Raw genomic sequence first — 288,358 nt, forward strand, 5'->3', positions numbered from 1 at the left:
TCAAAAATTGCACGGACCTGATAATTCTCGCCTTGGTGCCTATTCCAATCATGGAGTCCCACTCTGCAACTCTGGGCAATAGCTTGCTTAATCTCCACAACAGCCCCCACAACGCTAAGGATGCCTGGCCTCCACCTTGGGGGTGCCCAGGCGTGGATGCCTCACAGGGAAATCCAGGATGGGTTCCACAGCGGTATTCGTACAAGTGCCTTGAGACCCTTACGGGTGAGTAGTGCGCTATACAAGTATCAATTTACAATTTAAATTTTTTTACGCCGAGGACACCCAGCAAATCAACTCCCTCATTAAAGACCCTCACACCGCCAAAACCAAGGCCTACGAAGGAATTAAATACGTCACTGAATGGATGAAGAACAGCGGACTGAAGCTGAATTCAGACAAGACGGAGGTCCTCATCCTTTGCCCCACCCCCTCAGCCTGGGAAGACTCCTGGTGGCTGACAACACTGGGAACAGCACTGACACCCACCAACCACGCACGCAACGTAGGGGTCATCCTCAACGCCACCCTCTCCATGACTAAGCAGGTCAATGCCATCTCCTCTTCTTGCTTCAACACCCTCCGAATGCTCCACAGGATCTTCAGATGGATCCCCACTGATATGAGAAAAAGAGTCACCCATGCCCTCGTCACCAGCAGGCTGGACTACGGAAACACCTTCTACGCAGGAACGTCGGCCAAGCTCCTGAGACGGCTGCAATGCATCCAGAATGCCTCGGCACGCCTGATCCTCGACATCCCCCACCACAGCCACATCACCCCCCTCCTTAGAGACTTGCACTGGCTCACCATCAACAAGAGGGTCACCTTCAAGCTCCTGCTCCATGCGCACAAAGCTCTCCACAACACCGCCCAGCATACCCGCCAGCTCCGCTCCGTAGGCCTCACCCTCGCCACAGTCCCTCGTATCCGAAGAACAACCGCCGGCGGCAGATCCTTCTCCCACCTTGCCGCCAAGACCTGGAACACCCTCCCCACAAAACTACAGCAGACCCAAGACCTACTGGCCTTCAGAAGACTCCTCAAGACCTGGCTCTTCTATCAGTAGCAGCACCCCTTACCCCCAGAACCTTGAGACCCTAACAGGTATGTAGTGCACTTTATAAGTGTTCTGATTGATTGATTGATTGATTGATGCATTTATCCATTTGGTCTCATGAGGCACAGTGAGTGCGGGTCTTGCAGCATGGGCATATCCTGAGTATCTTTTTGTGGAGCTGTGGTGTTTCTGAGAAGGAGAAAAAGTTTCTGAATTTGTGTGCATGTAGTCCCTGGTCTGCCAAGGCAAGAAGAACTTGGTTATTTTGTGGAAACTGTGTATGTGTGTTGTATGTTGGGACACTTCTAAATTGTTTATTTTAAAACAATGTGTTTGGAGGGTGCAGTATGCTGGATGTATGTTAAGTCTAATTTTATTGGTGTTATTTAAGCATATGTGACAACATTCAATGGTAATGGAGTTCTCCTAGGGTGTGCGGGCACCATTTGAGATTGACATTTATGCATTTTGACAGATTGGTCATCACACACGGTTGCCAAGGCAGAAATGACACCTCAACCATAATTAAAGGTTCATGAGGATCTGCCATGCAGTAGTTCCATCTCCGCAGGATTTCAATAGCTTTTGACTGAAGGCCATATGAAAAGGCCAAAACACAGGCAGAACAGCCACGTGGTACTGAGGAGAAACGTTTGCCAAAATTGGTTTAGTGTACAGATGTCTTTCAAATTCAAAGTTAACTGTTTCAATAGCATGACAAAATAGTTTTGGGACTATTTGAGTCCCACAGAGGAACACACAAAAGATGACAGGAGATCCACCATGATGAAAATTCTACCATGGCACACATCTACACAGCATGTAGCAAAAAAACATATCTGCTGTATTATCAACAAAACATCACTGACCAAAGAAGGTTAATGTTTGTGGGAGTGTGCACTTGTTGCTGTGTCCACAGAAGATTATCCACCCTTGAGCCAGCCATGGCCTCCATTATTTGAATGCCAAGAACATGACAGCATAGTTTAGGGGAATGTCCTTCTTGTAATGCCTTTATGGTGGACATTCATGTGTCGAAGTTTGCAAACCACTGTTGTGTAGTTCCTATTTTCCCAACAGGCTCTGCGCATTGGAATAACATAAACAGCAGTGTAGACGTAGGACTGAGGTCATCTAGGTCTCTACTGACTATGTTAGACTTAATTTAGGTTTGCGCCAGCTAGCTCAGAGGTCACTAGAAACTTTCTTGAATGAATAGGGAGGGATGAACTTCCCTGATTCAGACAAGAAGGGATTCAGTTTCTGACATCCGCATAAACATGACAACTTTGCCCCCTCAGAATAAGAGTGTATCTCCAGAGTCGTGTGAAAACAATAGGCAGCTATTTCACTCAGTCAACCGTGCATACTTAGTTTCACCAGAGTGCAGAGAAATAGAGAGACAGGCGTTTTCAATAAAAGGTATTATTTATTGAGCAGACTTCTTTCTCATGCAAGAGAAATGAATTGCCACAATTGCAATACTTATCATAAAGTAAAGTGCGTACAGTAAAAGTAGTATTATGAAATAATACTGTAAAAGCATTGATATGGTTTCTTAGCCATATGATACTTTAAAATGGATAAAATATATACATACATAAAAACATTGACTAACATACTCAACTGGTGCTTCTAACTACGCCTACCCTAGTGTACCTGACCTAAGCCTAATACTTGGGAAGGAGTAAGTGAGTAGCAGTATAAGTTAAGTTGGTTAAGATTGTTTTGCCAAGAATCTGCATCAAGAATTCTCTTAAGGGTTTTAGTCAGCTCCGTACCTTGGTAATAGAATGTGGGAGGTCTGGTATCTCTTTCTTCAGGACTCGATCCCCCAGCAACCCGCAAGGGTAGGCTGGAAACACCGGAGCTGGATTTTCTCGGCTGGAGAAAAAGACAGCGTCTCTCTCAGTGCGTCAAACAGGAGGGGCGGCTTCCGTGGGCTCTCGCATCAGCTGGGCTCTCGGGCAAGTAGATAGCCGCTCTGCTCCAAACCACCGTGTGTTTGCTTAATGCAACTGTTGGTATATTTATACCTGAAAGGTGCCGAGTTTGACGTAAGGTTGGACATAAGACATCACTAAGAACTAACAGTTCTTTCTGGACTTCAGGAGTTCTTGTTCGAATTAAAACAAAAGCAGGGGCGATTTCCCGGGCTGCTGGAGGCTTGGTTTGTTTAAAGAACGCGTTGTGCTTTCTAGGAGTCGATGGGAGTAGCCGTGCTGTGCTTTGGACTCCATGGGCTATTACTGAATATGGATATGATTCTTATGCCTTTATTAGGATATTATTGATTATAAGCACATAAGGGCATGAATCGGGAATATTGAATTAGGGTCCTAGATAGAAACACAACACCCACTCCACGGATTAATGTCAATCATTACTAAAAAACTAAGCAATAGTAAACATATAACGATGCATGTGTGTTTTCCAACCCACCCCAAAATACATATTACGCATTTGAAATGGTATATGGTAAATACACGAAAATGAGTGTTGGTACTGTACGCTTTTCAAGCAGTGTCATCATTCAGTTAAATGCATACATATATATATATATATATATCAGCTTAACGAATTGCGAAAATTACACATGAAATGGCTCTTAATACAGAAAAGAAGACCATTCCATCACATATTTATACAAAATGCTGTATATGTGCTAGAGTCTGAGGTAAAATATTGTCTCTAGTATCCTAAAAATAGAAGCTCTGTTCTTTAAGAATAGTTCTACTTTAAGCAGAGTACCATGTGCCAAAAAAAGGTAAATATTTTGGAAAAATTGACAAAAATAATTTCGCTTTTCAGGGGAAAAATAGTTCCAAATATTTTCTGTAGCTTTGTTTATCAAAACTGAAGGCCGAATTCAGAGTTCAGGGAACCTTGTGTGCTCATTGTTTTTTTTTTTAAGAGTTATTCTCGTTGACTGGAGAGAACATAATTTCAGAAAGGCTCACAAAAAATTGGTCTACCACATCAGGTGAAAGTTCGACCAAGTTCGAAAATGCTGCAACTGTGCAGTTTTCTGCGTGATTGCTATATTTGGTGTTAGGATCAGCAATGCTCACAGAAGGTTGTACCTGTTTGGTGCTGCTCTCCTCTCGTACCTCTTCGCCACCCACTCGTAGTGGTGAAGTCTCAACGAATGCCGTCATTAGAATTGGTAGCCGCTGGGGACAACACGATGCATGAGTCGGTACAGGACCTAGCAAAGTATCGATATCCATTGGTACTGCTGATGGTAGTGTAAGACAGATGTCCAACACGCATTCTTCTCCGCATAGCAGACATCGAAGCACAGGTAAGCTGAAATCTTGCTAGATCAGTCTGAATGAAAGAAACCAGGTTGTACTCAGATCTCTTAGCAGGACCTTAGTGATACGGTCTCGGTATCGTATTGCTAAGATCGTTTCTTCCATCGTTGCTTGAGTCTTGTCTGTGGATTGGCTTGCCATATCGGTGCAGAAGGAGCAAAAACAAAATTCCTGCCTCGAGTCCCAGGATTAAGGGTAGGCCGCCAAAAGACAGAATGGACAAAATTCGGGAAGATGCCCAGAACTGTTTCAAAGGGTGCTAACAGTCCCGAAAAACCTGTCTTAAATACATGTGCGATGCCACTGGTATCAGACATGTTTAATATTTGGCTCAATATGTCTACGAAATGCACTGGGCAATTTGTTGATAAAAGGGAATGTATGTCTGCCGAAGTCCTTGCCACTTGCAGATCATACGTTTCTTTGGATGACGTTAAAGGCACAGTTGTCTGTAAAAGAATAGACTTCATTCTGCTTAAAGTATCAATTCGAATAGAAAAGATATTCAACGAAGGCCATAACGCAGCCCCCATATCTGGATTGCCGTGTGGATACAATACTTGCATACAGCAAACGACCACTGAAAGTGGGTCCCTCATTCTGGTCCTGATTTACCGGCCCCCCCAATATATGGCCAAATATCCATCTATTCTGGCGGAGCAGCTGGCTTCATATGTAGTAAGCTACTCTAAAATCATCCTTATCGGGGACCTAAATTACTGGCTTGATAGCATAGGCACAGATACTCAAGCTGCTGAACTGAAAGATTTGCTTATAGACCTGAATCTAAATCAGCACATTCATGTACCTACCCACCAGAAAGGTCACAGCTTGGACCAGATCTGGACGCATAATCTATCTTTATCCAACCCTGTCATCAGCCCATGAGATCATTTCATCATCTATTTCACATTAGAAGTACGCGGGAATGTCAAGCCCAAGCCATGCAAGAGCAAAGAATTCCGCAAATGGAAATCTATGGACCTTCCGGGATTTATTGATATATTAAGCAAAACCGTACCACCACCGTACGATGATCTGGACACTGGCGAGAGAGCGCTGTCTAACTGGTTACTCAACGCAGCTGACCTCTCAGCCCCCTTAGTACTGGTCCCTAATGTTAGAGGAAATGAAGCTCACAAATGGTTCTCCCAAGAACTGAAAGATCTCAAACTGGGAGTTCGACAGAAGGAACGGAAATGGAGACAAAGCTACTCCCCTCAAGCCAGGACAGTGTATTGTACCGCAAGAAAGGAGTTCCAAAAAATCTTGCTCCAACATAAATCTAACTACTTCTCCCAAAAATTTTTAAATTCTTCAAATAAAACTAAAGATGTTTTTAACATAGTCAACGAGCTCTGTGACGATGATAGGACAGCCCCATCAATAGCCCCCACCCAGAAGTTGTGTGACTCTCTGAATGAATTCTTCAGAGAGAAAATTGTAAACATAAAACGCAACATTGCTAGCTCTCCTAAATCGTCTCCTTTGGATGATATTTTTTATAACCCCACTACATTAGACACCCTTCCTGCTATAGATTCTAAAACTTTTTCAACTCTCCTGGCACGGGTTAAGTCTGGATCACCCGATGACATCTGCCCACCCCACATTTTTACAGAGATTGGGCACTCTATCCCTCACGGGATCCTTTCTCTACTTAACGACTCACTTAACCAGGGAAAGGTACCGGCAGGGTTTAAACATGCTCTATTGATTCCCCTGATCAAAAAACCCAGTCTTGATCCTCACGATCCATCTAACTATCGCCCGATATCCTTGCTGCCATTCCTATCAAAAATTCTGGAGGCACACGTTGCTAGCTGTCTCTCTAGCTTCGTTGAAACCACTGGATATCTGGAGCCCAATCAAGCTGGGTTTCGACCAGGGCATTCAACCGAGATGGTGACACTGGCGGTCCAGAATGTACTAAGAAGCAATGCAGATAGGGACATTCACCAAGCATTGGTACTTCTCGACCTGTCGGCCGCATTTGACACGGTCGACCACACCATCTTGGTCGACCGTGTCGAACAGGCTGGCCTGAGAGGCTCGGCACTTAGATGGCTGAAGTCATTTATCTCGGAGCGTACCCAGGCAGTGAGATTAGGAACTTTTACAGCTCCTAAAATCAAAAACGAATGTGGAGTTCCTCAAGGCTCGTCCCTGTCCCCACTTTTATTTAATTTGTACTTACGACCCCTGTTATTTTCACAAAAAAAGTTTAGAGCCTTAATTTTTAACTATGCAGATGATCTGCAACTGATCTTCTGTCTGGACTCCCCTGGCGCGGCCACCGAATTTCGGGAGGCCATGGTTCACATTCAGAGATGGATGGGCCTAAATCATCTGAAACTCAACCCAGGCAAAACTGAATTGATTTTGCCTGGGAAGAGTGAACTGTATTGGGGACCACACTTCTGGCCTCCAGAAATGGGAGATCCTCCAGCTAAATCCCAAACAGTTAAGAGCTTAGGAATCACTTTCAACGAAGATCTTTCACTCAAAAGCCAGGTAGGGACTGTGGTATCTGCAAGTTTCTTCCAACTTCGCAAGATTAAGAAGATTGCCCACCTTTTAACCCACCCTGCTCTGATTCAGGTCATTATTGCTCTTGTGTTGTCCCGTTTGGATTACTCCAATAGTTTATATTTGGGTCTACCAGCGGGGCAGCTCAAGAACCTTCAACTGGTCCAGAACCAAGCGGCCAGGTTGATTTGCAAAATTCCTAAGTGGCAGTCTATCAGACCTGGACTGGCCAGTCTCCACTGGCTGCCTGTAGCGCAGAGAGCAGCATTCAAAGCGGGATGCATTATCTTCAGGGCTCTACAAGGTAAGGGCCCTGGATTCATTAGCAGCCTGCTTGTTAGTTACACTCCCTCCCGTGCTCTCCGCTCTGGCCAAAAGAACTTGTTAGTCGTGCCCCGGATCAGGAAACAACGCCAGGGAGGAGGATCTTTCCACTTCCTAGCTTCCTCCCTGTGGAACTCTTTGCCACTGCCACTAAGACTCCACGAAGATCTGTTAGCCTTTAGACAGGCTTTTAAAACTTGGCTCTTTAAGCAAGCTTATCCTTAGTTAATTTTTCTTTCTGTCACATGTTATGTTTTGCCAGTCTTCCACAGCGCCATGAAGCCTACGGGCGTACGTGCGCTTAATAAATTTAATTTAACATAACATAACATAACAGTTGTCAGATAGGCTTTTCCTGGCAGCATGCCACAACAGCTGTGGTCACTTATTAAACGTAACTGCTGTTAGAAAGCTGTTTAAAAAATGGCTCTATCTGTTTTGCAGGCGTGCCATGCAGGTTACATGAAAGGTTATTTGAAGACCCTTCGCAGGCTCCATGCAAATTAATACCTTGACACAGAAGTGTACCGCTTAGTGATTTTTTACAATTGTTACCACTAAGGAATACCTCTTTTTTCACTTCACTATAACATCTGTGTGTATAAGGTAAATCCCAGGTTGATTTGATGTATTCTTTATCCAACCTTTCATACTGGCCTCCAGGTATATACTCTTGGCAGTATTTAAACTGGAAAGTTGTAATCTGAATTGTAATCGTTCCGTGTATTATCCATTCAATGACAGGTCTCTCTGACATTGTCAATGGTAATCTCTCAAGTTTTTCAATGCTCAGAATCGTATAGTCTGCTCCTTTTTGTGCCAAACTGATTTGTTTATCAGTAAGGTTAAAGATACCGAATAATGACGTTGTGTTGATTAAACGCAATGGTACGTAGCCTGAACGCAGATTTCGCAACGTCCAACCAAGCTGTACAATAGAACGTAATTGAGACTGACCATGTTGTAACATTAGTAAGTCCTGCTCTATTATATCAAAAGCAGATGATACAATGCTGTCCAGTGAATATATTCTGGAGGACAGAGTCGTTAACCCATTGTCCACTACAGAAAGTGATTTTTCCAAATTTATACGATCAATTTCTCGTATTTTTTCTGCTGTTTCAATTTGCATAACTTTCCAAGCTTCGTTGTACGCAGCGTATATACCGGCCGCTATGAAACGTTTTTGACGCTGTTTGCTTGGTCCCATTATGAAATTACGCAAGTCAGCACCGTCTTTAAGTAAAGTCAAGTGTTGCTTAATTTCAGCCAGTGTGGATTTCTCTAGCCACCCAAGGCATAGTTTACCTACATTGTATGTTGTAACTATCCCTGGATGTTGTCTCTGGGAGTATCTTGGGTCTGGCCATGTCATTTTGAACCCCTGTGTTTTGTTCAGGAATCTATCTTGACAGTTATTTGTATCTGTTGGCCAGATCAACCACTTTTTCCAATCAGGATGTGTTCTGTTTTGGTATAAAATATGGGATATGTCTATCTCCACATCTGTAGTGCTGTCACTATCAGTTATGGGTTTCGGAATAGACGGTTTATTTAAGTCTTTTATCTTAGATAGGCCAAGACAAGTAGTTTGTTGAATTGTGCCATTCAAGAATATCATTTGTTCTGGGATCATGCAGGCCCTAAATAATGCTTCCAGGCCTTGTACTTGCCAATCTTTGGTACCCCAGATCGTTTTTGTTTCAATTGTGTTTTTCCAAAACTCGAAACCAAATGTAGACATTTTGTCATAAAAGTTTTCAGAATAAATCAATTTAGTATTTGTCAACCTTGTTTTCATTCCTGTCCTAGTTAACATTTTAAAATAAAATGTTTCTGGATCACTGTTGTTAAACCCTGAGAAGTACTGGAATTTCTCATAAAATGTTTTCGAGCTGCCTTTTGGCGGAGTTGGACAGTGTTCCCATTGGTTATACGATAAAACATTTCTAGGCTGAGCAGCTTTATGCAAATAGTGATCCCCAAAATGATTATAAGAGTATAACTCTTCATAATTCGATGAACCCTGTAAGTAATCATGGTCTGTAAATTTGGCTGACATTACTAAATCAGACATCATATTATTAATGTTTTCAAAGTCCCAATCATCAGAAAAGGTACTGGGTGTCACAAAGTCACTTAATGAAACCTTGAACTGGTGTGGATATTTCAAGAGCTCAACCGGGCCGAAAAATGTCATAATCAGTTCTGTCCCATGCTACCCCACCGGGTATTGGATTGACTGAGATGTTTACTGATGACAGTTGACTCGATGTGGGAGGATGTGTGAGGCTTTAGGACCAAGTTGATGTTCTGACTTGCTGTGTCCATTGTACTATATTTCCCATCTATGAATTTTCCCAAACATAGAATCATGATGAGCAAAAGCAGCAGAGTAAGTACACCTAACACAATCCAAAATTCAATCCATGGTGAAATCAGATATGTTTCTTTTAGTTGGTGAAAAAGTTCAATTACTTTGTCTTTGAAAGTTTTTGTTGCAGGAGTTTCTTCATGCTTGCTTTGATCTCAGAATAGTCGTCGAAGTTGATGAAGTAGCCAGATGCAGTTCTGTCAATTGTTGGAATTATTTCCGGATTTTCATTTGCTTTTGCATTTTTCTTTGTTTCATTAGCATAGTCAGAAGCCACATCATTGTAGACTGGTGTTTCTTGACGAGCTGTTGCAATTTGGGTTTCAAGAGGCACAAGTTCCATGGCATTATTGCATAGTCCTTTTTTATTCACTGCAGGTTTATCAAATGTGAATAGTCTCTCAGTATGAGCCTCTTTGATTGTAGCAAATTTCGGTATTCTGCTATTTCTTGGGAGTCCACTAGGCCTACTACTTATTATTGGCCACAAGATTGTGGTTTACCAGGTCGATGGATACAACTCTGTTCTCCTTTTTACCACCAAGAGGCGGTAGTACATCTGATCTTGTTCCGCTGACTGCTAAGACAGGTACTGCTTTCCTGTAAGAACGCCCAAATTCCTTCTTCACCGTGATTTTCTCTCTGACCAGATCCCCAATCTTTGGAATCCAGACAGGTCTTGCTGGGACAGGTGGTTTTTCTTCAGTGGTTGTCGGCTGTTGTTTCAACTTTATGTTACTCAGGTTTTTTCTCGTTTCATTGAAATCCAGTAAAACAGCCAAACGGTCTTTGATATCAAAGGATTTTTCTTCTACCACTGAAGTGTGACAATCAAGATTCTGAATGTGCATTCTAGTGCCGAACAATAGTTTGTATGGATTGAGACCTTTTAGAGAATTTCTTGGCAGATTATTAAGACTACGTTGTTGGACACTTGTTAAATATTTGACCCACCCAACACCCGAACCTAATAACCTCGCTGTTATAGATTGCTTTATGTCCCGTTTTTTTCTTTCCACTACCGCATTTCCCTCAGGATGGAAGGGAGAAGAGTACCGCAATGCAATGCCCATGCTGTTCATGGCCTCTTTGTAAGCTCGAAAGCTAAACGCAGGACCCTGATCAGAATGTAGCATGCCAATTGCGTATGTGCCGATAAAGACTCGCAAATCTTTTATAACAGTTCTGGCGTTAACCGAGCGCTGGGGTCTACATTGTTTGTGAATTCAATCTTAATAATTATGGGGACGCATTTCTACGTCTGGATTTCTGCGCTATAGATAGCCTGATGCTCTCTAATAGTGGTATCTGGGCTGTTGTCTGGTCCGGTTCACAACTGCGATCTCTGTTGCAGTCTTCACAATTTCTCACAAAATAGTAGATATCTACGCTCATTCCCGGCCACCAGTACTTTGATTGTAATTCTGTCAAAGATTTTAAGGTCTCTTGGTGCCTCAGACCCAATCCACTGTGTGCGTCTTCAATCAAGAAAATTCTCCGGTTCGTGTTTGGAATTACTCTGCCCCCCACTCCAAGGATTTGAGCAAAAGGAACGGAGTTTGCAGCAGTTATGTATGTATTACTGAGTGGATAGTTGAGAGGTAATGCTGCATAATCACCTTTTAATGAGGCTTTTACCGCCAGCATGGTTTCCCCATCTATTTGTTTTTCTGAACGCTTTTTGTGACTACGGAAGCCGGTAGAACCGCTGCCGCTGTGGCTGTGTTAGCCAATGAATTCCCTGCAACGTGAACGCCATCAAGTTGATGTCTCAGTGCGTGTATCACGTGAGTCTTTTGTAGTTCTTTCTTTAAAAGAACTACTTGTTCTCAAAGTGTTTTATGCTTTATTGTGGCACCTGTGTCATCTTTATAATGTCTGCATGTCACTGTTGTATGACTAGATGAAGAAATACTAATCACACACTATTAGTGTGGGGAATTCGCGATCCGCATTTTCAAGCGCCATCTTTAAAGATCTGAACAGTTTCTGAGTGATTCAGTTTTAGTGATCATCGGTTTGAATTTACCAGAGCGCCAGCAACCTTTAACAATCGCGCATGCTGCATTGTATGATTTTTTATCTACATCGTAGTGTTGTGCGAATCTGTCCATATAGATTACGCAGGTATATTGTTCCAGAGGCAGAATTTCGATTGGCAGAGGATATTCTTGTTCATATTCTAGATCATCTAGTTTCTTTAGTTTCGGGTCAAAATAGTATTTCACGTCTTCTGTAGCAAGAGAATTTTCCCATTGTATCCATTTTGGATCTAATGCCACTGTATTCAGATTGCGTGGACTTGTTAGTGCCTCAAGGGCTGATTCTGCTGAAAAAACAGCTATTCTTTTGCCTTGGGCTAGGGCTCTTTCTCTTGTTACAATAGTTTGAACCGCTGTCAGAATTTTTTCTGTAGAGCTGAGTTTCATTTCAGCTTGAGTGTACAAATGTGATTAGTAAGCTATAGGTACCGTTTCTCCCTCATTAGAGGTCAGGTATGTGAATCCGCATCTTCCTGGGATGACTCAGATTACAAGATTGCGTATGTTTTCGTGAGTTTGTAATTTTGTTTTAGTTAACGTGTCTGTTTGCAATGATCTCAAGATCTCTGTGTGTTTCTGAGTCCAATTTATTGGTTTGAAATCAGGTCTTATCAATTCATAGAGAGGTTTAACCCTTTCTGCATAATTTAGAATGTATGTTCTTCCGAAATTCAGGAAACCTAGTATTGACTGTAAATTCTTCAGCGTTTTTGGTGCTTGGAGTACAGCACATTTCTCTAAGAAATTGTCTGCTAGGCTCTTGCCTTCACTTGATAACTCATATCCTAAAAACAGGACAGTTGGATGGGCAATTCGTGACTTTTTAAAGTTGAATTTGTAACCCTCTGATGCGAACCCAAGTATTATGGTGTTCACTCTTTTTAAGTGAGTCTCCAGGTCATCATCTGTGAGATAGATGTCATCGACATATGATAATGCCTCATCATCATATATTTGTAGTAACTCTTTTACCCTTGCTGAGAATAATCCTGGGCTATTCTTGAATCCCTGTGGGAGTCGGCAAAATTGTTTTTGCGATCCCATTATTGAGAAAGCGGTAGGCGTGAGCGCAAAATCCGTTCCGCTCGCGGATTTCGCGGATTTTCGGAAAATCCGCAATCCGCGAACTCCCGTGAATTTACCGAAAATCAGCGAATCCGCGAGCGGCGGATTCGGGGGGCAAAAGTTCAAGCCTCCAAGCTTGAAGTTGTTGTAACTATTTTAGGATGGCGCCGGCAAGCTGCCAGCGCCATCCTAAAATAGTTACAAAGTTAGCTGCAGCAGGAAGCACTAATAGATAAAATAAAGCAGGTGCTCGAGCACCTGCTTTATTTTATCTATTAGTGAAGCTAATTTAGTAACTATTTTAGGATGGCGCTGGTAGCTTGCCGGCACCATCCTAAAATAGTTACAGAAGGATGATGGATGGACAGGTCACTCAAGGGACCCCTGCGCACATCAGTGCAATTGCATAGTAACACACACATGGTCGCTGGAACTAGTTGAAGCTCAAATTCAGTGACTCATTCCTCATCCCAAAAACAATCGTGAGCATCGTCGAGGCTGGGCAGGTGTGCCTTCTTCCCAAATCTACCGTCGAAAATCAGCTGTGATGCTGGAGAGAGGCCTTTGTATCTTTGACTTTCACGAGCGCAATCCTCGTGCTGTTCCTGTGACCAGGAGCTTCTTTCTCTTCATCTGCTGCTCTGATCGGTCTCTGACCATTTATACACACAAGAGGCACTTGAACTCGCACAGATGACCCGCCCCATAAAAAAATCCGCAAAATCCGTGAATCCGCGAATTCGCGGATTTTTCGTATCCGCAAATTCGCGGATTGTGGATCCGCGAAATCCGCCCACCCCTAGAAAGCAGTCAAATACCTGCTTTCAGGTGCAATGTTTTGACAGAAGAATCCATTAGAGATATCTAATGTCGTTTTATATCTTTTGTGCACAATGTTATTCATTAGTCCTGCACTATGTGAGTTTTGTATTTCAAATCTTTTACAACAGGAGTTAAGGTGTCTGTAGTCCAAAACTAGATGATATGAATCGTCTGGCTTGGAGACAGGAAACAAAGGATTGTTCATTGTGAGGTGCATGTTTCAAATACCCCTTGATATTCAAGCTGATCTAAGATCTCCCTGACTTGCGTTTTTGCTTTTTGTTTAACTGGGTACTGTCTTTGTGCAGTGGGCTGATTTTTTAACTGGATTTTGTGGTGGGGCGAATCCTCATCCCATCCTACATGATTTTTGTATAAAGCAGGAGCTTGGGCCACTGCCCATTTTCTTGCCAATGTGTATTTTTTATGAATCGGAATATGATTTGAGAAGGCAGGCATAATAATATCTTCGCCATGAGGGCACTCCCTGACAAACTCTGATGGCAAGTCTTTTTCAGCTAACAGGATGTCATAGCCTTTAGAAAGTTTTTCTCAAAAGAGACCTTTTATTTTCCTAGTTTTATCTCCCTCTATACGTAATGTTATTTCATATAGTTTATGGGGCACACTAACTCGTGTGCCTGCAGTTTCCACCTGAATGTATTATTCGTGTCCACTGTCTCCAGAAGATTCATCAGGATCTTGCAATCTATGGTCACTTCTGCTGCGCTGTCTAGCATTGTCTGTGCCCACTCTCCGTTTTTCAGTTGTGTCCTCAGAATTCTTGGCATGTTTAATCTTAATACTAGCTACCTTTTTTCTGGGATATTGTAAGTTTTTTACTTTGATGAGCAGGTTCCTTGTCTTTGGACTTGGCGTGCTCTTCTCTGTGTTCTGACCGTCCTCTTCTTTCCGATTTCTGTGAGGAAGTCTGAAAAGATCGAGAGGGACGTGTATCAACATCTTGATATCTATCAGGTTTTTTCAAATTATCCCTATTTCCAAGGTTGTATCTTTTCTCAGAGGGCTCCCTTTGGGGAGACTTGTTTCCTCGGTCTGGAGATTTTTCTCTCCGTTGAGGAGACCTTCCTCTGGACTGGAATCGTTTTTCCCTGGGAGTGGACTGTTTAATACCATCCCAACTCCTTTTTGGAGTATTTTTAATAAATGTTTTTTCGGGATTTTCAGTTGGTTGGGGTTTTACCGGTTTCCCACCCAAACTATCTCTTCCTAGCTCTTCATAGGAGTTTTCTATGATTCTGGCAAGTTCAAATGGTTGGTCTGCTATATCTGTTTCTTTCAATTTCTGGAGGTACTTTATATCATCCCTTGCCGATTGAACTAATTCTCTATATGCCTTTGTTAATTCTTTTATTTTAACTAGGAGTTCTTCGCTTGACATTGTTTCAATGTCTGGGTGTGTTGCGTAGCTGGCTAGAACCGGTCCCGTGGCTCCTGGTCTACCTAGTGGACCGTGCCTGGTGATGTGATTTGATGTTTTAGGGCGCCATTAAACCAGAGCAGGTGCTCTTGGTAATTTAGTGGGATTTCAACCTCCTCGAAAGGAGTGTATTCATCCGGAGGCTCCTCTATTTTGTAATAGTGGAAGTCTTTTGTCACAGCGTGTGCTGCTGGAAAATGTATCCATGAATAGAATGCCTCTGTCTGCCGATATTCATGTGCCTCTACCACGAATATGACTGTACCACCTCGTGATGTCAGTCCATTTTCTATAAGTTTAAGAGTAGTAGTTCCCCTTACGTTGACCGGAATGAGTATAGCATTCGGGTGATTTTCTTGGAGAGTTGTGTCTTCCTCTATTAGTTGAGCTGCCATTCTAGCTCTTTCGTTGTCGCTTTCGGACATTTTTATTGACTGAAAGTTTTTTGTTGCAGATCGAGTTTCAAGGAAACAAAGATTAGGTGCACAATATTTTGGAACACTGTATCCTTCAACGTTGACTAAACCAAAAACTAATACATAGGATTCTCATCCTACTAAGTTCCGGCGGATATTAACCTTTCACCAACTCCAGACGTCTATTGGAGTTTTTACGGGAAAAAAGGGGTCTGTGTGAAAAGCACAACTGAGTTACTCTAGTGTCTTGCGTTAGATTATCGCCTTACCAAACGTAGGGCGCCATGTAGTGTAGTTCCTATTTTCCAAATAGGCTCTGCGCATTGGAATAACATAAACAGCAGTGTAGACGTAAGACTGAGGTCATCTAGGTCTCTACTGACTATGTTAGACTTAATTTAGGTTTGCGCCAGCTAGCTCAGAGGTCACTAGAAACTTTCTTGAATGAATAGGGAGGGATGAACTTCCCTGATTCAGACAAGAAGGGATTCAGTTACTGACAACCGCATAAACATGACAACTTTGCTCCCTCAGAATAAGAGTGTATCTCTAGAGTCGTGTGAAAACAATAGGCAGCTATTTCACTCAGTCAACCGTGCATACTTAGTTTCACCAGAGTGCATAGAAATAGAGAGACAGGCATTTTCAATAAAAGGTGTTATTTATTGAGCAGTCTTCTTTCTCATGCAAGAGAAATGAATTGCCACAATTGCAATACTTATCATAAAGTAAAGTGCGTACAGTAAAAGTAGTATTATGAAAAAATACTGTAAAAGCATTGATATGGTTTCTTAGCCATATGATACTTTAAAATGGATAAAATATATACATACATAAAAACATTGACTAACGTACTCAACTGGTGCTTCTAACTACGCCTACCCCAGTGTACCTGACCTAAGCCTAATACTTGGGATGGAGTAAGTGAGTAGCAGTTTAAGTTAAGTTGGTTAAGATTGTTTTGCCAAGAATCTGCATCAACAATTCTCTTAAGGGTTTTAGTCAGCTACGTAACTTGGTAATAGAATGTGGGAGGTCTGGCATCTTTTTCTTCAGGACTCGATCCCCCAGCAACCCGCAAGGGTAGGCTGGAAACACCGGAGCTGGATTTTCTCGGCTTGAGAAAAACACAACGTCTCTCTCAGTGCGTCAAATGGGAGGAGTGGCTCCCGTGGGCTCTCGCATCAGCGGGGCTCTCGGGCAAGTAGATAGCGCTCTGGTCCAAACCACCGTGTGCTTGCCTAAGGCAACTGTTGGTATATTTATACCTGAAAGGTGCCGAGTTTGACGTAAGGTTGAACATAAGACGTCACTAAGAACTAACAGTTCTTTCTGGACTTCAGGAGTTCTTTTTCAAATCAAAACAAAAGCAGGGGGCATTTCCCGGGCTGCTGGAGCCTTGGCTTGTTTAAAGAACGCGTTGTGCTTTCTAGGAGTCGAAGGGAGTAGCCGTGCTGTGCTTTGGACTGCATGGGCTATTACTGAATATGGATATGATTCTTATGCCTTTATTAGGATATTATTGACTATAACCACATAAGGGCATGAATCGGGAATATTGAATTAGGTTTCCTAGATAGAAACACGACACCACAAGACCCGATGTATTAAACATGGCATGGTAAAGCATCGCAATCTGCACATCCTGTTGCACCTCTCAATATGCCCACACTAAGTTTCATAGAATGTCGTTATCCTAGAATTCTAATTGACATCATAAAGGCCCAGCTTAACCATGTTTCGAGTATTAACATATTATAGAGTTCTGCTAACACAATTATGTAACTAAGTTGGACTTAAAACGCTATACAACACCCCCTCCCCTTTTATGTAGTTATTCATACATATATTTATTGATACATAAGTGGAATTTAAATTAAACAATACTAAACACATTAAATACACAGGTTGTTGATATGTTTATGATACTAAACGTTACCTTCAGGTTGATGTAGAATCCGGCCAAGGATAGCCCATAACATCACAAATATAATGATTGAACCGTGGTGCAGTGGCGGCTGGTTGAATTTGAAAGTGGTGAGCAGAAGTGCAATGAATGAAGTATAGTGCATGCAAACGAAGGGAGCAAGCCTGACATTTCAAGAGGAGGGTTCAGGGATGTCTTCCTGAGAAACGGTTGGTGCAATTTTCAGCAAATATCTGTGTTAAATTGGCAAAAAATACAATTCTTATACTGGCTTCAGCCTACCACTCTCCCTCTACCTAGGATGTGGTGTTACAGCCAGAGCTGCCGAGTTTGGAATTAGGAACCATGAACCAGGTTCAATTCTCGGCTTTGGCAACATCCTGTGATTTGGGGCAAATCACTTACCCTTGTGCCTAGAAAGTATTAATTTGACCTTGTGCAATGTAATTGGTGCTCATAGAAAGCACTTTAATACCTTTGGGTCGAATTTGCAATGTATCAAAACTGCACAAAGAGGTTAAAAATAAAGCCTTGACACAAAGAAAGACAGCTACATACCCATTCAGTGGCTGATTTGTGAAAAGAGAAACTAGACAATCTGGCTAAATAGAGGCGTCACCACTTAAATTTTGTGAACTTAGATGAGTATTGTATTTCACCAAAACTCAATTTTATTCATTATCCCAAACAAACACACTTTCAAATATATGAGTTCAGAATACCAATAGTACTAAAGCCGTTTGTGTTTGATTTATTTAGAATATAGTGCTCCTCTTTAATAATGTGGGCCACATACAGACTTTACCCTGCACTGTTAATATAGCGACACGTGTGAGCGTTGCTCTATTTCTCCAATTGAAGCGCTCATTGTGGAAGCATTTTATTGGAGCAGGGGTCACATTATGAGGCAGCATTCTAAATTGTGCCAGACTGTTAACCAACCAAGACCAAAGTTTCTGAAAAGTGGTCATTTATCCAGCATCTTTTTTTTGTGTTCAGAAAGTAAGTTGCCTAATTTAATTTAATTAGGTAACTTAGCAAAAAACAGAGACTTGCAATTTGTGAGTCACTGAATCTAATGTGTGCAGAAAACTGGCAACCAAATAGCGGCTTGCAAAGGAGTTGCACTGTTATTAGCAATGATTCAAGTTGTGAGTCAGAAAACAGTCTATAATTGCGACCGCAGTCACAAATTGAGATTGCGGTCGCAAATAGCAACTGTGGTTTTAAAAAACAGCACAATCACTTCCTGGAGCAGGTAATGGACCCCAAAAGAGGAAGTTGTGGCCGTGGAAAATCCTGATCAGCAGACAGAGCACATTGTAAAGTGCGGCAGGCTCCAAACATGCACTGCAATGGCCAGTCAGCATATTAAGAAGGCAGCAAGAAAGCGCCGCCGCAAATTCAACTTTTCTGAGAACCAGATTTTTTGGTCTTGCATCTCAGACTGCCCAAGAATCTTAGGAGACAATTATTTGTAAGGACATGCAGCTGTGCATCAACGATATGGGTGCGGCAGATAGGTCCATCGATGACTTAAAACAAAAGGTGGTATGAGCTGAGCTCTCGGGCCAAGGAGAGGTGGCAGAATGGCTGCTGGACATCCAGGGAACTGGAAGAGATCCATCTAATGTCCCCCATCCTCATCTGGGGAAGGGCAGGCTGGGGCTACATTGAGTCAGCCAAGTTGTTCCCACGTCCGGGGCAGTGATGCGTCCAGTTCACCACAGGCTACTGCAATACAGGCCCCAGCATTCCACCAGCTAGCCACAATCACATGCAGTCTGGTCACCTGGGTCCGGCACCTACATCCATCCCAGTAAGGATGAAGGCAACAGCAATCAAGTCTTGATAATCACTCCCAGGCACGATCTGGCAATCAGGCAGTGTTTGGTGTCCTAGAGCACATCATGCTGCAGGTTCAGCGCCTGCAGAAAAAAACAATCTCACATAATGAGCATTAATGGCGTGAGGGAGACATAAATGAATGCAAAGTAACTTAAAAGAAAGTAAATGGTATATGAGTGAAAGTGTGGGTGGGTGAAAGGGTACAATGGTAGGTAAAGGGATGGATGGGAAAAGGATGGTGTTAAAAATGGGGGTCTCTAGTTGGCAATGGTTTGCACCTTTGTCCAAATAGGGACCCTGGTTTCTAGTCAGGGAAAGGGGGGTGCACTCCTAAAATAACTCCTGCTCACCCCCTTGGTAGCTTGGCACAGGCAGACAGGCTTATTTCAGAGGCAGTGTATAAAGCATTTGTGAAAACATACAGTAGTACAGTGAAAACACTACGAATGGACACCACACCAGTTTAGAAAAATAAGTAATCTTTACTAGACTTAACAGAAGACCAAACGACAAAAATCCACAATACAATATGAAGAATATAACTTTAAAATGGTAGAAATAGCTTAGTTCAATGTAGATGGTAAATGTGACACTTTACTCTCAAAGTACCTTTGATGTACAATGCAAAAGAAACAAAAGGGGCGCAGGGAAGGTCATGCGTCAGTTCCTTGCTTTGGGGAGGTGGCACACTTGTTCCTTACTGCAGCACAGGGGAGGCGATGTGTCTGTTCCTTACCGGAGAGGAAGGGTTATATTGCATTCCAGTTACGATGTGACAAGATCGTGCTTTGATGCGATGCGACGATCCGGTGCGATGAGACACAATGGTTACTTTGATGCGATGCAACAACTTGAATGCGATGTGTGCACGCCCGACGGCCGTGTGGCGAACTCAGTGAACTCTTGAGCCTAGACAGGCTCTGCAACATGCTTCTCCGGTGATGCAACAGCAGCCTCTACAGTGTTGACACGCTTCTGAGGCGATGCAACACGTGTCTTCATCGATGCATCGGCAAACAGCTGCGGCGGCGGCTTGCTTCTTCTTCGTTGTGTCGCGCTTCCAGCTCCCAGCAACACGCAGTCTCTAGAGGTCCTAAAAACAGCAGCAGGCACCTCTCTGCAGGTGGAATTCCCAAAATGGAAATTCAGTCGAGCTTGTGGTGAATTCTTTGTGTCACTGAGACTTCAGAACATGAGGCAAGCTCAGCTTCAAGCCCTTGGAGATCTTCCTGAAGATGATAAAGTACACACAAAGTTCCTTTTCTCCTTTCCTTGGCAATACGTAACCACTGCAGGCCAACCCCAAACAGAAAACAGCACAGGGTCTGTCTCCTCCTTCGGCCTTCTTGGTTTCTCTCCTTGGCAAAGGTTTGTCTTGATTCCCATAAGTGATCTAAAGTTCTTGGCCCCAATATTTATACTACTAAATCCTTTGTTCTCTGAAGTCAGAGAGTGTCTGTACCTTATACGGTGCTGCGACGGCAACCTCTACAGCGGAGACACTCTTCTCGGGCGATGCAACACGCTTCTACGTTGATGCATCGGCAAACAGCTGCAGCGGCAGTACGCATCTTCCTTGTTGCGTCGCGCTTCCAGCTCCCAGTGAAACGCAGTCTCTAGAGGTCCTATATACAGCAGCAGGCACCTCTCTGCAGGTAGAATTCCCAGCAAGGAAATTCAGTGGCGCTGGTGGTGAAGTCTTTGTGTCCCTGAGACTTCAGAACAGGAGGCAAGCTCAGCTTCAAGTCCATGGAGATCTTCTTCAAGACAATAAAGTACACACAAAGTTCCTTTTCTCCTTTGCTTGGCAATAGGTAACCACTGCAGGCCAACCCCAAACAGCACATGGGCAGTCTCCCCCTTCAGCTTTCTTGGTTTCTCTCCTTGGCAAAGGTATGTCTTGATTCCAAGAAGTGATCTAAAGTTCTGGGGTCTGGGCCCCAATATTTATACTACTAAATCCTTTGTTCTCTTAAGGCAGAGAGTTCCTGTACCTAGTCAAAACCAGTTCTGTCCTCCCTGGTGCAGCTTCCTGGCAGGAGGTGAGACAGCATTGTTGAAAGCAGACAAGGCCCAGGTAGCTGAAAATACATCTCCTGCCCCTACTCTATATTCTTCGTAGGCTCAGGCAAGTTAAAGGAAATCTCCTCCCCTACTCTCTATTCAACCAAGGTCCTATTCAGCCCAGCTCTGACTCATAAAACTGCTGGAGCCAAAGCCCTCTCTAGCCCCCTCTTACTCACAAACTAGACATGGAATATACAAACCTAGCAGAGGCATACTGGACGGTTAGGCAAGAAAATACCAACTTTCTAAGAGTGGTATTTTCAAACACAGAATGTAAAAATCACCCACACTAATAGATGTATTTTAACATTCTGAGTTCAGACATACTAAACTCGTTTTTATACCTTGTTCCCTGGGCCAGTTAGGATTATAAGATGCTCTAATCAAAATGCCCATTATGGCCTATGGGAGCAGGTAGCCTTGGAATAGTGAAAAACGAAATTGGTTGTAATTCACTATCTGGACATGCCACCCACACCAGGGCATGTCCTACCTTTCACCTACAATACGCCCTGCCCATAGGGGTGACTAACATGTAGAAAAGGGAAGGGTGAAGAACCATTTATACCCACTTGCTGGGTCTCGGTGGTGGGGGAACCGCCCAAGTCTTCCATACCCTCCTTATATAGAAAAAAGGAGACACAGGAGCCTTCATCTGCAGGAGGAACCAAGTTTTATTTGAATAACCCGGGCTATGGAACTGAGTCCCAAGCTCGTCAGAGACAAGACAGAGGAGGGTGCTGCTTCACTGCGCAGCTTACAGGCCTTATATACACATTTCCTACCTTAAGAAACCAGTTCGGATGGGGGCCTGGCGCCCCCGAGTCAGAATGCAGTTACTCCATTCTTTGTTTAGGCAGGACGGTGCTGCAATAGAAGGTACAAAAGATTACGGACAGGTCTTGTAAAACAGGATATGTACGTGAGAGAACAGACAGATCTTGAACAGCAGGATATGTGAAAGAATCAAGTTCTGAGACTGTGGTGTGACCAAGTCTTGCGAAACAGGATGTGTGTGTGCAAAAGTTCAGTCCGAGGGTGGTGAGGTCAATTCTTTGTTCCCTTTTTTTAAATTGGCTCAACCACAACGAGCAGGAAGGGCAGGGTGGTCGTGACTGTTAGAGTTTCATCAGACATCAGCAGAAATGACCAGGAGGGTCATGCAGAGATGTTTGTCACGAAATGGCAATGCAAAAATAATGGCGTCCTGTCACAAAATAAATGGCGACAAGAAGGACACTTTTCCTCAAGGGTTAGGGACTGACTGACTGACTGATGGTATTTCTAAAGCACACTAATGTAGAGGTGACTTGGAGCTAAGTAAAGTAACTAAACAAGTACTAACCAATGCTTCATTGGGTAAAAAGCCATGTCTTAATTTCCTTCCTAAACAGCCTCTGGTTAGTGATCTGTATGAGGTGTAACGGGATTGAGTTCCATAGCCTTGAGGCCAGATGGGAGAAGCCCTTGCCTCCCCATCGTAGTCTTTTGATATTAGAGACATTGACCAAACCCTGCGCAGCAGACCTCAAGGAACGGGTTGGCTGGTATTGGGAGAATAGGGATTGGAGATCCAAAGCCCCATCTCCGGACAGTGCCTTATGAACCAAGCATAATACTTTGAACTCCACCCGCCATTGTACTGGAAGCCAGTGAAATTGCCTGATAGAGCGGGAGGTAGGATGGTGCTTAGGCAGGTTGAGAAGTACTCTCGCTGCTGCATTTTGAAATGATTGCAGCTTGGCCAGTTGAGCAGTGCCAGCTCCCAGGTAAAGGGCATTACCGTAATCAATTCTAGAAAAGATGGTGGCAATTATAACCGTTTTCCTTAGGAAGAAAGGGATACACTGCAGTATCTTTCTCAGCCCTTTTAACATGAAAAAGCATGCTGAGGCCACTTGATTACTCTGTGGCCGCCAGGACATGTCTTTATCAAACACTATGCCGAGGTTCCTAACTTTGGCCACTGGGAGCGGACAGGCCCCTGCTGATCTAGGCCATCAAAGCTGATTCCAAATGGATGCTTTTTGTCCGAACTCAAGGACTTCTGTTTTTTCATTGTTCAGCTTTAGGAAGTTCTGATTCATCCAAAACATAACCTCAAACATACAAAGGGAAAAGTCAGCTGCCTTGGCTTCCACTGAGTGAGAGACTGACACTATCAGCTGAGTGTCATCTACATATGACACTAGCATAAGGCCTTGCTTTTTAATTAGTTTCTCCAGAGGGGCAACATAGATGTTGAACAGAGTGGGCCGCAAAGCAGATCCCTGTGGAACTCCTCCAGGAGGGGTAAACTTTTCTGTTTGATAGCCATTCCAGAGGATAACCTGTTCTCTGTCTGACAAAAAGGGGATGAGGAGATCCAGCGCTATGCCCTTGACACCAGAGTTCCTGAGCCTTTGAGGAAGTACCTCATGGTTTACGGTGTCAAAGGCCGCTGTTAGGTCCAACAGGACCAAAGTGACTCTACCTCCCTCGTCCATGCCGTTACGTATCTCCTCTGCCACCATTATTGAGGCTGTTTCCGTAGAGTGTTTTGCAGGGAAGTCATGTTGGGTATTATCAAGAACGTTGTTAGTCTCAGGATAAGATGATAACTCCAAGTTCATGGATTGCTCCAATAGTTTGGCTGGCAGAGGCAGGCAAGAGATAGGATGGTAATTTTTTTCATCAATGGGTTTTAGCTTTGTCTTTTTTAGCAGCGGGCGGATGCATGCCTTTTTCCATACTAACAGAAAAACTCCAGAAATCAGAGCCTGGTTCAAAACCGGCATTAATAATACACTAATCTCTGTTGGAGCCAGATGAAGTACATAGGGTGGGCATGGATCCATGGGTGATCCGGACTTGGTTATTAACAGCAGATCTGCCACCGTATTCCCATCAAGTAGGGAGAATTGTCACAGGCCCCCCTGAGAGTTGCTGATAGCAGCTTGCGTGCCTTGATTATTCTCTATGCTATTTACTGCATTTGACAAGTCATTGTCAACAGATTGTACCTTATTTTGAAAAAATGCGGCCAGATTATCCGCAAATGCTTGGTCTGGCCTGAAATTTACATCATGTGGGCATTTCAGCAGAGAACTGACTGTTGAAAACAGTTCTCTACTAGAATGCACAGCGTCCTGTATCTTCCTGGATTAGTAGATGGTTTTAGTTTGAAACATTAGTGCATGGCAAGTGGGTGCACTTGCCAAGCCGACATGGCAGTCCCAGACTGCACACAGGCTCTGCAATGGCAGGTCTGAGCCATACTTTACAAGCTGCTCCTGTGAGTGGCACATTAAGTGCTGTAAACCCACCAGCAGCATTTGATTTACAGGCCCTGGGCAAATATGGTGCACTGTATTAGGGTCTGATAAGTAAATCAAATAAGCCAATCATGGAGTCACTAATCCATTACAACAATTTACAATAGGGAGCACTTGCACTTTGGCACTGAATAGCAGTGGCAAAGTGCCCAAAGCATCTAGACCAGCAACAACATAGCAAAACACAGGAGGCAACATAAAAAACTGGAAGGGAGACCCACACCAATGGTGCTAGGTCTAACAGATAGATTGAGTGAGTGGATAATGGATCGGAAAGCTTAGTGAAAGACTGGATGGGAGAAAGTAAAGTTTAATCATGGTGGCTATGGGTGCATTAGAATGAAAGGATGAATGAATATTTAGATTGCTTGGATGAATAAGCAAAGAAGCTCTTCTTCTTATTAGGAGCATGCTGCTCACCTACTTTGCTTACTTGGTTCATGTAGGAGTTTCAATATCATTCAAAGCTATGGTTCCAAGTGGGGGTTAATTATTTGTATTCTTTGTTCTACTCCAATGACTCGCTGTATTTGTAAAGTGAGCTAGATCTATCCTACCTATCATATCATTCTCCCCACCCATGGCATTTTTACCAGCTATGACCGAAGTGCAGTATGGGTCAATCACTTTGTGACTGCATTGTTGGCTGCCTAATTTGTGTCTGCTTCAGTTCATGCAGCATTTGAAATGTTTTAAAATGCATTGCAAACCGAACACACAAGGTGTGTTATCCCTTCAGTCAAAATGTCACCACTCCTCACTCCTTCATTTTTTCCTAAGTACTTCCATCCAAGCCTACAGACAAGGAAAATCCATTCTAAGCAAGTGCCACATTTAATGTGGTACCCATGTGAAGTGATTCCAGAATATATTTCATGGTTTCCGATAACAGATTAAATTTATACTTGTTCAGATTTCTCCCTTTGAAATTGTACCGTGACTGAATAAGCCAAAGAGGATGAATTGATGGTCAGTGAAGTGGCCCCTTTATTATATTTAACAAAAAGCTCTATCCTATTTGTCGGGAAACATCCTTTACAACGCAACTTTTACTCCGCACTACCATTACGACGCAACTTTTACAACGCAAGTCATTACAACGACTTGCACTGGGGGGCGCTCCAGGATAGAGAATAGGTTAATTTACTATCCAACACCTTCCCTACTATCCACGGGGACTGGAGTTGGAATAGTAAATTAAACTATTCACTATCCAGTGCCCCCAACGCAAGTCGTTGTAACGACTTGCATTGTAAAAGTTGCGTCGTAATGGCATGCGTTGTAACAGCATGCGTTGTACCGACGTACATCCAATGAATTTGTTGGAAATACGTGGTAGTGGGCGAGGTCACAGAGTAAAGTAGGAGTAAGTGCATGTTTTGATGTAAAGCACGGCTTCATTATTCTAGCACTACACAAAACTTGTACTCAATACAGTGCATAATGCCGTGCTCATTAATAAGAAGTCATTTATTTTTCAACTCAAACTGTCTGTTTATAGTTACTTGAAATGCCTTTAGAAGAAAAAAACGAATCAAATCACAGTCTTTTTTTATTCTGTGATGTTATACTCTGCCTGTTAATACTTTTCTGCCACACAGTGTTTTTCATGATCGGCAATGTGTGGGTAAAACATCAATTTGGCCTTGTGACTCTCCTGATCATAATCACATAAATACTTACCAATAGCCCTAGGGGACCAGCAATATACTGCTTCTGTGCCACCCAGTAATTTAAAATAAATGTTTGCACGGAGCATTATTTACAATTTGTCTTTTTTGTTTTTTTCAATATAGCTACTACTGCAGGTCCAGCTGGACCACCCAACAGCCAGGGGATAGCAGCCCGTTTTTGGGGGCAGAGGCTGGAGCTTTCCAGCTAGAATATCGGTGGCTGGTGGTCTTGGAGGAGGAGGAGAAAAAGCAGGAGGAGGAAATGAACGCCCCAGTCCAGCCAGTCCCTCTCATTTTCCCAGCCATCCCATCGCCGGCACCTCCATCGCGGGCAGCTAACTGCTGCCACCCCCCACCACAGTGACAACAGGCCATTGCTGCACCACATCCTGCATTGGCTGGAAAAAATTGAGGGCCAGTTCACCATGATGGACCAGAGCCTGGACTAGCCCCGGACCAACATCCATAATGCCCTGCTTGTGGCCATTTTTTACATGTTTTTATTTTGGTGTGATGGATTTGTTTTTTCTTGAAGCTAGGTGGAGAAGGTGGTAAGGGAGTTACGACTGGAGAGACTTATTCTTGGACATTTTGAGTTTTAGGACTTGGGTTAGTTTTGTTTGGGGAGGGAGTGGGCATGTTGTTTAGGTGGAGAGGTTGGGTTTCTTTGTAAATAAAAGGGTAAACTATTTTATTCAATCTAAATTTATGCCTAAAGTAGGTTTTTTTACTTTGCAATGCTGCCTTCAAGTAGTTTTAAGGAGCCTGTTTATGTGCTTTTACCTTAAGAAAGAGCGTAGCACTTAGTTATAGAGTCTAGACGTATACTTCTCTAACTATCGTGACCATTATGGGGAATGCTGCCATGGTGGCCTATATTGTGTAAAGTTATCTAGATAAACAACAGTAGCAGCTAGTTTCTTTCTTACTAAGTTAAATGTCATCCATACTAGTTGTCTTACCTGAATATATATGTAGCAATAACAGAGGAGGCATCACAACTTCACACTTCCAGTTCCACCCAGGTGAGCTCCAACTGTAGGATTGATCTTAATGATTGATACTGTAACCATCGTAGGCAACTAAATGGAAGTAGAAGACTGAGTTAGTGGGTTATATATTTATCAAAGCTTTACAAAGAATTTACACCACCTGAGTACTATTTGAGGACACAATGCATGATTGTGATAAATAGGAAAAATAGAAATACTAGTAAGTTTTGGATAATGAGAAGAAGCTAGCAGTATTATTTCTAAAATCCTCCAGTTATAAAAAATGTACTCAAAGTCTGTAGTGGAAAAGCATAGGTTAGGTGTTTATTGTTAGGTAACACAAGGCCTGAATGATGATGCTGACGACTGATGTTCTTCATTCTGTATCTACAATATGGATCATTTTTAATGCACAGGTTGGTAATGGGCTGTTGTGGGTTACTGCTTAGAAGATTCTACAGTAAGTTGGTGTTGATTTTACCACATCTGCCCCACCAAGTGTGTGATCCCTTGATGGTGGTGTAATTTAAGCCACACCTCAATAAATCACGCAGCTTGGGGGAAGAGGGCTAGAGGTTTGATAAATGCATACATAAGGGGATTTGGGGAAAGGTTTGACAAAGGTAAACACTACAACACGGACAATATTCATCTGGGCAATAAGCAGCAGCCCATCGTTCGCCATCAATCTGTTGTTAGAAGGAAACAAAGGAATGAGTATGACACTACTCGTCAACATCATTGCACTGGCTGCCTCAGTGACAGACATAGTCCTGGTAATATGTTGGGCAGATGGTTCTGTTGATGCAGGAGTGCTGCTCTCGGCTTGCTCACCGGAGGCTGGTGCGGCAGGCACAACATTCCTGAAAAAGTTTTCTGTCAGCATGACAGTGGTGGAAAGCTGCTTTTTCTCCTCCCCACTAGCAACTTTTTAGCAGCACTTTTCTTTGGGGCCATCTTGAAGCTGTTAGTTGGCGTTGGCAGATAGCTCACAACAAGCTGAAGAGATGATTGTGTTTCGTAGTCAGCACATGTCACGTCATGCACAGGCCTTCTGTCTGGCAGTACTGTGGGTGATGGCTGTTCTCTTTTGCACCTAAAAGCAAACAATCGAGAAGAACATCAGTGAAACGTGGCATTGTTGCAGTACCAGTCATAGTGCAAACAAACTATCATTGATTGTGGTGACTTAGCAATAATACAGCCTAACTATTCATTTGTAAAACTACACCAAGATAAACTTTCACTGTGTGCAGTACAGTCAGAAAGGATCAGAAAGAGCAACACCAAAAACATACAGATGTAACTTTTTGCTTCATGTGCATCACATTGGGATGTGGCACTCAGGGAAGTGCAGCTGACAATGGAATAATGGAATGGAATATGCGGTCTCAGATGGTCACGACCACTCACGTTGAGAAACCAACTGTTTGTATTGAGGAAGCTGCCACTTGAGTAGAAAATCTACTCGAGATGCAGGAAAAAGCAGCACTCTCTTGTGCTGTGCATGGTGCCGTTCATGCTAATTTTCCAGTGCGGGACAACCAACCCACATAGCACAGCTCCATGAACTCTGCCCAGGCCTGATAGGGACCAACCTAGCTCCTCAGAAGGATAGCAAAGTTTTGTGAGTGCAATAACTGGCATTTTGCTGTCCCATATAAACAAATGAGGCTATTCAGCTTGATGAAGAAGAATTTTTCAATACAGCAAGGGATGCGTTGAAGCAGAAATAAACGCCATGACAGAAATTTGATGACCAAATGTATCCCTCTAACAGGCAGAGTGGTATGTATCACCATGTGAGAAAATCTTGTGTAATTCTCTCTAGTAAAGCCAAAACAAATAGTTCATCATACATATTTTTGCAATTCGCTTAATAAATCATATTTAGTAACCCTGGGCGAAGCACTACGCTACGCTCGCAGAGTTTGCAAAGTTTGCACAACTTCGCACTACCGAGCTGCACGTAGCACAGTGCGGCGTAGCGTAGTGCAGCGCTCATTTTTTGCTTGTTCGCGGTACTGAACGTCATGTTCGCGACTGCGAGCAAGGAAAATGACATCCCGGCGAGATTCTCAACGCGGGGAGGTAAGGTTTCTCATTGTGAGTGGTTGCGCATGCTCGCGACCGCTCTCAATCAGAATCTACCAGTTCGTGTTGAGAAAGCTGCAGCTCGAGTAATAATCTACTCGAGCAGCAGAAAACTACAGCTCGCACTGTGCAAGATGCCGTTTTCAATGATTGCACAGTGCCGGATGCTTGTCCGCACTGTGCAATCATTGAAAACACATCTTGCACAGTGCGAACATGCTACTCGCAGCTCGCGTAGTGCTACGTGAAGTTCGCGTAGTGCGAAGTGCACTTCGCGTAGCTTCGCGTAGCGCTACTTCGCGAACTACGCCCACCCTTAATAATTAGTACAATACATGTCACAAACTGAAAATAGCAGTGCGCCAAAACACGTCTTCTGGATGGAATAAAATTGCAACTGAAACTCAAGAGTGCTCCTTGTCCTTTGTAGATGTTTGTTGAGAAATTATTTCACATGAGGCCACGGTCACGTAAGGAAGAACCCATCCTGGAAGTGTTCAGTGGTAACCTGTTGCTTTGTTTGTGGATGTAAAATTTACCATGTGAACCACTGCACAGGGCTGTTATTATGGCACGCCTGCTAAAAGAAATTGGAACGTTACAAAATTTGAAGCGATGGTTACTAAACCTGCACTTACAAGCATGTGCAATGTAAGAGGCTTTTCAAATTGGCTGGACGAGGGCTATTGTGAAATACAGGTTTGTGATGTAGGACAGGTCAAAGTGAGGACTGCTGCCACAGAGTGTGGTATCTCTGATCTTTTTTAAAAAGCGCTGTTTGACTATCAAATCATTAAGCAGACTTACAACTTGTGCAGGTTTTTAAAAGCGCTCGCAAAGTCATCAATGTTATCAACTAATGCTGAATTGAGACACACTGTGATGGCAAATACCGTACGGCTCAACTAGTGAGGCACTTGCAGTCCGCTTTCAGTGATTACCAAACGCTGTCCAATGGGCAGGGGTATGGCTGTATTTAAAAAGCCATAAACTGAGACCTGGTTTATTCACCAGAATAGAAAAAGGCAGTGCACCGAAATGCGTCTTTTTGGTGGAATGAAATTGCAAGTGGAACCCAAGAGTGCTCCTTGTCCTTTGTGGATGCATGTTAGGAAATAATTTTGCTTGAGGCCACCCTCACATAAGGAAACACCCGTCCAGGAAATGTTTAATGGTAACCTGTGGCTCTGTTTGTTTGTGGATATATATATATATATATATATATATATATATATATATATATATATATATATATATATACACTAGCAGCCCGTCCCGACCTTGTCCGGGAGCATTCAGGCTTCCCCTACCCCTGCCTCCTCTGACATTTCCCAGCAGCCCGTGCCCCCGCCCGCCCCATCCCCCGCCTGCCCCGACCCACAACTGCCCCGACATTGCCTTTCCTCAGCCGATCTGTTTTCCCGCCTGGCCCGACCCCCACCTGTCCTGAGTCAATGGAGGTCGGACAAAATGTTCCACCCGTCACCTTGCTAGTCCCCGTCCCTCACCTGATCCCGACCCCTGCCTGCTCTGACATTGCCTTTCCTCAGCCGATCTGTTCTGTTGTAACTCCCCGTGGACAGTAGTACGTGCAAAATGATCCACCCGTCACCTTGTTAGTCCCCGTCCCCCGCCTGCCCCGAGCCCCGCCTGCCCCGACATTGCCTTTCCTCAGCCGATCTGTTGTGTTGTAACTCCCCGTCCCCCGCCTGGCCCGACACCCGCCTGCCCCGACATTGTCCCCGGAGCCTTACCTAAGCCACCGCTCCTCAGTTCACCGCTCCTCGCCACTCTGCTCCTCACCGCCTGTCCGCCGCCGCTCCTCCCCCGCGCCATGTCCGCCTCTCCGCTGCTCGCACCGCCGCTGGCCTGTCCGCTGCTCCTCACGTCACTGCACCTCCCCCACGCCATGTCCGCCGCTCCTCGGATGCCGCTCCTCCCCTTGCTCCTGAAGTGAGCATGCACGTCGCGGCCGGCGCTACTTTGGAGGGACTACTTTTTTTTTAATATAAAGTTTGTAAATAACGTTTATTTTTTATATTTATATAGCCTATAACCATCTACACACCCTGACGATTTCAACGGTGTATGGGGCGTGTAGATTGAGCGCCGTTGTTCCCGAGTTTACCCGCCTCAAAGCCTGAAAGTTCTTACTTTATTATAGTATTATAGCCCAGCACCAGTCATGGCGGACTGGTGCTGGGCTGAAAACTAAATAAAATACTAATTTGCACCATCTTGGGTCTCGCCGGTTCCTGTTTGTTGGTGTGGCTGATTGCGCTGTGCTGCTTACGTTGGGAACTGGACATACCTCATATATATATATATATATATATATATATATATTACCTACTGGCGGTCGCCAGTAGGTAGTTATAGTTAGGATTTTTTTCAATGTTAAATCTCAAAATTCTATTTGGAATAACTTTGGCACCGGTTGACGAATCTGCCTCAAAATTTCGTGAAAATGGCCTCGCGGCGTTCCGGTCCTTCCCTGAAAGTTTGGGGGGGATTCGTCAAGCGGGGGCTGAGATAAAAGGGGGGTCCCAAAACGCGTTTTCCCCATGTTAATTTCCATAGGGCGGTCGATTTCACTTTTAGCCCGAACGGCTGAATGGATTTCCACCAAACTTGGCAAAATTGTAGGGACTGGTAGCCCGATGTGCCTTTGCTATGTCTCAAGATATGTCCTCCAGTGGATTTTGAGTAATTAAGGTTCAAAAAAATATATATATCTATAGCCGCGCTCCGGTACGCGCACCGGTACGTGCACCGGGCGCTTACCGCGACTTGCGCGCAGAAAGCTGATTGGTTCTGGGGTGTCTGTAAACATTCTAAACAGTCCGGAGCGGCCGCCATCTTGTGTCTCGGTAGGATCGAGACACGAGAGGTGGCCAAAACAAAGAGGGAAATGACCATAAGGGGGCAGAGTAGACCCCCCTTGACCCCCTAGGTTTGATGTGGGGGCCATAAAAGGGCCCCGCGGGGCAAAACATTTTTTTTTATTTTTTATTTTCGCGGGGTGAGCGCCCGGTACACGCACCGGTACGCGCACCGGTGCGCGTACCGGGGAGTGTACCATGGGGAAAAAGAAAGACAGTTTTAAAAGTAGCTGTTTAAAAAAAAAAATGTTTTGTTGTTTTTTTATGCATACACATACATATATATAAATGCATATGCATATATATATGCATATATGTGTATATGTGTGCGTGTAGAGAGAGGTAGAGAGGTAGAGGTGTAGAGGTAGAGAGGTAGCGGTAGAGAGGTAGAGATTAGTAGAGAGAGAAGAAGAGAGAGGTAGAGAGGTAGAGAGTGAGTAATAGAGAGTAGAGAGTGAGTAGTAGAGAGTAGTAGAGAGCAGTAGAGAGAGTAGCAGAGAGTGAGTAGTAGAGAGTAGTACAGTGAATAGTAGAGTGAGTAGTAGAGAGTAGTAGAGAGTGAGTAGTAGAGAGTGAGTAGTAGAGAGTAGTAGAGAGTAAGTAGTAGAGTGAGTAGTAGAGAGCAGTAGAAAGTGAGTAGTAGAGAGTAGTAAAGACTGAGTAGTAGAGAGTGAGTAGTAGAGAGTGAGTAGTAGAGAGTAGTAGAGAATGAGTAGCAGAGAGAATAGTAGTGAGTAGTAGAGAGTGAGTAGTAGAGTGAGTAGTAGAGACTAGTAGAGAGAGAGTAGTAGAGAGTGAGTAGTAGAGAGTAGTAGAGAGTGAGAAGTAGAGAGTGAGTAGTAGAGAGTAGTAGTGAGTAGTAAAGAGTGAGTAGTAGAGAGAGAGTAGTAGAGTGAGTAGTAGAGAGTAGTAGAGAGTGAGTAGTAGAGAGTGAGTAGTAGAGAGTAGTAGAGAGTAAGTAGTAGAGTGAGTAGTAGAGAGCAGTAGAAAGTGAGTAGTAGAGAGTAGTAAAGAGTGAGTAGTAGAGAGTGAGTAGTAGAGAGTGAGTAGTAGAGAGTAGTAGAGAATGAGTAGCAGAGAGAATAGTAGTGAGTAGTAGAGAGTGAGTAGTAGAGTGAGTAGTAGAGAGAGAGTAGTAGAGAGTGAGTAGTAGAGAGTAGTAGAGAGTGAGAGGTAGAGAGTTAGTAGTAGAGAGTAGTAGTGAGTAGTAAAGAGTGAGTAGTAGAGAGAGAGTAGTAGAGTGAGTAGTAGAGAGTAGTAGATAGTGAGTAGTAGGGAGTAGTGAGTAGCGAGTAGTAGGGAGTGAGTAGTAGAGAGAGAGTAGTAGAGAGTAGTAGAGTAGTAGAGAATGAGTAGTAGACAGTGAGTATTTGAGAGTAGTGGAGTAGGAGAGAGTAAGTAGTAGAGAGTAGTGGAGAATATTCCAAAGTTTGGCACAGCACCACTTTCACAATGAGTCCAATCAAATCATATCACTTAGAGTCCTTATTGAAGCGCTGAATCTTGGGGTATATTCAAATGCTTTTATTTTCCTTAAGTTTATGTACCACAGCCAGCCGAAACGTTTCGTTCTGTACAACAGAACTTCTTCAGGGCGTTCTTATTTCCTTCAAGTTATGTCGGTATCCAGTTGTCATATAACTAGATATTTCTTCCAAATGTTAGACGAGACATAAGTATATTCTTATTCAAAGTGACTAGGTATCAATTTTACCCACACAATTCGGGCAGATGAGTAATTTATAGCATCCTCAAAGTCTGTCTTTCAAAAATTCAAAAGTATAGGGCATGATAATCCAAATCCAAATGTTTCACAAGAAAAGTCATTTACAATCGTTCGGAATATCGGTGTTTGGGCAGATATGATCCAGGGACCCCCAGTATGCAAGGGGAATTAGTCCCCCCTCTGCAAACGCGCCAGTGGCCTGCATTGCAGAGAGGTGTAACAAGGGTGTGGCCTCATTACACTTCTCTGCAATGCAGCTCCCTCGCGCATACTGGAGGCTCCTGGTGGACTAGTTGACCCCAGGGACCCCCAGTATGCAAGGGGAATTAGTCCCCCCTCTGCAAACGCGCCAGTGGCCTGCATTGCAGAGAGGTGTAACAAGGGTGTGGCCTCATTACACTTCTCTGCAATGCAGCTCCCTCGCGCATACTGGAGGCTCCTGGTGGACTAGTTGACCCCAGGGACTCCCAGTATGCAAAGGGAATTAGTTCCCCCTCTGCAAACGCGGCAGTGGGCTGCGTTGCAGAGAGGTGTAACAAGTGGCATAGTCTCATTACACCTCTGCAATGCAGCCCCTGGCGCATACTGGAGGTTCCAGGTGGGCTAATTGGCCCCCATGGGCCCCCAGTATGAAAGGGGAATTAGTTCCCCCTCTTCAAACATGCACGGGGCTGCGTTGCAGAGAGGTGTAAAAAGGGTTGTGTCTTCATTACACCTCTCTGCAATGCAGTCCCCTGGCGCATACTGGAGATTCCTGGTGGGCTTTCAGGTCTTATATAGTTAGGAATTAGCATTAAAAAAACCTTTGAAATTCACTGAAAAAACCATAGGTTTCACACCAGTTATAGTTAGGAATTAGCATTTAAATAACCTTTGAAATTCACTGAAAAAACCATAGGTTTCACACCAGTTATAGTTAGGAATTAGCATTTAAAAAACCTATTAAATTCACTGACAAAACCATAGGTTTCACACCAGTTATAGTTAGCTGGAAATTTTACTGACATAAAACCATTGAAATTCCCACGTTATAGTTAGTTGGACTCACTATAACTTGCGCGTGTAATGCACTGCTGATGACGTCACATATTACATCACTCATGACATGGTCAGTGACATCACTCATGACATCACTGATGACACCATCCAGTGAATGTGTGTCTTTCTGAAAAATAAATTTGTTTTATATATGTATTTGTAAAGGTCGATGGAAGAATAAATGTTTAAATAAGTGTGTAAATGGATGTTTTTTTTAAAAAAATTGGTTGGTTAACTGGCTTATTAAGTGTATCTTAGTGAATACATATATTAGCGAGTATTGTTTAAATATTTAAATGTTTGTATCAGTGTTTCTCTTTGTGTATAAGTGGCTGCAGGGGTTGGTGACTGACTCACTGTTTGTATGTGTTTTGAAGACAGCATATGTGCAGGACTGTATGGGTGGATGAGTGTGTATATGTGTGTGTTAGTGAGTGAATGACTGTCTCACTAGTGTCTTCATTAGTAACGACATATGTTTTAATCTAGTATATGTGAGTATTGATGTATATAAGTGAGTATAGTATATATAGTGAGAGATTGTAGGAGTTCCTGTTTAAATAAGTATGTGTTTCTATAAGTGATTGTTTAAGAGAGTAAGTATGTGTAAGTTTCCTTAGAAGTAAGGTGGTAGTGTGTGTATAAATGTATATGCAAATAAATGGATGTTCAATAGTTTATTTGCATGTGTGAGTATGTGTGTGAGTAACTTTTGGATGACTGCTGATGTGTAACAGGATGTATAGGTGTATCACTACATATGATGAGTGAGTATATATATGAGTGACTATATAGAACTGTTGGTGAATGAGTGGATGTGTATATAGATGGTGAAATTACTGAATTGGTTGTTGTTACTGGTTTGGGTATCTCCATTTTTTTGAAAATGTTTGTTTCTATTTTTGAATATGTGTTTCAAGCGTTACATTACACTGAAATTAGGTCTGTCACTCTGTCACAAGGATGGTGTCATCAGTGATGTCATGAGTGATGTCACTGACCATGTCATGAGTGATGTAATATGTGACGTCATCAGCAGTGCATTACACGCGCAAGTTATAGTGAGTCCAACTAACTATAACGTGGGAATTTCAATGGTTTTATGTCAGTAAAATTTCCAGCTAACTATAACTGGTGTGAAACCTATGGTTTTGTCAGTGAATTTAATAGGTTTTTTAAATGCTAATTCCTAACTATAACTGGTGTGAAACCTATGGTTTTTTCAGTGAATTTCAAAGGTTATTTAAATGCTAATTCCTAACTATAACTGGTGTGAAACCTATGGTTTTTTCAGTGAATATATATATAGATATATATATGTAGTAGTAGTAGTAGAAAAGCTTTATTCGAGTTATATACTCATAAAAGCACAACATGCATATAAAAACATAACACTTAATAAAAACATTTCTTCCAGTACATATTAAAACAGTTGCGCAGCTTAATCGTTGTAAAAGGAAAAGTGCATACAGGCTAAAAACATTGATCAAGAAGCATTAAGAGAAAGAGCTCTCCGCCTAATGGACCAAGCCCAGCCCAAATACTTAGCTGTTCCCATGACAATAGGCTCCTCAGAAGTAGTACAAATGATTCTCTGAGCCTCAACTGCACTTGATTTCCCAAGATTCTTGCAGACAGGGGTTAACCATACCCTTCTTGGGGAGGCATAGGCATTACAAGCAAATAGGAAGTGTCCTACGCTTTCGTTAGTCGCGCCGCACGCTGGGCAGCACATAGAATTCAAACCCTTCCATCTGCCTGTTAGATATCTCAACGGGAGGGAGCCAGATCTTAATTGAAAGAATAACTTCCTGTCCATAGGTACAGTTATACTGTCCCAATATTGTTCTATTACAGGACACATTTTACTTTCCAAAAAACGACCACCCATTGAGTCCGATTTAACCCCCCTCCAAAGCCTGCCGTCTATCCACTCCCAGTACAACATTTTAAGTGTATCTTTACTTGGGAATACTACCCCCCCCTGGATTGTCCCAGAGATTGGAAAGACCTAGTTCACCTAGCATTACCCTTAGGTTTTTCAACCAAGATATTTTATGGAAGGTATCAATGTTGATTATTGCCAGAAAACCTTCCGCGTAATGCCTAATTTCAGGGGTGGACCAGAGTCTTCTCCAGTATAGAATGGGACGCAATCTGGCTCGGTCACTAACCAATCTTCTCCCCAAGTCAAGACTAAGAGGGATTAATGGGGTACTCTGGGGCAGTCCCGTAATCCCCCTAAGGAACCTATTCTCTGTTATCTGTAGGGAAGTGAATTTGTCAAAACCCCACAGTTCCGCCCCATATAAGGCCGAGCCTATTGCCTTAGCATCATATACAGCGAGGACAGGTTTTATGGGTTTTGTTTTAGATCTTTTGTGCTCCACACGCAAGGCCCCCGATATTTGCTGGTGTTTCAAAACCGCCTTTTCTATGTGGTGCGACCAACCATAATTATTTGCAATTTGTACCCCCAGGTAAGTGAACTCCCTTACCACCTCAAGCCCAATATTATTCATGTGTATCCTAATGCGAGGTTTACATCCTCGGGAGAAGGCCATCAACTTAGTCTTGCCTATGTTTACTTCCAGGCCATGCTCCTGGCAAAAGTCATCAAAGATGTTCAGGGCTCGCTGTAACCCTGCAGGGGTCTTGGACATTATTAACGTGTCGTCAGCGAACATCAGGATGGGAACCCTGATGCCCGCTAACGAAGGTGCATCCACACTAGCGTCTAACATCCTATCAACTATCCCATTGATATATAATGTAAAGAGCAAGGGTGCCATTGCACAACCTTGGCGAACCCCTCGCTCCATCGGATGGAGGATTGGCCATTTGTTCCCCACTGTACTTTGGCAAAATTGCTTTCGTGTAGCCTCATAATTAAAGTAAGCAATTCCGCTGGGATGCCTATCTTGCTTAAAACTGCCCAGAGCTTGCCCCTTGGGACTAGGTCGAAGGCAGCCCGCAAGTCGACAAAAGCGACATACAGGCTGCCCCCGCCAAGAAGTACCGTCCCCCACCGCAGCATGGTAAAGCGGAACACCTGGTCGATGGTACTAGTGGCCCTCCGGAAACCTGCCTGAAAGGGGGAAAGGGAATCGTTTTCATCCACCCAATCCATAAGCTTGTTTACCACCATCTTTCCAATTACTTTTTGGATAGTGGCAATCAAACTTATGGGCCTATAATTGGCTGGGAGGGATCGATCACCTTTTTTATGTACAGATATAATAATAGCTCCTTTTCACTGTTCTGGGACTAGCGCACCCTTAGCGATTGCATTCCCTAATAAAAACACATACCGGACCCACCTAGTTTTATCGTTTTTGAAAACATCCGAAGGTACCCCGTCTAATCCGGAGGCCCTGCCCCCTTGTACGGAACTGATTACAAGGTCGACTTCCTTGGGAGTAAACAAGTTATCCTTGGGAAATACAACTGAAATTGCATCCCCACCAACCCAATCTTTTGTCTCAGCATATTGGGGCCTAAAATAGTTAATCCAGGCGGATTCTGCGACGTTGTTGTCCGGTTTTTTTGGGGTACCACCTCTGCCCCACTTCACTAACTTCCAGAAGAGCCTGGAATCCTTTGCTCCGGAGGCCTCCTTTAATTCCTCCCAATACTTCTCATCCCATGCTTTTTTGGCCAAGGAGATGCTAGTATTATATTGCTTTCTAGCTGCTATAATTGCTGCCCTATCCCTGCTTCTAATAGCATTACCCAGTGTTAATCTGGCTACCCTACACTGTTGGTTAAACCACCCAGCTGGTTTGGTGGATATTATACGGTTTCCCTTGCATGCTCTCATAAAATGGGGTTTTAAGAGGGAGAAAAGGTTGTTGTGTATTTCAGTAATTGCCCCTGATCCTGGGCTTGTGGAGCTAGCTAATTCCATGGAAACAATTGCTTTATCCACTTCAGACCCAATGAAATCCATGGATGCTACATTTGCCAACACAGAAGGCCATTTTAATCTACGCATATTATTTGCCATGTCTGGGAGCAACTCATCACTTACATGTAAATTTGACTGTGTGGGCTTCCACCAAGTGTGGGTCACGCAAAGGGGGTTGTGGTCACTTTCTATCCTGCCCTTGACTTCCATGTCACAAACCCCCTGCCATAGATTAAGACTACAAATAACGTAGTCTATCCTACTTCTGTTGTGACCATTATCATATGTACACACACCTATATAGATATATATATATACAAGCAGCCCGTCCCGACCTTGTCCGGGAGCAACAGGCTTCCCCGCCCCCCGCCCGCCCCAACATTGTCCAGCAGCCCGGGCCCCCGCCCGGCCTGTCCCCCACCTGCCCCGACCCCCGCCTGCCCCGACATGGGTCCCCTTAAGTCAGCCACCGCTCCTCCCGCCTGTCCGCTGCTCGCACCGCCGCTGGCCTGTCCGCTGCTCCTCACGTCACTGCACCTCCCCCGCGCCATGTCCGCCGCTCCTCGGACGCCGCTCCATCCCCGCGCCATGTCCGCCGCTCCCTTACCTCAGCCACCGCTCCTCCAACCTGTCTGCTGCTCGCACCGCCGCTGGCCTGTCCGCTGCTCCTAACGTCACCGCTCCTCCCCCGCGCCATGTCCGCCGCTCCTCGTCGCGCTCCTGGACGCTGCTCCTCCCCGCGCTCCTGACGTGAGCACGCATGTCGCGGCCGACGCTACTTCGGAGGGATTGCTTTTTTTTTACTGTAAATTTTTTAAATAACGTTTTTTTTAAAATTTATATAGACTATAACCATCTACACACCCTGAGGATTCCAACGGTGTATCTGGTGTGTGGATTGGCGCTGTGGTTCCCAAGTTTACCCGCCTCTAAGGCTGAAAGTTCTTCCTTTAATATAGTAGTATAGATATATATACATATATTACCTACTGGCGGTCGCCAGTAGGTAGTTATAGTTAGGATTATTTTCAATAGGGAAATCGCAACATTCTATTGTGAATAACTTTGGCGCCGGTCCTTTCCTGAAAGTTTGGGGGGGATTTGTCAAGTGGGGGCCGAGAAAAAAGGGGGGTCCCAAAACGTGTTTTCCCCATGGTAATTTCCATAGGGTGGTCGACCTCACTTTTAGCCCGAACGGCTGAATGGATTTCCACCAAACTTGGCAAAATTTTAGGGACTGGTAGCCCGATGTGCCTTTGCTATGTCTCAAGATATGTGCTCCAGTGGATTTTGAGTAATTTAGGTTCAAAAAAATATATATATCTATAAGCGCGCCCCGGTACGCGCACCGGGGCGCTAACCAGCACGCTACGCGAGTTCGCGCGCGGAAAGCTGATTGGCTCTCGGGTGTCTTTCAACATGAAATCTGAATCTTTTAGGGATGCCTTCTCTATCCAAGACTATTCCACACCCAATAACATTGATGTGGCGCTAGAGAGATATGAAAAGGCAGTAACCATTGCCATTGAGCACATAGCTCCTATGAAAACCTTTAAGACCCGCCCGACGAAAAATCAGGAGGTGTGGTTTTCAGAGGACCTGAGATCCATGAAGCGTAGAACAAGAAAATTTGAGAAAACCTGGCGTACATCTCATTTGGAGTCAGATAAATTGGAGTATCAGAGGGCGCTAAAATCATATCACAAAGCTATTCGAACAGCTCGTAAACATCATATTACCTCACAGTTAGAGGCGGTAGGAAATGCGCCGAGGATGCTTTATCAAATACTGAACTGCTTTTTGGAGCCGGCAGCTTGTGAGAGTGTTGACACTTCATCTCAACAACTTTGTAATGATATTTCTTGCTTCTTTACGAACAAAATTGAAACCATCTATGAGAAGATTCATGCCTCCATTGCTTCCATTGGACATGTCACTTTTCCCACTGTTGTCCCAGCGAGTAAAAAGATCATCGCTTCCACTCTGTCGATCTTCCCTTATATCACCTTGACTGAAGTGGAGGGACTTATTATAACTATAAAAAGTGGGAGTCCTATGGACCAGCTTCCACCAATAGTGATGGTTTCAGTGAGGAGCATATTAGCACCAGAAATACAAAGTCTGGTCAACCTCTCTTTGGACACAGGTTGTGTCCCATTGGAGTGGAAGAGAGCCCAAGTGCGACCTATCCGCAAGAACACCGCCACTACATGGGCTAACATGACCAATTTGAGACCCATTTCCCTTTTACCATTCATGGGAAAGCTCATAGAAAAGCACGTCAATAAGCACTTGTCCAATCACCTGGAACACACTGGTGCCCTAGATCCATCCCAGTCGGGCTTCAGACCAAAATACAGCACGGAAACAGCTTTGCTGTTGATCACCGATGATCTACGCATGCTCCAGGACAAAGGAAAATCAGCTGTCCTGGTGCTGCTAGATCTATCGGCAGCTTTTGATACCATCTCACATGAAATTTTGGTCGAGCGTCTGACTGGGAGTGGACTAGGGGGCATGGCACTGGCTTGGCTAAAGAGCTTTCTTTCGGATCGGACCCAATGTGTCACCATGGGCGATTTCTGATCCAAGGAGACCAGGATTACTAAGGGGGTGCCACAGGGCTCCTGTCTGAGCCCTACATTATTCAACATCTATGTGGCCCCCCTGGCTAATATCCTGAGAGCCTTTGGTTTTTGCCCAGTATCTTATGCTGACGATACCCAGCTGCTCTTTCCCTTTGACCATCTTACTCCAGAGGTATTACATTCTTTCTCTGAGGGGATGAGAGCAGTTTCCCAGTGGATGTCTTTGAATATGTTGCAGTGCAATGTTTCAAAGACAGAGGTTATGCTTTTCGGGGAGGCTAAGATCTGCTGGGCTCCTGACTGGTGGCCTTTAGATCTAGGCCCAGTCCCCGAGCCTAAGCAGATAGTCAAGAACCTAGGGGTCCGTCTGGAACAAGAACTCAGCTTGAAGCAGCATGTTACCAACATTGTTGGATCTTGTTTTCGGACCATTGGATTGCTGCGCAGAGTTTTTCCATTGCTTCCAGATACCATCAGAAAGACCCTGGTCCAGGCGTTAGTTATCAGTCGTCTCGACTATTGTAATGGTCTCTTGCTGTCAGCTAATGAGGAGCATCTGGATAGGTTACAGGTTGTGCAGAACACCGCAGCCAGGCTGGTTTTAAATGCCCCTCCCAGAACATCTTCAAAACCTCTTCTTGCCAGGCTTCATTGGCTGTCCATCCGCCAGAGAGTTACTTTTAAGATCTGTTGTACGGTCCACAAAGGACTTCATGGTCTGGGTCCCTCCTATCTGGCAGACAAGTTTGTGCTGTATGTTCCTTCTCGTGCTTTACGGTCCAGTGGCCAAATGCTTCTCACTATTCCTAGGATCAAGCGGGTAAGGCAAGGGGGTAAGGCTCTGTCTGTGAGGGGACCGAGGATATGGAATGGTCTCCCTCTCCAGCTTAGGCAGCTAGAAAATCATCTGGCCTTCAGGAAAAAGCTGAAGACGTTCTTGTTCCAGATCTAACCACACAGTTTGAGAACCAGAGTGGAGCCATGGAATTCGTTCTCCTGCAGGTTTAGCAGTCAGATAGCGCGGAGATACTCCCTTGGGATTTTATTCTAGCGCTCTATAAACCCGCAAAATAAATAAATAAATAAATAAATAAATAAACATTCCAAACTGTCCGGAGCGGCCGCCATCTTGTGTCTCGCTAGGATCGAGACACAAGAGGTGGCAAAAACAAAGGGGGAAATGACCATAAGGGGGCAGAGTAGACCCCCTCTGACCCCGTAGGTTTGATGTAGGGGCTATAAAAGTTTTTGGGGAAAAAAGAATGACAGAGTTTTTAAAAAATGTAGCCTTTTTTTTATAAATTGTAGGTAGTTCTAAAAAGAACTGTTTTTTTTCTTCTTTTTGTTGTTTTATATATTTTTAATGTTTTTTTGAACATTTTGTACTTTTTTTGGCTTTTATGAACTATTTTATATATTTTTGTTATTTTTATGGGGAGAAACAAAAAACAGGGAATTGTAAATGGCTCAACTGGAGCAAAAAAAAATAGGGAAAAAATTATAGTTTTTTGGGGCAATTGTGGTTGTCATCAGCACGGTTGATGAGCTTTATGCTTTGCTCACCATAGGTGATGGTCTTACCACAAAATATACAAGAGATCTTGTATTCCCCAAACTGTGGTTGTATGTTTGGGACCATCGCCCTTGTCTCTGGTCCGGATGGAGTGGGTTGCTTTCATTTGGAGGTGCTGGGTGAAGATTGGGGAGGGTTGCTGGCCAGTTCTCTCACCTCTGCTGCAGCATAGTTGTTGGGATGCTTGCGCTGCATGTGCCGAATCATGGTGTTATTGCCAAATGAGTATTTCTTATTAGGGTTCCCCCTTGAAAGTTCAATTCCACAGATTTGGCAAGTCACCTTTGGCGCATTCACTTTCTTCTTGCCCTCTGGGATGGAAAAAAACTCCCATACAGTGTGCTTCTTTGGCCTATATGGGGTATTGTCTTCTAGTAGGAATGTCCTACTTCCCGCCTCCTCCTCCTCCTCCTCTTCTTCATCTCCACCACTGTGGTGTTGTGGTGGTCCTCTTGGTGGTGGTGGTGGTGGTGGTGGTGGTGCAGATGCTCCAGCTGCTGCTGCTACTGTAGGCATTTTAAAGTACAAAATATTAGTGACAGATCTCCAAACAGGTCTTCCTCAGTCAAAGGACAAAGTCAGAATAAGGAAAAAAGGTGGGGGCTTTCATCATTTGGAAAAAAAACAGTCCTGAACCAATGAAAAGTGTTATTTTCAGGTCACATGACCCGGGCTTTCATCATTTGGAAAATAAAACTGTTCTGCACCAATAAAAAGTGTTATTTTCAGGTCACATGACCCGACACGCTTACGCGACGCGCCCCCGGGCACGCCCAGGGGCGCGTAGCGTAAGCGCGTCGGATGCTTACGTTGCGTGATCGTATTTGCTTGAGTGCTTCCGGGTGCGCTTACGCCATGCATATCACACGGACGCGGCTACCCGATACGTCACGATGATGTTTTCGTTTGCGGCAATAGCGCTAACGGGACGCTCACCGGTGCGCGCCCCGGGGCGCGCCGCAAAACTGCGCTTTTTGGTGCGCTCACCAGGGCGCGCACCGGGAGCGCTCCAGGGCAAAAAAAACAATATATATATATAGTATTATATAAATATACAATATAGGATTCATTATAAAAAATATTACATTTCATAGGTTTGAGGCCCTATATATAGTTAGGAATTAGCATTTAAAAAACCTATGAAATTCACTAAAAAAAATGTAGGTTTCACACCAGTTATAGTTAGGAATTGGTATTTAAAAAACCTATTAAATTCACTGAAAAAACCACAGGTTTCACACCAGTTATAGTTAGCTGGAAATTTTACTGACATAAAACCATAGAAATTCCAAAGTTATAGTTAGTTGGACTCACTATAACAAGCGCGCCTGCAATGCACTGCTGATGACGTCACATATTACATCACTCATGACATCGTCAGTGACATCACTCATGACATCACTGATGACACCAGCCAGTGAATGTGTGTCTTTCTGAAAAATCAATATGTTTTATATATGTATTTGTAAAGGTTGATGGAAGAATAAATGGTTAAATAAGTGTGTAAATGTATTTATTTTTTAAATGATTGGTTAACTGCCTTATTAAGTGTATTTTTTTTAATACATATATTAGCGAGTAACTTTTAAATATTGAAATATATGTATCAGTGTTTCACTTTGTGTATAAGAACATATGATGACTGAATACATATATGAGTGACTGTGTTTAATATATGAGTGACTGTATATGTCTGTTGATAAATAATTGGTTGTGTATATAGATTTTCAAATTACTAAATAGGTGTGTTCTAAGTGGCATTGGTATGGCTATTGTATTGAAAATGTTATTTTCTATTTTTGAGTGTGTGTAGTAAAGGTTATATTAGGGTGAGTAAAGGTCTGCCACTCTTCCACAAGGATGATGTCATCCGTGATGTCATTTTAGATGTTATCAGTGATGTCATGAGTGATGTCACTGACCATGTCATGAGTGATGTAATATGTGAAGTCATCAGCAGTGCATTGCGGGCGCGCGAGTTATAGTTAGCTGAAGTAACTATAACGGGGGAATTTCAATGGTTTTATATGAGTGAAATGTCCAGCTAACTATAACATGTGTCAAACCTATGGTTTTTTCAGGGCATTTCATAGGTTTTGCAAATGTTATTTCCTAACTATAACGTGTGTAAAACCTATGTTTTTTTCAGTGAATTTCATAGGTTTTTTAAATGCTACTTCCTAACTATAACGTGTTTAAAACCTATGGTTTTTTCAGTGAATTTCAAAGGTTTTTTAAATGCTAATTGTTAACTATGAATTTTGGCAAATGTTTTCATCCGAAAAAAATAAGTTTTCTTGACTGGAGGAGTTGTTTAGGGACTCCCTGAAAAGCTCTAGGGGATTAGGGAGTGTCTACCTTGCTTCGTTTTAATGTTTTAAAACATTTCTTATTAGAGCAAAATGCCATTTTAAACCGAAGTGTGCGACAGGGTGTGCGCACCCCGCTATATTTATGTGAAAAAAATTGGGTTTTTCGACCCATCGAGATTCTTCTTAGACCCCCTGAGAAGCTGTAATAGGTGAAGGAGTCTCTACCTTGCCTTCTTTTTAACGTTTTGAAACTTTTCAGTAAATGGAGCAGAATGCCTTTTTAAACTTTTGTGCGCGACCGGGTGCGCACACCCTGGTATTTTTTTAAGGATAAAAAAGGTTTTATAGTTTATCAATATTCTTCTTGGAACCCCTGAGAAGGTGTACAGGATCAGGGAGTGTCTACCTTGCCTCCTTTTCACGTTTTGAAACTTCAGTAAATTAGAGCGATACGCCATTTCCAAACGACGTACGTGACTGGGTACTGGCACCGCGTACACGTCCTAATGCACGCATGTCAAGTCATGTGACTCGAAAACAACACTTCCTATTGGTTCATAGTAGTTTCTGTTCTAGAATTTTTCAGAACACAACCCACTTCCCTCACTATCTTTTTTACTCTCAAGGGAGAAGAACCTTTTACATCTTTCCGAAGACTTTGGTGAAATGGCCGCCGCACAGAATTCATCTTCTGAATCTGAGAAAAATTATCGCCTACCTCTAACAAAAAGGAAGGAATCTTTCATCTGGCAATTTTTTACTTATCCTAAGGAACAAAAAAAAGTGAATGCCCCTAAAGTCACTTGCACAATATGTGACGCAGTTCTTTCAAGAGGAATTCCTTCGAAAAAGTATTCCTTTTCGATACATACGATGATGAGGCATGTCAGACAAGTGCATCCTGTGAAATTTGCACAGGCATCTACAAGAGCTCTGGCAACACAACTACCACCAGCTGTGGCTAGCACATCATCTGGAGGACGACCTGCATCTCCATCCACTGCACAGTTGGACTTGAGACCATGTTTGTCATCAGTGCATATGAAATGCAACTTGTGTTCAGAAATGATTGTGTACAGAGAGCAGAGCCTCACTCTTATTGAAATAAGAATTAATGAACATCAATGCTCCGACAGAAGATGATTTTTTTCAATTTATTTTGTTCCTGTTTAACACTTTTACAGTTCAAAATTTCGGTTCCAGTTGAAAAAATCAAAAACAATATAAAACTTGTTAAAAAAACTAAAAAAAAACTACAAAACAAAAAAAAAGTTCTTTTCAGAACTAACTCATTGTACCAAAAAGAGCTATATTCACAAGCTGAAGTATCGCCGCTTTCTCAGCACAATTATTAAAAAAAAGCGGCGATACTTGGGGCATATTATGAAGGAGACGTGATATGTTATCGTCGCTTTTATCGGCAGGACACTGCCGATAAATCGACGATAATGGCCTTCATAATATGTTCTATGAATTCCAATCGAAACCTATGTTAGATGTGTTTATATCTAACATTAGGTTCAATTGCAATTCATAGAGCATATTATCAAGGCCGTTATCGCCGCTATATTGGCAGTTTCCTGCCGATAAAAGCGGCGATAATGTTTTGATATCCTTGAAAATATGCCCCAGCACCTTATTGAAAACGGCATTACAACGCCTGCTGTAAGACCACTTTGCATGTCTGCCGCACAGAAAGTTAATGACATGCAAAGTGGGCGTACGTACAACCACATGCAAAATGTGCTGGAATAAACTTGTTTATCGTAGGACTGCCAAGGCCTGCTCTGATCAAGCGTTCGGCATCGTTAACATGGGGGTGTGGATCATAAAAGCTTTTAAAGCCAAAAAAGCAGAGATAAACCTCCTTGATAATATGCCCCAAAGTTCTTTAACAAATATCATTTACCTCCAATGTTTTCACACATCAGCGTTGTTAAACTGACTCAGTGAAATGTTGCTGATTTCATAAAATCACTTTTAAGGGACTTCTTGTGACAAAACACCCAGTCCTGCGTGGAAGTGCTCACATAAAACATGAGACTGGTATGACCAGGATAGAAAAAGAAATAACACAGTGATGGAAAAGTATTTTTATTTGTTATACTTACCTAAGAAATAGTAACAAAGTAAAACTAAACTTCTTTAAAAAACATAGTATCTGTGGAAGAAAAGTAAAAATAAGGTTATAATGTACATTTCATAAAACAAAACAAAGTAGGAGTGAATGAAACAGAAAGTGAAAGAAAAAAAGACTGAGGGAGAGAGAGAGACAGAGTCAGAATGTGTAGTATAAAAATCAATGAGTAAGATAATTAATTGAAAGAGATAATGGCACTGAATGAATGACTGTCTAAGGGAAAGTATAGTGAGAGAGAAAATGAGAGTATGATCAGTGATAGTACGCAAAACAAACAGTCTCTAAAAGAAACGGACTAAGAGTACGGGAATGTCTTAAGGAGATAGATAAAATAAAGGAAGAACACTAAGAGAAACAGAGTGAAAAAGGGTAAGTAACAGAAGATGAACGGGGTAGAAACAGACAAGGACTGTAAGAGACAGATAAACAGAAATGAAGTAGGGTAAGGGAAATAAAGTATCGATTTAAGTTTGGGAATTGAGCATAATTGATGAAAGCAGAGTAAGGGAACACATATTAAGGTACGGTAAGACAAAGGAATTAAGATTCAGGAAACAAAGGTGATACAGGGTCAATAAAGGTGAGTCACCATGAGACAACGGGAGTAACAAACTGAAGAGATAGATAGAGTGAATGAAATAGTGACAGAAAAGATGTAAGAGAAACAGGAAAGAAAATTAAACAACGCAAAATGTGGATGAGTTAAAGGGAGTAAGCGTGACTGAACGGCACTGACAAAGGAAGGGGATGAAAGGAGTAAGGATAAGAGAGTGGCAGAGGAAACTCCCGGAAGTTATTAGTTGTACTTACCTCATAAATGTAATATCTGTGGAAGACAATAAGCAAATCTGTTGTAATAAATATTTCTAAATCCAATCTAACAAAATTACTTAGACAACATATTACATGGTTTATTTTTGCTGTCCTCAGAATAGATTGATTTTCACTATAAACAGTGATTTCAATAGTAATCATCATGTGACAGCGGGGAAAAAAACCCACAATCTAAATGATTGTGTTTAAAAAACCCGTACAAGATCTATATACATAATATAATTACCTGAAAAAAACATGTCTTAAATGTTTTTCTCTAATTTGCAATTTCTTGAGTAAGCACTGTACATCTTCCACAGTTACAAATTAATTAAACCATACCACTTACTTTTAAATACCTCTCAACAAAGTTCCGTGCAAGTATGTTCTAAAAACATTTATCTCAAGTATACATTTTGTTGTCTCATACTTTTCCGCGTGGCCAAATAGTATGAGTTAACTCGTTATTTTCCCAAATTTCTTAATCGTAGTCTTATCCATTCTTTTCTCAACCTTTCGAGTAAAAATTCCAACGTGTTCTGTACCATCAAACATTAAGTAAACCTGTACCTGATACTATCTCTATGCAGATACAAGTTTCATTTCTAGATTTGCACACCCTCAGTCACACAATATTTCTAAACAACAGAGTTTCATATCTTTACAGTATTAATCTTCCTACACCAAGTAATTTTACTGAAATTTGGGTTGCAAAAATAGCAGATAGGAATTTGTTAAGTCAAAAGGCATATGGCCGAGATACCCGCCACCCCCTCTCAACACAATCCCCAAATGAGGGAAACCGGAAACAGTTCTTGAAGTTTTTGGAAGTGGGAGGGAGTGACCCTCCCGGCCGTATTTATTAAAACTAAAAATTAAAACATTTAAACATTAATGTACAATTTCATACCACATTGCGATGTTTGGCTAACCTTAACAGATTCTCTAATACAGAGGTTCTCCTAGCCGAACTAACATCCTACAAAACATTTACTTGAAATATTGAAATTGTACATCCTAACGTTTAAGGGCCAACGGCAAGGTCGTAACCGGTGTCAAGATCCCTAACCAGACATACCCCCCCCACTTGGGAGGGGCGACAGCACTGAGGCGTACTCACGTGCAACTACTACCAATTTCCCTTGACTTGACGGGGGCACTTATCAACTCGACGCCAGTTAAAGGTCGTTCGAAGACTCGTGTGAGGTATCTAGAAGGTATCGTAGACCTCCCCCCAACCCCACACAACTTACCGCATCTGCCGTCGCAGATGTCACTGGCCCCGGGAAATTCCCCAGGAGGGGGCTGTAACCCCTCCTACACAGGAAGGGGCCTTGACCGCCTTTCCTCTTCTTTCGGCGACCCATCCTTAGAAGGGACCGCCTCCCCGTTGAGGGGCCAAAGGCCACCTCCCCCGAGCGCTCCCATCCGTGTTGGGTGACGCCCACTCATAGGGATCTTCCAATTAGTGCTCACCGATCATGACCTTACCGCCTACCGCCTGACTGAAATAAATACGACAAATGCTAACTAAACGAAACACATTGGCCACTATGACCGAAAAAACGCCTGTTTATAAATGGACCTTGAATCCGAAGTTCTTTAATCACAAACTTGTAAAATTAGACCAATCTTTATTACACATTAAATATCAACATAACCTCAAAACAACCTGAAACGAAATAGAATAACTGATCAACTTTATTAAAACAACTAGCTGTCCTCAGGGGCTGGTGGGTGGGTCAAAATTGGCTCTTCGTTCCGTCTCGAGCTCACGTGCAGCGAGGAGGTGCAGCTTCAGAGCACAGGAACAAGAGGATGTCTTCTGGACTTGCATCTCTTTTTATCCATCTTCAGGGCGGGCGTAAACCCGCCCCTGCCTGCCCCGAGGGCGTGGCCGGCTGCGTCAGTGTCTAGGCCAGCCCACTCTAGGGCGGGAAAAAAGCGCGCCCCGGCTACGCCGCTTCGGGCATACCAGCCGAGACGCGCCTCCCGCCCAAAATGGCTTCCCGGGGGGATCGAGGCACTCTGCCATACGTTCGGGGGGACCGAGTGGTCGCCCCTTTCCATATGGCCGAGATACCCGCCACCCCCTCTCAACACAATCCCCAAATGAGGGAAACCGGAAACAGTTCTTGAAGTTTTTGGAAGTGGGAGGGAGTGACCCTCCCGGCCGTATTTATTAAAACAAAAAATTAAAACATTTAAACATTAATGTACAATTTCATACCACATTGCGATGTTTGGCTAACCTTAACAGATTCTCTAATACAGAGGTTCTCCTAGCCGAACTAACATCCTACAAAACATTTACTTGAAATATTGAAATTGTACATCCTAACGTTTAAGGGCCAACGGCAAGGTCGTAACCGGTGTCAAGATCCCTAACCAGACATACCCCCCCCACTTGGGAGGGGCGACAGCACTGAGGCGTACTCACGTGCAACTACTACCAATTTCCCTTGACTTGACGGGGGCACTTATCAACTCGACGCCAGTTAAAGGTCGTTCGAAGACTCGTGTGAGGTATCTAGAAGGTATCGTAGACCTCCCCCCAACCCCACACAACTTACCGCATCTGCCGTCGCAGATGTCACTGGCCCCGGGAAATTCCCCAGGAGGGGGCTGTAACCCCTCCTACACAGGAAGGGGCCTTGACCGCCTTTCCTCTTCTTTCGGCGACCCATCCTTAGAAGGGACCGCCTCCCCGTTGAGGGGCCAAAGGCCACCTCCCCCGAGCGCTCCCATCCGTGTTGGGTGACGCCCACTCATAGGGATCTTCCAATTAGTGCTCACCGATCATGACCTTACCGCCACAGGCCGGATAGTTGACCGGCTATCCGGACCCCCCCACAAAACTCCTACCTAAAGGTCATGTTTCAAAGATTTTAACCATGCTAAGAAGTCTCCTAAGAGTAACTCATTCCCCACCCAAGACAAATGCACACCATCCCCCGAATACATACTGTCATCATTAATACAGCTATGAGAAATAGAATGCAATGTCCTGGAACGGAACAACCTACTCACTTTATTGTTAAGCTTTCTAACAGAATGATTCAAAGCAGGTATAGAGATAGCCCCCCGCCACACCCTTCGTGGAATCAAATGGGACCATGCCATCGTGCACCCCGGAACTCTCCTCGCCAACCAACTTACAGTGGAAAGCATTGCCTCCAGGAGTAGTCGTCTACCGATGGTGACCAAATCATTGCCCCCAACATGCACTATAACTATAGACGGCGGTGACCTTGTCCGCCCTAACAAACCCTCGAAAAATGTTCGAAACTGGTCAATACAGAGACCGCCCCTTCCGTAGAAGGACATCCTGTACCCGTATTCCCCAGCTACGTGAATCATGTCACCTGCTTTGAATACGTCTGCGGCACGCCTCACGTATGAGTGGCCCACGACCCACACCTCCTTTTTCACAGCCGGTGATGTCTGACCGCTGGCCCGGTGTAGGGTCGACTGCATAGTCCGCCCCGCCTCGTAGGCTTGCGAAACTGAAAACCAAACAAAAACAAGAAGCGTGAGTACATTATTACAGCTTCACAACATGTGCAACCGCACGTATCTCTTATAACAATTGGAGGACCAACGCCCCACTCGTTTCACTTGCTCAACATTAAGACCCCTGGCTGTAGCTTCCGTAGCAGCCCCTATCCGAAAGGAATGGGTCCCAAACTCGCCCGGGTTCAAGCCCGCAGCGGCAATTGACATCGCAAGCACCCGCTGAAACTGAAATTTCGTCAGTGGGGTGGCGTCCGCGTGTCTTAACAAAGTCCCCCCCCATGATGCCACCCTTCGTGCTAGGTAATCCTCTAAACACTTTACCAGACATATGGGGGACCCAGGAATCCTGCGTATGATGACGCAGTCACCCATCCCATCTTGGTCAGTCTTGGACCTTACAAAGGAGACAGTCATTGTTTCTCCCCTGATCTGAACGTGTTCTTGGCACAAACCCCCCGCCACATCCAGTTTGTTCCTTGCAACTAGTTCGCTTACCCGCATTGCTCCGTGAAATGCTAGCGTAAAAGCGGCTCGGAACAGCACCGCCTCAAACTGAGATGAACATGTGGCAGGGAGTGTTGCCAACAACTGGGACAATCTATCCAAACCTATCGGGCGCCTTTCATCTACTCTGCGACCCTCAAGGCGTTGCCACCCACGCAGCGCTTTCTGTACAACGAAGGACGCTGTTGGGTCCTGGATAGCGTGTGCTCTGGCAACAAAGGAAATGGCAGCACGATGCCTCTGGGCCGTAGCCACCGATTTCCCAGCCCTCCGTAAGGACATCAGGAAATTCACTACCCATTCCTCGTGACCCCAAAGTCGCTCTTTATCACTCCCCAAAAAGGCTAAATAGGCCCGAAACGCCCCTTCATATGCCTTCCTCGTCCTTGGTGCTAGACTCTCTCCCACGAGGTGACGAAGTTCGGGGCACCGAGAGACCAGAGAGCTTCGGGAAAGGGTGCCGGCTCTGGGTCCGCTGAGGGAAGGAAACCCGAAAAAGCCTGCATTTGAAAACGAGACAGTGCGTCAGCCGCCTGATTCATCACCCCTGGAACGTGTTTCGCTCTGAATAGCACGTTCAATTGCATACACAGTAAAACAATTTCCTTAAGCAGTCTTAAAATCAGTTTACAATGTGCTGCTTGACTATTGATGCACTCGACCACGGTCATATTGTCAGACCAAAATATGACAGAGTGATCTTTGAACCCATCGGGCCATGCTCTCAAGGCCACCAAGATGGGAAACAGTTCGAGGAAAGCAATATTACTCGTCAGACCATTCTCATGCCACCATGTCGGCCATCTTTGTGCCGACCATTTCGTGCCGAAGATGGCGCCAAAACCTATGCTTCCTGCCGAATCTGTCCATAGCCCCAGCTCTTCAGAAGACACGGCTGGTTCATTCCAGACGATTCTACCATTGAAATCCGCCAAGAATGCTAACCAAATACGCATGTCCTGGCGGATCTCGGCCGATAGTCTCGTGCGATGATGGGCTTTTTTAAGGCCGACCATCGCTTGGGCAATTGAACGGGAAAAGGGGCGGGCCATTGGTATTACCCTCAAGGCAAAATTCAACTGTCCCACCACCTGCTGTAATTGTTGCAACGTAACTTTCGAAGCATTTATACACATTTGCAGCGCAGCCCTGAACTTCAACACTTTCTCGGCTGGCAAACGGAAACACCCCTCAATGGAGTCCAACTCGATCCCCAGAAACTCGAGGCAAGTCGTAGGACCCACTGTTTTACCCGGCGCCAATGGTACACCAAACTGTTTCATCAACACACAAAATTCGGCCAAGGCCCGGCCACATTCAAGACCCCCGGCTGCCCCAAGAAACAGGAAATCATCAAGGTAGTGCATTACATCTTGGAAACCCGTTCTCTTTGTGAAGACCCATTGTAGAAAACTACTGAATTTCTCGAAATACGCACAGGATATAGAACACCCCATTGGCATACACCTATCCATGTAATAACAACCCTGAAACATGAAACCTAGGAGACGCTGGTCGTCTGGGTGTACCGGGAGCAATCGGAACGCTGACTCGATATCTGACTTCGCCATCAGCGCCCCGGGCCCCAGGCGATTCAAAATGGCTACGGCCTCATCGAAGGATGCGTACCGCACCGAACACACTTCTGGATCGATTGCCTCATTTACGGAAAGACCTCGTGGAGCTGATAAATTATGAATCAGTCGGAACTCACCAGGGTCTTTCTTGGGGACTACCCCTAAGGGAGAACAAACAAAATTCTGGACCGGGGGTACACTAAACGGGCCGGCGACCCGACCTCGAGTCACCTCTTTCCGGATCTTATCCTGTACTACGGTTGTATGCTGCAGGACGGAAAGTTGATTTTTACACTTATCCACACCCTGAAAGTCCCCTACCGGGATGCGGAAACCATACGAAAAACCGTTCCGCAGCACCCCAGCAGAAGTACGATCCGGGTAGTCACTGAGCCAAGGAATCATCGCCAGGGTATCAATCGGAGTGGGTAAAGGCGCCCCTCGGACTATATTAGACCTGTTTGGCACCTCCTCTCCCCCCGTTATCACCCGTTCTGGCTCTGCACGAGGCCTCAGGATGGGACGACCCACAACCACTACATTCATGTTTGAATTTACACGATCCCTGCGGTCTCGTACATTTACCTCTGTTGTAATCAAAGCAGAAACCCTTTCTTCCGGCATTGCCGGTAGGTTTCGAGTGATCGTCGGCACCCGTACTTGAACGAAAGGGCGTCCCCCCATACTGCCGGGAGGATTCGCCAACATTACTTCCCACCAACGGCATTTTCAACATTCCTGACTCCTTCATTTTATCCCAAGTCAAGGCATCATAACAATCCCAGGTTAAACTTTTATTATGCTCCTTTTCTTTTCTGAACATATTATCGTAACAAAACCAATGATTACCCTGGTGCGATGTCGAATACCCCATGATTCGTGATTGATAGATTGGGAACTCGGAAAGCAACTCCGGTCTACGTTCCCCCAAGATTGATGTAAAGACTCCCCAGGCATTGCCCCAATTGCCAATACTCTCATTCACTTTAAAGGCGGCCATTTTTGCGCGCCAAACACTCGGATGCATGAGATCCTTCTGACTCTTTACATGCTCTACCTCATAATGGTCAACAAGCAATGAAAAAATGTTCACATACTCCCCCGCCCAAATCTTTTCCTTAATTGCCAAAGGAACATGTTGCCCCAACTTTTCTCTCCGAGAGGGTGTTGACTCATCCCTCGCGATAGGCAACGGCCGCTTACCTGCACCTGACGCTGCCTCTGTGGTCGCAACCGTCCCTGGTGTCTTGTCCCCTATTGCAGCCGGCACGGGCACCTTGGCTGCTTCACGTTTCTCACGCAATTGCTTTATCAGCGCCTGCGCCTCGACAGCCGTGGCGCCCTCGTTACCTTTACCCAACCACGCTGCCAATTGTGCTGCCAGCTCGGGCGGCATATCATCCTCGGACACGGGGGTGACCACAACGGGAATCGGATTCCCCCCCTCCGGCACGGGAGTTGGAGCCTCGAGCGGGGCACCGGGACCGGGGATGTCTTCACCCGCTGCCCCCCTCCTGGGCCTCTTGTTTTTCCCTCCCGGGGCTGCTCCCGCCAGAGGACGTTTTGGACCCTTTTCCTCATTCCTGTCCACCCGCTTCTTTAGCTCGGACATCTCCTTCATGAGAACACGCAGCATCTGGTCGGTAGTCATGCGCTTTCCCACCTTCTTCGGCATTCTCCAAAATAACTGAAAAACAAACAAGAACGATTAAAACGCTCAAAATTGGCTCTTCGTTCCGTCTCGAGCTCACGTGCAGCGAGGAGGTGCAGCTTCAGAGCACAGGAACAAGAGGATGTCTTCTGGACTTGCATCTCTTTTTATCCATCTTCAGGGCGGGCGTAAACCCGCCCCTGCCTGCCCCGAGGGCGTGGCCGGCTGCGTCAGTGTCTAGGCCAGCCCACTCTAGGGCGGGAAAAAAGCACGCCCCGGCTACGCCGCTTCGGGCATACCAGCCGAGACGCGCCTCCCGCCCAAAATGGCTTCCCGGGGGGATCGAGGCACTCTGCCATACGTTCGGGGGGACCGAGTGGTCGCCCCTTTCCAAACGTTTCTTAAAAGTCAATTTACTATCATTGCAGAGCGTCCAGCCTGTTGGAGACTTCAAATAAGCTGTGTAATGTCCTGATGATGTTGAAGGCCCTTCATGAAAAATAATTGCTACAGTTACAAATATTCTTCTAGAAATAGATATTTGAGAAGCCACAAAATTTTTAATTAAAGTTGACAATTTACTCCCATCAGCTCTGCATCGTTGAAACATTAAAATTACACACTGTCCATATCTGTGGATAAATAATGATGATAACATTTCTGAGTTACATTGAGAGCAGACCATGTCCTGATACGCATCTTTAACTAGTTTATTAAAGGACACTGCTTTACAGTCTGGTAATGTTAAATATATAAATCTTTCTGTGTGTATGTCAGTACTACTTGAAAATTAACAATTATCATAACTATGTTCCCATTTATAAGAAAGACCAAAAAGACTATCAATATCTACATCTTCATCTTCCAAAACTGTAAGCATATACATAATAAATTCCTGACAATCTTGCTGAATATTCTGAGAAAATTGATTTAGTCCTGCTTATATGTCTAGTTCTGAAACACTTGCAACTTCACTATTACCACTGCTACATTTTTCAAAGACAGAATTTAACGAACAACACAATGTTTGCTCCCGATTTTGTACAATCTGTTGCTGTAAATCTTTAAGGAAAAAAACAACATTAACAACTACATTTGCATAGCAGTTGACACCAGAACTGTTTTCAAATTTAAATCCAACAATCTCTTCAATACTAACCTTTTTCTTTCTGCTACCAATGACAGCTTCATCTTTTTTTCTTCGTTTCTCTACTACTTCACTACATTTTTCCTCATTTCTCCTTTTTTGACCAACCATACACTTTTGAATTAAAGGATATTGAGGTAAACTTGGAGCATATTCTCTTCTTAACCTATTATACTCCTTCACACAATTTAGATCTGCACTAATCTTTGTCTCATCAAAATCAATTAGATAAAGTCCAGATAAAGTTCTAACTCGAGATAAAGCAAAATAGGCCATACCCTCTTTGAATACATATGCCAAACAAATAGGAAATTGCTTCCGACGAACATATAAGTCTTTCACAAGCAAAAAACGAGTTGAACAGCGACTGAATTGTTGAACTTCCTCAATTCCATCAAATTTGATTCTTAAAAATTCAATCTCATCTCTATTTGGGTAATTCACAAAACCAACAACATTACCCATTGCTCCATTCACCAAACCTCTTTCTACATGTAAATTTCTCTGTAAAATAATCCGACAATTTAAACATACATACAGATTCTTTTATAAGCCAGCAGATTTAGATATAGATTTCTGAAGAGAATCCAATTTTAACTTCAACTTTTGGGACAAAACAATAGTACTTCCTTCATGCTCTATTCTATCTTTAGCTTCCAGTTTCTTAATTTCTTGATTTTCTAACTTCAACATTTTTTCATTGAAAACCGAACATTCTTTTAGAGTTGGCATCAAGCATATGACTGACTTATCTTCTACCTCTTTAGTATATATTTTCTCAGCTACATTATCTTCATTGGGAAACAACTTGGAAAGTAATCGTGTTTGTAGAGTTTCTTTCGCATCTTCAGTTAGTTTTCCAATTCTTATATCTTGAAGAATATTTCCATATTTAGTATCCTTTGCCTGTCGCATATTTTGAATCAGTTCAGTATATTTGAAATGTGACCATATATTAACATTTCAAATACTGCCCAGGCACTTTCTGGTGTCTTCATGTGTAACAGTTTCAAATACAGGTTGTCCTTTTACAGGAGTTAGCTGCAGTAGATCTCCAAAAACTATGACATGTTTGCCTCCAAATAACACATCATACTCTGTTTTAAGAATCTGTTGCATTCTTAAATGCACAAAAGCAAGCATAAAATTGGATACCATGCTTACCTCATCAATAATGAGAAGTTTCATTTTTTTAAGGACTCTAGAAACATCACAACAAGCTTCTCCAGATAGCTTGTGATGTTGTAATTTATTTTCATGTTCAACTGGCAGCATCAGTAAACGATGTAAAGTAATACCTTTTATATTATGTGCTGCCAATCCAGTTGGAGCAGTAACAACACAAGACAGTGTTGACTGAGTTCTTTGCTGTATATATGTAGTAATTCCTTTAATTAGAAAACTTTTACCAGTTCCAGCTTCTCCATTTACATATAGTCGAATAGGTTCAAATGACATACATGAGCATTCTTTTTTCTCATGACGAAAACCATGCTCAATGTGCTCTGTCACTTCATCATATATCTGTCTTTGCTCAAGATTAAGTTGCTTCTCCAATTCTTCTAAGTTTATTACATCCTCTTGAGCTTGCTCCATTGCTCTTTCCACCTCATCCATGGCAGTGACTGCTTCATTTTGGATAATTGGTTGTCCCAGTGGATCTTGACTCAACGAAGCAGAACTTTGACTGTCTTGAGAACTGTCTCTAGCAATCTCCGCTGCAATTGTTGCTTCTTGCTCTATTTCATCGTTCAACATTTGGAGATAATTGCTAAAAACAGGACATTCTATACTATTTTTAGATGCGTTGAATGAATCTTCATAACTATCAAAGTCACCAAGTAGTTCCTCTTCTGTACGCCATGGTTTAAAGAGTTGCAAAAGAGCTAAATAGTAAAATTCTCTTTTGTCAGGAGTTTCGCAACTCAGTTTTCGGTGATTAATCAAGTGTCCTTTTCTTTGTTTGACCGGACATCCTTCATGTCCAATCACAGCGTATACACCTTTATCAATATTCTCTGTAATATTCCTTTTAAAACTGTAGTTTTGAAGTATTTCATACAGACAAATGTTTTCAAGCAGAGTACTTCTATTTGGATAGTATGTATCCAACATATTTGTTTTCAGAATGTCTGTACTGTTTGGTTCTTTCTGTGCTAAATATTAAATTTCTTGCACAGGTTTCAAAACACGGTTTCGTGTTCCTGCAAGACCTAAACTCACGCACAGGATAGTTCTAGATTTCGCATAAAGACTTGCTGATGATAATCGATCACAACATTCATATGCTCCAATTTCTCGATGAGATAACATCTTCAAACTGTACGTATACAATTTCTTGCTTAGGCTCTTTTCATGAGAAATGTCTTCCCACATCTCCTTCAGTTCTGTCTTTTCAGATTTGGTGATGTAAGACGTTACATATCGAGCCACAGCAATAGAGTTGTCTGCAACATATTGTATATCCATGTTAGCATTCCACATGGACAAAATGACTGGGTTATAGTCATTTATATATTTGGACTCTTCACCTCTTCTTAAATTGTAGGTATTTTTGGGTGATCTTCTTGTGATATTATGTCGCAAAGATGACATAAAATTGTTGACTCTTCCTTTTGAAAGTACTGGTCGTGCAAATCCAAAACGACATTTGGTATAGAATTTATTCTTTGATTTGAATTTTCGCCGACAATATTTTCCACAACGATGGCTTTGAAATCGTAACACTTTTCCTCTTGAGTCCTTATCAGTTGTACTATTAGGTATCTCACAAGTGGCATATTGTTCAATGAAAGACAGTACAGTGTCATCCGAGTCTGTTCCAAATTTGGAAGCATCCTTGATCCATAATAGCATATGAATATGAGGAGCACCTCTCGCTTGATACTCTTTTCTCCAAAAGAAATCCAGAACTTCACCAAGAGGTGGATTTTTCTTGTTTGTAAGAAAAGACATCATAGCTTCAAATCTATGATTAAAATATCTGCAAACATTAACCGGATCCAACGAACACAGTTCTCCAGGTGTCTTGTAGTTTATATTTTCTATATTTGCATTCGCCTCCCGAAGAAATCCAAGTGAATCTTCCCAAGCATACTCTGCACAGCTTAGAGTTAAAAACCATGTAGGTGCTCCTAAGTTTCTTAGCATGCATTTCAAATCTCCATGACTACGGTACCAATACTCATTAGTATCACGCTGACATGCCATTAAATAATTAGGTGAGAATCCAAAACACTGTCTTTCTGTTGCACTTTATCCATAAATTCCTTTGCTGAAACATTTTGCAGATGCACTCCACTTTTTAAGATATGGTTTACTGTATAAGAAAGTCCAGATAAGTCACTCTCAAACAGAAGATGAAACAAATATGGAATACCTTGACGAAATCTCGGATCTTCTGCATATAATCTTGTTGTCCGGTACTCAGATGCAGGAATCTGCATAGGTCGATCATCATATCGTGCACCTTGACCTGTTGGAAATAACTGTGGGAAACAACGACCTTCCAAACTTTCTTCCCATACACTTATAGGACTTCCTTTTGCTTTTTTCATCTGAAATAATTCAATAGCATTCCCCATTGCTTCTTTGGAATGCAGTGGATGAACACTGTAATGATCATAAATTTCTTCACTTCTGGACAAGTCGACTTTTTCAATTTGTCCAATAGACAAATCATTATCCTCTTCTTCACTTACTTCCTCTTCTTCTACGTATACATTTTTATAGTATTTATTGTTTTTGACTAAATATAACGTTGCCTTTTTGACTTTTCTAACATCCACTAAATCTTGCCAGATTTTCTTACTCTTTGTAGGTACACCATTAACTAGAATAACTAGAGGTTCCTCTTCTACATTTTCAACACCAATTGTCTCCATATTTTTTTTTAAATCAAGTGGCAAATATACAACTCTACCCTTTAATCCTCTTTGTAAATCTGAAGGATTTAAATTCCCAGTCTTAGGCTCCATACGAACAATAGCCTGAAAAGGATGTACACATTGAATCAGAATAGTCTCGTAAGTATTTAAATCCTTCAGTTCCGATGGAATATTTATCAACTCAAGATTATTATGTACAGCTCTAGAAGGCATTCTATTTTCATTTAATTTATTATAACAATATTTACAAATACGTTGCTCAAAACCCAAATCAAAATATTTTTCTACCAACAAATAAGTCGCAAAATATTTCCACTGACTATTATTTTCATCTTCACTTTTTAAATATAAATCAACTAACCTAGTTTGACTTTTGTAATGAATGCCTCGACAACACACACAAGGAAAATTTGTTTTTTCACCTGCAATGACCTTAAACTTTGTTATTTCCTGTTCAAAATCTTCAGTATTAAAATTTCTGACATTTTGTAATACATTTCCTTCTATAACTATATCAGTTTCTGCATTGTCTTCATCTGGACCAAAATAACTTACCTCAATTTCTGCACAAATCGTCTTAACATCTAATTCACATCCATGCAAAAGAGCACTATTTACCTGTTTAAGTTTAAGTGCTGGACTTTTTGCATAATACAACTTTCTCACTAATTTTTTCATTTTGGTATGATGCACTGCTAACATTCTGACGTGATGAAAAACACTCTGGCATATTTTTTTAGAAAGACAAGCCAGAGAATGCCCTTGCAGACCTGTTTTTTCTCTCACTCTGCAACGGTCTAATTCTTGCAACAGTACAAACTTTTTTTTTAGACTTTCCTTAGTGTACTTACGTAAGAAATTGCGAAAGAAATCAATTGAATCCTGTCGTACATTGCAAATACTACTACAATTTCAACTGTAAACAGGAACATTTGGACGTCCCTCTAAAACTTCTCCACCTATCCACCTATCACCTCTTCTGCATTTCTAACCACAATGTTCTCTTTCTCAATAGGACAACCATCCTTCACCTCACATGCTCGACCACTGGTGTCAACTGCATGCAACAAATCGTTACTTTGAAAGTAACTCTCTTCATTAAAAAATGGCTCAGAACTTGAAGTATGCATCCATTTCCTAGAAAACACTTTACAAAAATTACTTCTATTTATGTGTCTCTTCCATTTACTCTTAGCTTTTAAAACTCTGATTGCCTTATTCAGTGTATTTATTCTATTAATTACTAAAAAAAATAAAAAAAATTGGTCTCAAACGCGTGCGCAACAACATCCCTTATATATTTTTTCTTCTTATAAAAAGCAGATTTCCTTTTAGAAACGTTTTCCTTTTTTAATAAATTCAAAACTACTCTGTTATAAAACATACGCTTCCTGATTCCCGCATCTGATTAGTACGTCTTTTACTGTACATATTTTCCTCACCGCAGATTTCAGAAACATTTTTCTTTTTTCTCGGATTTCTCCTTGTAGATACTGACTGTTTTTCCTTTTGAATATTATCCAATTTATTTTTCCTTTGAGACAATTTTTTTTTTTAAATCCTTGCTTCTCTTACCAGGAGCACTCTTGTTTTTATCCGTCCTTTGTTGATTAGGTAATTCTTTTAATTCTTATCTCTTCAAATGGTATGTCCGTTTATACAGCTTTCTTTTTTCATTTCTGGTCGGCAAACTGATTTATGTTTCTGATAAAAATGACAATCTGTTAGGAAAAAAGTAAAAAAATATTATAGACCTCTACCAGCATATAACATACAAATTATAACCACTGGTTTATTTTATAACTAGAATAAAGACAAAGCAATAGTTTCTGAACAGAGTAGGGAATCATGTAGTGAATGTTGGTTCTAAATTTATGACAGTCCATAGCTGTGTCAGCATTATAGACGAATTTTCTGATTCTAATTTTTCAGGCATACGAACAGTACACTGATTTTCAAGCACTGCAGGTGATCCTAGTGCTTTTAATTTTTTTGACTATAATCTCTTATGCACTTCAATGAAAACATTTATTCTCATTCTCATAAAGCAGATCAACGATGAATAGTAGAAGAAAACTGTCTTCAAGAATGTTTTTGTATCAAAAATAATTTTATTCATTTAAAAATTCATATTCTAAAAGTACTTGTAGCATAAGTTCATCAGGTATTTCTTCATAATTAAAATTTTCATCATCCAAAATCTGTTCTTCCCCTTCCAATTCTTCCACCATTTCTAAATAAGCACTGTCGAAAGTGTTTTCCATAAAGTCCTCATTTTCAGAGTCAACATCCTATTGAAATACTCCATCTATTAATTGCTCAATCAATTCATTAGCAATTTCAAAATGTAAATCAATCTTGTCGGAATAATTTCCCATTTTTTGAATCTTTTTGTTTCTTCTTTATCCTTTTAAAAAAATATAAAGACTAAATTATCTCTTTTTCATGAATAGATAACTAAAAAGTACCTTTACTACTTTTTAAACTACATACATTTTCATACTTTGTAACACATTAACTACATAGATTAAAAATGCACCTTCCGCTTCTTTGAAAACAAACTGACACTATGATCCTAGACATTAACACTATCCCTTTTTATTTTTTTAAATAATTACTGCTGTGAAATTTGTTTTTAGGTTTTCTGGACTGTAGAACTGTTGAAAGACTTTATAATTTATTTTTAGGGATCGATTTTCTGAGTTCACCACTACAAACTGCTATTCAAACTGTATACAGTCTGAAGGGGGGCTCACAATGTACAAATCAAAACATTCACTAATCAGATTACTACTTGCCACAGAGACAGTTGATTTTACCTTTCAACAGCATACTCAGCATGTGAATTTCATAGCATGTACAAAATTTCATGCTAACCATGAGCAACCACATCATAATAGACCTCTGCAAATGCATATAAAAGGGTGCAGACAGATGGTACAGCCACAGATATGCAGAAAAGATGGCCATCACACCAACAGCCGTATCATAATACACCTCTGTAAATGAAGAACAACTGCACACAGATGATACTGCATGAGTTAGAGAGATAATGAAGACTTATTATTATTATTATGTTTCTTATATAGCGCCTGAATCGACCCCCGAAGGGGTATCTCCGCGCTTGCCCTGGCTTTTCCCTGTGAGATAGCCCCTACAGGGCATCCCCAAGGTGAAAGCCAGGCATCCCGCCGCGGGGGGCCGTTGTGGAGATTAAGCAAGCTTAATGCCCAGAGTTGCAGAGTGTGAATCCATGATTAGGTCAGGCACCGAAGCGAGAATTATCGAGTCCATGGACATTTGAGCTCAAGACCCTGCCGCGTCGGGAATTGAACCCTGGTCCCGGGTCTGACCTCAGCTTCAGGGTCTGCCTGCTCTAACCAGTGAGCCACACTTCTCCACTTAGCAAGAATTAATCCACGCAGACAGCAAACTGTTACAGTCAAAGGATAGATGAAGCAGAACGGCATAGAAAAGAACACATGGACCAGGCCCATAAAAAGATAGCGCCAACAGACAGTGGAAAACTATGTCAAAATACATATCTAGTGCAAGCAGATTCAGACATGGTAAAAATAGAAGATAAAATCCTCCAGCAGAAGAGAAACAGTGCAAATATTCTAAGAAATCTTGCTTATTATTTTAATCTGCACAAAAATAAATTTCCTTTAAAAAATACCAACTCACCTGTAAAAAACAATTTGAACGTTGAAAACTGAGTACAATGCAGGTTTTTGCTTTTCAGCTCCAAACACTCTAAAAAAGAAAAATACTGAAATTTAATTAACATATTACACACATATTTATTACACAACTGAAAGGAAGTGGAGCCCACACGACAGGTAGGAGAAGGGCTTTATTTCACGTCCAGCCACTGTATCTCCCCGGCAGCAACTGCCAAGCTTGGAACAGTTACAAGTGTTCCACGCAGGGAACATTCTCATGTAGAATGGCATGACAGGCTAGAGCAGACCCAACACACCTCCCTTCCTACATAAAGAAAACTAAAGAGAAAGGATAGGAAAAGAAAGGGAAGAACCCAAAGGAGAGACAAAAGGAAAGACACAGACAGAAGTAAAAAGAGAGATAGACAAAAGGAAAAGAAAACAAAACACACCATACCCCACCCGGCAAATCCAGCATAGCTTTACCCCATCATGTAATCCAGGAATTTTGCAGGAGCAGATCTGACTCTGGAGGATGTTTCCCTCCGCGGGTAAGAGACCACAACAGGAGAACGCACAACACCATCCACCTTAGGAGAAGCAAGGGAAACATCAACCCCTAACCGCTTGCTGACACTCTCAACCATAGAACCAGGCACAACAGAAACCATACACTTGTTCCAGACACTTCCATCCTCCAACACCACAACACAATCCTTCACTGCCGACACCTTCTTGGGAGGAAAAAACCGCGACTCCCCCTTGCGAAGAAATCTGGGTTTCTTATTCTGACCCAGTCACCAACCATCACCTTAGAAGGAGACAAAACATCTGATCTAGAATCATACTTTTTCTGAACCGAAGTCCTAACATCAGCAGCACCAGCTAAACAACCAGCATCCACAACCTTCCTTGACATCCACTCTTTGTTTAACTTGGTACCAGCAACCCTACCACGTAACAAAGTGAAAGGAGCAACACCAGTCGAACCATGCGGAGTGGTTATTACAGCCCATAACATGTCGCTAACCGCTTGACGCCAATGCAAACCATTCACCAAAGCCAGTTGAAGATGCTCTTTAACAACACGGTTGAAACGCTCAACCAAACCGTTGCTACTAGGATGATAGAGTGACGTGCAAATATGTTTAATGCCAACCTCCTTGAAAAATGAAGTCATCTCAGCAGAAACCAGCTGCGTACCATTATCTGAAACTATCTCTTCAGGAAAACCCTCCCTAGAGAAGAAGATGTCACGTAAAAATGAAATCACCACAGAAGAACTGATAGAATCAACAAACCTAACCTCAGGCCACTTGGTCATTTAGTCAACACTAAGATAAACTTGGGAGTTGAACCAATGAGACCAAAAGGTCCAGCAATGTCCAAAGCTAACTTGGACCAAGGAACATTCTTCACAAGGATAGGTTCAACAGGCAAAGGATAGGTGACCTGTGACATCACTAACAATACATTTGCAGCGTTCTCGAACAAAATGTTCAACATCCTTGTCTACAGACAGCCACCAAAAATCCTGCCTCACCCAATGTTTCATGGAACGAATGCCAGGATGACCTTTATGAGCAAGACAAAGAATTTTACCACGGATCGAAACAGGAACAACCAACAAACCACCTCTTCTCAATATACCGTCCACAAGGGACAATTCATCCTCAATTCTCAAGTAAGGAACAACTGCAGGGGGACAATCTTTTTCACACGGCCAAGACTTGCAGAGAAGATCAATAACAACTTGCATATCAGCATCTGAAGTGATCCCTTCCAACCACTCACACTCAGAAAGGGCACACCCAACAGAGTCACCCAAAGAACCAACTGCGCAAACCACCTCCAAATCGTCACACTCAAAACTGTCTTCACAATTAGAAAGGGGAAGCCTGGATAAGCAATCGGCAACCAAATTCTTTGCACCAGCCACATACTCAAGCTGATATGGAAAACTCTTGCAACCTGAACTGCCATTTGGAGATCCGTGGAGTTGCCCTGCCACCCCCCTTAGTCGTGAACAAATCGACCAAAGGCTTGTGGTCAGTCCTCAAGATAAATCTGTCCCCCAGAGAAAATTCTTGAAATGCAATACCCCCCACCACATTGCTAACGCCTCCTTCTCAATGGTAGATTATGTACCCTCAGCACCCCTCAAAGTTCTGGAGGCAAAAGCAATGGTTTGCTCACAACCATCACTCCTTCTCTGCTTGAGAACAGCCCCCAACCCCACATTGCTGGCATCGGTAGAAAGAATACATACGTCATTGATGTTAAACAACTTCAGAGGACGAGCACCAATAATTTCTTGCTAAATGGCATTAAAGATGCTATTGCAATCATCATCCCAAACAAACTTAGCATTCTTTTTGAGAAGGTAACGCATAGCAGCGGTTTTGGAAGAGAAGTTGTTGACAAATTTGGAGTAATACTCCACCATGCCAAGATATGAGCGTAACTGATCCTTGTTGGCAGGAACAGGAGCATTTTGAATGGCATCAATAATCTTGACCTTTGGCTTGATGCCATTGTGCGAAAAATGGTGACCAAGATATTCCACACCATCTTGAAGGAATTTGCATTTGTCCTCCCTCAAGGTTAGCCCACTGGACCTTAAGATGCTCAGAACAAGTTAAACACGTTCATCATGCTCAAGCTCAGGCTTGCCGTGTACTAGTATGTCGTCCTGGAAAAAGACAACACCAGGAATGTCTTTGAACAGGTTGTTCATCAGCCTCTGAAAAACAGCAGAGGCTGAAGCCAAACCAAACGGCATGCGAATGTAACGATAAGCTCTCTCCGGGGTTACAAAAGAGGTAAGATGCTTAGAATCCGGACACAGTTCAATCTGGTGATATGCGGATGAAATATCAAGGGAAGTGAAAAATTTAGCACCCTCGAGAGTAGCTAACATCTCGTTGATATTTGGAAGAGGTTGGCGGTCAATCCAAATGTTTGCATTGAGATCGCGAAGGTCAACACACATCCTTAAACATTTGTTGGATTTCCTCGCCAAAACTATGGGAGCGAGCCACTCAGAACCCTCAATTGGCTCGATCACCCCAGCAGCACACAGACGTTCTAATTCTTTCTTCAACTCTGCTCGTAAACTTAGAGACACTTTGCGCACCCTGTGGGCAACAGGCATGGCACTTTCTTTTAAAATTATACGGTGTTGAAAACCTTTGAGTTTGCCCAACTCCCCGCTAAATACTTCAGGGAACATAAGCGCCCACTTGGTACTAGACACTTGAGACAGTAAGCGCCCTTGGTGGTGCAGAAGCTGAAGAGTAAAACTCACACAATTCACTGCGGGATATCACCATGTCTGGATGGTTGGGTTCTAAAATGATGTTCAAATCGCCTTGTTCGTCCCACCCCAACAAGTTAGTACCATCCTTGACTATGAATACCACACCAGTGGTATGATCGGCACGAAATTCCAGTTTGGCAGAACACTTTCCCAAAACTTCTACCCTTTTGCCATTATAAGCAAAAATCTAAATGCTGGAAGATTCCAAAAGTACATTGGACAGTTTACTAAAGTCAGCAAAATTCAACAAAGTGAACGGCGAACCAGAATCTGCTAAAAATTTGCAGACAACTCCATTCACCGCTATCAAACATGAAGGAGACTTTCTTTTCCGAAGACCAGACAAAGCAGACAGTTCAACTACCCCGGCCTCATTTGAAGAAGAAGACAGCATCAACAAATCGTAGCATTCCTCATCAGATTCCCCTGAAATATTCTTCACAGAGTGAATGGGCTTCTTTGCAGCAGCAGCAGCTTTGCACATTCGAGAATAGTGACCTTTGTTCCCACACTTGTAGCAGGTGTGATTGAGAGCAAAACAAAATTTAGCAGAACCCTGATGTGACTTGCTACCACAACGAAAACATATTAATTCATTTTGCATAAACTTGGTTCTGGAAGAAACATTAGTTGGAGCAGGACGGGTAACATTGGGCAATGCACTGGTTTTATGTTTAAAAGGAGGTTTAGAATTCAAAAGTTTAACCTCTACTGAAGAAGAGGACGTGGATGGAGAGGAAGAACTCATCTCTCTAACAAAAAACTGAGAATGCTCAATACTTTTGGCCAGAGTGAGAGCAGTCTCCAAGTCAGGATCACCAGAAGCAAATAGTTTCTCTTGAATTTTCTTATTGGAAGTCCTTTCAATAAGCTGATCACGTATGATCTCATCTCTAAATTCCCTATAATTACAGTTGATGGCTAGAATGCAAAGTGCTGCCACAAAATCGTCAATAGATTCAGCAGGTGTTTGAGCCCGTTGAAGAAACTAATGACGTTCCAGCACAACAGAAGTGAATCACCAGCATCACCACCACTAACTGTAGTGCTGACCACCTCTATAGTCAAAGTTTTTAAAATGTTTCTGCCTTCGGTGCCAAGATTATAAATGAGTAGGGCTTTTTTCTTTTTGCCGGTAAAAGTGTCACCGTCAATAGCCTCAAGATACGCTTCAAAAGTGTCCTTCCACTGTTCCCATGGTACAGGCGGTGTGCCAGCATTTTGCAAGAAAGGAGGAGGAGCCAAGATGCGATCCATAGCGTGGGTGAGTTGCTGCCCACAACACACACAAAAAGAAAATGTATATATGTGTATCTCCAATAAAACTATTAACTCGAGAAGATGTACATCAGACAGTATTTGCACACAAAAAATGTGATATGAAAATACACTTTTCTAATCAAACTGTGCACATTTCAGAACAAAGTCATGGATTAAAAGGCTGTGCACATTAGGGTAACTGCGTGCATCAAAATAAATTGTGCGCATCAAACAAGGAAGGCGTTGCTGTGCGCATCAGCGATAGAAATGACAGGCAAAACGCATAAACTAGCCAAGACGTGCTGTGTGCATCAGCGATAAAAGCGAAGAAACGATGAAAAGCTGTGCGCATTGAATCTGACGTTGCCAGGTTACTTCAAAGCTATTAAAATGGCCGCACGCAACGTGAAATGTAGCGTTGACATCGTCAGGCAGGTCAGGCAAAATCAACGTAGCAACGCGAGAGCAGAGCAACGGCTCGATCGCGTAAGGAAATGGAATAAACAGTACCTTTGTAGAGATGAAGGAATATCCGGCAGTCAGCAGGCACAGAAGACATCAGAAGGGGCCATCAGAAGGGGCCTCAAGCAACTGGGAACCATTCATGTTTAAAAGTGGAATAATGAAGAGCAGGAAAATCTCAAGAAAACCGGACTGCCACAGAAGGAATCGTCACCAGGACTGGGGAGGCTGGAAGCTAGAACAAATCGTCACCAGTGAAAGTAAGTGGAGCCCACATGACAGGTGGGAGAAGGGCTTTATTTCACATCCAGCCACAGTATCTCCCCGGCAGCATAGAACAGTTACAAGTGTTCCACGAAGGGAACATTCTCATGTAGAATGGCATGACAGGCTAGAGCAGACCCAACAAAAACATACACATTTTGTGGCAAATAACAAGCCTAACAGATATATTCCCTAAGATTCTCTACCATTAGATATCCTAAAGCCTAACTAAGTTCAATAATTGTTTTTTAAATACATCAAATAACCACATTTTTCACCCAGATTTATTTAAAATCAAACTTCATTTACAGTGTAATCTCCCACACATTTCCAGGATACTACATGCAATCTTTATGATTTGCACTGCTAGAGAATCTTACGTAGCATATTTGTTACCCATCTTACTTGCCAAAATAAATCACCATGGAACACCAACATTACACTGTGATTAAAGCTTCTTGTTACATGATTTTGGGTGAATAATTTGCTTTCGAGTTTTATATTTAGATTCTGCTAAATATAGGGATTTGTTTTTTTCCCTACATTTTGACAATCACTAGTTGCACAAAACTAATGACAGAGATGGAGAGAGATCTAGAGTAGGAAAGAGACACAGGGCAGGAGGGACACAGACCACAGGAGAGAGAGAGAGGGTAGCAGGGAGAGGAAGATGCAGAGAGAGAGCAGCATTGAAAGCACAGATGGAGGGAGAGAAAAATAACAGGAGGCAGAGAAAAGTCAAAAAAGAGAGGGAAGGCACATAAAAAGAGACAGATGAACATATACAGGGAGTCACAGGGTAGAAAGAACAGACAGGACAGGAAGGAGACGAACGGCAGGAGGCACAGAGAGAGAGAGCACAGCAGGCAAACAGGACAACAGGGAGAGAGAGAGCAGAAGGAACGCAGAGATGGACAACCAGAGCAGAAGGGAGAGAGAGATGGAGAGAAGGAGGGTGAATAGGAGGGAGAGAGAGATACACCACCATAGAGACACTGCAGGAGAAAGACTGAGAGCAGGAGGCAGAGAGAGATACAAAACGAACGCGGGAAGGAGAGAGAGATCACAAGGGAGAGGGAAGGCAAGAGCGTGAGTCAGGCCAGAAAGGAAAAGAAGGACAGAAGGGAAAAAAAGAATAGTAAAAAGGACAACAAAGAGAGGGAGAGCAAGAGAAGCAGAAAGAATAGAACAAAGAGTGAGGGAGAACAAGAACAGGATAGAGAGAAAATGCATGAGAGACAGGAAGGGTAGAAAGCAGAGGGTAGGCAACATGGAAAGAAACTGCACAATAGACAGAGATACAGAGTACGAGCCGGACAGACTGAAATATATGAAGGAAGCAGCACAAAGACAGAGATGTTGAGAAAAGGGAACTAGGAACACAGATGTATGTATGCTGACTCTACTAACTTAGTGCAAGAAGGCATCTGCTGCAGGAACTTCTGTATAACCTCATAGTCACAACTCTTTGTTTCCCTTTAGCCCCAATCCCTTCCCTCTCTGACCTCTCACCCACCAGTGCAGCCCTCGGCCACAAACCACACTGTAAATGTTGCCCCCATATCATTGCATGTAGGTATGATACAACATATAACATCATACCTACAGCAACTGAGGACTATTGCCTTTGACACAGATTCATAGCTGCACAAGTTAAATAAACATACATTTTGGCCTCTCAATAATTTTCTGAAAACTTCAACTTACAGTCCGGGTGACGGCACAACAATATTCTTGTACCTGAGTTTCAGAAAAGGAAGGGAAATCCACACTAAAAATGACTCTCTTTAAAGAATTTCCCTTCCTTTACTACACTCACCTACCATGATCTCATTGTGTCACTTCTCCACTAGTCACAAGTAGGCAGTGTCAGCAGTATCAATAGCGCACATAATATACCTGCAGTTTCTGAACGTGTCTGTATCGGGCTCTGTTTTTTGCTCTGCCACTTTTTCTTGAACTACTGCAACAGCAGGCTGTCACTACAGGCCGGTAAAAAAACCAGTCTGCCTTTGCCAGGGCTCAAAAGTGGAGCCCGATAGACACCGAGCCTACCTTTAAGAAACTGCCTGTGCTCAGACCCGAAGACACCCGGCCAACTTAAATCCCTGAAACTATGTTAATGTCTCCTCTCTCTTTGCACCCTTAAATTTGACTTTCAAACCACGTTTGCTTTCCATGACACACGCTTCTTTTTCGATGTTCCACATTCAACGCCTAGACACTTTACCCTTTTTAGTATCAGAAGCAGCAGCTGCAACGTGGCTAATCCACGGATTAATTAGTCTACCGTTCGTGCTTTTTCAGTGTTCAAATTCCATAAATTAATTTCACGTAAATAGATACGAGCGGCTCAGTACCTCCTACTGGCATGAACCCAAGTCGCTCCCTTTCACTTACAAATGCCTTAGAGACGGCAAAAAATTATATATGTATAGAGATGAGTGTACTGAAACATGGGATTAGTTGTTCATATCCAGGCACTTCTAATTGCATGACTTATTTAACTAGAACCGCTGTAATATTGCATGTGTTTTCAAAGGTACACCGGTGCCTGCTATAATGCCGACTTTTACCGTATTGGTCAACAGTGGTTATTTATTTTCAAGCAATGAGAATTGCTATGAGTTATTAAACGACAAAGCTTACGCTGTAATAGTCACTCTGCATATGCTTCCCTGTAAGAATGTAGTTTATCCACCCCGCATGGGAACCTTGATGTTTCCATCTGGCCGCGAATTCCGGCCTTGAATTCAAAGTTCAATCACAAGACATGAACAAGAGCCTTATTGTCACAAAAACAAGTTACCCTAGCATCTGTTCACAAACATTTCTCCTTCACTTAGCTAACACTCGCAGAGAAGTGCATACCTTATTAAATAGTGACCTTCCTTTAACGCATCCTCCACTTCAGGGCTGGCCTATTTTTTTTAAAAGTACTGAGCAATGGTTTAGTGACATCTTTTCCAGAAATTATTTGAAGTCATTCTGCTACTCTTCACTCCATATTCTCCGACCTATTTTTGTGGACTTCCTGTTCTACTACCAGTGGCTGCTGGTTTTGTGTTCATATTTTGTTTATTACAAAATGGATGTCCGTCCTGTCTTCGCAAACGAGCCGGAGCACTTAGAACTGTTTTTCCACAGGATGCTTGAGTACTATGGCATCCTGCCACTCGCCACTTTGAGTGCATCATATGGATTATCATTTCGATTTTCCTATTTCACCTGTGTGCAGCCTGTATTTCATTGCCTGAGCTGTGATTTAATGTGGGCCCTTGACCTATGTCTCTGCAACTTGGTATCTCCTGAAGTGAATTACAATCATCTCATGAATCCGTTAATTGATCATGAACAGCTTTGTTCCGACGGAGGGATTATGGCCTTTGCAGCGATACATGGAGTTATGGGTCATTGGAATATATTCGCAGCGGCGCAAGATTTCTTGGCACACAGCTACATTGATAACCCACCGAGTTGTCCTCTGATGCTACTAGAGGCTCCAGTAATTGAAGACCATGTATGCAAGCCATTGGCGTCTTAATTTTTTTTCCCCTCCCTATCTTTCTGACCTTTTTTGGACTTCTTTTTTTATATAAACAGACCTATTGGCTTTACTAACAGTGGACATTACAATTTCGTGCTGGTCAGATTTTAGTGTTTTATGTGGACTAAATTTTTTTACTTCACCTACTCGATTTCAAACTAAACATTTCATTGAACTCTAATTTCAACAATTGAGTTGCTTATCTTATCTTATCTTATTTGAAAAGTACTCGGAGCTAGGCAGGGTAATATATGGTTAAATGTGCCCTGATTAATGTGTATGGTTAGCATGAGTTTTTTATAAGTTTAAATGCCAAATTTCCTTTCTGCTGCTTATTTGCGCCTGACACACATCTGCTGCTTTACTTTTCTGCCTAGTGAAATGTTTTCGATTCATACGAGAAAAATATGTTGTTACACTGATATTAGCCTTGCTTATCGAGCTGTATCTGACATCAAGTACTGAAACCTTCAAAAGATATCTCAATACAGTAGTTGTTCTCAACACTGATTTTCGAACGTCCCTACACATAACATACATGCAGCTGCAGCCAAGTTCTCGCTTTTGGCTCGTTTTTTATTTCCTTACACAATAGCATAACACAAACTTGATAGTGCTTCGCATGCAGAGAGCTGATTGTTAATGAGGTGATCTCTAACCACTAACTTTTTTCATATATGGTTGCTAAACTTAAAGTCAAAAGACACCTTCTTAGATTTAATATAATTTAATATACTTGCTCGGGAGGGTGTAGAATATGTTTTGTTAAACCCTATTCATTTTGCATCATACTATGCTTGCACCGTTTGTGTTCTATGGACTAGTAACTATGCCGATTACTTTGTTTCTCATAATATGTTTACTCGTGTTAGATAAGAAACTTCGCTTGAAAGCACTGCATTAGTGAATAAACATTTCAAATATACATGTTCCCACTTTTAATCCATATTCTGACCTGAAATTATTGTATACTGAAAGAGTATTCATGTGTTCCACATAACCTCAGCTGTACTAAGTTCATGTTGTACTTTCTCGACCTGAGTTACTCATACTGCAACCCGCGGGCCTGTGATGGCCTGTCAAGCCTTTCTTAGCGGTTCGCGGACCATGCAAACAATCGTACCTCTGCTAAAAAATTAATTTATTACTGTTAGCAAGCACCGCCGCAGTTGCGCTTCACTCAGACTGATAATCACTGCTCCCCCGCTTTAACAGAGCAGACGCTATGTCGTATTTCACTACTTATCATCCTTTCATCTGTACTGTAACAAACATTTCTCCGTCAGCCACCAGAGAACAGAGTGGAAAAGCAAACGGACTAAGAGGTGAAATACGACAAACCCTCTGCTCCGTGGAGCCGAGCGAGCGGTAATTGTGAAAGTAGAGATTCACTGGCGCTTCAAAAAAGCATCTCAATTATATAAATAGTCTTTTGAACACCTGTAAAGTACTTTGATGCGACTATCTGTATGTGCCTGCAGAGCAAACTGCCTCAGCCTGGACTGAAGGCAGACACAGACAGACACACACACAGTAAGATAACACAGGGCAACGAAGACGGAAAACAGGAGGGAGATAAAGATGGAGACAGACGGCAGGAGGGAGAGAGATCTATGTATACTCGGTCTGCTACCTCAATGTATGAAGGCATGTACTCCACGAACCTGTGTACAACCTCATGGTCACAAGTTTTCATTTTCCTTTACTCGGCCCCCTCCCCCTCTCACCCCACCCCCACCAGTGCAGCCCTCGGCCACAAACCACACTGTAATTTTATCCTCCGACAGAAAGTTTATGAATACCTTAAGCATTGGCACTTTATGATGACCAATAAGTGACCGAATGCTAGTATAGTGGAGGTTTTTTGGGTACTAAAGTGAGTTTTGCGACATTGTAATACACTGAGGTTCCATACCTCTATGCACAGTTCTGTCTAAGCACGGAATCCCTGCGACAGTGTGTTAAACCTCTTACTTGCTTAAAAGAATGACCATATATCTTTTCACAACGACGAGGCCTAAGAAACATGCTGTCTGTTTTAAACATATTTTATATAGCATTTATTCAGTATACCAAAAATAGTTGCAAAACTATAATTCACAGTTGAAAGAAAGTGAACAAAGGGCGCGCAACCTCCATTAAATTCACAGGACTTCAGCCCCCCCCCCTCCCGTCTGGTGTTGGAGCCCAAGATAACATAGATCCCAGATACACATAGAGCCGCACCTGAACGTTTCACATCTCTATACAGAACCATTTGAATGTTAATTAGGCCTTGCAGTTGTTTTACCCCTCCTAAGAGCCCCTGCAGCTTTACTCTGCCTACTGATTAAACGTTCATGTCCCCTAACAAAAAAAAAAAATTCCGCCCCCCCCAAATTTAGTTCCAGTTCCGTCTCTGGCTGACAGTGAATAAAAAGAACTAACAGTAAGGGATAACATAAGAACATGACTGAAGACCACTGAGCTTAATCAAATTTATTAATCGAAATTTAAAACTAATAATTGCAAACAAATAATGTATATAAAGAGTGATGAAACAAAATGGAAGAGTAGTTGAAAAAATAGAAAACAGTGCCAAAGTCAAAAATGAGGTTACTCAGAGACTGTGAGGGGAATAAACAATTATAGTGACTAAACCACATTTTACGGTACATCACAAAAGAAACAGTTAGAGACTCACCTTCACCAATGCTTTCTAAGATGTAGAACAGTGACAGTCACAAAACAGATATTTGTTTGACGGAACTCTCAACAATGCTTCTATCACTGCAACCAAAGATTAATGGCACAGATTTCCTCTCAATACAGACACATGTATGTCTCTTCAACCAATCATATTTGTTCCCGCACAATTTTCAAATCAAATTAACATTTCAGTTGGTTGTCCCTTTCAATATTTTCAAAGTCACATAAAGGTCACCCTTCACCCTCTGCCTTCTCTGGCTGTTACCATGGTAACACCTCATTCTGCACCTGGCTGAAGGCACAGGACAAAAGTTCATATCTCAATGGTCTAAATCAAAGCAACAAGGCTGATTTCCCTCCAAACACACCTGCCTATCCACTGCTTTGTTACATTTCTTTTTTTATCACAACCAATAGTAGTTTTCGTTTTAAAAAAACATTAACATGCAACGTAGTCTTCAATCTTGAGGTATAAGAATCAACCAATCATTTTTAGTTTTTCAACCACACCAAACCTCATCCACTTTTTTATCCTGACTTTCAGCTTCTAACTGCCATTCCACTTCCAGAACCCATCGGAGTACTACTGCATCTGCCTTGAAAATGAAGGTTTGGCTTTGAGGACGCAGCTATATTCATTGGAGTGAAAAATATGCAGCAAACAGACGAATTTCCAACCTTGACTTACCAAATGTGCACATTACGTGGATTGGACAGAGAGGATTGAGATGTCACCAATTGATACCATTGGTGAAAACCTTTATGCATCTCCCTGAACCTGACCTTATAATTGTGCACTGTGGTGGGAATGATCTAGGCACATTGACTGGGGTAGGTCTGGAAATGCTTCTAAAGGACACCTTTCGTCAATTGATGACACTTTTTCCTCGAACTGTCTTGGTGTATTCCAATATATGCCAAAGACAGAAATGGAATTGGTCCAATCAACATTGTCCACAGATTGAGAAAGCAAGGACACATGTAAATAAATCTGTTTCTGCTTTCCTCAGAGAATATAGCATGGGTTCTATATACCACAACAACTTGCATTACAACATGCAAGGCATCTATAGGAGAGATGGTGTTCATTTCACGGATGAGGGAAATAGAATCTTCCTCTGTAACATGAGACTCTGCATCGGTACTTACTTATAAGTGCAGAAAAAACTCAATTAACACAAGGGCTCTTTTAAAAGCCACCTTACATATAAACACTCAAACTTGTAATTTATCTCCATCTTTCTTTATTTTTTTGTTCGCCGTGCGCGACCGGGTGCGTGCAACCCGCAACTTTTTTGCAAAAAAAAAGCTACTTTTAGACTTTCGGCGTCCTTAATAAACCCATGAGGAAACCTAAGAGATCAAACAGTCTCCACCCTGCTCCCTTTCCATGCTCTCCACTATAGTTTTTCACACTCTTGTAAATAGCGGTGCGCGACCGAGTGCGCGCACCTCGCAACTTTTTTTTTAAAAAAAACATTATTTTTTTCGCGTTCAGGGTCCTCACTGCACCCCCTGAGAAAACCTACGCGGCCAGACAATCTCTACCTTGTCCCCTTTCCATGTTCAAACCCTTTGTTCTGTACAATATATTCACTCGCACTAACAAAATGGCGGTCAACACTTCCTGATTTCCTCCGAATCGAATGTTGACAGACGTCAAACAGCAAATCCAAATTCCGCTCGCGCACAGCCGCACTAGTGCGCGCACCCGTGCGCGCTTACAGATATATAATTGAGTTCAACTTTAATTTTCTCAGCAACTACTGAACGGATTTACACCATTCAAAGAAAAGCGTTATCTGGGAGCCCGACTCTACCTTTTTGCCAAATTTCCTATAAATCCATTCAGCCGTTCGAGCTGTAGCCGTGTCTAAACGTCCTATGGAAAATAACATGGGGAAAACACGTTTTGGGACCCCCCTTTTATCTCAGCCCCCAATTGACGAATCCCCCCAAACCTTTCAGGGAAGGAGCGCAGCGGACCGACCCATCTTCTTTGAGAAATTTGCAAAGATTCGTCCACCGGCTCCAAAGTAAATCCAAATAGAAAGTTGCGGATTTCCTATGGAAACTAGGTCCTAACTATAACTACCTACTGGCGACTGCCAGTAGGTTATATATATATATATATATATATATATATATATATATATATATATATATATATATATATATATATATATATATATATATATATATATATTACCTACTGGCAGTCGCCTAACTATAACTACCTACTGGCGACTGCCAGTAGGTTATATATATATATATATATATATTCACTGAAAAACCCATAGGTTATAGACCATATATAGTTAGGAATTCGCATTTACAAAACCTTATTTTACTCACACAAAACCATTGAAATTCCATATATAGTTAGTTGCACTAACTATATATCGCGCACCCGCAATCCACTGCTGATGATGTCACATATTACATCATTCATGACATGGTCAGTGACATCACTGATGACATCACTGATGACATCTCAAATGACATCACTGATGACATCTCAAATGACATCACTGATGACATCACTGATGACATCTCATTTGACATTACTGATCACATCACTGATGATATCATTCATGTGATACTACGATGAACCTCTTCAGACTCTAATATAACCTTAGATACAATCAGTGTAAACAGACACTCACAGACTGTCACTCATCCATGGAGTTACTCACACACCTAGTCAGTCATGCAAAGAATCAATCACACCTCCATTTCCTCAACTATACAGTTATACAAACTTTACTTATTCAAACATATACTAACACATATTTACTCTCTTATACAATCCCTGATACAAGTTCACAATGATCCATACAGCCACTCACACATTCACTGGCTCTTATGCACAGTTATTTATATATGTCAACTCTCACATGTACTGTGTTTTACATATGTACTTACTTTGACATGTAGCACTGAGATATCCATTCACTCACCAATACACTCATGCACACAGTCAACCGCCCATACAGCTGTTTCCACATGCACTTTTGAAACCATACATCTAGTGAATCAACTGCTCACACATCTATGCACAGAGTCATACACCTCCCAGCCACCCACACACACACTCAGTCTCCCATACAAATACTTGGGCAACCAATCAATAACCCATATAGTTACTCATATAGCTACTTATCAACACATGCAACAGTTTACAGAACAACAGACATAATGATGCACAAATTAAGACAGTTTAGTCACTAACCATGCACTCAGTGAGACACATTTAATCACTCACTCATACAGTCAGTCATGCACCTACTAAATCCTTCATCCAGACACTTATACATCCACTCATTCTTCAATATGTAAGACATATTTTAACTTTACAGAAACATACAGTCACTGGATGTTGTCATCAGTGATGTCATCAGTGATGTCATTTGAGATGTCATCAGTGATGTCATCAGTGATGTCACTGACCATGTCATGAATGATGTAATATGTGACATCATCAGCAGTGGATTGCGGGTGCGTGATATATAGTTAGTGCAACTAACTATATATGGAATTTCAATGGTTTTGTGTGAGTAAAATAAGGTTTTGTTAATGCGAATTCCTAACTATATATGGTCTATAACCTATGGGTTTTTCAGTGAATTTTCAAGGTTTTGTAAATGCTAATTCCTAACTATATATGGTCTATAACCTATGGTTTTTTCAGTGAATTTTCAAGGTTTTGTAAATGCTAATTCCTAACTATATATGGTCTATAACCTATGGTTTTTTCAGTGAATATATATATATATACATACATATATAAACATATATCATCTGTATATCTATATAAATACAAACATAAATGCATGCATACATATACATACATGCATACAGATGCATGTTATTTACATGAAAGTTGAAAAAACACTAATAAAAGCAAAGCTAAAAAGCCGCCTCATTACAAACAGAATGGCTTTAACTTAAACGAGGGCGAGATCTATTGCATTTTCAATGCTTGTTTACTTTGGTTCCATCAAGAAGGCATTCAGATGTGTCACACATTTGCCATAAATTCTGAATGTTAGCACTCTAGTTGCACATTAGATCACTGTAGTAAAGCTACTGCTCACCAGGGACGTCTGCTGCTGGTATTCAAAGTGCATGTTTCAGTCTGCATGTCAGAATTTTTTTAATGAAATAGAAGAGGATTTGAGAAGTCACTCAAAATGATCCCTAATTTTTCTTTCTGAAGCACTAATCATACTTTCTATGGCAACATTAACCCCCTCATGTTGTTCCTTTTTAAATTGAGTGTTTTCAGACTTACCACTTAATTCCAATCAAGATGGCTTCTGGTGTGCCATACTTTTGTCATAAGTAAGACTGTTAGCGCTCTAGTTGTTCTTTAGAACACTCTGGGACATTCTGTCATTGGGCTATACTTGGGCTACATCTGGGTGATATTTGGGCTACATTTGGGCTCTTTTGTCTCTGGTGGCCATCTTGGGAGACTGTATGTCAGAATTTTTTAATGAAATTGAAGAGGGTTTGAGAAGTCACTCAAAATGTGCCCTAATTTTTCTTTCTGCAGCACTAATCATAATTCATATGGCAAAATATACCCCCTCATTTTGTTCCTTTTTAAATTAAATGTTTTAAGAGTTACCACTTTCTTCCAATCAAGATGGCTTCAGGTGTGCCATACCTTTGTAATAAGTAGGACTGTTAGCGCTCTAGTTGTTCTTTAGAACACTCTGGGACATTCTGTCATTGGGCTATACTTGGGCTACATCTGGGTGATATTTGGGCTACATTTGGGCTCTTTTGTCTCTGGTGGCCATCTTGGGAGACTGCATGTCAGAATTTTTTAATGAAATAGAAGAGGATTTGAGAAGTCACTCAAAATGTGCCCTAATTTTTCTTTCTGCAGCACTAATAATACCTTCTATTGCATAATATACCCCCTCATTTTGTTCCTTTTTAAATTAAATGTTTTAAGAGTTACCACTTTATTCTCATCACGATGGCTCCAGGTGTGCTATACCTTTGTAATACGTAGGACTGTTAGCGCTCTAGTTGTTCTTTAGAACACTTTAGGAGGCTGCAGTAGAGCACAAAGGAATCAACTGACAGTCTCTGTGCTTGTTGGATGTACATGTTTTACTGAGAATGTCAGACTTCATTTTCACATGACTGAGAAAGATAATGTGAATTTACAGAAAATATGCTTTCAGTTTAGCTTATAGATCCCCTTCCAAACCACTGTGGGAAAATCATGAGATATTAGTTTTCTTTCAAACAATATTCATGATATCACAGTAGAAGGCTTTTTCACATGGTAAAATCACCTTAGAACACACCACAATTCCTAAAACGAGTATGGTACCATCAACAAATGATTTATAATGTAAATAAAGTCCTAAAACCCTCTATTAACTACAATGCTTTTTAATGAGGTGCTATCATGTATATTGGTACCAAGATGGCTGCCAACACTTCTTGGATTAAGTGCTGACAGCCAATCAGATCAGATGTGTGGTTAGGCTCCGCCCAGATATATATATTTTTTTGAACCTAAATTACTCAAAATCCACTGGAGCACATATATTGAGACCTAGCAAAGGCACATCGGGCTAACAGTCCCTACAATTTTGCCAAGTTTCGTGCAAATCCATTCAGCCGTTCGAGCTAAAAGTGAGGCCAACCGCCCTATGGAAATTAACATGGGAAAAACGCGTTTTGGGACCCCCCTTTTTTCTCGGCCCCCCCTTGATGAAACCCCCCCAAATTTTCAGGGGCTGCTCAGTAACAAAATGTTCCATTTTCCTGAAAATTTCAGCTAATTCCGTCCACAAACGCCAAAGTTATTAGACATAGAATTTTCAAAAATCCCATAGAGAAAAAATCCTAACTATATATACCTACTGGCGACTGCCAGTAGGTAATATATATATATATATATATATATATATATATATATATATTACCTACTGGCAGTCGCATTATAACTATAACTACCTACTGGCGACTGCCAGTAGGTTATATATATATATATATATATATATATATATATATATATATATATATATTACCTACTGGCGGTCGCCAGTAGGTATATATAGTTAGGATTTTTTCCCTATGGGATTTCTGAAAATTCTATGCCTAATAACTTTTGCGTTCGTGGACGGAATTGGCTGAAATTTTCAGGAAAATGGCACATTTTGTTTCTGAGCAGACCTTGAAAATTTGGGGGGGTTTTGTGGAGGGGGGGCCGAGAAAAAAGGGGGGTCCCAAAACGCCTTTTTCCCATGTTAATTTCCATAGGGCGGTTGGACTCACTTTTAGCCCGAACGGCTGAATGGATTTTCACGAAACTTGGCAAAATTGTAGGGACTGTTAGCCCGATGTGCCTTTGCTAGGTCTCAATATATGTGCTTCAGTGGATTTTGAGAAATTAACGTTTAAATCAAGATATATATCTGTAACAGCGCTCCGGGCAGCTATCCGGTTAGCGAACCTTTCGCGTAACGGAACTTTGCGATGAGAAGCTGATTGGCCCTCCGGTGTCTGTCAACATTCTAAACAGTCCGGAGCGGCCGCCATCTTGTCTCTCGGTAGGATCGAGAGACAAGAGGAGGCCAAAACAAAGGGGGAAATTACCATAAGGGGGCATAGTAGATCCTCGTTGACCCCCTAGGTTTTATGTGGAGGTTTTAAAAGGGCCTAGGAGGGTCCAAAAAAAAAAATTTTTTTTTGCGTGGTAAGCGCCAAGTTCGCGAACCGGATAGCTTTCTGGGCAGCGAACTTTATGGATAAAAGAATGAAAGACTTTTCTAATACTGTATGTTAATTGTTTGTTGTTTTTCTTGTTTTTTTTTGTTTTCTTTATTTATTTATTTTTTTTATTATGATTGTGTTTCATACTTTATTAAATTTTCTAACATTTCATTGTCAGAAATGTCATAATTTATTATAGGGTGTAATTGTTTTTCATTTTGAAGCAAGTTGTCTACTGCTTCAACACATTGTAGAAGTTCGTGGTCTCTACTGTCATCCATAAAGTCATCAAGTTTGTCTTGGCTGCTCTCCTTCAGTTCAATCGAAAATGAAACTTGCTGCTCGCCTTCCATTTTGCCTGAAATTTGGATTAAAAAAATATATATTAGTAGAGATAGGGCACTGTTGGGATTAATTTTAGATAGGCAGTTTTTATCAGTGAATTTATCTTTTGGCAGTGTATAGTATGAGAGTGGAAATAGGACTAAAAAAAAGTGTATGTGATTTAACCAAGACACTACTACTACAGAGGGATAGTGTATATGTAGCAGAAAAAGTCTACTATATTAAGTCATAGTGCACAATATATTAAATTATAACTTACCTTCACAAAGAAGTTGAAGTTTTTTGAAGCTTTTGAAATAGGAGGTACAACAAGAAGTAGTAGTCAAAATGGCTGTGTTTCCTTCTCTCCCTTTATATATATACAGGTATATAACCAATCAAATGTCAGGTAATAAAAGTAGAAAATGAAAGTAACATTTTCATTGGTTGTCAATTCCAACAATTCAGATGTGTTTTGTGAAGTAATTTACCTCACGGTACTTGGAGAGGTCTACAGGCTAAATGGCTAAATGGAATTTCAATGAAATTTGTGAGAATGGAAGGGATTGTTATGTAGTATGAGCTAATCTATATTTGGTGAGAGTGTTTCTAGTCGTTATTCTGTAAATTACTTTCCCGCCTTTTTTTAGGACCGCTTTCCGGGAAGCTGCCCGGTTAGCGAACCTTAAGCGTCACGGGAGTCCACCATTTTGTGTTTCGTTCGCATTAAGATACAAGATGGAGGGCAAATAATGTTTAGAATGGGTAGAAGGGGTCATGGTAGACTTATCTTGACCCCCTAGGTTTTCTGAGCGTGGCTGAGGAGGCTTATATGTGCGGAAAAAAATTTTTTTTTTAAAAAATTCCGCGAGGTTAGCTTTCGGTTAGCGAACCGGGTAGCGCTCCGGGGAGCGAATTTTGTGGAAAATTAGTGAAAAAAGTTAGAGAAAAATAATAATTGTGAGTGATCAGATGTAGGGTAGCTCTGAGAAGAGCTTTTGGGTTTATGGTACATTTAGGTACTTATAAGTAGGTACCAATGCACAGTCTTAAATTCAGAATGAAAATTCTGTTGCCCTCATCTGAGAAGTGAACTCCATCTCCTCTGTAGATATCTTGCATGTAGTAACGCAAGTTATTGTTGTACAGAGAGCCCATTCCATGGTCTCTCATGTAAGCTGAAACAGATTTGTTTACATGCTTCCTCGCTTTCTCAATTTGTGGACAAAATTGGTTGGACCACCTCCATTTCTGTCTTTGGCATATATTGGAATATACCAAGGCAGTTTGAGGAAAAAGTGCCATTAATTGCTCCAAGGTGTCCTTTAAAAGCATTTCCAGACCTACCCCTGTCAAAGTGCCCAAATCATTACCTCCACAGTGCACTATTAACAGGTCAGGTTTTGGCAAATGCATAAAGGTTTTCACCAATGGTATCAATTGGTGACATTTTAATCCTCTTTGGCCCAACCACTTAATTTCCACATCTTGTAAATTGAGGTTGTGTAAATTTCTGCTCTCAGCATACCTTTGAGCCCAGTGGATGTAACTATGTCCAACAATCCAGACGTTAAACATGGTGGAAGAAGGTTGTTCTGCAGTCAGATGAAGTGTGGTAATGAAAGGGCAGTTGAAACAGTAGGAGTTTCTAAAGAAAAAAAACTGTGGATTTACAATGCTAATGATTCATTAGCAGTGATTGGTGCATTTCCATTTCTGAAAACAGAAAGTTAGGGTGCATGGATGTGTTCTTTGAAAGATGTAATTTGAATGGTCAAGGAAGAAACATTTAATGAAAGATTGCACTGGATACGCAGGTGCACTGAGAGTTCAGAGTTCAATTGAAACATTGTTGTGTGAATTTGCAAACATGAGAGGTCTTCCAGGAGGTGGTTGCTATGGAAACAAGGCAGACAGGGCAGAGGGGGGAAGGGTTTTGATTTGAAAAAAGTGAGGGAAGAGGTATGATTGGCTAATATGAGAGATATGTGAAAAGAATATCTGTATTTCTGTGCTTTCAATAGCTGCAGCCTTTGGAGTGCATCCTTTTTCTTCTGCTGAAGACAATTTGGTGTATTTCTGAGACTGTTTTCAAAACTCAAAAAATATTTGCTAAGGTGAGAAAAGATTTATTTAATTTAGATAGAGAATAGTATGATTTAAGGAGAAAATGATGAAGAAAGCTGTGTTTTTAAAATGTGGTTTTGTCTCTAGTGATATACTAATAGAATTAGTTTCAAAGGAAATTATAATTGCATATTTGGTGTAACATTCTGGCATGCAGTTACACAAGATATTGTAATACATGGAGGCCATTTCATGGTCTGTTATGTAAGCTGAAACAGATATGTTGCTTTTAAAAACGATTTAAGAAATCAATTACATTTCTAGATATGTACTGCTAGAGCTTCATAGGTTGTTTTGGGCCATATTTATAAGGTATTTGAGTGTCTAAGATGTTGTGTTCGCCTTTTAAAATGTAAAGTGTTCCTCATGGGACAAGTGTCTTGTAAATACGCTCCCACTTGTGCTTGGCAAATTTAGATTTTGATTATGGGAGTTACCTAGCCATGTTAATAGTGTCCCAAAAATGGTGCTAGGGCATTCCAGAAAACACTTTCATGTGTCTCAAGGACATTTTTAGTCATTTCTTCATGAATGCAGGTATACAATTGATTTATATGCTGTGTTTAAAAACGAATTTTGAAATGAATTAAATTTCAGGATATGTACTGTTAGAGCTTCATAGGTTGTTTGGGGTCATATTTAGAAGGCATTTTAGTGTCTTTGAAGTTATTTTTCCCTTTTTAAATGGAAAGCGTTCCTCATGGGGCCCTGAGCAGTTCTTAGCCATGTTATTTAATAGGAAGTGGATAACATGGCTAAGAGCATTTGCTGGGAAATGCATGAATATCGCTGATTTTTCTGCTATATTCATGCATTGTGGCCGTTTTTTTTCACATTGCTTCATAGGTTGTTTGGGTTCATATTTAGAAGGCATTTTAGTGTCTTTGATGTTATTTTTCCCTTTTTAAATGGAAAGCGTTCCTCATGGGGCCCTGAGCAGTTCTTAGCCATGTTATTTAATAGGAAGTGGATCACATGGCTAAGAGCATTTGCTGGAAAATGCATGAATATCGCTGATTTTTCTGCTATATTCATGCATTGTGGCCGTTTTTTTCACATTGCTTCATAGGTTGTTTGGGTTCATATTTAGAAGGTATTTTAGTGTCTTTGATGTTATTTTTCCCTTTTTAAATGGAAAGCGTTCCTCATGGGGCCCTGAGCAGTTCTTAGCCATGTTATTTAATTGGAAGTGGATAACATGGCTAAGAGCATTTGCTGGAAAATGCATGAATATCGCTGATTTTTCTGCTATATTCATGCATTGCGGCAGTTTTTTTTCACATTGCTTCATAGGTTGTTTGGGTTCATATTTAGAAGGCATTTTAGTGTCTTTGATGTTATTTTTCCCTTTTTAAATGGAAAGCGTTCCTCATGGTGCCCTGAGCAGTTCTTAGCCATGTTATTTAATAGGAAGTGGATAACATGGCTAAGAGCATTTGTTGGAAAATGCATGAATATCGCTGATTTTTCTGCGTTATTCATGCATTGCAGGCCTTTTTTTATCACATTTGCAAGCACTTCTTAGCCATGTTATCCAATGGGAGGTGGATAACATGGCTAAGAGCATTTGCTTCAAAGGTTGTTTGGGGTTATATACCATTTTTGGGAAATTATTAACATGCCTATCTAACTCCCATAATCAAAATCTAAATTTGCCAACCGCAGGTGGGAGCGTATTTACAATAAATTTGCACCATGAAGAATGTAAAATAGCATACTAGATACTCAAATAACTTATAAATATGATCCAAAACATCTTATGAAGCACTAGTAGTGCATATTTCCAGAAATGTATTGGTTTTCATTTAATGATTTACTTCATTGGTAGGCCTTCACATGTTTTTTTACCTTGGTTTTTTTTCAGTGAAAATCTTATCTGCAACCATGTGTTGGCCTCACCTCAAATAAACAAAACAGGTGATGGACTGAATGTGGATCAATGACACACATTCACCCCAGTCCAAAGATCTGGGCCTAAACAAACCTTTAGATAGGCTACATCTTATCGTCATCCTGAATTAATGATTTAAAATATTAGGGAGTGATTTATGAGTGTTGTATGCCTGTTTTGTACATTGAGTGTCATTTTTGTGATGCAGTGCTGGTGGAAAATATTTGCTATGTTAAATAATTAGTACAGCATTAAGTTTTAGATGACTGTTATTTATTTACTGTTTGGTAATAGTGGTTAATAACATTTTATATTATATTTTTTCACAGATTCAACTGCAGATTCTTTCATAGTTTGGAAAATGCCTTCCAGAAGTCGAATACGAAAGGCTAGAAAACGTCAAAGACAGCAGGATGATGTTTTATTGCAGCAGTCCTCTTCCCCAAATACTTGTCAAAACACCAAGAAAGGTCCGGGTAAGAGCACGAAATCATTCTTAAGAAATATTTGTAGTAAAAAAAATTTTGCTCAAAAAAATGTGTCTCTTAACAAAAAGAGAAGTAATTTAAATGGAAAGGAGAGACCCATCACAAATGTTACTGGTAGAGGAAGAGATAACTCTGTGCATGATAGTAGAAGGAAACAACAGTTTAGGGACATTCGACAACGAATGTTCCGTAATAGGATATTAGTTAATTTATTGAAAAATATTAAAAAGAAAGGCCAACAGAAAGCGGCATTTTATAGGAAGAAGAAAAATGTAGAGAAAATTATTGATCATGCTTTTGAAATCAAGCGAAAGTTGTTTATTTTGGTAATCAATAGAATTAGGAAACTAAGCAAGGTAATTTCTGATTTCAAAACAAAAAGTAGATGGAAGAGAGTAGTAAATCGTACTAACTTTTGTGAAGTTTTTTCTGGAGAATGGATGCATAGTTCAAGTTCTGAGGCATTTTTTAATGAGGAGACTTATTTTCAGGATAATGATTTGGTGCATGCAGTTGACATCAGTGGTCGAGCTTATGAAGTGAAGGATGGTTGTCCAGTTGAAAAAGAACAACTTGTGACAACAGAGACAGAAGAGGCGCTAAGTGATGAGGTTTTAGGAAGACGTCCTAAGGGTCCTGTGTACATTTGGAAGTGTAGTTCTATTTGCAGTGTGCGACAGGTTTCCATCAATTTGCTATGTGATTTTATACGGACATTTAATAAGAAAAGTTTGAAGCAGAAAATGAAGTTGTTGCAAGATTTAGATCCTTGCAGAGTGAGACAAATGACAGGTTTGCGTGGTCATTCACTGGCTTGTCTTTCCAGGAGAGTATGCCAGAGTGTTTTTCATCATTTCAGGATGCTAGCAGTGCATCATAATAAAGTGAGAAAATTAGTGAGAATGTTGTATTATGCTAAGAGTCCAGCAATTATGCTTAAACAGTTATGTGCTGCTCTTTTGCATGGTTCTGAAATAGATGTGAAGAATCTTTGTGAAGAAATTGAGTTTTGTTACTTTGGTAGTAAAGATGAGAATGTTCAAATTGACCCTGAAGTAGAGGGTAATGTGGAAGATAATGTACAGGTTTCCAGTACAGATAATTTTCAGAAGGAAATTGCCACGTTTCAGATGAAATCAAGTGAGAGGCCTAATTTCACTTGTGTATGTTGTCGACGCACTTATTATAAGAATCAGACTAAGGTAGTGGATTTATATGCAAAAAGTGAAAGGGAAAATAATAGTGAATGGAAGGATTTAGCCACATACTTGATGGTAGAAAATTATTTTGATTTGGGATCGGATCAACGTGTGTGTACTTATTGTTGTAATAAATTAAACCAAAACCAGATGCCTGCTAGGGCAGTTCATAATAATCTGGAATTGGTTGAGATTCCTTCTGAATTGAAGGATTTAAATACTTATGAATCTATTTTGATTCAAAGTATCCATCCCTTTCAGGCTATTGTAAGAATGGAGCCAAAGACAGGGAAATTGCCTCCAGCAGATTTACAGAGAGGATTAAAGGGAAGAGTTGTTTATTTGCCTCTAGATTTGAACAAAAACATTAACACAATTGGAATAGAAAAAGTGGAAGAGGAACCTCTGGTTATCTTGGTTAATGGGGTTCCGACAAAGAATAAGAAAATATGGCAAGATTTAGTGGATGTTAGGAAAGTCAAAAAGGCAACAGTGTATTTGAAGAAAAATAATAAGTACTATAAGAATGTATATGTTGCAGAAGAGGAAGTAAGTGATGAAGAGGATAGCGATTTGTGTGCTGGCCAAATTGAGAAAGTAGAGGCCTCTAAAAGTGAAGAAATATATGAACATTATAGTGTTCATCCTTTGCATTCCAAGGAAGTGATGGGGAATGCTATTGAGTTGTTTCAAATGAAACAAGCCAAAGGGAGTCCCATTAGTGTTTGGGAGGAAAGTTTGGAAGCTCGGTGTTTCCCACAGCTATTTCCCACAGGTCAAGGAGGAAGATATGATGAGCGACCTCGTGAAATTCCTGCGTCTGAATACCGGACTTTACGATTGTATGCAGAAGATCCTAGGTTTCGGCAATGCATTCCCTATTTGTTTCATCTCCTGTTTGAAAGCGATCTGTCTGGACTGTCATATGCAGTGAACCACATCTTAAAAAGTGGTATACAGATGCGAAACATCTCGGCAAGTGACTTTATGCATAAAGTCAATGTCCAAGACAGTATTTTGGATTCTCACTTAATTAATCTCATGGCGTGTCAGCGTGGTACTAATGAGTACTGGTACCGTCGTCATGGTGACTTAAAATGTATGCTGAGGAACTTAGGAACTCCGACATGGTTCCTCACTCTGAGCTGTGCCGAGTATGGCTGGGATGACTTACTTGAATTTCTACGAGAGGCAAATGGAAATATTGAAAACATTGAATTCAAGACACCTGGAGAACTGTGTTCTTTGGATCCTGTGAATGTATGCAGGTACTTCAATCATAGATTTGAAGCTATGATGTCTTTCATCACAAATAAAAAGAATCCACCTCTTGGAGAGGTGTTGGATTTCTTCTGGAGAAAGGAGTACCAAGCAAGAGGTGCCCCTCATATACATATGTTGCTGTGGATCAAGGATGCACCTAAATTTGGAACAGATCCGGATGACTTAGTGATGAATTTCATCGAACAGTATTCTACGTGTGCTGTTCCAAACGCAACGGAGAAGAAAAGTCTAAGAGAACAAGTTCTACGTTTCCAAAGCCATCGTTGTGGAAAGTACTGTCGTCGTAAATTCAGAAACAAGGACAAGTTCTACACCAAATGTCGTTTCAACTTTCCACGACCGGTGATTTCTAAAGGAAGAGTGAACAGTTTGATGTCTTCGCTGCGACATAATGTGACGAGGAAATCACCCAAGAATACATACAATTTGAAAAGGAACGAAGAGTCCAAGTACATCAATGACTACAACCCAGTGATTTTGTCCATGTGGAATGCCAACATGGATATACAGTTTGTGGCTGACAACTGTATGGCTGTGGCTCGGTATGTGACATCTTACATCACCAAAAAAGAAAAGACCGAACTGAAGGATATGTGGGAGGACATTTCCCATGAAAAGAGCCTCAGCAAGAAGTTGTACAGTTTCAGTCTGAAGATGTTGTCGCATCGAGAAATCGGAGCTTACGAATGTTCTGATCGATTGTCTTCAGCAAGTCTCTATGCCAAATCCAGGAGTCTCGTTTGGGCGAGTCTTGGTCTTGCTGCAACGCGAAATCGAGTTCTAAAACCTGTTCGGGAAATTGAGTATTTGGCAGAAAAGGAACCAAACAGTACCGACATTTTGAAGACCAACATGTTGGATACATATTATCCAAATCGAAGCAGTCACCTTGAGAATATTTGTCTATATGAGGTTCTCCAAAATTATATATTCAAGAGGAACATCAAAGAAGATATTGAGAAAGGAGTGTATGCTGTAATTGGAAGTGAGGGATGCCTGGTCAAGCAAAGAAAATGCCAATTAGTAAACCATCGAAAATTAAGTGGCGAATCTCCAGAAAAAAAGGAGTTTTTCTATTTAGCACTTTTGCAACTTTTCAAGCCTTGGCGTGCAGAAGAGGAACTGCTTGGAGATTTCCTCTGTTACGAAGACTCTTTCAATGCAGCCAAGGAGTCCATAGAATGTCCTGCTTTTTCTAAATATCAAGAAATGCTAACTTTGGAAATTGAGCAGGAAGCAACGATTGCAGCCGAGATTGCCAGAGACAGTTCTCAGGACAGTCAGAGTTCTGTTTCATTGAGTCAAGATCCACTTGGAGGACCTATTATCGAAAATGAAGCTGCCACTGCTATGAATGAAGTAGAAAGAGCCATGGCACATGCTCAGGAGGATTCAGTTAACTTACAAGACTTGGAAAAACAACTCAACGTTGAGCAGAGGAAAATATATGATGAAGTTACCAAGGAAATTGAGCACGGATTAAGTCATGAGAAGAAAGAGTGCTCGTGTACGTCGTTGAAGCCTGTCCGACTGTACGTGAGTGGAGAAGCGGGAACTGGAAAAAGTTTCCTCATTAAAGCAATCTCTTGTTATTTGCAGGAAAGGACTGAGTCATCGCTGTCTTGTGTTGTCACCGCTCCTACTGGACTGGCAGCACATAATATTAAAGGTATTACTTTGCATCGTCTATTGATGCTGCCGGTGGAGCATGACAACAAATTACAATACAACAAGTTATCTGGAGATGCTTGCTGTGAAGTTTCAAGAGTTTTGAGGAAAATGAAACTACTTATCATTGACGAAGTAAGCATGGTTTCCAATGTCATGCTTGCCTTTGTGCATTTGAGAATGCAAGAAGTACTTAAAACTGAATATGATGTCTTATTTGGTGGGAAACACATTATTGTTTTCGGAGATCTTCTACAGCTGACACCAGTAAAAGGTCAACCTGTGTTCAAAATACTCACGCATGAAGATACCAGGAAGTGCCTAGGGAGCATTGGCAACGTCAATATATGGTTAAACTTCAATTATGCAGAACTGCATCAAAATATGCGTCAGGCAAAGGATGAAGATTACAAGAATATTCTACAAGATATTAGAATTGGAAAAGTGACCGAGCATGGGAAAGAAGCTTTAAATGCACGGTTACTGTCAAATTTGTATCCCAAACAAGATATTGTGCCTGAGAATATTTTTCAGAAAATTACTGAGAAGAAATCCGGGATATGTCTCATGCCAACTCTTGCAGAATGTGCCATCTTCAACAACAAAATGTTGAATTTAGAAAAGCAAGAGATTGTGAAACTTGAAGCTATCGACAAATTAGAGCATATGGGATCAACAATTATTTTGTCAGACAATTTGAAATCAAAATTGGATTCATTAGAGAAGACTATATCTAAAACAGCGGGTTTTGAAAAGACTTTGAATGTGTGTTTAAATTGCCGAATTATTTTGAGAAGGAATTTACATGTAGAAAGAGGTCTGGTAAATGGATCAATGGGTAATGTTGTTGATTTTGAGAAATACAGAAATAGAGATGGAATAGAATTTTTAAAAATTAAATTTGATGGCATTGAGGAAGTACAGCAAATTGGTCGTTGTTCTGCTAGGTTTTTGCTTGTTAAAGATTTATATGTTCGCCGTAAACAGTTTCCTGTTTGCTTGGCATATGCGGTGACAATCCATAAATCGCAAGGTTTAAGTGTAGACTGTGCATTGGTGAATATTGGCAGTTCTGTGTTCAAGGAGGGTATGGCATATGTGGCATTGTCACGAGTTAGAACTTTATCGGGATTGTACTTGATTGACTGTGATGTCACAAACATTTGTGCGGATCTAGATTGTGTTAAGGAATACAATAGGTTAAGAAGAGAGTATGCGCCACATTTGCCTCAATATCCTTTGTTTGAGAAACGTGTGGTAGGCCGCAAACGTAGAAATAGCAGTAATAGTAGGGAGGTTGTTGCAAAAAGACTAAAAGTCAATGAACCGAAAATTGTTAGCAGAAAGAAAGTGGATTCTGTTGAAGATGTTGTCGGTTTTCAATTTGAAAACAGTTCTGGTGTCAACTGCTATGCAAATGTAGTGGTTAATGTTCTCTTTTCACTAGAGAGTTTAAAAGAACAGATTCTGTTGAATTCTGAACAAATTTTATGCTGTTTGTTGAATTCTGTTTTCGAGAAATGTAGCAGTGATCGAACAAAAGTAGAAAGTGTGTCTGAAGTTCGTTATCTGTTAGATGAATGTTCAGGTCAAACAGACTTCTCTGAAAATAATCAGCAAGATTGTCAGGAGTTTTTAATGTATATGCTTGATATATTGCAAGTTGAGGGTGTAGATGTAGATCACCTGTTTGGGCTTTCTTATCAATGGCAGCATGACTGCGAGAACTGTATGGTATCAAGTACTACTAGTGTAGACTCAGAAAGATTTATATATTTAACTTTGCCAGACAGTAAATCAGTCTCCTTTAATAAGCTAGTAAATGCAGCGGATCACAACATGGAGTGTAGCCAATGTAAATGTGATATGATGTCAACATTATTTATACGTAGATATGGCCAGTATGTCATTTTAATGATGCAACGATGTAGGCCTGATGGAACAAAATTGTCAACTTTAATAAAAAATTTTGTGGCTTCTCAGCTGTCAATATCAGGGAGGACTTTTGTTACTGTAGCAATTATCTATCACGATGGTCCATCAACAACATCAGGACATTATACAGCTTACTTAAAGTCTGGAAACGGCTGGTCATTCTGTAATGATTCTGTTGTAACGTTCAAAAAAAAATTGCCGTTTGACCTTAAAAATTCTTACCTGGTGTTTTTAAAACCAAAATTTTAAGTAGAGGGAATGTAAGTCTGCAATGCTGTCTCGATTAAAAATTCAACTATATAAACCTAATGCAAGTAAGTCTGCTTCATAGTAAGCAGTATCAGTGTCATAGGAAAAGGAGAACATGACTGACAAAGAAGAGTAAGATATTAGTAGTCCAGGATTGTGAAAATAATCTCAAATATTTTATTTTTGAAAGTTGCGAAAATAGAAAATGTCGGGATTTGATTGGAAGAATTACAAGATTTGCGAATCGCGGCAACATGATTTGGCCTAGTGGAAACATGTGATATAATGAGAGAAGTTTTTTTTCTATGTAACATATTTCACGTATCGATGGAGGTTTTCTTTCAGAAAGTGGCGGGCTGAAAATATTTAAAGCACAACAGAGTGGATGCTGTTTATAGGAGATCCTTCGACGTCATTGAAAGTAAGTTAATTTTAAGAAGTTTTGAAATCAGATTTCTTAGGTTGTATGGGTTTTTTAAACACAGTCATTTTGATTGTGTTTTTTTTTCCCCGCTGTTACATGATGAATACCTTCAAGTCACTGATTTAAGTGAAATTTGATACATTCTGAGAACAGCAAAAATAAACCATTTAACATGTATAATTAATGTTATGCTTTTTGTCCTTATGATATACATTTAGAAATGTGTGGTACATATGGGTAAGGTGAGTTCTGTAAATATCAATTTTAATGCTTAGAGTGCTGTACTTCTGGGTAGTGTTTTTTTTTTATAAAAAAAAGAGGCCTCACCTCAAAGAAAGCTCTTGAAAGCACACATCTTATTTGCATCCTAAAACAATCATTTACAATGTTAGACACAATTTTATTATGACTTTACATCTTTTTTGCGCTGCTATTGCATCACTATTGTGAGACATTAGCAGTGCAAGAAAAACATCATGTTTCAAAATAGGCCTCAGTTCAGCAATATCAAGATACAGTTTCTTTCGAATATATATCTTTAGGATTGTGTAGGGAACGTAGAGAAGCAGAGACTTCTGTAAATGTCAAAGTTGTTGAAAAACTGTTTGTTTTTGAACCTTTTCCCTTGTCTTTTCTAATTTTTAAATACATGTTTTAATATTTTTTGAAATGTTTGTTCTTTGTTTTACAGATTGAAAGTATGAAAAAATATTTAAAAAAGGTAACAAGAATTATAAGGTAAATGTTTTCCACTCTTTTTACCCGCAATGCACTGCTGATGATGTCATTGACAGTATCTCTCATTTACTCTCTCTAGCTGTCTTTCTTTTTACATTATTCTCTGTTTACTTCCCTTATACTAACTCTTCTTTTTTTTTAAAAAAATATTTTTTTTAGTTCGCTTAAAGTTCGCGAACCGGTCAGCGAACTTGAAGCGAACCAAAAGAAATAGAGCTTGCCAGAGTGATAAACATTCTAGCAATTTTGTTTGAAAGGGGAGGTAGTTCTGAAAAGAACTGTTTTTTTTTGTTTTTGTTGTTTTATGTTTTTTTTGTAATTTTTTGAACATTTTTTGATTTTTTTGTATTTTTAGAACTGTTTTATGTTTTTTTTGTGTTTTTTAAGGAGGGGAGACAACAAAAAACAGGCTTTCAAAACGGCTCAACTGGAGCAAAAAAAAAGAAAATTACTTTTTGGGTGCATTAGGGCACTTATGATTTTCATATGCAATGTTCATGAGGTTGACACTCATGTTGCCATATGACAGCATAGCACCACAGTAAATACAAGACAACTTCATGTGCTGGAAGTTAGGTTGGATGTTTGGCACAGTCTCTTGTGCCTCTCTTCCCGTCAAAGACAATGTGGATGTAGATCTTGCCACAGGAGTTGCCGTCGGATTGTCTTCAAGATCCCTCAACTCAGCCCGGCTGTAGTTCAAGGGATGCCACCTGCTCATGTGACGGTGCATTGTATAGTTCCCCATACTGTACTTCTTTTCTGTGCCTCTCGACAATCTGTAGTCACAGATGAGGCAGGTGGCATATTTTGCATTCACTTTCTTGGTTCCAGGAGGGATGGTGAAAAACTGCCAGATGAAACTGGTTTTTCGTTTAGAAACCCGGGGCAACTCATCAACAAATTGTTGTCCCTCTCTCTCCTCTTCTTCTTCTTCCTCATCTTCCTCCTCTCTGTTAGTCATAATTTGACTGGGTGGTCCTCTCTTCTTATGGGGAGGTGGAGGTGGTGGTGGGGGTGCACCAGCTGCAGCAACAATGGAAGCCATTGTGGATCTTCAGATAAATGGTCTTTCTCTCACCAAGATGAAAGTCAGAGTGAGGAAATAAGGAGGGGTTTACTTGATTTGGGGAAAACAAAAGTTCTGAGCCAATGAAAAGTGTTATTTTTAGGTCACATGACCTAGTCATACATCATTTGGAAACCAAAAGTGAAATGAACCAATGAGAAGTTTGATAAACAAGTCACATGACCTGTTCCGCTTACGTTACGCGGCGCGCGCCGCGTCCCAGATCGCTTCCGGTTCGCGGTCCGGAGCACTTCCGGGAGCGCTAACGCGGCGCGTCATTAGACGCATTACGCGATAACGTGATACGTCGCGCTTCCGCGGCGCGTCACTGTTCCGCTAACGTAACGTTGACCGGTTCGCGGACTAGATCGCGGCATCAAGATGAGCTAACGGAAAGCTTCCCGGTTCGCGAACTAGAAGCGAAGAAAAAAAATATTAAAAAAAAAATTATCAATAAACATCTAAATATATTTTGGGATTTAAAGAATAATACATTTTACAGCTACAGATGTTAGCTTTTAAAAAACCAATGAAATTCACTGAAAAAACCATAGGTTATAGACCATATATAGTTAGAAATTTGCATTTAAAAAACCATTGAAATTCAATGAAAAAACCATAGGTTATAGACCATATATAGTTAGGAATTCGCATTTACAAAACCTTATTTTACTCGCATAAAACCATTGAAATTCCATATATAGTTAGTTGCGCTAACTATATATCGCGCACCCGCAATCCACTGCTGATGATGTCACATATTACATCATTCATGACATGGTCAGTGACATCACTGATGACATCACTGATGACATCTCAAATGACATCACTGATGACAACATCCAGTGACTGTATGTTTCTGTGAAGTTAAAATATGTCTTACATATTGAAGAATGAGTGGATGTATAAGTGTCTGGATGAAGGATTTAGTAGGTGCATGACTGACTGTATGAGTGAGTGATTAAATGTGTCTCACTGAGTGCATGGGTTAGTGACTAAACTGTCTTAATTTGTGCATCATTATGTCTGTTGTTCTGTAAACTGTTGCATGTGTTGATAAGTAGCTATATGAGTAACTATATGGGTTATTGATTGGTTACCTTAGTATTTGTATGGGAGACTGAGTGTGTGTGTGGGTGGCTGGGAGGTGTATGACTCTGTGCATAGATGTGTGAGCAGTTGATTCACTAGAGGTATGGTTTCAAAAGTGCATGTGGTAACAGCTGTATGGGCGGTTGACTGTGTGCATGAGTGTATTGGTGAGTGAATGGATATCTCAGTGCTACATGTCAAAGTAAGTACATATGTAAAACACAGTACATGTGAGAGTTGACATATATAAATAACTGTGCATAAGAGCCAGTGAATGTGTGAGTGGCTGTATGGATCATTGTGAACTTGTATCAGGGATTGTATAAGAGAGTAAATATGTGTTAGTATATGTTTGAATAAGTAAAGTTTGTATAACTGTATAGTTGAGGAAATGGAGGTGTGATTGATTCTTTGCATGACTGACTAGGTGTGTGAGTAACTCCATGGATGAGTGACAGTCTGTGAGTGTCTGTTTACACTGATTGTATCTAAGGTTATATTAGAGTCTGAAGAGGTTCATCGTATTATCACATGAATGATATCATCAGTGATGTGATCAGTAATGTCAAATGAGATGTCATCAGTGATGTCATCAGTGATGTCATTTGAGATGTCATCAGTGATGTCATCAGTGATGTCACTGACCATGTCATGAATGATGTAATATGTGACATCATCAGCAGTGGATTGCGGGTGCGCGATATATAGTTAGCGCAACTAACTATATATGGAATTTCAATGGTTTTATGCGAGTAAAATAAGGTTTTGTAAATGCGAATTCCTAACTATATATGGTCTATAACCTATGGTTTTTTCATTGAATATATATATATATATATATATATATATATATATATATATATATATATATATATATATATATATATATATATATATATATATATATATATATATACATATATATATATATATATATATATATTACCTACTGGCAGTCGCCAGTAGGTAGTTATAGTTAGGATTATTTTCAATGCAAAATCTCAACATTCTATTGGGAATAACTTTGGCGCCCGTTGAGGAATCTGCCTGAAAATGTCCTCAAATTTGCCTCGCGGCGCTCCGGTCCTTCCCTGAAAGGTTGGGGGGGATTCATCAAGCGGGGGCCGAGATAAAAGGGGGGTCCCAAAACGTGTTTTCCCATGTTAATTTCCATAGGGCGGTCGACCTCACTTTTAGCCCGAACGGCTGAATGGATTTCCACCAAACTTGGCAAAATTGTAGGGCCTGGTAGCCCGATGTGCCTCTGCTACGTCTCAAGATATGTGCTCCAGTGGTTTTTGAGTAATTTAGGTTAAAAAAATATATATATCTATGGCCACGCCCCGGTACGCGCATCGGGGAGCGCACCGGGCGCGATACGCGACTTGCGCGCGGAAAGCTGATTGGCTCTCGGGCGTCTGTAAACATTCGAAAGAGTCCAGAGCGGCCGCCATCTTGTGTCTCAGTAAGATAGAGACACAAGAGGTGACAAAAACAAAGGGAGAAATGACCATAAGGGGGCAGAGTAGACCCCCCCTGATCCCCTTGGTTTGATGTGGGGGCTATAAAAGGGCTCCGCGGGAGAAAAAAAAAATCCGATTTTCGCGGGGGGAGCGCCCGGTACGCACACCGGGGAGCGGACCGGGGAGCGTAGCATGGGGAAAACCCAGTTTATTCACTGCGTCACCTCTACGACTCTTTCTTGCGTCAATACGCCCCTTTTGCATACATTACACCTGACGTAGGTATAAAATGTGGCGCAGAGGTTTACAAAGTGACGCATCTACCTAGATGCGTCACTTTGTAAATATAACTCAATAAGGTGCATGTTTTACGCTGCTAATGCGTCACAAAAAGTGACGTACCGGTGGCGTAAAAGTACAAAGTGACTCATCTACCTAGATGCGTCACTTGGTAAATATGACTCAATAAGGTGCATTTTTAACAGCACCGGTGCGTCACAAAAAGTGACGTACCGGTGGCGTAAAAGTGAGGCATGGCCTCATAAATGAGGCCTTCAGTCTTCTACTCATGCGTCATATTAAATATATGACGTATTATGTTGCAAGTACTTACAGATACGTCAGTATTTCAGACGTATCTGTAAGCGCAAAAGTGATGCATTGCTGGAGTGCGTGACAAAAATGATGCAACTGCAGCAATGCATCTTTTCTTACCCTTCCACACCCCTGTTCCTTTTCTACATTTTCTTTGAATATCTACATTCCCCATGTTCACTCTCCTCATCTGTAAGCGCAAAAGTGATGCATTGCTGGAGTGTGTCACAAAAATGATGCAACTCCAGCAATGCATCCTTTCACATGGGGCCAGGCCCATGTGAAAGGGCCTGCATCAGTCTTACGCCTGCTGTGAAACAGGCGCAAGATTTGGACGCAACAGCGTCATAAAAGTGATTCAGTGATATCTCATAGATTTCACTGCGTCACCTCTACGACCCTTTCTTGCGTCAATACGTCCTGTTTGCATACAATACACCTGACGTAGGTATAATGTGGCACAGGGGTTTACAAAGTGACGCATCTACCTAGATGCGTCACTTTGTAAATATAACTCAATAAGGTGCATTTTAACCAGCACTGGTGCGTCACAAAAAGTGACGACAGGTGGCGTAAAAGTGACGCATGGCCTCATAAATGAGGCCTTCAGTCTTCTACTCATGTATCATATTAAATATATGACGTATTATGTCGCAAGTACTTAGAGATACGTCAGTATTTCAGATGTATCTGTAAGCGCAAAAGTGATGCATTGCTGGAGTGCGTCACAAAAATGATGCAACTGCAGCAATGCATCTTTTCTTACCCTTCCACACCCCTGTTCCTTTTCTACATTTTCTTTGAATATCTAAATTCCACATGTTCAATCTCCTCATCTGTGAGCGCAAAAGTGATGCATTGCTGGAGTGTGTCACAAAAATGATGCAACTCCAGCAATGCATCCTTTCACATGGGGCCAGGCCCATGTGAAAGGGCCTGCATCAGTCTTACGCCTGCTGTGAAACAGGCGCAAGATTTGGACGCAACAGCGTCATAAAAGTGACTCAGTGATATCTCATAGATTTCACTGCGTCACCTCTACGACCCTTTCATGCGTCAATATGTCCCGGTTGCATACATTACACCTGACGTAGGTATAATGTGGCACAGGGGTTTACAAAGTGACGCATCTACCTAGATGCGTCACTTTGTAAATATGACTCAATAAGGTGCATTTTTTACAGCACTGGTGCGTCACAAAAAATGACGTACTGGTGGCGTAAAAGTGACGCATGGCCTCATAAATGAGGCCTTCAGTCTTTTACTCATGCGTCATATTAAATATATGACGCATTATGTCGCAAGTACTTACAGATACGTCAGTATTTCAGATGTATCTGTAAGCGCAAAAGTGATGCATTGCTGGAGTGCGTTCCAAAAATGATGCAATTCCAGCAATGCATCCTTTCACATGGGGCCAGGCCCATGTGAAAGGGCCTGCATCAGTCTTACGCCTGATGTGAAACAGGCGCAAGATTTCGACGCAACAGCATCATAAAAGTGACGCAGAGATATCTCATAGATTTCACTGAGTCACCTCTACGACCCTTTCTTGCGTCAATACATCCCTTTTGCATACATTACACCTGACGTATGTATAATGTGGCGCAGGGGTTTACAAAGTGACGTATCTATCTAGATGCGTCACTTTGTAAATATGACTCAATAAGGTGCATTTTTACCAGCACTGGTGCGTCACAAAAAGTGACGACCGGTGGCGTAAAAGTGACGCATGGCCTCATAAATGAGGCCTTCAGTCTTCTACTCATGTATCATATTAAATATATGACGTATTATGTCGCAAGTACTTAGAGATACTTCAGTATTTCAGATGTATCTGTAAGCGCAAAAGTGATGCATTGCTGGAGTGCGTCACAAAAATGATGCAACTGCAGCAATGCATCTTTTCGTACTCTTCCACACCCCTGTTCCTTTTCTACATTTTCTTTGAATATCTACATTCCCCATGTTCACTCTCCTCATCTGTAAGCGCAAAAGTGATGCATTGCTGGAGTGTGTCACAAAAATGATGCAACTCCAGCAATGCATCCTTTCACATGGGGCCAGGCCCATGTGAAAGGGCCTGCATCAGTCTTACGCCTGCTGTGAAACAGGCGCAAGATTTGGACGCAACAGCGTCATAAAAGTGACTCAGTGATATCTCATAGATTTCACTGCGTCACCTCTACGACCCTTTCTTGCGTCAAGACGTCCCGTTTGCATACATTACACCTGACGTAGGTATAATGTGGCGCAGGGGTTTACAAAGTGACGCATCTACCTAGATGCGTCACTTTGTAAATATGACTCAATAAGGTGCATTTTTTACAGCACTGGTGCATCACAAAAAATGACGTACCGGTGGCGTAAAAGTCACGCATGGCCTCATAAATGAGGCCTTCAGTCTTCTACTCATGCGTCATATTAAATATATGACGCATTATGTCGCAAGTACTTACAGATACGTCAGTATTTCAGATGTATCTGTAAGCGCAAAGTGATGCATTGCTGGAGTGCGTTCCAAAAATGATGCAATTCCAGCAATGCATCCTTTCACATGGGGCCAGGCCCATGTGAAAGGGCCTGCATCAGTCTTACGCCTGATGTGAAACAGGCTCAAGATTTCGACGCAACAGCATCATAAAAGTGACGCAGAGATATCTCATAGATTTCACTGAGTCACCTCTACGACCCTTTCTTGCGTCAATACATCCCTTTTGCATACATTACACCTGACGTAGGTATAATGTGGCGCAGGGGTTTACAAAGTGACGTATCTACCTAGATGCGTCACTTTGTAAATATGACTCAATAAGGTGCATTTTTACCAGCACTGGTGCGTCACAAAAAGTGACGACCGGTGGCGTAAAAGTGACGCATGGCCTCATAAATGAGGCCTTCAGTCTTCTACTCATGTATCATATTAAATATATGACGTATTATGTCGCAAGTACTTAGAGATACGTCAGTATTTCAGATGTATCTGTAAGCGCAAAAGTGATGCATTGCTGGAGTGCGTCACAAAAATGATGCAACTGCAGCAATGCATCTTTTCTTACCCTTCCACACCCCTGTTCCCTATCTACATTTTCTTTGAATATCTAAATTCCCCATGTTCACTTTCCTCATCTGTAAGCGCAAAAGTGATGCATTGCTGTAGTGTGTTACAAAAATGATGCAATTCCAGCAATGCATCCTTTCACATTGGGCCAGGCCCATGTGAAAGGGCCTGCATCAGTCTTACGCCTGATGTGAAACAGGCGCAAGATTTGGACGCAACAGCGTCATAAATGTGACGCAGAGATATCTCATAGATTTCACTGCATCACCTCTACGACCCTTTCTTGCGTCAATACATCCCTTTTGCATACATTACACCTGATGTAGGTATAATGTGGTGCAGGGGTTTACAAAGTGACGCATCTACCTAGATGCGTCACTTTGTAAATATGACTCAATAAGGTGCATTTTTAACAGCACTGGTGCGTCACAAAAAGTGATGAGAATTGGAGGTAGTTCTGAAAATAACTTTTTTTTCCTTCTTTTTTCTTTTTTTAGAACAAAAACAAAAACAGGGAATGGAAACTGCTCAACAGGAGCAAAAAAAAAAAAATTAGGGCTGGGAACGACAGCGATGGTTCTCCAATGATCGAACCATGAGCAGAACACTTTGCTCCCCAAAGCAAAGTAGCTGATCACAGTATCTGCATTTAAGGGCGCCTTTGTTAAATGCAGGCTGAATGTTCGGAACCAGCTCTTGTGATCGCCCTCTCACCGATGTTGTTGGTCCTCCGGTTGATGTAGAGGCCCCATCACTGGGAACCTCTTGTGCCAGAGCCCTGACACTTTCCCGGGCAATATTCTGGGGGTGCCTCCTCTCCACATGGCGAATCATTGTGGAGTTCCCAAAAGAATATTTTTTAGTGGGGTCACCCCGTGACAGGACTGTTTGGCAGATCCTGCACTCCACTTTTGGAGCATTTACTTTCTTCTGGTCATCAGGTATGGAACAAAAATTCCAGATGAAATGTTATTTCACCTTCGGCTGAGGAGGCGCTTCATCAAGGAATTCATTGGAGTCATCTTCACTGCTGGATGGTCTGGCAGCCATGATAATCCAAGATATCCAACAAAGAACCGAGAGCAGAAAGGCAGGTCTTTCAGTCACAAAAGTGAAAGAAGAAGTGAAGAAAATGGGTGGGGATTTCATTCTTTGTAAAAAAAACTGTTAGCAACCAATGAAAAGTGTTATTTTAAGGTCACATGACTTGACACGCTTATGCTGCATGCACCGAAGCGGCGTGAACGTAGGCGCTTCCGGGGGCGCATACGCGGCGCAAATGAAGGCGCTTCCGGGGGCGCATAACGTTACGATAGTTTCACGGAAATGCTAAATCATTTTCATTTCCTTATTCAAAAAAACAGCTTTTATATGTATGGTACTAAATGTCTTGCGTTATTATTTACTTTTTATTCATATTTTTTTTCACGAACGCAAGTAGCGCTCTGGGTGCGCTTTCCGGAGAGCTTACTGGTGCGCGCACCCAGACGCCCCAGGAAAAAATTATAATTTTTTTTTTTTAAATATTATTATTAAAAAAAAATTATAATAATTAATACTTACACAAAACAGCAAATTTATAAAAAAAATCATAGGTTAGAAACTCGATATAGAAAGGAATTAGCTTTTAAAAAAACCTTTGAAATTCACTGAAAAAACCATAGGTTTCACACCAGTTATAGTTAGGAATTAGCATTTAAAAAACCTATCAAATTCACTGAAAAAACCATAGGTTTCACACCAGTTATAGTTAGTGGAAATTTTACTGACAAAACCATTGAAATTCCCACGTTATAGTTGTTGAAACTGGTATGGGTATCTCTATTGTTTTGAAAATTTTAGTTTCTATTTTTGAATATGTGTTTCAAGGGTTACATTACACTGAAAGGAGGTCTGTTACTCTGTCACAAGGATGGTGTCATCAGTGATGTCATGAGTGATTTCACTGACCATGTCATGAGTGATGTAATATGTGACGTCATCAGCAGTGCATTGCAGACGCGCAAGTTATAGTGAGTCCAACTAACTATAACGTGGGAATTTCAATGGTTTTATGTCAGTAAAATTTCCAGCTAACTATAACTGGTGTGAAACCTATGGTTTTTTCAGTGAATATATATATATATTCACTGTAAAAACCATCGGTTTCAGGCCTTATATAGTTAGGAAATAGCTTTAAAAAACCTTTGAAATTCACTCAAAAAACTATAAGTTTTAGGGGTGTTATAGTTAGCTGGACATTTCACTCAACAAAACCATTGAAATTGCTCCTATATAGTTAGTTGTACTAACTATATTTCACACACCCGCAATCCACTGCTGATAATGTCACATATTAGATTATTCATGACATGGTCAGTGACATCACTGATGACATCTCAAATGACATCACTGATGACATTGTTATTTAAATATGCATTATATACATAGCAATTTGCATTGAAGAATGAGTGGATATATATAAATAAATATTTGGATGGAGGATTTAGTAGCAGTGTAATTGACTGTTTACTTGATCAATTTATAGTGTCTCACTAAATATAGTGGATAGTGACTAAACTGTGTGAATATCTGTATCACTTTGTCAGTTGTTGTGTAAACTGGTTCTCCAGTTGGTAACTAGCTATGTGAAAGTCTATATTAGTTATTGATTGGTTAACTGAGTATTTGTATAGGAGAGTGAATGTGTGTGTGGTTCGGTCGGGGGTGTGTGACTGCCCAAAGTTGTGTGAATACTTGATTCACTAGATATATGAAGTTAAAACTACATGTTCTAACAGTTGTTTGGGTGAGTGAATATCTTTATGGGTGTGGTGATGAGCAAATATATTTCTCAATGGTACACGTCCAACAAACTAGAAAAATAAAAGGCAGTGTATGTGTCAGTTGTATATAAATAAGTATACATAAGACTCAATGATTGTGTGAGTGACTATATGGATAACTGTATACTTGTAATAATGATTTTATAATTCACTAAGTATGACTTACTATCTAAATGAATAGATGAAGTTGTGTTTGTATAAGTGTGTAGCTAAGTAAATATGTAAGTATGATCCATTGTTTGCATAAGTGAGTAGGATGACTTCATATGTGAATAGGACGTGGGCTGGTGTGTAATGTCGATATAGGTGTATAAGTATTTTTGATAGTGTTCTATTGTTCATTGACAGCATGTATGAGTGAATCTACAGGTAAGTGATTAGATGTGTGTATACATCTATGAATCACTGAGTGGGTTTTTAGATACTTGTATTGATGTGACAATGGATTCAAATATGATACTCTGTATTTTACAAAGAGTGATGAAAGATTTTACTAGTGTATGAAAAGGTGTATGTGATTGTCACGTGGATGATGTCATCAGTGATGTCATTTGAGAAGTCATCAGTGATGTCACTGACCATGTCATGAATGATGTAATATGTGACATCATCAGCAGTGGATTGCGGGTGCGCTAAATATAGTTAGTACAACTAACTATATAGGAGCAATTTCAATGGTTTTGTGTGAGTGAAATGTCCAGCTAACTATAACACCCCTAAAACCTATAGTTTTTTGAGTGAATTTTAAAGGTTTTTTAAATGCTAATTCCTAACTCTATAAGGCCTGAAACCTATGGTTTTTTCAGTGAATTTCAAAGGTTTTTTAAATGCTAATTCCTAACTATATAAGGCCTGAAACCTATGGTTTTTTCAGTGAATTTGCAAGGTTTTTTAAATGCTAATTCCTAACTATATAAGGCCTGAAACCTATGGTTTTTTCAGTGAATTTCAAAGGTTTTTTATGCTAATTCCTAACTATATAAGACCTGAAAGCCCACCAGGAATCTCCAATATGCGCCAGGGACTGCATTGTAGAGAGGTGTAATGAAACCATGGCCCTTTTTATACCTCTCTGCAACGCAGCCCCTGGGCGTGTTTGCAGAGGGGGAACTAATTCCCCTTGCATACTGGGGGTCCCTGGGGGCCAACTAGCCCACCTTGAACCTGCAGTATGCACCAGGGGGCTGCATTGCAGAGAGGTGTAATGAGGCCACACCCTTTTTTACACCTCTCTGCAACGCAGCCCCCGTGCATGTTTGAAGAGGGGGAACTAATTCCCCTTGCATACTGGGGGTCCCTGGGGGCCAACTAGCCCACCAGGAGCCTCCAGTATGCGCCAGGGGGCTGTCTTGCTTTGCCCCGAAGGGCGGCGGTCCCCGGGGCAGTGTGGGGGGGATTGGGCACCCCCCACACTTCTTTATCACTATGCCCCTGTGATTTGGTCCCCCTGGGGGGGTAATTTTTAAAAAAAACATACCGTGTTTAAAAAAAAAAATGTCCTTGGGGGGGTCTTTGTGGGACCACCTTAACAGGCCTAGGGGGTCAGGGTGTTTTTACCCTGCCCCCTTATTGTGTTTTACACATTTGTTTTTCTGCTTTCTTGTGCCTCAGTCTAATGAGCACAAGATGGCTGCCAACACTTCCTGGTTTGGAGTGTTGACAGCCAATAAGCATCCCGTGATTTTTCTAATTTTTTTTGCATTGGGGGTCCTAGTGGGACCCCCTGAGCAGGCCTAGGGGGTCAGGGTGCTTCTACCCTGCCCCCTTTTTGAGTTCTACACGTCAGGTTTTCTGCTTTCTTCTGCCTCAGTCTACCGAGGTACAAGATGGCTGCCAACAATTTCTGTTTTGGAGTGTTGACAGACATTGGCAGCCAATCAGCATGCAGCTCGCGCACGCGAAGGTCCGCGCACATCCGCACACGTATATATAAATATATATATATTATAGTTAGCTGGACATTTTACTCATACAAAACCATTGAACTTCCCCCATTATAGTTAGTTGTACTCACAATAACTTGCACGCCCGCAATCCACTCCTGATGATGTCACATATTACATCATTCATGACAAGGTCAGTGACATCACTGATGACATCATCCAGTGGATGTGGTTTGCTTTGATATTTAAATATGTATTATAAATACACTACTTTGCATTGAAAAATGAGTGGATATATAAATATAAATGTGTGGATGGTGGATTTAGTAAGAGTGTCATTGATTGTTTCCTTGACTTATTTGTAGAGTCTCACTATATATAATGTGTAGTTACTAAACTGTGTGAAAGTCTTTATTGCTTTGTCTTAATTGCTATGTTAAAGACTATATTTGTTATTGGTTCCTAACTAAGTATTTATATGGGTAAATGAATGTCTATGTGGTTTGGTGGGGGGTGTGTGATTGCCAAAAAATATGTGAATAGTTCATTCAGTAGGTATATGAGGTTAAGACTACATGTTATAACAGTTGTTTCAGTGAGTGTATATGTTTATGGGTGTGGTGGTGATGAAATATTTCTCTCAATGGTACATCTCCATTAAACTTGAAAAAAAAGGCAGTGTATGTGACAGTTATATCTAATTAAGTGGGCCTAAGACTCAGTGATTGTATGAGTCACTATGGATAACTGTATACTTGTAATAGTCATTTTATAACACACTAAGTGTGAGTTACTATCTATATAAATAGATGAAGTGGTGTTTATATAAGTGTGTAGGTGAGTAAATGTAAGTATAATCAATTGTTTGCATAAGTCAGAAGGATGTCTTTATAAGTGAATACAATGTGTGCTGGGGTATAATGCTGAAATAGGCGTATAAGTATATTTGATAGTGTTCTGTTGATTATTCACTGCATATAACACTGAATCTATAGGTAAGTGATTAGATGTGTGTATAGTTCTATGAATAACTGAGTGAATGTTTAGAAATTTCTATTGGTGTGTCAATGGTTTCAAATATGACACTTTCTATTTTACAGTGAGTGATGAAAGATTATACTAGTGTGTGATGAGGTGTATTTGATTGTCACATGGATGATGTCATCAGTGATGTCATCAGTGATGTCATTGGAGATGTCATCAGTGATGCCATCAGTGATGTCTCTGATCATGTCATGAATGATGCACTTTTTGTGACGTTCTGGTGGCGCAAAAGACTGAGTGATATTTATCAGGCAGGACTAAGCCACTTTTTGTGGCGTAATCCTGCCTGATAAATATCAGTCCCTTTAACACAGTGGCCGCGTTAAAGGGGTGTGCAATGGGTGTTGTTGGGGGCGTTCCCAGCAGCATCCATGGACTTGAGTAATTTGTAGCATCTTCAAAGTCAGTCTTTCAAAAATTCCAAAGTATAGGACATGATAATCCAAATCCAAATGTTTCTCAAGCGAACAATTGAAAATGACTTTTCTTGAGAAACATTTGGATTTGGATTATCATGTCCTATACTTTGGAATTTTTGAAAGACTGACTTTGAGGATGCTATAAATTACTCAAGTCTGCCCGAATTGTGTGGGTAAAATTGATACCTAGTCACTTTGAATAAGAATGTACTTACGTCTTGTCTAACATTTGGAAGAAATATCTAGTTATATGACAACTGGATACCGACATAACTTGAAGGAAATAAGAACGCCCTGAAGAAGTTCTGTTGTACAGATCAAAACGCGTCGGCAGGCTGTGGTACATAAACTGAAGGAAAATAAAAGCATTTGAATATACACCAAGATTCAGCGCTTCAATAAGGACTCTAAGTGATATGATTTGATTGGACTTGTTGTGAAAGTGGTGCTGTGCCAAACTTTGGAATATTCTCCACGACTCTCTACTACTCACTCTCTACTACTCCACTACACTCTAATACTCACTGTCTACTACTCATTCTCTACTACTCTAGTACTCTCTACTACTCACTCTCTACTACTCTCTCTACTACTCACTCTTTACTACTCACTCTCTACTACTCTCTACTACTCACTCCCTACTTCTCACTCTCTACTACTCTCTACTACTCACTCTCTACTACTCTCTCTCTACTACTCTCTACTACTCACTCTCTACTACTCTCTACTACTCACTCTCTATTACCCACTCTACTACTCACTCTCTACTACTCTCTACTACTCACTCTCTACTACTCTCTCTCTACTACTCTCTACTACTCACTCTCTACTACTCACTCTACTACTCACTCTCTACTAATCTCTACTACTCTCTCTCTTTTACTCTCTACTACTCACTCTACTACTCACTCTCTACTACTCTCTACTATTCTCTCTCTCAGCTACTCACTTTCTACTACTCACTCTCTACTACTCTCTACTACTCACTCTCTACTACTCACTCTCTGCTACTCTCTACTACTCACTCTTTACTACTCTCTACTACTCACTCTCTACTGCTCTCTACTACTCACTCTACTACTTACTCTCTACTACTCTCTACTACTCACTCTCTACTACTCTCTACTACTCACTCTACTACTCTCTACTACTCACTCTCTGCTACTCTCTCTACTGCTCTCTACTACGCTCTACTACTCACTCTCTACTCTCTATTACTCACTCTCTACTCTCTACATCTCTCTACTAGTCTCTACCTCTCTACCTCTACCTCTCTACCTCTACCTCTCTACCTCTACCTCTCTACCTCTCTCTACACGCACACATATACACACATATATATATATGCATATATATGCATATGCATTTATATATATGTATGTGTGTAGATATATATACATACATATATAAACATATATAATCTGCATATCTATATAAATACAAATATAAATGCATGCATACATATACATATATGCATACATATTCATGTTATTTACATGAAGTTTGAAAAACACTAATAAAAATAAAGCTAAAAAGCCACCTTATTACAAACAGAATGGCTTTAACATAAACGAGGGCGTTCCATCAAGATGGCATTCAGATGCGTCACACATTTGCCATAAATTCTGAATGTTAGCACTCTAGTTGCTCATTAGATCACTGTAGTAAAGCTGCTGCTCACCAGGGAAGTCTGCTGCTGGTATTCAAAGGGCATGTTTCAGTCTGCATGTCAGAATTTTTTAATGAAATAGAAGAGGATTTGAGAAGTCACTCAAAATGTGCCCTAATTTTTCTTTCTGAAGCACTAATCATACTTTCTATGGCAAAATGTACCCCCTCATTTTGTTCCTTTTTAAATTAAATGTTTTCAGACTTACCACTTCATTCAAATCAAGATGGCGTCTGGTGTGCCATACTTTTGTCGTAAGTAAGACTGTTAGCGCTCTAGTTGTTCTTTAGAACACTCTGGGACATTCTGTCATTAGGCTATACTTGGGCTACATCTGGGTGATATTTGGGCTACATTTGGGCTCTTTTGTCTCTGGTGGCCATCTTGGGAGAATGCATGTCAGAATTTTTTTATGAAATAGAAGAGGATTTGAGAAGTCACTCAAAATGTGCCCTAATTTTTCTTTTTGCAGCACTAATCATACTTTCTATGGCAAAATATACCCCCTCATTTTGTTCCTTTTTAAATTAAATGTTTTAAGAGTTACCACTTTATTCCAATCAAGATGGCTTCAGGTGTGCCATACCTTTGTAATAATTAGGACTCTTAGCGCTCTAGTTGTTCTTTAGAAATCTCTAGGAGGCTGCAGTAGAACACAAAGGAATCAACTGACAGTCTCTGTCCTTGTTGGATGTACATGTTTTACTGAGAATGTCAGACTTCATTCTCACATGACTGAGAAAGATAATGTGAATTTACAGAAAATATGCTTTCAGTTTTGCTTATAGATCCCCTTCCACACCACTGTGGGAAAAGCATTAGATAATAGTTTTCTTTCAAACATGATTCATGATATCCCAGGAGAAGGCTTTTTCACATGCTAAAATCACCTTAGAGCACACCAGAATTCCTAAAATGAGTATGGTACCATCAACAAATGATTTATAATGTAACTAAAGTCTTGAAACCTTCTATTAACTCCAATGCTTTTTTGATGAGGTGCTATCATGTACGCGTACCCCGCGATTTAAAAAAAAATACATATATATTTTTTGGGCCTGAGTAGGCCTAGGGGTCAGGGTGCTTCTACCCTTCTCCCTTTGTGTCATTTGCACCTTTGTTTTTCTGCTTTCCTGTGCCTCAGTCTACCGAGGCACAAGATGGCTGCCAACACTTTCTGGTTTGGAGTGTTGACAGAAATTGGCAGCCAATCAGCATGCAGCTCGTGCTCGGAATGGTACAGAGTACAGTAAGCTTACAGTAAGCTACTATAGATATATATACTTTTTCTCTTTTGATTTTCTCAGGAACTTCTGGAGGGATTTACACCATTTAAACAAAAGGCACTTCTGCGTACCAGTCCCTATAATTTTGCCAAGTTTGGTGTAATTCCGTTCAGCGGTTCGGGCTGTAGCCGTGTCTAAACGTCCTATGGAAATTAACATGGGGAAAACACGTTTTGGGACCCCCCTTTTTTCTCGCCCCCCGCTTGACGATCCCCCCAAAACTTTCAGGGAAGGAGCAGAACTGAGCTGGCCAAAATTTTGATAAATTGCACGCAAATTCCTCAATCGACGCCAAAGTTATTCCAAATAGAATGTTGCGGATTTCCTATGGAAACTAGGTCCTAACTATATATACCTACTGGCGACCGCCAGTAGGTAATATATATATATATATATATATATATATATATATATATATATATATATATATATATATATATATATATATATATATATATATATATATATATATATATATTCACTGAAAAACCCATAGGTTTTAGGGATGTTATAGTTAGCTGGACATTTCACCCGTACAAAACCATTAAATTCCTCTGTTATAGTTAGTTCTGCTAACTATAACTCGTGCGCCTGCAATCCACTGCTGAAGATATCACATATTACATCATTCATAACATGGTCAGTGACATCACTGATGGCATCACTAACTATAACACCCCCAAAATCTATGGTTTTTCAGTGAATTTCTAAGGTTTTTTAAATGCTAATTCCTAACTAAAACATGTCTGCAAACTGTTTTTTTCAGTGAATTTCAAAGGTTTTGTAAATGACAATTTTTAACTGTATTAAATGTTATATTTATTTTTTTATACTGATTTACTACACTTTTTTTAAACTATTTATTTTTACATATTTTATTTTTAAAATTACTTTATAATTACATTATACATTGCATTACAAAATATACTTTCTCAGAACGAAATACTTTAGTTTAAATACTTTGCAATTAGGCAATAGACTTTTAAGTACAGTAGTTACAGTTGTTGCAATGGGCAACACAATTTCAAACACAATGCAACAATGAGCTCAATGGGAATTTCTAGTTAAATGCAATTAGTTACTTTATGGATTACTTTTCTAACCACATGACTGGATCCTAGATTTAGTCCTGGGACATCTCCTGTAAACAGTTGAGTAAAATCGATTTGGTTATAGTACTGATTTTTAAGGAATATTATTGTATTTTAAAAGTTGACACTTAGAAACTTTTTCACATAGAATCACCAATGTTATCCTATGGAAGGAAAGTCACTTTGCAAGTAAGTAGTGTTATCATTACTTTTTCGTACTCAGTGGTGGATCCTGGATCTTGCACTGGTGCATCTCCTGTAAACAGTTAAAGAAGGCGTTTAAGTTTTACAGGCGATTTTTAAGGAAAATTTGTAGTTTGTGAAAATCGACGCTTAGAAACTTTTCTTGTGAAAACCAGACAATGGATTCCTATGGAAAGAAATACAAGTTACTGGCAAGTACGCTTAGAATTACTTTTCAGGGTCAGTGCTTGGCTAAAAGATGCAGCACTGGGTTCTCTCCTGATAACAGGTGAGTAAATCGGAATTCGTTGTTTGAATGATTTTAGGTGAATATTTTAAAGTTCGAAAACTCCACACTTAGAAGAATTTCCAAGTGGAACCAGTCAATGTTAGCCTGTGGAAGGAAATTCAAGTTACTGGTAAGTACGGTTAGAATTACTTTTCAGAATCAGTACTGGGCTGAAAGATGCAGCACTGAGGTATCTTCTGATAAAAGTTGAATAAATTGGAATTCGTAGTTCAGCTGATTTTAGAGGGTCCCTAGGGTCAAACTAGCCTACTAGGTACCTCCAATAAGTGCCACAGAGCTGTGTTGCATTGAGGTGTAAAAAGGGGCATAGCCTTTGAACACCTGTCTGCATTGCAGCCCCCTGGCGCGTACTGGAGATACCTGTTGGGCTACTAGGCCCTCTGGGACCTTCAGTATTGAAAGATAATTAATTCCCCAATTTAAAACCCGCAAAAGTGTACTGTGATGGAGGAAGGGGATGTGGCCTGAGGTGACATGTCTGCAAACATGCCCTGTGGCACGTTTTTAAGTTAGAGAATTAATTTCTCCTCGATAATGTGTGTGCCTGGGGCCCAACTAGCCCACCAGGTACCTCCAGATGTTCAGAGATGTGGCAATCAACTGTGTATAAGGGAAGGAACTCGCACATAAACAATAATGTATTCATCTTAATACTCAAATAAATTTAAAAAAACGAATACTACCTTTAAAAAAAAATAAGGATCATAGGGGTTTTGGATTGGGAAGTGTATTAAAATTGTGGACAGAAACTGTACACAGTAACCAATAAATAGACTTGTTTAAAAAAAAAAAATACAAAGGTATTTATTTTAACCCCTTCTGTGCTGCACGAATTTTGCCCCGGTGCTGAACGTTCCATTGGGCCTATGGAACCATGACGGAACAGTTCCGTCATAAGCACAGGCCACCTTACGCTCATGACGGAACCGTTCCGTCATGAGCATGGAAGGGGTTAATACTCGTATAATAAAAGAGAAAGAATTAAAAGAAATAGTAAGAGCGAATACGTATGAGGATATAAAACAAAACTAAAACTGTTTAACAAGTTTCACTTTTACAAAAACACGTGTGCAAGTTAAACAGTGGAAATGTGAGCATGTGTCAACTGAAAACGTGACTAAAAAATGGGAGTAGCACTAAATTGGTTCCATGGTGACTTCAATAACCAAAACATATATAAGCCACACCCGTAGGATGATTACTTTTGTTTCTGTGATTTAATTACGGGTGACCAAACTACGAGCAAAATAAAGTTTGTGATCGTCGGATTCATCTTCAGTTTATCATCCATTTCCTCAGAGGGAACATAAAGTTAATGTATATATTATAATATATAAAACATTATCCTCCCTCCAGAGGAGTTGGATGTATGTCGACGGAAGGAGGAAAGAATTTTAAAGAGAGGTAAAATAATACTATAAGTGTATGCTTTATATTCTAATGCAAGTATATTATAATGATTTCTTAATGTAGTGTGTAAAAGTATAATTGTACTTTAGAAATGAAATGACGTAAGAACAGTTCATGTATTATTGTCGCGAATTGAAAATACTACAAAGATGCAGAAAAAAGAAGGTTTGAAATATGTACAAATCAAAAAAAATGATCAAGTAATTCTCTTTTTCTTCTAGAGTGAAAATGGGTTTATCAGGATGTATATTGTGTAGTTGTGACATATTTTCACTCATGAAGAACTTGAGGTTTATCGTTGCAAGCAGTAAACATGCAAAAAATATATATTAATGTCAATTAACAAATAATAAAATAATCCTTTTGAACATTCACAATGTTTTCATAAAGAGTAATTGAAAAGAAATGTACAAAAAACTAAAAAGAAAGATGAAGTAGTGAGGGAGTGTTTGTAGTAGCACTTCTATTCTACTTTATCTGAAAGTAAATCATGCCCTCTTATATTAATAACAATTTGGGCAACACTTTAAAAGAGATTTGAATAGAAAATAGTGTTTGCAGAGAAAAAAGGGAGTGTGTGCATATTTATATAGCGCAAAGTCGACCTAAAACTATATCAGCAATTTACATGAGCACCATATTTACAGTACATTATCAGGCAGTCATAGATTACGTCATTTCTCTTCAATAACAGGATGTGGACACAACTCAGAGGAATGAACACTGATTTCCAGCACAACCCGGGTGACGTCAGCACTACTACACGGACACCTGAATCAGATGATTTCTCATATAGCTCACGACGGAACCACGCCCATAGCTCCGGAATCATGGTTGACAGCCTCGCGCAGCACTGGCATACGTCAGTCCAGCCCACTCCACTTACGCTTCCAGGAAACCACAACAAATTTAATAACACTTTCTTAACGCTAAAGTGACAATAATTTTAACGCTGGCCTTGTAAATATGCCCCTAATATCGCGAGAAATGCAGCAAAAATTCATGTTTGCAAGTGGAAACCTTGTTCATATAAGACTGTGCACTTAACATATCAATCCACCTAGCATATTAAACATGTTTAAGTCTACTTCAGAACACATGTTAGGATCCGACATAAACTGCAATTAGCAAGAGTTTTCCTATCGGTCCTCAAATCCAGGGCGCCTTGTAAATACAACGCTGTTGTCATACCTCCCTCTTCCTTTTTATATTCTCATAGGAACACCTACCTTCCCACTGAGAACACCTACATTGCAACTCATTGGAGCTACGAGGCAACCCCTTAGCAAACCGGCTAATAACATGCATTAATGCAAATGTCACCTAGAAAATAGTGCAATATAATTTTCACAGCAATTTTGGATTTTTTTTTAAGTATTGCGGTGAAATGTCACTTGTTAATATGCCCTCAAGTTTGCTTTGACACAGCGAGAACCCTGCCATAGCAAACAGCACTGTCCCCGGGGTAGACACCCCGAGACACAGCAGGAGGTGTTCCCCTAGCCTTGCCACTGCTCCAGAATAGAGACCAGACGGCCCTCATCCCAAAATATAAAAAGCCCCGGAGGACAGTAATCCCCGGGGCTTAGAAGGACCTTTGAGCTCCCTCACCCAGTTATTTTGTAGCACTGAGGAATGGCTTTTCCAGGGCTACAGGGCCTCTCTGGACCCCCATCAAATATAATATTTTAGACCCAGGTATTTGGCCCTCCCAGGTAACTAATGCTTGAAGAAGTACAAGAGCCCCCGCTTTGTTTTTATTTTTACAACGGCAGATCCATGCACCCAACGCACAATTCTCTGTAACATTTTTTTAGGGGCCCTAGGGATCCCTGTAGGACCCCCTGAGTAGGTCTAGAGGGTCAAAATATTTCTTACCTGCCTCCTTTATACATTTTGAACACTTGTTTCACTAATTTCTAGATCCTCGCTTCTAACCGAGGCACAAAATGGCTGCCAACACTTCCTGGTTTTAAATGTTGACAACCACTTGACAGCCAATCAGCATTCAGCGTGTGATCGGGATGTGCGCTTATAGTCCGCGCAAGATCCCCGCCTCCACCGAGGCCATAGATATATATGTACTTTTAATTGTCATTTTCTCAGGAACTACTGAACAAATTTACACCATATAAGCAAGAGGCACGAGTCTGAACCAAGGACTACAACTTTGCCAAATTTGGCGTAATTCAATTCAGCCATTCGGGCTGTAGCCGCGATGAACGGTACCTATGGAAAATTGCATTGGGAAACACGTTTTCGGACCCCCCTTTTTTCTCAGCCCCTGCTTCACAAATCACCACAAGGATTTGAGGATAGGAGCAGACCGGAGCGCCCCACAAGTTGTGAAAATGTCGCGAACATTCGTCAACCAGCGCCAAAGTTATTCCAAATAGAATGTTGCGGATTTCCTATGGAAAATAGGTGCTAACTATAACTACCTACTGGCGACCGCCAGTAGGTAATATATATATATATATATATATATATATATATATATATATATATATATATATATATATATATATATATATATATATATATATATATATATATATATATATATATATATATATATATATTAACGGTGGGCGGCCAGCTACGCTCCGTGCACGCACACTATAAGTCTCATTTTATAATATAATCATTTTGGTAATACTTCATGAATTACATATAAAAATGAATATTGTCTCAAACAATTTAAAATTATTAAATATAAACGTATTCTTCTGATTCTTTTTCATAATTTAATAAAACTTGTAACATAATATTGTCTGGTATTTCCTCATAATTATAAGTACATGATTCCATTTGTTCCAAACATTCTATTAACTGTTGGTCCAAAGAGTCATCCATGAAATCAACTTTATCTTTTTGCTCTTCTGGATTTTCCACCTTTACTTCGATAGAAGTAACATTTGCTTGTTTTTCTCCTTCCATTTTCTTTCTGAAAATTGTATAAAAATTAACTATATTAGTAGAGTTAGGGTACTGTTGGGTTTAAGTTTAGACAGGTACTTCTGAGTTTTTAACAGTGAAGTAATTTTTGGGCATTGTATGGTTTCAGGCAGGAAGTAGAACTATTAAAAAGTGCATGTGATGAAGCCTAAGTAAATTCATAATTATACCAGAGAAGCCTAACTCAATCCATAATTATAACAGAGAAGCCTATCTCAATCTATAACTATTACACAGGGATAGTATATAACTATCAGAAAACGTGTTCCCAAATTAACTTAAAGTGCACAACATAGTTCCCCTTCAAAAATATTAACTTACCTTTTTCAAAGCAGTTGAAGTTTTCTGTGAAAATTCTTTTGAAATGTCCCTCAGGTACTATTAGTCAAAATGGCTGTGTTTCCCTCTCATTTTTCATATATATTGATGTACATAACCAATCAAATGTCAGTATATAAAAGTACAAAATGTAAGTAACATTTTAATTGGTTGAAAATTCTAACCCTTTCATATGTGTTTTTGTCATGTAATTTACCTCAGGATATATAGACAGGGCTACAGCCCAAATGGCTCAATGGAATACCATCACATTTGGGAAAATGGTAGGGACTGGTATGTAGTAGGGTCTATTCTATATTTGGTGAAAGTCTGTCCAGTGGTTTTTATGTAATTTCGTTTCCCACATTTTTTTTGGGAGCGCTCACAGGTGCGCGCCCCGGTACCCGTACCGGGAGCGCTACGGGAGTCCGCCATTTTGTGTTTTGGTCGAATTGAGACACAAGATGGAGGACAAACAACGTTGGGAATGTGTAAAAAGGGGCACAGTAGATACCCCCTGACCCTCTAGGTTTTCTGAGGGGAGTTTAGGAGGGGCATGTATGCCAAAAAATATATATATTTTTTTAAATTTCGCGGGGGGGAGTGCCCGGTACGCGCACCGGGTAGCGTACCGGGGAGCGTACTCTGGTGAAAAATAGTGAAAAAAGTTAGAGAAAGATAATCATTTTGAGTGATCAGAGGTAGGGTAGCTCTGAAAAGAGCTTTTGGGTTCTGTGGCTGATTTAGGTACCTACAAGTAGGTTCCAATGCACAGTCTTAAATTCAGGAGGAATATTGCATTCCCCTCATCTGAGAAGTGCACACCATCTCCTCTGTAGATGTCTTGCATGTTATAACGCAAGTTATTGTTGTATATTGAACCCATTCCTTAGTCTCTCATGTAAGCAGAAACAGATTTATTCACATGTTTCCGTGCTTCCTCAAATTGTGGACAAAATTGGTTGGACCAATTCCATTTCTGTCTTTGGCATATATTGGAATATGCCAAGGCAGTTTGTGGAAAAAGTGTCATCAATTGATCAAAGGTGTCCTTTAAAAGCATTTCCAGACCAACCCCAGTCAAAGTGCCCAAGTCATTTCCACCACAGTGCACTATTAAGAGGTCAGGGTTTGGCAGATACAAAAATGTTTTCAACAAATGTATCAATTGGTGACATCTCAATCCTCTCTGGCCAATCCACTTGATTTCCACATTTGGTAAATCAAGGTTGTGAAAAATTCTGCTAGCTGCATACCTTTGAGCCCAGTGGATGTAGCTATGTCCAATAATCCACACAGAATACATGATGAGAGAAGGTTCTGGTGCAGTCAGATGAAGTGTGGGAATGAAATGGCAGTTGGAACAGTAGGAGTTTACAAAAAAATAATTGTGGAGTTTCACTGCTCTTGAATCACAAGCAATGATTGGTGGATTCAGATAGTTGAAAACTAAAAGTTAGGGTGCATGGTTGTGTTTTGTGAAAGAAGCAATTTGAATGGTTAAGAAAAAGTCAATTAAAGAAACATTGCACCGGATAAGCTGGTGTATTGAGAGGTCAAACATCCTTGCTTAGTTCATTTGCAACATTGAAGAATAAACTTATGAACCTGAGAGTTCAGTGAGGAGGAATTTGCTATGGTAACAGATAGAAAGGGCTGAGGGGGGAAGGGTGTTGGTTTGAAAATAGTGAGAGAAGAGTTTTGATTGGTTGAAATGAGGCATATTTTGTGTAGAATTAAAGTTTTTCTGTGCCAGTCATGGTTGCAATGTGTGGAGCGCATATCTTTTGCTCTGCTAAAGAAAAATTGGTGTGTGTGTCTGACATTGTTCTCTATCTCCCAAAGCATTTGTAAAGGTAAGTAATGATTCATTTAATTTAGATAGAGACTTATTTGCTCTATGGAGAAGATTTGGAAGCAGTTGAGGCGAGAGGCAGCAAAAGAGGCTAAGGCACGGAAGTTACGGGAAAAGGATACGGACAAAGTGGAAAGTGCTCGATCGACTCGATCGGTCAAAAGGAATACTGAGTCAAAGTCTGCTGCTAGTGAAACGGTGGGAAAAGAATCAGTTTATCGACAAACCACTATAGTGGAATCTTTCTTACCTGCGGCAGGAGTTGTAATAAGCACACGGCCGGTAATGCAACGGACCCTCACCGTTCCTACGTTGGCGGTGCTATGTGGAGAGAAGCTGAATCACACCCATATGGAGAGCGCTGGGGCTGTTGATACCGGGGCTGTTGATACCGCTGGAGCCACGGGAGCCACGGGAGTCATCGGGAGCACAGGCAGCATGTTGGGGACTCCCAGTCAGAATGACGTTACAGATCCCGCGGGAGCGGCCGCCTCTTCAGCAGCAGCTGCAGCAGGGGGCGGGACCGTATGTTTAAAGGGCCAGGAGCTGCATGACGGCTTAATAGAAGATGAAAATGAGACAAGAGATTTATGTACAGCCAGTGGGTGTGATCCTGATGCCGAGATCAATGTCCCTCCTGGTAACAATGAGAAGGCTTGTGAGAATGTAGATGATCATTCAATCGGAGAGATACCGGGTATGGAGACTGCGACCACATCAGTACAGCAGGTGCAGGCGCAGGAGGTAATCAGTTATACTTTGGAAAACAGAACCGAAATGAATATAAAAACTATGCAAAGAATTCCTGAATCTATTTTAGCATCACCTGGTGAGAAGATCTTCTTCACCGGGAATGACGAGGTAGATGATGATGAAGAGGATGAGCTTGATGGAAGTGAATATAGTAGCTCTGATCCCTCGGATAAGGATTCGGAATTGGGCACTTCAGGCTATGTGGCAGGCTCAGGCTCAGAAACCAACCTATCCAAATCTGATAATGTATGGATCACCTCCGACAGCGATACAGAATCTGTTGAGCATAGGACAGCACAAAAGGTGATAAGAACAAAAGTAAAAAAAGCTTCGAAAGAGATGATGAAGAATGTGACAAACAACAACCCTATGTATAAGGGTAAGGCAAAAAACGATAATCCAAGACGTAAGAATCAATCCAGAGAGCCTCGTAGAAGGCATGCGAAAACAGTTGCAAAAAGGTTAGTCTGGGACAATACAGCAGAGAGTGGAATAACTCAGTCTGGAGCACTTGTAACTACAGAAACAGGTATTCAGGAGGCTAGCTCTCAGGGAGCCGAGGGGGGCTCTGAAAGAGGTGCCTCAAATTTCGAAGTTCTATTCTCGACTTTAAAGCAAATTCAAAGTGAGGCTCGTGCCGAGAGTCAGAGAGCAAGCAGAAGGGCCAGACATGCAAATAAAAAGATACAATCCTCCCTTCACAAGGTGAACAAAATGTATGAGGAAATGGTTGGGAGAGTATCTGAGATAGAGGCCAGAACGGGTAAACTGGAAGATGACTTTGTCAAAATGAAAGACGCCAGCGAGGATAAGGATAAGACAACAGCGGACATGCTTTGGAAGCTAGAGGACTTTGAAAACAGGCAAAGGCAGAACAATGTTAGATTAATTGGAATTCAAGAGGGAAAAGAGGGAGGGGATGTACGAGCTTTTGTCATTGATTTGCTGAAAGGTGCATTCCCCGAGCTGGCTTCATGGGACTGGGAACATGAGGTACAAAGAGCGCACCGATTCCCGATGACACGAAAAGAATCACAGGGCAAGCCCCGCGCAATATTGCTGTATGTTGGAAATTTCCTTTTGCGCGAAGAGATAATCAATAAGGCAAAGCCGCAGTCTAAACGCTCCTATAAGGAAATTGAATTTTTTGCCCGCCCTGATTTTTGCCACGCCACCGTTTAAAGAAGGTGGCGGATGAGGCAACTTATTACCCCGTCCAAAATATAGGGTGTGAGGCTTATCTAATGTTCCCCGCATGTCTAAAAGTTGGTCTAGATGGCAACTACAGAATCTTTTACTCTGAAATTATGGCGCAAGAATACCTCAGTTTTTTGAGAGAGAATAAAGGCCATCAAAAGTCGCATCATAAGGTCCCGGAGGTCCAAGACTCACAAACTGGGTCCGTTAGAAGCATACCCCGTAAAAAGTAAAAAGTAAAAAGTAAAATGGAGAGGACAGGGTAAAAGTGTATCAGTAGGAGTTAGATTTTTTCAGAAAGTCTAAGTGAAGGCTGTATATTCACATGTGCATGCTATTTTTTTTTTCCCTTTTTGCTCTATATCTATTTTTAAGATGTTGGGTACGCTCAAATCACTCAACTTGCTCAAAACTGCTGATATGTTGTCCTATTGTTATACCGTTGCTTAAACAGACAGTATTAGATAAAACTTAATAGATAGAGTTCAAGATTAGCTTTTTTTTCTATGTTGGTGAGCACTCCGAATTATATATATGATTAAGGAAAATCAGGGGGGAGTGGGTGAGACATCCCGGTGGCACGCGTCGGTCAGACATAGGTCTTATGGACCTATTTGCCCGTAGGGTGGAGGGTTCCTGAGGGAGGGTCTTCTGGGGGGGAAGGAGGGAGAGCACAAGGACAGGGCACAATGGTACTGAAATATATTGGGATCACGTGGGGCACATCTTGAAACAAGTGCATGAGCAGTATGGTTGTAAGGAAGGGAGTCTGGAAACCAAAAACTTTGTTTTGTATGTAGTAGATGTAACAGAGATCAATTTCATTAAAGTAAGAAATACAAGTGAACAAGCAGTCAGCGGTCCCGAGAATCTAGTTATGACACTTAGATTTGTAACATGGAATGTGTGCGGCTTAAATGATGTCCAAAAGAGGCATAAGATAGGTATTCGACTACGCCAGATGAATGTAGATTTTATTTCTTTGCAAGAGACACACATAATGAGTACGCAAGAGTATTGCCTCAATCAGCTGGGTTTTCATCTAATAGCCAGATCTAAACAAGGTGCAAAAACAGAGGGGTAGCTATCTTGTCAAGGAGTAAAAACCTGACAATAGGGAAAAAACTGGAGGATAAATGGGGAAGGTGAGCCATGGCAGAGATTGAGATAGAAGGTGTATGGACAACGATGGTGGCAGTTTACGGATCCACGCAGGATGACCCGGAGGTATTACAGTTCCTAGATTCTGAGTTAGCTACCTGGCCCCGCAGGTCATCATAGGAGGAGACTTGAATATTAATGGGGCAGAAGGGTTGGGAACAGGACAGACTAAGTGTTATAAAGGACGGAAGAAAAGAGTTCACAAGGCCCTCGTGGATCTTTTGATCAATAATAACTTGAATGATGTCTGGGGCACAATCAGATCAGAACAAAATGGATATACTTATTATACTGCGCTGCATCAAGTCTGTGTCAGATTGGATTATTTTATGATTTCTAACAATTTAATGTCAAGGGTTAAGATTGAAAGGCTCCCAAGAATTCTCAGTGATCATAACCCAGTTATTTTGATAATGAAATTAGAAGGAGGAACAAGACCTAATCGGGTATGGACATTTGAAAGAAGGCTTCTTCTAGAGGAGGACTATATATCACATATGTCAAAATGGATTATTGAGTTTTTTTAACATAATAGAGGAAGTACGTCGGTGGGAGTCATATGGGATGCTTTTAAGGCGGGTGTTCGTGGTGAAACATGTAGCTATAGTATCTATAAACGTAAAATAGAAGGGCTTCGGCAAAGGGAGTTAGAGAGAGCTGTCTCAGAGGTAGAAGAACAACTTAATAATTGTGTTATCAGAGGGGAACCAGCTGAACGATATATATTAGATCTAATAAAAGTAAAAAGTGAAGCTGAAGATGAACTGGCGAAAAAAGCGGCTGCATACTACACAATCAGAAGGGAGAAGTGCTACGAATATAATGAAAAAGTTGGGCATGTACTCGCTATGCGCACCAGACAGATAGCGGCAGTAGGGACTGTTAGGGAAATTAGGGATGAAAATGGTAATCTGCAAACAGATTTGGAAGAGATTAGGGAAGTATTCAGGAAATTCTATCAGAACCTATACGACCATCAACATCCTTGTAGCAATGAAGAGATTAGGGAATACCTTGAGAATATCCTAACGGAGAGGGTTTTGGATGAAGATGCAGATAGATTAGAAAGCCAGTTAGAGGTTGATGAGATTAAGGAAGCTATGGGTAGTCTTCCCTCAGGAAAGGCTGCTGGTCCGGACCAGATTCCATTAGAATTTTATAAAACTTTCTGGGGAATGCTGGCTCAAGAGTTTACTAAAGTGATCCAAGCTGCTCAGCTGGGTGAGTCTATCCCAAAGTCGTGGGGGGGTGCAGACATTGTGTTAATTCTAAAAAAAGGAAAGCCGCACACTGAGCCTGGGTCATATCGTCCCATCACATTAATGAATAATGACACCAAAATATACTCAAAGGCCCTGGCAATGAGATTTGCTGGGGTGATAAGTGCCTTAGTCAGTTCTAGTCAACACGGTTTTATTCCCGGTAGAGGAACAACCCATCATACCAGGAAAGTTATAACACTGTTCGACGCCACCGAGGTCACAGGAGACCCGATGGCAGTAATGTTGCTGGATGCTGAAAAAGCGTTTGATCAGGTCTCCTGGGACTATCTGTGGCATACTTTAGTAAGAGCTGGATTTAGGGGTGGTTTTATAAAAGCTTTACAGACTCTGTACAAAGAACCGGTCGCGGCCCTAAGAGTCAATGGGGGCGTTACGGGTCAATTTCTGATCAAAAGAGGTACACGACAGGGGTGCCCATGCTCCCCTTTACTGTTCGCCATGTATATGGACCCGTTGATTCGTAAGTTAGATCTATGCCCAGAGATAACTCCGTTACCAACATTGTTGGGACCCTGTAAGATATTGGCTTACGCTGATGACGTGGCAGTGATAACTCCAAACCCCACGGAGGCAACTGATTTTATAGAAGAAGAGGCCCGTAGATTTGGACAGATATCGGGGTATGCCCTAAATGCTTCTAAGACCCAGATTATTAAAAACTCAGTGACCATGTGTGACGATAATCGAGTGGTCCAGGCAGGGACCTATCTTGGAATAAATATCTCAGCTGATATAAATAATTTGGTGGAAAATAATATCGCTCCAATAATAAATAAAACAAAGAAAGACTTGGATCGGTATGAAAATTTACACCTATCATTAGTAGGTCGAGTCAACATCATCAAAATGATGATATTGCCAAAATTTTTGTATATATTTAGGGCAGTACCACTTTTATTTGACAACAAATGGTTCAAAATATGTGAGCAAATGATCAATCGGTTTATATGGGCTAGAGGAAAGACACGCAGGGCATTGAGATACATGTCACTCCAGCGGGACCGCGAGGGTTGGTCTTTACCAGATCTAAGAATGTATTATTGGGCTGCTGCATTTCAAAACATGCTTGGATTGGTTGGGGGGGCTAACGTGGATGGATGGGACAATATTGGTTCACTTGCTATTTATGGTTTGGTCTTGGGTAAAAATACGGAAAATATTTTTTTGAGATTCACTGAGGAAAGTTATTATAAAAGAACACGGTTCAAGACTATAACGGCTGCTTATAACATATGGAAGGGAATATCGAAAAAGATAGGAATTGGGAAATACAACTTTTATACTAGGTTCAAAAATAACCCTTCCCTGCCTAGTATGGTTTTTTCAGGAGCTGTATTCCAAGATTGGGAGAGGCGGGGGATAAGAAAGATTGGAGATATTCAGGGACCCCAAGGTATATTACAATTTGTAGAACTACAGGATAGATACACTTTAGATACAAAGCATTTTTTTAAATATCTCCAAATAAGGAGTTGTTTAATAAATAGAAAAGGAGGGCCTTTGGGGTTTGACAGAAATGTATTGATGGACCTTATAGAAGCAGGCTCCGACTGCACCATAAAGAGATTCTATTCTGAGATGACAACATTAAAGAAAGATGATATGGAGAAATGGATTAATAAGTGGTCCGAAGATCTGGATATAGCTAGTGATATTTTTTCAGAGTCACTAGAGATGGGAAGAAATTTGTTGTGTTCATCATCTTTACAGGCTCAATATTACAAGATCTTATATCATTTGTATTATACACCTGGGAAAATTGCTCAATGGGGGGGTCTTTCGGGAACTACCTGTTTCAGGTGTGGTAGCCCGGAGGCGGATTTAATACATATTTTTTCAATTTGCCCACAATTAGATAGTATAAAACAGGATATTGGGAACTTTTTGCAAAATGTATTATCAACTACAATAGAATTAAATCCGGCTGTAATGTTACTAGGAGTCAATCCTGAGGGCCATGTGAATAATGAAAACTTTGTATTTGTGGTGATGGCTATCTTCAGATTGCTAGTGGCCTCGGCATGGCTGGACCCTAATCCTCCCACATATTATCAATGGCTGGGCAAGGTACTATCTATACAAAAATTAGAATCTGCTATATATGCTAGGAGGGGGAAAAAGGCAAGAAACTTGGTTTGCAAATATGGGAGCCCCTCATTCGGTGGAAACAAGGTCCTGATCATTGATTATTTGATTACTGGGGAGGGGGGGGGGGGGGGGGAATTGAGAATGTAGCGTATAGATTTCGGGTATCTATTGTGTATATGATTTATTCTGGAAAAATTATGTATGATTTGGTATTACATTCTCTTTCTACATGTTCCTATTGTATATATGAATGTGCGCTGTACTACATTGAATTCTATTGTGCCCTGCTCATGTTTTAAGGGGAAAAAAGGGGGGAAAATTCTTCAATAAAAACATTTAAAAAAAAAGAAAAAGTTAATAGCCAGAATAAACACTATAAAAAAGTAAAAAAAAAAAAGAAAGGGCTGAGGGGGGAAGGGTGTTGGTTTGAAAATAGTGAGAGAAGAGTTTTGATTGGTTGAAATTAGGCATATCTGTGTAGAATTAAAGTTTTTCTGTGCCAGTCATGGTTGCAATGTGTGGAGCGCATATCTTTTGCTCTGCTAAAGAAAAATTGGTGTGTGTGTCTGACATTGTTCTCTATCTCCCAAAGCATTTGTAAAGGTAAGTAATGATTCATTTAATTTAGATAGAGACTTATTTGCTCTATGGAGAAGATTTGGAAGCAGATAGCGAAGTTTCAGTAGTAAAATTGAATGCTTGTACATAGGACTTGTGCTGTGTGTTTGTAAAAAGTTATTTAAAAAACGATTTTGGGGTAAAAGAATGGCTTTTATTTCTTTCAGAAGCAATTAATAGTGTCTGCCTATGTAAAGAAATATATTTGAATGTTTTAGAATTATGTCACTTGTGTTACCTCAAATTAGGAAGCAGATTGAGATTCTTTCTTGTTGGTTTGTGGCATGTTTTTTGGAAATGCTTGATATTAAAATATGCAAGATAGAGGAATTGTCTTTTGTGAAACAGTGAAGTTTCAGTAGTGAAATTGAATGCTTGTACATAGGACCTGCGCTGTGTTTTTTAAAATGTTATTCAAAAAACGATTTTAGGGGCAAATCAATGTTATTTACATTTGGGCCTTATTTATGATTGCCTTGTGCCGCCGGTGCGTCACGTTTAACATGGGAAAAAAAGTGACGCACCGGAGGCGCAAGGCTTCATAAATAAGGCGCTGAGTTTCTTTGTTGTTGTTTTGTGTCTTGCTGTTTGATAATGCTTGGTTAAAACATTTTAATGTATAGAGGAATTGTATTTTGTGAAATAGTGAATTTTCAGTACTGAAATTGAATGCTTGTATATAGGACATGTGCTGTGTTTCTAAAATGTTATTTAAAAAACGATTTGGGGGTAAATGCATGCTTTTTATATTTTTGAGAATGAATTATTAGTGCTTGCCTCAATAAATAAATATATTTGAACCTTTTACAATGATTCACTTGCATTACCTCAGATTAGTATGCAGATTGAGCTTCTTTCTGGTTGGTTTGTGTCATGTTTTTGGATAATGCTTGGTAAATAGGTTTTGCAGCATAGGGGAATTGCATTATGTAAAATTGAGAAGTTTCTCTAGTGACATGGAATGCTTGTACATAGGACCTGTGCTGTGTTTCTAAAATGTTATTTTAAAAACGATTTGGGTGTAATTGAATACCTTTTATATTTTTGAGAAGGAATTATTAGTGTTTGCCTCATTAAATAAATATATTTGAACCTTTTACAATGATGTCCCCTGCACTACCTCAGATTAGGATGCAGATTGAGTTTCTTTCTGGTTGGTTTGTGTCATGTTTTTGGATTATGCTTGGTAAATAGGTTTTGCAGCTTCGGGGAATTGCATTATGTTAAATTGAGAAGCTTCTCTAGTGACATGACCTGCGCTGTGTTTCTAAAATGTTATTCAAAAAACGATTTTGGGGGCAAATCAATGGTATTTACATTTGGGCCTTATTTATGATTGCCTTGTGCCGCCGGTGCGTCACTTTTAACATGGGAAAAAGTGACGCACCGGTGGCGCAAGGCCTTCATAAATAAGGCCCTGAGTTTCTTTGCTGTTGGTTTGTGTTTTGCTTTTTGATAATGCTTGCTATCAACATTTGCAAGATAGAGGATTTGTATTTTGTGAAACAGTGAGGTTTCAGTAGTGAAATTGAATGCTTGTACATAGGACCTGCGCTGTGTTTCTAAAATGTTATTCCAAAAACGATTTTGGGGGCAAATCAATGGTATTTACATTTGGGCCTTATTTATGATTGCCTTGTGCCGCCGGGGCGTCACTTTTAACATGGGAAAAAAGTGACGCACCAGTGGCGCAAGGCCTTCATAAATAAGGCCCTGAGTTTCTTTGCTGTTGGTTTGTGTCTTGCTTTTTGATAATGCTTACTAACAACATTTGCAAGATAGAGGATTTTTATTTTGTGAAACAGTGAGGTTTCAGTAGTGAAATTGAATGCTTGTACATAGGACCTGCGCTGTGTTTCTAAAATGTTATTCAAAAAACGATTTTAGTGGCAAATCAATGCTATTTACATTTGAGCCTTGTTTATGATTGCCTTGTGCCGCCGGTGCGTCACTTTTAACATGGGAAAAAAGTGACGCACCGGTGGCGCAAGGCCTTCATAAATAAGGCCCTGAGTTTCTTTGCTGTTGGTTTGTGTCTTGCTTTTTGATAATGCTTGCTATCAACATTTGCAAGATAGAGGATTTTTATTTTGTGAAGCAGTGAGGTTTCAGTAGTGAAATTGAATGCTTGTACATAGGACCTGCGCTGTGTTTCTAAAATGTTATTCAAAAAACGATTTTAGTGGCAAATCAATGGTATTTACATTTGGGCCTTGTTTATGATTGCCTTGTGCCGCCGGTGCGTCACTTTTAACATGGGAAAAAAGTGACGCACCGGTGGCGCAAGGCCTTCATAAATAAGGCCCTGAGTTTCTTTGCTGTTGGTTTGTGTCTTGCTTTTTGATAATGCTTGCTATCAACATTTGCAAGATAGAGCATTTTTCAAACACAGCACAGGTCGTATGTACAAGCATTCAAGGTCACTAGTGAAACTTCTCAATTTTACAAAATACAATTCCTCTATGCAGCAAAATCTTTTTACCATGCATTATCAAAAAACATGACACAAACCAACAAGAAAGAAGCTCAATCTGTTTCCTAATCTGAGGTAATGCAGATGACATCATTGTAAAAGGTTCAAATATATTTATTTAATGAGGAAGACACTATTAATTCCTTATGAAAAATATAAAAGCCATTCAATTACCCCAAAGTCGTTTTAAAATTACATTTTAGAAACACAGCACAGGTCCTATGTACAAGCATTCAATGTCACTACTGAAACTGCACTATTTCACAAAAGACAATTTCTCTATGCAACAAAATGTTTATACCAAGCATTATCCAAAAATATGACTAATTTGAGGAAACATAGATGACATGATTGTGAAATGTGCTAATATATTTTTTGAATAATGCAGATACTATCTAATCAACCTTTTTCTTTGTAATATTCTAGCCTTGAGTTACTCCCTATTACACCTTTTCTCTGTTTTATACTGTCTCTCTTTCTCTTTCTGACTTTTTTCTCTCTTCCTGTTACACCCTCTGTCTGACCTACTTCTAGTAACATCCTGTCTCTGATTTACTTCCTCTTACACCCTCTCTCAAACTTACTCTCTGTCTCTTCCTTTACAGGCTTTCTCTGTTTTAGTCTCTTTTACAACCGTTTCTCTTCTAACACCCTCTCTCTGTGTTACTTCCTGTTACACCCTCTCTCTGTTTTACACCCTGTTACATCCTTTTTCTGACTTACTCCCTTTTTTTTACTTACTCCCTCTCCCTATTACATCCTTTTTCTGTCTTTCAACATATTATACACTCTCTTTCTCTTAGTCCTTTTGTATGTTTTACTCCCTCTACCTGTTTCTTTGTCTGAGTCTCTCTGTGTTTTTGTATTACTCCCTCTAGCTGTTTTTCTTTGTCTTACTCCTAGTTATATAGTTGCTGTGGTATAAACTTAGATAGGTTGCAAATTAGTGTTTATATCGTTTGCTTATTGTCATTGCTTTGTTGTTTGCTAATAGTGGTCTATAATGTGTTATTTTTTTCTTTACCACAGATTGAAATCAACATTTGAAAAGTAAGCAAAAATGCCGTCAAGGCAAAGGAGAAGAAAAAATACCATACGGAATAGAACAAAATCAGCAACAGAATTAAAGGAATCCTCTACAACAAGTACTTCAAAAAACACCAAAAAGCTCCTGGTAAGACAACTAAGTCTTTTTTTCGCAACATATGTAGAACAAAAACAAATGTTAACGGTAATGTGAAGATCCAGAAGGAGAGAGCAAATTTGAAAAGGAAGGAGAGGCCCTCAAAAAATTTCTCTACTGGAGCAGGAGAGAAGAGTATGGATAGCAATAGAAGGCAAAATGTATTTAGGGACATTCGTAGACAAATGTTTCGCAATAGGGTAGTTTTAAATTTGCTAAAAAATGAAAAGAAAGGTAAACAGAGCTGCTTTTTACAAGAAAAAGAAAAGTGTAGAGAAGATTGTTGATCAGGCTTTTGAAGTTAAGAAAAAAATATTTCTTTTAGTAATCAATAGAATTAGGATACTTAACAAGGCAATTGATGTTTTCAAATCGAACAGTAGATGGAAAAGAATAATTAATCGGACTAATTTTTGTGAAGTATTTTCTGGAGAATGGATGCATAGTTCAAGTTCTGAGCCATTTTTTAATGAGGAGAGTTACTTTCAGGAAAATGATTTGGTGCATGCAGTTGACACCAGTGGTCGAGCATATGAGGTGAAAGATGGTTGTCCGATGGAAAAAGAGAAACTTGTGTCTAGAGATGCAGAAGAGGTGTTAGCTGATGAAGTTTTAGGGAGACGTACTTAGGGTCCAGTGTATACATGGAAGTGCAGTAGTATTTGTAGTGTGCGACACGATTCAATCGATTTGCTTCAAAATTTCTTACGTACATATAGTAAGAAAAGTGTAAAACAGAAAGTGAAGATCTTGCAAGAGTTAGATCCTTGCAGAGTGAGAAAAAACACAGGTTTGCATGGCATTCACTGGCTTGTCTTTCTAGAAAAGTATGTCAGAGTGTTTTTCACCATTTTAGTATGTTAGCAGTGCATCATAATAAGGTGAGGAAATTAGTAAGAAGGTTGTATTATGCAAAAAGTCCAGCACTTAAGCTTAAACAGTTGAACAGTGCTCTATTGCATGGATCTGAAGTAGATGTGAAGACTATTTGTGAAGAAATTGAGTTTTGTTATTTTGGGAACAAAGAGGACAGTGTAGAAATGGATATAGTAATGGATGGTAATGTGGAAGACAATGTACAGATTTCAAGTATAGAAAAGTTTGACGAGGAAATTACCAAGTTTAAGGTGAAATCAAGTGAAAGGCCTAATTTAACTTGTGTGTGTTGTCGACGGACTCATTATAAGATTCAGACTAGGTTAGTTGATATATATGCAAAATGTGAATTGGAAAATAATATTGAATGGAAGGATTTTGTAAGTTATTTGTTGGTGGAGAATTCTTTCGATTTGAGTTTTGATCAACGTATTTGTACTTATTGTTTGAAAACATTAAATGAAAATAGAATGCCTGCTAGAGCTGTTCATAGTAATCTTCAGTTGATAGATATTCCTACTGAATTGATGGATTTAAATACTTATGAATCAATTTTGATTCAATGTCTCCATCCTTTTCAAGCTATTGTTCGCATGGAGCCTAAGATAGGCTGAGATAGGCTCCTACAGATTTACAAAGAGGATTAAAGGGAAGAGTTGTTTATTTGCCTCTAGATTTCAAGAAAAATATTGATACAGTTGGTGTAGAAAGAGTAGAAGAGGATCCTCTGGTTATTCTAGTTAATGGGGTTCCGACAAAGAGTAAGAAAATCTGGCAAGATTTAGTGGATGTTAGGAAAGTCAAAAAGGCAACGTTGTATTTGGTCAAAAACAATGAGTACTACAAAGATGTAAGTGTTGGAGCAGAGGAAACAGCTACAGAAAAAGACAGTGATTGTTCAGTTGGCCAAATTGAAAAAGTTGATGTGTCTAGAAGTGAAGAAATATATGAACATTATACTGTTCATCCTTTGCATTCCAAAGAAGTAATGGGGAATGCAATTGACTTGTTTCAAATGAAAGCAGCAAAAGGAAGTCCTATTAGTGTATGGGAAGAAAGTTTGGAAGCTCGTTGTTTTCCACAGTTATTTCCAACAGGTCGAGGTGGACGATATGACGATCGACCAGTTCAAATTCCTGAGGCTGAATAATGGACTTTAAGATTATATGCTGAAGATCCAAGGTTTCGTCAATGCATTCCGTATTTGTTTCATTTACTGTATGAAAGTGATTTGTCTGGGATTTCTTATGCAGTTAATCATATACTGAAAAGTGGAGCTCATCTGCAAAATGTTTCGGCAAGGGACTTTATGGAGAAAGTCTGCAAGACAGTATTTTGTAATCTGAGCTAATCAATCTCATGGCATGTAAGCGTGGAACAAACGAGTATTGGTTCCGTCGTCATGGGGAATTGAAATATATGCTAAGAAACTTAGGAACTCCTACATGGTTCCTCACTCTTAGCTGTGCTGAGTATGCATGGGACGACTTACTTCAATTTCTACGAGAGGCAAATGGAAACATACAAAATATAGAATTGAAAACACCTGGAGAACTGTGTTCTTTGGAGCCAGTGAATGTTTGCAGATATTTTAATCATAGATTTGAAGCTATGATGTCTTTTATTACCAACAAAAAAAATCCTCCCCTTGGAGAGGTTTTGGATTTCTTTTGGAGGAAGGAGTATCAAGCGAGAGGTGCTCCTCACATACATATGTTGTTATGGATTAAAGATGCACACAAATTTGGAACTGATTCGGATGACACAGTGATGTGTTTCATTGAAGAATATTCAACATGTGCTGTTCCGAAAACTACTGAAGAGGCAACAAGTTTTACGTTTTCAATCTCATCGTTGTGGAAAGTACTGTCGTCGAAAATTTTAAAACAAGGAGAAATTCTACACGAAATGTCGTTTTGCGTTTTCACAACCAGTGATTTCTAAAGGAAGAGTAAATAATTTGATGTCTTCTCTGCGACATACTGTGACAAGGAAATCACCAAAAAATACATACAATTTAAAAAGAAGAGTCCAAGTACATCAACGACTACAACCCAGTGATTTTATCCATGTGGAATGCTAACATGGATATTCAGTTCGTTGCTGACAACTCTATTGCTGTGGCTCGATATGTGACGTCTTACATCACAAAAAAAGAAAAGACTGAACTGAAGGAAATGTGGGAAGACATTTCACATGAAAAGAGTATAAGTAAAAAATTACACAGTTTCAGTCGGAAGATGTTGTCGCATCGAGAAATTGGAGCATATGAATGTTCTGATCGGTTATCATCAGCAAGTCTCTGCCAAATCAAGAACAATTATTTGGGTGAGTCTAGGTCTTGCTGCAACACGAAACCGAGTTTTGAAATCTGTACAAGAAATTGAATATTTGGCGGAGAAAGAACCAAACAGTACAGATATTTTGAAGACAAACATGTTGGATACATACTATCCAAATAGAAGTACTCACCTTGAGAACACTTGTTTGTATGAAGTTCTGCAAAACTACAGTTATAAGAGGAACATCACGGAATATATCAATAATGGAAAATATGCTGTCATTGGGTATGAAGGATGTCTAGTGAAGCAGAGAAATGGCCATTTGACTAATCATCGAAAATTGAGCGAATCTCCAGACAAAAGAGAATTTTACTATTTAGCTCTTTTGCAACTCTTTAAGCCATGGCGTACAGAAGAGGAACTACTTGGAGATTTTCTCTGTTATGAAGACTCTTTTAATGCAACCAAGGATACCATAGAATGTCCTGTTTTTCCAAATTATCTGCAAATGTTGAACGTAGAAATTGAGCAAGAAACCACAATTGCTGAAGAGATTGCTAGAGACAGTTCTCAAGACAGTCAGAGTTCTACTTCATTGAGTCAGGATCCACTAGGAGGACCAATTATCCAAAATGAAGCTGCAACTGCCATGGATGAGGTGGAAAGAGCTATGGAACAAGCTCAAGAGGATGTAGTTAACTTAAAAGATTTGGTAAAGCAACTAAACGTTGAGCAGAAAATGAAATATGACGAAGTCACAGAACAGATAGAACATTATTGTTTTTGGAGATCTACTGCAGTTGACTCCAGTAAAAGGACAACCAGTGTTTAAAATGCTCACACATGAAGATACCAGGAAGTTGCTTGGAAGCATTGGAAACGTTAATATATGGTTACATTTTAAATATGCAGAACTGCTTCAAAATATGCGACAGGCAAAGGATGAAGATTATAAAAATATTCTACAAGATGTAAGAATCGGAAAAGTAAGTGAGCTTGGGAAAGAAGCTTTACATGTTCGATTAATTTCAAATTTGTATCCAAATGAAAACATTCTTCCAGAGAATATTTTTTTTAAAATTACTGAGAAGAAATCTGGGATATGTTTGATGCCAACTCTGCAAGAATGTTCCATCTTCAACAACAAAATGTTAAAGTTAGAAAATGAAGAGATTGTGAAACTGGAAGCAATAGAGAAAATAGAGCATATGGGTGCAACAATTGTTTTGTCCGAAAATTTGAAAACCAAATTGGATTCATTAGAGAAAAGTATATCTAAAACAGCTGGTTTTGAAAAGACTCTGAATGTGTGTTTAAATTGTCGTATCATTTTGAGAAGGAATTTAAATGTTGAAAGAGGTCTAGTAAATGGAGCAATGGGTCATGTTGTTGATTTTGTGAATTATAGAAATAGAGGTGGAATTGAATTTTTTTAAATAAAATTTGATGGCATTGAGCAAGTACAACAAATCAGTCGCTGTTCTGCTAGATTTTTGCTTGTGAAAGACTTATATGTTCGCCGAAAACAGTTTCCTGTTTGTTTTCATATGCGGTGACAATTCATAAATCTCAAGGTTTAAGTGTAGATAGTGCTTTAATGTACATTGGAAGTTCTTTGTTTAAAGAGGGTATGGCATATGTGGCATTATCACGAGTCAGAACTTTATCAGGATTGTACTTGATTGAGTGTGATGAGACAAAGATTTGTGCAGATCTAGATTGTGTTAAAGAATACAATAGGTTAAGAAGAGAGTATGCTCCACATTTGCCTCAATATCCTCTGTTTGAAAAACGTGTGGTAGGCCGAAAAAGAAGAAATGAGAATAATTGCAGTGAGGTAGTAGCAAAAAGACAAAAAGTAGATGAAACTGTAATTGTAAGCAGAAAGAAAAAGCATTCTGTTCAAGATGTTGTTGGATTTCAATTTGAAAACAGTTCTGGTGTCAACTGCTATGCTAATGTAGTGGTTAATGTTGTTTTTTTTCTTAAAACTTTACAAGAACAGATTGTTGAAAATCGGGATCAAAGATTCTGCGGTTTATTGAATTCTGTGTTTCAGAAATGTAGCAGTGATAGAGCAGAAATAGAAAGTGTAACAGAAATTCGAAATATTTTAGACATGTGTTCTGGTCAAGATAAATTTTCACAGAACATTCAGCAGGATTGTCAGGAATTTTTAATGTATATGTTTGGTGTTTTGGAAGATGAAGGTGTAGATGTAGAAAATCTTTTTAGCCTTTCTTATCAATGGCAGCATGACTGCGACAATTGTAGTTTATCAAGTACTACTAGAATAGACACTGAAAGATTTATATATTTGACTTTGCCAGACTGCAAATCAGTGTCATTTAATAATCTAGTTAAAGAAGCTGATCATAATATGGTGTGTACCCAATGTAAGTGTCCAATGCTGTCCACATTATTTATACAAACTTATGGTCAGTATGTCATTTTAGTTTTCCAACGATGTAGACCTGATGGAACTAAATTGACAACTTGTATCAAAAATTTTGTGGCTTCTCAGTTATCAATTTCAGGAAGAACATTTAGAACTGTAGCTATTATTTATCATGACTGTCCTTCGACAACATGCTACTTAAAATGTCAAAAAGGTTGGAGTTACTGCAATGATTCTCATTTGACTTATAAACAACGTTTGCCTTTTGACTTAAAAAATTCTTACCTAGTGTTTTTAGAACCAAAGTTTTAGTAAAGGTAATTGGCCTTTGAAGACGGGAGCAGTTAATAAAAGTTAGTTAGTTAGTTAGTCTAATGTTTAAGATTATTTATCTCATATAGGTACTGTAAGTGGATCTCATAGTAATTGATATCAGTTTTATAGGAAATGTTGAACATGAGTGATCAAAAAAGAGAATATGAATTTTTAAACATTGTGAAAATGTCATATGAGCTTTTCTTTGAAAACTTCAGGTAAACGGTAATTTCAGAGTTTAATTAGAGAAAATTCAAAATATACTCATATATCTGACACTATTTGGCCGTAAGGAAAGTTCAAGGTATGAGTAATAAGTCATAACTTAACGCAAGGAGGAAAATGAAAACGTTGAGAATTATTTCAGATGTTCTTAGATCTTTTTTCATAGAAAGTCGATGAAATTGAAGTTTTACAGAACAGCAGAGTATTTTCCTACAAAAGGGACCTTCACTATCTACTATTTGGCCTCAAGGAAAAGTAAGTGAATCAAAGATTAGTGTACATATATGATTTGTAAGTTTATATGGGTTTTTTTAAACACAATATTTTAGATTGTGTTTTTTTTTTCCGCTGTTATATGATGAAGAGTTTGAACTCACTGTTTTAAGTAAAATTCAATATATTCTGAGAACAGCAAAAATAAACTATGTAACATGTTGTATAAGTTATTCTATAGTTTGCATTGTGTAAATTATATTGTATTCCCATTGTCTCACACTCATTTTCCTTTTCTACCCTTATTCAGCTCTCTTTACTCACTTACACTGCCTTTCTTTCACTTTGTTTCATCGCTGTTCCTTTACTCTACTTCTTTCACAACTCCTCAATCCAATTTCACTCTTGCTTTATTTCTTAGTACACTTTTTTTGATTTTTTACCTCTTGACCTGTTTCTTCTATTTAAAATATATATTTTACTAATTATAACTTTTTTTTCTTTTGTCTTTCACAGATATAAAGTGTAGTTTAAACATGCAACTAAGTTTTCATTAATTATATGGTAAGTGTGACTAAAAAATGTAGTTTGTCATCACCCCTTGCTTTAACCTCACTACTTTTCTCACACCCTACCTCACCCCTGTTTCCTTAATCTGCTTCCCTCACTTATTCTTATCCTCCATGTTTATTTCCCTTTTCCTTACTTTCCTAACACATTCAACTTCTTTCAGTCTTCCTGCTCACCCACACTCCCTCACTTTCCTTTCTTTTCTGGTTCACTCAGTCCCTTTCTATCCTTCCTTCCTTTATTCTCTCTGTTCTTTCTCTCTGTCACTCCCCATATCTTACCCTTATTCACTTTTATTCACCCTCTTTCACCTCTCTTTACTTACACTCACTGCTCTTTTCTTTCCCTCCGTTGCCGCTGTTCCTTTTCTCTGGTTCCGTCACTACCCGTCATTCCCCATCCTTTACTTTCCTTCCTTTTACTTTCATCGCCCGTTCACATTCTCCCAGAACCTCTGCTTTAGTCTTGTTCCTCTTTCTTCTCTTCTTTTGCTCCCTTATTCATTTTCCTTTTCTCAGTTACTTCCACTTATACCTTTTCTCTGTTTTACTATCTATTACACAGTCCCTCTGTGTTCTTCCTTCTAGCTCTCTTTCTCTTTACACCACTATCTCTGTCCCCTTTGCTCATGCTCACTCCTTCATTATTTTTTTATTTTTTTTTTCTTGGTGCCCTCCCGGGACGCGCCCCGGTACGCGCACCGGGGCGCGCACCAGGGCGCTCACCGGGAGCGCTCCAGGGTGAGACATAAAAAAAATGAATGTACTTTTAAAAAAAAGGTATTATATTAATATACATATATATATATTCACTGAAAAAACCATAGGTTTCACACCGGTTATAGTTAGGAATTAGCATTTAAAAAACCTATGAAATTCACTGAAAAAACCATAGGTTTCACACCAGTTATAGTTAGGAATTAGCATTTAAAAAACCTATGAAATTCACTGAACAAACCACAGGTTTCACACCAGTTATAGTTAGGAATTAGCATTTAAAAAACCTATTAAATTCACTGAAAAAACCATAGGTTTCACACCAGTTATAGTTAGGGATTAGCATCTAAAAAACCTATTAAATTCACTGAAAAAACCATAGGTTTCACACCAGTTTTAGTTAGCTGGAAATTTTACTGACATAAAACCATTGAAATTCCACGTTATAGTTAGTTGGACTCACTATAACTTGCGCGCCTGCAATGCACTGCTGATGACGTCACATATTACATCACTCATGACATGGTCAGTGACATCACTCATGACATCACTGATGACACCATCCTTGTGACAGAGTGACAGACCTCCTTTCACTGTAAAGTAACCCTTGAAACACATATTCAAAAATAGTAACTAACATTTTCAAAAAAGTGGAGATACCCATACCAGTTACAACAACCAATTCAGTAATACCACCATCTAATACACATACACTCATTCACCAACAGTTCTATATAGTTACTTATACATATATTCACTCATCATATGTAGTGATAGACCTAGACATCCTGTTACACACTGACAGTCATCCAAAAGTTACTCACACACATATTCACACATGCAAATAAACTATTGAACATCCATTTATTTGCATATACAGCTATACACACACTACCACTTTACTTCTAAGGAAACTTACACATACTTACTCTCTTAAACAATCACTTATAGAAACACATACTTATTTAAACAGGAACTCTTACAATCTCTCACTCTCACATATACTCACTTATATATATCAATACTCACATATACTAGATTAAAACATATGTCGTTACTGATAAAGACAATAGTGAGACAGTCGTTTACTCACTAACACACACATATACACACTCATCCATCCATACAGTCCTGTACATATGCTGTCTTCAAAACACATACAAACAGTGAGTCAGTCACCAACCCATACAGCCACTTATACACAAAGTGAAACACTGATACATACATTTCAATATTTAAAAGTTACTCGCTAATATATGTATTCACTAAGATACACTTAATAAGCCAGTTAACCAATCAATTTTTTTTTTAAAACATCCATTAAGACACTTTTTTAAACATTTATTCTTCCATCGACCTTTACATATACATATATAAAACATATTTATTTTTCAGAAAGACACACATTCACTGGATGGTGTCATCAGTGATGTCATGAGTGATGTCACTGACCATGTCATGAGTGATGTAATATGTGACGTCATCAGCAGTACATTGCAGGCGCGCAAGTTATAGTGAGTCCAACTAACTATAATGTGGAATTTCAATGGTTTTATGTCAGTAAAATTTCCAGCTAACTAAAACTGGTGTGAAACCTATGGTTTTTTCTGTGATTTTAATAGGTTTTTTAAATGCTAATCCCTAACTATAACTGGTGTGAAACCTACGTTTTTTTCAGTGAATTTAATAGGTTTTTAAATGCTAATTCCTAACTATAAATGGTGTGAAACCTATGGTTTTTTCAGTGAATATATATATATATATATATATATATATATATATATATATATATATATATATATATATATATATATATATATATATATATATATATATATATATATATATATATATATATATATATATATATATATATATATATATGTTACCACCAAGTTGCCTTGTGCATTAGAGGAGCTCACATTATGTTAGGCTATCCAGCCTATTTGGGATGCAGCCAATGTTTTGAAGTGCGCGTAATTTTCCACTGCTTACGCGTTTCGGGGCCTCACGCCCCTTCTTTCTGGGCAAGAAAACGACACACCTAGAGCCAGTACACGTTCATTGCCGGTTTTTATTCAGCATGCCCTCCCTCCATGGGCGTGTATTTGTTCCACTGCCCCAGATGAATTATGGGACATGCAGTCCTGTGTACTGGTAAGTTCGTTCACTTTGAGTAAGTTCTGGTGTTCGTTCGTGATTAATCTTCAATCTGTACTCTGAGTGGGCCGCGACCTTCAATTCCGGCTCAATTTGCATATGTTAACATCGTGCCGATGACAGTCCTGATCCGTTCAGTTCCGACGGCTTCAAGCAGCTGGGATAGGCATTGAGTCCCAATCTGTTGACGGAGCCTCCTCCCACGGCCAGGCCGCGGCATTGTTAATGTTACCACCAAGTTGCCTTGTGCATTAGAGGAGCTCACACGATGTTAGGCTATCCAGCCTATTTGCGATGCAGCCAGTGTTTTGAAATGCACGTAATTTTCCACTGCCTACGTGTTTCGGGGCCTCACGCCCCTTCTTCATGGGCAAGAAAACGACACACCTAGAGCCAGTACACGTTCTTTTCCGGTTTTTATTCAGCATGCCCTCCCTCCATGGGCGTGTATTTGTTCCACTGCCCCAGATGAATTATGGGACATGTAGTTCTGTGTACTGGTAAGTTCGTTCACTTTCTGTAAGTTCTGAAGTTCGTTCGTGTCACTGCCTACGCGTTTCTGGGCCTCACGCTCCTTCTTCCTGGGCAGGAAGGAATCCCTCTCATGTCCTTTTTAATAATGTTGTAAAGGAAGTGGGGGGGTCCTCCGGCAGTCCCTGGCCATATGCTTGGCACAGCTGGACTGTACTAGCAGAATCTGCATATTACAACTCCTACATTAATCACTGTGTAGATCTCATTATTGCTCCTGAGGATTTCATCCGCAAATGTGGCGCATCAAGAACTCAGGTTTGAAAGCATGCAGCTGCCCAACACCTGTTGCACACTTAATGGAAACTGAAGTTTTGCAAATAGGGTGATAGAGTAAAGTTGTGTAGTAAACATCTGTCAATTCTAAGTCACATCCCAAATTTGCACCTCATTTTGTGGGTCCTTTTTCAAAAACAATTGAAGATGTCCACTTCAGCAGTTCTTTTGTCTCTCCCTTTTTACCAGCAAATGTACCTGTATTTCATTTTTATTTGGTTGTGGCTGGAATCACTGACATAGGAGGCCTCAACCTCCATTGCTGATAGATGATTCTTTCAAATACAAGGTAGAAGTGATTATAGAATGTAATATACATAGCGGTCAGCTACACTATCTCCTAGAATGGAATAGGTATAACTTTTTCAGAAGATCTTTGAAAACTGCACATTTTTTCCATGTATTCAACTGGTAAGGAAGTTCCACTAGTCGATTTGCCTCAAAACCAGGGCCAGCCTCTTATTCTCAGGAGAAGAAGACTTTTCATGGGGTGGAGGTGTACTGTCAGCATTCAGTTGCATTTCAGTTCCGTTTCAGACATGGGACCAGGCATAGGATGAGTAAGGGTTGGAGAATTTGGAGAATGGGGAAAATAACACTAGATTACTAACATGGTTTTGGCTTACAGGTTTTATATGCTTCAAGATAATTCCAGGGAGAATGGGTGGTGCTGGTATTTAAGGGACTAACAAACATGAAGACATTGAGTGGTAATGTGTCATTCATGTTATGGCTCTCCATATTGTACCAGTTCAAATACTTTATTAAGTTACCTCATTTCTTTCTCGTAATATTGTCTGTATGGTTGTCCTTGATACCTCTGTGTATTGTCTCTCCCTATTCTTGGTTCCTCAGATCTAGTCTGGTCTGGTTTTCAATTATGTCCAAGGAGCCACTTCTGGAATTGTTGTCCATAGAGGGATGCCACAGCAACATTCACCACTGAAATTAGAAAGCAATGAGTCGTGCTTTTGCTTCTGCTCTTTTCTACCAAATTATACTTCGTACTCACTTGTGGTTTCAGCTTCATTGAAGCCAGTGCAGGGAATTGCCACTGTACTCCCAGCAAAACCATCAATACCATTCCCAACCAACGTAGAGTAAACTCTGATTGAGTGTTTCTTTCTCTCTACCTCCCAAACCCAACACTTGAGCACTACCATGAGCAAGTAGTTCCCCACTGCTTGTTTGTACAGTTCTTCATGGACAGCAAGGCTTTTCAGTGGGCCTGCACAACAGGAACCTAACATGCTTTTGTTCCTATTTTCAAACATGATCTAGGTATACTCTTTGTATGCTCTGTCTCTTCTGTCTTTACTTTAAATGGAACCACCTCTTTTTTTTAAGTTGCACAAGTGCCCACCCCTCTTCACTCACTTATCACCTCAACCACATTTTCATCCTCCCAGGTTATCCCCCCTAACCTTTTATGAGCCACACCCTTTCCATTGAAGCGAACATAGAGCTTCACCCACTCATGGTCCTGGAATGCCCTGGCAGGTGTGCTTTCTGAGATTGTGGTCTACTGCATTCTTCAAGAAGAACAGCATTTTTTATAACCCTAGTTGAGCAATTTTTCTAAAGAAATATGACCTCCTATTTTCCTGTGTCGTTTATGGCTAATTGCATGCTTTTATTTCTAATTAGGTATGGACTTGTTAGTCATGGATCTGAAATATGATAAAGTATAATTAGGCTAATTACTTATTTTCTTCTTTTTTAATTGAGGCCTAATATTTAAGGTTGTATTTACCATATTTACCTGACTCTTTGTTGTGGTTCATGGTGCAGCCTTTCCTGTTACCTCCTTTTGCTTGTTCAGAGTAAGAATCAGGCTGCTGTGACTACATAATACTTTTGAGTGTGACTGTTGCACTATAAGGCCAAATACTCCTAAATCCTTATAGTCTGGTTCTCCTTGTCACTTTAGACTGTTTCTTAAGACATTTTAGGGGTATTCACATATTGTATGGCTGGCTCAGTTTTAGAGGTTTGATTTGGTCTGGAATTAACCAGAATCCCCTCATTTAAATAGTGATCTAACAAGCAGACCAATATCCTACAAAGAGGCAAGCTGGAATTCGGTTTAGGAAGAGGCACTCAGTGAACACTAAATATAGTAAGGTCAGGGACAGAGCGTTTTAGATCATTTAGTACTGCCTCCCTGAGAATTTCCTTTATGTATTGCTCAGGGTTTTTGGCACCTTCCACCTCCTCAATATTCTCAAGAACCTCAGTTTCAAATACCAATATCTGTTCTCAACATCTTTGTTGTTATGTTGTTTTTTTTTCCAGTCATTGTCATTCTCCATATGTAAGAACTCACAGGTGTCTACCAATAAGCAAATTTTCCCTTAAACTTCCATTAGTCTGCTGGAGAAAGCTACTAAGGTTAATTTCATCCAGTTTGCTCCTGATCTGCTTTGGTTCATTTCTAGTTTCTTGTTTGGCACTGACTGATTTCCAACTACATTACAATATCTCCTGCAGTGTGGCCTGTATTTTCTGGTGTTAAATACATTTTTGTTTATACTTTAGTATTTTGCCCTTTGTGAACAATTGGGGAGAGTCTACATTATTATCTCGGTATCATCATCATCTTCTGTAATTCTTCCTGTGCTCTCATACCCATCACTTTCTTCAGAGTTAGAAGATCAATTCTGTTCTTTGAAGGATAGGTTAGGCTTCTTTTGGTTGTTGGATCTTTGTAATTCCTTTTATAATTGTTATGCTTGTTATTCTTGTGGGACGTGATTTTGATGTACTGATATGTGTTAGACAGTGGGATATCATTATTTATTTGAAATTGTTGCAAATGTTTTTGGCACAGCTCAGGCCTTTTTAAGTTTTTCTTCTATTACCTTTAGGTCTAGATGTAGGATCCTTGATTTTTCACATTTCTTGGGGTGCACCATATGATGTATTTTGTTGGTAGCATTATTATGCAGGGGTATTAATGGGACAATGCATTGAGTACCTGTGGGTATTTTGATATGGGTGACAAATGCCAAACCAGACTCTTTGATGAAGCATTTATCAACTTTATGAATAGAGGGAAAATCAAACATGTATAGGTAATCTGTATTCTTACATCTTGGGGTCCAGCTGTCTTTAGTGTCCACGGTTGTAGTGTTGTTGATTGCAGTTGAACTTTCTCTTGCATTTTTTGAATGTGTGTTAGATTTCAGATAGACTTATGATAGTTCAGAGATCTTGCTCCAATCTACAGTACCTCCTAGTTGCCAGCTATAAATGCTTGGAAGCCTTTGGTGGGCTCAGATACTTTCTTCTATAATCACTTTCAAGAGCACTGGCAGATAGTTTCCTTGATCTCTCCTTAGGCTGTGCTTGATGAAACACTTAACCCCTCTCTTCCCATCATTAGTTCTGATGCACCTTCGGACATTTTTGTTAGCTACTTCTTCAGGCAATGTTGGACCATTAATGTTTTCTTTGGACACTGATACCCTTTGTCAATTTCTTCACCAGAAACTCATTTTTATCTGAGTAATTTTCCTTGAATTTCTATTTTAAGGATTCACAACCCATAACTAAAGACTTCGAAACTACTATCAAGGGGCTCCTTGTGTAGCTCCTTTCATTTAAAGTAGGACTAGGTTGAATTTCTATTATACCACTGTAAGCAGAGTAGTTTCGGCAATGCTGCTTTACTCTTTGATGTGGAATTACTTATGATAACTCGAATATGTCCACTCATATAATTGAGAGTAAATTTGGGGGAAACATATTACCGCAAGTGCACATTTAAAAAGTGTGAGTGGCCGCTTGAGCTGTTATTTGTGTTCTTTTGCATTTAGCGCGATTTCTTAGAGCAAGAGGCATCCTTGCATCTATTTTAGATGTCGAGGCGCATTTTACTCTAGCAAAATAGTGCTAAATGCTAGAAATACATTGGGGAGAAATTCTACCCTAATTGCACATTTAGCAAGCACAAGCAGCTGTTGGCGCAAGCTATTTATGTTCTCTTGCATTTAGTGTTATTTCTTAGTACAAAATACATCCTCACATCCATTTTGGATGTAGGGAGCATTTTTGCACTAAGAAAATAATGCCTGAATGCAGAATTACTCTTCTTGCATAATTCCTCGTAATATGGAAGAAGTTTTGAGTAATTCCGTGTATTTATGCCACACAAAAGTTTTCAAATTATGCCACCTCTAACTTTAATTTAAGTTTGGATAGATCAAACTGATTTCACTTATGACAAAGGGTATATGAGTTAACTGCTCTTTTGGTGCATGCAGTTCTTTCAGCTATAGCAGTAGGCCTTTCTCATTAATTATGGCAAAGACAGATCTAGCCTCTTCCTGGGCAGGAAATGATTTTCACATGCAGGCCTCCTGTCTCCTTCTGTGGGGCTTCTTTTTCTAGATCCTTTTTCATGCTTTGCCCTTCAAGCTGCTTTTCCCCTGCGCCTATTCCCACATTGGAAGCAACCTACGCTTTTGTTATGGCAAGGTAAGATCCGTTTAGGTGCCTTGTGTCACGTTCAGATTACATTGCTATATTCCAGAGTATCTCCACTGTTGAGGGGAAGCTCTCCCTGAGTGTACATGTGGGAGTCAAACCCCAATAATTTTTTGAGTCCTAATATCCCAATACCCTGTGCTCCTTTCTCTGACTCTATCACCAGCGTCATCACGCCGCATGCCATCACCTCCACTGATTTCACGCTGCTAGATCTCAACTTCCACCTCGACAACCACCAGGACCCCAACTCCGCCTCTCTTCAGCCACACCTCCAAACTCTCATGGACGGACCACTGCTGTGTTCACTTCACCTACACTTCCAACATTCCCTGCAGATGCCTGGATCAGCTCCAGCGCAAGAATTGGAACAAGATCTCCGACGACCAGGTTGCCGCTGTCCTCAGCAGCTCGGCTCCCACCACCACAGATGATGACCCCACCACTGCCGCCCACTCTCTACACAACTGGATCACCGACTGGGCCTACACCATCGCCCCCCTGAAGAAAGCCACCAAGCCCCACGCCAAAAGCCTGCTGGTTTTCCACCAAACTCTGAGATTCCAGGAACTCCAAAACCGCAACAGACCTTGACAGCTTCAAAAAAGCTACTGCTGCCCACCACAAGCTTATCAGACTTTCCAGGAAGAAAGCACTTAAGGATAGCATCTTCACCAATGCACACAACAGCAAGGAATTCTTCTCCCAACCCAACAGGGTTTCCACAGACATTACTCCCTCCCAGGACCTCTGCAACAGACTAAGAGCTTTTTTCCATCACAAAATGAAAACCATTTATGATAACTTTGACGACGACAACCCCCACGAGGAACCCCCCACCGCTCCCAGCAGCATGCAGCCAACACTAGAAAGCTGGACTGCCCTCAGCATCAAAGACACTCTGAGGATCGTGAAGATGACCCACTACGGGGCCCCCACAGACCCCTGCCCCCACCACATCTACTGCAAAGCTGCAGACATCATCGCCCAGAGCTTCAACGTATCATCAAACGCTTCTTTGAGACAACCTTCTTCCATGACGACTGGAAGCATGCCGAGATCAACCCTCTCCTGAAAAAACCTTCAGCGGGTACCACCGACCTCAAGAATTTCAGACTGATCTCCCTACTCCGTTATCCAGCCAAAGTCATGGAAAAAGCCATCAACAGCCAACTCGCCACCTTCATCGAAGAAAACAACATCCTCAACTCCTCCAAATCAGGCTTCAGGAAGAACCACAGCACCGAAACCATACTTCTCGCAGCAACAGACAACATCCGTGTCCTCCTTGACAGAGGAGAGACAGTATCCCTCATCCTCCTAGACCTCTCCACGGCCTTCAACATTGTCTCTTGCCGCACCCTAGCCTAAAGACTCCACAACATGGGAATCTGGAACAAGGCCCTCAACTGGACCCTCTCTTTCCTCTCCGGCATAAAGCAATGAGTCAGACTCCCTACATTTCTCTCAGAACTGACTCCAACCACTGGCGGAGTCCCACAAGGAACCTCTATCAGCCCGACCCTGTTTAACATCTACATGGCCCACTGGCGCCCATCGTCAGAGCACACTGACTCAACATCATATCTTGTGCTGACGACACCCAACTCATCCTCTCCCTATCCAACTAACCCAACATCCCCAAACGCAACTTTCAAGATGGAATGGAAGCGGTCGCCAGATAGATGAAGAACAGTTGACTTCAACTCAACACGGACAAAGCGAGGTACTCATCATGGGCCCGCACCCGGTTGCCTGGAGCAACACCTGGTGGCCCCCCACCCTCAGAGACCCCCCAGACCATGCACGCAACCTCAGAATCATCCTGGATTCTGAAATCAAAATGGACCAACAGATCAATGCCATCACCTCCTCCTGCTACCACACCCTTCGCCTCCTCCGAAAGACCTTCAAGTGGATTCCCCGATCACAGGAAAACTGTCACACAGGCCCTCATCCGTAGCAGACTGGACTACGGCAATGCACTTTATGCTGGGATCAACCTCACCCACAAACTCCAGAACATCCAGAACGCTGCCACCAGACCAGTCTTTAACCTACCGCACCACAGCCATATCAGCCAGCAACTAAATACCCTACACTGGCTCCCCGTCGAGAAGCAAATCATCTTCAAGCTTCTCACCTATGCACACAAGGCCCTTCACAACACCGGACCTGCTAACCTGAACCAACGCCTCACGTTCCATGCTCCCCAGCGTCCTCTCCGCTCGGCCCAGCTCTCCCTTGCTACGGTACCTCGGATCAAGAAAATCAGAACAGGAGTTTGCTCCTTCTCCCTCCTTGAGGCCAAGACAAATGAACTCCCTCCCTCTCCACCTTCAACACACTGCATCGCTCCCTGAGTTGCTAAAGATTTCCAGACCAGGCTCTTCAATGGAACTCAGTGATCCTCCTGGATCTGCAGAACACTCCCTACCTCAGCGCCTTGTGACCCGTTCCGGGTGAGTAGCATACGCTTTACAAGCCCATGATTGATTGATTGATTGATTGATATCTTATGAACCCTGATTTTTTATCATAGGCAGTTCAGCTTCAGTATCTCTCATTGATTTTGTGACAAGGGACTACCCTCCCCATCAATGAATTAATAATTTAGCAGTGTAAAAGTCAGAATTGAAACATAGACAATTTAATAACTGAGTCCAGATCAAAATAGAGTTTAAAATATGTATTACAGAATTTTTAATAAAAATAATACAGCAAAATTCATAATTTACTTTGAAGGGTTTGATACAGAACACAGAATAGCAAATCATAATAAAATCCATCTTAGGCAATGAAACCACTCTAGATCCTAGGCCCAAATTTGCTAAATTCTCACACAACACAGTGCAGCAGTAAAAAATGCTGTGCTGCTTTGTATGAGAAGGAGAGAGCAGGCGAGCACCTCATCTACAGAGACATGGCTCTCACCTCCCCCCTCCCTAGTGCTGATGCAGAAATTTGCTGCTGTGTACCAAGCTCGACCTTTGAGCCATAGTGCAAGAGTGTCTGCTTAAGTCTAGCATAGGTTTTCCCTATAAGGATACTTTCTAGTACAAAATAATATGCTTAGACTAACTTTAACCATTTTGCTGTTAGGACCCCCGGTGCTAAGCCTTTTTTGGGCTATTTGGTTTAGTTTGCACTTAGGTCCCTGTAACTTTTAGTCCACATAAGGCATCCACGCCAAATTTGCGTCCTATTCTTCCAACATCATGGGTATTTAAAGGATTTTAAAGATATCCAGGGCTTGTGGATTCCCCTGGGGGGGACCCTGAAATTAGCCAAAATACAGCTAAATGTTTCTTTTTTTAAATGGAGAATAATTGGTGCAGAAGAAAGCATTTTTCCCTACGAATAGTATCAATGAATGGTTTGTGGTTCTGAAATCACCATCTTCCCAGCTTGCTGGGACAGGCAGACTTTTTTCAGAAAACCAAAGGTTTTCACACAGTTTTGGCATTTTACTGGGACATAGCCTATTTTTGCTACCTTTTGTGATTTCAACCTCCTTACAGTTAGTGGCAGAAATGGATGTGAAAGCAATAATGGATCCTGGTACGCTAAACATTTCTGAAAAGTAGACAACATTCTGAATTCAGCAAGTGGTCTTTTGTGTAGATCCTTCAAGGTTTGCTTATAGAAACTAATGCCCACATGCATCAAGGTAAATTGCATTCGCAAACGGTGCGAATCGCACAATTCGGCCGTTTGCGAAAGCAATTTCCTTTTTTGGGATGCATCATGTTTTTTTTATTTTTTCGCAATTTAAGAAATCGCAATTATGTTGCGATTTCTTAAATTGCAATAGCATTTAAAAAATCACAATTTGTGATTTCTTAAATGCAATGCATGAATATTTTTTTGGGGCGAATTCGCAAATAGGAAGAGGTAAATTACCATGAAGTTGAACTTCATGGCAATTTGCTAAAACTTTCAAAAATGCACAAAAGTGCATTTTTGAAAGTTTCATTTTACACACACACATGCCCTTGGGGCATGTGTGTGTGTGAAAAATGTTCTTAAAGTTAAATTTCAGGGGTGCAGGGGGGGGTCCTTGGGACCCCCCTGCACCCTTGAAATAGCATTCTCATTTTGCGATTCCTTAATTGCGAATCGCAAAATGAAAATGACTTCCCATTCATTCCTATGGGCCTCTAGGCCCATAGGAATCAATGGGAAGGGATTCCTTAATTGCGATTTGCAAATTGTGAATCGCAATTAAGGAAAATTAAGGAATCGCAAAAAATATTGCGATTTCTTAATGCATAGCATTTTGCGATTTCTTAATTGCGATTCCTTAATTTTTGCAATTAAGAAATCGCAAAATGTAACAATGATGCATATGGGTGAAACAGTTGAAATTAAGAAAAATTGAAAATGAGTTGAAAAAAACAGCAATTTTTGCCAACGTCTTCCCCTGTAACTTCTTCTGAGTATGACAGATGTTTGAAAGCAATATACCCTTACATCTGCTGGACCCTTCTGGTGGAGGGGACATGTAAGACTTGCAGGTTTACCAAGGACCCGAGGAACCGAGAGCCAATAACTGAGCAGCATCTTGCAATGTTTTCCCGTTGTGTAACGGGTATATAACAATTCATTTGAGTGAAAACTAGGTATCAAAGACACCTATGTATTTACAAAATGGGAACAAAATATAGAGTTCATAAACAGAAGCTATTTGCACATTTCCGAAATTGTGGGTACTCATACGATCCTGTAAATTAGAGGAAATTTTTCAAAGTGACTTCCTTTTTACACACTGTCTTACATTTGGAAGGCAGAAATGCATCAAAAGTCAATAGGTAATAACAGTTGCTCAATAATTCTGTGTTCCCCCAAGTCTCCTGATAAAAATGGTACCTCACTTGTGTGGGTAGGTCTAGTGCCAGGGCCGCGCCAGAAAACAGCTCAAAACGCAACTTGGACACTCCACATTTTTACAGTGAAAACAGACACTTTTTTTGAAAGGGTGCCTAGCTGTGGATTTTGAACCCTAGCTCCGCCAGCACCTAGGGAAACCTAGCAAACCTATATATTTTTTAAAACTAGACACTCAGGGGAACGCAGTATGGGGTGACTTTTGTGGCTCTCACCAGGTTCTGTTACCCGGAACCCTTGCAAACCTCAAACTTTTTTTAAAAAAGCCACATTTTCCTCACATTCCTGGGATGGAAAGTTCTGGAATCTGCGTGGATCCACAAAATTCCACTCAACCCACATTCCCCAAAGTCTTACTATACAATTGGTACCTCTCTTGTGTGGGTAGGCCTAGTGCTCGCGACAGGAAATGGACCAAAAAGCAACGTTGATACACCACATTTTTACAGTGAAAACTGATACTTTTTTATAAAGTGCCTAGCTGTAGATGGTGAACCCTAGCTCTGCAGGCCCCTAGGGAAAAATAGCAAAACTATACATTTATGCAAACTAGACATGGAGGGGAATCCAGGATGGAGTGACTTTTATGGCTCTCACCAGGTTCTGTTACCCAGAATCCCTAGCAAACCTCAAACATTCTAAAAAAAGTACATTTTCCCCACATTTCTGTGATGGAATGCACTGGAATCAATGTGGATCCACAAAATTCCACCCACCTCGCATTCCCCAAAGTCTTCTAATAAAAATGGTACCTCACTTGTGTGGGTAGGCCTTGTACTCGAGACAGGAAACTGCCAAAAACGCAACATGGACAAACCACATTTTTACACTGAAAGCTGAACCATTTTTTGCAAAGTGCCTAGCGATTATTTTGAACCCTAGTTCTGCCGGCACCTAGGGAAACCTAGAAAACCTATACATTTTTGAAAACTAGATACCCAGGGGAATCCAGAAGGGGGTGACTTGTCTGGCTCTCACCAGGTTATGTTACCCAGAATCCCTTGTAAACTTCAAACTTTGTAAAAAAAAAAAACATTTCCCCACATTTCTGTGATGGAAAGTTCTGGGTCCACAAACTTCCACCAACACCGCATTATCCAAAGTCTCTTGAATTTTTTTTTACCTCACTCGTGTGGGTAGGCCAAGTACCTGCGACAGGCAAGGGCCCAAAACATATTGTGGAGACATCAAAATTACCTATTGCAAATCAACCTGTTTTTGCAAGGGGGGGTCACCTGGGTTTTTGGCCCCCTGCTCGACGGCTATCTAGGGAACCCTATCAAACCCACACATTTATGAAAACAAGAGACTTTGAGGAGTCTAGGGAAGTATGGCTTGCATGGATCCCCCAATGTTTTCCTACCCAGAATCCTCTGCAAACCTCAAATTTAGCAGAAAAAACAAATTTTTCCCAAATTTCTGTGTGATAAAGTTATGGGATCACAGGGCCAGCACAAACTTCATACCACCCAGCATTCCCCTAGCTCTCCTGATAGAAATGGCACCTCACTCATGTGGGTGGGTCAAGTGCCCGCGAAAGGCAAGGTCCCAAACCGTATTGTGGAGACATCAAAATTACCTATCACAAAACGACCTGTTTTTGCAAAGAAGGTCACCTGGATTTTTGGCCCTTGGCTCGGCGGCCATCTAGGGAAACCTACCAAACCCACATATTTCTGAAAACTAGAGGCCTGGAGAAGTCCAGGAAGGTTTTGCTTGCATGGATCGCCTAACTTTTTCCTACCCAGAAACCCCTGCAAACCTCAAATTTTGCTGAAAAAAATCGCTATTTTCTCACATTTCTGTTTGGGAAAGTTGTGAGATCACTGGGCTGACATGCATTTCCTACCACCCAGCATTTTGCTAGGTCTCCTGATAACAATGGCACCTCACTTTTGTGGGTGGGTCAATTACATGCGACAGGCAAGGGCCCAAAACGTATGGTGAGACATCAAATTACCGATCACAAAATGAACTGGTTTTGCAAGGGGGGGGACCTGGGTTTTTGGCCTGGGAGCTCGTCGACCATCTAGGGAAACCTACCAAACCCACACATTTCTGAAAATTAGACACCCCGGGTGAGTCCAGTGAGATATATCTTGCATGGATCCCCCAACATTTTCCTACCCAGGATTGCCTGCAAACCTTAAATTTACCTGAAACAATCACTTTATCCACACATTATTGTGTGGTATCACTGTGCCGGCACGAATGTCCTACCAACCAGCATTTCCCTTGATGTCCTGAGTAAAATGATACCTCACTTGTGTGGCTGTCCCATGAAGAATCAGCTAAAAACTTGTTTTTAAAAACATTTAGTGATTCGAATTAGCTGAGCTATACTCTTAATCCCTATGTTTTTAGCCGTTCCCAATCACAGGCACTTTGCCCACCCACACAATCGAGGTATCATTTTACTAGGGAGAACAAGGGGAATGCTGGGTGGCAGCAGAAAGACTGCCAATTGTTTTTTAGGTGGGGGCATTGGCATACCCATTCTGGGCAGCCCCCACATCTATGTATAAAAATAAAAAATCCCTGGTACCTAATAAGCTTTCTGCCCCCCAGGGGGCTGATCAGGGGCTACTTCCCCCATTTGCCTCCTGGGGGGGGTAGGAACATTGAAATGCTCGTTCTGGCCAGCCCCCATCCTGAACTTTGTAAAAACAATCCCTGGTGCCTAGTGGGCAGATAAGGGGCTATTGCTCCATCTGCCTCCACGGGGGCAGAATGACTGTAGCACTTTTTTAGGGGTGGGGGCATTGGCATGCCCATTCTGGGCAGACCCCACCACTACGTTAAAAAAAATCCCTGGTGCCTAGTGGGCATTCTGCTTCCCCGGGAGTCAGATCAGGAGCTATTGTGGGGAAGGGTAGGGACAGAAAGACTGGTTGTGGCAGAATAAAATGGGGGGGAGCAAAGCCCTTGCCGACGGGGATGCTCCCCTCTCCCTGGTGGCTAGTGGGTGAATCCCTGCTTGGGGATTACCCTCCTGGGGCGATCCCCAAGCAGGGCTCCACTAGGGAAGGGTACCATGGAAAGGGGAGATTTTCCCCTTTCCAACAATACTTGTCCCATGTGTTTCGGTGCACAGTAACAGTGAAACGTTTTTCTGTTGTTGTAAGGACGAGAGCGCACCTTGAGCGTAATCGGCCTTACTAGGAAAACAGCGAATATGCCTTGGAAGGTTGGGGAAGCTCTTCCCCGCCTCCCAAAGCAAAAAAGAAAAATATGAAATCCTTCAGCTGTTTACAGCAGAGGGATTGTAGGCAAGTGTGCTCATGATGGAATGGTTCCGTCATGAGCACACTTGCACTTGTGCTCATGACATGACGGAACCATTCCGTCATGAGCACAGAAGGGGTTAAAACTGTTCCCACCTTGCATGTGTGCTGTACAGTGCAGCGCACATGCACAGTGGGAAAGAAAGGATAATTAAAGCATTCTCCTTGATAGTGCCAATTTGAAATAGGCGTTATGATTTGACGCAAACCCTGTCTACTTTTTTAGTGGATAGCATTTTGTATTGAAAACGATGGTTGGTCCAAATCAAATAAATAGAAAGGGTTTATCTCCCACAGGTGACTCAAGCTCACAACGAACGCTTGGGAGGCCCTATCACTGAAGAGGACATTTGCACTACTATAAAAGGGGTCAAATTCCACAAATCTCCAGGATCAGATGGGCTGACGTCCCAGTTTTATAAGAACTTTAGTAATAAAATCTTATTACCAAATAGCGCTCCTCAACCTAGATATCAAACTATTTACAAAGATCATAGCATCTGGGCTAGATAGCCTGCTCACAAACCTTATCAACCCAGATCAATCAGGCTTCATAGGTAGGCAGAGACATGATAATCTACCAAGGGTGGTCCACCTGGTTAAAAAATCCACTAGAAAATCAATACTGGTGGCCCTTTTGGCACTAGATGAAGAAAAGACCTTTGACCGAGTGGACTGTCTTTCTTATTTCATACCTTATAAAAGTGGGGCTTCTGTGACAGATTTGTGTTTAGGGTTGGGGTTAACTATGTAAGGCCTTGTGCCCGGGTTTTGGTCAATGAAGTGATCTCTGAGGTTTTTCCTTTGGAGAGGGGAACCCAGCAGGGACTGGGTTGCCCCCTTTCACCACTGTTGCTTGCCCTTAGCATCTAGCCTCTAGCAGCAAAGATTAGATCATTACCTACTATCAAGGGCATTAGCTTCGGTGGAGAAGAACACAAGATCTCTCTCTTTGCTGACGATATATTGATGACTATTACAGAGCCTATGAATACATTGAGAGCCTTACTTTAATCTCTCCTGGATGGCTGCATCCAGGCCATAACAATGAATGTGCTGCCCTGACTAATATACCTCTTACATGGACTACCAGTTAAATTAGAACACAGATTCCTTACTACCCTACGCTACATGTTTATCAGATTTTTCTGGCATGATAAAAGAGCTTGTCTCCCATTTAAACAATCCCACCTTCCTAAAACCCTGGGGTGACTTACACTGTCAGACCTACACCTCTACTATAAAGCCTCTGAACTCCAGGAGTGGTCCTCCAGAGTCTCTGATAAGCACTGGCTCCACATGGACCAGGCAGTGGCAGGGAGATGAATATGGGACCTCTTATGGAAACCCAAGAAGGACCGCCCAATCAATATATATTTGAACACTCCTACGAGAACCACCCTTAAAGTCTGGGATGAGGTCAACCACTTAGCGACTTGGACCACCCTCCCCTCTGCATACACCCCGATACATGGCAACCCAGACTTTCCCCTAGCCCTACACACAGGGGCATTTAATGCGTGAAAGGAAGAGGGCTGCCTAACAGTTTCGGACCTTTTACACAACTGGAACATTTTGACATTTGAGCATTGAGAAATTTTCAGCTTCCTCCATTGGAACACTCCCATTACACACGACTTTGACATTGGGTGCTGGGGGCTGAAATGAGAGAAGCTGCAACTAGGGATCTCAAACCAATTAAATGCTTTGTGAAGTGGTGATAAATCGAAGGATACTCTATCCTTCTTATACTCACTTTTGCTTTCAACCCTCGAACACACACGCCCAACACACATCTCTTTCTGGGAGCAGACGTTAGATAAAGACATTCCTACACCCCAGTGGGGTAAGTTCTGGATGGACATACCTAAATTAAACCACTCTATGGGAACTAGGAAGGCCCATTGTAAGGTTCTTTGTGATTGCTACCTACAGCCGACCAAATAAAAAAAAAATCCCTACAACATCTGAGATGTGTCGGAGGGGCTGTGGTATGCTAGGTGATTTCTTAAATATATTGGTGGGATTGTCCCTCCATTAAACTTTTTTGGGCTGACATTTTTGCACAAATTGAGGAGATTTTAGAATACCCAATGACGAATAATATGGGCTCTGTACCTTTGGGGCTGAGAAATGACTCCCTAAAATATCAAACAATAGGGGACAAATCATTTTTATGGCTTTGTTTGGGGCGACAAAAATGGCTGTGGCAAAAGCATGGAGAAAGACTGAGACTTCCACCACTGTAATGCAATGGCATGCTCGTCTGTGACAGTCCTTAACAATGAAACACGTGGCAGATATATTATCAGATACTTTTAAGAACTTTGAATATACATGGGGCCCCTTGGTCTGTCACCTGTCCAGGGTACTACCATTATTAGCCTGCACAACGAGAACTTGGGCCTCTCCACCTGAACCAATATTAATACCACTTCAGGAGATGGCATGACAAGATGACCCTGGGTGGCTTAATACAGGCTTTGACTTGGTGACCCCGCCCCACTCCTTTCCAAGACAACCTGTGTACGCTTTTTGTACTACACTGTACATATACCTTTCATTGTTGAGTTTTCTTTTTTGGTTCTGTTTTTCCTTTACCTTTTTTTCAGGAGGAGGGCAGGAAGGGGACCATAAGGGAAACATATGAGAATTCTGTGCATCAGCTATTTTGAAAACATGATTCACGTAGATGATACTGGAAAATGTCTAGCAACTGTTCTTTCTAATAGCCTCTCTGTACTCCACAGGTACAATTATGATACTGGCATGGAAACCAATGAGATTGTTCAATTGTAACTTTTGAAAACTTAATGAAGAAAGTTTTGAGAAAAAACCCATGGTTGGTTGCATGGTAATGCCCATCGCCAACCCATGGAATGCTTCCTTGGTGCTAAGTAATGCAAAGCTGCACTATGCGGCGCTTTGCGTTACTTTTAAGTGAATTTCCAGTGCAAAACAAATTTTATGCTGAAAAGTGAACTGGAAAGAAGGATTTTGTGTTGATTTGCATCACTTTTGTTACACAAACACAGCGCATACAGAGTACTCACCGTATCCTGAGGGAGGAAAAGAACCTTCAAAATCAGGGGGTTTTAATCGCAATTTATGTATAAAAAATTATCAAAACTGCAGATTCAGCTTGGTATGGTCATGATTAGTTTAAATTGGCAACTCAAAAATAGCATTGCATCAACTAAAACTTCTTAATAGTAACCCATTTCCTAAGGTAAGAGACTTCTGCTTGCTTCATCAGCATCTGCACTCCAGAGAAGTACAATATAAAATGAAACATTTCTCAATCAATAGCTCTCAGAAAAAATTTCAACTGCACGCCAGCATCCGAACTTCCAGTAAAAATGCTTCAACATGATGCATCAGGTACGTGATGGAAAATTGTATTCACAATAGATGCTTTTGCTTTCTAATACAATCGCTCCTTAACGTAATTGCTCTCTGTGCTCCACGGAAACTGTGAATAGGGAAGACTCACAGTGTGTCTCTAATTGATAGGGGGAAAATGGCAGGAACAAGATGAACTGAACATCAGGAACCTCAACCATTCTATCAAAATTGAGTCTCGTATGAAAAGGTGGTACAATTACATTACCTTATTAATCACACTTCTAATCAATCTTATGACATTGTTTCAAGTGTATTTGCATTAATTCATCTGTAATAAACATATGCATTATTAAAAATTATTAATGTTCACAAGTAATTTGTCACCCAAATTAGCACATATATTTTTTTGACATACATTCCAAAACTTACTTTAGCACAGTTGTTAGCCTTTCTGCACCAGGCCTCTGCATTGTCTGTTCTCTGCTCCTCAACAGAATGGTGATTCGTGCTACAAGCACTGTTCCTGTACTGATCGCAACTGCTGGCCTCAACCTCGATTCTGCACTGTAAGGAACTTGAAACAACATATGACGAAGTTCATGGGTAATTGTCTCCTCAACAGCAGGGGCGGCTCTAGGCTCATGGCGGCCCTGGGCAGGAAACGCAGGTAGGGGGCCCCGGAAGAGGGGGTCCGGGCAGGGCACAGGCCAGTGAAGAGGGGGGGGGGGGGGGGTCAGGGTGTTTGGAAGTGGAACAGAGCCGGAGGCTGCCAAATCCCTGCCAGGGGCCGCCACGCAAATATGTATCCATCCTCAGAGGATTATTATATTAAGGATATATATTGGCGTGGTGGCCCCTGGGGTTTGGTGGCCCTGTGCAGGTGCACAGCTTGCACATGCCTAAGGCCACCCCTGTCAACAGGGGGATGAGCAGGCTTTTGCCGAGCTGGTGGAAGAAGATATTGCTGCTTTTGAATTAGGGAGTCACATCAGTTTAACATGAAGCGCGCATGATTTCAGGATTGCCTATTTTACAGTGTTTCTTGGGACAGTGTGGTTATGGGTTTAGGAGATCATTCAAATATTTCAAAAGAAATCTAACCTGAGCATGAAACGGAAGTGCCTTGCCGGTCGTGAACCTTAGTTTTCGGACCATCATAATGTGTGCAGCTGCATATGCACGTTTAGTCAGCCATGTTGAATGAGGACTAGACTGCTGACAGCTCTCTTGGGTGCATGTGTCACAGTCTGGTTGTGTGAACTTGAAACAATTTATGACAAAATGTATGGGTAATTGTCTACTCAACGGGGGGATGAGCAGACTTTTGCTGAGCCGGTGGACGAACATAGTGCTGGTCTTGAATAAGGGAGTCACGTCAGATTCATATGTAGCGCACATGATTTCAGGATTGCTTATTTTACAGTTTTTGTTAAAACAGTATGGTTATGGGATTAGGAGAACATTAGAATATTTCAAAGGAACTCAAATGTGAGCATGAAATGGGAGCTCTTTGCCTTTCGTGAACCTTCGTTTAGATTAGCTATTGCTGTAGGTCATGGTGTTTCCACTGGCCAAGATGTTATGGTGGACAGGTAATTAAGGATCATTAGGATTGTTAAGCCGCCTGGCTGCGGATATTATACTCTGTGGGATGTTTTAACAGTTTTACTTCTTCTTGAGAGTTGGGAAGAAATGGAGATCTGATTTTGAGGGATTTGTCTCTTAAGTATCATTTTGTAGGATTTCAGATGGTCGTGCTTTCGAGGTGTCCCATAGATCTTACTCCCCAGAAGGTTTATGTTTCTATTTGAGACAGAAAACTAAGACAAATTCAAGTACAATTGTTCATCTGTATTTTGATGACAAACAAAAGTTATGTGTGGTGTGTTAAGGAGTATGAAGGCAGAACATTGATGTCGAGAGCGCCTGGAGTGAGTCATTTACGTATATCATTCAGTCCTCCACGTTTTCTACTCCTATGTTAGCTAGATGGGTGAAAGAGATAATGCAGAGATCTGGTGTTGATGTAAGTTTGTTTGGTGCACATTCTGGGAGGGATGCAGCTGCTTCGAAAGCCTATATGATGGGTGGAAGGCCAAGATTTAATTAAAGAGACTGAGGCTAATATTATCTCTCCTCGTATACACCCTTACCCTGATGTTTCTTATATGTTAATTTTTTACAGCAGGACAAGTTTAGGATCTTTGTGATGTGTCAATGGATGATTTGGGAGGAAGGAGTTTTGTCCTTAAGAAGAAGTTTATTTACAGGTTCTAGATCTTATTGAGAGACGTTTACTATACTATCTGTGGTTTGAGTTCACAGTTCATAAAAGAAGGAAGAGGACTGGTTGCTGGTGGGTTTTATTATGTTAGAATGTTCTATGATTCTAAGTTCTAAATAGCTTTAAAGGTGCTGCTGAGTGCTGCCAATAAAGGGAATTACTGCATAATATTAGCCCCCGTGTCTTTAATAAATTCCAGATATTCAGCCCATCCTTACTGTGGAAAATCTACATTATTCAAGCATTGCATTTTCAGAGTGGTACCTAATCCAATTAGGTTGGGAATGGTATGTCATTTTAATGTAACACATACCAGAATCTGAACATAAACATTGAAAATGAATTCTAAATGAGTAATAGAATAATTAGTTAAGTCGGCATAAAAAATAAACAATAATTTAGACATTTAAAATTTTAGTGATTAAAATGAATGTATTTTTCATATTTAGTAATGTAAACCACAAGTATGGGAAACAGTCAATATCTTTTCAGAAAACTGAACTGAATATTAAAGCAAAGATTGAAGACAGAATCAGTAAAGACTTTGATTTAAAGGGGAAAAGAAAATGTCTATTTTACATGAATTCGAGTTGTTCTGCCACCCATCTTCTGTTTGGATGTGAGCCTTAAAACTATTCCCAAAGCTTTGGGTAGTAAAAGCCCCAGTGTGCTTTTGCATTTCATTAATATAATATTGACTTGAAAGTTGCTATAAATCCTCTTTATATTTGACTGAATTAGTCAAAATGAGGCGATGCAAACGTTTCTTGGTTTTGGCAAGATTACATTATTGATATGTGTTGGTTCAGAATGTACTCTTAATGTCAAGGAGAGATATTATTGAGCAGAAAAACTGGTGCAAGATTGTTTTAAGTATTTACATTAAGCTATTAATGTAGTGCAGTGGAGAATGTTTAAAACAATTGATTTCTACAGAAAAATTGCAACAGAATTCTAAATATTGGAAAGACATTTACTGGATAAAGATCCAGCTATAGGAGAGGGAGTAAGCAGTGGCAGTGACTGCTGGTGCAATTGATTTCGTTTGATAAATGAACCAAGGTCACACAGCCGCTGGGAATGAGGACAAACCTAGCAGTTGTTGAATAAGGCTGGACAGCGAAGGTGTAACAGAAGATGCAAAAAAGCAGAATCTGATTTGTGCACAGACTTGTTTTTCTTATGAAAATATCAGTGCACAAAAACTAATGTGTTGCTGCATTAAAACTACCAACTTGCCTCTAAGAATGCATTATTCATAAGTGAACGTCAAACTATGTATCAAACTGTAGATGCAGCTTTTTGCAGCTGTCATCATTAAATTTGAACGTCTGCAATTCTGGTCTGCATTAATTTTTATCATACTGTAAAGCAATGACATGCATCGTGTACCAGGGTGAATCACAATGTGTCCCTGGAGAAGTCAGCTGTAGCCGTGCATGCACCTCTACAGTTTCAGTTTCTGTTTGCAATCTTTATTCGGTTTTAACAAAAGCATAAGAGAGTACATATCAAATAAATTACGTTATAAGCAGATACGTTCCTAAAAAATTAGATCATCTTACTTAAAATCATTCAATGCCTCTTTAGTCAAAGAATATTTGAGAATGAGTAAAGAATAAAAACTAAAAACAGATAAGTTAAAACTTTGTCTAAAAATCATTTGCAATCAATTATGTACATTTATAGTGACTAGGTGCATAGTGCATGAAAAACATTCATTCTTAAAAAAAGCGTTCTCAAAAGATGCCCCTTCACAGCCATAAATTATATCAGAGTCAGAAAAGAATTGAAAGAACATTACAGATAAATTAAGATGTTTTCTAAAAATCGTTTGCCAACAAATATGTACATAAAGTGACTCGGTGTACAGGAATACTGCAAAAAGTCCATAAATAGTGTAAATAATATGAAACAATTCCAAAGCAGGTAAAAAAAATCTGTGTTTTTTGATCAACCTAATCAGTTGATGCATGATTACCACAATGCATACCCTTCACATTTATTTCCCAACTAGTCTATGCTCGTTGACCACGCAGGGATAAAGATAGATTGTGTGTCAAACCACGTCAGTTTGTAGCAACTGGAGATACTCCAGCACTGCTCTGCATTCTCTGATGACAAGGTTCCTGAGTAAAGGTCTTAAAATACATGATCTCAAGTATTTTCATTGATTAAAAAATAAAAACAGGTGCAACTGGGATGTAATGAGTTGCATGTACAGAGAATCAAAGTCACACTTTATCAGTCATGATGATTCAGTTAATTAAAACTATTACAAGGTATAAGGACATACTATTTAGCTCGTGCACAACCAGTTAAAAGAGTGAGAACATTCTGAAACTAAGATCACTTCAATAAGAATCCTAATTATTCAAGTATTTACGTGATAAAGTGCTAGTGCAATCAGTTGCACTATTTATTCAGGTATTAACATAGTGCGTGAGCTCATTGAATGAGTAGGCTTGATGCACTTTATTTTTGTTATTTGGTTAATAAAATCTGTAACTATTTTTTACATGTTCCATTTGTGAGTTCCACGATCAAAGTTCAATTTGGGTGTGCAATACTTTCTGAGACCAGTAGATTGTTTCTAGAAAATTTGGAGTAAAGCCCAGACATCTGGGGAGTAGAGCTAATATTTGTAAAATCTTTTAAGATACAGAGGGCTAAAGCCAACATGGGTAAAACTCAAAGCAGGGCAGAAAAGTGCAATAGCGTCGGATACTGAGCTGAGATGCAATAATAGTTGACCAATTTTGCATTATAAGGGTCCCCTGAGAGCCATGCCGTAAGACTAGATGCTTCTGAGTGCAATAGTCAGTTATGAGTTTTTGAGCATGATTGGAGGGTTGAGAGTTAGCGGGTTGGAATTGGAGGAAGCTTCTAAGAAACTTGACAAGTTACCACACCTTGATAAGGACATTGCATCGGATTGGGAAATACCTGGCTGACTCCTGACTGCTCACCAGACATACGGGCAGCATTACCCATAGAATATTATATTCTTTACACCAACCGACCGCCAGGTAAAATGGGCGGGGGAGTTGCGGCCATTATCCGCCATGAGTTCAAATTTACTGCTCTCACCCCACTCTGCCTTACGTCAGTGGATAACATTGTTATTAAACTCGAATCTGACTCTGCCCCACTCATATGCGCTCTACTTTACCGGCCCCCACAGCACATGCCCCTATTTCCTCACTCCTTAAGAGAACAAACTGCCAATTTGGTAACTAATCATGCTCGAATCTTGCTGATAGGCGATTTTCATTACTGGGCTAATGATGCACAGGGTGGCCCGCACTCTACTGAGATGACCGAGCTATTAAGCAATCTGAACTTTGTTCAACAGGTCTCCTCAGCTACACACATAAAGGGACACATTCTGGACCAAATATGGAGCATTCATTTGGTAGTACCCACACTGTCAATTCTACAATGTATCTGGTAAGACCATCATCTGATAAAATTCAGCTTACGGAATCCTAACAGAGGCAACCCACCTACTAATAGGGGGGGCTGGATAAGGAAATGGAATGCCATTGACAAAACTGATTTTTTTACATCACTGGCAACCATGGTCCCTAACCAGAAACTGGTCCTAGGATATTTGATTCCGGTCCAGGAAAGACATGGCTTGGCATTTCGGGCTGGACTGGTCCCATGAGGCACAGGGTCAAGACTGATTTGCATATGGCCATGTCTGAACTGGGGTGGCTTGGTGAGCAAAATAACGATGGATTAAACCCATATCTGTGACTGGGGGTGAATGTTTTGCCATTGTGCAACATTCCGTCCATCATCTTGTGTGTTTAGCTACATTGGCTTCCCTTTCCCAAACGCTGCGCCTTCAAGGTTGGTTGTCTTGTGTTCAAGTCCTTGCAAGGCAAAGGCCCTGGATTCATAGACAACCTGATCACACGGTACTCCCCCTCCCATAATCTTCGCTCGGCTCACCTTCAACTCCTGGCAGTCCCTACCTTCAAGTGAAATGGCAAGGGGGAAGTAGGTTTGCAACGCTTGCACCCAGGCTGTGGAATTCCATCCCCTTGGAAATTAGGTCTCGTTCCGAGTTACTGAAATTTAGAAAATCCCTCAAAACCTGGTTGTTCACCCAGGCCTATGAATAACCATTACCGTGTCAGCACTAGCACCTCCTATATCCAGGGCAATGAAGCCAATCGGTGAACGAAAATGTTATAAAACATTTTTAACATAACATATTAAAGATGCAGTCATGCAAGTGTGAGCACCCTTCGTCAGGAAGATTGGTTTTAATAGGGCACTCTTTACATCATCGAGAGTGAGGCAGAAACACAGAAAGTGTAGCTATGATTCCCACTTGAAATCAAATAGTCTATATGGCACTTCCTTTCCTGGGTCAGCCCATGCCAGATTCAAGTATGCTAATGGTAGGCTGAGCAAACGCATATACATAATGTCTCTGCATCCTCGGCTGTTGATGGACTCTAAAAGGTATGGCTGAGGTCTCTTAACCAAGTATGATGAATTAAAAGACCATTGAGAAGTGGAATCTTACTGCAATTAAGCAAGCCATAACTGTCTATTGATTTACCTTTTTCCATGTCCGAAAGGAAATGGAGTCAAGAGTAAGCACTGTTGCTTCGATTTGTAAAGATGTAATTGCCCTCTGTAGTTACCTGTGCCATGAACTCCCTGGGCTTTCAAATACAACTCTGTGAGCTCCCACATTTCCTGTAGCAGATATTCACTCAGGATGGCGCCCCTGGTGTCAGCCCATGTAGTGCTTGTGGAATCCCGGATTCATTTTTCCGGGACTTGAACAAACTTTACAAAGGTTATTCATCCAATGTTAAATCCTTTGTGTTAGAATGTGTTGGAATAGGTGTAACAGATTGCCTCTGTTTAGAATGAATGTCACGGGCACCCTTAGGGGTGTAATGTGGGAGAAATGCCAGTCCAAGGTGGTCTGTGGAGCCTGCATGTGTGGCTACCCATGTCTTATGGCTTGAGGCTCCAATCCCCGTGTGACTGGGCAATATGGTACTGATTGCTCCTAAGGGATAACTTGCTAGTTGGACCAGTTTGTCTCCAATTACTGGGGAATAGCTCTTTTTGTTGTTTGAGGCTAATTGCCCCCCCCCCCCCACTTTGACTCCTGACATTAGGCTGCTGGTCATGATGTTGATTGTGTTTGGCTATCTACAACGCATAATCAAAAACTCAAAATGCAGCACATATAAAAAGAGGAAGTAACAAGGATAAATACAGATATTTCTCCCCATTGCATCTCCCTTGTGAACGCGTATCTTTTTGGCGCAGTCATAGGTCTACTAATTTTGGTACAACTGGGAATGCGTCAAAATCCATTGGAGTTGCGTCAATCTCCATGGAAGGTCTTCCCAAAGGCAAGGTAAAGCAACACAGCGTTTTGCACTGCGTTGAGGTACTCCAGATTTATGAAGCCAATTGAGGACCACACAAGGTGGCCTCGAGTGGCTTCATAAATTGCAGTTTGGACCTGCATCGTACTTGCATCATGTTATTGTTAGCATATGCAAAGTGTTCGAAGCCACTGATGCTCTGTATCTGAGCAGCACTACAACCAGAGCCTATTTCACCCAGAAGCAATGAAAGTGAAGAATGGAGACTGGAGGCTGAGGGGGTGTAAGACACCCGGGTATGGAAGTCACAGGGCAAAAGCAGGCGTGTTGAGCTATAGCCTGTACACTGACTCAAACACTTTTTGCTAACTTCTTAAGTGATGTGAAGGACATTGATATTTGCAGTTCATTGAAACAACAGCTGTGAAATATGAAACACTATATAAAATAAAGTTATTTTCTATTATCGAGCCAGCTCGATTCTCACTTAATTTACATTTAACATTAATTGTGATGATTGTTCAAATGTACCAACTGGAAACATGTAAATGAAGTGCTGAGCATTGAGCAATAACAAGCCTTTTTCACATATTCAGTCAAATTACATTTTAACATATTGTTAATCTTAAAATGTAAAACTATGTTTATGGAAGTCAAGTCCAATGTCCATACAAGCCTTGGCAATATCAATAGGTTTATGGCTGTAAATGCATATTGTATGGTAATGTGAAGAATTACAAGTAAGATGCATGACAATGATTGTATTTGTATGAAAGCAAATAACTTTAAAATAATATTGGTGTAGGGCAGTGGTTCCCAAACTGTGCGCCACGGCGCCCCGGTGCGCCGTAATGAGGTGCCAGGGGCGCCGCGGCACGATGTGTGAAATTTAACGCACAGTCATCAGCTGCCTGCCCTGCTGCCTTACACAGCTCGAGTTCTCCAGTCACACGCAGTGAGAGTCTCATGCTGTCTGGACTCAGGTCACACTGTTTAGGACAGCGACGAGCCGCACACTAACATGCTTTTTGAAATAATACAGAGCGCCTGCTGTTAACTGAACTGCCGCAGGCCCAATCCATTCTTGAGTTAGTCTTCAGCGTTCATGAGCTGTAAGATCTGTCAGTGTCCCACTGTTTTTTGACAGGTCTTTGTGCAGCTCCGGGGTCTTACGTCGCAGCTAAGAAGGTAGCACCCAAAGTACTTCACAGGTCTTTAAAAGACTGTGTACTTACGAATTAGGCTTTTGTTGTGTTTACATCCCTTTTTACAGCCGCTCTGGTTACGGGTGGAAAAATTAGCCCCCCCCCCATCCCAAAAATGTGTCTCTAGTTGCCCGCCTGTCTCAGACTCACCATAAACTAGTGCAGATAGTTAGCATGCCTGCAACAAAGAATGTAGTACCTTGATATCACCTAAATGTATTTTATGTAGATAGCCCGAACGGTTATTGCTTTTGCCACAGAGGTCCTTTTGTTACTTGTGGTTCAGGTGCACCTGTGACTGAGCTGGGGGAGGGGGTGCTGTGCTTAAACTTAATTTATCGGTGTAAAAGCTCCTGCTAGAGTTACTTGTGGGTCCAGCAATTCTCACACAACAATAAAAACATCAAAGCTAACTTATGATTGATGCTCCTGCTGCAGAGAGATCAGAGTTTTGTCTAGGCGCAGTTTTGACCCACCATAAGGAAGCGCAGGGGGTTAAAATGCACTCTGTAAAGCAGGGCATAAGTCCAATAAAAAGAAGTGGGGGACTGACCAAGTTAGACACTATGCAAGTGACATCATGACGTAGCGCTATAAAAGAAATAAAAAAAAAATATTTAAATTATTTGTGTAAATACTGGGACAGACCACCCTACCTGACAGTCTTACAGTGGCTGCCCTTATATACAGGGATAGAACAAAGGCAAAAGCATGCCCTTCGAATACCTGTGAAGAGATTGCAAGCTGTGTGCCTTTGTTTCCCCTCTGCTGCATTTACATTTAAGTGTGAGGTTCCAAGGCGCCTCCAGTCAGGAGTTTCAAACAAGAGGAGGCCTGATGGCCCCTTAACTTCAGCCTGGCTGGAGGTGAAAAAAAAGCCCCCTCACTGGACAAGTTCAGCATATTTCTGTGGGACCCAACTTCCTGGCAGGAGGGACGGCATCCACCCTGTGAAAATATTGGGTGGACGCCGTGTACCTGCATGTACCCCCGACTCGTGCCCTGCTGGAAAGATCATGTGCATTGCACCAGTTTCAAGATCTTTGTAGAGTTTGCTTGTTGCTCAAATGGGAGCAATTTCTGATGTTTATATGTTTCCCTCGTCATTGCTTGATTTTGCTCATGAGAAAGTGTCACTCATAGTCCTGCGCCCTGGCACACTTCAACTAGCATCCAGGTGAGGCATGCACACACGATCAAAGAGCGTGCGTACACACTTAAGCGCTGAATGGCTGTGCGTGCACACAGAAAAGTGCACACACTTCAGAGAGAGAATCTCGAAAGTGTGCACAAAGGCAGGTACTTCTGAGCAGAGAGCGTTCACCTGCCAGCAAAGAGCATACAAGCATAGGTAACGTGCACACCCTCGAGATTGCTAACACACACAGGACAAACACATTCCAAAGAGAAAGCATGTGAAGTGTGCACATACCGCCGTTAGCATGCCTAGACAGGCGAGGCGAATGCATGCACGTGCTCATTGACCGTGTACACCAGTAAAAAAATGGTGGGGAGCCACGGCCAACTGCCGATTAGGTCAAGGGAGCCACAGGTCAAAAAAGTTTGGGAACCACTGGTGTAGGGTATAAGGTCAGGTGAAAGTTGCACTGTCAATGTCCATGTAGTTTAATGACTGACCTCCTCCCATCTGTGCTGCTGCCAGATAAAGACAAACACAATAAATCATCTAGTTATCTAAGACACTTTTACAGCATTAAAATGTCATGTGTGTCCCCTGAGAGATCTAACTTAGTCAGCTGGATAACCAAAATCATCACAGCTGTGTGGGGAGCAAGCACTTTATTTTAATGAATCACTCAACTTCTGCCCAATCAAAACATGTACCCCTGACTCCCAGCATGTGGGCACAGCCAAAGCACCCCCCTAGTGATGCTCACATAATTGTCTGATGACAGCTGATTGGTCAAGTCAGGCCATAAAAACTGCCATGTTGGTCAGGGCTTTGCCGGAGACCAATAGAAACAGTTGCACAATGATAAGCATGTTACCTTCTTAGATCTTATATCATCCAAGTGCCAATGCGCTTTCTGATAAGTAGTTGATCCTCTTCCCTTCAAAAAGCTGAGATGCAAGACGTTCCATAATCTGGAGCCAGATGTACTTAAAATGTGGTTGTAAAAAGCTGTTTTAAATTGTATAACAAATTTTGTTACCCCTAAATTATTGGGCAGACATATCTATGTATGAATATGTCAGCTCACAAAATAAGGAATTGCAGTTGGTCTCATATAAACCCACCTTAATCATTAGGTAGGTTGCAAATTGCAACTCATTCCGACTGGTTGTCATCATAGGGATGGTGGTCTGCTAGTGTCAGCAGACCACTATGTAGTGATCTCCTTCACATTAAGTAAACATGTTAATTCTTTTCCACCAGAAAGCACATGCTCTCTGCTTATGTAAGACCTATTACGGACTTACAATGACCTTACAACCACACATTTCTTGCCGTAGGTTGAATTTCTTGTCATATGCCTGCTTCTTATTTCATGGCTTGTGTTGGCTTGCCTCTCTCTTCTTGTGCATGTTGTTCCCTTGGAGCACAGACTCTTATCATCAATTTGGCTTGTAGACGTATATCCTTCTACAGCTCACTTTTATTGAAGAACTTTTTTCTTTTGGTTAAGCAGTTCATGAGTGCATGTGCTTTCCAGCAGTCTCTCCTATGTGCTTCTCCTTACAATACTTTGCCGTCCCACTCTCTATATAAGTCTGTGCCTCATGCACTTCTCCCTCATGCCCTGTGTTTTTCCGTCCTTATTGCTCTACTTGCTGTGTGTGCCCTATGATTCTCCTTCAACCATACTCTGTGTTATTCTCTCCATTGTGTGCTTCTCCCCACCCCTGTTTTTCTCTCTCCTTCCTCCTATTATTTTTTCACCCACCTTGCTACTTCATTGCTACCCCACTTTCCTAGTCCTTTTATATTTTTTGTGCTTAATTTTTTTTTCTATCTACCAATGCAAGTGGCATCCTCCATCTTGGATCGGAAAATATAAAATATAAAAAACAAAGTGGGTTATAGATCAATCTGTATATGTGCACTTATGGTGACACGTGCACTTCTAAATAATGACATGATTAGCAACAAGGGTCACAATATTGCACCTTTTTTTCTTTTTTTTGCAGAGGCAGTGCAGCTTTGACAAAGTCAATGGGTGCAAAAGTCAAGATCTAATGACTTTGCCAATGCTTCTTTTTCAAGGCAACTTGTTTCCCTGAAAGAGAATGGGCTGCACTTAAAAAATGTTTTCCTTTTTTTTAAGTTTGAGAGTTGGCAGGGGTCTCCTGGAATGAACACTGCCTACTCACAAACTTTTTTAATACATTCATGAAACTAATAGGTCTAATGAACCCCTTCACTTTTATGAATGGGTTACCACTGCAACTTGGAAGTTGGTATCTTGTCAATATTTTGCTATGGTATCAAACTTGATACATAGGGTACAAAATCCATATTTGGAAGGGACGTTAAAAGCACGCTTCTTTCAAATATCAATTGGGTTTCCATTTCTAGATACATATAATGTTCCGGAATATGTTTTCTATTTCCCTAAATTGCAATTGAAATTGGATTTATATAGCGTTTACTACCCCTGACAAGGCATTGGAATGCTTTATGGCGACTATCATGCTACTCTGGAACACAAGGTTAGTGGTTAATCTATATGTGTTTACAACATCAGAAAACAAGTTTTAACAATCACAACCCATCTGATTTACCAATTTGTAGTTTCTTCAACACAAAAAAACGTATCATACATCTGGTCCCACTGCTAGCATCCTTATACCAGCTTTTTTTCCTGGACCTGTTGCAAAAATCCAAGTCTAATGCTTCAGAAGACTTTCTGTGTAAGCATTTGCCATTAATTGCATTCGTTTTTTGCTAGCAGCAGATGGAGGCAAGCCAATTTGGGCCAAATTTTGTTAACTTTTTAACCTCAAAATTAACCTATTGCATTTTCCTGATCTTGTAAGTAGATAGTCTAGACAATGTGGACTAGAGATTCCTTAATAGCACAATATGCTGTGCTTGCAACAAGCTAGTACATTACCACTAAAATACTGCCAGATGGTATTTGGGTACCTTAATTATTTTGATGATCTGTTTCTTGTAAATCACACAATTTACTTGTCACATTACCACTGGTCATCTAAATGAAAGGAAGTAGGAGTAGAAATCTCTAAAACCAATACAAATAGAGTCATTTAGACCCACCAGCCATACATAACTACAAATCTTAATCAAGCAGACAGGTACCTCAATGTCCTTAGCAGAGCTGTCAGTGCAAAGGCTCCAGTGAAGGCATTGTACTTTGCTGAGCTAGCATCATTTGTTACACTTGCTCTAGAAAAGATTTTAGGTTTGACGAAACAAGCCCCATATATCACTAACTATCAAGATATCTCTATACAGGGCATGGTAAACCTTACAGTGACCTGACGGCCAACTGAGTACGTGCCATCATGTCAGAGGTTTCCAATGGCAGAATGAGTTGATGCTCTGCCATCGGGAACCCTGCGATTCCCTTAGCTCTTTATTGAGGTGAGAAACCACAACTTTGATCTTCAGAAGCACTCCCAAATTATGTTGATGGTACACCTCTTTTAAGCTCCAAATGACACCCAAGTCTTTTGCTTCTGATACATTTTGGGTATGTTTGCTTCACGCATGCAAGTTGCACCAGACAGTTAAGAATACAGTCATTTGGTCCATTTCTGCACCATTATCGGAAAGTCATCTTCATATATCTGAAAATCCAGCTAAAGCCCTGTAATGTTTATAGTCTGTGGCTACATGTACATGTTAAGAACCAGAAAGAGAGGGATAAGTCTTGTGGAACTGCGAATGAAAGCATAATCCCTGTAAACATAACTATATGTAAACATAATTGAGCCCAGGTAGACCTGTTGTGTTAAATGCCGATGATTTAACTCTTTTCCTAAGCCAAACCACCCCATCAGTATTTCCTCCAACAGTTGATAGCCATAGCTGTCAAAAGTGGTCAACAGATTCAATACGCACCCCTCTATTCAGTGCTCACAGGACTTTTACCAAGGTGTTCACCCTTTCTGTGAATCATGGCTACTTCAGTGTGATTGTAGTATTTGCAATGACTGGTTTACTCTGCCCAATATGCCAACCAAGCAGGGCTTGTTCCAATATTACACCGAAGCAAAGTCACTGTGAAATAGATTCAGGAGGAAATGTGAAAGTGAATTGGGAGGAAGGGAGATAAAAATGTCTAGGGCTTAAGAAGTGAGAAAGGCATGTCGTGTTTATATCTAGGACCCTAATTCGATATTCCCGATTTATGCCCTTGTGAGGTTATAATCAATAATATCCTGATAAAGGCATAAGAATCAGATCCATATCCAGTAATAGCCCATGCAGTCCAAAGCACAGCACGGCTACTCCCATCGACTCCTAGAAAGCACAACGCGTTCTTTAAACAAACCAAGCCTCCAGCAGCCCGGGAAATCGCCCCTGCTTTTGTTTTAATTTGAACAAGAACTCCTGAAGTCCAGAAAGAACTGTTAGTTCTTAGTGACGTCTTATGTCCAACCTTACGTCAAACCCAGCACCTTCCAGGTATAAAATACCAACAGTTGCCTTAAGCAAACACCCAGTGGTTTGGAGCAGAGCGGCCATCTACCTGCCCGAGAGCCCAGCTGATGCGAGAGCCCACGGAAGCCGCCCCTCCCGTTTGACGCACTGAGAGAGACGCTGTCTTTTTCTCCAGCCGAGAAAATCCAGCTCCGGTGTTTCCAGCCTTCCCTTGCGGGTTGCTGGGATATCGAGTCCTGATGAAAGAGATACCAGACCTCCCACATTCTATTACCAAGGTACGGAGCTGACTAAACCCTTAAGAGAATTCTTGATGCAGATTCTTGGCAAAATAATCTTAACCAACTAAACTTAAACTGCAATTTACTCATCCCTTCACAAGTATTAGGCTTAGGTCAGGTACACCGGGGTAGGCTTAGTTAGAAGCACCAGTTGAGTACGTTAGTCAATGTATATATGTATGTATATATTTTATCCATTTTAAAGTATCATATGGCTAAGAAACCATATCAATGCTTTTACAGTATTATTTCCTAATACTACTTTTACTGTACGCACTTTACTTTACTTTAAGTATTGCAATTGTGGCAATTCATTTCTCTTGCATGAGAAAGAAGACTGCTCAATAAATAACACCTTTTATTGAAATGACCCGTCTCTCTATTTCTCTGCATTCTGGTGAAACTAAGTATGCACTGCTGACTGAGTGAAATAGCTGACTATTGTTTTCACACGACTCTAGAGATATACTCTTATTCTGAGGGAGCAAAGTTGTCATGTTTATGCGGTTGTCGGAAACTGAATCCCTTCTTGTCTGAGCCAGGGGAGCTTATCCCTCCCTTTTCATTCAAGAAAGTTTCCAGTGACCTCTGAGCTAGCTGGCGCAAACCTAAATTAAGTTTAACATAGTCAGTAGAGACCTAGATGACCTCAGTTCTACGTCTACACTGCTGTTTATGTTATTCCAATGCACTGAGCCTATTGGGAAAATAGGAACTACACTACATAGCGCCCAACGTTTGATAAGGCGATAATCTAACGCAAGACACTAGAGTAACTCAGTCGTGCTTTTTCACACAGACCCCTTTTTCCCGTAAAAACTCCAATAGACATCTGGAGTGGGTGAAAGGTTAATATCCGCCTGAACTTAGTAGGATAAGAATCCTATGTATTAGTTTTTGGTTTGATCAACGTTGAAGGATACAGTGTTCCAAAATATTGTGCACCTAACCTTTGTTTCCTTGAAACTCGATCTGCAACAGAAAACTTTCAGTCAGTAAAATGTCAGAAAGTGACGAAGAGAGAGAAAGAGAAGCCTTAGCAGCTCGACTCTTAGAGGAAGACACAACCCTCCAAGAAAATGACCCGAGTGATATAATCATTCCGGTCAATATAAGAGGAACTATAACTCTTAAACTTATAGAAAATGGACTGACACCACGAGGTGGTACAGTCATATTCGTGGTAGGGGCACATGAATATTTGCAGACAGAGGTATTCTATTCATGGATACATTTTCCAGCAACACGCTACAACAAAAGACTTCCACTATTACAAAATAGAGGAACCTCCGGTTGAATACACTCCTTTCAAGGGTGTGGAAATCCCACTAAATTACCAAGAGCACCTGCTCTGGTTTAATGGCGCCCTAAAACATAATAATCACATCACCAGGCTCGCTCCACTAGGTAGACCAGAAGCAACGGGGTCGGTCCTATGCAACTATGCAACACACCCTGACTACGAAATAATGTCAAGCGAAGAACTCCTAGTTAAACTAAAAGAATTAACAAAGGCATGTAGAGAATTAGTTCAATTGGCAAGGGATGATATAAAGAACCTCCAAAAATTTAAGGAAACAGATATAGCAGACCAACCATTTGAACTTGCCAGAATCATAGAAAAATTCTATGAAGAGCTAGGAAGAGATAGTTTGGGTGGGAAACCGGTAAAACCCCAACTAACTGAAAATCCTGAAAAAACATTTATTAAAAATAATTTAAAAACTCCCAAATAGAGTTGGGATGGTAATAAGCAATCCACTCCCAGGGAAAAGCAATTCCAGTCCAGAGGAAGGTCTACTCAGCATAGAGAGAGATCTCCAGGCCGAGAAGACAAGTCTCCCCAAAGGGAGCCCTCTGAAAAAAGATATAACCTTAGAGATAGGGATAAAATAAGAAAACCAGACAGATATCAAGAGGTTGATACACGTCCCTCTCGATCCTTCTCACTCAATTTTTCTCGATCTTCCTCACAGAAATCGGAAAGAAGAGGACGATCAGAACACAGAGAAGAGCACGTCAAGTCCAAAGACAAGGAACCTGCTCATCAAAGTAAAAAATTACAATTTCCCAGAAAGAAGGTAGCAAGTATTAAGATTAAACATGCAGAGAATTCTGAGGACACAACTGGAAAACGGAGAGTGGGCACAGACAATGCTAGACAGCGCAGCAGAAGTGACCATAGCTCGTAAGATCCTGATGAATCTTCTAGAGACAGTGGACACGAATGAGTACATTCAGGTGGAAACTGCAGACACACGAGTTAGTGTGCCCCATAAACTATATGAAATAACATTACGTATTGAGGGAGATAAAAATAAATAAAAGGTCTCTTTTGGGAAAAACTTTCAAAAGGCTATGACATTCTGTTAGCTGAGAAACACTGGCCACCAGAGTTTGTCAGGGAGTGCCCTCATGGCGAAGAAATGATTATGCCTGCCTTCTCGAATCATATCCCGATTCATAAAAAATACACATTGGCAAGAAAATGGGCAGTGGCCCAAGCTCCTACTTTATACAAAAATCATGTAGGATGGGATGAGGATTTGCCTCACCACAAAATCCAGTTAAAAAATCAGCCCACTGCACAAAGGCAGTACCCAGTTAAACAAGAAGCTAAAAAACAAGTCAGGGAGATCCTAGATCAACTTGAATATCTAGGGGTGATCGAAACATGCACCTCTCAAATGAACAATCCTTTGTTTCCTGTCTCCAAACCAGACGATTCATATCGTCTAGTTTTGGACTACAGACACCTTAACTCCTATTGTAAAACATTTTCAGTACAAAACTCACATAGTGCAGCACTAATGAATAACATTGTGCGAAAAAAATATAAAACAACATTAGATATCTCTAATGGATTCTTCTGTCAAAACATTGCAGCTGAAAGAAGGTATTTGACCACTTTCTCAATAATTGGATTGCAAAAACAATCTTGCCAACTCCCACAGGGATTCAAGAATAGCTCAGGATTATTCTCAACAAGGGTAACAGAGGGGCATATTATCAAGGGAGTTTATCTCTGCTTTTTTGGCTTTAAAAGCCAAGAAAGCGGAGATAAAATTATCTCCCTATTACCTAGCTGTCGCTAACACCAGTTAGTGGCAGCTAGTAGGAGATAGCGACCATCTTGGGCCCCGCTTTGCATGTCAGTGAAATTTATCACTAATGACATGCAAAGTGGGCGTGCCAAGATGTTAGCGACTGGAAACAGTCGCTAACATCGCTATATCCTATTACCAACTTTTGGAGATACTCGCGCTAAGCGCGATTATCTCCAAAAGCTAACACCTGCCCCTGAGCAGTTCTTAGCCATGTTATCCAATGGTAGGTGGATAACATGGCTAAGAGCATTAGCTTGGTAATGCATGAATATCGCTGACTTTTCAGCGATATTCATGCATTTCGGCCGATTTTTATCGCTTAGGAGATAAACCTTGATAATAGCAAGGTTTCTAAGCGATAAAAATCGCTGCAGCTCGGCGGTAAAATTATTGCTGCTAAGCCAACATAGCGATAATTATTGCTAGTTGTTGGTAATATGCCCCAGAGTTACTACAAATATATGATGATGAAGCATTATCATATGTCGATGACATCTATCTCACAGATGATGACCTGGAGACTCACTTAAAAAGGGTGAACACCATAATACTTGGGTTCGCGTCAGAGGGTTACAAATTCAACTTTAAAAAGTCATGAATTGCCCATCTTGCTGTCCTATTTTTAGGATATGAATTATCAAGTGAAGGCAAAAGCCTGGCAGACAATTTCTTAGAGAAATGTGCTGTACTCCAAGCACCAAAAACGCTGAAGAATTTACAATCAATATTAGGTTTCCTGAATTTCGGAAGAACATACATTCTAAATTACGCCAAGAGAGTTAAACCTCTCTATGAATTAATAAGACCAGATTTCAAACAAACCAATTGGACTCAGAAACACACAGAGATTTTGAGATCATTGCAAACAGATATGTTAACTAAAACAAAATTGCAAACACGTGAAAACACACGCAATCTTGTAATCCGAGTCATCCCAGGAAGATGCAGATTCACATACCTGACCTCTAATGAGGGAGAAACGGTACCTATAGTTTACAAATCACATTTATACACTAAAGCTGAAATGAAATTCAGCTCTACAGAGAAAATTCTAACTGTGGTTCAAACTGCTGTAGCAAAAGAAGGAGCCCTAGCACAAGGTAAACGAATAATAATCGTTACACCGATACCTGCCTTAGAAGCAGTGACAAAAGCAAGCATTCCAAATGCCAGAGCATTACATCCGAGATGGATATAATGGGTTAATTCTCTTGCTGCTACAGACGTAGTATACGAATTTGATCCTAATTTAAAAACACAAGAATTTCTGCAACATGAATATGAATGTCCTCTGCCAGCTGAAATCCTGCCTCTGGATCATTACAGTTGTATAATATATAGAGACGGATCAGAACAACCCGCAGTTGGGGGTAAACAAGCATATAGTGCTGCATGCGCTATCGTTAAAGGTCGATGACATGAAGGGAAATTTAGACCAACGGTCACTAAAACTCAATCTCTAGGAGATTGTACAGCCCAGCGAGCTGAATTACTAGCATTTAAGATGGCGCTTGAAAATACTGATCGCGAATTCCCCACACTAATAGTGTGCGATTCATATTACTACGTCCAGTCTTATAATGAATACTTGCAGAACTGGGTTCAAAATGGCTTCAAAGATCAGTTGTACTACCGCCCCTTGCTGGTAAAAGGGAGAACAGAGTTGTATCCATCGATCTGGTAAAACCAAAATCATGTGGCCAATAATAAGTAGTAAACCAAGTGGACTCCCAAGAAATAGCAGAATACCGAAATTTGCTACTATCCAAGAGGCTCATACTGAGAGACTAATCACATTTGATAAACCTGCAGTGAATAACAAAGGACTACGCAATAATGCCATGGAACTAGTGCCTCTTGAAACCCAAATAACGACAGTTCGTCAAGAAACACCAGTATACAATGATGTAGCTTCTGACTATGCTAATGAAACAAAGAAAAGTGCAAAAGCAAATGAAAATGCGGCAAAAATTCCAACAATTGACAGAACTGCATCTGGCTACTTCATCAATTTCGACGACTTCTCTGAAGATCCAAGCGAGCATGAAGAACGCCTCCAACAAAAACTTTCAAAGACAAAGTAATTGAACTTTTTCACCAACTCAAAGAAACATATCTGATTTCACCATGGATTGAATTTTGGATTGTGTTAGTTGTACTTACTCTCCTGCGTTGGCTCATCATGGTTCTCTGTTTGGGAAAATTCATTGATCGCAAATATAGTACAATGGACACAGCAAGTCAGAACATCAACTTGTTCCGAAAGCCTCACACATCCTCTCACATCGAGAAAAGAGAACTGACATCTGTAAACATCTCAGCCAAACTAATACCCGGTGGGGTAGCATGGGACAGAACTGTTTATGACATTTTTGGCCCGGTTGAGCTCTTGAAGTATCCACCCCAGTTCAAGGTTTCATTAAGTGACTTTGTGACACCAAGTACCTTTAGTAATGTCAGCCAAAATTACAGAACATGAATACTTGCAGGGTTCATCGAATTATGAAGAGTTATACTGTTACAATCATTAGGGTGATCACTATTTGTATAAAACTGCTCAGCCTAGAAATGTTTTATCTTATAACCAGTGGGAACACTGTCCAACTCCACCAAAAGGCAGTTCAAAAACATTTTATGAGAAATTCCAATACTTCTCAGGGTTTAATAACGAACTGACATCTATAAACATCTCAGGCAAACTAATACCCGGAGGGGTAGCATGGGACAGAACTGATTATGACATTTTTGGCCCGGTTGAGCTCTTGAAGTATCCACACCAGTTCAAGGTTTCATTAAGTGACTTTGTGACACCAAGTACCTTTAGTAATGTCAGCCAAAATTACAGAACATGAATACTTGCAGGGTTCATCGAATTATGAAGAGTTATACTGTTACAACCATTAGGGTGATCACTATTTGCATAAAACTGCTCAGCCTAGAAATGTTTTATCTTATAACCAGTGGGAACACTGTTCAACTCCACCAAAAGGCAGTTCAAAAACATTTTATGAGAAATTCCAATACTTCTCAGGGTTTAATAACAGTGATCCAGAAATGTTTTATTTCAAAATGTTAAGTAGGACAGGAATGAAAACAATGTTGACAAATACTAAACTGATTTATTCTGAAAAATGTTATGACAAAATGTCTACATTTGGTTTCGAATTTTGGAAAAACACCATTGAAACAAAAACGATCTGGGGTTCCAAAGATTGGCAAGTACAAGGCCTAGAAGCACTATTTAGGGCCTGCATGATCCCAGAACAAAAAATATTCTTGAATGACACAATTCAACAAACTACTTGTATTGGCCTAGCTAAGATAAAAGATGTAAATTCACCGTCTATTACGAAACCCATAACTGATAGTGACAGCACTACAGATGTGGAGATAGACGTATCCCATATTTTACACCAAAACAGAACACATCCTGATTGGAAAAAGTGGTTGATCTGGCCAACAGACACGAATAACTGTCAAGATAGATTCCTGAACAAAACACAGGGGTTCAAAATGACCAGACCAGACCCTAGATACTCCCAGAGACAACATCCAGGGATAGTTACACCATACAGTGTAGGGAAACTATGCCTTGAGTGGCTAGAGAAATCCACACTGGCTGAAATTAAGCAACACTTGACTTTACTTAAAGACGGTGCTGACTTGCGTGATTTAATGATGGTACCACGCAAACAGCGTCAAAAATGTTTCATAGCGGGCGGTATATACGCTGCGTACAACGAAGCATGGAAAGTAATGCAAATTGAGACAGCAGAAAAAATACGAGAAATTGATTGTATAAATTTTGAAAAATCACTTTCTGTTGTGGACAATGGGTTAACGACTCTGCCCTCCAGAATATATTCACTGGACAGCATTGTATCATCTGCTTTTGATATAATAGAGCAGGACTTACAAATATGACAACATGGTCAGTCTCAATTACGTTCTATTGTACAGCTTGGCTGGACGTTGCAAAATCTGCGTTCAGGCTACGTACCATGGCGTTTAATCCACACAACGTCATTATTCGGTATCTTTAACCTTACTGATAAACAAATCAGTTTGGCACAAAAAGGAGCAGACTATACGATTCTGAGCATTGAAAAACTCGAGAGATTACCATTGACAATGTCAGAGAGACCTGTCATTGAATGGATAATACATGGAACGATTACAATTCCGATGACAACTTTCCAGTTTAAATACTGTCAAGAGTATATACCTGTAGGCCAGTATGAAAGGTTGTGTAAAGAATACATCAAATCAACCTGGGATTTACCTTATACGCACAGATGTTATAGTGAAGGGAACAAGGAGGTATTTCTTAGTGGTAAAATGTTTTTAAAAATCACTAAGCGTACACTTGTGTGTCAAGGTATTAATTTGCATGGAGCCTGCGAAGGGTCTTCAAATAACCTTTCATGTCACCTGCATGGCACGCCTGCAAAACAGATAGAGACATTTTTAGACCACTTTCTAACGGCAGTTACGTTTTAATAAGTGACCACAGCTGTTGTGGCATGATGCCAGGAAAAGCCTATCTGACAACTGTAACTTCCAGGGCCATTTGCTGTATGCAAGTATTGTATCCACACAGCAATCCAGATATGGGGGCTGCGTTATGGCCTCGGTTGACTATCTCTTCTATTCGAATTGATACTTTAAGCAGAATGAAGTCTATTCTTTTACAGACAACTGTGCCTTTAACGTCATCAAAAGAAATGTATGATCTGCAAGTGGCAAGGACATCGGCAGAGATACGTTCCCTTTTATCGACAAATTGCCCCGTGCATTCCGTAGAAATACTAACCCAAATCTTAAACATGTCTGATACCAGTGGCATCGCACATGTATTTAAGACAATTTTTTCGGGACTCTTAGCACCCTTTGAAACAGTTCTGGGCAACTTCCCGAATTTTGTCCATTCTGTCTTTGGTGGCCTACCCTTAATCCTGGGACTCGTGGCAGGAATTTTGTTTTTGCTCCTTCTGCACCGATATGGCAAGCCAATCCACAGACACGACTCTAGCAACGATGGAAGAAATGATCCTAGCAATACGATACCGAGACCGTATAACTAAGGTCCTCGGATTGGCCGGAGTACAACCTGGTTTCTTTCATTCAGACCGATCTGGCAAGATTGCATCATACCTGTGCTTCGATGTCTGCTATGCTGAGAAGAATGCGTGTTGGATGTCTGTCTTACACTACAATCAGCAGTACCAATGGATATCGATACTTTGCTAGGTCCTGTAACGACTCATGCATCGTGTTGTCCCCAGCGGCTACCAATTCTGATGACGGCATTCGTTGAGACTTCACCACTACGAATAGGTGGCGGTGAAGTACGAGAGGAAAGAAGCACCAAACACGTACAGCCTTCTGTGAGCATTGCTGATCCAACCATCGATGATAGCAATCACGCAAAGAACTGCACAGTTGGAGCATTTTCGAACTTGGTCGAACTTTCACCTGATGTGGTAGACCAATTTTTTGCGGGTCTGTCTGAAATAATGTTCTCTCCAATCAATGAGAATAACTCTTAATAAAAACAATGAGCACACAGCGTTCCCTGAACTCTGAATTCGGCCTTCAGTTTTTTGATAAACAAAGCTACAGAAAATATTTGGAACTCATTTTCCCCTGAAAGCGAAATTATTTTTGCCCATTTTTTCAAAATATTTACCTTTTTTTGGCACATGGTACTCTGCTTAAAGTAGAACTATTCTTAGAGAACAGAGCTTCTATTTTTAGGATACTAGAGACAATATTTTACTTCAGCCTCTAGCACATATACAGCAATTTGTATAAATATGTGATGAAATGGTCTCGACCTTCTTTTCTGTATTTAGAGCCATTTCATGTGTAATTTTCACAATTCATTCAGCAGATATATATATGCATTCATCTGAATGATGACACTGCTTGAAAAGCGTACAGTACCGACACTAAATTTCGTGTATTTACCTTATACCATTTCAAATGCGAAATATGTATTTTGGGGTGGGTCGGAAAACACACATGCATCGTTAAATGTTTACTATTGCTTAGTTTTTAGTAATGATGGACATCAATCCGTGGAGTGGGTGTTGTGTTTATATCTAGGACCCTAATTCAATATTCCCAATTTATGCCCTTGTGAGGTTATGATCAATAATATCCTGATAAAGGTATAAGAATCAGATCCATATTCAGTAATAGCCCATGCAGTCCAAAGCACAGCACGGCTACTCCCATCGACTCCTAGAAAGCACAACGCATTCTTTAAACAAAGCCCGGGAAATCCCCCCTGCTTTTGTTTTGATTTGAACAGTTAGTTCTTAGTGACGTCTTATGTCCAACCTTACGCCAAACCCAGCACCTTCCAGGTATAAAATACCGACAGTTGCCTTAAGCAAACACACGGTGGTTTGGAGCAGAGCGGCCATCTACCTGCCCGAGAGCCCAGCTGATGCGAGAGCCCACGGAAGCCGCCCCTCCCGTTTGACGCACTGAGAGAGACCCTGTCTTTTTCTCCAGCCGAGAAAATCCAGCTCCGGTGTTTCCAGCCTACCCTTGCGGGTTGCTGGGATATCAAGTCCTGAGGAAAGAGATACCAGACCTCCCACATTCTATTACCAAGGTAGGAGCTGACTAAACCCTTAAGAGAATTCTTGATGCAGATTCTTGGCAAAATAATCTTAACCAACTTAACTTAAACTGCTACTTACTCATCCCGTCCCAAGTATTAGGCTTAGGTCAGGTACAACGGGGTAGGCTTAGTTAGAAGCACCAGTTGAGTACGTTAGTCAATGTATTTATGTATGTATATATTTTATCCATTTTAAAGTATCATATGGCTAAGAAACCATATCAATGCTTTTACAGTATTATTTCCTAATACTACTTTTACTGTACGCACTTTACTTTACTTTAAGTATTGCAATTGTGGCAATTCATTTCTCTTGCATGAGAAAGAAGACTGCTCAATAAATAACACCTTTTATTGAAAAAGCCCGTCTCTCTATTTCTCTGCATTCTGGTGAAACTAAGTATTCACTGCTGACTGAGTGAAATAGCTGTCTATTGTTTTCACACGACTCTAGAGATATACTCTTATTCTGAGGGAGCAAAGTTGTCATGTTTGTGCGGTTGTCGGAAACTGAATCCCTTCTTGTCTGAGCCAGGGGAGCTTATCCCTCTCAGTTCATTCAAGAAAGTTTCCAGTGACCTCTGAGCTAGCTGGCGCAAACCTAAATTAAGTTTAACATAGTCAGTAGAGACCTAGATGACCTCAGTCCTACGTCTACACTGTTGTTTATGTTATTCAATGCACAGTCTATTTGGGAAAATAGGAACTACACTACAGGCAGAGGGGAAGGAGGAAAGGTGAAAGAAAGAATGGAATCTGTTAGGAGATATATATGTGAGATACCCAGTGGTTGGGGGAAGAAAAGCTGCAGGAGGGTGGTGATGAGAAAAGTAAATCAGCAGGAGATTTCAGAGGTGAGAGGGAGAATTGCCAGAGATGGAAGTAGGGAATGCAGCTGCACGTAGCATAGAGGTAGAAGAATGCAGGAAACGTGAGAGGGAGATTTGGAATTGAAGGTGAATGGGAGATAGTGGAGGTTATTGAGAGATATTACTGTGAAGCTTTTTATTTGTGAAAATATTTGTAGGCAGGAAAGGTGAGTACGTTAAGCAAGAGTTGGAGACACCAGGTCCCCCCAATAACAAAATATTACATAGTCCGCCAACACTTTGTCTATGAAAGCAATAATCCTTACTTCCTCCTCTTTATTATTTGTTTATGTTATGTAACCAAAATATCTTAACTTTATAGCGTCGCAAGGAGTTTCTGGACTTACGACCTATGCTACGATCCATGAATGCTAGATATGGCCTCATTCACGACTCATTATGGCGACTTGCACGCTACTCTGGAACACAAGGTTAGTGCTTAATCTATATGTGTTTACAACATCAGAAAACAAGTTTTACCATTCACAACCCATCTGATTTACCAATTTGTAGTTTCTTCAACACAAAAAACCTATCATACATCTGGTCCCACTGCTAGCATCCTTATACCAGCTTTTTTCCTGGACCTGTTGCAAAAATCCAAGTCAAATGCTCCAGAAGACTTTCTGTGCAAGCATTTGCCATTAATTGCATTCGTTTTTTGCTAGCAGCAGATGGAGGCAAGCCAATTTGGGCCAAATGTTGTTAACTTTTTAACCTCAAAATGAACCTATAGCATTTTCCTGTTCTTGTAAGTAGATAGTCTAGACAATGTGGACTAGAGATTCCTTAATAGAACCATATGCTGTGCTTGCAACAAGCTAGTACATTGCCACTAAAATACTGCCAGATGGTATTTGGGTACCTTAATTATTTTGATAATCTGTTTCTTGTAAATCACACAATTTACTTGTCACATTACCACTGGTCATCTAAATGAAAGGAAGTAGGAGTAGGAATCTTTAAAACCAATACAAATAGAGTCATTTAGACCCACCAGCCATACATAACTACAAATCTTAATCAAGCAGACAGGTACCTCAGTGTCCTTAGCAGAGCTGTCAGTGCAAAGGCTCCAGTGAAGGCATTGAACTTTGCCGAGCTAGCATCATCTGTTAAACTTGCTCTAGAAACAAGCCCTATATAGCACTAACTATCAAGATTTCTCTATATAATGCATGGTAAACCTTACTGTGACCTGACGGCCAACTGGAGTACGTGCCATCATGTCAGAGGTTTCCAATGGCAGAATGAGTTGATGCTCTGCCATCGGGAACCCTGCGATTCCCTCAGCTCTTTATTGAGGTGAGAAACCACAACTTTGATCTTCAGAAGTCAAACAAACGACGATAGCAACAGCGGAAGAGCTGGGTGTGAGGCACCGGGCACAGCAAAAGACGCATGAAGACAGGCTGCCCGCACACACAGCACCGGCAGTACGAAAAGGGCAACGGAAAGAAAAGTAACGGGGACAAAACAACAGGCTCGGTACGAGAGTGAAGGAGGTGCAAGATGGCGGCGGAGAACCGCGAGCGGGCTAGCAGACAATGGCAGCTACAGCGCTTGCCGGACAAAGAGGGAAGCACCAAGGCAGCAGAAGCACATCCCTGGGGGTAAGGCAGGCAGCCAAGAGCGAGGACAAAAACAACTCGGGGGCAGCGATAAGGGGTGAAAACAGACCCTACCTCTCCCCCCTTCTTAGGAACGAAACCGAAACTAACAAGGAGATGCCATCTTGAAGAGTGGGGACAAGCGACACACCAGCACCCCAGCAAGCGTGTGAAACAACGCGGTAGCCCGCAAGGCAGGTGAGCCGGGGGCAAGCGCGACTGTGGATCGAGGGACACAGACCACGGCAAGCACAGAGAGAACAGAGAGAGGAATAGCGCAGTGTGCATCGGCGGTGTGGAGACTCATAAGCAAGTTTAAAGGGGCAGAGAGTAACATCAAGGTAGCAGCCATGCTAAGCCGGGAGTGACAAACGGAAAAAGATAAACGAAAACAAGCGGCGGTCATCTTGAGGGAGGCACAACAGCACCAGGGGTGGCAATCTTAGGAGGGGGAAAAGGTCGGAAGACGAAACGGCTAAGGTGAAATAACACAAAAGCCCCAGACAAAAGCACGAGTGGCAAGCAAACACCAGCAACACTCCCCAGGGTGCGCTGCAATGACCAACCCCACGCTAAGGCATTCCTTCAACAAGGGAGCCACAAATGAGCGGCGGCCATCTTGAGAAGGGCACAAACCAACAGAACAAGGCGGCCCTTTTGAAGCGGAGAAAAAGCGAAAGCAAAACAAGCAAACGAGAAGGAACCATAAAACTCCACATCCCAGACAACAAAGCAAATGAAGGCAAAGGCCCAGCAGACGCGGGGAGTCGCCGAGAAGATCGCCAGTGCGGGACGCCTGTGCACGGGTGCAGAAGGCAAACGACACCATAACAAGGACATCAGCGCACTGCATAGCAGGCAACCAATACCTCCGGTGGCGCATAGCTCAGTAAGGGGCTGCATCACACCAACAACCCAGGTGTTAAGCACCCCAAACAGCAGGTCGAGGAAAAGCCAGGAAGGCAAAAGCAAATACATATATATCAGGCCAAGGCAAGAAAGCACCCACAGACCAGCAACTGTAAGGGAACTGGCAGAGACTAAGACAAAGACTAGGACTAGAACAGTAACAGAGCCAAGTCGCTTTCGAGACACATCCCTACTATCATAGAGTGCCATCCCAAGCAGAACCGGAAGCCCCATCAAGCAACAAAGAACAGGAAGGCCCATATCGCACCAAATTAGGAGAGGGTTCGAAACAATGGCGGGCAAGGACGATAAAAAGATCGCCAACGACCCCAAAAATAGCAGGAACGAATACCCGGAGTCCCCGGGCAAGCTCAAGAACAGCCAAAACATCGAAACAATCACGATGGAGACACTCCTGAAGAAAATAACAGAGGGCAACGACTTGGCAAAAGCTACAAAAAAAATAGTAGACAACATCCAGATGGAGCTAATAGCCATAGGTCAGCACAAAGCAAAGCCGAGGGCAGAATAGACAAGGCGGAGAAAAGAGTCAGTAACCTGGAAGACCTCACAAGAGTAACCCACAAAGACCTGGGCATCGTCATCAGGAAAACGAACACCCTGGAAAGGATCCAGGCAGAATATGACGACAAGAGCAGGAAGGGGAACATAAGGCTATTAGGAGTCCCAGAAGGAGAGGAGAACACCCCAGGATCTTGTGGCAATGCTGGAGAACCTCCTACCCAAAATCACGGGACTAAGATTCGAGAGACCCTTTGAAATTGAAAAGGCATACAGGATCCCGGCAAGAAGGACCCAAAATAGCAACAGCCCGAGACCCATCATATGCAAGCCACTGAGAGGCAACCAGACAGACGCTATCTTTGCCATAGCCAGGAAGGGCCAACCGATACTTATGAACGGCCACAAAATAACGATAACGCAAGACTACTCCAAGCTGACAGTAGAACTAGGAAAGGCTTCCTGGCCCTACGGGACAAAATGCGAAGAGACAACATCACCTTTGGCTTCGTCGTACCAGCCAGAATGAAAATAACAGACAGGAACAACACACTCATCTTCGACGACCCCAACGACCTAAAAAGATACCTAAGAGGTCCGGAGCCAGAGAGCATGGAGTCACAAAGCCCAGGAGCAAAAAGAAGGGCCTCATCGGACGCGGCGGAAGGCGGAGATGAATAAAGCCTAAAATAGATGAGAAAACAACGGGACACTTGCACAAGCCCAGAAATGTTATACCTGCGCAGCCTTTTGAACTCAATCAACGTATCTACCTCAAGTGAGAAAGAAGACGCCGCAAACGCCGTGAGCTGGATTGCAGCGAGCACAAGGAGGAATTGCAACTGTATCTACCTCAGTCTCCTCAGGGAAACACAAGCGTAACAGACAATGCCAAACAGAACTTCAAGCCACAAGCAACGACGGAATAGAAGGAAGTGCACAGACCAACTACCTCAGAACAATGCAGCAAGCACATATCCTTTATTGCAGTGGCTTTTTCGTTTCCTTTTGAAGGGGGAATACTAAATAACACTATGCAAGGACAAGTGTGACAGGGGCCTCTACCGCCTCCTCAGTAAATATACAGACTTGGGGGGAGGGAGAGAAAAGAGACTCTTGCTGTCACACGCTCACATTTCTAAATGCGGGGGCAGGGGGGTGGGACGGGAGGAGGGAGGAGGGGGGGCGAAGGGGAGAATGGGGGAGCACGAACGATCACTACAGTACAGAAGCATGTTTTACTTTCTATATATGTCTTTACTATCTCTATTTTCCTACCTCTACCCACCTAATCTTCTCATAGCACAAGGGAGGGTCTGCCCAACGAACGAAGCAGTTCTACAAGACCCACAGTAGGCTTAAGCATGCCACCTGACGAACTACGCACGAGAAGCGACACAAAGGAACCACCATGACAGCGCTGACACAACCCCAACCATCACAAAGCAAGCAAACACCAAATCTGAAGGTGGTGTCCCTAAACGTCAAAGGCCTTAATCACCCAGTAAAACGGAGGAAAACACTCGACTACCTGGCAAAACTGAAAGGAGCCATCTACGTACTACAAGAAACTAGACTTTCACAGGAAGAGGCTTCACACCTGAAAGCGAGGTGGATAGGGGAAGTCCACTGCTCTCCCGCCAAACTCAAGAAACGGGGAGTAGTAACAATAATAAGCAAGAAAGCCAACATGACTGCGAAAGCCACGTACGCAGACGAGGAAGGCAGACTTCTAGTGACAAGTCTGGAAAGAGGAGAGGAGACATTACACATAGCTAACATATACGGGCCAAACTCGGACGACAAAGAATTCTGGGAGAAGACCACCACTAGACTATCGGAAATCCCACAAGACGACCTTCTCCTCGTGACGGGAGACATGAACCAGGTCATGGACCAAGCAACGGACAGACACCCACACAGGATAAGCCACAACACCCACAATCCAAACATTCTGAAGAACTTATGCACCAAGCTCCACCTCACGGACCCGTGGAGACTGCAGCATCCTGACGCACGTGAATACAGCTTCTACTCCCACCTACACAACTCCTACAGCAGAATTGACTACATCCTAATGTCCAAAATATACTCCCACCTGATCGATCACACCGAAATAGCACCCATAACCATCTCAGACCATGCACACATCACACTCTCAATGAGCGGAAGACACAATGAACATGCAGCCAGCAGACGGAGACTAAACGACGACATCCTGCAAACCCCAAGCAACATTAAAGAAATTGAGGAGGCCATAAAGGAATACTTAGACATCAACGACAATGGCGAGGTGGAAAAGGACACCATCTGGGACTCACTAAAGGCAACCATCAGGGGGAAGCTCATCAACATCAAGTCCAGAATGAACAGGGGTAGGAACAAGAAAATAAAAGAACTGGAAGATCAGCTAGGAAGCCTAGAGAAAGGTCACTGTGCGAACTTATCAGACAAAAACACCTTAACAGACCTAACAAAGAAAAAATACGAGCTGAACAAAATACTGAGCGAAAGAGCAGGCACCTGGATAAACAAATTCAAGGCCATAAACGTATGCTCAGCCAACAAAGCGGGGAAACAACTGGCCTCGTACCTGAAAGCAAAGCAGAGACAGCACGCAATCGCAGCCATTACAGACAAAAACAACAAATCACAAACAACGAACAAAGGTATCCTAGAGGTCTTCAGACAGTTCTACCAAGAACTATACAGTGCGGATAAGAGCCTAGAAGACGATGGGGGGGGAGAGCCTGCTCCGCAGAATCAACCTGCCCACACACTCAGATGAGCAAAGAGAGACACTCAAAGAGACCATTACAGACGGTGAGATTGATGCAGCAGTCAACCAGCTGAAGCCAAATAAAGCCCCAGGCCCAGATGGATACACCGCAGCCTTCTACAAGAGATTCCTCTGCCAACTGAGACTGACCATGGCAGGAACGTACACACACTGCATCTAGGGAGGCAGAATGACGGAATCTATGGCAGAAGTCAAGATCATTGTAATCCCCAAGGAAGGCAAAGACCCACAATTTCCACAAAGCTACAGACTTATATCACTCATCAACGTAGACTGCAAAATATACGCAAAAATACTGGCAAATAGACTAAACAGGGTGTTACCAAAACTCATCCACAACGCACAGGTGCGCTACATCAAAAACAGACTTTCACAGGACAACACACGACTGCTCAGCCACCTCATCAACCAAACAACACACAGTACAGAACAGGCGGTCATGATAGCACTGGAAGCGGAGAAGGCCTTCGACAGAGTATCCTGGCCCTTCCTAGATGCATGCATGCAGAAATTTGGCCTGGGTACTAAGTACAGGACAATGGTCATGGCCCTGTATAACAAACCGAGAGCCAGAGTTGTGGTGAATGGGGGCACATCAGAAGCTTTGACACTAGTAAGAGGCACGAGGCAAGGCTTCCCCCTATCACCCGGACTTTTCCTGCTAGCACTCGAACCACTGCTAGCCATGATTAGGGACAACAAGAACATATCTGGCGTCACAATCAAAGACAAGACGGTGAAACTGGCTGCATACGCAGACGACATCCTTATCACCACCACAAAACCCAAGACATCAATCTCAGCCCTAATGGACACCATAGGAGAATACGCAGCCGCCTCAGGATACAAGCTCAACAAGGACAAATCTGAGTGCAAGCCAATGAACGTACACACCACATGAACTGTACTGGGGCAATCAGGCCTAGCATGGCAAACAAAACCACTCAAATACCTATGGCTACTGTTTGGGAGGGACCTAAAAGACACCATAGAGCACAACGAGGAAGCAACCCTGAAGAAAATAAAAGAGAGACTAGACCTCTGGTCACCCAAATACATCAGCTGGTGGGGCAGGGTGGAAGCAATTAAGATGATGGTAACGCCGGTGGTAAACTATACACTCAGCATGCTCCCCCTAGCCATGACGGAAAACTTCCACAAGAAGCTCGACAAATTATTGAACAAATTCCTATGGAGAGACAAAAGACCAAGAATAAGCTTACAGAAACTGAGACTGACAAAAAACCTGGGTGGACTGAACTTAATGAACTTCAAACACTTCCAAACAGCCTGCCTGGCCAAACAAGGCCTCTTCTGGATCACAAACACCCAAGACTACGAACCAGAGTGGCTGAAGGTAGAGAGGAACATTTTGGGAGGACTAAACCTGATAGCACTACTCACTGCAAACAAACACCCCCTCAGACTAAACCCTATCATCAGACACACCAAAGAGGCCCTTGTGAAGGTAGACAAATGTATGGGGCAACGCATCAGACGAACAAACTGGGAGTCAATCTGGCACAACTCGAAGATACTCTACCAGACCAAAATCCTCGACAACGAACTATGGATAAAGAGTGGAATCACAACCCCAAACCAGCTAGAAACGAAGAACGCCCCACTCACCTTTCAGAACCTCCAACAGCTCCACAGCCTCCCAGATATAGAGCTGTACACATTCCTAAAAATAAAGATGGCCAATAACAAGGACGAACCTAAGCAAAACACCACCAACGATAATCAAATACATGGACAACCTCAATGCCACAGGCCACCACACAGCAAAAATATACAAACTATTAAGCCCCCAAAAATCCACGCTGAATAAAAAAGTGATGAACACCTGAGAGGATCTAGCGAAAAGACACCTGAATGACGAAGAAAAAAGCATACTATGGAAATCAGCCACCACCAACAAAGTCACACCACAACTGGCGCAAACAAAATTTTGGCTCCTCCACAGAGCCTACTGGACCCCCGCGAGGCTCCACAAAACAGGCATAAGAGACACAGGAACATGCTGGAACTGCGAAAAGGAGAACGGTAGCCTGGAACACCTCATCTTCGAATGCCAAAATGTCAGGAACTTCTGGAAGAAGGTAAACAACTTCACCAACGACGTGTTAGGCAAAGACATACCAATCACCCTCGCTGATCTGCCCACAGGTTTCATGACACACAGCCTGGAAAACAAAGAGGAAAGAGACCTAGTTGACATCCTACTATCAGCGGCAGTTAAAATCATATTAACAAACTGGAAAAAGTCGGCCAAAGCCACCTTCAAAAACTGGATAACTGGGTCACCTACCTCAGAGGCGCGGACATCATCACAGGCAAATACTCGAAAGAACACAACGCCAAAAACGGCATGTGGGAAGCCCTCGATGCATATCTCGAACAAGCCTGACCCCCCCCCCTCTCTCCTTTCTTCTTTCGGTCGGGGGGACACCGCTGGTGGCAAGTCTGCCCATCCCGTACATACCCCCCCCTCTTTGTCTTTTTTCTTTTGCATACTCTGTACTGTCTGTATCTGCTGATATGCATACCTATTTTGGAAATAAAAAAAAAAGAATCCAGTCATTTGGTCCATTTCTGCACCATTATTGGAAAGTAATCTTCATATATCTGAAAATCCAGCTAAAGCTCTGTAATGTTTATAGTCTGTGGCTACATGTACATGTTAAGAACCAGAAAGAGAGGGATAAGTCTTTTGGAACTGCGAATGAAAGCATAATCCCTGTAAACATAACTATATGCAAACATAATTGAGCCCAGGTAGAACTGTTGTGGTAATTGCCGATGATTTAACTCTTTTCCTAAGCCAAACCACCCCATCAGTATTTCCTCCAACAGTTGATAGTCATAGCTGTCAAAAGTGGTCAACAGATTCAATACGCACCCCTCTATTCAGTGCTCACAGGAGTTTTACCAAGGTGTTCACCCTTTCTGTGAATCATGGCTACTTCAGTGTCATAGAAGTAGTTGCAATGACTGGTTTACTCTGCCCAATATGCCAACCAATATTACACCAAAGCAAAGCCGCTGTGAAATAGATTCAGGGGGAAATGTGAAAGTGAATTGGGAGGAAGGGAGATAAAAATGGGTAGGGCTTAAGAAGTGAGAAAGGCAGAGGGGAAGGAGGAAAGGTGAAAGAAAGAATGGAATCTGTTAGGAGATATATATGTGAGATACCCAGTGGTTGGGGGAAGAAAAGCTGCAAGAGGGTGGTGATGAGAAAAGTAAATCAGCAGGAGATTTCAGAGGTGAGAGGGAGAATTGCCAGGGATGGAAGTATGGAATGCAGCTGCACGTAGCATAGAGGCAAAAGAATGCAGGAAACGTGAGAGGGATATTTGGAATTGAAGGTGAGTGGGAGATAGTGGAGATTATTGAGAGATATTACTGTGAAGCTTTTTATTTGTGAAAAAAATTGTAGGCAGGAAAGGTGGGTACGTTAAGCAAGAGTTGGAGACACCAGGTCCCCACCAATAACAAAATATTACATAATCCTCCAACACTTTGTCTATGAAAGCAATAATCCTTACTTTCACCTCGTTATTATTTGTTTATGTTATGTAACCAAAATATCTTAACTTTATAACACTGTTATTTTTTCTCTCAATGCTTAAATTACCAAGAGGATAAAGACGATATAGCTACACTAGGGTTAAGGGAAAGATATGCAGTTCTACATTTAGGCGCAGCTTTACTAACATTTTGCTTCACAGTTGTGCCTCTTTTTTGGCACAGCCACGACGCAAAATGCTATTTGATTTACAAAGCGTCAAGGAGGTGTTTAATGGGTGGAGGATGGGCGCTCCCATGCATCTATCTATTGATTTTTATGCCATCACATATTTAACCTGGTATTACACTAAAGAGCTATGCCTCACTGAACCAGGTGTCATGAACAGAAATATTTCTCCTTGTTACTTCCACATTCTGCAGCACCCATAGAAAGAGGAAAATGCCTTTAAGGATTGTTTTTGTGTAGGAAGGTGTGCCTTTTTGCACAAAAACAATCCTGCCTGTAACACAGGCAACCTTGCACCATGCTGCAGGGCTGCATGCATTGGTGCTAGGCAGCACCCAGTGCTCCAGTGCAAGCAGACAGCATAAATGCATCATATCCTAGTGGAAATTATGCATTTGTGCTGTCTCCTTTCACACAATGCAGCACAGCAACTTTGCTAGTTGCCCTGAGTGAAAAAAAGAGAATAAATTCCCTTGCATTTTCAAAACTACGGGTTACTTTGAAAAACTAAGGGGCATATTATCAAGAAACAGTGTTAACAGTATCGCCGCTTTAGCGGCAGAAAACTGCTGCAAAAGTGGCGATAATGGGCTTGATACTATGCCCTTGTGAATTCCTATAGAAGCCCATGTTCTGGTGTGAACAGGGGCTTCTATGGGCATTCTCTACGGCATATCATCAAGCCCATTATAGCCACTTTAGCTGCAGTTTTCTGCCGCTAAAGTGGTGATAATGTTAACGCGGTGCTTGATAATATGCCCCTATAGCCTTTATCATGAATGGCTGTTTGTCATTTCCCTCTTATTTTTTGGTTTTCTGATGCAGGGTTAGCTCTTCTCTAGTTCGTTAGCACAAACATCAGTCAGGAAAACAATAATGTGCATTTTTCTTTCTGTAAAACAAATGTTTTATGAGGAAATATTCTAGAATAAAAACTGTCATAATTATTTTAGGCTATGTATTTGTTTGTTGTATGTTTTTGCTCAAACAATGTCTCCGTTTAAAATTTTAAAAAGGTCTGATAAATTGAGAAGAAAAAATGCATTGAAAGTTGGAAAGAACATTAAGTCAGATTTGGAGTCCTATTTTATGGTTGCAATGCAAGCACGTTGCAAGTGGTCACAGCAAAGTAAGCTTTTCTAACTTCTAATATGTAATTGCAAACCCATACCATTTTGCTGTTTGCAAAGGGGCATGTTGTAGGGTCCGTTCAAAATACTGAATCAGTATAAAATGTAAAATGTACTGATTTCCACGTTTGTGTGGTAAGCCATTCGCATAAAGGAAGAGTCCCCATAGGACTTCAATCACTTTGTGAATGTAAAAAAAAAAGATTGTTGTGAAGGAAGCACTTTTCTGAAGGGACCGATACCAATTCCAGCAAACCTTTAAAAAAAAAAGCTTTTATTTTTAAACAGACCGATTTCACCGATTTCATTACAATTCATTTAAGGGAAATTTTATGCTTTTTAAAAAAAAAAAAACTTTGTTTACATGGGGATATCAAAGACATGGTGGTCTGCTGACCATAACATGCCACTGTCCCTGTGATGGTCACCGATCAAAGTGAGATTCAATTTTTGACATACCTCACAGTTAATGATGAGGCAGGTAGGAAAATAATCACAGACTTTTTAGAACAACCTTGGGTTCATAAAACTCATTAATGGTTGAAAAATAATAGCAACAAATTGCAACTAGGTTTTCGTTATCAGCATTTCGTACATAGTATACCATTATTCTTATGAAATGAAACATAACTATGGGCCCTGTTAGACCTTGCTTTTAGAGCGGGTTTATCACCAGATTTTTTGCTTCTGACCTATTTTTGTTTGGTTTTATGATTCTGGGTACTTTACCACTGCTTATCAGTGCGAACGTGCATTTGATCTCTGTAAATTGTGTGTATGGATTGGTGTTGCCATAATTGGCTGATTTGATTTACTAGTCAGTCCCTAGTACAGTACACTGTGTGTGCCCAGGGCCTGTAAATGGAATGCTTCCTGCCCAGTACCTGCAGCACTTATTGTGCCACCCACATAAGCAGCCTGTAAATGTAATTCAGGCCTGCCATTTCAGAGCCTGTGTGCAGTCTAGTACTACTAGAAAAAGGGTGGAGGGGCGGTGCATTGTCCATTGGGAAGACCAGTGGGTCAGGGGTTGCGAGCTCTGAGGTCCAAGCCCCCAGGACTTACATTGGTGAGGCCACTTCTGGCCTCGGGGCGTCTTCATGCTCTGTCAGTGGACAGGAGGCGAGAGACCTGCACCAGGCAGACTCTTACACACCTCCGAAGGAGTGTGTTTCCCTTGTGGGGTATCGGAATACTCCGTCAGAAGTCCTGGGTAGCCTGATTACTGTGTTAAGTTAGCATGAGCTTTTTATGAGTTTAAACGCCATTTTTCCTTTCTGCTGCTTTTTGCACACGACACACATCTGCTGCTTTAGCTTTGAGCCTAGTAAAATGTTTTCGGTTCATACGACAATAATATGTTGTTACACTGATATCAGCCTTGCTTGGAGAGCTGTGCCTTTACAGTGAGTTCTGAAACCTTCAAGGATATCTCAACACAGTAAATGTTATGAGCACTGATCTTCGCACGTCCCTAGACATAACATACATGCAGCTGCAGCCAAGTTCTGGCTTTAGGCGCGTTTTATATTTCTTTGCACAAGAGCATACCAACACACTTGATGATGCTTCACATGCAGAGAGCTGGTTGCAGATGATGTGATCCCTTACCACTAGGATCTTGAGGTATGGGGCTGCTCTGCTAAAACCCACAAGAGACCTTCTTAGATATAATATAATATAATATAATATACTAGCTAGGGAGGGTGAGAATTAGGTTTTGTTAAACCCTATTTATTTTAGCATAATACTATGCTTGCACCATTTGTGTTCTATGGACTAGTGACTATGCTGATTACTTTGTTTCTTATAATATGTTTGCTAGTATTAGCTAAGATACTGCGCTTGAGAACACAGCATTACTGAATAAACATTTCAAATATGCACCTGTCCTCTTTTACTCCTTGTTCTGGACTGAAATGATTGTATAACGAAAGAGTATTCATGTGTTCCACGTTATCTGAGGTGTACTAAGTTCATGTTCTGGTTTGTCTAAGCATTGGGAGTTTATGATGACCAATGAGACACTGATTCTAGGCTGGTAGGGGATTTTTGGGTACTAAGGTGAGTTTTGGGACATCCTAATTCACTGAGGTTCCAAGCCTTTATGCACAGTTCTGTCTGAGCACGGAATCCCTGCAACAAGAGCTTTGAGTGCCATAAGGCCTGGGTCTCATCACTGACAACTGTCAGACGCCACTGTGGTTTTCTGCCCTGGTGGACAGAGTGGCCCCTGGAGAGGGGACAGGAGTGACACCCCAGTGGTGGACTGGTCCTCACTACTGTGTTGGCCATGTGGGCACTGTCTGCTTTTTGCGATACACCTGTGAGCAAGCTATGTAAGTAAGTAAGTAAGTGAGCAAGCTATGGTTAGGTGCTGATCAGATGGGGTCCACAGGTGAGTAGAAGGGTTCTCCATGGGTTAGCTTAATGGACCCTGAGAGTATGGAAAGAGGATCCAACTGGGTTCAGAAAGGCATAGAACCAGAACGTGCCCCTGCTGTTGTGGGCCAGGTCTAGGTTCTATCGCCTCAACCAGGGAAGCCCATCAAGGGATTGATTAGTCTACCCCAGCTCCAGGCTGGAAGGGGATTGTCTTAGACCTGACTTTTACAGCAGGTTTATCCCCATAATATTTGCTTTGTGGTCTTTGTTTCTGGCTTGTTTTTGTTGGTTTTATGACTCTGGGCCCTTTACCACAGCTGATCAGTGCTAAACTGCATATGCTCGCCCTGTAAATTGCAATATGGATTGGTGTTTCCATAATTGGCTGAATTGATTTACTAGTCAGTCCCTAGTACAGTACTCTGTGTGTGCCCAGGGCCTGTAAATCAAATGTTGCCTGCCCAGGGCCTGCAGAACTTATTGTGCCACCCACATAAGCAGCTGAAATTGTAACTCAGGCATGCATTGCAGATCCTGTGTGCAGTCGAGTACTGCTATGTTGACTTGGCAAGTGCACCCACTTGTCAGGCCTTAACTTTCCCTTTTCTTACATGTTAGTCACTCCTAAGGTAGGCCCAAAGTACCCTTGTGGGCAGGGTACAGTGTATGTGAAAGGTAGGACATGCCCTGATGTGTGTGGCATGTCTTGTTAAATACTTACAAATTTGTTTTTCACTGTTGTAAGGCTATCTGTTCCCATAGGATATAATGGAGAGTTTGCTTATAACATCTTAAAAGCATAACTGACCCTGAGAACCAGATAGGAAATAACGTTTAGTATGCCTGAACTCAGAACGTTAAAATGCACCTTTTAGTCAGGGTGATTTTTACATTCTGTGTTTGAAAATACCACTTTTACAAAGTAGTTATTTTCTTGCTTTGCCATCCAGTGTGCCTCTGCTTGGATGTGTATTGAGCATCTGGCTTTGGAGTGATAGGGGCTGGGGATGTGCAGTGATTCAAGGGAGTCTGGATGAGTCACAGCTAGGCTGAATAGGCCTGGTCTGCATTTGGAGATGTGGGAGGAGTAGCATCTGCACCTGAATGGGGCTGTGCCTGCCTTCCACAATGATTGCTCTGCCCCCCCTGTGGTGTGTCTTGAGCCAGGGCTCACACTGACAATGGAGGTTGTTGTGCACTTGCAAAGTGCCCCCAGAACTGGTTTGGACTAGGCTCAGAGCCCTGGGCCAGGAGAGAACAAATACATTTACTGCATGAAAAGAGGGGCCCAGACCCCCGACATTTAGATCACTGCTGAATTAAGGAACCTGCCAAGCAAAAGGACCAGGAAAGCTTGAAGAGGAGTACTGCTCCTGAGCTGTGTGCTGTTGGGTTTGGCAAGTGGTGGTTGATTCTGTCTTAGGTAGGGAAAGGACTGGACTGGACTTTGCTTTCATGATCCTGCTGTTAGAGTTTTCTCAAAGGGCTTGAAGTAGAGCTTGCCTCCTGTTGGAAGTCTCGGGGATAGAAAAGACTTAATAGATCACTTCTGGGAAATCAAAAGGAACCTTTGCCAAGGAGAAGAGCTGGAAAAAATGAGGGGGAACACTGCCCATGTGCTGTTTCCTGTATGGGGTTGGCCTGCAGTGGCTACTTTCTGCCAAGGAAAGGGATAAAGGACTTTGCTGTTTTATGTGTCCCCTGCTTGAGAAATATCTTCAAGGACTTGAAAAAGAGCTTGCCTCCTGTTCTGAAGTCTCAGGGACACAACGACTTCACCCCAGTCCCCTGCACTTCCTGCTGGGAGTTCTGACCTTTCAAGAGGTGCCTGTAGCTGTTCTGTTCCTCTGGAGGTTGTTCTGGCCATTGGGAGCTGGAAAAGCATTGCAACAACAAGAAGAGTGATGCATCTGCACCTATTTCCGTCGCATCACCAGAGAAATTGTCGCAGCGCCTGCCCGTGGCTCAGGAAATCGCTGCACACCGCATCGAGGGCACCGATCTTCGAAGTCAGAGATCACCGAACCAATTCCCACGCCCTGTTGTGCGGCTGCAAGAACCCACTCATCGTCCCGGATCATAGCATTAAGGCACCAGGTCTGTTGCATTGTAGGGGGACCCAGTAAGAAACCAACGCACCACCTCCTCACGCAGTAAGAAACTGATGCATCACCTCCTCTCGGGTAAGGAACTGACGCATCACCTTCCCTGAGTGTAAGGAACCAACGCATCTCCTTTCCTGCATGTGATGTGTTCTTTGACGGGCGCCCATTTTGTTTATCATTGTTCTTGTTGCTAGGCATCCATTTTGTCCTCCTGCCACGAAAACTGATGAGGAGCACCCCCTTCCCTGGTCTCTAAGCTCTGCCGACAAAGGAAAGAGAAATGGGCTGGCTCCACACAGCATTTGGTGGCCATCTTGGAGTGGTCACTTTACCTTTACCCCATACACCTGGTTCATGAGGTCTCTTCCGCCTAATAGAATAATTACATCCTTTTAAGTGGACCACCTATGATATCGTTCAATCTTGGCCTCTAATTTGTTCTTCTAGGACCTGCACAAAATGCCTGGCACTCCCTACCTACTGTATTGAAATAAAACTCACCACAAATGAGCTAATGGGCCCTTGCTTAGTTTGCCCCACTACCACATAGATCTGAAGCGGCTATTTCTTTTAAGGTTGTACGGGAAATGTCTACCTGATCTGATTTCCTTATAAAGAAAGACGTAAACCCACCACATGAACTGCCTTTAAGTTATCCCGGCCCAGCGTCATGTCTCCTAGCTTTGGACAGTCTGGGTCTCTTGGGTCTTGGTCTACCTATAGGGACCCAGAGGTGCGTTGCTAGCAAGTGTGATTCAATGGCACACCCTAACTTCACCCCATGAATCTCTTCGTCTGCTAACACACTGAATTCCTTCGACACATCCCAGACCTCTGCCCTGACGCTTGTCATTCCTGTGGCTGGTGTAGTGGCTGGTGTAGTCATCCGCCCAGACTCCTGGCTTACCTACGCCTCCTTTGTTTGTAGACAAGACGTTGTTGATATGGATCCTAAACCTTCGAACCTCATCTCTCCCAACCTGGAGCTGACTCACCATAATGCTTTCTGAATCTTATAACCCACTAACTTATCAAAAATGACTGAAAAAAACTTCAAAGACATACTACTTAAAACCCATCCGGAAACCCTTATCTCAGACCCCTCCTCCTCCATCAGAAAGGGTGTTACCATAAATGATCTCATCTTCTACACTAAAAGGCATGCTCAATGGCAGAAGGCCATGTACTCTCTGCTCAAGATCTACAATTCCTTAAAAACTCCACATGGTCTTAGACTGATGGTTGTGCCCTCCTCAGCTTACAGAGCTGAAGCCACCATCTCGCTTTACAAAAACTGAACCATCCTTATACAAGCTTCAGATCGCAATCTAGTGATATTTGATTAACTTTTTCCCCACCATCTTTAATACAGTGCCTAACTTCGACTCCGCCCCACACGGAGGGGCTGGCCCCCCAGAGGTCCCCCAGTCTTCGCAAAGGCTATCTCCTAACTCTCCACCACCACCCTCTGACCCTACACCTGGCCCCTCAGTGGTCCCCCAGCCTTCTCAAAGGCTATCTCCTAACTCTCCACCTCCACCCTCTGACCCTACATCTGCTCCAAATGGCCCCCCTCTAGCTATCTTAACTCATAATAACAATTCCGCCTCAATGCCCGTTGTGGACAAGCCGTGAGTGCACCATCAACACGCTAGTCTGCCTGCTCCCCCCTCACTGTTAGCTAGCTCAGCCCGACTCGCAGTGCCAACCTGGTCCCACAGGCCTCCAGGGGGCTCCATCCGTCCGACCCCATCTCCCCAATCCTCCCCAGCCCTCTGGGCATGCAGCTCCATTTCCCAGAACCCCTTCCCTCAGGACACCGTCATTCACTACCTGCCCTTCTTTCCCCCGCCCCCACTAGCTCTACACAGCTGCAAGGTCCCCTGAACCTATTCTCCCAATCCCACTCACACACTCCATTGGAAGCCCAACTTAACGAGACAGCACTTTGACTACAGCAACTTAAGGCAGAGGTTCATAGTCTATTACAAATCAGTGGGGAACTATCTGCTAACTCCATACTAAGTTGCTCTACCATGAAAAATCACCATATCCGCTCGCTCCCATCTAGTTAGTGTACCTGGCTCTCTTTCCCCACTATACTCTGTGATCTCCATCCCACAGCATCCATACACCCCATTATTGGATCTCCCCTCTGCACCCTAGCGACCCTTCTCTCCCCTTCAGATGTAGAGGCTCACTGTCGGATAAGGATATTCATTCTCTCATACTTTCATATGATCCGGCACATCCCCCGATCATAGCAAATGTGCAACAAATTGAATCCATCTCCACTGACCCCTTCAGGGATCCTAGGCAAAACACTAGAACTTTAAATGAAAACAACCTCACTAGAGTCGCCTCCACTATACCCACACCAATAGACACCAGCATTAGGCTCAAATGCGTGCTCCTAAACTGTAGATCGCCTGTTAAACATGCTGCGGACATTGCCGACCTCACCCTTACCCAGGACCTTGACCTTGTTATGTTTACGGGAACTTGGCTAAATGACTCAGCTGCTCCCATCCTGGACTTTTTAAACCCCCCCAATTATGATATCATCAGTTTGGACAGAACTAGTGGTCAAGGTGGAGGCATTGCATGTTTACATCGTAGCAATCTAACTGTTAAAGTACTACATGCCAACCTCCTGCCGTCTTGTGAACACCTTTGCATTGAAGCGAATGGGTGCAACAATCACTCATGCAAACTGCACATATTCTACCACCCTCCTCGCGACAACCTTCCCTTCACAGAGTAGATCATGGACATCATTTGAGCAAATCCTAATCATCATAGCACTCAGATCTTCCTGGGAGATTTCAACCTCCACTGTAGCAATGGAAATGATCTGGTGGTCAATAGCCTTAAATTCTTCCTACTTGACCTCAACCTTGTCCAAATCTGTGACAGCCCTACTCATAACAAAGGAGCTACCTTAGATCTTGTCATTGGTAGGCCCAACACTATACTCCTGGATGAGATCCTCCCATGTGATTGGACAGACCACTTCTGCATCACCTTACTCCTCTTGGAATCGGTAAGAGCAAAAAGAGCCCAGCCTAAGAACCCAAAAACGCTGAAAAGATGTCTACGGAACATCAACTCCCAATAACTGACTGCTCTCTGCGATAACATGTCGGATGTCCACGACCTTACAGCCCACTATAACCACCCAATGCTTAAAGTTCTAGACTCGGTTGCTCCGCCACAACTTAAAAGAATGTCCTCTACACCCTCCAAACCATGGTTCAATGATAGTCTTAATTCCGAAAGAAGAAATGTAAGACTTGCAGGAAGCTTGTGGTGATCCGATCCCTCCCATGAACAACTTTACCATTTAAGATCCCTGAGGAGCATATGTTCAATAAACGCATCAGATGCTCGAAAGTCGCTTATTTCAGAACTCAACTAGACCAAGCAAAAAAACTTCCAAAAAAACTGTTTGAACTCATCAAGTCCCAAGCTAACAAACATCCTTATCTCTTGCCACTGGGTCAAGGGACATTGCCAAACTGTGAAGAATTCGCTGATTTCTTCATGGATAAGACTATTAAGATTGAAACTGAATTACGCTTTGCCCTTGATCACCTATCAATCAGTACCCTGAACCCCCTCCGCCCCCCCAGGTGTGGTTATCATTGACCCTGCTTAGTCCTACCTCTCCAAAACCAACGCATTCTGGAGCCTGTTCTAAAACTTGGATGAATGCACTATAAGCAAAATACTGTTGACTTTGAAACCTTCCACTCACTACAATGACCCTCTGCAATCAAATCTTTTCCCAGAAGTGAGCTCCTTCTTACTAACACTTTGGACTATAATTGTTAATGTATTACTTAGGCAAGCTGCTATTCCAGATTGCCTAAAATCGAGTCAAGTTACCCTGATTCTAAAGAAACCCTCTGCTGATCCCACCTTTATAACTTTCGCCCAATCACCAGCATCCCCACCTTGGCAAAGCTCTAGGAGAAATGTGGGCTTGCTTAACTTTCTAATCACATCGACCATTTCAAACTCCTGAACCAATGTCAATTTGGTTTCTGCCCGGGCCATATTACTGAGTCTGCACTAATGCACATTGTCGATGATGCCTTAGGAATGTTGGACCATAATGAATCGTGCCTATTGATCCTGATTGAACTTCCGTCAGCATTCAATACTGTCAAACACGATAACCTAATCCACCTCCTGGAACATAGAATGGGGCCTGTACTCAACTGGCTCTCTTCGTTCCTCCAGAGCAGGTCCCATAGCTTCAAGGTGAACCAATCCCTGTCCCATCCTGCACCCGTTAGTCTGGGGGTACCCCAGGGCTCAGCTCTTTCTTCCACACTCTTTAACCTGTGCATTGAGCCTCTGACAGAAATTCTGAAGGCATCCAGCATTCATTATCACATGTATGTGGATGATACCCAACTATACCTGAAGATCGCCTCCCCTGAACACATTCAAACCCTCAACTCAGTCCTGCTGGAAACACAAAGCTGGCTGACACGTAACCAGCTGAAGCTCAATGATCTAAAAATGTAATTCCTCCTAATCTCACCCCACAAACAATCTCCAATCTTGCAACAATGGTTAAATCGGCTTACTGCTCTTAACTGTATACCTCACCTCATGGATTCAGTATCCTCTCTGGGTATTATATTAGACAAATCTATAAACATGCAGAAGCACAACAGTTCCCTCACCAAAGGAGCGAGCTTCCAACTCAGCCGCCTAAAAGAGCATGGCATCATATTAAATTAGTTTAATAAGTCTAGATCGTTATGATGGTTTTTGCCTTTCTCAAAAGTTTATTCCTTTATTTCCTGCCCCTCTAATGCATAGAAATGCTTTTTATCTAAACATAACAAATACAATGTTAGAGCATTTGTTTTTATTTTGTGATACCATCAAAGCAATATAAAAAAAACACCAACAAAGAGAAAGTGGACAAATGTGCATTTTTATAGCATCACTACAAAAGCACCAATACAAAGCACAAAGAATATACATTAAAAGTGTCTAAGGTTATATACAGCTTAGGATTGCTGTCTGTAGAGGGATGGATGCATGAATTAGACATAAACTAGTCCATAGAGACAACTCCTACTACGTAAAGTCAATCCCATTCAGCAGAAAATGGCTACACGGAAACGCTTCGGCACAGGCAGCAATTCTTGCTGCACAGGTTAAAGACTGTGCACAGCTGGTGTTGGTGCTGAGAGACATTGCAATGAAGCTTTTGGACTACAGCCCTAGGTCTGAAACCACCTCTGAGCAAAGTCAAAGGTTGTGTACACCAGGGAATACCTGACTGTGTAGAACTGAGTCCATGACCATGCTATACAGCCAAACCCCAGTGCTATGGACAAAGAAGTTGATGGTCTCCAGTTGTGCACACTTATTTTTTGCTGCCTGTTAGTTCTGACTGTCTGGGTAGAGCAGCACTTGGACACACCCCTGTGTGCATAAATTAATATTTAGCTGACATGTTTGTGTGTCTCTAACCAGGATCATTTTCTTCACTGTCTTGTTAAAGAACACTCCCTCATTATTTATGGGAACAGCAGCTCCATTCTTGTTGCCTTGTATCTAGTCTAAATGTGTCTGGCGCCATGCTACTAGCTCTTGTGAGACCCAGCTATTAAGATGTTTGTGTTTTAATTTCACATGATTATTTTAACCTTGACCTTTTAGTTACCTGTATGTTCAATACCTAAGGCTGCTTAGCAGCCAGCAAAGGATATGCTGTGTTCCACCAATGCACACTTATTGTCTCCCACTTCTTTTTTCTGAATCTCAGGAAAGCATATCATTTGGACACACCTTTATCGCCACAAATGGGTATTTATCTACAGCAGCTTCACATCTGTTATACTGCATTTTCTAAGCAGGTACACCAAATACAAAGTTGTATGCTCCCATCTGGACCACTGCCGCACCTTGTGGTAACTGCCACCAGTCAATCAGAACCTAACAGCTCCTAACAGATCCTACCTTATGATGTTCCTTCGCTCCTTTCTGTTAACCCAGCACATAAGCCTTTACTATGAGCCCTAAAGCGGTATGGACCATCAGAAGCCCCTTAGTATGCAGAGAATTCAGATTTTTCAACTTGTGTTTAATTCTGAATGCTTGTTCTCTGGAGAACCACCACCTACATTCATTTGATTTTATTGTAACTCATAACCATTTTTGTTCACAGAAGCATGACTTAAGAGCACCTTAGCCCCTGATATGGTGAAAGTTATTCCCTCAGGTTTCTCCATCTGCTATAAGGACTGTTTTGAAAAGCCTGATAGTGGGTTGCCCAAGATTTGTATGTCCTCTAGCTCCTGCTCAACCGCAAAGGCACCTGCCTTTTCACAAGAGAAAACTCGGACTTCAAACTTGCACTCAGTCCCATTTACACGTTCGCTTCGGCACTAATTTGTTGCCCCTTGGTTTGCAAAACACTTTCAGTCCTGCACTGACAGATTTGGTGGCTTCTTCTTACTCAAAATCATAAATTCTTCTTTGGCTGCTGATCTCAATTACCACCTTAAAAATCTTAGTAACACTGAGGGGCAGATTTACGAGTTCTGGCGCATCTCTGCAAATCAGCAGGGATCCGCCAGAAAAGATGTAACATGCAATTCCCTCCCCGAGCCACCACAAATGCGTGTGGCAAACTCAACGCCAGCAATGCTCAGGGGCACCCTATGCCTAACATGCTGCGTTACTCCTTCTGCCTGCGTCAAGCAGGCACAGGATTTTGACGTAGCATGGACAAAAAAGTGACTCCATGAAATCTTGTAGAAGTGACACAACAGCGGCGTAAATGTGGCGCATGGGGCTTGTAAATTGGCTCCTGACTCTTTCCATCTGATTGAATCCCTAACCATCCAGCTGTTTTTGGCCCCAACTCAAAAGGCTGGCCACTTGCTAAGCCATTTGTTTTTCACACCAGTATCAATTTTGAATATTGAGTTTTCTTCCGTATGCACTGACCATATTCTTGAACTCCTATTTAGGACCAACCATATTCACTCTAAAAATGTGTTATTACCCTGTGCACGAGGCCTGGTCAAATGTTAAGAGCAATCACTTATTAAATTATCCTACAAGCTAGTCAATTATCTTTGACCAAGATATGACAACATCAACTCAACAGTATTATGATTGGGTATCAAATACGGTTGGGGCTCTTGTTCCTCACCAATTTAAGCTATCATGATACACAGAAGAGTTACGTCAGGCCAAACACAACTGTAAATGCCTGATGAAGTCTAGCTTATGCCAAACTAGTTTGCAAAACAGCTATAAAAATACCAAAGGTTCATTTGCACCACCAAAACAAACTACCTCGTGCAGAAAATGATTATGTGCTCCAATGCTTCCAAGACAGTCTTATCTATTTGTAGAACCAAGAGAAGCCCACCTCAAGGAGGAGTGGGGGTTTGGCGGTGCAGGAATCACCCGAGTCTACTCTTACCCCCCCTTATATAATAAAGTGGACCCAGAAACCTTCGTCTGCAGAGAGAACCACCTTTATTACAATAGCCCGGCCTATGGAACAGAGTCCCAAGCTAGTCAGAGACAAAACCCAGGAGGCTGCTGCTTTACTCCACAGCGAACAAGCCTTATATACATTTTTATTCCACTCTTTTGGCATTCAGTCCATGGTTCAATCAGGGCAGTGTTTGTAGTTAATGACCTGATCAAGGCTTGGCATTTAGACCATTGTTCAATCAGCTTGATCAAGACTCGGCATTCAGACCAATGTTCAATCAGCTTGATCAAGGCTCGGTCAGTCAGACCATTGTTCAATAAGCTTGATCAAGGCTTGGTCAGTCAGACCATTGTATAGATGATCTGATCACGGCGTGAAGGATGCTTACCAAGCAGGGAGCAGAAGATCAAAAAAAGGTTTTTTACACAGGGCGTAGGTGTCTCATGGCTTTCTGTTGATGAATTGGTTAACTGCAAAGAACAGGGGGCTTGGGTATGTGATAATGTTTTTTAGCGTCAGCAGAAATGGAGGCTGTAGGCAGGGTTTGTCACGAAATGGCAAAAATGGTGGAATGTAAGGAAATTAATACGACCTAGTAAAAACGTATTTTCTTCAGACCCTCCTTTTGCGATTGAGTGGCAAAACATGTTCTTAGGAAATGTCTATCTGCATTAGGTCGCCAATCTCTTGTTGAAGCATTATCCTTACGTTGGTGTCACGTCTACTGACCGGGGAACTTTTAAGGGCCTGTGTACACATAGCAAAGCATAGGCAAGCACTGGATACACAGGCAGCATGATATGATGACTGCTGTTCCTAAGGCAAAAGAAATGAGGATCCCCCATCCCCATCTGGAAAGGAGGCCCCAAATCCAGCCTATGAGGGACCAGTCGTTTTGTTGTTGATGAATCTCAGAGGAAAGTTTATGCAGACGTTGGATAGCATGATAGACTGATGGAGCGTTTTCAGGTACGTAAATGCAGCAGCTGGAGCATATTAGTTTACATACACCACCACGGACAGCAAGGTTGATGTCAATTACCATTCGATGTTGAAGTGTCATCATGTGGTCCGCCTGAAGCTCTGCGGTGAAGTTGCCCAATGCCCCTGCTGCTTAATTAATGGTTGCCTCCACCACTCGGGTAAGGTGTCGTATGTTGCGGCTGTTGACCATAGAATCCAAGAACGGCAGGAAACCTTTGAAGAAGTCCCCCACCTCCTGTCCTGCAGTGTCATCGGTCTTAATTGCTCCCCTAGGCATAAGATGGTGGAGGTGGGGATTGGTCAAGTGATGTGTCCCAACAGCAGTAAAGGTAGGGGGAAGAAGAAAGGCCAAATAACACACACCTGACCAATTTCCTGGAAGCCATGTATAAGCAGACTGTCCACAAACAAAATAGGTATTTGGAAAAGCGATTAGGAGTGGTGGTGAGGTAATAATCAGTGTACTGGCTATTGCGCAGTCACTGACTCCAACCTCCGAGTCCCTAGTCCTTTTATGCACACTTGGCCATGCGTGTTGATCACATTGAAAGCCTGCAATTTGGTGGGAACTTTGCGTCTGGACCGAAAGCGGGAAAAGATTATTCTACTTGAGGTGCTGAACACAACCATCTCATTGCGTTTAGCACAAGAGATGTTCAAAATGTCGATGTCGTAGTAGGGCAGAAAGGATTACTGACATTGCCTGTTCTGTTTCGGGTGAAAGTGTCATCAAAATCGCAAATGATGGAGTGGTAGTTCATTGGGTGACAAGGTGGCGTGGAGATGTTCAGCAGGTGTCGGTTTCGTAGCCAGAGGAGCTGGGGGAGAGGTCAGTAACAGAAACCATCCCACAACCCGCAGGATGAGGAGAGCAAAAAGTATAACTATTGTGGAAAAGAAGCATTTATTGTTCCGAAGTTTGACATATTTCTTGTGCGCTTCAGACCCTCAGACCGCTGCCATTGTGCTCAGCCTGTTGTCACGTGCGGCTGTCTGTGATTGGTGGTTGCCACACTGGATGTGGATACCAGGAGTCCTACGGACTTCCCTTTGGTCCAGCATAACAGCACCGGTCTCAGCCGGAGATATCACAGCCCTATAGCCTATTAGACACCAGACAGAGTCAAGGGCCAGCCCCTTTTCTTGGTCTCAAGTTGTAGCGAGTGGAAGAAGGTATGGAGTGGTCTGGAAAGAAAGCTTCTTGTTCCTTCCTCTGGTCCTGCAGAGGAGGGATGACTGGACCCCCTAAGATTCGATCAGTTTTGGCTTCCGTAGTGGTGTAATGAAGCTGAGCATCACTGAAAGGGACAAAGGTCGGTACTACTTCTGTATCTCATTCCGGCAGTCCTTCTTTCACTCACTGATCATACGGGAGGGGGAGAGGCACCTTTTTACAATGGGTAGCATGTATCCAGTTCTTTCTCCCTTTGACTTTTACAGCAGTGTGGGTGGCCAGAAGAACCTGTCGGGGTGTGACCAGCGGGGCTCCGGACACTTGGTACGCTGAAAATTCCAGATCACCACCCAGTCACCTGGTTGAATGGTGTGACCTGAGCCTTCGCTCTTGTAGGGGATAGCAGCGTGTACCTGATGATAAAGAGTATGAAAAGAATCGGTTAACTGGTACAGGTAGTCAGTCAATACTGGGAACTCTCATCAGACAATTTCTTTGGCCTTGGTACGCCCCATACATTAGCTGGTCTGCCAAATACCAATTCGTAGGGAGATAATCCTATCCTTGAGTGGGCAGTCATCCTTACTGACAAGAGAGCAAGGGGTAGGGCATCTACCCAGGTAACGCCTATTTCCGCCACTATTTTGGCCAATTTTAATTTAAGTACCCCATTGTATTTCTCCACCAATCCAGCTGACTGGGGGTGATTAGCAGCATGAAACTTTTCTTTGACTCCAAGCCCGGAACACACAAACTGGATCACATTGGCTGTAAAATGTTGGCCATTGTCAATCCAAATCAAACGGGGCAACGCAAATCGGGGAAAGTATTCTTTCAACAAAACTTTGGTCGTTGTAATAGCTGTGCACTCCTTAGTGGGGTAGACCTCCACTCATCTGCTGAAGGCACAGACCACTACAAGGACATATTTCAAATAGGCACTCCTGTCCATGTGGATATAATCCATCTGGATGGCCTCAAAAGGAAACGTAGGTGGGGAGAAGCCACCAGCAGGGGAAACTGTACCTTTTCCTGGATTGTGCATAAGGCAGATCATACATGACTTAACCACTCGGTCAGCATATAGGGGTATTTTTTCATTATACCATGTTGGCTCTAGTAACTTGCATATTCTCTTTGCACTGATATGGGCAGGGGCATGGGCTATAGTGACAACTGGGGGGACATCACTGTCTGGTAACATCCATTGCCTCCCTTCGGATATACGCACCCAACATCCCTCTGCCTCTTCCTTTGCCAGATGTTCCTCCCATGTGTGCAGTTCTTTTGCAGTGTCATGACATTGAATCTCGACCACACTCTGACTAGTATTTTCCAACATTCCTCCTTCCACCACCCATCTGGCTGGTCCTGTCACAAACATTCCATCTGATTTACTTAGAGCAGTCTGTCTTGCTGTTTGGTCTATAAGGGCATTGCCTTCCCCTACATCATCAGTTACTTTCTGGTGGGCTTTAGGTTTAATCACTGCAACTTTTCTAGGTAATGTCAAGGTGTCTAGAAGTCTTTGTATCAGGGGGCCATGCTGTATTCTGGTTCCATGTGAGGTGAGAAAATTTCGTTCTTTCCCGAGTCTACCAAAATTGTAAGCTACGTACTGACTGTCCATATAGATATTAACAGACATGTTTTTACTGATTTCACAAGCTAGTGTCAAGGCCATTAATTCAGTTGCTTGGGCCGATGCCTGTGGAATTTGTGATGTCTCAACTACTGTAACAAGAGTGGTGAAGGCATATGCAGCAGATCTAGGGCCAGATGTAGGAAGGCTATTACTGGTCGGTAACGGCCGAAATCGGCCGTTACCGACCGGTAATAGCCTTTTCAGATGTGGGTGGTATATTTACTGATTTGGTAAATAATGAATCGGTATTTACCGATTCTGTATTTACCGAATCATCATTTACCGATTCGGTATTTCCCGAATCGGTAAACGAGATGTAGGAAGTACTTTAAAGAGTGCTTTTGTGCTTTAAGGATTCGTAGTTTACCACCAACTATTAGTTGGTGGTAAATAATGAATACCTGTGTAAATGCAAATCTGTGCATTTACACCTGTGCCATGTGGCAGACATACATGCCCTTAGGGCATGTATGTGTGCCACATGTGCACACCAGCACTATTCAGGGGTGCAACAGGCTGTCAAAGTGACACCCTGCCACCCTTGACTCTTTCCCAATTTTACCGAATCGGTATTTACCGATTCGGTAATTGACATTCATTCCTATTCATTCCTATGGGCCTCCAGGCCTATAGGAATGAATGGCAATTACCGAATCGGTAAATACCGATTTGGTAAATACCGAATCTTAACGATTCGGTATTTTTTACCAACTTTTTATCTACATTGCATTTACCGATTCGAAAATACCGAATCGGTAAAATTCTGTATTTTCGAATCGGTAAATTACAATTACTTACATATGGCTCCTAGTTCCATCCGATCTTTTAAGACATGAACCATCTATGTATAGTGTTCCCTCAGCGTCAGTTAGGGGGGTATCTTGTAGATCCACAAAACCCTTTGTCTCTTCTTCAGTCCGTAATATGCAGTCATGAGGGTCAGAATTTTTCCTTTGTGTAGGGAGTAGTGCAGCTGGGTTTAGAATATTACATCTCCTAATGTCAATGTGACTGGAAAAAAAGTGAGCTCATAACCTGTAAGTCGTGCACTGGTAAGGTGTTGTGTCTTGGTGTTGTTGAGCAAGGTATCTACTGCATGTGGGACCATTAAGGTCAAGGGTGAAGACATAACAATACCTGCGCTCTGGCGGACCATAAGTGCAGCAGCAGCATTTGTGCGTAAACATCCAGGGAAGGCTCGGTCTACTGGGTCAAGTGTAGCCGAGAAATAAGCACAAGGGTGATGTTAAGATCGCGCAAGCGCAGCCATGTGTCTCATGGACAAAAAGGAAAAACTGTTTGCCATAGTCTAGGGTGCCTAACACTGGAGCGGTACATAAGGCCTCTTTGAGTGTCTGAAAGGCAGCCACATGCTCAGTTGTCCATGGAAAACCTTTTTCTGGCATATCTTTAATAGTGAAAGCTAAAAGAGATTTGACAATGGCCGAGAAGTTAGGGATCCATTGTCTGCAATAGGAAGTGAGGCCTACAAAGGCACGTACTTGTTTCAGTGTCAAAGGGGGAGGCATGGAGGTAATAAGGGACACTCGGTCAGCGGTAAGTTGTCTTCCCTCCTTCGAGAGGAGTTGGCCGAGGTAGGTCACTTTCTCTCAACAAAATTGCAATTTGTTCAAGGAAACCTTATGATTGTAGGGGGCAAGGTGGTGAAGCAGACGTACTGTTGCCTGTTCACAAAGTGGAGCAGACGTGGCTGCAATTAAGAGGTCATCTACATATTGCAACAGAAAGGCTCCTGCTGCGAGTGTCAGGGAGTCCAACTTATTCTTGAGAGCCTGACTATTGGGGCCACGGCAGAACCTGAAACTTCGCCCTCCAATGGGGGAAAACCAAAGAGATGTTTACTGTCCGGATGTATGGGAATGCTGAAAAACGTATTCTTTAGGTCAATAACAGAAAAATGAGTGGCGGTCTCTGGGACCATGGTCAAGAGGGCTGTGATATCAGGGAGAACTGGATACTGTGAGACCGTAATTTTGATAAGAGCCCTCAGATCAATGACAAACCGATAAATTTTGGGGGCCGCGGGAGAGAGATCAATATATTTTTTAAGAACTGGAATAATTGGGCTGTTACACTCATTACCACGTGCCTCCTCAACTACTCCCGTCTTCATGAGATCTGATGTTATAGATAATAGGGCAGCCTCACCTTCCTGGGGAAGGCGATACTGGCGAAGACATGACAGTTGGGCACCTTGCTAGTTACGGACAGTATGCGGAGCAATGCCGAGAAGTCCTACATCAGTGTCAGAAGTGGCCCAAAGTGATGAGGGTAAGGCCTGCAGAACGGGATGGAAGGGTCCAGAGAGGAACATAGTGGTGGAGTTATCTGGTGATATGGTAAGGGAAACGCCATCAGGACTACAAGAAATGATAGCATGTGAAGCCTTTAACAAATCCATACCCAGAAATGTTCACTACATCCAGTCATGAGAATCAAAGGAGCATCTATATGAGCTGGACCGAGATCCAATGGGAGAGGCTTAGAGACGGTGTTGGTGACAGGGACCCCAGAAAAACCCACAGAGACATTAAGAGAGCCAGAAAGGGGTGCCTCCGGTATCAAGGTATGTGCAGCAGAGGATCTAGTAGCCCCGGTGTCTAGGAGAAACATCTTTTTATCCCCTGCAACTGACATCAGGACATAAGGACCTCGCTGATCCACAGGAGTCGGCAATCTTACATTACCCCTTTCCTGGCTTTCCTATGGCTGGTAGAACCCTGTCTCATCGGTCTCATCATAATCATCGTTAAAGTATGTCCTAGTGGCCTCATACCCGTTGTCAAATATGTTAACTGTACCCTAAGGCGGACCCATACGGGGTCGAACATTAGGATCTGGTGCACGCCTCTGCCTAGGAGGTCCCATATTTCCTTCCCTTTGAGTTCGGGGCCTAGTTTTTCCTGACTGAATATTCTGGGCTAATACCGGGCATTCACTAACCCAGTGGCCATAAGCCTTACAGTAGGCACACTGGTCTTTATCAACTGGACCTGCCGAACTGATGGACTTCTGTAAAGGAGACTGAAGGGGGCTCTGGGGCAGCCTCTGGAACTAGTTCAAAGGCGGACCTTGGCCTCTAGCATTTTGTCCCTGGGGTGGATTAGCTTGCTGTAACAAAACTTTTGTTTTAAAGTCCTTGTTCTTCCTAACCTCTTTGTCTTTATCTTCATTCTCTCTATTCTCATGATATTGGGCCATGGCAAGGATGCCTGCCATAGACTGAGCCAGGCACGGCCCGTGCCGGGCGTTATACTGGGGCGGTGACATCAGGCAGAGGAGGGTCAGGATGGGGGGTTGTAAAATGCGGGATATGGACCATTAGAGGTAAGTACCGAAGAAAAAAAAAAGAATTTCGTTACCCACACTGCATCACATTTGGCGATGAGCATGGGCAACGAAATTCATTTTTTTTATTCAGTACTTACCGCTAATGATCCATATCCCGCATTTTACAACCCCCCACCATGACCCTCCCCTGCCTGACATCACCGCCCCAGTACAAAGCCCGGCACGGGCCGTGCCTGGACTGAGCTGACCATGTACTCTCAACCTTCTTGAGGCGGGTCGAGAGATCTGGTAATAAATGAGATACAAATTTATCAATAAACACTGAGCCCGAGCCAGGGGCTTAGCGTCCAATCCACTGTGACTTTTGTACTCAGTTTCGAAGCGGGTGAAAAAATCAACAACAGACTCATCCTTACGTTGTTTACATGCATTTATTTATTAACAGCTATTTCGGGCAAAAAGGTCTTCATGAGTTGCAACAGATGGCCTGGGAGAGCCAGAATAGCCGGATCAGGCTTAGTCCCCCCTCTCTGTCATTCTCCATCATCTCAAAGTCGGACCAGTCACCATGCAAAGCGGAATTATGGTTGGCACGGCGTATTTTCTCCCATATGTCAGGTGGTACTACTGACCCGAATAATAAGTCAATATCCTCTAAGGTAAGGACACCAGAGGAAACAATCTGACCTGATCTGACCTAATTCCGGATTCTTACGGGGGTCTGGTAATTGGAATTTCAATTGAAGAACATCCGCTCTTTTCCATGGGACATGCACCCACATCCTACTCCAGTGGGCTGGGGCTGCTCCAACGCCCTGGTTATTGGCGAACACTGCAGGGATAAAGACGGGAGCTGTCTCTCTCATAGGCATAGCTTTGTCATTCGGAGATGGCAGAAAAACCGTTGTGTCTCTGAACGCAATCATGGTAACAAGGGCTTCATGCATATCATCTCCCTGAACATGACCCTTGGCAATAGTTAGTTTTAAATCAATCAATCCCCTAGGAGTGTCAATGAACAATGCTTCATACCTTTTAATTATAAGTGTGCACATGTACTCGGCCATGTCTGTTTGTTGCATGGCCGTCCATTGTGTAAACGTCGACTGGATATCTTTAGTGGCATAACTATCACGATTATTTACCAAAAAAAATGCACATTGTTTTCGCATAGCGTCCCTTTCACTACCCTCAGCGAGTTCAGCAGACCTCAAAGACTCCTTTCTAGGGGTACCGAAGAATCCAAACAGGGTATTGGGCATAACTGAGGACCATCTCGTTTGGTCTGGAGTGGCATAAGAGTCACTAACAGAGGTACCAATAGACTTATTATCAAGCAGACGGGAATGTATGGTCGGGGTTGGGTCAATAGGTGGAGCGGTATGAACTGTCGGAGGCAGAGGTGTTGGCAGGATGACAGGAGTCAAAGGATCAGGCAGTGGTACAATGGGTGTGGCAGCCTCAACCACCACTGGTGGGGGTGGAGCATTATGAACATTTTGAGGAAGAGCGGGATGCATAGGAGCTGGAGCATAGGCAGGAGGTGGACCTTCATGAATAGCATTCAACAACAAGTCCCCTTCTTCTCCTTCAACCTCAAGGTCCCTGGGAGAAAGAGCGGGGTAACATTTTGTCGCCTTAGCCCTATGATGCCTATCTGCCATTTCAACCCCTTCCTGAACCTTATTTTGTAAACGCGCTTTCGCCTGATCAGCCATAGACACAAAAAGAACATGATAGAGTACAACAAACACCACACCTCAAATCCCATCTACCATATAGTTTCCATAACAGCTGACTAATCTCATTCACTTACCCTCTAAACAAATGTGTGTTTGTCTTCTATTTTTAGAAAAGAGCCTGCCCATCAGTAGTCCCATATGCAGGCATAGTTTTCGTCTGTAGATCCTGTGAAACGAAAAAACAAGAACCACAGTGAATGCTGCCACCCCCTTTCTATATCTCAATAGTGCTTTTAAAATAGTCTGCAATTTCGGGATAATGGAATTCTACCAAGATTCGCTTTAGTGTCAACAGATGTCTACTTTCAAGCCGTATAGACCAAATATCATCCGCTTGTAACAATTCTTAACCAAACACACACGCAAATTTCTCTAGTCTCAACAAATGTAAATTACCTAACTATCCATTTAACAACATATGGATCAACCGTCACACGAACCGCTACAAATCTTATCTAAATGACAGAGGGGAAGCTGTACGGATTTGAATACACCTACATCTATGATACGTTACAGGGCGGCAAAGTTAAACCCTGCATGCGGTACTATAAAGCCTGTTTCCTTTAGAATTGCCCAGTCATCTTGAGCCACATGGGGAATAAAGGGCCAATTGCATCAAAGGGTTTTGCCTATTCTGTGTCTATGGGAAAATGTGTTGATGCATATGGCCCAAAGAGTATCTATTTGCACCTTTTAAATAATGAGGAGAACTCACCTGTTTAGCGTATTGTCTATAAATCCCTCCATGTGTATCACATTTTGATGAGTCCCTTTACGTAATCACGTTCATTTCATTGTGATGGTTTTAAATTGGGAGAGACTCGATGTTACTAACTATAAATCCCTTCATATATATATATATATGTCACCATGCTTCATTTTGCCAAACATCGGTATGCACCAGGTAATGCTCCAACACTCACAAAGGAGACCTTCTCCATCCACACTCATATTTAATAGACAATGATACATTAACTTTGCACTGTCTCATGAAACCTTCAAAAGCTAAAAATGGGGGGGCTATGGACATCTCTACTAAAAACGTGCACGTACAGCTTAATTGATAATAATAGCCATAGCATGCAAATATTGCGAAGGGACACACAGAAGGATAAGCAAACATTGTTTTTTCTTATTTCCTTCGAAAAATTGATCCTTGCAAGGAAAGATGACCTTGTATATTTGTGCTACAACTTTAAAAAAATGATTAAGCTGGATGAAATACAGCAATCTTACAAGCACAATTGAGAATAGAAACGTATCTGCTTTGTTAAAACGAAAAGCTGCTCTGCACATAAGGTTGATATATTTAAATGGCAATCCCTCATATATATTAGTATTTCATTCAAAATATTAGTTTTCAAGGCACTAAAGTGTCACACACGCACACACATAACATAAACGAGCTAACTTTTCAATGACTGCATACAATCAGATATGGATTGTATGTAAAATCTATGAGTTATACGGAAAGCCACTGCCACCTACAACATCCCAATCTCTATATGTGGTTCCTATTATGTTTTTAAAAAACGAGGTTGTTCTACAGCTGGATACCCAAACCTTGGAAACCATAAAGAACATACACCCAAAGATGTTAGAGTTTGTCTATCATGTGCTTTTCCAGATGTTTTCATCTTGGCTCACGGCTAAATTCAGTGGTAGGGGCGAGCACAAAACCGAAATACATTCTATCTACCCCAATCCGAAATCAGGAGAGTGCTTTAAACACGTGCAAACACTATTCGCACCCTTTGTTTAGAACTCTGTCTATTTGACTTATGTTTCGTGGGTGGCATTACTACTTCGATGCTGTGCTTATTTAGTTATGTCATAATTGTTTTACGTTTTATTTCACATGTGTTTAGGTAAATTTTTGTGTTTTAAATTCATTTAACCTCTAACATTACATCATATAGCTACATATATTTAATAGCGTCTTCATGTCATTTCCTTCTAAGAGACGTTCTCGAAAATCCCAAACATTCATTAAAAAAAACAAAAACAGTTTCATTTTTCTCAATACTGCACATAAAATGTGCTGTTACTTTTAAATATTTGCATTACATTTAACAAAAATAGAGGTAGCGTTCAGAGCAGAGAATAGAGTGTGCTTAGGTTTAATGGGAGGCGTGACAGGTTGCCTACCAGTGTTTTGAACCGGTATCTCCAGGTCTGCTACGTGAGTACATACAATGAAGTGGAAGGGCAACTAAAATGGCAGATGGTTTGTCTGATAAATGAGGAAAGAGCTCTGGACCGATGCTGTGCCTTGAACAAAATGATTTAGTAGAAATTGGATATCTCGGTCTAGCACTGAAAAGGAAATAGAGTAGACAAATCTAGTGTATATGAATTTATGATGTCAAGGAGGATTGGAGGACTCTTTGAAACAGATAGGGGGAACTTAAGTGAAATTCAAGACAGCACTTTATGTCAGAAAACCGAGAAGCTATGAACTGACTTTCAGAATCATTGTCTGTGTTTAACTGGGAATATCAGGTCACGTAATGCAATAGTGGAACGGCTTTTTTGTAACTGAACATTGCTTTAGGTTAGACAGTCTGGGTCATTGTGTCTCAATCAATAAACCAATGTTTGCTCAGTGAGCGAAATATGTTCAAAATATTATTCAACGTTAATCACCTTTATCGAATAGAAAAACTATGCGGCCATAAAGCAACTTTGGCAATGTAAATATACATAACGTGCACTTTTGAAATGCTGTTGACGATCGCTCAGTATTATATTTTTGATTTTACTGTTTTTCGTAAAGGTACATGGAATCATCAACTCGATTTCAGTAGAGTACTAAATGAAGCCAGGAACAAAAACGTTTTCAGTAGCTAGAAGTAATATTTCTGTTATAATGACGTGCACGAGACAAAATGCAATGGGCCCTGCTCACAAAGGTACATTTGGTCACAAACATAAATGTACAACACTATTTACTCATTTTACACGAACCAGGGATTCACAAAGGTGATCCTAACCGGTGCAAATTAATTTACATTTACATCCACAGTTCCGAGTTCTCCGCACCCGTAAATCTCACTCCAAGGGTATTATTAATGGGTGTCCCAAGGCCTGGTTAACCAAGAAAGTTTGTGAATACCCATAAGCATCATTTGAGGGCATTTACAAACTTCTCTCATTCCCCGTTCATCCTGGAAACAGAAACATGCTAACTCCAACCACGGTATATGGTTCAACTCCCTTTCCTGAGTGTGGAGGGGAATGGATTAATCCCACATTTATTGAGGGGAGTACAGCAAGGAATTTCTCCAAGGGGAAATTTTCTCCATAGAGAACAAGCATTGGCATAGCCAATAGGTCTCGCCTTTGGGACCATATAAGTGTTTAGCCATGCAACAGTTGATGTTGTTGCACCACGGAAATGGTGCTTCATAACTAAATACTTATAAGGGCCTAAAGGCGAGACCTATTGCCTATGCCAATGCTTGTTTTTACTTCTTATTATCCAGGGTGGGCGCTGGTGTTTTGCCTTTGCTATTGCCTTTTGGACAGTGTATTGGAAGTATGTATCTGCCATCGCGGGTGTTTTGTTTCTGTTAATGCATATATTTTGAACAGTGATTTCCCCCACAGAAAAAGTTTTATGAATTAGAGAAAATAAACCTCCGTATAATTTGTAGACTTTTCAAAACTTAAAGGCTAAAATGTTTTTGATTGAATGGGTCCCACAAAGCATGGAGGATGAACCACCTGTAATCCTCTCACATTTTAAGTGCCCAGTAATTTATTGTAAAATACGTAATAATACGCTCAGATACAATGTGCTTTGAACCATACATATTTCTTCTTGTAAGTTGTGTGACCTTCTAGCACTGCTTTTCTAAAAGTCTGTGCAAGATTAAAACGTTAGGAAGGCAGACAGAGGGTTTGAGCCACCTCTTACTTAAACCTCCAAGAAATTGGAGGATTAGAAAAAATTCTGGTGAGTTGAGTTTAATTTGATTAACCAAGGGGAGTTGTGCGGGGCACAATTTGTTATGATTTTAATATTGTTGGTTATATAACACTCTCCTTTTAGACTTTTACATTTAGGGAGAGTGTACATGCAGCGTTACCTGATTTTTTTGTTTGTTTTGTGGAAATTGAAGAGGAGGGAGTTGGATACGATTTATAAAGAAAGATCCAACGTTTCAACAGGGTGGGGGGTGGGGAATTTTATGTTCAAAATGGTCAAGTACACCCCAGATGTTCACAATGCCAACATAAGGTAATTAAATTATACATGCACATAGTATGAATGCAACTCATTACTATATTTACAAGTGTTCCTAAAACTCTGGAATGAAACCAACCCTCATGGGCTTATGATGGAGACCCATGATTTACATCATCAGAGAAGAAATGCAGTAAGAGAACGGAACATAAAACGCTTGTTGATCTGTATCAATATTAACGGGTGAATCTGAAATCAATTCAATACCAGTAATAATTGTGCATTCCAGGCAAGAAAAAGAACATAACATACCCAATATAATACAGAGTTACATAAAATCGTGCAGAGTAGTCTAGCCTTTAAAACAAGAAATATCGCCTCCCCAGGGAGGAAACGTGATTTCTTATCAGAAATTCTTCAGTGGAAGTTGAAGACATGGTTCATCCTGCACTTATTCCCACTTGAAGTGTGTGATCCTGGGCACATACAACATATTTCCTTGAACCTCAGTACTATTACCTACCAGAAATAGAATAAAAATATTTAAATCGTGAGCCAGCTTTATTACGTCAGTTAAGGTGAATATTCATGTCAGATAGAGGATTTTGGTCTTTGACGTGTTGTTTATATGCTATACAGATCAATAATAAGCAGTAAAAAAAAAACATTTTCACCCGATAACCATTCAAAACTGAAACCTTGCATGCGTCTCATCTCACTAGCAGTGGTGAACCTTCCAGAGGCGCCTTGGTCTGCTACTCCTGGGGTGCGTTTTTTTTGGTGAGCCGTGTAGAAGGACAAGGAGAAACCTGAAAGCAGATGTCAGCTGCCATTGCCGGACAGGGTAATGTGTTTCACCCTCATGCTGCAACTAACCGAGCAGGCAGCCGGCCTGTCAAGGGGTTGGGCCCAGGCCTCAGATAGGGATCTGAAAAGCACCCTCGGCCTTCTGGGCCCTGCCTCTTCCTCTCAGAAAGTTAGCTAGTGAGTTACTCGGTTTGTTATGAAATAAAATAAAGCACATGCAGAGCTCAGGATTTTCTTGGGAACTCGCCGTCAGCTGGGAATTCGTGTTTGCCGAATACAAAGGCAGCCTAAACTTAATTCTAAACAAATGCCTCTTACCTCCTGACCCTCCATTTCCTCTTCATCTCACTCTTTAAAGGCATTTTCACAGCAGCTTTCAAGCATTCTTTAAGGGATTCCTAATTCTCACTTAATTTTTCTTTGCCTTTTTTTCTGCTTTTCACTATTTCTAACTCTAAGGAAAAAATAATTCCTAAACCATAAAAAATAAATACCGTCACAAATTAAGCACTGGTGTTACCAGGGAGTTCCTTATATATGTATATATCACATATAGCTATGAAACAGTTTCTAGCCACCTAAAAAGGTGAATTTCCTAATAGCAAAAGTGATCTGAGTCCATCTTATTTTCGTCAAACTGTCCCGTGAAGAAATCAAAAATGTTTTCTAGGGGTCGCACTAATACTTGGTTCTTTTAAACCAACAAATAATAAATTGGCAAAGAAGCTGAAATATAAAGGAGCATCTTTATTAAACTCAAATGAGTGAGACTACGTTACACAGAAGCCTTAGCAACTGAATGAGGCAGTCTGAGGAGTACAGAAAATAGAGGCCTTATATATGCTTAGGGTTACATAGTAAGCATATGACCAAGGAGCAGTCCTGGGTCATGTAAGCATCCAAAATGACTAATATGGGTATATAAGATCTACTTACTCAACAAAGTGAGAGGAGAGTTACTTCTCCGTACAGCAGCAAAACTAGCCTTACAGTTATACTAGCGAAGCAGGTGCATTCTACTAGCTAGGCCCTTCTGGACATGTGCGAAGGTGGAAGATGCTGAATATAGTTTGTCTTTAGGCAGATTTCAAGAGCAGTTAACAGCAAGGTAGGACAGAGCACATGGCGAAATGGCTGCCAGAAATTCAAAATGGCTTTCACAAAGTGGATAAGATAACTTCTAAATACAGGATGGCTTCTGCTAATGCTAACCCATTGCTGCCTATTTACAACAGACACCCGTTTTAGCATTAGCTGAAGACATTCCTATGATCCAGTAGGAACATAGAAAATATTTACACATTAATTTCCATAAATTTATCAATATCGTAATTTATTGCTAGGTGGGCATTTTTAATTCTAAACATTTCATTAAGCGGGTACATGTAAGGTATAAGCAGGAATACAAAGAGAACAAAGCATTGGGTCATAATTAACATACGAATTGCAGGCGAGAGTAATGACCACTATTACAAACAGAGTTATCATCTTTCTAGTCCTAAGCAAAAGCAAATCCTAAATTCATCTAGTAAACATTTTCAGTGCTCCTATGCATTTCAGTGACTATTATATACTCACAGTGGCGTTCCCTAACACTACTTTAAAACGATGCCAGCAGAACAGTAAGAACAGTCACACAAATTCACTTCTGGTGGACCATTTTGGATGCTAGGGGCGGAGCCACTAGAGGCTATTCCTCTTCCATGGTAAAATCAGTCAAATGGGAACATATCCAACACCCACTTTATACAATTGCACTGGAATCACTTGTGTAGGTATGACAAAGTCCGTTCTTAGCGTCTTTGGTAGGCTTCTATCGTCCATCAAATCTGCTTCCGTTGTCTTCTTCCGCGTTGGGCCTCTTGATCCAGGCCTTCCATGAAAATAATGCTTCTCAGTACCTGTTGGAGTGCCCTCCTGGTAAACAGTCACATCTCACTCGGAAGTCTCAATGTCTCAATGCATGGCACCAGTGTCTCTCCTCTGCGGCAGACACTACAGATATTGTGCTCTTCGTTGGGCGTGACTGTTGTTTTTGCATTTGTCACCCCGAGTCGGATGGGTATGCTCAGACGTGAGTGCCATGCTCTCCACACCACTGGAGTCAAGCTATCCTGGCTAAAGGCGGCTGATAGCCAGAAACCGGTCCTAGGATGCTTGATTCCGGCCCTGTAAAGACATGGCTTGGCAGTTCGGGCTGGACTGTTCCCATGAGGGAACAAGGCTGATTTGCATATGGTCATGTCTGAACTGGGGTGGTGTGGAGTGCCAAAAAACAACAGATTTAGGCCCAGATCTCTGTACTGGGGTGAATGTATGACATTGTTCTGCATTCTGTCCATCAACTGTTGTTTTTGCCTTCGTTGGTCGTGGGCACAGATCATCTCATGCAGACCCGGGTACTGCTTAAACAGAAAAAGCAATACAATTTCATGTTCAGCTACATTCTCAGGCTCCAACACTCGTTATTCAGTGTCAGAGGACGCTCAGGCTGCTCTTTCATTTTATTTTTCCTCTCATCATGGGAACCACAATGTAGTGCCTTTTGTCAATCTTGAATCGTTGGAGCAAAGAAAAGGGGGGTGGCCAAAACTCAGGCCAAGTGGCTCAGGGGGCCGTGTGCTGTCAGAGGTTACCAGCACATGACAGGTAGAAAACTGAAGCCTCAAACCAGCCCTGCCATCAAGACTGTGATACCACTTATGTATATACACCATTACAAGATGGCCGCCAAACTAGGATTTGGACACTAGTTATCTAACTTTTAGTCCTTCCTTAGTGTTGTATACCTATGTATGGACTTCCTGTTCCAATATGCAATTGTGTGATCAAGACAGCTTTTGCTGTCGAAACGCGTTACTTTGCTTGAATAAACTGCGGTTAAACTCATCCCGAGTGCGAGCTTTTCTGTGAAGGAAAAAGTTGTGGAGAATTAATTGCCGAGTGATCCGCTCGGTTCTTGCTCGCCATCTGTCAACGGGACCTGGACTTCAGGAAACGGGTCGCTTTTCTGGTGTAATATATATATATTCACTGAAAAAACCATAGGTTTTACACCAGATATAGTTAGCTGGAAATTTTACTGACATAAAACCATTGAAATTCCACGTTATAGTTAGTTGGACTCACTATAACTTGCGCGTGTAATGCACTGATGATGACGTCACATATTACATCACTCATGACATGGTCAGTGACATCACTGATGACACCATCCAGTGAATGTGTGCCTATCTGAGAAATAAATATGTTTTATATATGTATATGTAAAGGTCAATGGAAGAATAAATGTTTAAATAAGTGTCTTAATGGATGTTTAAAAAAAAAAAATGATTGGTTAACTGGCTTATTAAGTGTATTTTAGTGAATACATATATTAGCGAATATTGTTTAAATATTTAAATGTTTGTATCAGTGTTTCACTTTGTGTGTAAGTGGCTGCATGGGTTGGTGAGTAGCTACATGTGTGTGTATATGGGTTATTAGATGTTTTTTTAAGTATCAGTATGAGTGTCTGTATGGTTTGGTGGGGGTGTTACTTGGCACATAGATGCATCAATGACTGACTCACTGTTTGTATGTGTTTGGAAGACGGCATATGTGCAGGACTGTATGGATGGATGAGTGTGTATATGTGTGTGTTAGTGAGTGAATGACTGTCTCACTAGTGTCTTTATCAGTAACTATATATGTTTTAATCTAGTATATGTGAGTATTGATGTATATAAGTGAGTATATGTGAGAGTGAGAGATTGTAAGAGTTCCTGTTTAAATAAGTATGTGTTTCTATAAGTGATTGTTTAAGAGAGTAAGTATGTGTAAGTTTCCTTAGAAGTAAAGTGGTAGTGTGTATAGCTGTATATGCAAATAAATGGATGTTCAATAGTTTATTTGCATGTGTGAGTATGTGTGTGAGCAACGTTTGGAAGACTGTCGATGTGTTACAGGATGTATAGGTGTATCACTACATATGATGAGTGAGTATATGTTAGAGTGACTATATAGAACTGTTGGTGAATTAGTGGATGTGTATATAAATGGTGGAATTACTGAATTGGTTGTTGTAACTGGTGTGGGTATCTCCTTTTTTTTGAAAATTGTAGTTTCTATTTTTGAATATGTGTTTCAAGGGTTACAGTGAAAGGAGGTCTGTCACTCTGTCACAAGGATGGTGTCATCAGTGATGTAATGAGTGATGTCACTGACCATGTCATGAGTGATGTAATATGTGACGTCATTAGCAGTGCATTACACGCGCAAGTTATAGTGAGTCCAACTAACTATAACGTGGAATTTCAATGGTTTTATGTCAGTAAAATTTCCAGATAACTATAACTGGTGTGAAACCTATGGTTTTTTCAGAGAATTTAATAGGTTTTTTAAATGCTAATTCCTAACTATAACTGGTGTGAAACCTATGTTTTTTTCAGTGAATTTCATAGGTTTTTCAAATGCTAATTCCTAACTATATAAGACCTGAAAGCCCACCAGGAATCTCCAGTATGCGCCAGGGGACTGCATTGCAGAGAGGTGTAATGAAGCCACAACCCTTTTTACACCTCTCTGCAACGCAGCCCCCGTGCATGTTTGAAGAGGGGGAACTAATTCCCCTTGCATACTTGGGGCCCCTGGGGGCCAACTAGCCCACCTGGAACCTCCAGTATGCGCCAGGGGGCTGCATTGCAGAGGTGTAATGAGGCTACCTATGGTTTTTTCAGTGAATTTCAAAGTTTTTTTTCATTCTAATTCCTAACTAAAAGTCTCAATTTATAAGTAAGACTGTTAGCGCTCTAGTTGTTCTTTAGAACCCTCTGGTACATACTATCATTGGGCTATAGTTGCGCTACATCTGGCTGATATTTGGGCTACATTTGTATTTTTTTGTCTCTGGTGGCCATCTTTGGGCTACATTGGGCTACATTGGGCTACATTTGGGCTACATTTGGGCTCTAACATATATATAGCCCAATGTAGCCCTATATATAATTTTTAAAAGTTAATTTTCTTAAAAACAACTGGAGCATATATCTTGAGACATATAAAATGCACATCGGGCTACCAGTCCTTACAATTTTTCAAATTTTTTTTTTGTATTTTTTTTGGTTTTTTTGCCCTGGAGCGCTCCCGGTGCACGCCCCGGTGAGCGCCCTGGAAAGCGTAGTATTTTGAAGCGCCCCGGTGCGCGAATCGGGAAGCGTCCCGTTAGCGCTAATGTCGCGATCGAAAACAACATTGTGACGCGTCGCGTAAGCGTGACGTATCGCGTAGCCGCACGATGTGTCTTATGACGCGCTACGTAAACGCACCCGGAAGCGCTCCACGGCGCGACCCGGAGCGCGTAACGTAAGCGCGCCGGAGCGCGTAACGTAAGCGCATCGGGTCATGTTACTTGAAAATAACACTTTTCATTTGTTCTCATCTTTTTTTTTCTCCAAATAATGAAAGCCCCCTCCTTTTTTCCTCATTCTTACTTTCTTCATTGAGAGAGCAAGAGCTATTTTTGAGCAAACAATGGCATCACTTGTTGCTACAGCTGGTGCACCCCCACCACCACCCCCACCACCAAGAAAAGAAGGTCCACCACCACAGTTTCTTGGAGGACAAGAATCTGTGCAATCCCACAAATAAATATTCTTTTGGTAATTTTACAATGATCCGTTACATGGAGAGGTGGCATCCCAATAATTTAGCCCAGGCTGAAGTCCAGGAACTTCGAAACAACCCACCCCCTGTGGCCAGGACTTCCTCTACTGTACCCTCACTTTCTGGTCCTGAAGAACGCCAAATGGTGCCAAATATTCAGCAAAAATTTGGCAACCTCAAATTTGTTTGCATTTTCTGTGGCAAAACATTATGCTATGGTGAACTTAGTGTCACCTTAATAAATAATGCTGTAGACAACCACCAATGCAGCAAGAAAAGGAAACAGTAATTCTTTTCTCTTTTTTTGCTCCTGTTGAGCCATTTCCAATTCCCTGTTTTTTGTTTGTTCCCTTAAAAAATATATATATATAAAATTGTTCAAAAATACAAAAAAATAAAAAAATGTTCAGAAAAATTATAAAAAAAAATATAAAACAACAAAAAGATTTAAAAAAAGTTCTTCTCAGAACTACCTCCCATTTATAAAATATTGCCAAAAATTTTAAACTCTGGCATTCTTTTATCTCTTTTGTGCGCTTCCCGATGCGCTTCCCGGTGCGCGTACCGGGCGCTCCCTCCGCGACAATCGAAAAAAAAAATATTTTATTTTTTTGCCCCGCGAGGCCCTTTTATAGCCCCCACATGTTACGTTATGTTATTAAAGTACTTTTAGAGCGCACTATCACCGATTGGTTGCTTGACATCAAACCTAGGGGATCATGGTGGGTCTACCCTGCCCCCTTATGGTCATTTCCCCCTTTGTTTTGGCCACCTCTTGTGTCTCGATCCTACCGAGACACAAGATGGCAGCCGCTCCGGACTGTTTCGAATGTTTACAGACACCCAAGAGCCAATCAGCTTTCTGCGCGCAAGTCGCGTGGCGCTCCCGGAGCGCTCGCCGGAGCGCGTACCGGGGCGCTGCCATAGATATATATATATTTTTTAAACCTAAATTACTCAAAATCCACTGAAGCACATATCTTAAGACATAGGAAAGGCACATTGGGCTACCAGTCCCTACAATTTTGCCAAGTTTGGTGCAAATCCATTCAGCCGTTCGGGCTAAAAGTGAGTTCGACTGCCCTATGGAAATTAACATGGGGAAAACACATTTTGGGACCCCACTTTTATCTCGGCCCCCGCTTGACGAATCTCCCCCAAACTTTCAGGGAAGGAGCGAGGCGCCGCGAGGCCATTTTGAGGAACTTTTCAGGCAGATTCGTCAACCGGCGCCAAAGTTATTCCAAATAGAATTTTGAGATTTAACATTGAAAAAAATCCTAACTATAACTACCTACTGGCGACCGCCAGTAGGTTATATATATATATATATATATATATATATATATATATATATATATATATATATATATATATATATATATATTCACTGAAAAAACCATAGGTTTGACACCAGTTATAGTTAGCTGGAAATTTTACTGACATAAAACCAATGAAATTCCACGTTATAGTTAGTTGGACTCACTATAACTTGCGCGTGTAATGCACTGCTGATGACATCACATATTACATCACTCATGAGATCACTGATAACACCATCTAGTGAATGTCTGTCTTTTTAAAAAATAAATATGTTTTATATATGTATATGTAGAGGTCGATGTAAAAATAAATGTTTAAATAAGTGTCTTAATGGATGTGGAGGACTGTATGGATGGCTGAGAGTGTATATGTGTGTGTTAGTGAGTGAATGCCTGCCTCACTAGTGTGTTTATCAGTAACGATATATGTTTTAATCTAGTTTATGTAAGTATTGATATATATAAGTGAGTATATGTGACAGTGAGAGATTGAAAGAGTTCCTCTTTAAATAAGTATGTGTTTCTATAAGTGATTGTTTAAAAGAGTAAGTAAGTATAAGTTTACTTAGAAGTAAGGTGCTACTGTGTGTATATCTGTCTATGTAAATAAATGGATGTTTATTACTTTATTTGCAAGTGTGAATATGTGTGTGATTTACTTTTGGATGTCTGTCGGTATATAACAGGATGTATAGCTGTATCACTATATATATTCAGTGAGTATATATAGAAGTGACTATATAGAACTGTTATTGAATTATTGGATGTGTATATAAATGTTGGAATTACTGAATTGGTTGTTGTAACTGGTATAGGTATGTCCACTTTTTTTTATATGTTAGTTTTTTTTTTCAAAATGTGTTTTAAGGGTTACTTTAGAGTGCAAGTAGGTTAGTCTCTCTGTCACAAGGATGGTATCATCAGTGATCTCATTAGTGACGTCACTTACCATGTCATAAGTAATGTAATATGTGATGTCATCAGCAGTGCATTACACGCGCAAGTTATAGTGAGTCCAACTAACTATAACATGGAATTTCATTAGTTTTATGTCAGTAGAATTTCCAGCTAACTATAACTGGTGTCAAACCTATGGTTTTTTCAGTGAATTTCATAGGTTTTTCAAATGCTACTTCCTAACTATAACGTGTGTAAAACCTATGCTTTTTTCAGTGAATTTCATAGTTTTTTTGAATGCTAGTTCCTAAGTATGTAATCACGTTCGTAACTAGATAGTGTCACCGCCTACACGTCCTGAGAAGCGCATGTAAAGTCATGTGACTTGAAAACAAGACTTCCAATTGGTTCTTAGTAGTTTCTGTTCTGAAATTTACACGAAGCACTCCACCCACTTTCCTCACAATCTTTTCTACTCTCAAGAGACAACAACGTCGAGCATCTTCCGGAAAAGTTTGCTGAAATGGCTGCCGTTCTGCATTCATCTTCCGAATCAGAAGGAAATGAGCGACCACCGTTAAGAAGAAAAAAGGAATCTTTCATTTGGCAATTTTTTACTTATCCTGAAGATCAAAAGAAAGTGAATGCGCCAAAAGTAACCTGCACGATATGCAATTCGGAGCTCTCAAGGGGAAATCCAAATAAAAAATATTCCTTTTCTATACATACCATGCAGCGGCATGTTAAACAAAGGCACCCTGAGCATTATGCAAAAGCATCGACAAGAGCCCTGGCCACGCTATTACCATCAGAGGTGGCCAGCACATCTTCTGGTGGAGGACCTGTATCTCCATCGAGTGCTGAGATGGACTTGAGACCATATCTTGCGAAGGTACACATGAAATGCAACCAGTGTGCAGAAATTCTTTTGTATGGAGAGCAGAGCCTTGTTCTTATTAAACTCAAAATTGAAAGTCATAAATGCCCCAAGAAAAAATAAATTTCTTCACTTCATTTTCATAGTATTACATACTGAAAAATGTAGTACAAACTTTAAGAAATCGAAAGCATCATAACTAACTATTTCTACCAAAACATGCTCCAAGAGCATCTTATGACATGTTTTTTCACCGCTTCATTGTAGTGCGCGACCGGGTGCGCGCACCCTCCTATCGCGTACAGGACCTGACACTTGCATGTGAAGTCATGTGACTTCTAAACAACACTTCTAATTGGTTCTTGGTAGTTTCTATTCTGGAATTTACACGCAGCACTCCACCCACTTCCATCACTTTCTTTTCTACTCTCAAGAGAGAACATTGTCGAACATCTTCCCGAAGACTTCGCTACAATGGCTACCGTTCCGCATTTATCTTCCGAATCTGAAGGAAATGAGCGACCACCTTTGACAAGAAAAATGAAGGCCATGCTATTACCATCAGAAGTAATCAGCACATCTTCCGGAGGACGACCTGTATCTCCATCGAGTGCTGAAATGGACTTCAGACCATATCTTGCGAACGTGCACATGAAATGCACGAACTGTGGAGAACTTCTTGTATACGGAGAGCAAAGCTTTACTCTAATTAAACACACAATTGAGAGTCATAAATGCTCCAAGAAAAGTTAAATTTCTTCACTTTATTTGGATAGTATGACATACTGAAAAATGTCGTAGCAACTTTAAGAAATCAAAAGCATCATAACACTTGTTTCCAAAAAAAAAAACTAACTCTTTCCACCAAAACATGCTCCAAGAGCATATTATAAGATGTTTTTTCGCCGCTTTATTTTAGTGCGAGACCGGGTGCGCGCACCCTTCTATCGCGTACAGGACCTGACACTTGCATGTGAAGTCATGTGACTTCAAAACAACACTTCTAATTGGTTCTTGGTAGTTTCTATTCTGGAATTTACACGCAGCACTCCACCCACTTCCATCACTTTCTTTTCTACTCTCAAGAGAAAACAACGTCGAACATCTTCCCGAAGACTTCCCTGCAATGGCTACCGTTCCTCATTCATCTTCCGAATCTGAAGGAGATGAGCGACCACCTTTCACAAGAAAAACGGAGGCTACGCTATTACCATCAGAAGTAATCAGCACATCTTCCGGTGGACGACCTGTATCTCCATCGAGTGCTGAAATGGACTTGAAACCATGTCTGGCGAACGTGCACATAAAATGCAACAACTGTGGAGAACTTCTTGTATACGGAGAGCAAAGCTTTACTCTAATTAAACACAAAATTGAGAGTCATAAATGCTCCAAGAAAAGTTAAATTTCTTCACTTTATTTGGATAGTATAACATACTGAAAAATGTCGTAGCAACTTTAAGAAATCAAAAGCATCATAACACTTGTTTCCAAAAAAAAAAAAAAAAAAAAAAAAAAGTTCTTTTCAGAACTAACTCTTTCTACCAAAACGTGCTCCAAGAACATATTATGAGATGTTTTTTCGCCGCTTTCTTATAGTGCGCGACCGGGTGCGCGCACCCACCTATCGCGTACAGGCGTCGAGACATGCATGTGCAGTCATGTGACTTTAAAACAACACTTCCAATTGGTTCTTACTAGTTTCTATTCTGCAATTTACACGGAACACTCCACCCACTTCCCTAGAAAACCAGTTTATCGAAAAACTTTTAAAGCCTCCTCTTATGAAATATTCGACATCAATCACATAGCAGAGTACTAAATAGCACTATATACACTCCGTCCCTTAATTATAAGAGACTTATTGCTATGTAAAAGCAACTTTTGTTTTCACGCGATAATGTGAAATGCTGAGCCTATTACATAATTTTATTTCACATATATGTTACTATTCTCCTTCGAGTACTAACACCGTAGAAAATACCACCAATAGCGGTGATATTTTTTACACCGAGAACGGGCGATTTCTATCGCTTAGAGCCCTTACAATTATAAAGTTTTATTTCCTAAGTCTCTGATCTCCAACTGTGCAACGTAGCTCCCCTGTGTGCCGTAATAAGGTCCATAAACAAAAACTACAGGGCCAGCATTATAAACATGCACAGAACCACAAAACGACAAGAGCCACCATGTTGATATATATCCTTAATATAATAAACTTCTGAGAATAAATACATATTTCCGTGGCACCCCATAACACAAATGTGGCGTCCTCTGACTCTGCTCCATTACCAAACACCGTAACTCCCCGCCCCCCTCACTTTTCACTAAACTCCGCACTCCACCCCACCCGAACCCCCTATTACAAACCCCCAACCTACCCTCCCTGCCCAAACCCACCATGAACCTCAAACCGCCCCTAGAAAACTTATAAGACACAGGATTACTAAAACTCAAAGAATACGCAACAGGCAGATAATGTAAATAGTACATAAAGGCACATATTTTTTCCAAAATACTATTTAAAAACATGTTCTATTTTTTATAAATCTATCATGCATCTGACCCTCTAGAACTGCTTTCAAAACGTGAACTATAAACCTCTACTTTTCATTTTCAAACCATACACTTTCATCTGACCCTCTAGAACTGCTTTCAAAACATGAACTATAAACCTCTACTTTTCATTTTCAAACCATACACTTTCAATTACATTATTTTTTTTTCCACAATTCATGTAATGTTACACACCTTTTCTAAAATACACCAGTCCCTATCATTTATAAGGATTTATTTTCAGTCTTCATCAGTGACACTTTCTTCACATATAATAGAAATCACTATAACGTTTTAAACGACAATGCTAACGCGGTAAAAATAACCCTTCATTTGCTTTCCTTTAAGAATGCACACTATGTACCCCACGCATGCGTTTCTTAATCTTTGTATTTGGCAGCGAATACCGACCTTGAATCGGAAGACATGAACAAGACCGCCATTGTCACATTTAAAACTGAACGTTGCATCTGCTCACACACATATCTTTCACTAAGCTAACATTCACAGAAAACAGCATTGATGTAAAAAAAAATTGACCTTGCTTTACAACTCCCTCAAATCACTCCGTTATTTTTTAACGCATCCTCCAGTTCAAAAAAAGCTACTTTTTTGATAACCACTAAGCAATATATAAGTGACTAGACTCCTAGAAAATGTATCAAGTCATTCTGCTCCTCTCCACTGCATAGCCGGCGACCTAATTCTGTGGAGTTGCTATACAACCGGCAGTGCTGCGCCGTTTCCTGTACCATCTTGGGAAATTCAAAATGGATGTCCCTCCTGCCTTCGCAAACGAACCGGACTACTTAGAACTATTTCGACAGAGAATGCTTCTGTACTACGGCACCTTACCACTCTCAACTTTGAATACTTCATATCGATTATCATTTCGATATTCGTATTTCACCTGTGTGCAGCCTGTATTTCATTGCCTGAGCTGTGATTTCACGTGGGCCCTGGATTTATGTCTCTGCAATTTGGTACCTCCTGAACCGAATTACAATCACCTCATGAATCCGTTACTTGATCATGAACAGCTTTGTTACAACGGAGGGTTTATGGCCTTTGCAGCGATACAAGGAGTTCTGGGTCATTGGAATATATTCGCAGCGGCGCAAGATTTCCTAACAGAGAGCTACATCGAAAACCCACCGAGCTGCCCTATGATGGTAAAAGACGCCCCAATAATGACAGATCATGAATGCTCCTTTCATCTTCTCAATTGGATGGCTGACATGTTTTCAGATAATAACAATGATTTCATGTTAGAGGCACTTGCTGCATACTTTGCCTACACAATGGACGGTTAACTCTTTCCTAACAGCGAGCTACATCGAAAACCCACCGAGCTGCCCTCTGATAATAAAAGAGGCTCCGATTTTAACAGATCATGAGTACTGCTTTACTCTTTTCCATTGGATAGCTGACATACTTTCAAATGATAAAACTGATTTCCTGTTACAAGCAGAAGCTACCTATTTTGCCTAAACAATGCTTCAATAACTCTCAAACAAGCCATTGACGTCCTCATTTCCTTTTGGTTTTCTATATTCTTCACGTTCTTTTCCATATTTTCTTTTGAAGAACAGACCTATTTGCTTTACTAACAGTGGACATTATGATTTTGTGTTGTTTGACAGCTGATTCATAAAGTAATGATGTATAACCACTTGCATTTTCATATATCGTTCCTAAACTGAAAGGCCAGAGACCTTCTTCCATTTATTAAAATATAATATACTTCCTTATAAGAGTGTACAATGTTTTTTTCCAACTATATTCATTTTTCTTCAACTATAGCGTTTGTATTCCATGTACTACTGACAATACCAATTACTGTGTTTTTTGCAATTTCTGTACTCATATTACATAATGATTTGCCTTTAAAACAGTACATTTCTAAATAAACATTTCAAATATTCACGGTTTCTCTTTTAATCCATAATCTCAACTGAAATGATTTCATATTGAAAAACTATTCATGGGTTCCACATAACCTTAACTGTAGTCACTGAGGACCTTATTTATGAAGACCTTCCGCCGCCAGTGCCTCATTTTTTAAAATGGGAAAAAGTAACGCACCGGTGGCGCAAGGCCTTCATAAATAAAGTCCTGAATGTTTTCTTTTCTCAACCTCACTTACTGATACTAGAACCTGCAAGCCAATTACGGCCCGTGAACTCTTTCTTAGTAGGTCGCGCACCGTAAAGACAGTTATACCACTGTTAACATTTTTTTTTACTGTTACTAAGCACCGACACAGTTCTGCTTCACTCAGAGTTAATCACTGCTCCCACGCTTCTACAGGCCAGACGCTATGTCGTATTTCTCTCCTTATCACCCTTTCATCTCCACAATAACAAACAGTTGTCCGCCTGCCACCAGAGAACAGACTCAGATGCAGAGGCACCAAAGAGTGAACCCATCACCAACTGCCATCTCCGGCTGTTTCCATGGTTACACCTCATTCTGCACCTTGCTGAAGGCACAGGTCAAAAGTTCATGTCTTAACGTTCTACAACAAACTAAGAACACTATTTTCCCTCCAGAAACACCTGCCAATACACAGCTCTGTTACATATCTTGTTTTTTCACACCCAATAGTACTTTTCGTTTAACATAAACATTAACCTGTTCAATCTCCACTTGTTACAATCAACCAATCATTTTTATTTTTTAAACCACACCCAGCCTCTTCCTTTTTCTTTATTTAGAATTTCAACTTCTAACTACCATTCCACTTCCAGAACCGATCGGAGGACGACTACAAATCCCTTGAAAATGAAGGTCTGGCTAATAGGACACAGTTATATTCACTGGAGTGAAAAATATGCAGTAAGCAGACGAATTTGCAACCTCAGCTTACCAAATGTACACATAACATGGATTTCCAAAAGAGGATTGAAATGTCACCAATTGATTCCATTGGTGAAAACTTTTATGCATCTCCCAGAACCAGACCTTATAATTGTGCACTGTGGTGGGAACGATCTAGGCACAATCACTGGGGTAGGTCTGGAAATGCTTCTAAAAGACACCTTTCGACAATTGATGACACTTTTTCCTCGATCTGCCTTGGTATATTCCAATATATGCCAAAGACAGAAATGGAATTGGTCCAATCAACATTGTGCACAATTTGAGAAAGCAAGGAGACATGTAAATAAATCTGTTTCTGCGTTCCTCAGAGATTATAGCATGGGTTCTATTTACCACAACAACTTGCGATACCACATGCAAGACGTCTATAGGAGAGACGGTGTTCATTTCACGAATGAGGGAAACAGAATCTTCCTCTGCAACATCAGGCTCTGCATCGGTACTTACTTATAAATGCAGAAAACACTCAATTAACACAAGGGCTCTTTTCAGAGCCACCTTATATCTAAGGACTCAAACTTCTGATTTATCTCCATTTTCACACTCTTGTAAATAGGTGTGCGCGACCGGGTGCGCGCACCCCGTATTTTTTTTCGGGAAAAAATTATATCTTTTCACGTTTAAGGGCATTACTGCACACCCCGAGAAAAGCTACGCAGCAAAACAATCTCTAACTTCTCCCCTTTCCATGTTTCAACGCTTTGAAATGAACAATATATTTACTCGCAGTGACAAAATGGCGGACAAAACTTCCTGATTTCCTTCGAATCGAACGTTAACAGACGTCACGCAGCCAAAAAAAATTCCGCTCACGCGCAGCCGCTTGGGTGCGCGCACGTGTGCGCGCCTATAGATATATAATTGACTTTAACTTTAATTTTCTCAACAACTACTGAACGGATTTACACCATTCCAAAAAAAGCGTAATCTGCGAACAAGACTCTACAGTTTTGGCAAATTTCTTATAAATCCATTCAGCCGTTCGACCTGTAGCCGAGTCTAAAGGTCCTATGGAAAATAACATGGAGAAAACACGTTTTGGGACCCCCCTTATATCTCAGCCCCCACTTGACCAATCCCCCCCAAACTTTCAGGGAAGGAGCGCAGCGGACCGAGCCATCTTCTTTGAGAAATTCGCAAAGACTCATCCACCAGGGCCAAAGTTATTCCAAATAGAATGTTGAGGATTTCCTATGGAAACTAGGTCCTAACTATAACTACCTACTGGCGACCGCCAGTAGGTAATATATATATATATATATATGGCGGTCGCCAGTAGGTAGTTATAGTGGACCGAGCCATCTTCTTTGAGAAATTCGCAAAGACTCATCCACCAGGGCCAAAGTTATTCCAAATAGAATGTTGAGGATTTCCTATGGAAACTAGGTCCTAACTATAACTACCTACTGGCGGTCGCCAGTAGGTAGTTATGACTAGTATAGCTAGTATGACTAGTTAGGACTAGTATATATAATATATATATATATATATTACCTACTGGCGGTCGCCAGTAGGTATATATAGTTAGGATTTTTTCTCTATGGGATTTTTGAAAATTCTATGTCTAATAACTTTGGCGTTTGTGGACGGAATTGGCTGAAACTTTCAGGAAAATGGAACATTTTGTTTCTGAGCAGCCCCTGACAATTTGGGGGGGTTTCATCAAGGGGGGGGCCGAGAAAAAAGGGGGGTCCCAAAACGCGTTTTTCCCATGTTAATTTCCATAGGGCGGTTGGCCTCACTTTTAGCTCGAACGGCTGAATGGATTTGCACGAAACTTTGCAAAATTGTAGGGACTGTTAGCCCGATGTGACTTTGCTAGGTCTCAATATATGTGCTCCAGTGGATTTTGAGTAATTTAGGTTCAAAAAAAGATATATATCTGGGCGGAGCCTAACCACACATCTGATCTGATTGGCTGTCAGCACTTCATCCAAGAAGTGTTGGCAGCCATCTTGGGACCAATATACATGATAGCACCTCATTAAAAAGCATTGTAGTTAATAGAGGGTTTTAGGACTTTAGTTACATTATAAATCATTTGTTGATGGTACCATACTCGTTTTAGGAATTGTGGTGGGTTCTAAGGTGATTTTACCATGTGAAAAAACCTTCTGCTGTGATATCATGAATATTGTTTGAAAGAAAACTAATATCTCATGATTTTCCCACAGTGGTTTGGAAGGGGATCTATAAGCTAAACTGAAAGCATATTTTCTGTAAATTCACATTATCTTTCTCAGTCATGTGAAAATGAAGTCTGACATTCTCAGTAAAACATGTACATCCAACAAGGACAGAGACTGACAGTTGATTCCTTTGTGTTCTACTGCAGCCTCCTAGAGTGTTCTAAAGAACAACTAGAGCGCTAACAGTCCTACTTATTACAAAGGTATGGCACACCTGAAGCCATCTTGATTGGAATAAAGTGGTAACTCTTAAAACATTTAATTTAAAAAGAAACAACATGAGGGGGTATATTTTGCCATAGAAAGTATGATTAGTGCTGCAGAAGGAAAAATTAGGGCACATTTTGAGTGACTTCTCAAATCCTTTTCTATTTCATTAAAACATTCTGACATGCAGTCTCCCAAAATGGCCACCAGAGACAAAAGAGCCCAAATGTAGCCCAAATATCACCCAGATGTAGCCCAAGTATAGCCCAATGACAGAATGTCCCAGAGTGTTCTAAAGAACAACTAGAGCGCTAACAGTCCTACTTATTACAAAGGTATAGCACACCTGGAGCCATCGTGATGGGAATAAAGTGGTAACTCTTAAAACATTTAATTTAAAAAGGAACAAAATGAGGGGGTATATTATGCAATAGAAGGTATTATTAGTGCTGCAGAAAGAAAAATTAGGGCACATTTTGAGTGACTTTTCAAATCCTCTTCTATTTCATTAAAAAATTCTGACATGCAGTCTCCCAAAATGGCCACCAGAGACAAAAGAGCCCAAATGTAGCCCAAATATCACCCAGATGTAGCCCAAGTATAGCCCAATGACAGAATGTCCCAGAGTGTTCTAAAGAACAACTAGAGCGCTAACAGTCCTACTTATTACAAAGGTATGGCACACCTGAAGCCATCTTGATTGGAATAAAGTGGTAACTCTTAAAACATTTAATTTAAAAAGGAACAAAATGAGGGGGTTAATTTTGCCATAGAAAGTATGATTAGTGCTTCAGAAAGAAAAATTAGGGCACATTTTGAATGACTTCTCAAACCCTCTTCAATTCCATTAAAAAATTCTGACATACAGTCTCCCAAGATGGCCACCAGAGACAAAAGAGCCTAAATGTAGCCCAAATATCACCCAGATGTACCCCAAGTATAGCCCAATGACAGAATGTCCCAGAGTGTTCTAAAGAACAACTAGAGCGCTAACAGTCTTACTTATGACAAAAGTATGGCACACCAGAAGCCATCTTGATTGGAATGAAGTGGTAAGTCTGAAAACACTCAATTTAAAAAGGAACAACATGAGGGGGTTAATTTTGCCATAGAAAGTATGATTAGTGCTTCAGAAAGAAAAATTAGGGATCATTTTGAGTGACTTCTCAAATCCTCTTCTATTTCATTAAAAAAATTCTGACATGCAGACTGAAACATGCACTTTGAATACCAGCAGCAGACGTCCCTGGTGAGCAGTAGCTTTACTACAGTGATCTAATGTGCAACTAGAGTGCTAACATTCAGAATTTATGGCAAATGTGTGACACATCTGAATGCCTTCTTGATGGAACCAAAGTAAACAAGCATTGAAAATGCAATAGATCTCGCCCTCGTTTAAGTTAAAGCCATTCTGTTTGTAATGAGGTGGCTTTTTAGCTTTGCTTTTATTAGTGTTTTTTCAACTTTCATGTAAATAACATGCATCTGTATGCATATAAGTATATGTATGCATGCATTTATGTTTGTATTTATATAGATATACAGATGATATATGTTTATATATGTATGTATATATATATATTCACTGAAAAAACCATAGGCTATAGACCATATATAGTTAGGAATTAGCATTTACAAAACCTTGAAAATTCACTGAAAAAACCATAGGTTATAGACCATATATAGTTAGGAATTAGCATTTACAAAACCTTGAAAATTCACTGAAAAAACCATAGGTTATAGACCATATATAGTTAGGAATTCGCATTTACAAAACCTTATTTTACTCACACAAAACCATTGAAATTTCATATATAGTTAGTTGCACTAACTATATATCGCGCACCCGCAATCCACTGCTGATGATGTCACATATTACATCATTCATGACATGGTCAGTGACATCACTGATGACATCACTGATGACATCTCAAATGACATCACTGATGACATCACTGATGACAACATCCAGTGACTGTATGTTTCTGTAAAGTTAAAATATGTCTTACATATTGAAGAATGAGTGGATGTATAAGTGTCTGGATGAAGGATTTAGTAGGTGCATGACTGACTGTATGAGTGAGTGATTAAATGTGTCTCACTGAGTGCATGGGTTAGTGACTAAACTGTCTTAATTTGTGCATCATAATGTCTGTTGTTCTGTAAACTGTTGCATGTGTTGATAAGTAGCTATATGAGTAACTATATGGGTTATTGATTGGTTGCCCAAGTATTTGTATGGGAGACTGAGTGTGTGTGTGGGTGGCTGGGAGGTGTATGACTCTGTGCATAGATGTGTGAGCAGTTGATTCACTAGATGTATGGTTTCAAAAGTGCATGTGGAAACAGCTGTATGGGCGGTTGACTGTGTGCATGAGTGTATTGGTGAGTGAATGGATATCTCAGTGCTACATGTCAAAGTAAGTACATATGTAAAACACAGTACATGTGAGAGTTGACATATATAAATAACTGTGCATAAGAGCCAGTGAATGTGTGAGTGGCTGTATGGATCATTGTGAACTTGTATCAGGGATTGTATAAGAGAGTAAATATGTGTTAGTATATGTTTGAATAAGTAAAGTTTGTATAACTGTATAGTTGAGGAAATGGAGGTGTGATTGATTCTTTGCATGACTGACTAGGTGTGTGAGTAACTCCATGGATGAGTGACAGTCTGTGAGTGTCTGTTTACACTGATTGTATCTAAGGTTATATTAGAGTCTGAAGAGGTTCATCGTATTATCACATGAATGATATCATCAGTGATGTGATCAGTAATGTCAAATGAGATGTCATCAGTGATGTCATCAGTGATGTCATTTGAGATGTCATCAGTGATGTCATTTGAGATGTCATCAGTGATGTCATCAGTGATGTCACTGACCATGTCATGAATGATGTAATATGTGACATCATCAGCAGTGGATTGCGGGTGCGCGATATATAGTTAGTGCAACTAACTATATATGAAATTTCAATGGTTTTGTGTGAGTAAAATAAGGTTTTGTAAATGCGAATTCCTAACTATATATGGTCTATAACCTATGGTTTTTTCAGTGAATATATATATATATATATATATATATATATATATATATATATATATATATATATATATATATATATATATATATATATATATACATATATACATATATATATATATACATATATACATATATATATATATATATTACCTACTGGCGATAGCCAGTAGGTATATATAGTTAGGATTTTTTCTCTATGGGATTTTTGAAAATTCTATGTCTAATAACTTTGGCGTTTGTGGACGGAATTGGCTGAAATTTTCAGGAAAATGGCACATTTTGTTTCTGAGCAGACCCTGAAAATTTGGGGGGGTTCGTCAAGGGGGGGCCGAGAAAAAAGGGGGGTCCCAAAACGCGTTTTTCCCATGTTAATTTCCATAGGGCGGTTGGCCTCACTTTTAGCTCGAACGGCTGAATGGATTTGCACGAAACTTGGCAAAACTGTAGGGACTGTTAGCCCGATGTGCCTTTGCTAGGTCTCAATATATGTGCTCCAGTGGATTTTGAGAAATTAACGTTCAAAAAAAGATATATATCTGTAACAGCGCTCCGGGCAGCGCTCCGGTTCGCGTACTTTTCGCATAACGGAGCTTTGCGAAGCGAAGCTGATTGGCTCTCCGGTGTCTGTCAACATTCTAAACAGTCTGGAGCGGCCGCCATCTTGTCTCTCGGTAGGATCGAGAGACAAGTGGAGGCCAAAACAAAGGGGGAAATGAAGGAAAGGGGGCAAGGTAGACCCCTTCTGACCCCCTAGGATTGATGAGGGGGATATTATAGAGCCACGCGGGGCAAAAAAAAAATTTAAAAAAAATCCGATTTTTTCGCCGTAGAGACGCATCTTGGTACGCGAACCGGGCAGCTAACCGGGCAGCTAACCGGCAGCGTAACGGGAGTCTGAGGAGTAGCTGATTGGCTGTCAACATTGTAAACAGTCCGGAGCGGCTGCCATCTTGTCTCTCTGTAGGATCGAGAGACAAGAGGTGGTGAAAAACGAAGGGGGAAATGAAGGAAAGGGGGCAAGGTAGACCCCTCCTGACCCCCTAGGATTGATAAGGGGGATATTAAAGTGCCCCGCGGGGAAAAAAAAAAAAAATGCGATTTTTCGCCGTAGAGGCCCGTCCCGGTACGCGAACCGGGCAGCTAACTGGGCAGCTAACCGGCACCGTAACGGGAGTCTGAGGAGAAGCTGATTGGCTGTTAACATTGTAAACAGTCCGGAGCGGCCGCCATCTTGTCTTTCGGTGGGATCGAGAGACAAGAGGTGGAAAAAAAAAGGTGTAAATGAAGGAAAGGGGTAAGGTAGACCCCTCCTGAACCCCTAGGATTGATGAGGGGGCTATTAAAGTTCCCAGCGGGGCAAAAAAAACGGGCAGCTAACCAGGAGCGTAACGGGAGTCCGACATATTGGGTTTTTGGAGCGTTTGTTTGCATACCGGGTAGCGTTCCGGTAAGCGTAACAAGGGGAAAATCAAGAGAAACAGTAAAATAAAATTTAAAGGAGTAGATTTCCACCAAACTTGGCAAAATTGTAGGGACTGTTTGTTTGATGTGCCTTTGCAAGGCCTCAAGATATGTGCACGTGTGGATTTTGTCTAATTAAGGTTAAAAAAATATATATATATCTGTAAGCGTGCTCCGGCGCGCTTACGTTACGGGTTTTGTTTGCGCTGCAGAGACGATACGTCACGGTTATGCGATGCGTCATGAGGCGTCTCACGGGCTATGTGATACGTCACGTAATAAAGAATATATTTTACAGCTATAGATATTAGCTTTTAAAAAACCAATGAAATTCACTGAAAAAACCATAGGTTATAGACCATATATAGTTAGGAATTTGCATTTACAAAACCTTGAAAATTCACTGAAAAAACCATAGGTTATAGACCATATATAGTTAGGGATTAGCATTTACAAAACCTTATTTTACTTGCACAAAACCATTGAAATTCCATATATAGTTAGTTGCACTAACTATATATCGCGCACCCGCAATCCACTGCTAATGATGTCACATATTACATCATTCATGACATGGTCAGTGACATCACTGATGACATCACTGATGACATCTCAAATGACATCACTGATGACATCACTGATGACATCTCAAATGACATCACTGATCACATCACTGATGATATCATTTATGTGATAATACAATGAACATCTTCAGACTCTAATATAACCTTAGATACAATCAGTATAAACAGACACTCACAGACTGTCACTTATCCATGGAGTTACTCACACACCTAGTCAGTTATGCAAACAATCAATCACACCTCCATTTCCTCAACTATACAGTTATACACACCTTACTTATTCAAACATATACTAACACATATTTACTGTCTTATACAATCCCTGATACAAGTTCACAATGATCCATACAGCCACTCACACATTCACTGGCTCTTATGCACAGTTATTTATATATGTCAACTCTCACATGGACTGTGTTTTACATATGTACTTACTTTGACATGTAGCACTGAGATATCCATTCACTAACCAATACACTCATGCACACAGTCAACTGTCCATACAGCTGTTTCCACATGCACTTTTGAACCCATACATTTAGTGAATCAACTGCTCACACATCTATGCACAGAGCCATACACCTCCCAGCCACCCACACACATACTCAGTCTCCCATACAAATACTTGGGCAACCATTCAATAACCCATATAGTTACTCATATAGCTACTGATTTAAACATGCAGCAATTTACAGAACAACATATATAATGATGCACAAATTAAGACAGTTTAGTCACTAACCCATGCACTCAGTGAGACACATTTAATCATTCTCTCATACAGTCAGTCATGCACCTACTAAATCCTTCATCCAGACACTTATACATCCACTCATTTTTCAATATGTAAGACATATTTTAACTTTACAGAAACATACAGTCACTGGGTGTTGTCATCAGTGATGTCATCAGTGATGTCATTTGAGATGTCATCAGTGATGTCATTTGAGATGTCATCAGTGATGTCATCAGTGATGTCACTGACCATGTCATGAATGATGTAATATGTGACATCATTAGCAGTGGATTGCGGGTGCGCGATATATAGTTAGTGCAACTAACTATATATGGAATTTCAATGGTTTTGTGCAAGTAAAATAAGGTTTTGTAAATGCTAATCCCTAACTATATATGGTCTATAACCTATGGTTTTTTCAGTGAATTTTCAAGGTTTTGTAAATGCAAATTCCTAACTATATATGGTCTATAACCTATGGTTTTTTCAGTGAATATATATATATATATATATATATATATATATATATATATATATATATATATATATATATATATATATATATATATATATATATATATATATATATATATATATATATATATATATATATATATATATATTACCTACTGGCTATCGCCAGTAGGTATATATAGTTAGGATTAATTCCCTATGGGATTTCTGAAAATTCTATGTCTAATAACTTTGGCGTTTGTGGACGGAATCGGCTGAAATTTTCAGGAAAATGGCACATTTTGTTTCTGAGCAGCCCCTGAAAATTTGGTGGGGTTTAGTCAAGGGGGGGCTGAGAAAAAAGGGGGGTCCCAAAACGCGTTTTTTACATTGAGTTTTCCATAGGGCGGTTGGCCTCACTTTTAGCTCGAACGGCTGAATGGATTTGCACGAAACTTGGCAAAATTGTAGGGACTGGTAGCCCGATGTGCCTTTGCTAGGTCTCAATATATGTGCTTCAGTGGATTTTGAGAAATTAACGTTTAAATCAAGATATATATCTGTAACAGCGCTCCGGGCAGCGATCCGGTCCGCTTACTTTTCGCGTTTCGGAACTTTGCGCGCAGAAAGCTGATTGGCTCTCCGGTGTCTGTCAACATTCTAAACAGTCTGGAGCGGCCGCCATCTTGTCTCTCGGTAGGATCGAGAGAGAAGAAGAGGTGAAAAACGAAAGGGGAATTTAATGAAAGGGGGCAAGGTATCCCCCTCTTGACCCCCTAGGAATGTTGTTGGGGTTATTAAAGGGTCCCGTGGGGAAAAGGAAAAAAAAAAGATTTTTCACGGTAGAAGCGCTTCACGGGCCGCGAACTGGGCCGCAAACTGGTAGCAAAACGGGAATTCGCCATTTTGTGCTTCGTTAATTAAATTACTAGGTATAAGGGGGTGCGGGAGACGTATCCTAATCCCCTATGTTTCCTGAGGGTGGCTGAGGAGGCTGATATATGTTGATACATCTCTTCCAGCGGCTGTGCGTGAGCTTTTTTTTATTTTGCTGCGTGACAGTCCGGAGCGGCCGCCATCTTGTCTCTCGGTAGGATCGAGAGAGAAGAAGAGGTGAAAAACTAAGGGGGAATTTAATGAAAGGGGGCAAGGTATCCCCCTCTTGACCCCCTAGGAATGTTGTTGGGGTTATTAAAGGGTCCTGTGGGGAAAAGAAAAAAAAAATGATTTTTCACGGTAGAAGCGCTTCACGGGCCGCGAACTGGGCCGCAAACTGGTAGCGAAACGGGAATTCGCCATTTTGTGCTTCGTTAATTAAATTACTAGGTATAAGGGGGTGCGGGAGACGTATCCTAATCCCCTATGTTTCCTGAGGGTGGCTGAGGAGGCTCATATATGTTGATACATCTCTTCCAGCGGCTGCGCCATCTTGCCTTTTTTCCAATGCCACAATTTTGTCGTGCACGGCAGCCATTTTAGATGCCAGGCTGGTCCCAGGCTATCACCTACCCCTGCGGATGTAGTTTATGGCCCCAGCTGTAGAGAATTCAGACATGCCAACCCTCCTGATTCAGGCGTGTGACTACTGATTTCAGTGCTAGTCTCCCGCCTCCCGATTTCTGCAAGCAAAAACCCGGGGGCATATTACGAACAACTAGCGATAATTTTTGTCTCTAACTTGTTTAGAGACAAAAATTATCGCCGCACATCGGCGATTTTTATCGCAGATAAACCTTGCTATTATCGCAGAAAAATCAGCGATATTCATGTATTATCGAGCAAATGCTCTTAGCCATGTTATCCACCTCCCATTGGATAACATGGCTAAGAACTGCTCAGGGCAGGTGTTAGATTTTGGAGATATTCGCGCTTAGCGCGAATATCTCCAAAAGTTGGTAATAGAAGATAGCGATGTTAGGGACTGTTTCCAGTCGCTAACATCTTGGTACGCCACTTTGCATGTCATTAGTGATAAGTATCACTGACATGCAAAGCGGGGCCCAAGATGGTCGCTATCTCCTTTTAGCTGTCACTAACTGGTGTTAGCGACAGCTTGGTAATAGGGAGATAATTTTATCTCCGCTTTCATGGCTTTTAAAGCCAAAAAAGCGGAGATAAACCCCCTTGATAATATGCCCCACGATTCCTTGGGGGTTTCAGCTGACAGGGCTTGGTATTGTGTTACATGGTAATTTTTCCAGGAAACGTCAGAGGGTCGATGCAGGGGTTCTAGAAGAGGTGATAAACCATTTAAGCCTCATGAACAAGCGCATGGTCTTTTAAAGATTTGTGAAGTACTCGGGGCGGCGGTGTGTGTGTGCCCTCTTTTAGGAGCGGGCGGGGGGGCACTGCCAGCAACTTGCCAGGTCAGGTAGTGTTCAACACGTGCATCACCCTTTCTCTGCCTGCTATTGCGCTCCATGCTTCGGAAAGGTAAGAAAAAGAACGTGCATTTGAGTTTGAAATGTCCGATCTTGTAGCAGTACACTTGCAAAGCCCACACATGACAATAACCCGATTCAAGGCCCCATTCACCCGATTTTTTTAAAAAATATAGTACTCCAAGACAGTTACATTTTAAAACTTTATTAATATTTAAATATAACGAACGCAACAAAAACTGTAAATATATTTAACCATTTTTTGAAATTAACCAGAACTATAACGATAACAACAACAACAACAATAATATAACTTTTATGCCTAAATTACGCAAACATTTAGCTAATCTGCTAAAGGGGGGAGTCGACATTTCTTTACAATAATTAATAATGAAAAATCCACATCAATAGGGTTGCCCGTTTTCTCGATGCAGCACTATAGTGCAATATACACAGCACCTGGGGTGTCAAGAGTGAACAGGTCTTTCTTTGTTCCTTAAGATGTTATCTCCGAGAATGCTGATGCATTGGTGTCTGTACACTTCTTTGTCAATTCTGTCAAGATGATAACTGCTTTATAAACAGACGATATCTTTGTTTAGTCATTAGTGTTAAGTGTGTCTGAAACTACAGTGCCCTTCTGTTTTTTTTTCTTCAGGCTCTACAGAGTTTTGTGTGTTGTTCTTTTGAGTGACAATTATTCCAGAGGTTTCAGGTTCACTTGTTTTGTTCTGCAGTGAGTTAACAGCTTTAGAGAGTTCATGTTTATTTGCTATGTCCTGCTGTTCGTCAACTGCTTCAGAGACGTCAGCCTCATTTTTTATGTTTCAGTAGATCCTGGACCTGCCCGGCCGCGCCCAAAATGGCGCCGGTGTAAATGGGACTCGTAACTGCTTGTTCTGTACTGGTTGCCCAACCTTGATATCACGAGATACATATGCAGTTTTGAAGCACATGGCGGAGGCTTGTCTGCTGTAGTGGGGCGCCCCTTTATCGTTTCAGTCGCCATTCCGCCCGCTTTTGCTACACTGTGCCTTTTCCGCCATTCAGCTGTTTAGCGCCCGCTCTTACGGCTACAGCGTCTCGCTCACCATGTAGTTGAGTTGCTCCCACTCTTGCGGTGCAGCGGTAGGCGGCTGCCACAGGACTCTTAAAATGGCGGCCGGCTCTTCGGATTTGGGCCTGGTCCAGTAAAATGGCCCTGGGACACCTTGGAACTCGGACGCTTGTCTGCCAGGGCTTGGGTTCCATTCTCGAAAGCGTCCCCTCAGCCTTGAAGATTGTACAAAAGTCTTGGGGGCCCTCGACTCCCGCAGGCTTCCGGTGGGGAGCGGCTGCCATGATTGCTTGCGGAATGGCCACGACGGAGCTATGAGATGGTGGTGCTCTCATGGTGACGCCAGCTTCAGTCTGAAACATCCAGAAACAAGGTGGGGCTTTCATCGTTTGGGGAAAAAAAATGTTTTAATCCAATGAAAAGTGTTATTTTTAGGTCACATGACCTAGTCTTACATAATTAGGAAAAGAAAAGTAAAATGAACCAATGAAAAGTTTTATTAACAAGTCACATGACCTGTTATGCTTACGTTACGCGCTGCGCGGCGCGCTCTGGATCGTTTCCGGGAAGCTGCGCCTTGCGCACCGGAGCACTTCCGGGTGCGCTAACGCGTCGCGTCATATGACGCATTACGCGACAATGCAGGTGCAGAATATAGTCAAAATGTCTCCACCAACCAGCGGTCGGAATTCCACCGCTTTCAGCAGTCCAAAAAGTTCGGTCAAATCTTAAGAGCGGGAGCAACTCAACTACATGGTGAGCGAGACGTTGTAGTCGCAAGAGCGAGCGGTAAACAGCTGAATGGCGGAAGAGGCACAGAGTACCAAAAGCGGGCGGAATGGCAACTAAAACGGTAAAGGGGCGCCCTACGACAGCGTGTCTTCAGGTGAAACGGATTGTGGGACAAGGTCCAGAATGAAAGATTCTTCAAAAGGGAAAAAATTCCGCCGGACCCCGGGAGCCGGCCGCCTATGCCGGGGGCGATCTCAGGCCTCACCAGGGCAACACGACTTGGGGAGGGGGCAGGAGCCAAGCGCCCCCTCTCAGTCCGCGCCATCTCACCGCCCCTCGGGGGCCTCCGTCAAGCGGTTTAGGGAGGCACCGTATCACATTGTTTTCCAATGCAGTCAGGTCCACAAATGGACCCCACTTACTTTGAATAGTGAAGCTGCAGCAGGTGCAAATAAGGTTTAAACAGTGTTACAAGAGCTGCTTAGAACTCTGAAGTATGGCACTCAACAACCAGGACTTATGCCATTTATGTAAGGCAGTGACATGGAAGCAACTCAGGGACAAAAAGCATGAACGAACATTCACGTATGAAAATCTTATTTGGAGAAGGGGTAGAATCCAAACGCCCCCTGCCAGTTCGCGCCACTACACCGTATGTGGAAAATCTGAAGCCATCGTTCTACAAACTCTCAACGCTTGTTATCAGTGCATGACTTTCATGCTCGATCGATTGAGCTAGCCGGATCGGGCAATAAAAAGTATAAAATAGTTATGTAAATAGTTATTTAATAAAATGTTTTACTCTGTTTCTTTGGTGGTGTGTTGTGTATATTTATAATATTTGCATAGGGTTTGCCGTTATTTTGGGCGGTGTGGGTGGCGGAGTCGAGCTGTTTTGCAGCCCTCATGGTGTGGAGCTCAATTCATTTCACTATTTTCGTATTTCTCATGAAGGGTTATTCCTAATGTTTGTATTTTACCGAGGTTAAAAAGAGATCGAATTAGTGGTCTACTGATTTTGCTCGATTACTTTTATTTTTTTACACGATTTTTCACTATCTGCAAAGACTAAACAGAGTATTGCGACTTTGTGCTTGTTTGTAAATAGAGAATGATCCAAAGAGAACCAATTGTAAAACAGTAAATGCTTGGATAATAATTAATCAAATGGAGAGACAAGCAGGTACGACGGATTACAACAGGGGTAAAGGTCTGAGTTAACTACCGTTCACTATCTGCAAAGAGAGAGTACTACTAAGAGAAAAGAGGGGAGTGGGGGGGGGGGGGCAGCGTTCAAAGCACATCAGCGTGCATAAACACGAAAACGTTTTTACCTATCACGTACTTGATATTTGACAGCTTTTGATATTTGCTATTAAAAAACCATTGAAATTCACAGAAAAAACCATAGGTTATAGTCCATATATAGTTAGGAATTTGCTTTTACAAAACCTTGAAAATTCAATGAAAAAAACATTGGTTTTAGGCCATATATAGTTAGGGATTTGCATTTAGAAAACCTTATTTTACTCGCATAAAACCATTGAAATTCCATATATAGTTATAAGCGCTAACTATATATCGCGCACCCGCAATCCACTGCTGATGATGTCACATATTACATCATTCATGACATGGTTAGTGACATCACTGATGACATCACTGATGACATCTCAAATGACATCACTGATGACATCACTGATAACATCTCATTTGACATGACTGATCACATCACTGATGATATCATTCATGTGATAATACCATGAACCTCTTCAGACTCTAATATAACCTTAGATACAATCAGTGTAAACAGACAGTCACAGACTGTCACTCATCCATGGAGTTACTCACACACCTAGTCAGTTATGCCAAAAATCAATCACACCTCCATTTTCTCAACTATACAGTTATACACACCTTACTTATTCAAACATATACTAACACATATTTACTTTACTCTCTTATACAATCTCTGATACATGTTCACAATGATCCATACAGCCACTCACACATTCACTGGCTCTTATGCACAGTTATTTATAGATGTCAACTCTCACATGTACTGTGTTTTACATATGTACTTAATTTGACATGTAGCACTGAGATATCCATTCACTCACTAATACACTCATGCACAGTCAACCGCCCATACAGCTGTTTCCACATGCACTTTTGAATCTATACATATAGTGAATCAACTACTCACACATCTATGTACAGAGTCACACACCTCCCAGCCACCCATACACACACACTCAGTTTCCCATACAAATACTTGGACAACCAATCAATAACCCATACAGTTACTCATATAGCTACTGATCAACATATGCAGCAGTTTGTAGAACAACAGATATAATGATGCACAAATTAAAACAGTTTAGTCACTAACCCATGCACTCAGTGAGACACATTTAATCACTCACTCAATCAGTCAGTCATGCACCTAGTAAATCCTTCATCCAGACACTTATATATCCACTCATTCTTCAATATGTAAAACATATTTTAACTTTACAGAAACATACAGTCACTGGATGTTGTAATCAGTGATGTCATCAGTGATGTCATTTGAGATGTCATCAGTGATGTCATCAGTGATGTCACTAACCATGTCATGAATGATGTAATATGTGACATCATCAGCAGTGGATTGCGGGTGCGCGATATATAGTTAGCGCTTATAACTATATATGGAATTTCAATGGTTTTATGCGAGTAAAATAAGGTTTTCTAAATGCAAATCCCTAACTATATATGGCCTAAAACTAATGGTTTTTTCATTGAATATATATATATATATATATATATATATTACCTACTGGCGGTCGCCAGTAGGTATATATAGTTAGGATTTTTTCTCTATGGGATTTTTGAAAATTCTATGTCTAATAACTTTGGCGTTTGTGGGCGGAATTGGCTGAAATTTTCAGGAAAATGGAACATTTTGTTTCTGAGCAGCCCCTGACAATTTGGGGGGGTTTCATCAAGGGGGGGCCGAGAAAAAAGGGGGGTCCCAAAACGCGTTTTTCCCATGTTAATTTCCATAGGGCGGTTGGCCTCACTTTTAGCTCGAACGGCTGAATGGATTTGCACGAAACTTGGCAAAATTGTAGGGACTGTTAGCCCGATGTGCCTTTGCTAGGTCTCAATATATGTGCTCCAGTGGATTTTGAGTAATTTAGGTTCAAAAAAAGATATATATCTGGGCGGAGCCTAACCACACATCTGATCTGATTGGCTGTCAGCACTTCATCCAAGAAGTGTTGGCAGCCATCTTGGGACCAATATACATGATAGCACCTCATTAACAAGCATTGTAGTTAATAGAGGGTTTTAGGACTTTAGTTACATTATAAATCATTTGTTGATGGTACCATACTCGTTTTAGGAATTGTGGTGGGTTCTAAGGTGATTTTACCATGTGAAAAAACCTTCTGATGTGATATCATGAATATTGTTTGAAAGAAAACTAATATCTCATGATTTTCCCACAGTGGTTTGGAAGGGGATCTATAAGCTAAACTGAAAGCATATTTTCTGTAAATTCACATTATCTTTCTCAGTCATGTGAAAATGAAGTCTGACATTCTCAGTAAAACATGTACATCCAACAAGGACAGAGACTGTCAGTTGATTCCTTTGTGTTCTACTGCAGCCTCCTAGAGTGTTCTAAAGAACAACTAGAGCGCTAACAGTCCTACTTATTACAAAGGTATGGCACACCTGAAGCCATCTTGATTGGAATAAAGTGGTAACTCTTAAAACATTTAATTTAAAAAGAAACAACATGAGGGGGTATATTTTGCCATAGAAAGTATGATTAGTGCTGCAGAATGAAAAATTAGGGCACATTTTGGTGACTTCTCAAATCCTTTTCTATTTCATTAAAACTTTCTGACATGCAGTCTCCCAAAATGGCCACCAGAGACAAAAGAGCCCAAATGTAGCCCAAATATCACCCAGATGTAGCCCAAGTATAGCCCAATGACAGAATGTCCCAGAGTGTTCTAAAGAACAACTAGAGCGCTAACAGTCCTACTTATTACAAAGGTATGGCACACCTGAAGCCATCTTGATTGGAATAAAGTGGTAACTCTTAAAACATTTAATTTAAAAAGAAACAACATGAGGGGGTATATTTTGCCATAGAAAGTATGATTAGTGCTGCAGAATGAAAAATTAGGGCACATTTTGAGTGACTTCTCAAATCCTTTTCTATTTCATTAAAACATTCTGACATGCAGTCTTCCAAAATGGCCACCAGAGACAAAAGAGCCCAAATGTAGCCCAAATATCACCCAGATGTAGCCCAAGTATAGCCCAATGACAGAATGTCCCAGAGTGTTCTAAAGAACAACTAGAGCGCTAACAGTCCTACTTATTACAAAGGTATAGCACACCTGGAGCCATTGTGATGGGAATAAAGTGGTAACTCTTAAAACATTTAATTTAAAAAGGAACAAAATGAGGGGGTATATTATGCAATAGAAGGTATTATTAGTGCTGCAGAAAGAAAAATTAGGGCACATTTTGAGTGACTTTTCAAATCCTCTTCTATTTCATTAAAAAATTCTGACATGCAGTCTCCCAAAATGGCCACCAGAGACAAAAGAGCCCAAATGTAGCCCAAATATCACCCAGATGTAGCCCAAGTATAGCCCAATGACAGAATGTCCCAGAGTGTTCTAAAGAACAACTAGAGCGCTAACAGTCTTACTTATGACAAAAGTATGGCACACCAGAAGCCATCTTGATTGGAATGAAGTGGTAAGTCTGAAAACACTCAATTTAAAAAGGAACAACATCAGGGGGTTAATTTTGCCATAGAAAGTATGATTAGTGCTTCAGAAAGAAAAATTAGGGATCATTTTGAGTGACTTCTCAAATCCTCTTCTATTTCATTAAAAAAATTGTGACATGCAGACTGAAACATGCACTTTGAATACCAGCAGCAGACGTCCCTGGTGAGCAGTAGCTTTACTACAGTGATCTAATGTGCAACTAGAGTGCTAACATTCAGAATTTATGGCAAATGTGTGACACATCTGAATGCCTTCTTGATGGAACCAAAGTAAACAAGCATTGAAAATGCAATAGATCTCGCCCTCGTTTAAGTTAAAGCCATTCTGTTTGTAATGAGGTGTCTTTTTAGCTTTGCTTTTATTAGTGTTTTTTCAACTTTCATGTAAATAACATGCATCTGTATGCATATAAGTATATGTATGCATGCATTTATGTTTGTATTTATATAGATATACAGATGATATATGTTTATAGATGTATGTATATATATATATTCACTGAAAAAACCATAGGCTATAGACCATATATAGTTAGGAATTAGCATTTACAAAACCTTGAAAATTCACTGAAAAAACCATAGGTTATAGACCATATATAGTTAGGAATTAGCATTTACAAAACCTTGAAAATTCACTGAAAAAACCATAGGTTATAGACCATATATAGTTAGGAATTCGCATTTACAAAACCTTATTTTACTCACACAAAACCATTGAAATTCCATATATAGTTAGTTGCACTAACTATATATCGCGCACCCGCAATCCACTGCTGATGATGTCACATATTACATCATTCATGACATGGTCAGTGACATCACTGATGACATCACTGATGACATCTCAAATGACATCACTGATGACATCACTGATGACAACATCCAGTGACTGTATGTTTCTGTAAAGTTAAAATATGTCTTACATATTGAAGAATGAGTGGATGTATAAGTGTCTGGATGAAGGATTTAGTAGGTGCATGACTGACTGTATGAGTGAGTGATTAAATGTGTCTCACTGAGTGCATGGGTTAGTGACTAAACTGTCTTAATTTGTGCATCATTATGTCTGTTGTTCTGTAAACTGTTGCATGTGTTGATAAGTAGCTATATGAGTAACTATATGGGTTATTGATTGGTTGCCCAAGTATTTGTATGGGAGACTGAGTGTGTGTGTGGGTGGCTGGGAGGTGTATGACTCTGTGCATAGATGTGTGAGCAGTTGATTCACTAGATGTATGGTTTCAAAAGTGCATGTGGAAACAGCTGTATGGGCGGTTGACTGTGTGCATGAGTGTATTGGTGAGTGAATGGATATCTCAGTGCTACATGTCAAAGTAAGTACATATGTAAAACACAGTACATGTGAGAGTTGACATATATAAATAACTGTGCATAAGAGCCAGTGAATGTGTGAGTGGCTGTATGGATCATTGTGAACTTGTATCAGGGATTGTATAAGAGAGTAAATATGTGTTAGTATATGTTTGAATAAGTAAAGTTTGTATAACTGTATAGTTGAGGAAATGGAGGTGTGATTGATTCTTTGCATGACTGACTAGGTGTGTGAGTAACTCCATGGATGAGTGACAGTCTGTGAGTGTCTGTTTACACTGATTGTATCTAAGGTTATATTAGAGTCTGCAGAGGTTCATCGTATTATCACATGAATGATATCATCAGTGATGTGATCAGTAATGTCAAATGAGATGTCATCAGTGATGTCATCAGTGATGTCATTTGAGATGTCATCAGTGATGTCATTTGAGATGTCATCAGTGATGTCATCAGTGATGTCACTGACCATGTCATGAATGATGTAATATGTGACATCATCAGCAGTGGATTGCGGGTGCGCGATATATAGTTAGTGCAACTAACTATATATGGAATTTCAATGGTTTTGTGTGAGTAAAATAAGGTTTTGTAAATGCGAATTCCTAACTATATATGGTCTATAACCTATGGTTTTTTCAGTGAATATATATATATATAAGATTACAAATATTATTTCAGATTGCCATCATGAACAATTAACTTTCGAGGGTCATCAAAAGTATTGCAACACATCTTTGTAATCTGTGTTTCACGGCAGTGTATGGACTGTGTTAATAGCTTGGAGGCTCAACTCATGTTTTCACAGAAGTGACTGAAAACACTGAAATGTCTTTATCTGAAATTGTGCTTAAACTGCCCTGCCTGTGATTGACAGTGCTTGTCAAAGGAACCCCTCAAGCATATAATACGCGCTCTGCTGAGAACATTTTCTTGCAGGCCCAAGGGCCAAAAGTTTCAAATTCACTTTGAACCTTATTGGGGGTAAAAGAAAAATCCACGTGCGGACTGATAACAATCATACGGAATGTCCTATTCCTGGCACATACAGGGAGCATGCTCACATTGTTTTCTTCTCGTTTGAATTTCGAAAACAGAGGGTAAAATTATTTTCCAGCGCGCCTGTTTGTATGTGCTTGGAGGGCACACGATGCCTTTGAAGCTAAAACAGTAGCGTTTTTCATTAGCTAAAGACGTTTTATAAAGTCCTTAGAATTCAGCATTCACTCATCACCCAGGCATGCTCCCACTCCAGGGAATGCGCCAGCCATCAAAGGGACTGGGGGAGGTGAGCTGAATTTTAATGGCTCTCATCTCAGCAGGCTCGCTTTCCTCAGGGCATTTAATCAATGAGGACAAATACTAGGCAGATTTTTAAGTAAATATGTCACTTCAGGTTAATCCACAGCAGAGTTTAATGTGTTTGTTTATTCAAGCCACTGAATATGCTCTTCTGGTGCTCGGCAACATTGACAAACTGTACATCAAAACATAGAACAACTTGTGAGAAATGGCTGATAAAGCAGCAGAGAGCTGACACCCACTGTTTCTAAAACAAAGTATGCAGACACTACAGGGCCAAGTCTATATAAAGGGTGGTAATTTGCTGACTATTATCAACCTGTCAATGTGTAGAATGTTTATAGCGCTTAAATGCCTCGGCAGTGATAATAAACGCTATATAAATCTATTTACAATACAAAGAATTAAGTAATACTATCAATAAATGTGTCCCATTATGCTGCATACTTTGCCTTTTCCAGCCGCATAATTTAGTTACCTATGTTGCATAATTGCAAAGGCCTGACTATAGGGCTTTTCAGCCGAAATTCGTTTACTGTTAATGTGTTGCTGTCAAAAGGACAAATATTATTAGCACTTTCATTTTTCTGGTAATTGAAAATAAAGTTTTAGATATGTATTGTAATGTATTTATGTAGAAACAAAACACAGCTGTTCCTGTCAGTTGTGTTGTTATAACAAATATCAGTTCATTCTTGACTTTTGTTTATTTTTTCTGTGAGGTTTTTAAACGCCTCATAGCGCCGAACAATACATCTAGTAAAGATGTAAAGACAAAGACAACATAAAATATTATATCGGCCATAAACAGCTTGGGAGAACATGTAGGCCAGTATATAGATTTTTTCCTTCAGAGCTTGATGATGGCATTGCCGAGCTATGTAAAGGATACTGGAGATTTCCTACAGAAAATAGACAAACTGTCATGGTCTGAAGACTTGCTTCTAATCACTTTAGATATAGAAGCGTTATACACGAGCATAGATCATGAGCAGGGATTGGCTTCGGTGAAATATTTTTTGGAATCTCGGCCTAGTACTTTATATGAACACAACAAAGTTTTGCTGGAACTCATCAAATGGTGTCTTAACAATAACTATTTCCTGTTTGATAAAGATATATACAAACAGATGAGAGGTGTGGCGATGGGGGCCTGCTTCTCCCCCAGCTACGCATGTTTACATGTGGGCTGGTGGGAGGAGCAGGTCCTCCAAACCGCCTTTCAGGCAGATTATCAGACACACATAAGATCATACCTTCGGTACATAGATGATGTGTTCATACTCTGGCAGGAAAGTGAAGAAGAAGCTATTCAGTTTATAAATAAGATCAATAATAACGTCTACAATCTAAAATTCACTTCCCACATTCACAAAAAGGAAATTGAATTCCTTGATGTTAAGGTCGTTGTCAACAACGAAAAATTTGAAAGTACCCTTCACAGAAAAGTTACTTCGGTAATATTACCTTACATGCAACCAGCGCTCATCCGAAACACCTCATTGCTAGCATTCCGTATGGAGAAATACTACGGATAAAATGAATCTGGAGCAATGAGGATGAGTTCAACAGATGCCAAGAAGAGCTGGTTGCCAGACTTAAAGTTAGGGGGTACTCTAAAAAAATCTTACAGGACGCGATTGAGAAGGCTAAAACTAAATCTAGAATGAGCCTATTCGCTCCTGATAAAGATAGCTCTGCTATACCTAATACTGCTGTTATCTCTACAAGGATACTACCTACAACAGAGAAGAGCGGCAGATCAGAGCTATATTGAACAAACACTGGCCAGTGGTGCTAACAGATAACATTCTTCGAAATAGAATTGCAGTTAAACCTGTGGTTACATTTAGAAGAAGTAGCACCATGGGCACAGTATTGGATCGAGTATCACCCGAGATTAAAAAAGTAACTACTTGGTTGGCACCAAAGAAGGGCTTCACTAAATGCACGTCATGTAGTGCTTGCAAGTTTGGTTGCAATATGTCAACATACTCTACACCTTTCAGTTCCACTCCTACTTTGATAACGGGAGACTACAACTGCAAAACCGAATATGTTGTATATGTCCTGACGTGCACCTGTGGGCTTAGCTACGTGGGTAGCACGAAGCTACAGGTGCACATCAGGATTTTGCAGCATATAAGTTCAAGTTCAAGTTCAAGTTCAGTGATTTGTATAGCGCACTACTCACCCAGAGGGTCTCAAGGCGCTTGTGGGAGGTTGGGTGCATTACTTATCGAAAAGCCAGGTTTTGAGCTGCTTTCTGAAGGAGAGGTGGTTCTGCGTAAGACGGAGGTGAGTGGGGAGAGAATTCCAAGTCTTGGCAGCTAAGTAGGCGAAGGATCTTCCTCCCATGGTGGATCTATGGATGCGTGGAATTGCGGCAAGGGCTTGATTGGATGAACGTAGTTGGTGGGTGGGTGTGTAGAAGGATAGTCATGTGTTGAGGCATTCAGGTCCTAGGTCGTAGAGAGCCTTGTGTGCGTATGTCAGGAGACGGAATGTGATTCTCTTGTGTACTGGGAGCCAGTGGAGGTCTTTCAGGTGGCCAGAAATGTGAGCATGACGGGGGTGTCCAGTATGAGTCTGGCTGAGGCGTTTTGGATGCGTTGGAGTTTTTTCTGTAGTTTGGCTGTGGTTCCGGCGTAAAGGGTATTTCCATAATCCAGTCGACTAGTGACCAGTGCGTGGGTGACTGTCTTTCTTGTTTCGGTGGGGATCCAACGGAATATGTTTTTGAGCATGCGTAGGATGTTGAAGCATGAAGATGAGACGGACTTTGACTTGTCTGGTCATCGAGAGGGAGGAGTCTAGAATGAAGCCCAGGTTACATGCGTGATCTGTAGGTATGGGTGCTGTACCCAGGGCTGGTGGCCACCATGAGTCGTCCCAGGCAGAGGGGGTTATCCTAAGACGAGGACTTCCGTTTTGTCCGAGTTTAGTTTTAAACGGCTGTTCTTTATCCAATCGGCTACTTCTTTCATTCCGTCGTATAGATTGGTTTTGGGGGTGTTTGGGTCTTTGGTGAGGGAGAGGATCAGCTGGGTGTCGTCTGCGTAGGAGATGATGTTGTTGTCACGCGATGGATGCGAGGGGGCTCATGTAAACGTTGAAGAGGGTGGGACTGAGCGATGATCCTTGTGGTACGCCGCAGATGACTTTGGTGGCCTCTGATTTGAATGGGGGAGGCGGACTCTCTGGGTTCTTCCTGCGAGGAACGAGATGATCCACTCCAGAGCTTTTCTTTGTATTCCAACATTGCTGAGGCGTTGTATGAGGGTGTTATGACAGACTGTGTCGACGGCTCCGGAGAGGTCAAGTAAGATGAGGGCAACTGTTGGTTCTCCGTTGTCTAGTAGTGTTCGGATGTCGTCTGTAGCTGCGATGAGGGCGGTTTCAGTGCTGTGTTTGGCTCGGAATCCGGATTGTGAAGGGTTGAGGGATTTGTTGGATTCAAGGAAGGCGGCGAGCTGATTATTGACGGCTTTCTCAATGACTTTGGCCGGGAAAGGGAGGAGTGAGATGGGGCGGTAATTCTTAAGTTCAGAGGGGTCTACTGTGGGTTTCTTTAGGAGGGCACTGAGTTCGGCATGTTTCCAGCTTTCCGTGAAGGTAGCGGAGTTGAAGGAGCAGTTGATGACACCGCGGAGATGGGGTGCGATGATGGAGTCTGCTTTGTTGAAAATGTGGTGGGGACATGGGGAGCCTGAGTGGATGGAGTTCATCAGGCGGATGGTGTCTTCAGTAGTGATTGGGTTCCAGGCTCAAAGGTTGTGAGAGTGCTGTTTTGGTTCGGAGGTGGGTGGAGTGGTCTGATCTTCGGGCTGGTTATCAAAGCTGTTATGTATGTCGGCGATTTTGTTGTGGAAGAAGGAGGATAAAGAGTTGCAGAGGTCTTGGGTGGGAGTGATGTCGTTGGTGCCGGCGATGGGGTTGGTAAATTCTTTGACGATGTTGAATAGTTCCTTGCTGTTGTGGGCGTTGTTGTGGAGTCGGTCCTTGAATGCTGATTTCTTGGTGGATCGGATCAATTGGTGGTGTTTACGGATGGCGTCCTTGATTGTGGTCAGGTTGTGAGTGGTTGGGTTTTTTCTCCAGGATTTCTCGAGGGTACGACATAACTTCTTGGATTTCTTAAGGTCATCGTTGAACCAGGGGGCCTTTTTGCTACCTTGTTTGATCTGGTGGTTTTTCAGGGGTGCTAATTCGTCTGTGCTGTGGGTGATCCATTGTGTGAGTTTGGTGGCTGCTTGGTTTGGGTCCGATGATATGGTAGGAAGGTTTTGGGTAAGCGATGTGAAGAGTTGGTCGGTGGAGATTTTGTTCCATTTACTTCGAGGAATAGGTTGTGGGGGGGTTGTGAGTCGTGGTCTTTTTGTAGATGAAGTGGACGCATCTGTGGTCCGTCCAATGAAGCGCTGTGGTGTGATCGAAGGAGATGTGTTTGCTGGAGGTGAAGATCGGGTCGAGCGTGTGTCCGGCTAAGTGGGTGGGGTGTTCACAAGTTGTTTGAGTCCGAGATTGGCCAGGTTGTCCAGAAGGGTGGTGGTGTTGCTGTCGTTTTTCTTTTCCAGGTGGAAGTTGAGGTCTCCCAGTAGGATGTAGTTCTCGGATGTGAGGGCAAGTGGGCTGATGAAGTCAGTGATGTGTTTGTTGAATTGCGTGCGGGTTCCTGGTGGTCTGTAGATGAGGGTGCCTCTAATTGTGGTCCTGGGTCAGTGTGGATCTGGAAGTGAAGGTGTTCGGCGGCCGCGAGGTTGTCGTCGGAGCTGGTCGTGATTTGGATGGTGTTCTTATGGACGATGGCAATGCCCCCTACTGTTTGGATGGTGCGCTCTTTTCGGATGATCTTATAATTGTCCGGGATGGCTATGGTGATGTCGGGTGCTGATGAGGCGTTCATCCATGTTTCAGTAAGGAAGGCGACGTCTGGTGATGTAGTGTCGAGTAGATCCCAGAGTTCAGTGGCGTGTTTGTGGACCGAGCAGGTGTTCAGCAGGATGCACTTCAGGTGGTTAGAGTCGGAGCTGTGTTTGGAGGAAGTGGATTTGGTGTGGGTACAGATGCAGTTGAACTTGCAGGAGTGGCAGGCGAATGGTCCATGGGTGTGTCCTGGGGTTGCTGCGCAGCATTGTGGTGTGCGTCAGGGGTTAAGGGCAAAGAGGGTATCGGCAGCGTACGTTATGTGGGTGGGGGGGTATGCGAGGACCAGGGGGTCCGGCGCTGGGCGCGGACGGGCGTAGACGGGCTTACCTTTGGCGCACCTTCGGCGCGCATAGGGCGCGACCGCTGCTCGTGAGTGCTGCGCGCAAAAGCATCTGACATATGCGGATAGTGGGAGGGGAGGGGCGAGGGCGGAGCAGCTGGGAGGCGGGGGATGGCGGGGTGGGCAGCCGGGCAGGGAGGCACAATAATAAACAACGAAATGGATGGCTGCGAGCCGAAATCGAAAGAGGAATGGGGCACAAGCACTGAAAACGCGAGCTAATTGGCAATGGCACCGGCACAATCAAGCACAAGACAGATAATTAAGGCAAGGCAGCACAGCACAGTATAATCATACACAAAGCGCACTTTCGCACTATACCGCTATTTCACAAATCTATTGTGCAGTCAGGCACTACTGGTAGCGTGAGCAATGCAATTTAATTCAAAGCAATTTAAAGCAATTTAATTCAAAGCAATTTAAAGCAATTTAGCAGTCTTATATGCCGTCTGGCACTACGATACCACCCGGGAGCTGGGGGCTGGGAGCAGCGTGAGGAGTGACCGCTTCTGAACGGATCAGGACGGTCACAGCGCTATCCCGGGATCGGAGCCTGCAGTATTAGTGGAAGGGCGGAGCAGCTGGGAGGCGGGGGATGGCGGGGTGGAAAGCCGGGCAGGGAGGCACAATAATAAACAATAAAATGGATGGCTGCGAGCCGAAATCGAAAGAGGAATGGGGCACAAGCACTGAAAACGCGAGCTAATTGGCAATGGCACCGGCACAATCAAGCACAAGACAAATAATTAAGGGAAGGCAGCATAGCACAGTATAATCATACACAAAGCGCACTTTCGCACTATAGCGCTATTTCACAAATCTATTGTGCAGTCAGGCACTACTGGTAGCGTGAGCAATGCAATTTAATTCAAAGCAATTTAAAGCAATTTAATTCAAAGCAATTTAAAGCAATTTAGCAGTCTTATATGCCGTCTGGCGCTACGATACCACTCGGGAGCTGGGGGCTGGGAGCAGCGTGAGGAGTGACCGCTTCTGAACGGATCAGGACGATTCTCCACAGTGACGCAACATATCCTGTTGCGAGACACTTTAAGAGAGTACATGCAAATAACATCATTTGCTTGTCTTATTTTGTGATAGACGCTGTGGCTAGGAAAAGGGGGCAATAGAGAGCGCCAACTCCGTCAGCTCGAAACCAAAATACATTATCGAGCTATATTGTAAATGGCCTAATGGTTTGAATACCACTGAGGATATGCACAGCTTCCTGTAGAAATGTAGTGCTTCAATATTTACAAGACCATGGTTAAAAACAAGGGGAGAAACTTGGAAATAAGAAAAACATTCTTACTATATACATATATACATGGTTACATACACTAGCATAGACTATTAGCGCATACCGTTACATTTTATATCATTTTGGTAAGGTTCTATCATCTTAGGCTAATATGAAGTCCAATTTATCCATTTGAGCTGGTGAATCTGCATTGAATTGATATTCTAGCTGGTCACATCCTACTTTATATATTTGGCAGTTTTGAATACCAGCTGGATAGGGTCTTGGGGAGAAAAAAAAAAGGGGGGGGGGTTTGTGAATGTCAAAAAACACATCAGTGATGTGATGTTGAAACCACAGAGGAAGATAAGGGTGGTGAATAGAAGGGGTGTAGGGAAGGGTGCGAGGGGAAGGAGGGGTTTCTGAAAGGTGGTGTTTTACTGAATGGATGGCAAGGATGTTAAAGCACTGTTAGACAGATGGAATGTGTTCTTACCAAAAAACGGCAACTGCAGTATCCACTAGTATACAACTGGAGTTCTTGCTACAGCTCTTCTATAAAGGCATGATGGAGCTCTTCACTCTAATGAGAACATAACATGGGCAAACGATTAATGTCTGTCATATATAGTCAGAAAACGAGCCAATGGTCGAATAGTTCAGATAAGAGGGTACCTGTCTTAAGATTTGATGGTTATAAACGAGTGGCGAGGTTGCCAAATGGTTGTCAACAATATAAGGAGCTGTAGAGAATACAAAACACGAAGATAAGTGCTGAGTTCGAAGGAGCTAAGATGAGCATGTCTACTTCAAGTGACGGAACGAAGAGGCGGTGAAGGGGGGAGAAGAGGGTGGCGGGTAGGTGTCTCTGGTGACCGTCACATCAATAAAGCTAAGGAAAAGGTTGAGAGTACCTGGGAAACGAAACACTGGATTCAATTAGGAATGGTACCGGGAAAGTTAAGGATTGCTGTGCCCAAGTGCGGTGAGAGCTACGAAGAAAAACAACAAAGGGGTAAAAATGAGGACGATGGTCAACTAGGGTGGAAGAATGATCCAAGTTCTGACAGAGCGGTTTTCATAACTTTTACAAGAAACAGGTTACCTTGTTATTTATGGTTAAATACATCGAGGGCCATCAGCATTGGTGATCCATGGGGAAGGGATGCGAGTTATCTGTTGGTAAAGATGAAAATGCGGGGGAAGGTTTAGAAGAATTATATTGAAGGGGCATGGTTACATGGCTCTAGGGTGGGTGCCTAAAGAGGGCGGGAAAGGGTCTGTACCTGTTTCAAGGGTCAGTCGCGTCCGCCGATAATGGGGTCTAATCGTCTGGCGTTTCGGTCGGTTGTCAGATGGAAGTGAGAGCCCCAGGGAGCTGTTGCCATACTTGTAGCCAGGACGAGCGCGCAATCAGGCAGGCATAGCGTGAAGCCGGAACCGATGGTCGTCTGACCCAGAAGTGTAACGGAGATGGTTGGGATTCACTGACGAATCTCGGCATGTATAGCAGCCATCTTAGAATGGGTTGGAAACGTGAAGTAGGAAGCGGTTGTGGTCCTGTTCTTCGTAGTCTGTTTGTACAGGATCCAATACCAAGCCGATCCAATAAATATATTGTTCGGCGGTGGGGATACAATGTAATATGGAATTATCTGGTGGGTATGTCGGATTAAAGTCTGTGGTGACATAAATGATTTATTTTGGACGGAATTTAATTGAGAGGACAGGGCATTGATTTTGGGTGGCCTTAAAGGGACTAGGGGTGATGATATTTTATCCTAGAGTGAGAGGAACGGAGATTTCTGTTCTCAAGGTGTATAAATATGTGATCCTTGTATTACAGGCTTAAAGGAAAAGGTGTTTTGTTGTATGAGGCTAAAAAGTTGGTATAAACTAATTTTGGCCTTTTACTTAACCATGATTATACTTAAAGACCTTGTCCCAGGGTAAAGGCCTGGGGGAATGGAATAGATATGTTACATCAATTGGTTAGCCATGATTGTACTTGAGAACCTGATCCCAGGGTATTTTGTTGTTCAGCCCTTTGACATAAGTGTCCAAAGTAAAAATCCAGTATACTTCTCTGCATTTTCGTACCTGGGTACCTGATGATTTTCGTATTTTTTCAAGGATGAACCAACGTATGTCATTGGAATTATGTTTGGCCTCCACATAGTGTTTAACTAGTGGGGCTTGAGTTTTCCCTGTTTGGATGGCGGACCTATGTTCAGACAGACGTGTCAACATCATTCGTGCGGGTTCACCTACATACCCTAGGTTGCAAGGGCATAACAGTAGGTACACCACATTTGTGGTTTTGCAGTTCGTCAGAGTTTGGGATAGTGTAGGTATGTTATAAGTTCCACTTTTTGGTCTCAATGGCAAATTCACAGGCAGTACAAGAGAGGCATTTGAAATTGCCTACGACCGGGATCATGTCAGTCAGAGATCTTTGTGTTAGATCAGTGTTTTTCGTTTGCATCCTAGACCGCACGACTGGTTTTGGTAGCTGTTTTTCCTTGGGTTTCGTGGCATTCAAAATATGCCAATTTGCATGGACTATTTGTTGGAGTTTGGCATTCATGGTGGAATGCCTTGTTATAAATACCATTTTGGAGTTTGGTTCTTTGGTTTGTGGTGTTAGTAAGTGTTGTCTATCAAAGAACCTAGCTCTTTTGTAGGAATCAAGAACTAGACGTTTAGGATAGCCTCGGGATATAAATTTGGTTTTCATCTCTTCAGCTCTTATGTCGAAGTCTGCTAGTGAGGAACAATTTCTCCGGACTCTCAGGAATTGGCCAAATGGGATACTAGATTTTTGGGCCTTCGGGTGGTAGCTTGTATAGTGTAGAAGTGTGTTGCGAGCTGTTGGTTTAACATACAAGTCTACATTTAGATGGTGGTCCTCACTGAATATGTTGATATCTAAGAATTCTACCTGTGTTTGGCTGGATGTTGCAGTAAAATGGATGTTCTGATCACATAGGTTCAGCCAAGATACAAAGGTGGAAAGAGGTTCTGTCTCTGAAGTCCAAATAAAGAAAACATCATCTATGAAGCGAGACCAAGATGTAACGGACTCACTAAAAGGGGCAACGTCATTATAGATGAATTTTGATTCATATTCGGCCATGTATATATTGGCCACTGTGGGCGCACATGAAGCCCCCATACTCACACCTTTCATCTGCTGATACAGTGAGCCATTGAAGTCAAAGGTATTTTCGGATAAGACTATTTTGAGACAGTCCAAAATAAATACTTTGGGACAGTCTATCTCATAAGTGTCTATGAACCAGGATACTGCTGTAATGGCTCCAGATTGGGGTATATTAGTATGTATAGCCTCTATATCCATAGTGACCATCCATTGTGACTCTGGATTAAAGGGTAATGCTTCTACTGTGTTGATGATATCCCTGGTGTCTTTTATATGCGATGGAATTTTAGGTATGTGTGGCCTTAAGATGGTATCAATATATTTAGATAGGTGTTCAGTAGTGGACCCAATGGTGGTGACTATGGGTCTGTAAGGCGGATCCTGTCTATCTTTATGGATCTTCGGGACTCCATATATTGCTGCCATTTTAGGTTGATGGACATTGAGGAATTGCCATTCTTTTTCACAAATGATGTCATCATTGAGTGCCTTGGTGGTTAAGGCGAGAATGGTGGACTGAACTCTTTTAGTCGGATCTTTTTTGATCAGAATGTAGTGGGCCTCGTCATTCAGGAGTTTTTCCATATTTTGTATGTATTGTTCAGTGTCTAAAACCACAATGCCGCCCCCTTTGTCACAGCACTTGATGGTTATGTCATATGTTGGTCTTGAGTGCTGCTAATGCCTGATGTTCATCATAAGTTATGTTGAAATTGGGGCACGGTATATATTTAGTGGCAGCTGTTAATTTGTTAAATACTACATGCTCAAATATGGCTATTTCTGGGGAGACTTGTTTCAATGAAGGTAATAAAAGTGGATATGGGTTTTAGTCCTGATAGGTTGGTGTTTTCCTCTGATTCGTGATCAACGCCTTCAAAGAAGCTGTGGAGTCTGATCTTTCTGAAAAAACTCATAAGATCTTTGAAGGGCTCAAATGTATTGATAGTACAGTGTGGGACAAAGGAAAGGTCAATGCACACAAACCTTTTTCGAGCAAGTGGCAGCAGCATCACTGTTCTTGTTCCGTGGATTGCTGGGACAGATACAGGTTGTCTGTAAGAAGGCCCAAATTCCTTCTTGTCCATGATCTTTTCTCTGACTAGATCACCAAGCTTTGGAATTCAGACAGGCCTTGCTGGGACAGGTGTTTTTTCCACAGTGGTGGTTGGCTTCAGTAACACGTTTCTTTGTTTCGTTCTTAGTTCATTCAAGTCCTGTAAACCAGCCAAACGATCTTTGATATCAAATTTCTTCATTTCCACCACTGATGTGTGACAATCAAGGTCTGGGACCAACATTCTTGTCCCAAACAGGACCTCATATGGAGTGATACCCCCTAGAGAACTTCTTGGCAAGTTGTTAAGACTCTAATTTTTTCACAATACTAGGCAATATGAATTTCCACTTAGAATAACTGATGATAGAGATACGGAGGAAATGTTAGAGATAACATCAGAGTATTGCCTCAGTCATATGATCCGGGGTGCTACTCACACAGCAGGTCACACCTTGGATGGCCCGTTTACTAATAACCCGGCCATTTCTAATCCAACTACTCTCCCACTAATTTGGTCGGACCATTACGCAATTCTTTTTAAATATAAGCTCCAACGAACTAATAGTCAAAAGCAATGTGAATTCACAAACTATCGGTAGAGCATAGCAAAAAATTGATCCCACAACCTTGGTCAACGAGCTGGCAAAAAGCAAAGGGGAGGTAGAGAAAGATGTAGAAATCTCAGCCAAAAAATACACCATCTGGCTTGAGACTAATTTTGCAAATCTAGTTCCTAGTACTCAGATTAATAAAAACAGGAAATCACCGTCAGCCCCCTGGTTTTCTGAAGCCTTCAGAATGAAAAGGGGGCCCTTGGCTCCCCCGCCCGCATGGGGGTGCGGCGATCCCCACTCCCCTTGCCTCCCGGTGGTGGGAGGCGTGACCTCCCGGCGTCCAATGATTACGCTGGAAGGTGTGCGCCACACCACCGGTTTGCCGGCGCCCGATCCCTGACTTGGAAGGCGTTGTGCAGACTTCCGAGTCAGAGGGGCGGGCGGCTAGGGGCGGGGGAGGGGGCGGCCCACCCTCTCCCCACGTCCCCGGGAATAAAGGAGGGGGGAGCGCTCAGGTGGCCCTTCTTGTCGCCTGGACGCTCCCCCACACTGGTTGTGCCCCGCGCTCGGGCCTCCTAATTTTCCCCACCCACCATCCCTGGAACAAAGCTGTGTTGTACATAATGTATACCTGTTTTGATATTAATTATTATTATTATTTTTTTTCTCGTTTAGGATATATAATTGAAGCATAAAATGTCGGTTACAATGTTTTGGTGCATACTGTTTATTGTGTATATTTCTTGTGTACTCATTATTTGCTTCCCGTTTGGGGAGTGGTGTTGAAGTGTAAATATTGTTTGCAATTTTGTTTAGGCCTTTTTTCCCCTAGTAGCCTGATGATGGTATGTCATGACATGTTGATTTAGATAGTGTAGTTGTCTTTTAGTTCTTTTCCCACAGGTCGTCGTATTTATTAGGGTATTGGATATGTGGTAAGGTCATGACCGGTGAGCAGCTATTTTAAGGTCTGAGGGTGTGGCATCATCCTCTGGAGGTGTCCGCCCAGGGGGAGGAGGGTCGCTGGCCCCTCCTAGAACTTCAGGGGTAGGTATAACTGGTGACGCGAGTTAGGGCCCTCCTTCAGTGGTTAAATGGAGTTCACGGGGTGGACCGAGTAATTAACCAGCTCGGCTGCATGGGTGGACTGAGTAATTAACAGGCTCGGCTGCACGGGTGGACCGGGTAATTAACGGGCTCGGCTGGGCATGCGCACCTGCGGTAAGGGCACAGCTTTTAAGACCTGACACCGGTTAGCGACCTTGCCATATGGCCATAAATGTTAGTATGCAAACATTTTCAGATGAGGATGTTAGATTCGGTTAGGAAACAAGCTGTATTAGAATCTTGTTAAGGTTAGCCGATCATACTTGTCGATATGTTTGTATCTAATGTTCCTGAATATTTTTGCATAAAAATTGTATATTTTGTTTAACAATTTTATTATTTTGTATCTTAATAAATACGGCCGGGGGGTCTTGCGATCCCCCGCCTTCCAAAGACAAATCATGTTCTGCGTCAATGTGTTCTGGGTTGATGTGGGTACACAGGGAGGGGGGCGGTATCCGTCACTGACCATGTAGATAAACAGGCTTGCAGAAGGCAAGAAAGTATTTGGCGCAAAACCTAAGAACTTCTAGAACAGAACAGATATAAAACATTTGCCATCTTGTAGGACCCCACCTATCAAAGATATTCAACCAGATGATGGAACAAGGATGTTTTTCTACCATATGGAAGAAGGCTTGCCTCTGCTAAAAAAAAACAAATTTGGATGCATCAGATACAGCTAATTATCTGCCAATCTCAAGAATTCCACTTCCGGCAAAGATAACATGAGAAGACCATAAATATGAAACTTTCTAATTTTGTTGCAACCAAACAAATTTTAGACCACCGCCAGTTTGGCTATAGAGCTAACCACAGTACAGAATCAGCTCTAATTAAGACCACAGAAGAAATCCGTACTTCGTTAGACAGTGGTGGGTCAGCAGCCCTGGTGCTGCTTGACCTATCCGCTGCATTTGATATGGTACATCATAGGTTACTGATTCACCGTTTACAAGAAGCTGGGATAGGAGTTAAAGCCCTCTCCTTATTGACATAATTTCTAGCAGAGAGGAACCAATCAGTTCATTTGGGCAAATTTAAGTCCGCACCTTTTCCCCTCCCTTATGGTGGTCCGCAGGGCTCGTCGTTGAGCCATACACTTTTAAATATCATATATAGTGGAACTAGCACCACTAATAAGAAGTTTTAATTTGACCCCAACATCCTATGCTGACGACACCCAGCTGGTGATCTCGACAGTGGATAAGGACATTAATCACTCATCAAAGCTTCATGATTGTATGCTCTCCTTAAGTCCCTGGATGAGTACTTACTGCTTAAAATTTAACTCATGCAAAAGAGAGGTGATTATGTTCGGTAATCTACTCCTTGGTCACCAGCTTGGTGGCCAGATAATCTTGGCCCTTCCCCCTTCCCGGTTGACAAAGCAATAAACTTAGGGGTCATTATAGATGAAAATCTCAGCTTAAAAGCTCAAGTCTCTAAGGTTGTGTCTTCTTCGTTCCTTATGATTAAGACTATTAGGAAAATTCTGCCATTTATCCTGAAAACATGCAGAAAGTCAGAAGTAACTTCTTTAGTCTTGTCTAAACTTGACTATTGCAATGGACTGTACATTAAGTTGCAATCCACCCTTCATAGGAAGTTACAGGCAGTGCAAAATGCAGCTGCAGGACTGGTTCTGGATATTCCAAAATATCAGTCAGTCAGATCAGCACTACGAGAACTCCATTGGCTGCCAATCTGCCAGCGGATAACGTTTAAGACTCTATGCTTGGCCTTTAAGGCACTACATAAAGAAGGACCAAAGTTATTAGAGGACCTGTTTAATTGATACTCCCCAAACAGAACTCTACATTGATTCAATTTATATTTGATGCAGTCAATCAAGATAAAAAAAAAATCATTGGGGGGGGAGGAGTCTTACTTTCAACACTATCAAGGAATGGAACTCTCTTACCCTACAGCTTAGAAAAGTTCCCTCCCTTCTGGAATTCAGGAAACAGTTGAAGACGTGGCTTTTTCAGCAATAGTATCACTTAGCACAGTACTTTTGCACTGGAAGCACCAAGACACCTGAAGGTATTTGTGCGCTGTATGAGTTTCATTAACATCGACATTACCTAATTTGAACAGTTATTGGATGTTTGACCCACCCGTCACCCGAACCTAATACCCTAGCTGTTATAGATTGCTTTATGTCCTGTTTTTTTCTTTCCACAACAGAATTTCCCTAAGGCTGGAATGGACAAGAGTACCGCAATGCTACGCAAAAAGTGGCCATGGCTTCTTTGTAAGCTCAAAAGCTAAATGCAGGGCCCTGGTCAGAATGCAGCGTGCTAATTGCGTATGTGCCGACAAAGACTCGCAAATCTTTTATAACAGTTGAGCGTCAGGCGAGCGCTGAGGCCACATCCAAAGGAACCTGGAACACAAATCCACTGTGACCATGAAATATTTATAGTTACCATCCCTTTGTAAGGGACCCCAGTGGTTAGGTAAACACAAGCTAGTGGTTTATCTGAAATTAACAGGGGCGTCTGCCCAGGACATTTCACAGTAGAGAGTTTCAACTTCTGGCAGATTTCACAGTCCAAGACATAATTTCTGGTCTGTTTTCTAATGTCGGGCCACCAGTATTGTTGCTTTAATAATGGCACAGGCGGAAACACCTGCATGAGCAGAGGCGAGCCCTTCATGTGCTTCTAGGATTAGTCCTAATCTATGTTCCATGTTTGGAATTACCCTATCCCCCACTCCAGGGATTTGAGCAAACGGAACATTGTTTGTATCAGTTATATATGAGTATTTGAATGGAAACCCTTTAGGTAACGCTGCACCGTTGCCTTTCTTTGCATGTCGCATTGACAGCCAGTAATTTTTCACTGTCTATTTTTGTTTTTGAACGAGTGATTGCCGCTACGGAAACCTATTACACTGCCCCCTTTGCGGCTTCATCTGCCAATGAATTCCCTTCAAAGTGAACGCCATGACTCAGTGTGTGTTTCACGTGAGTGTTTTGCAGTCCATTTCGCAACTGAACTACTTGTTACCAAAGCGTTTTATGCTTGATTGTGCCACCTTTTGCATCTTTGAAACCATTTTGAAGCCAATTCTGAAAATATGCATTGTGAGATTGTACACAGTAGAAGGAATTGCAAGCTATAAGTGTGGGGAATCCCGATCCGTATATTCAAGTGCCATTATGAATGCTTGCAGTTCAGCTCACTGAGCTGTACAATCTCCTAGAGATTGCATTTTTGTGACTATAGGTCTGAATTTGCCATTGCGCAGATGACCTTCAATGATCGCGCATGCAGCACTATAAGCTTGTTTACCTTCCATAGCGAATTGTGCTGATCCATCAGTATAAATTATACATTCATACTGCTCTAGAGGCAGAATTTCAGCAGACAGAGGACATACGTGTTTGTATTGCAGGAATGCTTGTGTTTTCAAATAAGGATTAAAAGCATATTCAACATCAGTTGCAGTAAGAGAATTAACCCATTGTATCCATCTTGGATGTAACGCTTTAGCATTTGGAATGCTCACTTTTGTCACTGCCTCGAAGGCAGGTACAGGAGTTACGATCAAAATGCGTCTCCCCTGTCCGAGGGCTCTTTCTTTTGCTACAGCGGTTTGAACTGCTGTCAGAATTTTTCTGTAGAAGTGAATTTAATTTCTGTTTGTGTGCACAAATGTGATTGTATGAGATTGGTACTTTTTCACCTTTGTTAAAAGTTAAGTAGGTGAATCCGCATTGACCCGGAATAATTCGGATCACTAAGTTGCGTACGTTTACGCATGTTTGTAAATGTTTAGTTGCTAACATGTCTGTTTGGAGTGAACGCTAAATTCCTGTGTGTTTTTGTGTCCGTTGTACTGTTTTAAACTCAGGTTTGTTTAATTCATAGAGAGGTTTAACCCTTTCTGCGTAGTTTAGAATGTAAGTTCTTCCAAAATTCAAGAAACCTAGAATCAACTGTAAGTTTTCAGCCTTTTTGGAGGATGGAGCAGCGCACACTTTTTTAAAAAGTTGGCTCCCAAGCTTTTGCCTTCACTTGAAAGTTCATATCCTAGAAATAGGACGTTAATATGGGCAATTCTTGATTTTTTAAAATTGAATTTGTACCCTTCAGAGTCGAAGCTCAGTATAATGGTGTTCACCCTGTTCAAGTGCCTGTTCAGGTGAGAATAACCCTGGACTGTTCTTGAATCCTTGAGGGAGACGACATAATTGACTCTGTGTCCCCATTATTGAGAAAGCGGTCAAATACCTGCTTTCAGGTGCAATGTTTTGACAAAATAAACCATTTGAAATATCTAATGTGGTTTTATATTTTTTACGCACAATGTTATTCATTAATGCTGTACTGTGTGCATTTTGCACTGCAAATGTTTTACAACATGAGTTTAAGTGTCTGTAATCCAAAACGAGAAGCTACGTATTGTCTGGTTTGGAAACAGGAAACAAAGAGTTGTTCATTGCTAAGATGCAAGTTTCAATCACCCCTTGATATTCAAGTTGATCTAAGATCTCTCTGAATCTGTTTTGTAGCTTCTTGCTTGACTGAGTACTGCCTTTGAGCAGTTGGTTGATTTTTTTTACTGGATTTTATGGTGAGGTGAATCCTCATCCCATCCTACATGATTTTTGTATAATGCTGGGGCTTGGGCGACTGCCCATTTCCTGGCATAAGTATATTTTAAATGTACTAGGACATGGTTAGAGGAGGCTGGCATAATAATGTCATCACCATGTGGGCACTCCCTGACAAATTCTGGTGGCCAGTCCCATTCAGCTAGAAGTATATTGGAAAGTTGCTCCCAAAAGAATGCTTTCACTTTCCTTGGTATGTCTCCCTCCATCCGGGGTGTTATTTCATATAATTCAATCAACAAGAGAGTAAGGGTCGGAAGAAACACTCCCATGCCCCTCATCAAATCAATATTTCCAACAACGAGAGAGTGTTAATACAAACATCCAACACAGTAGGCAAGCAAAGGATTTGAACAGGCACTACTGGACTTTTAGACGGGTGCACGTGCTCAGAGACCTAGCTAAAAAGAACCCTCAGGCCCCAGTGAAACACTGGTAGCCGGTTGTCTTCATTGGGTTCTCCTTATTAGCTAGGGAAGGTGAAAGTGAGTTAAAAAGAGTGTGGACTACTCCTCGAAATTACTTTAATAGGAGGGTAGCTCTAACTCTGTTAAAACCAGTGTTTAGAAAACGTGATAATTTTCCTGGACTATTGAAAGGTTGTGCAAATTAGAACCAATCAGTCCCTTAACAAAGTGAAAAAAGCAAAACTAAAAAGTGGTCAACATGTTTCTGCTTTATGAGCACTACTCCGCTCAGCATTCGTCAGGACCAAGCATAAAAATTGGTACCGCTCACTGATCAGAGCACACTAACGCGCTCGGAACCAGTGGTGGTTATATGGAACAATACGACCTGTAGGTTTTGAAGCTCCATAAAGAAAGTCTTCCTCAATTTGAAATTCACTCCTTATTGTAGGAGAAACGGTAGTAATCTGTAGGGGTGGATAGAAAGACATCCAAATTGTGAGCCCTTACAAAAAAGCATTTACGCTGATAAACTCTAAACATGTGCACACCACTGCTTGAGACAATATGCATGCAAACTTGAGCAGTTATTTGTTCCCTTTCTTTTAAATTTAGAAAAAGAAGCCTGCTAGTCATGTATGTATTAATCATTTAAAAATACAAACCACGTTTTGTCATTGTCTGTGGTGTTTTTTTGAATATTTATCAGGAGTAAAAAATAGCATAAAAACAGTGCTCGAGTCGCCATATAAATGGATGCAAAATTAGGAGTATTAACTCCTTAGCACACCTTTACAAGAAGCATGTGGGGCGCAGTAGACTACTAGAGAGGAAGAGTTATTTCATATAACCTACGTGGAGAGCTAACCCTGGTGTCTGCAGTTTCAACTTGATGTCCTCATTCAAGTCCAATGTCTCCAGAAGTCCCTTCAGGTTCTGGTGAGCTATGGTTACTTCTGCTGCGCTGTCCAACATTTTCTGTGCCCATTCTTCGTTCTTGAGTTGTGTCCTCAAGATCCATGGCATGTCTGATTTTTAGACCTGCTACCTTCTTCTTGATGAATTGAGGTTTTTGTTTGCTTTTCTGAACGAGTTGATTAGCTTTGGACTCCACGCGTTCTTCTTTGTGATCTGACCATCCTCTTCTTTCGGATGTCTGTGATGATATCTGGAAAGTACGAGAGGAACATGTATTAGTATCTTGATACCTGTTAGGTTTTCTCAAATTATCCCTCTTCCTGAGGCTATACCTCCTTTCAGAGGGCTCCTTTTGAGGAGACCTACCTCGGGGTTGAGAATCTTACTCTTTTGAATGTTGTTTGCTATTTTCCCACTTCTTTTTTAGAAGAGGTAGGAGTGTTTTTAGTAAAGACCTTTTCAGGACTTTCAGACAGTTGTGGTTTAACTGTATAATTCTACTAATCTTTGTATATTACTAAGTAATTCATAATCCGACATTGCTTCAGTGTCAGGCTCAGGTGTATAGCCGGCTAAAATCGGACATGTTGCTCCTGGTCTACCTAGTGGACGGAGCCTGGTAATGTGATTTTAATGTTTTAGGGTGCTTTTAAACCAGAGCTCATGCTCCTGGTATGTGAGTAGAATTTCAATATCCTCGAATGGAATATATTCCTCTGTTGGATCATCTTCTTTGTAGTAGTGAAACATTTTAGTTACTGGATTTAATTCTGAGACTACTATCCATGAATAGAATACCTCTTTATGGTGATCTTCATGTGCCTCTATCACAAAAACTGCTCTACCACCTCTTGGTGTTAGGCCATGTTTTATACATTTTAGAGTGATGGCTCTCCTTAAATTTGGAGGAATGTTTATAGTATTTACATCGGTTTCATTAAAACCTGTATAGTTTAAAGCTACTTCAGCTTGGTCAGCCGCAGCTCGACCGGTTTCAGTGTTATTGGCATTTCCAGCCATTGTTTAATGAAAGTATGCAGAGCAAGATTCAAGGGAACAAAGATAGGGTGCACAATATTTTGAAACACGGTATCCTTCAACGTTGAAAAAAACAAAAAGCTAATACATAGGATTTTCGTCCTACTCATCTATGGTGGATATTATCACTACCCACTCTAGACTTCTATTGGAGTATTATAAGTAGGGGTCTCTGAAAAAAAGCACGACTGAGTTGCTTCAGTATCTAGCGTTAAATTAGTGCCTTGTCAAACCGTTGGACACCAAGTACTGTAGTTACTCTAACCCTAATAGGCTCTGCGCATTAGAATAATGTACACTATAGTTTTGACATAGGACTGAGGTCAGTATGTCTCGATCAAGTACATTAAACTTAATTACTTGTGTGTGCCAGCTAACTCAGAGGTCACTAGAAACTTTCTCGAATGTGAACAAGAAGGGATTAGTCTCTGACAACCGCATAAACATGACATCTTTGTTTCCCTTAGAGTCGGAACAATATCTTCAGAGTCGTGGACACAATAGATAACTGTTTCACTCAGTCAGGAAGAGGTATGGCGCCACAGCCAGGACAACTGACTCCGGAATCTGGGGATCACAGTTCGTTCCCCGGTGCCGGCGGCAGATTATCTCAGCACCATATGACTCTGGGCAATAATCTTATCTTCCCGACAGCACCAGCGCCTAGAGACCCTTATGGGTGCTTGTTCGCGCTTTACAAATTTGGATTATTATTAATCGTGCATGATTCATTTCTACAGAGTTTTACACAGAAATAGAGAGACCGGTGTTTCAATAAAAAATGTTTATTGAACAGTCTTCTTTCTCATGTAAGAGATATGAACTGCTACAATCGTAAGACAGAAAGCGAAGTATAAGGCGTACAGAGTTAACAGTAATATAAAATAATACTGTAATAGCATGGTCAGAATCTTTGACATGTATAAAAATACATACATACATAAATAGCACAGGCTAAAATACTCAACTGGTGCTCCTAAAATAATCCTACCCCAGTGTACCTAACCTAAGTCTAGTATGAGGGAAGAAGTAGGTGCTGTCTTAGGATAAGTTTAGTTTTGCTAAGGATTGCCAAAGGTTTCTCTAGGTTCTAATCAGCTCCATACCTTAGAATGAGAGAGGTTGGTATCTCTTTCCCAGGGCTCGATTCTCTAACACCTCGTAAGGGGAGTCAGAGACACTGGCGCTGGATTCTCTGCAAGGAGGATGACAGCATCTGGTCAGTACGTTAGTTGAGGAGAAGACTTCCTCTGGGACTTGCTGTGGTGAGCCGCGTCGTGCAAGTACGTAGCCGGACTGCACCGTGACTTGCCATAGCAAGTGAAGGTATATTTTTACCTTGAAGGTGTTTAGGAATGCCAGCATTGACGTAAAAGTCAGGCATATGAACATCATAAATGAACCCCTAAGGAATAGATGTTCATGCATAATAAATGAGTTCTTGGAGAAATCAATATCCAGGCAAGGGGAAGTCCCTAAACGCGTAAGAGTCTGGTTTTCCAAGAATTCGTTTTGACGTAGATGAACGGATGTTAGTAGCCATGCCTGTATTTGGGTAGCATGGTCTATACCTAAATAAGGACTGTATATCTATGCCTATATAATGGCAATGTGAATTGTACCTATATAAGGGCATGAATCAGGAAATTCATACAGAATCTAAATCGAAACACAACACCACCACCAGCATTTGATTTATAAGCCCTGGGCACACACAGTGCTCTGTACTAGGGTCTGACAAGTGAACAAAACAAGCCAATCATGGAATCACAAATCCATACATCAATGTACCATAGGTAGCACTTGCACTGTGGCACTGAATAGCAGTGGCACAGTGCCCAAAAGCATCGAAAACCAGCAAAAACATAAGAGGCAACAGCAAATGGAAGGGAGACCCACGCCATTGGTGCCAGGTCTAACAGGGGTTATTTATAGATTGTTTTGTTTTGCAATTTGAGTTGTGGTGCAGTTTTGTATATAGCACTTTTCCTAGTGAATTGACGATTGACATCCAAATCGAATGTACTCTAATGTACCTAATGTTTGTAATGTCTAACAATGTGGTCGCTAGACCGGTGTGGGAGGTTCTGTCCCTGCTTCTCGGCTCCTGTTGGCTTGTTTTGCGGATGACCCCATTCAGCACAGCCAAATGAGTGATACGGGTACTTTGCCTCTGCTCTTGGACAGCTTTAAATTACTTTAGTGGAATGTCAATAGCCTGGGGAACCATATTAAACGTGGCATAGTTTTGCAATAGATGAAGATATATAAAAGTGGCAAATTCAGGCTACATGAGAGGGTCTCAGGGGGTAGGCATTCTCATGAGTATCACTTTCCCTTTCCAGGTCATTGCGGTCGCTCACGACCCATTAGGTAGATTTGTCACATTGTCGGGTCTGTGGGATAGTAAATCCCTTAATATAACCTCACTGTATGCGCCCCTCAGACTGCACTCCACAACACTGGCTGCGCTTGGGTCCCACATATTGAACTTACCTGATGGTGACCTACTCCTGGGGGGGATTGCAATGCGGCCCTCGATGGGGACCTGGATAGGCAGCCACCTAGATAGGCCGAAGCGATAGGGAAAATGTTGCTGGATTTCATCAGGGAAATTGATCTGATAGATGCCTGGAGGGTGAATCACCCTGCGACTAGACAGTATACTTTCCTTTCCGGAGTGCACAATAGTATGTCCCGATTCAACTACATTTTCTGTAAAGCCACTCGACTCTCCAGGTTCGGAGAGGTTTACTTTCTTCCCTGGGGTATTTCTGATAATTCCCTATTGGTAGCATTTTTATGGCAGCGCCCCTTTCCACACATGTCACAAAATGGTCTTTAACCCTTGGTTCCTTAAGGTGCCCACGATTAGAGAGCCTCCTATTGAACTCTATAAGACGAACTCCACCACTTTTGCTCCATACCTCATATGAATGTATGAGGAAAGCGTGAACAAGGAGATTTCACCAGCAACATAAAGGCTGGCCAACATAGTAGTTATTCACAAAAAGGGTGCACCTCCCGAGTGCTGTGACTCATACAGGCCAATTTCCCTTCTGGACCCAGAAGTTAAAATTCTTGCTAAAATCCTCACAGGTCGCCTCAAACGGCACCTCCACAAATTGAGCCATTCGGACCAGTCCGGTTTTTTGCCAGCCTGAAACACCGCTCTGAACCTCCGACGCCTCCACGGGGTTCTGGGTAGGGCGGCCACAATTCAGGAGGCGGCAGTTATTATGTACTTGGACGTCAAGATGGCATTTAACATGATCAAATGGCCTTTTCTACTTGCCACCCAGGAACAGGTTCTTATCCTGGTTGCACCTCCTTTATTTGGTACTGCTGGCCCACATTACAGTCATTCGGAAACATTCACACTGCAGAAGGTAACAAGGCAAGGGTGTCCCCTTTCCCCCTTGATCTTTGTGTTGGCCCTAGAGCCTCTGGCAATCTGGATCAGAGGGGACCTCCTCATTAGGGGCCTGAATTGGCCAGGGATTGGGTGGATAAAATCTCCCTCTACACTGATGATATTCGTCTCTATCAGCCAGACCCTTCTTACTCTGGTTACACCGTTAACTGGGATAAGTCTCTGTGTACATTTTGAGTGGGGCCCACCCAACCCTACCCAGGGAGAGCAGGGCGCAAATAGTCGCAGAGGGATTTTTATATTTGGGAATCTATACCACAACCAACCCCGACCTTTTTTATGAACATAATTTGGTTCCTCCGCTAAGCCAATTTAAGGTTGACGTTTGATACTGTCAAACCCTGCCCCTTACCCTATTGGGCAGAGCTGCTGTCTATAATTTTTCATCTCAAACTCCTTGAACTTTGCCTGACACAGAACTTTTTTGCCTTTGAAAACCAGTTTTATCAACAGATTAAGGGTACTTCAATGGGGGCAGTTGTTGCCCTAAACCTGGCTATATTGTTTATGGACATTTTGACACCTTCCAATCCCTTTTTCTCTAGTGTCACGCTGTGGCGCAGGTATATTGAAGATATTTTTGTCATCTGGCGCCACAACACCAATTCCCTGAACCAATTCTTACATTGGTTGAACAACAACTGCTTAGGCCTGACTTTTACCATCACTGTTGAAAAGGTATCTATTGGATTTTTAGACCTCACCATTTACCATTCAGAAGGTGAATTACTGACCCGCCTATACAGGAAATCCACAGAGGGCAATACATTACTCAGCTACACAAGAAACCATCCAAGGACCCTCAGAGACTCTCTTGCTTATTCACAATTTTTGAGGATAAGGCGGAACTGCTCTGCCAAAAAAGATTACTTCAGAAAGGCCACCACACTTTCCACGAGAGACCGAGTGACCAGTCTCCAACACAATCAGAAAATCTATACTCCAACACTGGTCAGTACTCAATGTAGGAAGTCTCAACATCCAACGGCCAATTTTTGCATTTTGTAAAAGTCGCAATTTAAAGGATTGTCTCGTCAGAGCTGTACTTCCTAACCCCAGTACCCACACTACCCTTGAATCGTTTTGGGGAATGGCACCCTTGGTTGGCCACTTTAAGTGTGGATGTTGCAATGTTTGTGAATTCTCAATGGAAGGCAAATACTTCACATTTAACAACATCACTATAAACTGTAGCGCTTTTTCAAATTGCAACACTTGGAATGTTGTGTATTTGATCCAATGTCCTTGTCCCATATTGTACATCAGTCAAACCACACAGAAAGTAAATACAAGGATCAGCCAGCATCAGAGCAGAGTCAGGTGCAAGACTCCTAATGCACCCTTAGTTGAACATTTCTCCATGGCCAACCACAACGAAGACGACATCAGGTGGACAGCCCTCAAAGTTCTTTAACTCCCCCAAGGAGGCGGTGACATGGCCCAACTCCTGAACAGGGAGGAACTCAAGTTGATAATCCACCTGGACACCATTAGGTGTGGATTTAATAGAAATGAGGATTGGACCTCATTACTCTAGAATTCATTATCGATTTTTTATCATTCAATGTGGTGCTGCTTTGCTTTATAACTGCCATTCAATCATTCGCTGTATGCCTAATGTTTCGACTATCTACCTAGTAGCACTTACAGACCACCTTTTCTAAATACTTTCTGTCATTATTAGGCAAATATAAGATAGGACCCCCTTCCCCATTCCCTTCTGTATTGATGTCATGTACACTTGAAAAAAATATGTTTCTTAACACATGTGGTGTTGTAAATTAATTGTAAATTTAGCACATGTGTTATTTCACAAGATTGTTTTTTTATTGAGGCCGCTTGTCTTGATAGTAAACTTTAAGATACGGTTGCTGCAAAAATTCTCCATGTATTTCCCACTCGTCTAGTCTGTTCTTCCTTTCCATCTATATACTCACCTAACATGGCGGCCGCCACACGCCCACTACACTTTCTGTCTAATTAATTAGTGCTTGCGCACTGGTTGACAGATTCCCGCCATGGCGCACTGGAAACCACGGTGGATCCCTGCCAGCATCTCCATCAGTAAGCCCTGCCTCTAAGGCCCTCCCGTTTTTATATTGGTCTATCTACCGGCTTGCATTTAATTCCAACCCACCTTTCCCCCTACAGAGAGACCAGGCATTGATACGGGCACATTAATCCACCGCTCCCTGCATCTAGTAATTCTTTTCTCAAATGACGGTGTATTTCCCCGTCGTTTGGAATTCTTGTATTCCGGCTATCTGCCGAGATAACGTAACTTCCTCTGTGTGGTTTTTGTGTGCCACTTGTATCCACAACCTTTTCAGGTCAAATAATCACTGTATTTTATTTGTTCTCCTCCATTAGACGTTATTACTCATTCTTCACCTTTTCTGGAACTAGCTGTTCATCGTGCTGCAAGGAGGTTTGTCATTTACGGGTTATGCGCGATTAGACACTTACTATATTACTCCACAGTCACCACTTTGCCAAATGCCATGTTTGAACACCCCGCAACAATCTTTATTGACACGATATAGGCACTGTCATCACGTGCCCTTTCCGGAACTATTGGTTGTTTTACCAATTTCACAAGGCTTTTTAGCAAATGTGCTTGCCTTGTATTTTCCTCTGGCGATATCTCCCAGCACAACCATTACCACATCGATTGCCTCAGTTAGTTTCACTCTATACAACTTCTGCTTGCTGTCACTCATGCATGTGCCAACTCCTGTGGATTAGACAACCGCATTACCCAGTGCATGACTTTGTCTGGCATTGAACAAGCAAAAAACACACAAGGGATGCCAAGGGTCTAAGTAGAGCTCTAAATATCAATACACTCAAAAAGTAGTGTGTAGAGAGGTAATCAGTGTGTTGTAAGAGAGAGAGTGTTGAGAAAATAAAATATATACCCATCAGCCCACCCATTGACGGAATCTCGTCATCTGTTTTTTTTTGTATAGACTGGTATCAACTAGATGCCCCACTGAATGTATAGTGAGGGGTTCTAGTATAAGATCCTCCAGTGAGAGAAAGCCAACAGGATATGTTGGTAATTCTGGAGGGTAAAAGGTGGCAGTGCTCAAAAAGTGTGTGAAAAGGTGAAAAAGTGATAATTAAGATTGCCTGTTGTGATGCCAGAAGTAAGACTTTATTAGGCGGGTCATCATAACAGCAAGATTAAAAGCAGAGTGACGATAGTGTGACAACAAATACTACTATCGGTAGATGAAACTATATGGTCGACATGTTTCAGCCTAAACAGCTTTCTTCAGGACCCATACATATAACACTACTGCAACTGTGAAAAAATACATTGAAACCATGCGTAGATCAAGACCTACCGTGAGTAGAATACTTAATGGTAGTATAAAGTCATGGTTGTGAATAAATCTCTCCTGAAACACAAGGAAGATACATCGAAAACGATAAAGACAACAATACAAAGTTGTATGTATGAATGTCTAATAACGTAACAATCAATGTTCTATCAGCATTTAGCCAAAGTTGACTCACCCATAAGGTTGTAGGGAGGAAACCTCACCTCGCCTGGCACTCGCTCAGGTTTTTAAGGGGCCCCGCACTAAGAAAATGGGGAGGAAAAATAATTTATGGTAAAATTGATAGACCATGTGCGTATGTCAAAATTCCTTTTAAATTCTACCAATTTTTTTGGTGATCGCTCTGGTGTAGGTAGGGGATATGGCAACTGCTAGCAGCCAAAACGTTCAATAGTCTCCTATGGGTGGATGGAACCCTGGAGATGTTGTTGTTTTGACTTATAGAAACACATTCATATCCTTATTTTCCAAAAATATATATCAGACCCAACTGTTTTATGCTTCCATCGCATTTCGCCTTTTTAGTTCTGCATCAACAAACATATCAATGGCAAAGTATTGAGATAGCTCCTTGGGTGATTGTAAATAAGGTGGTTTAAATTAGAGCAAGAAAGGTAAATCTCACTTAAGGAGACTGACTTGCAAAAACCCAAAATACCGCCATTTGTAATCCTTAGCCTTGATAAATGGACAGGGAGACAGCCTCGTTCGATATAGGGGGAATGTCTTGTTCTAATTTAACCCACCTTATTTACAATCGCAGTTGGTACCAGTCTATACAAAAAAAAACAGATGACGAGATTCCGCCAATGGGTGGGCTGATGGGTATATATTTTCTTTTCTCAACACTCTCTCTCTTACAACACACTGATTACCTCTCTACACCCTACTTTTAGAGCTCTACTTAGACCCTTGGCATCCCTTGTGTGTTTTTTGCTAGTTAGATTGGGGGATAGGATGCAAGCAGGTCTATAAAAGGTTCCCCTCAGACCCTTCTTTACGGTTAGTTTTTTGTGTTTGTGACATTGAACAAGCCCTTACAATACAGCTCTTTCACAGGCTTCCCTGTTTTCTCTTTTTTCCACCCTAACTGGCTTTGTATTTACATTCCGGCAATTATTTGCTCAGTCCTTATGATGATCCCACTATTTCTTGTGCATGGGAACGAAACGTCGTTGACCAACTCAATTGTGCCACGCTTAACCAATGTGTAAAAGTAGTGTGTTCACTATTTTGGATAGCTTGTTCATTCTCTAATCCAACTAAGCTTCCATTCTCTCATTTTGCCTAGAATTTTTCATGTTCAATGTTTTTTTGTTTCATGTCCTATGTACTGGATGCAGGATTGCGTCCCGCTCTATTGTTGTTCTCTCATTTATGTTTAACTAATTCTACCCAATTTATTAAAAAATTTGTCCGGCTGGACATTGCATAAATATAGCGCCTATCTGGGTCTATATTTCATTTGTCACTGTATAAATTGGTTTTCTAAGGACCATTGTTTCATGGACTCGCCCAGACAGATGGTAAAAGAGATTGCTTGATTGCTAGGCAGCTCTTGCTTCATTTAGTTTTTAACCTTTTATGAATTTTAAAAATTGTATGAACTGTAGAAATTGAATTTGGAAACTTTAAAGCTAGCATTTAGCACATGAGCACTCGAGCACTTTAGAACGGGAACAAAGAATGTGACTAACTGATTCAAAAGTCGGCTTGCACCTTGATTTTAATTGTGCTGTAAGCATTTTCCACAAACGTTTGACAACTGTATTGTGTAGAAATTTAAACTGTGCCCCTGATTACCTAGTGGACACCCGATCCGTCTCGGCTTTTGCCGCGGGCACGGCTGGGTCTTTCTTCCCTCAACGGCGCTTCCGGTAGCCCACACCGGTCAGTGCTCCACATTCCCCGGAAGGCGGTCCTGCCCACTCCTGCATATAGCGGAGTGCGTAGAGCGGACTCGTGCAGCGACGCACAGGCAGCGCGCCTAAGTCGCGCCAAAGTCAAGCCCTGCCTGTCTGCGCCGGTCTACGCCAGGCCGGCGACAGGCCAACTTTTTATTGACCCCCCAACAGCCCGTCGTCTACAAACAGGTATTAAATTGAAATAAACACAACCTCTAAATATGATTACCTATACTCGCACAGAGCTCCTGTCCCTCAATTCGTCCCACCTAGCTATCGTTGCGCCTCCTACCAATCCTGGCCCTCCACTAACTCGCAAACTATTAACCTGCCTTTATGGAAATTGTGCGGTCGCTCCCTAAGCATTCGCTAGAGATCTGGGACATACTCGATCAAGAAGCCCCAGATCTTTTCTTTAAAACCAAAACTTGGTTTTTAGAAACATCAGGCCCAGACATAGCGGCAGCCCTGCCCTCTGATTATAAAATAGTCAAACTAGACAGAACTGGGAAACGAGGGGGAGGGACTGCTATAATTTACAAAACGGAGATTGAAATTAACATCATTGCCACTCATCTTGAGACCTGGGGAGAGTTTTTAATCTTTTCTCTTGTCCTCAATAGGAAGGAGTCTTGGAAAGGAGCCCTGATTTACCGACCCCCAGAAACCAAAGCCAATTTTGCCGCCCAATTAGTCGACATCCTGGCACCCCATATATTAGCCTGTAAAAATTTTCTACTGTTAGGTGATTTGAACCACCACATGGAAATAAAAGGTGACCCTTACATAATGGAACTAATGAACAGTATTGAGTCTCTGGACCTAAGACTACTCGAAACCGACCCTACACATAAAGCAGGTCATAAGTTAGACATTGTATGTACCAACTCCCAAGATACGCATATTAACAAACTAATTCCTGTTTTATGGTCAGACCACGTAATAATCAAATTTACCATTAAAACAAAGAGTCCCTACAGGTTCATTCTAAAGAGAAAAAGCTGAGCCGCCCATGGAAAAGATTAACTTAGAAGTGTTCGCCAAAACCTTTGCCCCCCTGAGAATAAGTGAGGACATAGAACTAGATAGATCGGTCCTAGACTTTGATTCCGCAATCAGTAAGTCTCTAGATTCTATAGCTCCCAAACGCCTAATAAACTGCCTGAAACTGAAATCGCCCTGGTTCACTGATGAATTGAAAACTACTAAACAACATACTAGGAAAGCTGAACGAAAATGGCGCAAATCAAAAAACATTGACGACAAACTACACTATAAAATTGCACATAAAGAATATATGAACAAAATCGTCAATGCTAAGAAAACCTATCTTGGGGAAAAAATTAAAGCAGCTGGAAATTCACAGAAAGAACTTTATGCAACTGTAAAAGATTTCTCAAACCCCATTGCTTGCCAAAAGGTCGTTCAGGAATCCCAGGACTGGGCTGACAAATTAGCCATCTATTTCAAAGACAAAATAAATATAATCCATGAATCATTTCCCACAGAAACAGGCACAATAAGTGAGGCATGCCATGCTGACCCCCCCACCATAAACCCCATACAGCAAAACTTAGCTGACTTCGGAACAATCACTGAGGACGAGGTAGCTGACATACTAAAAAAGGCTAAATCAGGATCTCCCAAAGACCCAGCGTCCGCCCAGATTTTAGCTAAACTAGCACCAACCCTTGCTCCCATATTGACCTCCATTTTTAATGCGTCCCTAACTCGTGCCACGTTCCCTACCCCCTGGAAAGAAGCCATTGTGAGGCCAATCCTGAAGAAAAATAACGCAGACCCTAAGCAACCGATGAACTACCGCCCCATATCTCTATTACCACTTTTTGGCAAATCAATGGAATCTATTATCAACGCAAAACTGGTAAAATACCTTGAAAGACACACGCTATTAGATTCCTCGCAGTCAGGATTCAGAGCTTCTCATAGCACTGAGACTACACTGATAGAGGTGGCTGACAACATCCGGCTGGCACTGGATTCCAAACAGTCGGCTATTCTCATCCTGCTAGACCTTTCGGCGGCCTTCGACACCATATCCCACAGAGTCCTATTAATGCGACTAGCGGGGATAGGTGTCGAAGGCCAAGCCCTAGGCTGGATCCAGAGCTATCTTGCAGGGCGTAGCTCTAGGGTCAAATCAGGACCTTTTTCATCAGAAGCTATTGACAACGACAAGGGAGTGCCCCAGGGCTCAATTTTAAGCCCAACCTTATTCAACGTCTACGTATCACCACTGGCCAAAATAATTAGGGACTTCGGCTTCGACACATTGTCGTACGCCGACGATACCCAAATTCTCATAACCCTTGGCTCTTAGCCATCAGAGACTAAAGTGAGATTCAGGAATTGCATGTTAGAAATAAAGGGCTGGATGACCAATAATTTCCTGATGCTCAATGCAGGCAAATTTGAAATAATGCTTTTCGGCGCGGCCAAATCCATCTGGTCTCAAGAGTGGTGGCCACCGGAACATGGACCCTGCCCATCCCCAAAAAACACTGTCCGGAACCTGGGCTTCACCCTTGACGACAAGCTGACCATGGCTCCCCACACAGACAAACTAGTACACACATGCATAGGTCTTATGAGGAGCCTAAGGAAAATATTCAAATGGCTACCCCTGCTCTACCGTAAACCATTGATTCAAGGCTTAATCACGAGCCACCTCGATTATGGTAACGCACTTCTTGCTGATGCAAATGAAGGCACACTAACTAAACTGCAGACACTCCAAAATGCAGCAGCCAGATTGACTCTCGACCTACCCCCACGCACTCCCTCTGCCCTGTGCCTGAAGAAACTGCACTGGCTTCCAGTCAGAAAGCGCATAAGGTTCAAGATCTGTTGCCTAGTGCACAAATCATTAAATGGACAAGGCCCGAAATATTTAAAAAACAAACTTCGGGAATATTGCCCGGAAAGAACATTGCGCTCTTCAAACAAAAATCTCCTAAAAATACCAAGAGTTCGTACTGTCAGAAATGGAGATAGCAGTTTCTCGAAGGTGGGCCCTATGGCATGGAACTCCCTGCCTTCGGCTTTAAGATCAAACCAGAATCATAAAATCTTCCGGAGAGAACTCAAAACATTACTATTCAAAGCAACGGCATAACAACCCTTCTCTTTCGCATTTCCCATACCCTCTGCCAGCGCTGTGAGACCTAATGGTGAAATGTGCGCTTTATAAAAAATAAATACATACATACATACATACATGATATACTCTATAAAATGATGGCACTCCCCCACTTTATCTATGTCCTACAGAACACATCGTATTTGATTCCAGTGAAATACTTCATTGCTATTGAAGCATATGTATGCTCCCTGCTCTGGAATAATGGTGTCCCTAGAATAGCCTTCACTAAAGTCACGAAAATCTGGTATGATGGGGTATTGCTCTTCCGGCATTCAAAGCTAATATTGGGCCTCCCAGCTGGCCGTCATTAACCATTAGGTGCATCGGCCTGGGATAGACCCCGCCTATAAGATGGATAGGCATAATATGCTTCCTGGCAATTACCCCAGGGAAATCTATGGTAAAAGGAACTAGGCTCCAAAATACCTCCCGACTTCTACCACAGTTGCTATATGGCACGCGGAGACAACCGCATTGGGGTGGAAGGGTAGAATTACACAAATCACTCTTTTGCTTGACACATACCAACTGGGATTGCTGTCGAAGCATCCTGGTTTTGACAAGTGGAACACGATTGGTCTCTCCAGGGTTGGTGATCTGTGGGCGAGGGGTGGGGTGGTCCCCTTCAGCGATCTCCAGAGAGATTATCAGTTGCAGAGCAGGGAAACTTTTTGATATCTCCAAGCCCGGAACATGTTACAAAAGGCGATACCCAAGAGTGCGGAACTACCTGCTTCCTCACCCCTGGAGGATAGACTCCTGGAAGACTATCACCAAGAAAAGGCAATTTCCCTGAAATATCGTAAAATACTTAACAAAACACCGGGCACACTAGGGAAAGTTCATGCACGATGGTTGGGGACCTTGATGACGAAGAATGGCAGGAAGCACTGGCCTCCCCCTGGGAGGTGGCAATACGTTCCCGATTTAAACTCATCCAACTAAAACTCCTACACAGGGCTTACTACACCAGTTGTGCACTTGTAAAAATAGGTGCCCTGAACTCTGATACCTGCCCTAGGGGATGTGGCCAAATTGGTACGTACCTGCATCAACGGTGGGATTGCCCGATTCTTCAGGCATACTGGGGAAGGGTTACATCACAACTGTCCTCGACCTGTCACAAAACCATTGTAGTTTCACCCTGCCTGTGCCCCCTGAACATCTGGGAGGCAACTGATCTGTCTAGAGCCAAGAGGGTTTGGGTCGCCCGTGGCTGTATGTTTGCGAAATGCAATATAGCAAGGACCTGGAAGGGCTAACTTAAACCCAAGTTTTGTGACTCGGAGTCCGATATGGACTGGTGTATGCAGGCAGAAAGGGTGGTATATGAAAGTAGAGGATGCTTACAAAAATGGATGAAAATTTGAGGGGCATGGAACGTGCCTAGAGGGATGATTTGCACACCTTTTGATGATACCTCCCCACACTTGGCAGACCATGTGAGCGAATAATGTGTATATTTTTAGAATTGTACATGGCACTAGCTCCAAGTATGGATCTACTGTACCAGCCTGTTGGATGCTGTTGTTCCACTGTACCTAATTTGTAGGAAAATGTGGAATCGCACTGCAATCTGTCCCCCTTTTGTTTTTCCTTCCCTATTTTTGTTTATTCAGTAAAAAGATTTGGGAAAAAAAGTATGCGTCAGACACTCTAGAAGCAGAGAATCAAAACTCTCCTCAATATGGGACAACCCCAAATTTTAAGCTGGCAAAGCCATTGTCATTGTGATTGGCCTGTCAAATGCATTTATCACTGCCAATACAAGCATACTAATAATAGGACTAAAAACACTGAAATAAAAAGATCTGCCCTGTGTTTGTTCTAATCCTTCCTATCTGACATAATACAGATTATCTCCATCCGTTATTTATCCTCTGTTCTCAAAGTCCTCCTTTCTATTAGACCCAAGGATCTACACTATCAACTCCATAATTCAATATTTATCAAATCTCAGTCACACTCCTTATCCGCGTCTTTAGTCATTCTAGTTACAACTGTGTTGATGGTATCTAAATTTTTACCAAAATAAATAAAAATTCCACCCTCAACCATGTTGACATGAACAACTCTATGACTGAAATAGATTGATGGTGACAAGCAGCTACCTCAAACTCAAGCCAGACAAAACTGAAATCATGCAAATTGACAATTTCTCCCTCAGGTCCTCATTCCTGTTTGACCCTCCTAACTGAGGTGTAGGTGCCCCTTCCAGATACAAAAGAGCCTAGGCATCATAAAAGGGCACTAACCTCACTCTATCTGATCAAATAAATAAAACAGTAAAAATCTCCTTTTTTATCTAAAAATCTTCTGAAGAATGCTACATTTACTTTTGTTCTTCCAAAGATTAACTGCAATTTTAGACGTAGTGATGATGAGTATGGGAACAGAAGATGTATTAGTTTTCCAGCACATCAACTTTATAGGGAGAAATTAGTACAAAATATAGTAGACTATTTTTCCACATACACAAAATCATATACATATATATCCAGCCCTTAGGGCCTGATTAGGATGGAGGTCAGTCTTAAGTGACTGCCACCCATTTGGGAATGGGACCACCCGACTGCAAGTCAGCGGTCCCGCCAGCCCAATTACGATGCGATCGCCACCATGATGGCTGAAATGTCTATCTTTTGTATTGCGGGCTGCAGCACACACCACAGTACAAAAAATAGACATCACACATATCTCAGCACAACATGGCAGACACCTTGCGGTGCCTGCCACATGGTGCAGGGATATGTAAGAGTGCACCATAGGTACCTGTAGTATTCTGTGTTTAGTTTTTCTCTTTCAGGCAATTGTAGTTGGAATTCTCCTGTCATGGGGTTCCGTATTCCTACAGAGAATGCTGTGTTCTGGTTTCGAGAGTTATTCCTGACTGTGCCTGTTTGTTGCTGTTAATCTCTTGAGATGAATAAACCATTACAAAAGTAAATTAAGTCTGAATGACTTACTAAATTTTTCGTGGCGACGATCCTCAAGAGATTGGAAAGGACCCGAACCTCATCGAAGATAAAGTAACAGCAGCGTAGCAGGGTAGCGGCGGAGCATAAAAATAACATTGTGGCAGCGGGACTCGTGAAAAGCAGATAAGTGAATAGTATATCCAAAGCATGGAGTGAAGAGAAATGCTATGTTGAAAGCGGGAAACTATTCTGATTAAAGGAAGATACCGCAGCGCGAGACGTGATTGGCAACCGCAGTGCGAGACGTGATTGGCAACGTTAACTGAGGTGGTTGGCAACGCGAGCAGGAAAGCGCGAGCAAGAAAGCGCGAGCAATAGCGGCCATTTTAAAGCTTCAGAAGTGACGTGTGCGTGATTGGCAACGCAAGCGAGAGCTTAGTCAGCCATTTCACGGGGTTGGCAAGACTGATGTTTGCTTATACAGAGTTGCAGACATCACAGTGAGTTAAGAGTCTAACGAAACCGCTTAAATAAAGGAAACAAAAAGAAAATAAAGATATAAAGAAATAGTACTGCATTTAAACAGTCAGGAACACTTCAAAAAGTATTAATATATATATATATTTTTAAAGTAAAACGATTTAAAGGAAAAGAAACTGCATGAAGTGTTTGGAGTTTACTTAAAAAGAGAAGTCATTCTAATTAAGCTCTATTTCCACAGACTGTGTGTTTGGGAAATATTTTTCTTTTATTAATACGATATAAATGGTGAGTAAAATGCAGTCTGTTTCACCACCACCGTCTTTTATGGAAACACCTGGATTCCCTCCATTAGCATGGAAAAAATGGTTTGATGCATTTAAGACATACCTCGGAGCTATAGGTGCATCTAGGTACCGTGCAGAGCGGAAGAAGTACTTACTTCTGCATTAGTTAGGATTTGAGGGGAGGGAAATCTACAACCACTTACCTCCTTTAGTAAGAGACAATGCGGAAGAAGACATTGATGATTATATGTAGACTAGAAGAAAATTGGAGTCGAGGTTTGACATAAAACCTAGCCTGGTGGTAATCAAGCATAAATTCTTTAAACGGGAGCAGTTACCTGGTGAGGATGTGGAAACTTATGTGTCTACACTTAGGCAATTAAGTGCTGA

This window comes from Lissotriton vulgaris, chromosome 3_1, assembly GCF_964263255.1.
Source record: "Lissotriton vulgaris chromosome 3_1, aLisVul1.2, whole genome shotgun sequence".
Lineage (NCBI taxonomy): Eukaryota > Metazoa > Chordata > Amphibia > Caudata > Salamandridae > Lissotriton > Lissotriton vulgaris.